The sequence below is a fragment of the Canis lupus genome, chromosome 2 (genome assembly GCF_011100685.1).
Source record: "Canis lupus familiaris isolate Mischka breed German Shepherd chromosome 2, alternate assembly UU_Cfam_GSD_1.0, whole genome shotgun sequence".
NCBI classification, from domain to species: domain Eukaryota; kingdom Metazoa; phylum Chordata; class Mammalia; order Carnivora; family Canidae; genus Canis; species Canis lupus.
The window spans coordinates 70,841,455-71,129,812 of NC_049223.1; the positions used below are offsets into that span (position 1 = coordinate 70,841,455).

A 288,358-nucleotide genomic window follows, 5' to 3' on the forward strand; every position below is an offset into this window, starting at 1 on the left:
TTTACATTAGCACCCCTCTAAAATGGAATACTTCGTGTATAAATCTAACAGGATATGTACAAGATCTCTGGAGGGAAAAAAAATCAAATATCTAAATAAATGGAGAGATATTCCATGTTCATGGATAGAAAAAAATCAATATTGTTAGAATAACTGCAGATTCCATGTAAACCCAATCAAACTCCTAGCAAGTTATTTTGTAGCTATCAACAAACTGATTTTAAAATGTATATGGAAATGGGGGGAGGAAAAAACAAGAATAGCCAACACAACATTGAGGGAGAAGAATAAAGTAAGAAGACCAAGCCTACCTAATTTCAAGTCTGACTATAAACTTCAGTAATCAAGACAGAGTTGTATTGGCTAAACAAAACAAAACAAAAAGACAAATAAAATTGATCAATGGAACAGAATAGAAAGCCTAGAAATAGACCCACACAAATATAGCCAACTGATATTTGGCAAAGGAGCAAAGGCAATTCAATACAGAAAGGACAGCTTTTCAACAGATGGTGCTGGAACAAATGGGCAACTACATGGACAAAAATGAATCTAGACAAAGATCTTTATACCTTTCTCACACACACACACACACACACACACACACACACACACACACCCTCAGAATGGATTACAGACCTAAACATAAAACACAAAACTGCTACAAGATAGGAAAAAAACCTAGGTGACCTTCCATTTGGCAATGACTTTTTGTTTATTTTTATTTAAATAATCTCTACATCCTACGTGGGGCTCAAACTCACTGCCCCAAGATCAAGAGTCTCATGCTCTTCTGACTGAGCCAGCCATGTGCAGCATGGCAATGACTTTTTAGATATAAAACCAATAGCACAATCCATGAAAAAAAAAAAATAGCAAGCTGGACTTTTCAGCTGAAAGGCTTTGCTGAAAGAGTGAAAAGACAAGTGACAAATCGGAATTAAATATTTGCAAAATGCACACATATCCAACACAGGACTTGTATCCAAAACACACAACTCTTAAAACAGTAAGAAAACAAACACTCAATTAAAAAATAAGCAAAAGATCTGAGCAGGCACCTCATGAAAGAAGACCTAGAGATGGCAAAGAAGTAGATGAAAGGATGCTCCACCTCATATGTCACCAGGGAAAATGCAAAGTAAAACAGTAATGAGAGACCACTACACACCTATTAGAATGGCCAAGATCCAAAACACTGACAACACCAAATGCTGACAAGGACGTGGAACAATAGGAAACTCATTGATGGAGGGAATGCAAAATGGGACAGCCACTTTGGCAGTTTCCCACAAAGGGAAACACCCTTACCAGCCAGCAGTCATGCTCCTTGGTATTTATCCACATTAGCTGAAAAAGTATGTCCACATGAAAACCTGCCCATGAGTGTTTATAGCAGCTCTATTCATAACAGTCAAAACTAGAAGCAATTAGGGGCACCTGGCTGGCTCAGTTGGTAGAGCATGTGACTGGATTGTGAGTTTCAGCCCCATGTTGGGTGTGGAGCCTACTTTTAAAAATTAATTAATTAATTAAAGATAAATTTTTTTAAAAACCTGGAAGCAATCAAGATATCCGATATCTCCATAGGTGAAAGACCAGATCAACTGTGGTACAACCATACAACAGAATGTTACTCAGTGATTACAAATGAGCTATGAAGCCACTACAAGACATGGAGGAACCTCGAATGTTGTCACTAAGTGAAAGAAGCTGATCAGAAAGTCCACATACTCTGAGATCCCAACTAGAGGACATTCTGGAAAAGGCAAAACTGTGGAGACAGTGCAAAGATCAGTGGTTATCAGGGGCTCAGGAAAAGGGAAGGGGAGACTATGTGGGGGCACAGAGCATTTTTAGGGCAGAGAAACTATTGTGCAGGAGACTGCACTGGTGCATGTATGACATCATGCACTTGTCCAAGCCCATCGAACGCACAACATAGAGAACCCGAATGTGAAGGACGGGTGTCAGCTAAGAGTACTGCATCAGTACTGGTGCAGCAGCTGGAACACATGCACACATACTTCTGGGCCTTTCAGTTACTCTTCGTCATCTTCTGCAGCCTATGGACTAAAATAAGGTCAGCGAAAACCAGCCTGTACCTAACTCCAGCCTGCTGCCTATTTTCACATGGCCCATGAGCTAAGAATAAATCTTGTATTTTTAAATGGTTGAAAAAAATATTTCATGATACATGTAAGTTATACAAATATGAGCTACAGTGCCCACCCTCAGTGCCCAGCCATGTTCATTTGTGGAACATTGACTAGTTCTCAAATTCTAAAATGTTTACTGTGTGGCTCATTTTGGTGTGTGTGTGGCAGGGGGGAGGCGGGACAGGATATTTATACTTCTGTGTGTCTCCTTACAGAAAGTTTGCTGACCCCCATACTAAATGGTAAATTTAACCACAGCCTACATATGATAATGAGGAAAAAGAGAAAGAGAACTATTGAAAGTATATGAATGGGGGCACCTAGGCGGCTCAGTCAGTTAAGCATCTGCCTTCAGCTCGGGTCATGATCTCAGGGTCCTGTGATAGAGCCCCCACATCGGGCTCCCCGACTCAGTGGGGAGTCTGCTCTGCTGCTCCCCTTGTGTTCTGTCAAATAAATAAAATCTTTAAAAAAAAAATATATATATATATATATATATAAATGGAGGGGCACCTGGGTAGCTTGGTTAAACAGCCAGCTCTTGATTTCAGCTCAGGTCATGATCTCAGGGTCCCAGGATCAAGGACCACCTTGGGCTCCTTGTTCAGCAGGGAGTCTGCTTGAAGATTCTCTCTCCCTCTGCTCCTCCCCCCTCTCAAATAAATAAATCTTAAAAAAACTATATATATATATATATATATATATATATATATATATACACACATATATATATACATATATATACACAAACACATATATATATGAATACATGATCTATTTAAAAAGTAAAAACAGGCATAAATATAGATATGATTCTATTTTTTTTATAACTAGTCAGAAGGCCTTGGCTTACCTTATTCTTTTCTCCTTCATGGGTAAATTTTAAGGACATAAATAATACCTCGATGAAGCTGATGCTTTAAAAGGACTCAGCAGGCCACCTATTATCAAGCTACAGGACAATCATTATGTCCCTAGTGTAACTGAACCCAAGTTCATTTGCCCAACACACAGCAAAGCCAATCACTGAGACATCAGGTGTACAAGAATACAGGAGGCAAGGTTCAAATCCGCCTCCCTGGAGTGGAGTGAGGGATATTTAAGGCCAACAGAAAAGGCCTGGGTTAAAAATTGCAGCTGTGCTTCTAGTCCTGTTGGTTACCAGTTTCTATCCCCACTGTCTCCTGATCATTCCTCACTAGTGAGGGAATTGGGACATTGGCCACTCTAGTTACTTCCTGGGGAAATGGGGTTGGAGGAATGGAAACTTTATGTATTTAGAAATATTCTTTGAGGGGCGCCTGGGCGGGTCAGTTAGCTGAACATTTGGTTTCAGCTCAGGTCATGATCCCGGGATCCTGGGATGGAGCCCCACATCGGACTCCCTGCTCCTCGAGGAGTCTGCTTCTCCCTCTCCCTTTGCCCCTTCCCCTGTTTGTGTGAAAACACTCTCTCTCAAATAAATAAATAAATAAATAAATAAATAAATAAACAACAAACAAACAAACAAACTTTTTTAAAAAGAGAAATATTCTTTGATTTCTTGGGACCAGCTCTCCAAAATAGTTTCAGGTCCATCAGAGGCTCGCTAGTCCGAGCAGGATTCCTTTTATTTATTTACTTCTGAAAGAGAGAGCTAGCTAGCGCGCTAGCAGTAGGGAGGGACAGAGGGAGAGAGAGAAGAGTAGGATTTTGTTTTAAGATTTTATTTATTTATTCGTGAGAGACACACAGGAGAGAAGAGACACAGGCAGAGGGAGAAGCAGGCTCCATGCAGGGAGCCCAACGTGGGACTCGATCCTGGGACTCCAGGGTCAAACCCTGGGATGAAGGCAGGTGCTAAACAGCTGAGCCACCCAGGGATCCCCAGTAGGATTCTTTTTGATGTTCTCCTTGACAGAATGCCAGGAACCTGAGGATTCTTGTGGAACCAGCTCAAAGTGGTGGTGAATCTGCCACTTAATTCTCTTTGGTTTCACTGAAGAATGGGTAGGAGGTTCTGTGGAGTGAGGCTGGAGTTGGTTCTCCAGATACCTGCTCTTCCAGGGCCTGGTGACACCATATCTCCAGCGTTCAGGCCGTGTAAGGGCACATCTGTGGTGTACATCAACCTGCCAGGAGCAAACTTAAGAGTATTCCCCAAAGACTGGATGTACCTCATAGTATCCAGTTCCATGAGTCCCATCAGGAACTCCTAAATCATGAATGGGGATAGAAAGTGTCCTCCATATAATAGTTCACAGGGGCTTAAACCATGCCTACTTCTAGAGGCCACTCTTACCCAAAGCAGGGTAACCAGCAAGGCTTTTCCCAACTTGGTCTCTTGGAAAACTTTTGCCAGTGTTCTTTTACATAGATGGTTCATTTTTCCAGGAAGCATGTAATTTCCAGCGAATGCCCAAGGCACTGGGCACTTCATGTGACTTTCAGCACAAATGCCACTGCCTTGTCATTCTGAATTGTTAGCGAAAATCCAAATGTAGAAATTATCTCATTTTATTTATTATTTATTTATTTATAATATTTTATTTATTTATTCATGAGAGACATACACACACAGAGAGAGGCAGAGACACAGGCAGAGGGAGAAGCAGGCTCCATGCAGGGAGCCCGACATGGGACTCGATCCCGGGTCTCCAGGATCACGCCCTGGGCTGAAGTGGCACTAAACTGCTGGGCCACCGGGACTGCATGAATTATTTCATTTTAAAGTGTTTTGACAACTTCTGAGGCCTTCCCTGAATCCATGGAAAAGTTTCAACTCAACCCATAAAGGTATCTACAGGAACGAGCAAATATCGAAAAATTACAGCTGTCTTTGGCACCATGGTAAAGTCTTCCCCAGCCTCTGTTTTGTTCTAGAGATCCGACTCTTCAGATGGAGTGAGGGCAGACAGTAGCAATCGGGTAGATTTCCTCAGTTTGCAATTTGAAGGGCTCTGGTGATCTTCCTGAGTGGCCCACGGAGCAGCGGGCACCAATATGGTCTCAACATGGGCCGTAGTGCCAATTTCTCTGCATGCCTACCTCAAGTTGTCCAGCTTCAGTCTGCAGAGCTTCAGGAAAAAGGGAAGTTTTATTTCTCAGTAATGCCAAGTCAAGAGGATGGAAGATTGGAAACCTTAGTTTGGAGAGTCATAGCCAGATATTCAAGGAAACCAGAATCCAGAATCCAGCCCAGTTTTAGAGGCAAACAACACAAACTCAGTTGATCTAACATGTAAAAGGTGTGTCCCTGAAACATAATTTCTCTAAAATCATGCTCATTTCCAAAGATATCCATATTAAGACTAATTTATTTTGTCCAGTTTTAGCAAAGTTGCCATAATTATTTACATAAGCATGGCAAGAATGTGGCCATATAGAGTTTGGGGTTTGTTTAATTTGTTTTTTGTATTTTGTTTTAATCTGCTTTGCTGGAGCTTTTCAGAAGGAAATTCAGAACTTTTAATAACTTCTCCAGGCAAAGCAGCCAAGCCAACTACTTGCCATCAGATTTTGCCTGCAATGCCTATAGTTTTGAGTAAATTCCTCCCTTCAAAAGTCCCCAAAGTATCCTGAGGTTCTGGCACCCGCCAGGAAATGACTTTCTTTACTCACGTGGTAAGGCTGCTGGGAACCTGTTAGCAAGCTACCAGGCCAATTTTCCAAGGGGCTCGTTGGTTTCATAAAGTCAACCTCAGTTCCTTAAAGTCATCTGCTCATATCTGAGTCTATGCATGTCTCTATCAAATAGGACATTCCAGTCAAAGGCTTGGTCACACAATGTTTCCAAATGTGTCTTGTGAGAAGGGGAGCAGATTCTTACTGAACTTACATAAATACATACACTGCCATAAGAATATAAGAATACTCACTGAGAGTCTCTGAATTTTGGAAGGATGCAGTAGGGAGAAAAGAGAAGTGTTTTATATTTGTTTACAAAGGAATATTTCACCAAATTTCTTTAAGTCATAGATAGTTTAAAAGAAAGAATTTTCTTAAATCTGAAAGAGCAAACATCAGAGAACCAGCAGTGTATTTCAAGCAAGAATCATAAGATATACATATATATAATCAATACCTTTCCTATTACTACTTTTGGGATATTGTCTTCCAGAAGTTTTGGGGTTTTTTGTTTTTTTCCATACTCTTTAATAATCCTAGGAGGTCCCAGGCAGTCCTACTACATCGTTTACCAGTTTGAAGGTGGTAAATCTTTGGGCCTTTTAAAGATTTTATTTATTTATTCATGAGAGACACACAGAGAGAGAGGCAGAGACATAGGCAGAGGGAAAGGCAAGCTCCGTATAGGAAGCCTGATGTGGAACTCAATCCCGGGACCCTGGGATCACATCCTGAGCTGAAGGCAGATGCTCAACTGCTAAACCACCCAGGCACCCGTGGGCCTTTTTCTGAGAAGTAGCCTTGGTCTTTTAGTGATCGGATAAAATTTTCAACATCAGGAACCTGAAATGTTTATCACTCTTCAGCAATCTGCGGAAGGTGATGAGATTGAAATCCTCAGCATCATTTTTGGTTGTTTCCTCTTTCCATTCTAACCTTGTTCGTGCCTCTGTTAGACAAATCACAGATCCCAGCTACCCAGTAGTGACTGGTGGGCCATTGAATCATTGGCTCCGATTCCAGAGGTCAAGGAAAAATTCTTGAGGAATTTGAGCAGCTTCCGTGGATGGTCTTGGATGGACATACAGCATGACCAGTGTACTTACTTTCTCAATAGCTGGTGGGGATTGGATCTAGGGTTTCTCCAGAAACTACCTTTAATCTTTCTCATGATGTTTTATCAGAAACTACTTCAAGTACAGAAATATTTGAATCTTGATGATCCATATGAACTGCCATGGTTCTCAGGTTTCTAGCTCTTAATGCAATCACATGTTCAGGCAGTAAGTGGTCCTGTTTCTCATTTGGAGCGTACCAGGATAAAGACCAAGTTAAACCTGGACAGCAAGGCGCTCCCCCTTTTTAAATCCTCAGAAGCTGTTTGTCTTTAATTTTTGAGTAAACTCTGTATCTAATGTGGGGCTTGAACTCATGACCCTGACACCAGGAGTTGCATGCTTTACCGACTGAGCCAGCCAGGCACCCCAAGCTGTTTGTCTATTGCTGTGTCCTCCAATTGCACTTGCAGCAGCAACACTGGAAGTTCTCGCAGGGAAGCTACAAACCATACCAGCCTCAATGCTTTGCTGCTGCATTACTTCTAACAAGGCTTCATGTTGATTACCCATCTTATCAAATTCATCTATTCCACAAATACTTTGATCACCAAGTAGCAGGACACCTGGCTTCCAAAGCAAAATCTCCAGAAGAACTAGTTTTTTTTTTTTTTTTAAGATTTTATTTCTTTATTCATGAGAGACACACAAAGAGAGAGGCAGAGACATAGGCAGAGGGAGATGCAGGCTCCCTGTGGGAAGCCTGATACGAGACTCGATCCCAGGACCCCAGGATCACGTCCTGAGCCAAAGGCAGATGCTCAACCACTGAGCCACCCAGGCGTCCTGGGAAGAACTAGCTTTTGAAAGAGTTACAGTCAAACCAGAGGTGTGGTCTCACCACAAACACACTCCACACGGAGCAATGCTGCATACTGCCTGTGGCGTCAGACTCTTTCCCAAGCCTGCATCTCCAACGACAAGGACACGTGGGTCTCCTCAAGTCAGAATTCTGTTTCTGTCATCTGCGTATTTTTGGCTTCCCCCAAAGAGTGCTACTGCCAAACCTGCTCTGACAAGTTCATGAGCAAGGGCACCTGGCTGGCTCAGTCAGAAGCGCATGCGACTCTTGATCTTGGGGTTGTGAGTTTGAGCCCCACATTGGGTGTAGAGATTATTTAAATAAATACAACTTCAAAAAAAAAAAGTCCATGAGCAAAAGTGACAGGGCAAAAGCAGGTTGACAATGAGTTTAAGCAGGTGTTCAGCTTCAGCTTCAATCTCTGGGATAGTATAAGGTCTTTAAAGAACCCCACCAACCCTCCATGCTTACACCCATCCTCAGAAGCCTTTGTTTTCTTTTGCTCTTGCTAACAAAATCTCCAGTGTACACACAGAACATGTACTTGTCAAACCTTGAGACTTTGACAACTCATCTTCCCCAACTCATCTTCCCCAATTCATCTTAGTCCCATGCAATCGATTCTTATTCTGTTTGAATGCAGTCTTCCTATTAGTTACCAGAAATTATTAGAGCCCCGTATTTGTCAAAGTCCTCTCCACGAATCTTCTTAAAACTGGAACAGGTTTTCAAGAGTGTCAAATTAAAACAACAACTGCAAAGGACAAAAAAACTCAAAAGCAGCTGTGGTTAAAGATCTGGTTTAGAGATCATTACAATGCAATCAACAAGGAAATTTGGTTATTTCTATGACACATTAACACTTTAATAATTAGAATTATAAGTGATGACATTATACCAGGACATATCAAAAAACCTTAGGGATTCTGCAACGGTTGCAGCATCCACCCACGCAATATCCTCTCTGAAGGTTTATCATCACTTATTTCAATGTTTCCCATGTACTTGGACATACCAAGTAAGCCCAACTAGTAACAAAACACTTTATTTAGAAGTTGAATTTTGGGAAGTTTGTCAGAAATACCAGAACATTTTAAACACATGACTAAATAGGATTACAGATCATTACAAAACCTAATGATCTATTTTGCTAAAGTGGCAATAACAGATTCTAAAGGCAAACACAGGGACACCTGGGTGACTCAGCGGTGGAGTGTTTGCCTTTGGCCCAGGGCGTGATCCTGGAGTCCCAGATCGAGTCCCACATCCGGCTCCCTGCATGGAGCCTGCTTCTCCCTCTGCCTGTGTCTCTGCCTCTGTGTGTGTGTGTCTCTCTCATTAACAAATAAAATTTTTAAAATCTTTAAAAAAAAAAAAGGCAAACACACAGAGTTATGTAGTTGTTAGCAAAACTTAGCTCTTTCAATATTGAGAAGATTCAACTTTAATCAAAGACCTAGTAAGGGCACAACATGGAAACTTTTTCTATGAATATTAAAGATAAAGGGAAACCTTTGTTTACAATTTCTTATTAAGGGTAAACCGATAACTAAGAAAACCAACTTTTTTTTTTTTTTTTTAGATTTTATTTATTTACTCACAAGAGACAGACACGGGCAGAGGGAGAAGCAGGCTCCATGCAAGGAGCCTGATGTGGGACTCAATCCTGGGATTCTAGGATCACGCCCTGGGCCAAAGGCAGTCGCTCAACTGCTGAACCTCCCAGGCGTCCCTACCAACCTTTTTAAAAAATATTTTATTTCTAAGTAATCTCTACACCCAATGTGGGGCTCGAACTCGCAACCCCAAGATCAAAAGTCTCATGCTTCACCAACTGAACCAGCTAAGCACCCCAAACTATCATTTTAACAGAAAAACCAAATTCCAATCTTATACTGGTGTACTTCTGATATTAAAACTCACTTTATTCCATAGGGATGAATTTTTGTTTATTTGGATTTTGGGGTTTTGGCAGTGGGAGAGGGAGAGAGAGAATCCCTAGCTGTCTCCATGTCCAGCATAGAGTCCAACGCGGGGCTTGATCTCACAACCTGAGCCAAAATCAAGGTCGGATGCTCAACCAACTGAGCCACCCAGGAGCCCCATTTGTTTGTTTAAAGATTATATTTATTTATTTATTTATTTGAAAGAGAGAGAGCATCATTGGGGAGGAAGGACAGAGGGAGAGGGAGAAGTAGACTCAGGGACCCCGACAGGGGACTCGATTCCAGGGTCCTGACCTGAGCCAAAAGCAAACACTTAACCGACGACCCGACGGAGCCACCCAGGTGCCCTCAATTTCTGTCTTTAAATAACCGATCTCACTTTCCTGGCATACAGTTGTTTCTCATTATTTCTAGTAGTCGTGATTACATTTATTCTTAACTCTAAAAATGCTGAGTTTCTACTGAAAAGTAATAATTATGAGCTGTTGTACCAGTTTTAATAGGAGTCCAAAGCAGATAAACCTAGACTTAGTAATTGTTTACATCCGTTTATTTGTTCTCAGCAACTACGTGTAGATTGCCCATAAAACTATGAAGCATTAGACGAAGTTGTAAGTTTTTTTTTTCCCCTTTCCTAAGAAATTTTGCAACAGAGATGACCGGAACCTGCCCAACTTGCAGTAAACACAGTGGAACAGATGTTCTACATCTAATGCTGACAACTCTAAAAACATGTTCATTTTCATTAAACCAACGACCTTAAATTAGCTTTAATGTCAAATATTTTCCCAGATCACGTGAACTTGAGTTTTAGAATGCCCAATTCTTACAAGCCACTGCATAGAGCTCTTTTACAAGTTAATTTTAGCAACACCATCCAGAGGCAGAGAAGACAGCTCACTCACATTTTACATCGTGCGTGGACACCACAAACCAGATGCAAACACAATCTTAAACTCCGAGTTAACACACGCATTATAATTTATGGATCCATTCATTGGTCATTTTCCTCCAGAGCCTAATGAATATCATGGCCAAGCAGTGCTGCAAAAAGCAAATGCCCGGTTTTGGAGAACAGAGGCCCAAGGGCTGCATTTGGGAATCAAATCATCACTTGCCAGGTTCCAATTAGAACACAGCTGGTTTCATCCAAAGATACCAAAAGTTGCAGCAGCAGCAAACCGCCCGAAGCCCAGCGCGCTCTGCCCACGGCGGGGCCTCACCACCTGAACCAAACGGCTTCCTCATCAGCGTTTTCTTAAGAAAAGGAGGTTAAGAGAACCAAAGCCCCCCCTTACAGGCCGCTCAGGGGGAGGCGGAAATCAGGAGCGCCCCAAGCCAGATGAGAGGAAGGAAAGGCTCAGGTGCCATCACACCCGCAGTGCTCACCAAGGGGATGTCTGTCCACACCGGCGCCGCAAAACCGTGTCCTTGCAGCAAGCGTGGAATCAGGCGCTGGAGCCCGGCGGCCCTGTCGGGGAGAGGCCCCGGGGACGGTCCGAGGACAGAGCCCAGGGGCCGCCTGGACAGCTCAGGGCACCCCCGTCGCCCCCAGCAGCTCCCTGCGGGAGTCAGGGCACCAGGGGCAAGTGGGCGGGTCTGGGTAAAAAGCTGCAGCTGCGCTCATTGTGCCCTGAACCCTGAGCTTCTGGGCCCCACTTCCTTTCCGTCCCAGGGACTTCCTTTCCGTCCCAGGGGCAGCTGGAGGGGGGGTGGGGGGCAGGATCCAGGCGCCTCGGGAGGGCCGGGCAGCAGGTCCCAGCGGGCTGGGAGCCTCAGCGAGGGGGCACAGGGCTCCCTCCCCGGAGACGCCGAACGTGGTGGCCCATCTGGAGGAGGATGTAAAGATGAGCCACACGTGGAATAGTCTTCGAGAAGCTTCAGCTCGGTGCAGAGCTTCACTGTCAATCTAGCCTCCAGATAAATTGAAATCGGCCCCAGCTTGGAAGAGGAACACAGAGGAAACTGCGAGGCAAAATGCCCAGGTGTGAACGCAGAATGTTCCAAGCACCACAGGACAGAAGGCCAGCCAAGGAGAAGCCCAGGCCTCCGGGTGTAGACGGCCAAAGCGAGCAGGTCCCACAGGGCGCCACAGGAATGCCCCTCACGGCTGTGTCTGTAACAGCCCCAAAGTAGAGGCCCCCCAAAGTCCACCCTACAGTGGAGTGGAGGAGCCGTGGCACGACCCGGCTCCCAGACCGCCAGGCTCCCCAAGCCCCCAGGCCCCCAGGCCCCCCGGACCCCAAGTGTCTGGGCCACCAGGCCCCCAGCCTCCCAGCCCCCCAGCCTCCAGGCCCCCAGGCCCTGGCTCCCTGGGCCCCCAGGCTCCCCAAGCCCCCAGGCCCCCTGGACCCCCGACCCCCTAGCCTCCAGGTCCCCCAACCCCCCAGCGTCCAGGCCCCCAGCCCCCAGAACCCCAGGCCCCGGCCCCCAGATCAGGGTCCCCCAGCAGCGCGGGCAGACCGCGCAGGCACAGAGCCCGACACAGCAGCACTGACCGTTATTCCACACAAACTTTTCAAACAGGCCCAACCTCAGCGCCGCTGTCCCATAGCACGAGCGGTGGCGTGTGCTTCCGGCCAAAGGCAGAGGCGCCCGGGGCCTCTGGGCGCGCTGGCCGGGTCCTGCTTCTTGACTGGTGGCCGCGCCGTGGGACGCCGCCTCCGGCAAGTTGACCGAGCCGGGTGCAGGCGGCCCCTGCTTTCCTGGAGGTGCGTTATACTCGCGGTGCAAGGGTCTCCCCAGAAGGCAGGTGGAGATTTAATCAGATCCTATCAGACCCCTTTCTTCCCGAGATGGGATACTGGATCCTTAAGTCCCAGGAACCCCTGGTGTCCCTTAGAGCCTAAAGAAATGCAAACTGGAGCTCCGCACAGGTTAGGGTTACAGCCGGACCTGCGGCCGAAAGCCCCAGAGAGGAGGGGGAAGTCGGGGCTGCAGGGCTTGGACGCCCGCTTGCTGGGCAGCCCCCTCGCGAGGCCCCAACGCAAATACAGGGACGGGCCCCAAGCACACAGGGACGGGTACCGCCGGGGCTGCCCGCACCACACGGAGGCTCCCTAAGCCAGGCTGTGACGTCCCTGGGCCACTTGCAGCCACCCTCCCCCCCCATTCCTGCATTTAGTTCCCTGAAACATCCTACAAAGGCTTAGATAGTAAAGATAATTTACTGAATCCCCTTCACTGGGGAGACTGCAGTTACTGGAAAAGAAATGAAACACTCACGACCCCACACCGGTGACCACATAACGTCGTACTGTTTTTGTCCTTTAGCTGCCATGAGAGCTGACTGGAGACGCTTTCAACGATCCTCCGTCATCCTAATGTTCCCTCTCGGGCATCTCTTGGCAAGAGACCTGAGGAGCCTCCTGGAGCATCGTCAGTGGTTCTTCGAGCCAGAACTCTGTGCTGGAGCCAACGGCGAGGCCGGTGCCTGGCGGTCCCCAGGGCCACCTCGGCTTAGTGACTGGAGGCGCTGGGGTCCCTATAAAGGACTTGCCGGCACCTGTGACCATCCAGGACATTTTCTCCTTGTCCTTTTGGCTACCTCTTCTTACTGGAATATCTCTTCGTACCGGAATAAGACAGGAGATTCCTGTAAAATGTCAGTAGGAGGCCAAGCGACTGAGCTAATACGGACCCAGCACCGACTCCACACCTGGCCCGGTGGAGGCGGCTTACACCTGTCAGGTTACTCGGTCCTCACAACACCCTGGGGACGTCAGCATGCTGTCCCAATCTTAGAGGAGGACAGGAGAGGTTCTGGGCAGGACAGGAGACTCACTACCTTCTTGCTGTGTGACCTTGCACAGGTTACTTCGCTCTGGGTCATAGTTTCCCATTTGTAAAATAAGGATAATAATTCATATCCCTGTTTCCCAGTTCCGTGTGGAGTCCTGGCCTGGAGTCCTGATGCTGCCCCATACTCTGTGATTTCAGGGGTGGGGGGTCCTTTCAGCCCCTGAAATCTGGAAACAGGAAATAGCTCAGTACCTGCCTCACCCTCACCTGGCTCAGAGTGAGCGCTCAGTTACTGAGGGCTTCCCGGCCCCAAGTGCCTTCCTGCTCCTTCAAAGCTCACCTCACACCTGCTCCTCCCTGGGCTGCCTCCCCCAGCCCCACCCCTCCAGGCCTGGAGCCCTGACACCAGGAGGGAGGCACCGGCTGGGGCCACTGCAGCCCGGCCACCTCCTGGGTCTCCTGGTCCCTAATATGAGCTGATGTGGATGCCACCGCTCTGGCTGTCTCCTGCATCTCCAGCATTCCAAGTGGAGGGCGGAGGGGACACTTGTAAGTGTGGGAGCTCCCTGGGCCTCTGGTCCCCTCGGCCCCTCTGCAGCGGTGAAGGTCATCGCAAACATCCCAGAGGTGTGGCCTGATACAAACTTCCACAGGCCTGGGCTGGATCCCGAGCTAGGGGCTGGGCGGGCAAGCGTGGGGTGGGGTGGGCACTGCAGGGCGCGGGGCAAGTAATCCAGGGCCCGAGTCTGGGTTTAGATCGAGCGGTCCTGGGGGGCAGCCCGGCTCTGTCACTTACCACTTGGGGTTTCTGTGCCTCGGTGTCCTGTGCTGTAGATACGGGAGCCCGTGTCCCAGCGGCGCCTCGAAGGGGCTCCCACGGGGTAAATCTGCCTCCATCCGCACCCCTCCCCGGCTTGCATCCCGTTCCGTGTCCTCCCTCCCCGCTCAGCCCGACCTCCCAGGCCGAGTCGTTTCTGTTCGGAGGCAACCACGGTTTGCAAGGAAGCTCATCCTTGAGGTCCGAGGCCGTGATCCCGGATGACGCCCCGCGGAGCACACGCGCGCTCCCAGGATCGCCGCGACCGCGACCGGTGGGCGCTGTGCGCGGAGCAGGGGCGCGGGCGCAGGTGCAGGGCCTCGCCACCAGGTGGCGCCAACGCCCCCCGCCCCGCCCAGGTGCCCAGCTCCGCCGCTGGGCCTCGGCTTTCCCGCCCCCGACCCGCCCGCGGCCCGGGGACCAAGCCCCGGAGCTGCAGTCCCGCCTCGACACCTCGTCAAGCCGGGAGCTGTGGGCTTGCCACTCACCCCGTCTACACAGCACTGAATGCGAGATCTGGAAGCTGGCCCTGGACTCCAAGACACCGACAGAACTGGGACCAGCCCAGGGGTGCAGTGCGGGGGAGACAGAAGCGAGGTCTCAGGGCCTGGGGGCTGCTCTCTGCAGCGCCGGTGGCTGGTGGGTGGACGCCGAGCCCCACACGCCCCCACCCCACCAGGCTTCTCTGGGCACAAAGCGCGGGAGACGGCTGGCCCGCATGCTGCCAACCCCAGGGCGCCCTCGGCCCCAGGAACCTGCCCTGGAGGACTCTCCCCCAGAGTGCCAGGCTCCTAGAGGGGCCGGCCTCGGCTCCCCCTGGGGGAGCATCATCAGCACGGTGATTTGCCAAGTGGAGGAGCCACATCCCGGTGGTACCCAGCAAGGACTCCTAGCTGTCTCCCAGGATGCATTTCCCAGCCTCCCTCGTGGCTAGGGGTGGCCCACAGCCTTGTTGGAATGAGAAGGGAGCATCCCCATGTGTGCATCAGGTGTCCTGCCTTTAAAGGTGGGGGGGGGAACGCCTGGGTGGCTCAGTGGTTGAGCATCTGCCTTTGACTCAGGTCGTGATCCCAGGGTCCTGGGATCGAATCCCGCATCGGGCTCCCTGCATGAAGCCTGCTTCTCCCTCTGCCTGTGTCTCTGCCTCTCTCTCTCTCTGTGTCTCTATGAATAAATAAATAAATAATCTTTTAAAAAAAGTAATTAAATACAAGGAGAGGGGAGCACAGTCCCCTTTCCCAGCCAGGGAGTCCAGTCCCCAGACTCAGGGAGGAGGGCTAGTGAGCATCTTCAGCCACGAAGACGAGGCGGGTGCCACACCTCCGGGACGGCAGAGCAACAAGATGGAAGGAGCCTGGGTCCTTAACACCGGCGGCCTCCCTGCTGACGCTAGGCAGCTAATGCTCCACCCAGAAGGTGAAGGAGAAATGCATTTCTAGCTTGCCTCACGGTCACTTGAGGTTCTGAAATTCTCCTGTGGCAACGTCAGCCAGGGCCATGTTCTGTCCCTGGACAGTCCTGTGCTTAGCCCCCGTGTAGCAGGTGCTCACTGCATGCTGGGCGCTCCCCTGGGCGGCCTATGCTGCATGACAAACCGCTCCAACCTCAACCTACACTGTGCATGTCTTGCAGGTGTTACCTGCCGCCGCTGCCCTGCTGGGGCCTGAGGCCCATCCCCCTGCACCCTCGCACTGTTTTCCTAACTTCCAGGGGTGGGGGGCACGGGTATTGAAGTGTCTCAGCTGAGGTGTCTCTGCCGCTGTGGTTCCTGCTGCGAGCACTTCCCGAGGAGGGGGGAGCAGATCTTCATGGGTAAACCCCAGCTTCAGGCTCCCGCTGCACCCACGTGTCGTGGCTGAGGTGTGGGAGGCACATTCCTGGCCAGCAGCCCTACTCTAAGCTCCTGGTAGATCACCCAACTCCCCAGGTCCTACCCCACCCCCAGGGCTGGCAGTCACTTGTAGGGACCTGTCGCCGTCTCCCAGGCATCAGAGAATCCGCATTTCGGGCCCTTCCCCTTTGGACGGCCTGACAGCGGCTTCTCCCTCTGGCTCCCCCCAGCTGCTGGGCCAGGCAGAGCCACCTGGGCCCAGCTGAGCCAATCAGAATGTTCAAGAAATTGAAAAAGAACACAGAGATGAAGCAAAACATCAGAGCTAAGTTCAGAGCAGTGTGGATAACAGACAGCAGGGGCGGCCGGGGTTTGCCGGGCACTTGCGCGCAGGCTCTGGGCCGGGCAAGCTCGGGAGCCTCGCGACCCTGTGACACGGGCCACTGGCATGTGGTCAGATGAAGACACGGAGGCTCACAGGCGAGGTGACTGTCCCCAGGTTATCCGGGTACGTGGCTCCTTTAGGATTAACCCCTCCAACCGGGTGTTCAGTCCTCTCCCGCCCCACCCCCTGCTGTCCCCACTGCCCTCCCCTAGGAGGCCCCTAATTCCTCCCTGCGCCCCTCCGGGCCCTGCCCCGCAGCAGCTTCTCCCCGACATTCTTTCCAAGCCCTCGCTCAACTGGCCCCCTCTTCCGGGGAGCCTCCCTGTCCCTCGTCCGCGGTGCCCTGGGCCCCCAGCACTCGGCCCGGACACATTGGCGCCCCCTCTTCCATGCAGATCAGCCTCCCTGGGGCAGGACCAGCCTCAGGCGGGTCCCCAGAGTCTGCGCTGGGCCCCCTCGTGCGTACCCCCACTTCATGTTCCCAACGCTTCCTGGAGTGGGGGGCTCGGCACCTCTCCGTTCTCCAGGGCATGAAAAGGCTCAGGGAGACAAACGATCCTCACTGGGTCACACAGCCAGGAAGTGGCCAGGCCACTAGACTCCTAGACCTGGGCTCTTCTCTGAATCACTTCCTTCGTTCCCGCCACGAGGGTCCCAGGGGGTGGGGACGGGGCAAAGCAGGGGAGCGGGGAAGGGTTGGGGTGGGAGGGGCCCAGCAGCTGGCTTCAGGGACAGAACCAGAGGACCTGGGAGGCCACCAGGTGCCTCATGCCGCTCCGCAGGCTCCTGGCTGGGCCTGGGGCCCTGTCACGCCCTTCCCTCGGTGCTCTTGGAGAAACCGTGACAGGTGCCACGTTAACAGTTTGTAGTCTTTCCCCAGGTACCTATGAGGCAGGCTACTCCCCTGCTTTGTAACCTCCCATGGCTCCCGGCGCCACAGGGCTGAGCCCTACACCCCCGAGCCTGGTGCCGGAGGAGCTCTGCAATCAGGCCCTGGCCCCTGCGTCCTGTTCCCCACTCCCTCCCCAGCACCTGACCCCCTGCCCAGGCTTCCAGGCTGTCTGCAAGCTGTTTCTGCAGCCTGGAATATCCTCCCCGCTGCAGCCTGGGTAACTCTTCTGACCCTGAGACCCAGCAGGAATGCCCCCTCCTCCATGAAGTCCTCCCTGCTGTCTGCCCCCCACATGGAGTCAGCTGTTGTTTCCTCAGCTTTTGGTGGATGGTCTGTTCACTTCACCCCCTGGATGGGCATCTGGATGGGACCCAGGGCTGGCTCCTCTCGCGTCCCCAGAGGAGGTGGCTGAAGACACAATCACTAGCCTCACTTTCACATTTTATAGGAGAGCAAACTGCGCATGTTCAGGCTGGAGCCTCAGGGGTACAGATTAGCAGGGACCTCGGGGTGGGGGACACACAGGCCAGTAGAGCTCTAGTGCCACCACGTTTCCCCTGGAGTTCCGTCCTCATTACAGGCCTTCGCACATGTTGCTACCATTGTCCTGTCTTGCAGAGGAGGAAACAGAGACGTAAGGGGTGAGTTGACTTGACCACGGTCACAGGGCTAGCGGGAAGTAGTGTAGCATGTACTACATGTAGCATGTAGGACAAAGGGTGACAGTGTCACCTCCTTCTCAAGGCTCTTGCATACTTAAGAAGGTAACAGGTATGAAGGGGCTGGAACCCCGGGGGAGCTTGGCAAGTTGGTGACTTCCTACCGTCATCCCTAAGGGCTCAGGCAGGAGGCTGGCCTTGCCCTGGCCCCAGGGGCGTCTCACCTCCTTGGCCTTCCCAGGTTCACCCCGGCTCTGCTCCTTCTCTTCTCTGGGCTTTGGAGAGCAGTGGAGACGTGAGCTCACTCTTCCCAAGAGCTTTGCCAGTGGCACGGAGCCACCAGGGAAGCCCACTGCCCAGCTCAGAGCTTCTGTGGGTGGGGCGAGGGGCTTGGGGTTCACATCCCAGCAACCCCTGAAGCCTAAGTCCGCATGGGGACCTGTAACTGCCCGAGGGTCAGCTCTGCCATTCACTGGTGGGGTCACTCAAGTCACTGTGTACCTCTCTGGCATTAGTTTCTGTCCCTACAAAATGGGACATTGGGACTGGGGTTCTGGATTCCACCTGCCAATCATTATCATTTCTTATCAAGTTGACCCACCTGTACTTCCTGTGAAGGCCCCACAGGGAGCGCTGAGGGAATCCTGTGACATGCCCAAAGTCACCCAGTGAACGAGCAGAAGAAACAAAACTGGGTCTCAGAGCCACGCTCTCTCCTCTGCACGGGGTTCGGGATTCTTAGCTGAGGCTGTGGTCTTGCTGGGCTGGGGCCACACGGGCACTCAGCTGTGTCCTCCAAGTGCTTCTGGGGTGGCCCAGAGACAAGGATGGTTTTAGAAAGCCCTGGGGCTCAGACAGGAAATCCGGGGCAGCCCGGACCCAGCCAGCCAGTGGGGCTGTTCCCAAACATCAATTCCCAGGGCTTGCTCTTCTGTGGCCCCGGGTGGGGCTGTGACACACAGATGACAGCTACTCCCTCCCCATCATGGCTTTTGGAGAAGACATGGAGCCTCAGGTAGGCAGGACCTCAGAGTGCCTGTGTCCGGTTCCCTGCCTCCCCAGAGAAGCTTGGGGGAGAAATGTCCACCACAGTGGCCCCGGGGAACATCTCTCTTCCAGGCCCCTCCTGGTTCAGGAATGAAGGAGTCGGGGCCACACAGAGGCAGATCCAGGCCACTGTCCGCCCACAAGGGCCAAACCAAGCAGGCCCCGGGCCCTCCCTCCGGGGAGGCGCCAGCACTTACCAGTCTGGCTGTGTGTCTGCCAGCGGGTCTTGGCCTCCCTGAGCCAGCGTCCTCTTCCGTAAACTGGGCCTATCACTAGCTTCCCAGTTCTCAAGACAATCAAGTGGGGTTATATTGAGGGAGAGGATCCTTTTCTCATTGCTACCCCCAAATGACCCCAGGGGAGGTTTCTACAACTCCTAAATACCGTCTTCTGTGCCCCAAACCTCAGCGTCAGAGGAAGGGCCAACTGTCTGGTGGGCATCCACTTTATGCCAGGTGCTGACCATATGTGATGTGTGCTCTTAAGCTTCTAAACAACACTGGGAGGTAAGTATTTTCCCCCTTTTTGTGCAGATGGAGAAACTGAGACTTGGGGCTGAGTCCTTTCCTGTTCAGGCTGGAGCCCCGGGGGTACAGATTAGCAGGGACCTCAGGGTGGGGGACACACAGGCCAGTAGGAGCCCAGGGCTCAGGGAGGGACGGGACAGGCCCAGACCTCCCCTCAGAGCTCACCAGCAGGGGGACACAGGACAGAGGCTCAAATCCCAAACACTGATTTTCGTTCTGTGTGCGGTGCTGCTAAGGGGAGGCTCCGGTGAGGGTGTGTAAGCAGGGGGGGAGGGGGGAAGGGGGGAGTGGGGAGGGGCGAGGCTGACGAGCTCTGGGGACCCACAGGAGGTGCAGAGAAAGTCTGAAGGACGGGAAGGAGCCAAAGGGATGATCCAGAGCGGGAGTTCCTGGCAAGACTCAAGGCAGGGGCCAACCCCAAGGCCAGAGCACAGATATGGGGATGGGGATGAGTTCAGCTACAAGGAAGGGAGGAGGGTGAGGGAGGAGGGTGAGGGGGCAGGAGCCACTCTGGAGGTGAGCAGGGATTTTAAACTCCAGACAATGCAGGGGAGTCACTGAGGGTTTTAAGCAGAGCGATTGGTTTAGGTCCAGGGTGGGAAGATGGTTGGTGGCCCTGTGCAGAGCCCTGGCCCCGGGCAGGGAGAAGGTAGCTGATGGGGGATCCAGAGAGGAGGGTCCACAGGACTTGAAGGTCTGGGGCCGGCGTGAGCCCAAGGTGACCCCTGGTGGAGATGACCCTCTGGTGGGCAGTGGGGCCCTTTACAGAGGGGACAAGAGGAGGGGTAGGAATGGGCCAGGATCACTGCAAACAGGGACAATTCTGGGAGGTGTCTGGTTGCTGAAAGTGAGGCTGGGCCCAGGCTGGAGGCCCCGAGGAAGAAAGGTCAGGAGGGGCGGGCTGGACGAGCCAGTGGCAAATGCCAGGGCAGGTGGGGCAGCAACCACAAGGAGCTTTGCCTCGAGCTGGTGTCCCCAGGAAAAGCAGCCAGGGGCGACAGGAACGCGGACAGCGCTGGGGCGGGGGCGTCCAGCCAGGCTCGGGAGCGCGGCGCGGGCCGAGGGGGTCCGTGTGCGGGGCGGGGGGGGGGCTCTTCGGGGGTCCGGTCGCGGAGCCCTCGGTCCCACGCGGTGGCAGGTCCCCGACCCTCCGACCTCCGAACCCGGCTGGGCCCCCGCGCCCCGCCGGGTCGCTCCCGGGGTGTGTCCCCGCGGGCTGGGCGCCGAGGCCACCCCAGGCTCCCGCCGAGCAGGGTTCGAGCCTCGCTGCGCGCGGTGGCCTCCGCGGGGCGGCCCGGGCCCGCGACTTCCTCGCGCTCCCCTCGCGCCCCCCTCGCGCCCGGGCGCAGCCGGGTCTCGTTACCGCCCCGCCCCGCCCCCCCCGCGCCCCGGGGGGTCTCTGCGGCCGGGGGAGGGGCGCCTCCTAATCAATCCCAGGCCGGAAATTCCTCCCGAGGGGCCCGGCCGGGCTGCGGGGCCGGGGCCGGGGCGGGGGCGGGGGACGGGGGCGGGGGCGGGGGCGGGCTCGGAGCCTGGCGGGCCGCCCGGCCGCCCCTCCTCCTCCCGAGCCCGCCCCCCGCATCATGGAAACTGGGCCGCCGGCCGACCCCCTCGCTCCGCTCCGCATTCCTGCCGCGGGGGCGGGCGGGGCTCGGGAGCTGGGCGGCCCCGACAGGCCCGCGGCGGGGGCGCCCCGGAGCCTCGCGATTGGGGGCCGCGGCGCCTCCCCGCTCCGGACGGGGCGCGTCTTCCCGGGGGGTTGCCCGTGACTCTCCGGTGGACGCGCTCAGCGGCCCGCCCCCGCCCCCGCCCCGGGCTCCTGTCACTGGGCGCTCGCGGGGTCCCCGGGGGCTGCCCCCGTGTCGCGTGCCCGCCCGCAACGCTGATTCTCGCCTCTCCGCGTCTTGCGGGGCGGACCCCACTAAGCCCATTTTCCAGGTGAAGGCGGTGAGGTCCACGGAGGGGGCAGGCTGGCGGGGGGCGGGGCGGGAACCGGGCCGCCTCCTCCGGGGAGCTCCCCGGACGGCGCCCCCGCGAGCCCGCTCCCGGCGCTGGCATGGGGGGCGCGGGCGGGCGCGCGGGCTTCGGAAGTCCTGGGGCCGCGCGCTCGCTGCGGAGCCGGGCAGGGCTCTCGGCTCCCGGGCTCAGTTTCCCCACGTGGGAAGGCGCGGCCGTCCCGGGCCTCTGCGAGCGGCGCTCCGAGCCACGGGCGCGCACACGCGCTTACCTGCGGCCCTGCGACCTGGGCGGCTGCGGCCTCCAGCGGCGGGGCCCCGCGGGGTGCCGGGGGCGGGGCCCGGGGGCGGGGCCGGGAGGGGCGGGGCCGGGGGGCGGGGCCGGGCCGCGGTGGAGCCGGCGGCAGAGCCGGGAGCCGCGGCGCGCGGACTCGGACCCGGACCCGCCGGGGCGCGGCGGCGCCAGGTGAGCAGGACGAGGGCCCCGGGGCTCGCGCTCCACTTTGCTCAACTTTTCGTTCGGCCCGTCCGTCCGGGAAGGCCCTGGGGCGGGAGCCCGGTCCCCCCCCCCGCGGAGTGCGGACGCGGGCGGAGGCGGGACCCGAGCGCGAGGGACGCGGCCCGCGGCAACTTACCGGCCCGAGACCAGGGCCTCCCCGGGGCGGTCGGCGGGGGTCCCCGGCCAGGGCTCCGCGCCCGCCGCAGTCGGGGTCTCCCCGCACGCCCCGCCCCTGTCCCCGCGGGGAGCCCTCCGGAGTCGGCTCCACACTCCGGGACGACCGGGGAACGGCCGTCGCCGCCTCCCGGGGGCCCCGGGGCTGTGCGGGGAGGCGCACGGCGTCGGCGGGGGTCCCGAGGCCCGGCGTCGGGTCCCGGGGCGCCCCCTCCTCGGGGGACCCCGGCGGGCCCCCCGGCCGCTCTGGGCCGCCGCCAGCAGCTGCGAGAATCAGGCTCTGGACGCGGCCGACTGCGGCTCCGTGCTAGGCCCCGGGCCTTCCGCACCCCGCTCGGCGGCAGGGATGGGGTGTCGTGCCGGGCTTCGGGGGTGCGGATGGGGACTGAGCGGGGCGGCGAGGCCTCCTCCCCCGAGCCTCGCTACGGGTGCCAGCGGCGGAGCGGCTTAGAACCCGGACTGGGGGGCAGGGAGCACGCGCCCCTGGACAGCGAGGTCCCGGCCCCCCTCCCCTGCGACCCAGGGCGCCTGGCGGGGGCCCCGCTCCCCCCACGCCCTCCCTTCGTGGGGGCCACACGGCACACGGCGCAGCTGCTCCTCACCCGGCCCTTCAGTCCTCAGGCCACAGGCCGGGAAGGGCCGAACCGGGCGGCCAGATGGGGCGGCCCGAGGTGCTGGGGCGGCGCTGCTCCGTCCGGGACGCGGGCCACCGAGGCCTCGGGTGGAGGAGGCCGGAAAGGAGGACAGGCGGCGGGAAAGGGGGATGATTCATCCCGAGGAGCTCGAATTGGAAACGCTGCAACCCGGGAACAGCCTTGCCCGGGCCGACGGGAGAGTCGGGGAGCGGGGAAGCTCTCCCGGCGGGGCCCCGCGCCCAGCACCTGCAGCCCCCCCGCTCCCCGCGCCCCGTCCGGGCCGCGACCCGGCCGCTGGAGGAGGGGAGGCCTCTTCTGCGCGGAGCGGGAAGCAATCCTGGGCGAAGTCGGCCGCTGGCCTTGGTCAGAACGGTCTTCCCGGAGTCTAGCTCAAGTCTCTCCTGCTGCAGCTTCCGTGCAGGCTGAGGAGGTCTGAAAGGAGGGGGCGGGCAGGCAGAGGCTGGAGTCGGTGACACCCCCTCCTTCCCACGCTGCGGTATGTAGCGCGCAGTAGGGGGGAGGTGGGGCCCGCGAGCGACCCCGGCGGCCCGGGCGGGCCGAGCGCCCCCTCCCTCCCTTACTACGGTGCAGCCACGTGCGGGGGTGAGGGCGATCCCGGGCGGGACTTACCCTGGAGACGCCGCCGCGGGGGCCCGCACACTCCCGAGGCCCCGGCGAAGAGGGAGCCGGCGCCGGAGCCCCGCAGCCCCGCAGCCCCGCAGCCCCGCAGCCGAGGACGCGCCAGGTAGCAGCAGCCCGCGCCCCCTCCCTCCTCGCCGCCGGCGGGCCCGGCCAACTCCGGCTTCAGCCGCGCGTCCCTGGCTCCGAGCTGCGCTGCGGAAAACCCGAGCGGGGGCGGCTCCCCGCCTCGCGGCCCCGGGAAAATCCGGGGGTGGCCGCCAGGGATCTCCAAGCGGCCTGGGCGAGGCAGCCCGATCTTGCCCCCCGGGCCGGGCCCCCCGAGCTGGCGCTGCGACCCCAGGCCCGTCGGTTCAGCCCCCGCCTCCCCTCTCTCCGCAGAGCGCCCAGACGACGGCGAGATGACGGCTGGGAGCCCCGGAGACCGCGGGGAGGTGCGGAGGAGCCCCGAGGGCCGCGTCTCTCGCCTGGGCCGCCGCCTGGGCCGCCGCCGGCGCCCGCGCTCCCCGCCCGAGCCTCTGCGGGTGCGGGCGCGGCTGCGGCTGCGCTCGCCGTCGGGGGCGTTCGCGGCGCTGGGGGCGCTCGTGGTGCTGGTGGGCATGGGCATCGCCGTGGCCGGCTACTGGCCGCACCGCGCCGGGGCCCCGGGGCCGCGCGCCGCCAATGCCAGCGCGCCCCCCCCGAGCGAGCTGCGACGCGAGGGTCGCGGCGCCGGCCGGGCCCACGGCCCGCACGAGCGGCTGCGGCTCCTTGGACCCGTGGTCATGGGCGTCGGCCTGTTCGTTTTCATCTGCGCCAACACGCTGCTCTACGAGAACCGCGACCTGGAGACGCGACGGCTGCGCCAGGGGGTGCTGCGGGCCCAGGCGCTCCGGCCCCCTGACGGCCCCGGCTGGGACTGCGCCCTGCTCCCCAGCCCCGGACCCAGGACTCCCCGAGCCATCGGCTGCACGGAGCCGGAAAGTTGGGACCTGTCCCCGCGTCGGGGCACGTCACCTGTCCCGTCAGTGCGGAGCCTGCGTTCAGAGCCTGCTAATCCTCGCTTGGGGTTACCTGCCCTGCTCAACAGTTACCCGCTGAAGGGCCCGGGGCTGCCCCCACCCTGGGGTCCACGCACCCAGACTGGCCATGTGATTATCACCGTGCAGCCCTCTGGTTCCTGCATCGAACATTCCAAGTCTCTGGATCTGGGCCTTGGGGAGCTCCTGCTTGGGGCCCCAGCAGCTCGGGACTGTGCTCACCGGAGCTGGCCACGGCTGGACCGCCTCAGTCTGGGGGGCTATGCCAAGTTGGGAGGAGGAGGGGACTTGGGAGCCCGGGTTTGAAGAGCAGGGGGACAGCCTGCTAGGAGGCTGCAGCATGGACCGTGCTAACAGGACCAGAAGTCCCAATGCCCAGTAGATGCATCAGCCACGTCCCAGACGAGATGGATGCTCTGGCCGCAGCAGCTGCTAAGGCTTCCTGACTTGCATGTCGGCAGAGAAATGCCAACTGCACAAGGGTTCAAAAAGCTGGAGAGAGTGTGTTTTAAAGCGGAGCCTGGAGACCAGCATGACTCGGCCTCGGGAGCTCGTTAAGCCTCCAAAAGTGACCTTAGCCTTGGACAGGTACCTGAGGGGGCTGGAGGTCCAGGTCAGGGTCGCTGGGAGATGCAGCTGGCGTCTCAGCAAACCCGAAGTGGTGGGCAACGACCCCTAAGACTTGGAAGGTAGGTTGGCTGGGATGTCACAGGCTGGGCCGGGCTCCCTCCACGGTGGCACCGGTTGTGGGGTTGGGGAAGATGGGCAACGGGGCTGAATTGAGACCCTCCACTGCCATCTGGGATGGGGACTGAGGCTTTACCTCCCACCACCTCAGCCCTTCTCTCCCCTCAGCCCTGCAGGGTCCACCCCACTAGGGCTACACTACTGCCAAAGCCTTCCTACTGAGGGTCGGGCCCCTCCCTGAACAGGTCCGAGGAACCCCCTTCTCTCCTTTGTCACAGCCTGTGCTGCAAAATCTCCACCCCGCCCCCCGCCCCCCGCCCGGCTGGCAAGAAGCATTTGCCAGTTCTCCTTTTACACAGCGTTGAAGCTGCATTTTGGCCAATGTGGGTAGCTTACTTTAGAAAAGGGCTTGAATAGGGGTCTCCCTTCCCCATGTTTCGTTTTTCCCAGGTTGCTGGTAGGAGAAGAGAACTTTCAAAGTTGATCAATTCTCACAGACTTTTTTTTTTTTTTAAGTTTATTGAAAAATGCAATACAAGAAGCAAGACCAAACACGTATCTAAACACTACACCACGTCTCTTACTACAAAAGGCCAAAACAGCAGACCTAATTATTGCCTTTTTAATCTAAGGATTTTGCCAATTTGATTCTGCTGGCATAATTCCTAATTTGTCAAGAAATGTAAACAACTACTTGATATGATTCATAATTTTAAAAAAAATTTACAAAGCTCCTTCATTTTTGTCATCAAAATAATACATTTGAGAGAGATTTGTAAAAACAACCAGCCTGGGGCTGAGATCCTGGGCAGATATTTCCCACGAGAATTCCTTGGTGGCGGTCAGGCGGGAGCTCTGGTTCCTTTCCCAGGGCAGACGGCCGTCCCCTCCGCCTGTCCCCTCCACCTCGGCTGCCCTGCAGGACATGCAAGGGTGGGGGGCTGGGCAGGAGGGTGAAGAGGCCCCCAAAAGGTCCCTGCAGCCAGGTTCTCTGGGCCCTAAGCTCAGAAATTTAGGTCCCACTATGTGGGTGGGTGGGTGGGTGGGTGGCAGGGACCTCGTGTGGCTTGGAGGAAGTCTTTACTTCTCAAGTGAAATAAAAATAAAATTGCAGTGAAAGATGTTACTGTGGTGTGTCTGAGTCACTTCGGGAAAACTGCTGCCAAGTCTCTGACCCTGGAAATGAAGCTCTCTCCTCCCCTCCTTACCATTTCCACCTGGACAGAATCTGTTTTTTTTCACACACACACACACCCCCACACACAAACACACACACACAACTGCAGGAAGAAAAAAATCCAAACAATTGTCAAACCCCCAGATCTGTTACCAGAGAAGGAGGATAGGAAAGAGGCTTGGAAGGACACCCTCTCCCTAGCTCGTCCAAATCATGGCTTCTCAGTGCTGGAAGGGCATTTGAGATCTTCTGGTCCAATTTACAGTCAAGGAAGCAGAGAGAAGCTCTGTGAGCTGGTGACAGAGCTGAGGGGACGTGTAGGCCCCCGTTAGCGGGCCTGCGCTGTGAAAGCTGTGGCCCCAGTGTGGCCAGGTTTCTGATGCTACGCTGTGCCCTCTTCCTTAGCCGCACCCTCTTCACTCCAGCTGTCAGCCTTGGGAGCTGGGAGCTCTCGGCAGGACAGCTGGCCACCGCGAAGCGAGCTCACAGTACTGTGCTGTTTGATGGGAGCTGGGTTCCTAACCTCCCCACCGCTCCGGGCCACAGGGCCCAGGCGTAGACACCAACAAGCAAGCACCATCATTTCAAACCCTGTGCCCACACACTGAGACAGGACAGTCCTTCTGCCCGAGGTCTTCCTGTCACTCTCCAGAGAGAGCTGCCTCTTAGCAATAGTCTCACGTAAGTACTAAACGAAAAATGCACACATCCGAAGTCTGTTCGAACCAACTGAGTTTGTCTAAAGCGAGGCTCAGCCAGTAGAGGCTTTGGCCACACGCAGCTGGCTCCCATCGTGGGGAGCAGAGGTTTCCGACTTCTCTCCCTCGCTCACTGCACTTGAACTCCCAGAGACTGTGCTCCGCTGTCTCTCTCATGAAGTTCACTTCTGTCCCACTGTAAGACTCTTAAGAACTTCCAGGCAGATATGTTTGTGGGAAGCCAGCTGGAAGATTACAGAAGCACTGTTGAGTAAAAATGCCCCCAGATCTACCAGGAACGGTGGAATTGGGCCCATCAGTCAGCACATTTTTAAAACCAACCAAAGAACAACCACAAAAAAATTAGAAGTAAAATAAACCCACAACCCACCACAAAAATCAAGCCCATGAAACCTGACAGGCCTCAGATGGTGAGTGGGAATGAGCAGGGCTGGTGTGTGTGTCCCCGGTCGTGTGGGGTTTTGTGGGAAGGATGGCCCATAAAGGTCCGTTCCCTCGCTCCAGAAGGGTGTCTGCAGGCAGGTACCAGGCAGGAGAAGAAAGGTCAAGGAACACCACCTCCTCTCTGAGTCACACTTCCTATCATCCCAGGATTAAAGAGAAAGGCCCAGGGTTGGTCACCTGGAAATACTTCTTAGCAGGATCTGTCTGAGGTAAACCCCACCACTCCCCTGTGTGAAGTGCACATTCCCAGAACATTCCCAGAACTAGAAAGCTTTTTTTTTTTTTTTTAAACCTCATCAATTTTCCTTGCCCAAATCACCACTAAAAATGTGCCATTAGAGCTTCTGGCCAAAAGTGCCTATTTTTCTGTGAATTTTGGTCTCCTGAGATGGGAGGTAGGGGGAGCACTTAGCAGAGCCACTGCTTCTGATGAGGTAAAAGGGGAGGGAGGGCAGGAAGGCGAAGGCCACAGATATGTTTAAACATTCACAGTATCAGATATATCTGAAACAACTTCTTACGTCTTTGATCTAAAGAAGCTCCAAAAAAGAAAGAATAGGAGGAAAGAAGGAAAAACAATACTATATTCTTAGCAGAGATCTCTGCCTCATCAAAATCACCCTCAACAAAAGGACAGGGATGTGTTCCTGGGGTCTGTGGATCAGGACAGCTGCCCTGCCTCACATGGTAAAGTCCCATCATTGGCTCTGAGAAAGGGCTGGTTAATGAAGTTTCTGCTGATATCGAAAGGGTATAAAACTAGAGGAGGAGCAGGAAGCCCCACTAAGCTGGCTTTGGCCCCCAACACAGCTGACAGAGTCTTTGGAGGATTTCCCCAAGAATTCTGTAGACCTGTCAGTATCTGGGTTGGAAATAAATGGGGAGAAGCTAGGTTGAAAGGGTTACAAACCACCCCATAAAAAAACAAACAAACCAAAAAGCTCTTTAAAAACAGTCCATCGAGTGAAAAGTTGAACAATTTCTGGTATCACAATATAGAAAAAGGTATTAAAAGAATCAGTAATGTCTAGAAGACTCTCTTGGTATAAACTCCAAATAGAAAATGAAATTAATTTTCTGGTGGTTTAGAGTAATTTTGAAAGCCTGATGTCTGACTATTGCAGGTAAGCTTCTTTATCATTTTGCTGGTTTTTCTCTCGGATGGGAGACAGGCAGGGATTTGGGGTAGGACAGTTCCTAGAGGAAAGAAAGCAAACTTTTTAAATCCTGCAAAGGAAGACAGCCACTCAGTCCCAGTGCCAAGCTCTGGGGGTCCCAAGTGCCAAGCAGGGTCGGAGCAGCTTTACAGAGACAAGTCCTCCCTGGTGATTTATGGCTTCTTGAAGTCGTTTGTAGACTACTTTTAGGCATAACTTTATCTGGATCCCCGGCTCCCCAAAAGCAGCTATGCTGTTTCCGATTCTCTAGTCTGGGCTCCGAGCGTCAGCCATCTCTCCCCTGATCCCCAAGCCCTCATTTATGGACAGCCAGGCCCAGCTTGTCTTGGTTTTGTTCTCCTCCTCTGGCACTCCCATGGTTAGACTCAAAGATACCCGTGACAGGTAGAGCACAGAGAGAAGGGAAGGCTAGGTGAAGAAGCAGGCAGGGAACAGGAAGATTCAGGAAGTGGGGAGGTTTCCAGCCATGCCTGGGGACGTCCTCTGGACCACCACTGCCAACACTGCTAAGGGCAGGATGATATAAGGAGACCTTGTTGCTTTTGTTGGAGCCAAATGCTTGGTAACTTCTGTCTCCCTCACCAGTGTGGATGCCTCTGGGTAATGTCCCTGTTCAGAGTTCTCTGAGGCAGGCACAGTGAATACCATCCACCCCACCAAGAACAGCTCATACCTGAGCTCATTCCTCAGAGATTTCAGTCTCCTGATGGACGACCACCTTGGTCACTGACATGTCTGGGTGCTGCTCCTTTGCCTCCTTGATGGCCTGTACGAGGACCTGAGAGAGACAGAAACCATGCCCATCAGGCAGAAAGCCTGACTGGTGAAGGAAGGTAGGGGTCTCAGGACACCATTTCTCTGGCAAACTGAATCTTTCCATCTGCAGTACCAAGGAGCATTGAGGTGGGGCAAGTTGCTGACAGCCTTCTCCCCCATACCCCCCATCCTGCAGAGGGAGGGTCCTAGACTGGAAGCACAGAAACAGGCAAGGCAAGAGGGACTTCAGGGGTGACAGCTGTACCTGCTGGGCAGGTCTGGGAGGATTCACTCAAGAAGTGAGTCGGAAGGACAAAGCAAAATCTCTGTTCAGTGTAGGGTAACCGAGAAGTTCAGAAGGGAAGAGAGAAATAAAGAAGCATGCTATAAAAAGAAAAGATCTCTGGCTAACAAAGAGGGACGTAAGATGGGACAGCTTATTACATGCCATGCACTGGCCTAAGCACATCATCACCACCACCACCACCACCACCATCATCATCATCATCATCATTATACTTAATCTTCAGAACTCAATGAATTAGAGCAGTAACATTGTTTCCACTTGTTTTTAAAAAGTAAGCTCTACACCCAACATGGGGCTCAAACTCATGACTCCAAGAGCAAGAGTTGCAGGCTCCACTCACTGACCAGCCAGGCGCCTCTCACTGTTTCCATTTTGTAGACAAGGAAACTGAGGTTCAGTGGGTAAATAAAGTGGTTAATGTTTCACAGCTAGTAAGTGATGCAGCAGGGATTTTAACTTAAATCTATAAGGCTTTCTTCTTTACTACACTGTCCTTGAGTTTTGAGAGACCCTGTTTTGGCATCTGGAGGAGTTTTGATCATTTTTGAAAAGCTGAATGAAGCAGAGGGAAAGTCAGAGCAATGACAGCCCTACTCTCTCGCTGGACAGCAAGTCTCTGAGCCTCAAGCTCACAGCACCCAAGGTGGAAGAGCTTTGGGGAATGATGACGTGGGGATTCTCAAGAGACATACCTTCCATCAAAGAGGACTCTAGCTAGATCTGACCACCTGACTGTGGACACTGGTTCTTAAGAACTATCTCTAAGAGGGGATCCCTGGATGGCTCAGCGGTTTAGTGCCTGCCTTCAGCCCAGGGCGTGATCCTGGAAACCCGGGATCGAGTCCCATGTCGCGCTCCCTGCATGGAGCCTGCATATCTTTCTCTCTCTCTCTCTGTCTCTTGTGAATAAATAAATAAAATCTTAAAAAAAAAAAAAAAAAAAAAAAAAGAAAAGAACTATCTCTAGGAGGAACAAGGGATGAAGGGAAGTTCCCAGTTGACTCCATGAAAGCCATTTTTGGAATGCTTTTATAGGCCCCTGGTCATTTTCCTTGATCCTTTTTGCCCAACCCACATGCTCATGTGTCAAAGCTCAGCCCAAGCCCCCTCTATGCTTACCCTGGCCTACAGCTATCTCTCCATGAAAGCCTGCACCTACTACTTCTTGCTTTAAGTGCCTCCCCGCCTGCCCAGAGTACACCATGTCTTAGCCTCACCACATATCCCTCGTGCCCAGGAGAACTGAGGGACATAGCATCTATCTGAGCTATCAAGTGTGTGTATCACAACAACCCAGAAAGAAATCTATGATTATCTTAATTTTACAGGTGGTAAAACTACAGCTTAGAGAAGTAAAATAACTTGCTCAAGGGCACACAACCAGTACGTTGCAGAATCAAGAGTCAACCCAAGGTTGTCTCACTCCAAACCCAAACACCTTCCGGTCCCACTGCTCTTGCTGTCTGGCACTGACTGAGCACATGGCAGGGGCTCAATTAATCAGACCACGTGGGTGGGTGCAGAAGCTGGTAGCACAGTAGGATCTCCTGAGCTGGGGCAAGAGGCTGCAAGGCCTCCTACTTGGGCTTTGCAGCCTTGTTGCTGGGACCCCGAGCCTGGCATTCTCAGCTGGGAGTCTCAACCCTGCTACCAAGGGAACTGCCAGCAGTGCAGCTCAGGTTTTCTTTTTCGTTTTTTTTTTTTTTTTTTTTTTTTAAGGCACATCAGCATAAAGGCCATGGAATTACTGCTCTAACACTGCTGTCAGTGATTCCAGAAGCATTTGCATGCAGTCCCTTCCTCCCCCTCTTCTCTGCAGCTTTACTGTTCTAACCTCACCCAGCAGAGAATGGGAAGCATTAATCCTGACCTTATTATTTGCTAATTGCTTGCAGCACACAATTAGCACCTAATTAATACAGAAACATAGAATTTTAGTGCTCAGAAGGGCCTAGAAATTATCTAGATCAACCTGCTCTCTTTTTAGGAGACAAAAAGGAATCAGAGGTAGTGTGGTTTGTCCAAGGTCACACAGTAAGTTAGTGACAGATCTAGGACAGACTTGAAGTCGAAGTCCATCTGGCTCTGCTTTCCCTCATCTCCTCCGCCACTTCCACCCTCTGAGGGCAGGGATTACCTCTTCCTTTTGTCTTGCTACCTTCCTCTCTCTCAGCACAGGTTCAGTACAGGATATCCCTGAATAGCAACAGCTCCACCCACCCAGAGCCCACCATGTACCTCACCCCACAGTCCAACATCCCACGATTCTCACAACAGCCTTGAGGGGAAGGTGCCATAACGTCCATCTTAAAGATGGGGAAACTGAGGCCTAGGAAGTTAAGAGCTAGAATATGGGGAGACCTAGGATTTGAACCCAAGCTTTTGAGTCTAAGGCCTGTGTTCTATTACACTTCATGCTCCCCCGACCTGCAGCCCCCCTCCCACAGACCTCTGTGGTCTGATTCCCTTCACCCTTCTCATTTAAGCACTAGAATAGCCCAGAGAGTTCCTGGGGATGAAGCTGGCAGAGGCATATTCTGAAAGCTAACTCCTGTCTCCATCCATCTTCCCACCCTGGGACCTCTTCCATGCCCAGAATCCCTTCAGCATCCCCACCTGATCATGGTCAATATCGGCATCTCCTGTGATCACAATTCTCTTCTCAATCCGGGTCTCTGAAATCCCACCTTTTACAGTCTGAAACCAAAGAAAGATCGTTACATGAGAAAGAAAGGAAAGAAGGGGAGGGGAGGGAGAAACAGTAAAAAGATTATTCTGAAAGCTCTACTCCAAATTTTAATCTGCTGCTGGGTACCGTTTTAGATTAGCTTTCTTATCCACTTGTTCAAACTCTTAGCTGCACCTGCTAAAATGAGCACACCTCTATTCCCTTGGATTGCTAAAATCTTTAATAAGCAAAATGGAAAGTCACAAGTCTCTACTTATTTTTTTCCCTTTTCCTCTCAAAAATCACAGAAATTCAGTGAGTAAACAAAACCGACAGGTGTTTCTTTTTGCTCTTTTCCTGTATGTTTCGATTATTTTCAAGAGGAAAACTCAAAAGACTATGAACAAAAATGTCATGCAGCTTGAAATTAGGCTCTTTATTTTCAAGCATTTTTGTATCACTGGTATCAAAGGATCCTCAAATAATCCTCTCAGGGTGGGTAGGTTTCCCTAATTGACAGATGAGGAAAACCAAGGTCTAGACACATTAAATAACTAGCTTCCAGTCCTCTGTGCATTGATAACAGAGTTCCGTTAGAAATCTAGATTTTTTATGGACAAGAAAATATATTTTCCTTTAGTGCTGCAGCAAACATGGACTTGTGTCTCTGATTTTCAGGGAGTAGTTTCAATTTTAGGTAATTTTTCCTGCTTGCCCCCATAAAAAAATGTTCTAATAATTCCAATATTTCAGCATGCAAACTATAGTTCTCATGGCCTGGGCGCTGGACATGATAGAGAAACTCTTTGTTGGGTCCTGAGTTTTGAATTTTAACTTGGAAAATATGGCTGCATAATAATGCCAATGACACCTGTCCTTAAATAGACTTTTTAAACTTACCTCCACAGCCAGATGACTAGAGAGATGGGCAGATGTGTAAAGACAACCATGGGTGACTTTAGGAGCCTACTAACTAGGGAGGCAAGGGTGCCCTCAGGGTCCCCTTGGTTTTACTGCTGGGGAAGCAGCAGGGCCTTTGCACCTGTGACCCTTGGAATCATTGGGCTCAGAAGGGACAGACCTGGAAACCCTTGCTTCCAGACCAGGGTCCTTCTTGCAGAGAGGCAGCAAGCTTAGCATGCATGCCACTGGATTCCAGAAGGAAGTTCTAACTGGCCTGTTACCTTAGTAATCTGAGTTGTGGTTGTACTGCTTGTGGTCTCAGATGTGATGGTCTGAGCTGTCAGCAATACTCCTGGGTCTAAGTCCCCATTGCTGTCGTCGGTCTGCAGAAAAAAACACAACTCATCATTATGTCTCTCAGGAAAGCTTTGTGGGCAAATGTGGCAGGAGGCAGCTTTGTCCTTCAGCTGTATGTTCTCAAGCAAAAACCTGATTCCCTTACGGTAATGACTTCATAAAGAAAACAATCCCCTGGTGACAAGGCTCCTTCTAAGAATGTTAGATGGGTCAGTTTACTCGGTGCTGGGTCAGTGAAAGGAATGGATCAGAAAAAGGCAAGATTACAGCCACAGGCTCAGTAAGAGTGACAGTGACTGCACATGTGTATGCAACGTGCCAGAGTTCACAAATGGCTTCCAAAACATTGTCTTTTTGGATGTCCACACAAGTCCTGTGAAATAAATACTAAGGACAGAGGCTGATTAGCACTCCTAGGTAAGACAAGTCAGGTCCAGAGAAGGTAGATGATTTTTTTGCTCAAGGACTCAAAACTTGTAAGTGGAAGTTGTCCTCTCTACAAACCTGAAGCTCTTTAACACACCACCCAAGGCAGGAAAAGTATAAAGTCTTGTGTGCTAAGCCAGGGGTAGGTCCTGAATCATGGGGCAGAACTTTCCAGAAAGGACCAGGAAAGGTCCCTGCCAGGGTTTAAGGAGCCAGAGAATGTCAGGCTGTCTTCTTGGAAGACTGAGATGGGAGCCTGGAGCAAACAATGTAGGAAATGTCCCGTTATGATACCATGGGAGAGGGACATCTGGGTGGCTCAGCTGGTTAAGCGTCTATCTTTGGTCTCTTAGTCCTGGGATCAAGCCCCTGTGTTGGACTCCCTGTTCAGCAGGGTGTCTACTTCTCCCTCTCCCTCCACCACTCCCCCTGCTTGTGCTCTCTTGTGTGTGCACGTGCATGCTCTCTCTCAAATAAATGAATAAAAAATCTTTTTTTAAATTAAAATTAAGTTTTTATTATTTTTTAAAGATCTTATTTATTTATTCACAAGAGACACACGGAGAGAGAGGTAGAGACATAAGCAGAGGGAGGAGAAGCAAGCTTCCTGCAGAGAGCCCGATGTGGGGCTCGATCCCAGGATTCTAGGATCACACCCTGAGCCAAAGGCAGATGCTCAACTGAGTCACCAAGGCATCCCTATATATAAAAAATCTTAAAAAAAAAAAAAAAAAAAAAGACACCATGGGAGGAAACCTATAGGAAATCTCAATGACATTTCTGACAGAAAAAAAACTATTTTTGAAATGGACCATCCTTATTAGAAAGGGCTTAAAAGTATTTAGAATGCTGGGCTATGCAACTAATCCATACAGAGAATGAGGGCTGCGGCTACTTCTTGTTTTTCTAAAGCTCACCATATTATGACCAAAACAAATGTATTATGATCAGACTGAGAAATGACACTAGCGAAAAGGAAGAGAGATGGCTATCAGTGCCCCTGGGGCTGGTAGCAGGACTCAGAGCTGCCAACAGTCCTCTGACCGGGATGGAAACAGACAAGATGAGTAGGCTGGGCGCTAGGGGCTGCCCAGAGCCCATGTTGTCCTGAAAATAATGACCAGTTGGTCCTGGTATTATACACAGGCTCAGAGGAAATTTAGAGAATTGCAATTATTTTCAAAAAGAACTCTGCAGTGGGCAGCCTGGGTGGCTCAGCAGTTTAGTGCCACCTTCAGCCCAGGGCGTGATCCTGGAGTCCCGGGATCAAGTCCCACATTAGGCTCCCTGCATGGAGCCTGCTTCTCCCTCTGCCTGTGTCTCTGTTATCTCTCCCTCTCCCTCTCTTTCTGTGTTTCTCATTGATAAATAAATAAAATCTTAAAAAAAAAAAAAAGGAACTCTGATGTAAACAAGGTGTTACATTACTATCCTTTCCCCCCCCTCTTTATATGTCATTTGTATTATAAGCAGAGGCCTCCAACCTGTTTCTGAGCAGGACCACATTCACTGAGGCAAAACATTGATATGGGGGGTGGAAGATAGGAGGAGGAGAAGAGAATTAGGAAGAAGAGTCTCTGGCTGAGTTCCCTTCCAGGTAAGAATCTAGACCAAATGAAGAGAGGGGACATAACTGTAATACCTAAATCTTACATACATGCCATCATCATGCGAGCTAGATTATTGGCTAGTTCACTAACACTTCAGCCCAGACCCACTTATCTACCGTAGATTCAAACTTGATGAATGTTTAATGTACTCCTACTATGTGCCAAGCACAGGATGCAACTGTTACCTCAATTCCACCTCTTAATATCTCAAGTGGGTACTATTATTATCTTCGCAGTTCCGTTGGTCCAGAGAAGTTAAACAATTTGTCAAGGTTCTATGGCTAATCAGTGTTTGGACTAGAACTTAGGACAAGAAACTTCTTGTCTGAAGACTGAGGTCTGGGTCCCAGCTCAGACATAACTAGCAATGGGATCTTGGGCAAGTCATCCTGACTTCTCTGAGCTTTAGTTTTCTCATTTGTAACAGGCAATACTGTTAATACAGCCCTACCATGGCATTGTTGTGAAGATCTAAAGAGATTGTAGAAGTAAAATTACTTTCTACATTATCATAAGAATAAAAATTTGCATGCCAGGAGGGCTAAACCTTTTTGAAGAGCTCTACCTCAGGAAGCCAGAGTGGCTCAGTGGTTGAGCACCTGCCTTTGGCTGGGGGTACGATCCCGGATTCCCGTGTTCAAGTCCCACACTGGGCTTCCTACATGGAGCCTGCTTCTCTCTCTGCTTCTCTCTCTGTCTCTCATGAATAAATAAATAAGGGCAACCCCAGTGGCTCAGCTGTTTAGTGCCGCCTTCAGCCCAGGGCCTGATCCTGGAGACTCAGGATCGAGCCCCACATTGGGCTCCCTGCATAGAGCCTGCTTCTCCCTCTGCCTGTGTCTCTGCCTCTCTCTCTTTGTGTCTCTCATGAATAAATAAATAAAATCTTAAAAATAAATAAATAAATAAATAAATAAAATCTTAAAAAAAAAGCTCCACTCTAATAAATCAGTGACACTATCATATTTTCTTACCTCCCACCGACTCCCTTATTCCCTGCTTTCTGTCTCTGAAGAAGCGAAAGATGGAGGAGACATTGTTATGATTTCTGACTTATACTCTTCCCACATGTGGACTCTTTTCACTGACCTTGTAACCAATGTTTCCTCAAAATGGTGCTGTGGCTTTGACAGTTGTTTATAAAGTTAAACATCCATTTATCCTATGATCCAGCAATTCCACTCTTAGGTGTTTACCCAAGATAAGTGAAAACATATGTCTACACAATGACTTGCACATGACTGTTCACAGCAGCTTTATTCACATATGCTCCAAACTGGAATCAACTTAAATGTCCATCAACAAAGGAAAGGATAAACAAATTGTGGTACACTCATAGGATACTACTCAACAATAAAAAACAGGAAACTACAGATTTTTACAACTTTGATGAACCTAAAAAAACATGTTCAGACACAAAAGTGTACTACTGTGCACTTCTCTTTATATGGAGTCCAAAAAGAGGCAAAACTAAGCTATGGTTACAGAAATCAAAGCAGTGGCTGCCTAGAGGGGCTAGGAGCAACTAGAATAGTCTATGAAGAAAGTTTCAGGAGCAATGGAAACGTTCTATATCTCAAATGTGTCTTGATTACACAGGTATATACATTTGTCAAAATCAATCAAATTGAATACTTAAAATCTGTGCCCATCCCTGTATACAGACAGGCTTTGCCTCAAGCATGCACACATGCACATATACATAAGCAGTAAAATCCTGTTCTGGCTCTCTTCTCACCATGTTCCCCAAAGTGTGGGAATTGTAGAATAATTAAAAGTTTTTTTTTTTCTCCAATTAAATCCTGGGCTAACTTGTTTGGCAAGATAATAAAAACTAAAGCAAAAATATAGTACATAAATAACAACAATAGCAAATAATTACCTGGTGTTTATTATTTGCCAGGCACATTTTCTACATATTATTTACACCATATTACACTATGCTTTTTTTTTTCTTTGCACTATGCTTTTTCATTTGCCCGTTTATCATGTACATCATTCCCTTCAGAGGCTTTTAATAGCCATATAGAATTACCTTAATTGGATGTACCACAATTTATTTAACCTGTTTCCTATTGATGGCCATTTAGGTTGTTTCCATGGTAGTGACAACTTAATTTGAAATGCACATTAATTTATTCCTTGCAATAACCCTATGAGGTGGAACTATTACTAGCCCCATTTTACAAATGAGACACGCAGTGATTGAGTAACTTGACTACATACATAAGTGATGTAGCAGGTGTGAACCTAAGAAATTTGATTCCAAAGTCAGTACTTTCCCCACTATACTCCACTGTTTAGCATGAATAAGTATTTGTATTTTGAATGACTATCTTAAGCCTGGTTAAAATTAAATAAAGATAGAAATGTAACAATATAATATAGCTATCATTACCTTGATCTGAATAAACTTATAAAGGCATTTTTTAGAAGAGAAAGCTAAGGCTTGAAAAGTATAAGTAATTTGCCAAGGGTCACAAAACTAGCAAGTGTTGGAATTAAGATCCAAGTCTAACTCCAAAGCCCACATGCTTTATCTAGCACATCATACTGGCTCTACACTTCTCTTACACATGAGTATATTTTAAAATAGCTGCCTCCTTTTCCTGTTCTTATAGGGACTACACTCAAACCATGTGGGCTTTTGTGGGCAGGCTGGACCTAACAATTTTCATGCGTATGCTACAAAATTCGCTTCAAAACGGAATACGGTGAAATGTCAGTCTCCCACTCCTAACCACAGTCCTGTAGTCCCAGTCCCCTTCATTAGAGGCCACCCCTGCTTTTTGTTTTGTTTTGGGATTTTTTGAGTACCCATTCAGGGATAATATATTCATATACAACCCTCTTCTTTCCCTCCTATAAACAGCATATGATTTATACCATATTCCACCATGGATTTTTTTAAAAGATTTATTATTTTAAAGAGGGTAGGTGGGGAAGGGGTAGAGGGAGAGGGAAAAAATCTCAAGCAGACTCCCCACTGAGTACAGAGCCTGACACGGGGCTCAATTTCACACCCTGAGATCACAACCTGAGCTGGAACCAACAGTTGGATGCTTAACCTACTGTGCCACGCAGGTGCCACCCACCATGCTTTTTTTATCTATTAATTTATCACATAGGTTATTCCTATCAGAAGTGTTTTTATTTATTTAAAAATATTTTATTTATTTATTCATGAGACACACACACACACACACACACACACACACAGAGGCAGAGACACAGGCAGAGGCAGAAGCAGGTTCCATGCAGGGAGCCCAATGTGGGACTCGATCCTGGGTCTCCAGGATCATGCTCTGGGCTGAAGGCAGTGCTAAACCACTGAGCCACCCAGGCTGCCCTATTTATTTATTTTTTAAAGATTATTTATTCATGGGAGACACACAGAGAGAGGCAGAGACACAGGCAGAGGGAGAAGCAGGCTCCATGCAGGGAGCCAATGTGGGACTCAATCCCGGGTCTCCAGGATCACGCCATGGGCCGAAGACAGCGCTCAACTGCTGAGCCACCCAGGCTGCCTCAGAAGTGTTTTTAAATAGCTGCACAGAGGGATCCCTGGGTGGCGCAGCGGTTTGGCGCCTGCCTTTGGCCCAGGGCGCGATCCTGGAGACCCGGGATCGAATCCCACGTCGGGCTCCCAGTGCATGGAGCCTGCTTCTCCTTCTGCCTATGTCTCTGCCTCTCTCTCTCTCTCTCTCTCTCTGTGTGACTATCATAAATAAATAAAAATTAAAAAAAATAAATAAATAGCTGCACAGAATTATATTAATTGGATATACTATAATTTCTTTAACCTGTTCCCTACTGATGGCTAGTTAGGTTGTTTCCATGGCAGTCACAATTTAAAGAGTTTTCTACCTTATGAAAGTAATTCTTACATCCTCTGGTTAATGATGTGCACAATCTTAAAGTAATTTCCTATTCCTTCCTTCCTTCAACCCCCTGTACTGTCAAGTCCTATTCATTCATTTCTGGCTCTCTTGACACAGCTCTTTCTTCTCATTTCCTCCAGCTACACTTCAGTTCTTTATAAGCATCTCTCCAGACCTGCTCTAGTCATATCCCTGTCTCCAGGCATCCCCCTACTTTAAAATATTTAGCACACAGCCTTAGTAATCATCTTCCAAAAATCACTGCTTCAATGATGCTGCTTTATCACCCCTGCTAAAACACTTTAAACAATCTCTCATTATTTACCCAATTCCACACTATAGACACAAGCAAGACGGATGCATACTAACAGTGACTGAGCATCCACGAACACACCAAACACTGTACAGACATCGTTTCATTTAATCCTCCTCCAAATCTTGCAATGGAAGGTGAGACTAGCCCCATCTGACAGCCAAAGAAACAGAGAGAGGGAGAGATTAGCGATTTGTTTAAAGTTATCCAACTAGCATGTAGTTGAGCTAGGATACAATTTCCATCTGTCTAATTGCAAAGCACGTGCTTTTAATTGGCAAGTGACACTGTTTCCTGAAAGGGATATCTCCTCCAGTTCATGGTGTGAGGATTAGCTGCAAAGATTTAGGTGAAATCACTCAGTCAGAGCTTCACATGGCCACCTTGTTCCTGTCATGCAGGCTTCAGCCAAAATGTGGCCTCCTCAGAGGATTTTCCTAACTATGCCAGCCTCAGAGGAACAACCTTTCATATAATCTCATATTCTCTAACTCTTTATCCTATTTAATTTCTTTATAGCACTTATCATGTCTGAAATTTGTAACTTGTTTATATGTTTTATCTGTTTCTCCTAACTATAACGTAAGTTCCAGTGACTAGGGCCTCTGTCTACTTTGTACATTGCTTTGGCCTAATACATAAATGCTCAACAAATATCTGTTTATATTTGTTTATCAGTTAATAGAAGGAAAACTTTTTCTACCTTTTGGCTTCTGTGAATAAAAAAAGGAAAAAAAATTCAACATAAAGCAACTCAGCTCATCCAAATTACCAACAATGGAGAAATTTTACTAAAAGTAAACAAAATTTTTATTTAAACAAAAATTTAAATACTTAAATTCTTGTGTGAGTTTTTTTTATTTTTTTTAAAAGATCTATTTATATATTTTGAGACAGAGAGAGAGCGTGTACATAAGCAGGGGGAGGGGCAAAGGGAGAAGCATATTCTCTGTTGAGCAGCAGGGAGCCAATATGGGGGCTTAATCCCAGGACCCTGAGATCATGACCCAAGCCGAAGGCAGATACTTAACCAACTGAGCCAGCCAGGTGCCCCTTGTGTGATTTTTTTTTTTTTTTTAAGATTTTATTTACTTATTTGAGAGAGAGAGCACGAGCAGGAGGGAGGGGCAGAGGGAGAAGCAGACTCCCTGCTGAGCAAAGAGCCGGATGCAGGACTTGATCCCAGGGCCTTGTGATCATGACCTGAGCTGAAGGCAGATGCTTAACCAACTAACCCACTCAGGCGCCCCTCTTGTGTGATTTTAAATTTAATTGTAACAAATAATAATAATAATATTTTAAAGATTTGATTTTTAAGTAATCTCTACACCCAATGTGGGGCTTGATCTCACAATCCCAAGATCAAGAGTTGCATGTTCCTCTGACAGAGTCCTCCAGGTGCCCCATAAATTATATTGCAGCTGTTATTTATTTATTTATACTTTCACACATGATGCTTAATTCAAGTCCATACAGTGTCATATCTTACATAATCTTCAAAATAAAATAATGAGGCATGGGTGCCTGGGTGGCTCAGTCAGTCAAAGTGTCTGCCTTCAGCTCAGGCTCAGGTCATGACCCTAGGGTCCTAGGATGTGCCTGGTGTCAGGCTCTCTGCTCAGCGGGAAGTCTGCTTCTCCCTCTCCCTCTGCCCCTCCCCCAGCTCATGCTCTCTAATAAAATCTTTTAAGAAATAAAAAATAAAATCATGAGGCAGATAATAACATCATGGGTGGGGAGTGGAGGGGGGTGGCAGGCAATCAAAGCTCAGAGACGTTCAGTTACTTGTAGTAATTGGACTAAGTGGAGGAGCCAGAACCTGAACTCAGGTTTGTGTGACCCAAAGCCCATGTGCTGACCATTACACTAGACTGCCTTCCCTAACTGAATTGGGTGGATATAAGAAATCAGATGCAAGACAACTTTTCTTTTAATGAAGTACTTTGGGACATCCTTAGATCATCCTTAGGGTATATGATATCTAAGATCAGTAATCTCTTCTAAAAGGAATTAACCCAGAAAAGCCTGGCATTATCTGTAGCAAATGATTGAGAAAGAAGGTTCTTTATTGTGTTTACTCCAGTCTTTGCTTCTGAAACATCATATCATGTCCCACCTGGGCAGCCTCATAAGTGATGGTCTTGGTTTCAGTGTGAACAATAGGGACATCTTTGGTTGGGATTTCACTCTTCACCGAGTTGGCAGTATCTGAGATGGTGACGGTTTGAGTCTTCACCAGGGGAGGCTGTGAAGCAGTAAAGAAACAAAGTTACCAGAGTCTCCTGAAGGCTGTGGAGAACTAATCTTCTGACATTGATCTGATCAAAGTGATAGCTCTAGTCAAGCAAAGAGCTAGCTCAACCTCTGCCCAAGACTTGGACACTATTCCAAAGTAGCCTTGACAAAGTGTCAAATCATGAGGGATATTAAAAAACAGCATTACTGTAATCATTTTCATATGCTTAATGGAAAGCTGTAATATACAAAACACTTTAGACTGACCTTCAGTATTTGAATATAAAATTGTTTGCCAAATAACAGTCACTTTTGTTTGTCCTTGTGACTGTGCCATTATAATTAAGAAAATTAGTCACATTTCCTCCACTAACTACAAATGGTAGTACATGAAACAGCAATAGCATTGGATTGCTTTATCCTGGAATTTATTAACTTCTTTCAAATCAATGTCAGACATTCACTTTGAATTTATTGAGAAGGAACAATATTTGGAAAACTGGAAAGAAAATCATCATTTCTACCACCACCTGCTGATTAATCTCAGAATTTCAGAAGAATGAACATTAGTGGAGTATCAAAGACTTCTTGTCCATCAGTTCACCTTGCCAAAGACTACAGATCACCCTAATACTACCATTTGATTGTGATAAAGTGGCCATCCACCTTAGCATAGATTAGTGCCTGTGAGCATGGACGCCCTTATGAGTGGGGTCAGTGGGAGTGGTGGGCTGTACTATGTGGCGGCAATACATAAATAATTATTTGGGGTCTGAAATCTCAAAAAAGAAATCAGTTTTCAATCAGTCCCTCTTTTAATGAAGAGTATTTGAATTTTTTTGGCATGGCCTCAGAACACTAATGGCTGTTCATCATAAGAGTCTCAGAAACTCGCTTCTTTATATAGCTGATACTTGAGCAAGGAAAAGAGAAACCCACTTAAACCAGCTTCATAGAGATAAATAGCTGGAATTTACCCTCAAGAGTTTTAAGTCATCAGGGGAGAAAACATTTCTAGCCATGGAGTTAATTCCTCTGAATAAATTTATTTGTAGTAATCAAGGGCTTCGACTTTTGATTCTGAAAAAAGCAGAGAGGCCACTGCCTTCACCACCACCACCACCTCCTCCACAGAGCGGATTCTGGCCCTCTCCCAAAGTGAATCATTAGACCTGCATCATTGAATCGGTTACTACCTGGAAACTTCGAATGAGGGTGGGGAACTGGTTACCCACATGAGAGTCAAGAAATGATCCATTTTGCTTTCCAAGTGGCTCTCCTGGTGTAACATGTTCTTCACTACTCTCTGCCTTTTTTTCACCAAGTTGTCGCTGAGAGGAAGCTGGTGATACTGAGAACTTTAAGGCACTGGCCTGTTCCTCCACTCCTATACATTCCCCACTTGAGCCTCTTGGCATTTCCTTAATATCAAGATAGCCAGCTGCCCCCTGCTCCTTCTCTTCTGTCTCCTTGCTGCTTATGGAGAGGGAGCCAAACTCAAAGCTTTGTGGAGACTCCAACAGGGTGGTTATTTGGCTCTTACTAGAGATTACTGAATGCTTGGGACCATCCCATTCAGAGTCAGGGTTGGTAGATGGCCCCTTTGTCACGGCAGCCACCTCCTCTGTGAGAATGCCATTCATATTCTACAAATGAATGAACACATACAAAAGCAAGAAGATTAGGAATAAGTGGGGAGTATAGTAAACTCTGAGAATCAACAATGATTTTTAAGAGGTCTCAAAAATATTAGTACTAATATAAACCAAGAAACTTAGCTCCTAAGGTAGTTGAAAGGAAGAACTGCTGTTCACTATATTAGTGCTTAAGCAGTTCCGACCTCATTTTGGTCATATTTCTATAACCCTGTTAACTTGAGAAATAATTTTGATAAGCCTCACACAATACCAAGCACTTTGTGTTACTATGATCTTCCCTGGATAACACATATTCTTCATACTTAAAAGAGTTACTTTGCCATTCCTAAATACCTAACTCATTACTATGCACAGGGAACAATGCAATTTATCAGCCAATCAAAACATATTCACTGGGAGCCTGATCAGGATGAAAAACGTTTCATATCTCCAAGCCATAAATATCATCACACTAGCCTCTAATGGAGAACTTAAATCTTGACTTTGGATGGTAGGGATTAAAATACTGAATACTTCCAGAAAAGACTTAATCCAGTCATTGTCATGCAATTAAATATCAAAAGTACTGAGGTATATAATAAAAGTGAGCCAGCAGCTGAGATAGATTTCTTCATAGATGAATGACCTATGTCTGACCCCTAAGAAGTAAGTCCTAGAAACAGTTCCGTCCTAGGCCAAGTGCCTCACACCATAGGAAAAACAGGACTTCCAAGAGATTGTGGATGACAAGATAACATCACCATGGATGTATGTAATCTTAAAGTTTAAAGGGGGAGATACTATAGGTAGAAGAGAAGGAATTCATGTGAGTAAAAAAAGAATATGAGCCATATGAAAAACTCACAGTCTGACTGAAGCCAAATGTCAGGAAAAGTAACCATGTACCTGTGCTCACCAGAAAGCCATGTAGGCCTGGAATTTTGGTAAATATCAACTTCCCATAGTACATACCACCTAGGAAAGGACTCTTTTAAAAAGGGATTCCTGGAACCAGTGACACATGCCTGGATCAGCTCACACACGTTAGTACTCAAATCACATTCTATGCATTCTATTTTTTTTAAAAATCACTGCTTCTCTTTAACTTGTAAACCAACCTACATGGTGATAAATATAAACCAGTGACCTATTAAGGTGAGAAAAGACGCACTGCACTCAAGAACTTCAGGCCAACTTTACTTCTAAGCCATCTTGAAGCTGTCAACTCAAGAGCATCTCAGAGTGGTACAAGCTGAATTCAGACCAGGCAGGACTGAATATGAATATTACATACTGCATGAAAAATGCAATTGAGAGGACAACAGAAACTGTTTCTGTATGCAGACGAATCAGAGGTACGTAAAATATTCTTGCTAAGGGTATATGAATTTCCTCATATTTAAAATGAGAATAATACCTGGTTTGACTCATGGGGTTCTGAAGATCAAATATAATAATACATGTGAAAGCACTTTGTAAATTCTCAAGTACCATATAGAGTCACTTAATTCAACCAACATTCTGAGCACCTATAATATGCCAGGGCCTTACTTACTAGAATAAATTAGTTGTTATTATTTACACACTATTACTTTCTAGGGCACTTTTCTCACCATTTCTTTTGAGTCAGACAAGCTGTTAGAGCTATCCAAAAATAGATTAGCTGGTAATAAACAAATAGACTTTTTCAAATTGCTATATGCTAGCTCTAGCACTGTGAATAGCATATCCAAACCCACTCACATGGAGAAAAACTTCACAGCTTTTCCAAACAATTTTGTCACAATTGAGAAGGCTGATTTATAACCAGGAAAATACCTAAGACAATCCAGTTCGAGCCAATTTTAGACCAGTCTGCTCAAGTGATACATGGTGGTCTGTCATCAAGAAGCCATTTGTGAACTGAACATTGCTTAGGCCAGCAACACCTGGCCCAAAATTGCCTACTGTTGAGTAAAATTAGATCGAGCAATCTTTTTTTTTTTTTTTCCAAAGCATGTATGGTGGAGACCACAGATAAAAGCTGCAGCCAGAGTAATATCAATTCAACAAATATTTACTGATCAGTTAAAATGTGTTAGTCATTGGCAATAAAAGGAAAATTAATAACAGCTGGGTTAGATTACCACTTAGAGCATTCTCACATATGGTCAAATGAACCTCCCCAGTTGGCTCTGTTGTCCAGATCTGGACAAAGCCAACTACTTACTGGACATCTTCCCAGCCATATGGAATGCAATATGCCCCACACTAAACTCATCTCTGTGGCTGCCTAGACCTGCCACCCCAACTTCCTCCATCATTTCTGTTATATTGGTAAGTGGCACCATTATCCATCCAGTCTTCCATGCCAGAATCCTGAAATCATCTTCAATGCCTTCCTTATAGTCACCCACCAACCCCCGTAAACTGCATCAAGTCATTTCCATTCTATTCCATTTTTTCTTTCTTTCTTTTTTTTTTTTTAAATTTTAGTTATTCGTTTGAGAGACAGAGATAGAGCACGAGCAGAGGGGAGGAGACAGAGAGGGAGAAGCAGACTCCTCACTGAGCAGTGAGCCGATTCAGGGCTGGATCCCAGGAACCCAGGATCATGACCTGTGCTTAAAGCAGACACTCCACTGACTGAGTCACCCAAGTGCCCCTATCTGTGTTTGTTTCTATTCCCACCTTTACTGTCTTCATTTAGGCTATTGTAATGCCTCACTTAGCTTACTACTAATGCCCTAAACAGTTTTTCTTTCTTGCTTCTTTCTTTCCTTCTTTCTCATCTCAAACCTTCTTTGAACACATCCTCTACTCTGCTGCTAAAGAATTTGTATTTCTAAAATGAAACACTGTGAACTTCATTTTGCAGCTTAAAACCCTTCAGTGGTTCTTCACTGCCTCTGGTTAAAGTTCAGACCCTTTAGTAAGACATAGAAAATACTTAAAAAAAAAAAAATAAAAGAAAATACTTTAAAATCTGACTCCTATCTCTCCAGCTTCACCCTGTCATACCTCCACAGACACCCTTCTTTCCATTAATTCAAGACTATTTGCAGTTCCTAGAACAGAGCATAGATCTCTTTGCAAACCCCTCCCCCCCACCTTTGTAAATATTGTCAACATTGTTTCTTTTGCCTGGAAGTCCATCCTCAGCTCAAGTGTCAGTTCTGGAAGTTTTCCCCTAACTGCCTAAAGTATGCAGATGCTATTCCTCTTTAGTTCCTATTGCACCTTGTCACTGCTGATTTAGTAATCTGTCTTTCTTATTAGACTGTGAGTTCCTTGGAGGATGGGGCGGGGTGGAGATAAGGACTTCCTATGTTAGTTAGCTCTGTATCTCTCTAGTACAGTTTTTGGCACATAATAGATGTTCAGTAAAAACTTGCTGAAAGTATATTCAATAAATCCAGGTAACTTGAGAACTTCTGCTTGATCTTGTGCTATTCAAAAACTGAAAAGGCATGCTTAGACAGAACCTAAAACGTGGGAGTGCCTGGATGGTTCAGTCGGTTAAGCATCTGACTCTGGATTTTGGCTCAGGTCATGATCATTGGGTTGTGAGTTCGAGCCACACTTTGGGCTAGGTGTGGCGCCTGCTTAAGATTCTCTCTCTCTCTGAAACCATGAGAGACTCCTAACTCTGGGAAACGAACAAAGAGTTGTGTAAGGAGAGATGGGCAGGGGGGTTAGGGTAACTGGGTGATGGGCACTGAGGAGGGCACCTAATGGGATGAGCACTGGGTGTTACACTATTTTTTGGCAAATTGAACTTCAATAAAAACAAAAAACAAACAACAAAAAAAGATTCTCTCCCTCTCCTGCTGCCTTTCCCACACATTCTCTAAAAAAAAAAAAAAAAAAAAAAGAAAGTACATAGAAAGTGGCCCACTTGATCAGACCCACGGTCTCGTCCAGCATTCTATTTCCTACATCAGCAAAATAAGAGGAAAACTGATGTTATTCGTGTTCACAACATGCCAGGTAGTACACTAGTCGCTTTAATGTGTTTTCTCACTTAATTTTTCACAATCTCACTATGAAGTAGTCACTCTGTATTTTATAGATGAAGAAACAGAGATTAAGCAACTCAGACCTAGCTAAGTGATGTAGATAGGGTGTAAAACTAAGTTGGTTTCTAGTTCTAAAATCTATTTCTTCCATGACAACAAAATATTTCAAGTAAGACCAGAGGACATGTCCTATTATGTTCAAAAGAAGGTACACCAAACATGACTATACGTTTGAGAAGTACCAAGACTGTCCAAAGTCCTCTTAGAGTCTGAATTGAGAAGTACCAAACTGCCCAAAGTCCTCTTAGCAGAGTCTGATTTCAGTGTCCAACACTATACTTTTAAAAATAAGGAGAAGGCTGAAAAGCCAGAAGAAAAGATTGAAGCAAAAAGAAGATATAAAACTTCCATGACATGACTACCAAACTTTGGCATACAACGTAAGTGAGGAATGTTAACTGACAGTGTTGTGCCTTTAGCTATGACCATCAGCAAGGGCTAGTGGATTATATAAGATTCTGCACAACAGCATATACCAAATTGGCCTGGAAACTTTGAAGGAATCTTCTCAGTGTATGAACAAATATAGGACTGTGTCTGAACCTCCACAGTAACTGACAAAATTGAAACTTAATGTGATTCAAAGGTGTTAATTCAGCCATTGCTTATCTAGACTGATGGGGGATTTAGAAGAAAGATGCTACAAGAATAAGACCAGCTGCCTGTACGAAGTCCAGCCAGGCTATCTAGTTGGTTTCAAGTACAGGAGAAGCAAGAATGTTAGACAAATATTTAATTGAGAACACTATTGGAAAAATTTCAGTTTTATTTAAAAAGTGAATGGTTCCTGCTAAGTATGGTAATTCACTATTATCTTTGGGGTAAAAAAAAAACAAAGGTTTTTGTTGTTGTTGTTGTTGTTTTCTAAATTAGAGGTTTTCTTTTGAAAAGTATTTATCATAGAAGGATTATGTCTCAGGATCACCAAACCCTGTGCAGGTATGTGCTCCCGTGAGTTATAAATTACTGCTCCCTTGATTTAAAGATTCCAGACATCATTAAGGGCAGGAAGTGGCTGCTTTATTTTGTTGCCTCTACATTAAATGCAATCCACAATCTTTTTCTGTTCAGGTTATTTTTGAAGCAAGGTATTTATACATTAGACCAATGAAAGAACCATAGTTATGTTTACAAGACTATCTTATCCAATAAGCATGACAAAGAAAATAAATCCTGAAAACCTTCCTAAAATTTTGCCACATAAGAAAAAAAACATACAATTTTTTTTTTTTTTCCTGGAGGGGCCAGGTAGTAATTTTTCCCACACACATTTGATTGCCTATTTCCTTCTTTAGTGAAGACTGATTTTACCTCTGGGTGGCAAAAGAAAAGCAATTCCTGTCTGTATTAGAAGGAAGAAAAAAACCTGCTGTTGTCTCACTTTATCTTTCTATGTATTAAAATCCTGGGTAGGGCGGGGGGTGGGAGTGAATGGGTGACGGGCACTGGGGGTTATTCTGTATGTTAGTAAATTGAACACCAATAAAAAATAAAAAAACAAAAAACAAAAAACAAAAATAAAATAAAATAAAATAAAATAAAATCCTGGGTACACAGATAAGGATCAAGAGAAGAACAGCATTATCACTCCCAACTTGCCATGTGACTTCAGGGAACTACTTTCACCTCAGGACCATAATTAAAATGTTGGCATGAGGGAAAAAGGAAAAGAAAAAGCTAACTTCAAAGACTAAACCTTCTCCCTGGTAACATGCTATGTTTTCTTTCTTATCCATTTAAAATTTTTATTTTCCTATGTGTATTACTACACACATGATAAGACTTCAAGGCATACTAAAATATCAGTAGTAGTAGTAGAATTGCAAATAATTTTTTAAAGTAAGTTCTATGCCTAATGTGGGGCTCGAACTCATGACCCCGAGCTCAAGAGTTGAAAGTTCTACCGACTGAGCAGCCATGGGGGCCCCAAGAATTGCAAATAATTTAATTTCTTTCTTTGTGTTTTTCTGTATTTCCTAACTTTTCTAAAATAATATGCATTACTTTTGTTATTAAAAATGTTATTTAAAAAATAAAAAAATAAAAATGTTATTTAATTATTTTCTCATGCAAGCTTTTGTATCTGGTTTCATAAGTAAATGACTGATCTACAAAACTTGAAGAGTCTGGTAAACAATTTATAAAGTGCTCATCAGGGCAGCCCCGGTGGCACAGCGGTTTAGTGTCGCCTGCAGCCCAGGGTGTGATCCTGGTGACCAGGGATCGAGTCCCACGTCGGGCTCCCTGCAGGGAACCTGCTTCTCCTTCTGCCTGTGTCTCTGCCTCTCTCTCTGTGTCTCTCATGAATAAATAAATAAAATCTTAAAAAAAAAATAAAGTGCTGATAAATCCTCAATGTCCTCCAACCATTTAAAAACAGTTAAAAATAAGGGCACCTGGGTGGCTCAGTCAGTTAAGCATCTACCTTCGGCTCAGGTCATGATCCTGGGGTCCTGGGATGGAGACCAAGTTGAGCTCCCTGCTCTCAGGGAACCTGCTTCTCCCCCTTTCCTCCCCACTCATGCTCTCTCTCACTCTCTCTCAAATAAAAAAATAAAATCTTAAAAAAAAAATGAAAACAGGGGTGCCTGGGTGGTTCAGTTGGTTAAGCGTCTGCCTTCAGCTCAGGTCCTGGAATCAAGCCCCATGTCGGGCTCTCTGCTGGATAAGCTCTTGCTTCTCTCTCCCTCTGCCTGCTACTCGTCTCATTTGTGCTCTCTTCCCTCTCTGCCAAATAAATAAAATCTTTAAAAAAGAAAGGAAAAAGAAACAATAGTTTCCTAAAAGAAAAAATAGTTAATAGAAAAAATGATAAGTAATGTAAGCAATTGGTAACTTACATAAACATTGTTTTATAAGAATATAATATAAAACCTTAGTAACTTAGCAAGTGGATTTTAAAAGTGAAAGTCAGTGATTATAGACTTACTGTATCTGAGTGGAAAAGAAATAGCTCAACGTTAAGGTGTAACTTCATTCTATTTTAATGTTTTCTGATTTAAAGATGCAGGGTGAGTGAAAATATGGTTCTATCAGTGATTTAACCCCTCAGTAGATTTTTTCATCAGATAACCCGCCTCTGAAATCAGTAAAGACACACAAAGAAAATTACTATTGTCTTGCCAGTCATGATAGCAACTGGCAATATAAAATATTAAAGATTGGGCAGCCCGGGTGGCTCAGCGGTTTAGCGCCGCCTTCAGCCCAAGGCCTGATCCTGGAGACCCTGGATCAAGTCCCACATCGGGCTCCTTGCATGGAGCCTGCTTCTCCCTCTGCCTGTGTCTCTGCCTCTCTCTCTCTCTCTCTCTCTCATGAATAAATAAATAAAAATCTTTAAAAAAAGATATAAAAAGAAAACTTCTTAAAAAAGAAAATATTAAATATCAAAGAATCCTAAAACTTGATCTGAACAGTAACTCTGGATTAGTGATATATACTACAAATCAACACTATCACACTTCAATCAGAATGATTTATATTTTTATTTTTTTGATTGAGTGTCCTGCATGCACCTCAGGCTTAAATCTTATTGTATTGAAATCAAGTATGACAGAATGACTAAACAAATTCAATAAACGGTTGTTTAATTGCCATCTCAGAAGAGAAAAACATCTTTGGTGCGATTTGGGAATACATGAAAGAAATAAGTGATTCAACCCCTAGGGAACTTAGATTTGGCTGAAGATATTGAAAATGATATGTAGAGATGGCAGTTAAATATATTTACACTAGACAAATTTGTCTTATGGTGGTGGCAATGGTAGGACCTTAGGGGAGAAGGCAATTTTTATCAGAGCTGGTCTCAAGATTAACTTACTTTTAATTTGTTGGTGCATTCTCAGGTATTTATATATATTTATATATATTATATATAATGTTACACTAGGCACCAAAATAAACCAGTCAGTAATGTTATTGAGTCCACACAAGCAGAATTAGACAGCTGACAGAACAATTTTGGAAGAAAGAAGACAATAATCATGTCAATTATAAAGCTAACCTCTAACAAGAGTCCTGGAATCAATATATGTTGAATTTTAAGTCTGTGAAAAAGATGCTTTTCCCTAATATTGTATTCAATGTTTCCTTTAGAATACCTGTGAAAAAATTGGCTTCATATATGTCCAGAGGGAGCAGAGGGAGAAGCAGGCTCCACGCAGGAAGTCTGACATGGGACTTGATCCCAGGACCCCAGGATCACAACCTGGGCCAAAGACAGATGCTCAACCTCTGAGCCACCCAAAATAATTTTTTTGATGAAGCATGAATAATTATTAGAGATACAAAATGTCATTGGTTTGACAACAATATGTTTTTGGTTTGTTTGCTTCTGGATACCAATCTAGGTTTCTTTTGACGTTGTGTGTAAGGTTTGATCTAATTAATGGGAATTTAATCTATTGATCTAAATATCCCCAATAAACTACTATTAGGAAACTACTAATTATTTTCTTCTAAAAAGTTCAATTCCTTTTATTGATTTATTTTTATTTTTTTAAATATTAATACTTTATATATTTATATATGTAAATATATGTAAGATGTATAAACACGGGGCTTGAACTCACAACCCTGAGATCAAGACCTGAGCTGAGATCAAGAGTCGGACGCTTAACCAATTGAGCTGCCCAGGCACCCCTATTGAATGACCTTTATACCAGACAAAATCCCTGAGATCCCTGTTTCAAAGGCAGGAAAGGCCTCATTCCTCATCCTTATCTTCTGGTTCCTACACAGTGAAAGAGATCCTATTTCAGGTTCTGGGACATTGTGCAGGACTCAACTTGGGGAATTTAACTTAAGATAAAGGAGTCCAGCATTAATCAATTCATCAGTAGCTTCAGGATCTTAGAGAACCATTTTCATTTCGAGAGCCATTTTTAATACCCAGTTTTATAAGTCATTAGGGTCTCAAATTCTAACCTTCTCTTTAATTCACACTCTGTAATTTTTACCACATTTTCATTTGGAGACTGAGTAACTTAGGAGACAGCTGTGGCATTACAGAATGTAACCGGACTGAAACATCAAAAGACCTGGGTTCTAGTTCCAGTTCTTTCACTTAAAAACTGATTATTCTTTGGCAGGCCTTTCAACCTCTGAGACTCAGTTTTATCATATGAAGCAAGAACATCACTGCTATGGTTTTTATGAGGGTTCACTACTTAGGTGTTCACCTGTGAAGTGACCGGCAAATACTAGATACTATTTGTCTTTGTACTCTATTTCTGAAAATATTACTTTTTGCAAAGAAACATGAACCAGAGCAAGAAAGACACCTAGTCCCTACTTGGAAGTGTTTCTGAGCACTCAAAGTGGGCCAACCCTATAGATTTAACTAAGGCTGGTCCTCCTTTCAGTTAAACAAGTTCTCAGCCAGTTCTCCTTATATTTTAGAGAACATCACCTGACTGAAATTTGAAGAAAGAAATTGTTACAGAATCTAAGAGTTAAAATAGGCATACTATAAGAATATTTAATAAATATTGCTGAGCCAAGATCCTCATGAAAAACACTGGATGGGCCATTTTTAATAGCTTTGAGATATGTACTGTTTGTTAAGAAAGTAAAATATTTCTGATTAGCCATAAAATTTACAACCATTTTAAAGCTTAATAGATTTACTGCTGTTTCTAAGCATAAATCATATCTATGTTATACTCGTAGATATTTTTTTCCTGAAATCATTGAATTTTCAGTAAAAGGAATCTAAGATTTAGCATACTACCTCTATAGTCACTTTCCACAATGGAACCCTAAATCTACCACATCTATTAAACTACCACTGGTTTTCAAATTCTCTTCATTCTATTTTACTATTCATTTTTTTTTAAAGGTAATCTCTACACCCAACATAGGGCTCAAACTCACAACCCTGAAATCAAGAGACACATGCTCCACCTCCAACCCAGTCAGGCGTTCCTCTATTTTACCAGAGACCTACGACTGGCCCTGCACATACTACTTACTGATATGATCAGTTCTATGTTACCATCTTTGCAATGACTTTGTGGGTTGTTCAAATACAAATACCTCAAGGAAAGTCAATACACTAAACTGTTATCAATGTTTTTGTATGTCACAAAAAGGGGATTTAGGTATTCATTAGACTTTTTAATGAGATTTATATAATTTAAAAATGAATTTGATAAGAAAAAGGAAGTGAGCAGAAGGTGGCAATGGGACTGAGGGATAGGGTTGTGCACAGACACACATACACCCACAGAGCACATTACCCTTGCTTTGCAAACCCAGTAAGAAATGTTTTGCACCGCAAATGCCCACAGAACCAGCAGGAATCGAGGTTATCTTGCTAAGCACAGAAGGAAGATACCCAGCAGTAGTGTCCAGCTCCTGGTTCTTTACTAAAGTAAACAATAAATATTACAGTCACTTAACTTATCAACAATCTATTTAAATAATACCCCCAAATGGTCTGCAACATGCAAACTAAAAAATGTAGAATACAATCCTGATTAGATCAGTTAATTGCGAGTGCTCTGTTTCTACATTCTTCTCTTTAGCAAAACATGGCAAGTTTATGTTTCAGCAAAGAACGGCTTAAATGCCTTGGGGAAAAGCTCTTAAAAAACCAACACGTATGTCTTTATACGTTAATTTAATATCAATATCTGTAATCTTATTCCTATTTTGAAAATTAATTATACTGGTGTTTCCTATGGTTGTATAATAATCAGTAGGAACATCAACCTGGTGATTTAAAAAAAATTTGGTAAAACAAATGCTTTTATATGGGCACTTGCAATAAAAGATAAATCAGATGTGGTAAGAGCTTCTTTTGTAAAAGCCATGTATAAACAGCACATAAAGATGACAAGTCAAGCAGCAATAGCCCATTCTTCAGCCAAAAAAGGAAACGAATGAAGAAAGAACAAAAATCACTAAAAAGAAAATCATTCCCTGGTCCCCCACCGAGCCCCCAAAAGCCTTATAAATAATAGTTTTGGTACACTTTCTGTAGAAAACTCAGGCCAAGTGACAGTTTGAGAAAGGACATTAGAATCACAAGCACTCAGGATGGGGATAAACTAACAACAGAGTAACCATGTGGCTAACAAAAGAGGATTTAAAAATTCTCTTTCCTCTCTAGTGTGCCATTCTCTATCTTGCAATACATTTCTCTTCATTCTAAATTTTCTCTTAGCTATATCCACCCCCGCTTTTTTTTTAAAAATAAAGTTTGTATGCTATTGGTCCTAGCTAGAAATACATCCTTGTAATGCTCACTAGCTTCTCCACAAAACTTGAGTCATTTTCATGGTTCACTGCTATTCTCTGGCATAGAGAGATTACATCTGAATAAAGGAGCTTACTTAGGAGATGTTGGTCTTTATCAAATTACAGTTGGTAAAACTGCTTATTATAAGAAAATCACTCCATTACGCAGCCTCTCACAAATTCCAGCAAATGAAATTTGCCAATGACAGTTATCCTTCAAACATAGTTATAATTTCCTTAATAGTGCTGTTATTAGATTATCCCCAGAAAAGGTGACTGTAAAAGCAAACAGCTTCGAAATCAGTGCCTGATGCAAAATTTTAACTATTAGGTAATAGAAAATTTTGCCTTAACACTGCACTCACCAGCAAGGACTCCACAGCTCAAATGAGTGTTCTCAAACCTGAATAGAGCTATAGAAGTCAAAGTTTTCAGCAAATATTAAAAGTTATACTAAACATGTCTAGAAGACCAGAAGTCTTTGGTTGGTCAATTTTGTTTCAAGATACTAAGAAGGGCTGAGATAGAGAAATGAAGATGGAAAGGAAGGAATTATAACCAGTACAAAAACTATGATCATTTAGTAGGGAACACAAGTATATTTGGCAGGATTTCTCAGAAGTTCCAATTCCAAAAATGATTAAAGACATAATAAGTACTTAAAAAAAGATTATGCCCCAATTTAATATCTAGAAAATAACATCTTGATTCCACAAAACTAAGTACAACAGGAAACTATTATTAGATATTAAGTAGCTATGTCTTCTCTTCCTGAAAAATCCTATATTTAAAATGGCTTTCCATGTTAACATTTTCAAGAAGTTCCTAAAAAGAACATGGCTTTGAAGAAACTCTTCAAAATTTTTATACTACTCAGACATGGCCACAAAGTACATACTTTGAACTAATAAACAAACCACTTCAAAATGTTGAGTGTTGGTTTTAAGTAGTTACCTGGGTAATACAATAGAATCTAGAACTCTGAGAATAACATTAGAGATAAGGTTTACCCAAGGTAAAGTGAAAGATAAAGTGGTATATACCTTCCGTTAATTCCACATTACAGGAGCACGCTCTCCTCACACCCACATATCCACACCCACTCCATTCTTCACTCTTCACTATTATCACGGTGGCAATACTGGATGGTTAATAACCACTAATTTGTAAAGTGCTTTTCAAAAAAACAAATGACAAACTCAGCATATTAAAAATGCTTCTAACAGATGCAACAATTACTGTTGTTGTAGTGACTGATTAAGATGGTTAGAAAAAAGTTATTTTTAAAACTTGGTATAAATAAGTCAAATGAGTTCCAAGTTGATTTTAAAACATTAATATTCTTCTAAGAACTGATTACATGTCAAGGGTATCTCTGCTTTAGGACTGAGCAAAAGACAATTACTGGGACACAGAGAAGAATGAAAATGTGGAAAAATAAGGGAACTCTTCTAGAAACTCTGGCGTCATTATTTCTTACTGATCCTCTGAAGCAGAGGTTTCTTTTCGTTTTTTTTGTTTGTTTTGTTTTGTTTTGTTTTGTTTTGTAATGAGTATGTACCACATTGCTGGCTCCTATTTCCTTAATGACTACTATCAACCAGAATCAGATTTTCAATAAGATTTATTCGTGATAAATTTACATATTAACAGCAAATAACGTGAGAAAAATATCAAAGAAAACGTTCCAAAAGAGAAGTTCTTAGCAGATTTCTTCAGGCTTAAATATCTTGCTGAACTGCTAAGGGATAAACAATTTATTCAGCCTAGTATCGGAGCTAAAGCATCTTGGACCAGGGAAAGGAAAGGAACATAAGTTTATGGATTTATTAGAAAGCACCTCCCAAAGCTAAACACAGACCAAGGACTCCTTCAGAACACAATCATGTCCATGTCAACTAGGAAGCAAAGACACTTCTGAAAGAATATAAATTTATTTTATTCTGACTTATTGGTAAATACTGCCCCAATAGGCCCTGAATTGGAGGAATTCCTCTTAGGGAAATCTCTTTATTTACAAAGAAGAACTCTTCTAAAATGTTTTCCTTAGATTCCCAACCTTAAATTTATACAATTGCTTGAAAGAGTAAGGTATACTAAAGCTTCCGAGTGAAAAATCATTTCACTTTCTTTACCATGTTTGTTAGATATCTCTAAAACCTGTCTAAAGAAAAGGGGAACTGGAGAATTGTTTCTTTATTCCTTAGGGGGAAATGGAGGCAGACCCTTGAAAACCAACCAAAGGGCCTCACTGAATTCATCACCAAATATGTTAAAAGCACAGTTAACATTGAACAATCTGGAAAACTGACAAAGGCAGGGGTGTTGTGGTGATTACAGGTATGTTAGATTACAGTTCTGGTGCACCCCAACTGCTAAATAAATAGAAATAAATGCCTTGTGTTTTGTTTTCCGTTTCTAGTCATAAACAAGACCAAAAATACTTCAACACTGAATAAAGATGCTAAGGTCACATCTACAGCTTTTCAAACAATACAAAGGCAGAAAGGGTAAATTAACCAGTTCTCTGGTTCTCTAGACCTATATCAGGGGTCAGCAAACTATAGCCAACAGTCCAAATCCAGCCCTCTCCTTGTTTTTGTATTGCTATGAGCTAAGAATGGTTTTACATTTTTAAATGGTTTGGGAAACATAGAATGATATTTAGTGACACATATAAATTATATGAAATTCAAATTTCAGTGTCCATAAATAAAGTGTGATTGGAATACGTTCATGTTCATTTGTTTGTTTATTGTCTATGCTGCTTTCACTATATAAAGGCAAAGTTGAGTGGTTATGACTGTGACCATATGGCCTGCAAAGCCTAAAATATTATCTGGACCTTTATAGAAAAAGTTTCCTAACTCCTGGTCTGTCTGATATACCAAAATCTTGATATCATAAGAGTTTGATACATTTGGTGTCTTTATACCATATGAAACACAAGAAAAAAATGATCAAACTCTTCTCTGCAATGTATTTTAGGTAAGTACAAATTGTCAAATATCAGGTTCCCTTTATGGTATCAGAATAAAATAATTCATCCAAAATGAATTTATACATACAAACAAGCACCCAGTCTCAATAATATCTTCTATATGGAAAATAGTTGATTGTTACCTTTAGTAAATGGATAAGAGCTTTTAACTGATTCAAATTATAAGACATTAATAAGAGAGACTAACATCTACCATAGTAAATTCTTTAAATAAACCACGGACCACATTACAGGATTAATAATAGAGATAGTGGCTTCTGGGCCATATATGGGCTTTTCTGGGCTACTTGCAAATACTGATTAGGCATATAGTGATTAATTTGGCACAAATTTGTGTCCCAACAATACGAGAGATTCTATATGAAAAGTTAGTTTATCCATTACCATCTGTGACTGATCATTTCATCCAATTTAACAAATTTTAATTATCTGTTATATATCTGAGATACAAAGGTGATAGACTGGCAAACAAAGATGAATAAAACAAAGCCCCTCACCTTTGAGAATCTCATACTTTTGAGGAGACAGGTACAAGCTAAAAGAGATGGATTAACAACATTTCAAATCTTTAAAACCACTTTTGCTGGTGGGGATCTAAGCCATAATCAGAATGTTAAACAGAAAGTAAGCTTCCATAAGTTTATCATATCACAATGATATAAATTAAATCACATGAGGGTGCTAAAGTATGTAAAGATTACTCAGTCAGAGAAGGCAAGCAAACTTAGAATGCAGGCTCTTGGCGGTATGCTTCTTCAAAATAGAATAGTGAGTCTGTCTTGTCAACAGATTCTGGGCTACAAGAAGTTTCCAAAGCTACAAAACTATCCCACCTCCACTCTTTTATCTAAAAAAAAAAAAAAAAAAAAAAAAAAAAACCCACTTGCCTGTGTCATTTATGAAGAGGCTTGAGGATTTCCAGGAATTTCAAAATGTTCTTTTTTTAAGAGAGAGGGCAAGCCAATGGGTAAAAACATAAGATGAATAAATCATTGGCAAGCAACCTATGGGCAACAGAGCCAGAAAGAAAAAGAGCTGATAAAACAAAGACAGCTAGAAAAAGAAAGAAGAAATCAGGATAACATGCTAGGAGGAAGACTAGGGCAGATCTGGATATCAGATGGTATGTTATCTGAGGGTAAGAATTATGACTAATGTAATATGAGAGTTACATTTAACTATGTGAAGAGCTTATAATATAGAAGACAGAAAATTCTTCAGAAGGCCTCCATTCAGGAACAAGAAATGAAAACTATAGGGAAACAGATTTTGAGTTAATATAAGAATGATTTATAGGCAAAAATCAGAGCTGTCCAAAGATGTAGTAGGCTGTATCTTGGGAGGCCAGAGACCTATAAATGTCCTATAAATGGTTTTAAATCACAAAATGATACTGTATAGAGAAGTTAAGCGAAGTGAAGAAGAGTTGGATTGGGGGCTTACCCAACCCTAAAATGCTGATAATGCTACCTTTTTTTTTTTTTTTTTTTTTTTTTGATAATGCTACCTTTTTGCATCTCTGCAATACATTGCCCTAATGGGCAATGAATGAATGCATAGTAGTAAACATGGTTTCCCCTTCATTCTTATTCTCTGTGTTTTATTGAGATGGGATCCTGTCCATATGAAGACTCTTCTTTAAGGAGACAGTAGAAGAGAAAATGAGAGACTAAACTGTACTGTTTAATGATCTGGGGTGGAGGGACCTGAAGAGATCATTGGAACACATGTTTCTCCTGCCCTCTAATCTTTGAAATGTTGGATATATTCTATTATTTACTGCAAACAGGATTCTGACTATGATAAACGGGAAAGCTACCCTCTAAGATATCAATCACAAAAGATTAGAAATGCATTCCTAAAGCATACACTTCCTTAATAATCTGTCACCCACATATTTAGTTAGGCTATGATTGAAGTTATTTAGCTTTTAGCCTATATTTCTGATCTGTGGGAATAATAAACTACTTTTTTCTTCTTTTTGTCTTTCAAGTTCTAGTAGAAGAATTCCATTTATGAAGTAAAATATTCCTTGAATTTGTAATTGTTGATAACAGTCACCTCTGATTTCTTTCTGGTCTAACCTTACATGGTTTCCTTGCTCTAACAGCCATACCTTCTTCTTAAGTGTTGCCGGTGCCCAATCCCGGGTCCACACCAGTGTTTGTTTGTTTGTATCATGCTCTGCTGCAGTAAAGAAGGAGATCCTAAGGCATGAGGGGTAACAGAAACAGAAATGAGAGCAGACTCATTGATCTACTATCCACTACAATGTGGAGGAGGCCGATACAGTTATCCCACATGCCATGCATAATGGAGAATAAGAACAAGGATTCGTCTCCATTTCTAGTACCAAAATTACAAACAACAGAGTTAGTTTAAGTGCAATGAAAACAAGCAAAATTTCTTTCTCAGTGTGGTAGAGAATGCTGTAAAGAAGTTTGGGATTTTATAATTTCTGTGAAGAATACAAGGGAAGGAAATTATAGAGAAGTTCTATATATCTTCACTATACTCAATACTCTTGGCAAAAAAATCGCAACAAAATCGGCAACAATGAGAAAGTGTCTCATATTATTTTTTAATTTTCTGTCTTCCTTTTGTTAATATGTGATCATTAGGTAGAGCCCAAGTATAAATTTTGCTTGCTAATGCCTTCTAAAAAAATAACCAAACCTCTAATGCCTAGTATATTCTCCATGCCTATCTGTAGGAAATATGACGAAAGTAACTTAGGAATGTAGGAGACAGTAAACTGGCTTATATCCACAGAAAATTCAGAGAAAAATTTACAACATTTACTAGAAAGAAATGTACTAGGAACTTGGATGACAAGTGGAAATCTAAACCACAGAAAATCCCCAGTCTAATGTTACTCAACAGTCAGTATCTTCCTCTTTCAAAACTTGTATCAGAGATGTAAACAAGTTGTAAACCTGACCCATGTGAACTGAATCTCCTTCATATTCTGTTAGCATAAGGAAATGGCTAAAAGATAGGTCTGAAAGATTGATGCTGGGTTTATTTTCAAGCTTGGTCCACTGGAAGACTACCAAAAGGATAAGATGAGTTTTAAGAGTATGATGAATTTGGAAAGACATTTTGACCTTCAGTAGTTTTAAGTGCCTGGTCAAATACCAGTAACAAGTAGATGCAAATCAATACAACTATTTCACAGCTTGCTTTCATATGAAAAATTCCAAGAAATTAATGTCTGTTTTTAAGTGTTTGTCTTCCCAGTCCCCAAAAGACCAAGAAACGAACAACCAAAGCTTCTGATTCCTGGAATACCTTATAGATTTATTCTCATGAGGTAGGTTTGTCTCTATGTTCCTAGGTGAAAATCTGGGCACCAAGTAGTTAAGTGAACTTCTTAGAGTCACCCTAGAAATGATTAATAGCAAAACCAAGGCAAAAAAAACCCCAAGACTTTTTACTGGTCTGTATTGATACCTTTAGTCGAAATTGTTTTTTTACTTATCCACTGGCCATTCAGAAGCTGAACCAGGATAAAACCAACACACAGTTATTTGGATCTGTCTCTGGTGTTCAGAATGGAATGAGATGTGAGAAGAAAACTAAGACAATTTACAGCTTTGTTACAAATATCAGCAGTATTAATGTTAGTTAATACAAAGCTATAATGTCTGCTATTTTTCCTCTGATAGTTGTGATGGGTATATCTTTTGAACCTGCGCTGATCAGATTAACCCAATACAAAGACTTGGCCCTTCTGCTCTCAACCATTCTTACCCTAAATAAAACAAAGGGCCTCTTCTTTAACTTACATCAGTAAGGATCTCTGAGGATTCCTGCTCTACTTCCAAAAACTGAAAAATATTATTGGCTTATTGTAGACTTTTAACGGACTCAGAATAACTCTAATACAAAGCAGAACAAAATCTAAGGTGAAATTTACAATAATTAATAAAAAGCTGTTACCAGGATGAAAACTGGAAATATAATCATAAACAGTTATAAAAGTATCAATAAAATTCTGATTATTTCCTTTTCAGTTCCTTGAAAAAATTTTAAAACCCTAAACAATATTATAGTTTTGTTATTCCATAAGGAAAGCTCTTGCATTTCTATTTCAAAGATAAAGGGGAGTACTTATGATGATCACTCTCTGTATCAGAGGACAGCTTTGCAACGTGTCAGGCTGATTGAGGTCTCTCTCTTCTTATTATGAGTAAATCAAGAAATATGCTTAGTTACAAAATATTTGTTATAAACAGACATAGCCTGCGACATGAAAGATACACACCCATAACAGATTTTAAAATTTAACCCACTCCTTACTTTTTTTCCCATTTTGGGGGAAAGCCTATAATGACAGAATAGCAGTTTTCAGGAAATACCAGATAATTATTTCTACATGTCTCCAGAGAAAAATAGAATAGTGGTGGGCGTTGAAGGACAAAAGATTCTTGGCATTAGTGTTCTCTCTCTCTCTCTTTTTTTCTTTTTTTTGCTGTAAGAAGCCATCATCTTAAAAAAAAAAGTCTTAAAGTTTCATCAACTAAAAAGTGTTGAGAAGTAAAACAGAGTGCAAAAATCTGTTTGATAACCTCATGGACTCAGATTTCAAAACAAATATGTGAGACAACATTAACCAAATCATCCATATTGGTACATTCAAGTGCCACAGAAAGTAAGCTACATGCAAGATGTGATTAATACCGAGGTAAATAATAACAGGTTAGGCATCTGAGTTGTGTTGTGAAGACAGAGCACACTCATATGTACTTCAGGGAAGCCTTAAAAATCAACATGCAAACACAGGGACACATACTTGTCACAACAGAACTTTAGGTCAACAAGGCTATCAATGAAAAACAATTGATTTCAACACAAATGTAAGAATAAACAGGTATGAAGTCAATCAGGAAAACAGAATATATCGATATATATTTTAAGCTTATGATAATGGCTAAATATTGCTTCTAGCAATATAATTACTTAAGTCATAAAGAAGTAACACAGTATTACTTCAGAGAAGGGTATATTTATGTACAGATCTTGAATTAATTTGTATTTCAGGACTTTTAAAGATGGGTACAGTGGTCTGGGAATTCAGCCCTGGCTAGAGACTAAGGGGGCACCAGCACCATTTTCCTTAAACCAACAACATTCTACTTATGAAAAGTTGGAGTTTAACCTTTGCAGGTCCCCTTCTATACACCAGGCAGGATAAAGGTGTTTTTCCATGTACATCTCAGAAATACACATAAGAAGGCCACAGAAGTCAAAAGCCCTTTTCCAAAAAAGGCCTTTGTATATATACTAATTTGATATCTCAAGAAAAGGAGTGTTTATGGATTCATAGATTAAAATGTATCATTTTAAGGCTTTTGAAAAATTAGCAAAGTTGAATTTTTTTTTCTTAAACTACAGAGCCTATACCACACAAATGACTATAGATTACGAAATATTTCATCAAATGTTTTCTACAGAGTATCCTGCTTTGTATGTTAAAACTGGAGAGAAGGACACAACAAGAGTAAACAATAAGAACATGCAGGATAAAAAGAGTTAAAGCTTTTGGGGAAAGTACTAACTGTCGTACACTTAAATCTGATTTGCCTCAACTTGCTAAATGTCAGTGAGGAAAGCTGGCTTGGGCAATCCATCCCTACTCCTTTGTACCCCACAATACATATTCTACAAAGAGTAACATTTTATTGACAGAAAAATGAACACAAAGAGCTCCCCTAGGACAGTGAACTATCAAGATCAGAGGGTATCATACAGGAGATAACACAGCAGAAGTAAATGACAAAAGTTCAATGGTTTTAATCTTGACATTTCAGATGAGTACCCTGTTTTCCAATCACAGAAAGACCAACCACCAAACAGCCAACACAAGAATCACGAGAAAAGACATCATAAAAGGAATACGAGGAGATGGAAAAGTACTAGAGTAGAGGTGGCACTTTTTGAGAGACTTGTGATCCTCGGGGATTGGAATAGAAACCTTGGGAGGAATTTCTTCATTGTCTTGCTGGGGCAAGGCTCTCTCAGCAGATCTCTCTTTCCTTTTAATTTTCTCTTCATCCTGCACTAACAGAGCACGTTCCTGTGTCTGCTTTCATGGTAGAAGATCAAGAAAGACAGAGAAAGATGAACAAAATGACAGATGGAAAAATGCTCAAAAATGATACTTGGGGATGTGCAAAGGATTTGGGAAGATCTTTTTGGACACTTTTTTTTTTTTTTTTGGACACTCTTTATCTTACTTTACTTTGGCAATTTATCCCAGCGAAGTTTCTATAACACAGTAGGGTATTCAATAGATAATTTTTTGAGTGAATGAACATTAGAAGTCCTGAAAGTTCAAGAAATTACTTGACTTCCTTAGTTATAGTATTTGTTCTTCCTTCAAGGAGACTCACAGATTAATTTTAGGTCATTTTTCATTGTTTTAGTGCTGCCAATTTTTCTTAGATCACTTGGGCAAAACCAATAATGAAGCATTCTTCTCACCATCAGAAAAGTTATTTTATTACAAATAGAAGGCAGAATATAAAACATTATCCTCATATCCTTTCACATAGACTTAAAAAACTTCAACAGTTCATTCAGTACAGCAATTAGCTTTTGCTCAAGGGAATAAAAATCTTAATCCCATACATTTTAAAGTTTGCAAAAGAAAAACAAGAGTATAAAAGTTTATATGTGCCTCCAAGGTCTATCAAAAACAAAGCCCACCCCCATCTCAACAACTGTAAACTCCCTCCCTCTTGCAGAATCATGATTAAAAATAATAGCAGTTAACAACCATCATGAAGGCTTATATATCACATTAAAGCAAGTACTTTTAACACTTTTAAGTGTTCCCCCTCCCCCAATTTCCATGCTCTGCCATTTAGTCAGGACAGATGTTATCTATGAAAGGAAAAACTTGGCTCTAAGTTCTCTCAGTTGGGCCAGCCTTCTCTGGTCAGTTTGGTATTTCAATACAGGTTCTTTGCACACCCCTAAGTGATATGTATCAGGGAGAAAGTAGCTGGGGGACTGGTCAGCAAAAAAGAAAAAAGGAAAAGAAAGGATGCAAAATTATAATGATTTTTAAAAGAATATAAAGAGGGAGAAGAAAGACAACATAAAAAGAATAGGGTACAATTAAATTCATTTTCTCTCTGAATACATATTTACATCTTCATGCAGCTTTTCAACCAGCCATGCGCCGAAATAAGCAAATTGAAAGCTGCAAAAGCTGCAGCAGTGGAAATGTTATGTGTTAGGTCAAAAGGCAGTGGGGTGTGAATTTACTAGTAGAGCCAAAAGAAAAAAAAATTACACAGCAGCTGCTGTTCAGTTCTGGGGGATTATCTGCTTAGTGCCATGACAGGAGCAAATTTAGATTGAGAAGCACAAGTCATAATGGCAGCTTTACCTCTGGCCCACCAACCTTTCTTTCCGAGGGAAGGACAGAGGTTTTCTTCACCTGGTCATACACAAATTATATAAAATTCAGTAGCCTTGCAATACAACAACAATGCTGCCAAAGACGGAAGAGGTATCCCCAGGGAACAGAAATATTGCCCTAATTATTAAAGAAAAAGTAAGATATGCCAGAAAGTGGAGTTATCCTATATAAATGGTTATCAGAGTACAGTTCTTATTCATTCTGTTATTCACTTAGAGGAGTAATATACATAAGCATAGAGCTAAAGTAGCTCAAATATTCCCCACTAATCTAATTTATAAAAAGTCCTTTCTTCAAAGTCTACAGGATGACATACCCATTTCCAACCAGCCTTGAGATGATTTTTGGAAGGTTTCTATTAAGATATAAGATATTTTTCTGGAAATGGAGACTGACTCAAATTTACCAAACTTCATCCAAGAGAGTATTAAGTTACTTTTTCAAAGTAATAGAGCACCTTTTATTACTTCCACAGAGTCAAAAAGAAAACTTCTAGAAAATATGCAGTTACGGTTTACAGAGAGGGTTAACCAGGCAAGACAGCAACAAGGCATTTCTCCTGGAGTTTAGAATTACAGAAAGCAAAGTCACTGTCTCAGTTTAGGGTATATTATCTATATTTAGAATACAAAAGTGATGTCCATTTACCTCAGGGAATGGAGGCTGACAGGACAGTGAATAAGATTGCATCCTATCACCTGTGGTAACTAGCAAAAATGAACTATTGGGGCTTAATCAAGATAAAAAAGCTTCTGTACAGCAAAATGAACAGTCAACAAAACTAAAAGATAACCTACAGCATTCAGGAATTCTCCAGTCTTACTTGGTGAAACTGGTTCGATTGTACTGGGAGAATTCTTAGCCATTTTCAACTGCATTTTGAAAAATAGAAAAAGTACCCTTTGTGAGACAACTTTTATCATCTTCTCCAGTTCCAGAAACTAAACAAAGTTGGATAATATACCATGAATTCTGAATATAAAAACAAGTTTAAGTTATTAAGACAATACTACCTTTCTTAATTAGAATTGCAATTGCTATTGGTAAAAACCAGGCATATAATTTTTAAAAATATTATAATCACTCATTAAATCATTATGACTACTCATATAAATATTAACCTGTATAAGCTAAAGATTAAGTAAAGAATTTTTAGATATATGCTTAAGGTAACTTTAAAAATATTCCATCACACAGATTCATTTAGTCAAAGGTAGGATTTCTACAATAGGTAATGACAACAATACAGAAAGAGCAGCCTCTGAAAGGTATCTCCGAATTCTTCTAATTGTGACTACCTTACAAAACAACATGTTAAAAGTTTGATGCTACTCATAAAGATGAGTCGTCAACGATTTTTCTAAAATTGAAATGAAATCATTAATATGTGATGGTTTGCACTCTCTGACTTAGAGGCCTTCTTAGTTTATTATATAACTGTGGTCAACCATTCCAGACATTTCTAAGTTGTGCAAATGTTCAAATAAAGTTAAAAAAAATGTTTATCCTGTTCCTGTTTTGACCTTACTAAATTTAGTAAACTCTCTGGTCCTTGGAGGCACAGTTTGAACATAAAGTTCTGCTGGCTTATGGTCAATTTGTAAACACACATTAGCCAGAAGGAGGCAGTTCTCAAGAGCTCAGTCATCTAATGGTAGCTCTAAATGGCTCCTCTAATTTGACTGGGTAGCCCACATGACTTAAAAAAACAAGTGTTTGATTATGAATGCCTTAAAGTTGCAATGAACTGGTGAGGAACCAAAGCTAAATTTCAGCTCTAAACTTCCTTATTTTACTTATATACAGAACATTAATATACAGTAACACCTCTTTCATTCATTCTCACAAGTGGTCACATGGACAAAGTACTCACTCCTTCTCCTGTGGGAAGCTGCCCATTGATGTTAAGTGTTCGGAATGGGGAGTGAGTGGATAAGCGTTTATCCCACTCACTAGGCCGTGGTTCTGGTACAGATTCCATGAAGTTCTTTTTCAGCTCACTGATGCTGGCATGATGCTTTTTTATCTCTTCTTGACTTTTGTCTAAATCCTATAGTTGAAAGGACAAAAATGCAGAATAATAAATACTCAGAGAAAAAACACATCAAGAGAAGGCCACCAGACTATGGGCACTGGTAGAAAACACACCACATCCAGGGCAGATGTTACTAATCCATAAATTGCATTCAAATTTTAAATATACGACATGGCATATTTGCTTGTTTTTTTTTCCTTTTCTTTTCTTTTCTTTTCTTTTCTTTTCTTTTCTTTTCTTTCTTTTCTTTTTTAATGAAGTGCTTTTCTTGGAAGCAGTGAGGCATCTAACTCCACAGCCCTTAGTGGTTATGTAACCCATCAACCTCACTCCCTAATTTTCCAACTTTTCTTCTCATTATGACAGTGCTAGATCTCAAACTCCTCATCCCAAGAGGGTAATCTCACAGCTCAATTAGTCTCAGCTTAATATGAACTGATTGAGGCTCAGCTCAGGCAGGATGGAGACAGCAATAGATAAGGAGCAACTGTTCAACAAAGGACGTGATAAAAGATGCAACTGCCACCACTGGCTGCTTTGCTTTGGTGAGTTGCAATCATACAGCATCTCTCTATTTCTACTTGGAGATAGTTTTGCTTCCCTATTATTAGGTGGCTATTACTGGTTTTGATAAACAGGAATAGCCCTTTCTTGTTGTAAGAATTTATTACTAGAATTCCTGGCTCAAGCCTTGAGAGCAAATTGTTACTACCTATGAAAAATGACTCCGATATGCAATATAATGTGTTTTTTTTTTCCTTTACCAATACTACTAATGCAAACTAAAAGCCTTATGCCTTCTGGGACTTCTAGGTAGCTCTCAGGTGGTTAAGTGTCTGCCTTGGGCTCAGGTCACGAGATCCCAGGGTCCTAGATCCAGCTAGCATTGAGCCCTGAGGCTCCCCGCTCAGTGTGGGTCTGCCTCTCCCTCTCCCTCTCCCTCTATGCTCAATCTCTTTCAAGTAAATAAATAAAATCTTTAAAAACAAATAAAAGCCTTATGCCTTCCAACAGCTTCTGACAGCTTTACTTCATCCCTTAGTATAATTCAAAATAGGGATCTTCTTCCAGTAACTTTCAATGGATTGGAAGCGATTTAACAAGAATTCATCACTTTATATATCTCTTGGACAATTTATAATTTCAACTGTTCCAGCGGATTTGGATACTGGACAACTAGGTTCAAGCTCTTAAACGGGATATTCCAGGGAGAAAGGATCAAAACTAAGGTTAATAAAGCTAGAAATAATATTCAGGTTTATATAACAGTAGACATATAAAACTTTCAAAAGGTAGATCTGGCCAGAAATAAATAGGAAATACAATTTAAAGACAAAAACTGAAATGTTCTTTGTCCAACATACTTCTCCAAAAAAGCTCAGAATATCTGTGCTTGAAATCAAAATATGTGGGAGCCTGTCACTTGATGACTGCTAAAAATTCTGTGTTTATTATATATCATGGCAGCTCTGTATCCAAGAAAAGCACAATATTAAACATATCTTTTAATATGCTGTGTAAATTTTGGGATTAGTCTTTCTTTTCTTTTCTTTCTCTGTGGGAAACCACCACATTTTGGGAAAAAAAAAAAACCTGGAACTCATTTAAATAAAAATTTGTTTGAAAAATTTTTCTGGAGCAAAGTATGCTTCAAGTAAATAAAATTTTTTTCAAAATCAATGTCAAAGGGAAATGGCATAGGAAAAAGTATTAGTGAGACACATGACATAATTTTGATTCTGGAAATATTCATTCAGAAAATTCATTTATTAGTCCATTATTTTTATTTTTACAAGACTAAACCATGTATATTTGCTTTGAGATCAAAGAAAAAACTAACCCAAAAAGGGCAATCCTGTAGCTTCCACATAAAAGTACCTCTAGCTTGTTGGGGTGAAATGTGAGTATAGCCCATGAATATGGGCTTTACCATGGGGAAACAACAGTGTGCACTTTTATTCTAGCTGAAAGCAAGAAAAGCATGTTTATTAGCTTTAAAAAAGCGTGAACAAGCTTGGTAAAAGACTCAGTGTAAGCTGAACAACTGAGACCCACAAGGCATGTAAGGCTCCACGACCCAGCTCCTAATTGGAAATTAAATCTGTTTGGTCCAAGAACAATTTAACACATTTGGGAGAGTTACAAATATGAATGGTGCAAAACAAAAATGAACAAGAGATGCTATGGCAAATCCATAACTCTCTGGGTTAGCCTCTTAATATGAGAGTAGTAATTTGTTACTTTTCTGGCCTAGCTTTTGATTGGCTTGGAACCTGAGAAAATAAACATTTCAATAAAATCAATAGCTTCTGAAGGAGCTTTCTCCATCCTTCTTAGCTGGCTCTGTTAGAAACCTGTGGGGGCACAGAGTAAAATTAAGATCTCAAAGGGACCTGTTCCAAATAGAATTTGTCATAGACACTTGCTACAGGTTCTCTCTGGGAGATGGAGGAGGAGGCGGTAGATCTAAAAATGAACTCGACCTTATTTGGCCAGAACAAAGCATTAGTGGGGGTGGGGTAGGAGAGATACTTTAAAAAAAAAAAAAAAAAAAACCCCGCTAGAGTGACAGATAATTTGGGAGAACATCCTTTGGGGGGGAAGAGGGGAGAATTTTTTTTTTTTTTTTTTTATACCATAACTAGAGAATGATGGCTAGCCAAATTACTTTGGCTGTTTTTAGGGTAGATACTTTTTAATGTTTATCATCTTATAATTTTAGCAGCAGCCAAACCAAACCATTAAATATAAAATGTTCTCAAAATGTAGTTAGTAGTTTTAATTTTCAAGCACACACTTATTTAGAAATCTCCTCTTGTGGCTATCAGTGAAATGCTGGGAGAAAAAACACATCACACACAGGGACTCTGTGAGTCTCAGAAGCCATAACACACCTCATTGAACAAATGACAAATATATGATTGGTACTGCAGGTTCCAGTCAAGAGGAAGCACTAAAGATGGACCAGTGAAGAAAAAGGCATGTTTGGGTTTGGGAGATGTTACATTGCCAAGGAAGACATCAACTGACATCCATAATTCTTCTGAATACCAGAAGCAGAATCATTTACGTCTAGTTTCAGTTATGGGCTAAAGCAGAGATCTAGTTGCTGAGTTTGAAATATCCTAGAGTCCAGCCTTAAAAAATCCTCATGTTGGGACACCTGGGTGGCTCAGCGGTTGAGTGTCTGCCTTTAGCTTAGGGCGTGATCCCAGGGTCCAGGGATCAAGTCCCATATCGGGATTCCTGCAAGGAGCCTGCTTCCCCCTCTGTCTATGTCTCTGCCTCTCTCTCATGAATAAATAAAATCTAAAAACAAAACAAAACAAAACAAAACAAAAAAACAACCAAAAACCCTCATGTTGTGTGAGGTAACTGTATATAAGACATTTGGTATTGTGCCCATTGCACAGTATATGATTCATAAAGGCTGGCCATAAATTCTGTTACTTTTATTAAAGTACCTTATGTATAGCAAGCATTCAGAATATGTGTTTTTTTTTTCAAAATATGTGTTTTGACAAAAAATAAGACAAGGTTAAGTAACCATTAGAGGCGATTATATTAAACCAGAGATCTACCTAAAAGTTTCTTCAAATTTCCAGTTTAATAATATTTAGCACATTTCTTATATGTTCATCTTTCAGGTCTCAGCTAATATGCTATCTCTCCAGAGAGAATTTCCCTGTCCATCTTATTCAGAATAGATCTTTCTTAAAGCACAGCATACAGTTTATTTCCTTCTTACCTTCTAAAAGAACCTGAAATCATTTATTGCTATTTGTTTTTTTCTCCTCCCTACTTTTACACATTGTTAAGTTTCCTGAAGGCAAAAACAATGTTTATCATCTTCCTCTACATTTATATTTCCTTCAAATTTTAGTTAAATCCCCAGAATCAGAGTTATACTCATTTCTTTTGGCTCTGTCTTGAGCAAAAGTAAGATAATTTGGTCAACTTTTATATAAGAGTCTTTGTGAGGGGGATCCCTGGGTGGCGCAGCGGTTTAGCGCCTGCCTTTGGCCCAGGGCGCCATCCTGGAGACCCGGGATCGAATCCCACGTCGGGCTCCCGGTGCATGGAGCCTGCTTCTCCCTCTGCCTATGTCTCTGCCTCTCTCTCTCTCTCTCTCTCTGTGTGTGTGACTATCATAAATAAATAAAAATTTAAAAAATTAAAGAAAAAAGAGTCTTTGTGAGGTGTAAACTAATGTAGCCTCAGTGTTTTCCACACAGATAACTCCGTGTTCTTCATTTTTTTTTCCTTATAGAGTTCCCCGAGTCTTCTAATTAGTTTTATATTTCCCCATCCAATGTGGAGCTCCAAACTAGATAAGTATACTAATATAATATAAGCCTGGTAAAATTCTCATCACTGTTGAGTAGTGAGAAAATGACCTCACAATTCCAATAGTAGACAGTATGTTGCTATTTCTGAATGGAATAAGTATAGTTTAATAGAGGTAGATAGACCTTAACTGAAATCCTAGCTTTACTAATTTACTGGCTTTGTGACCAAAAGGAAATTAATTTTCTCTAAGGCTCAATTTTCTTGTCTTTAAAATAATAATCTTATGCCCACAGACCTATTTTCGTATTAAACTATCTTATATCATACTAACTACTGATTAAATATCAGGTCGCCTCTTTCCTTCCTGTATCTTTTTTTTTCCTGACCATCCTGTCATTTTCTAGTATCCCCAATATTTTAAGTCCATTTTGATTGTGATCATTTCTCCTACTTTTCCACACTTTATCAGTTCAAAAGATGAAAAAAATGGTACAAATTTGATGCTTGGGACATATAATAGGAGTTTATACTCTTGGAAAATTCACGGATTTTAAACAGTGATGTAGAATTTTCTCCAAGTGATAAACAATGGAACCACAAAAGGCAGGGGATAGTTCCAATCATATATTTTTTAGATAAGTATGACAGATGGAAACTAAAGAGTCAGAAGGAGAGATGGTTGCGTATCTTCATATTTACCAACATGCAAAAGCATTTTGAACCTAAAATTCTCTCATGCAATGGCATGCAAAACCAAACGCAGCATAAAGAAAGGGCAATCAGCAAAGAATGCAGAAGGTTATAGGCAACCAACTGAAATAAGCTTCAAGTTCATACAAACCTCCAACATTAAATTGCTATGTCTGATATAAATGTTTTCACCATCTAGTCTCTCTCTCTTTTTCTGTGAAAATGAAAGAGGGAAAAACAGAAAAGCATAAAAAATTAAAATGTTGTTCTTGCGGGAAAAAACTGCAAATTGGCAAACTAAAAAAATTAAATGTCCACAGCGCAGCATATGCCAACATGAAATGGTCACAAAACTACAAGGACACACACAAAACACATTACCACTAGAAAACGGATGACCCTGTTTATGAATGATGGAGGAAAGTGATGATCTTATTTAAATAGACAGTGCTCCCAGCTTCATTGGCTTCTTTACGTAATAAGCTATCTTATTTCATTTTTGAAATTGAGCTGTTTGGGGGTTACCTTAAAATACAATACTTTAAGAAGCTTTGAAATTCCATGTTTCATGGCACAGAGAAGTGCTTTAAAACATTTACCTTTTTGAAACATATTTCATACTTAGTAATAACACAGTAGGTGTATCTCTAATACCTTTCATAAGAAAGATCTAAGGTATGGTACGTTATACATGAGTAGAGTCAACATTCTCTTCAGTAAGAACTGATATAGCCCACTCTACAGTTGGGAAGAACAGGCACAGAGCAGCAAAACACATAGTTATGAACAATACCAGGAGTTGCTGCTATGATGGTTTCCATAGTAAGTATTTTTCAAAAATTGTCAGTGATTCCAAGAATATTGTGCCACTGAAATATTTCTTATAAAGTTTAAATATGAAGGATTGGTTTGGTCTTCACCAATTTCATTGTGTTTGAAAAGATATTTTCCTACTGGGAAGTTTATTTTAATGAAAAATTTCAACAAATAGTATAGGATTATAATTTCTTTTGGTATACATATGCAAATATATATATACACAAATATATATCTATTATTTGAAAGTAATTTCTGATTAAGAGAAATCAATGAAAAGAATGGATCACTGTCTTTTTAATGCACTGTAGAAGTCAGCATGGGTGACAGTAATGTGGTTTTGTGAAAGTGAAAAATGGCTGACCTTCCTCATTCTTATCAGATCTTCAGTTTTTTCTGCAAGCTTCTGTTTTGCCATTATTTAAAAAAAAAAAAAAGAAAAATGATAAAATATTGGCTCATTGAACCTTTATTTTATAATATTTTTTAAGGAAAGGGAATTGGGGAGAAGAAAAAATTGAGAGGGAGGAGAAAAGGAACAAGTGGCCTGTTGGCACAAACCTGTGTTTGGTCACCATTTGAGGTAGGTACTGTGACCTCGATGTGGGTTTTTTCCACCTACATTTAAGAAATAGAGTGGCAAAAACATTTTAGATTAGTAGATTTCTATGAATAGTATTATTTCCAAGTAAGCCACATCTTTAAGCTGGCAAAATGAGCTGATATGTAATCAACATGATGCAGTCTTAGGGGGGTATTACAGGAAAGGACGTTACTCTCAACAGTAATCTGTTAGTTCACCATCGTATTTTCAAGGCTGAAGAGGTAATATAGACAGCCAAATTATTATAAAAGAAAATTAAGATAATTATTCTACTGATGAAGAAAACATATTTATACTTATTCATAAAAAAGTACTTATACAAAGAATAATTTGGGCTTAAATAAGGCATGTGTTTTTGCTTTGGCTTTTTTTTATGATCTGGAAGTACTTTAACATTTAAAAACAAATTTACAAATGAAGATATCAAGGTATGACATACATGACAGAAACAAAATCTTTACAGTTAAAGCACAGATATAATAAACCACATATGACATAAAGCAGGTAAATACAAAAAAAATTTGTTAGTTGATCAATATATTTAAGGAGGCAATTTAACTCTTGAGTTTATTAGACAACAAAACATCAAAATAAACTCAATCCAAATTGTTACTGATGCATGCAATTACTTCCAAGGCTGATTTATAAATAAGCACACATAGGGCTCAGCTGCAACATTCAACACTCTGTCATCTCCTCTCCAGGGAGCTGGAGCCCATGTGTTTGGTGGATGAACAAGATTTGTCCTTAATAGTAGGAAGAGAAAAACTAAGGCCTCCTGTCTAGCTTCAAAATACCTTTAGTAATAGTCATTTTATATACCCAAAATAGAGTAAGTATAAATTTAAAAAACCCAAACAGACCATTAAGAGGAAGCATTTTAGAGTCAGCAATGCCTAAAGCAGTAGGTATTTCAAAATTAGAAAACTTTTGATTAAGGATCAAATCAACCACTTTGTATCATTAACTTCTTTATAGAACCTAACCAATCTGTGGTTTTGACACATTCTTTTTAATCACACTTGGCAGCATTACCTTGGAGTACAATATCACTGCACTGTTTTCCCCAGGACAGAATGTAGAGAACATAACACCAAACTTTGCAATACTGTTAAATCATAAGCACATCCAGCGATAGTACTTTTAACAACCAGGATAACTGACAATTTGGGTCATTTCCTCTATGAATCCTGTTAACATTAGCTGTGTGGTCATTAGCAAGTTATTTCACCTCTCTGAGTTTAAGTTTGTTATTGATAAAGTGAAGATAATATATCCATAGAGTTGTGAATGTTTAGCAAATGGTAGTTTAAAATAATTACTTGTTTCAGTGAATAATGACCTTTTGCTTTTTTCTATCAGCAAGAAATTGAGAGCCTCTAATTCAGTCTAAGAGTGGAGGCCAAGTAGTAAAAGTAGTCATGCCTCTTCAGAGAACATTAAATGAGATAATGGTGTACACAGGGGAAGAATATTATTCCACACCTGCAAAACAGGTCTTGTTAAATGACTCAAGATGCCAAAAAGCTACCTCTATCTGGCACCAAATTCATGTTAGATAATGAAATTTACAAAGTTACAAGGTTATTTTATTACTACTCTTGCTTTATATAATACCTATTGCTTCAGGTAAATTCCATAATTATTTTCTATTGCTACAAATAAAATCAACTCAGAGTCACCCTTAATTCTGTCACTACTATTACAGTAATGGAAGGTTTTCAGAGGTAGTTTTCAGGCTGATCTCTACACGAGTATCTCAAAACATATACTTACACAGAATTAACTGGCAAGGAAACCACCTACTGGCACTTAAATGGGAAGCACATACCAGGAAGTGATCTCTTCATTCTGCCAAGGTCCCAAGAGCAACAGGAACTTATTCTTGAAGACACCTGTGTCTGACTTATAGGCTACAAATATGCTAGCAGAACACCAAAGAAATCTTAGCCACTTAAAAAAGATTCCTTTGACAACTCCAGTAATCCAACACTTTCTAGTTAATACAACAAATAGAGGGATAGCCAAAAGTGCTAGAGGAGATACCCTAACATTAAAAACTGAGGTAGTCAACCTTAAAAAGGCGCTGTTGATACTGAAGCTGACGGCCAATGTCATGCACATCTGCCTAGGTAAAAAAAAAAATTTTTAAAGGACAAATATCCACCATTTGTTCAATTTTTTTCTCTCTTTGGACTCAAGCTGGCCTCAAAGGACAGTAAAAATGGCATGTCATGTTGAACAGTTTTTTTTTTTTTTAAATATAGTCAAAACAGCCAAATTGGCCACTGCTCTACAGATAAACTAGATATTGAACAGGGTCCAAAAGAATAGGATTAATCCATGTGGCAAGGTGAGAGCACTTACTAAGGTCTTACATCATTTAAAAAAATTTTTTTTCCAGTTTTAAATTTCTTAGCAGACATATAAAAATATAATTTTTCTTTTAAAAACTGCCTCTATTAACTCCTGCTGTCAACAGTGATACTTATATTTATGTCAGTAAATCTGAACACCTCAACTCCATCACTGCTTAAATTGGTTTAAAAAGCTTATCAACATATAAAAGATCAGTCCTGTTACTGTTAGTCCTGGGAAATCTGCTAATTGGTGATTTTTTTCAACAAGGTCAGGGACTGTGGATATAATCAACTTAGAATTGTAAGCAACTCAGTGGCATAAAATCTCCTACATAAGGATTTTCCCCTTTTTGTAAACAATTTGAGTTGAACAACCACATCAATGTGTCTTATGTAATACTAACTGGGATATTCTCTGGGTATGTTGCAAGTATACTCATCTTAGGAAATCAAATTATATTTTAATCCTATTAGCAGAGCTTAGTCTTAAAAAAAAAGATTCCTTCTGGATGAGTCCAAATTATTTTTAAAAGCAGATGATCACAGTGCTGATGTGCTTTACCTTTTTATAAAAAGATGTAAGTTAGGTAATAGTTTAGGTAGGCCACCTGAAAACCTGGATGACTTAGTCTTCATGACATAATTCTATAAAAGTATTTTGTAGGTTCATGGGGTTATTCATAGTCTTTCTTTTAGAAAGAGTAAAGAATAAATAACTTTGTTAGAATTCTACAAGAATCAATGCTTTGAAAACCTTCCTGGCCAAGGAGTTAATATATCTAAATCGGAAAGTGAACTAGCCAGATATGTAGACTTATAGCATACCTTCCACACTTCTGTGGGCTCTGGCTCAGCTTGGTCAGGTGGCCCTTCTTCCTTTTTCTCTTCATCCTTCACTGTTTCCTTCTGTGCTTTAGAAACGACTGTTTTTTTGACAGGTGCACCTGGAACGGTGCCTTCTGCATCCTGACTCTGAGCAATGGCTGGTGCGGAGGTGGGCCGAGGACTTCGGTCTGAATCAACAGCTGCTGCTACGTGAGAAAGGGAAAAGAATAAGTGAAGGTAAGAGCCACTGTACTACTTCAAAATCATCAGGTAAAATAGTTGTGAATCCAGGACACAGTGTCCAGTGGGCTATCATACAGAAGATGAAAAAAAAATCATTAGTGCTCTGCCAGGTAATTCATGGCAATAAAAAAAGCTACAAAGAAAAGCTGAACTGTGCTATCATGTTCCAGAAGTGGGCAGAAGGGATCAAAATAAGAATAGAAATTAAAAACTCTTTTCTTTAAAAAGTTAGCAAGATTGTTCAACTTCATACTCTGTTTCAAGAACTTCCAATGTTGTCTATAAAGAAAAATACAGAGGTTAGTTAAGTCTGATTTCTTTCATGAAGCCATATTGAAATATAGATCCATTTATTTATAGGTGATTTTAGGATCCTAAAAAATATGTTCTAGGGAGAAAGGATCAAGTCTGACTTCTTCTGTGAAGCCTGCTTATAGTGATTACAAAATAACTTGATAAATTGGTCTTCTGGTAAGATATGCACTCTTCTGATGCTTGTTAAAGGGCAAATCTTTGAACCAGTTATTTTCCTTTTTAATAAGTCATTTGATTAAAATAATATGAATTCATAACCATGGCCTTTAGTCCCCCCCCAAAAAAAAAAAAAAAAAAACCTTCTGAGTTCTGTCCTACCATCTCTCAGAATCTTATCAATTTGTATTACAGTTCCTCTTCTCTAATGTATCTAGGGCAGTGGTTCTCAATCAGGGGTTATTTGGGAATGTCTGGAGACATTTTTGATTGTCACAGCTGGGAAGAGAAGTAGGAGGTACTGACATCTACTGTATACAGGCCAAGGATGCTGAGATTAAGAAACCTTGACTTAGGGAAAAGGCTCTCTACAGACTGTTTTAGAGATAATATGCAATATAGGTTTATGACAAAAGTTTAATCTTTTCAGAGTTAATAGTTGTTTTGGCTTGGACTATTAGGCATCTAAGTTTCATTTTGCTTACTTCAAAACCACCTATTCATACTCTTTATGCCTTATCTTCATCCTTTCAGGGATTAAAAAAAACCTACACATACTTTGTAGTAAAACCTTACTTATCTGGCAGTGCCTAGGAATGCTGTATGTCTCCACATGATTTATTTATTTTTACATAGTTTCCACACTGCGCGTGGAGTCCAACTCAGGGCTTGAACTCATGACCTTGAGGTCAAGACCTGAGCTGAGCTCTAGTCCAATGCTTAACCAACTGAGCCACCCATGTACCCCTCCATGTAATTTAATATTTCTGATAACAGATCATTATCCTTTCATCTAGGAGTTTTTAAATTTTTAATTATTTTGCATGGAAATCCTTAGAATTTTTAGTATATGCTTTCCTGCTTTCTTAAACTGAGTATACTGAATTTACCTTTTTTTAAAAAAAGATTTTTTTTTTTGAGAGAGAGAGAGAGAACATGCCAAAGCAGGAGGAGGGGCAGAGGGAGAAGGAGAGAAAGAATCTCAAGCAGAATCCATGTGGAGTGTGGAGCCAACTTGGTACTCCATTTCATAACTCTGAAATCATGACCTGAGCCAAAATTAATACTCTGACACTTAATTAACTGAGCCACCCCAATGCCCCGAATTTAATTTATCTTGACACATTTTGATGTATAAGGAGTAAATACTAGCTAAAACAAAGGAATTCCATTCATCAAAACACATAAAAATTTGGAATTTACAACTTCTTCATACATAAAACTTCAAGAAAAAAATGCTTGTGACTCTGTAGTGATCTCCAGTGAAAGAAAGCATACTTAGGAAAAACAGCAGAAACACAAGAATCATCTATCTTCCCATGAAAACTCTGGCCTCTTACAAGTCCTTGATACTCATGGGTGCTCTAAGCTACTCAATGCAAGAATGGCAGATGGCAGACCAAATCTAACAACACAGGGGAATGTGACAAAATATTTTGCTCACAGTTGTGTTAAACTATCATTATACATGTGTATTCACACCTCCTCTCAAAGAATTAATTCAACTCTGCCTGGCATCATAGAAACATAGCCCATGCTTCACCATGTGTTATTTTGCCACTTGCATTTGGTTTTAATCCAATACTAATACTGCAGAGCCAAATGATTTATGCCTTCAGTAGTATTCCTAGCCCTGGCAATCTGCACTGTCTGTGGAAAAGTAGGTATAAGTGTGGAAACTGGCAGTTAGAAACGGAGGCATAAAGTTTCATCATTTGTAAAATGTAGAAGATATTAACTCTATAGAATAGTTAGGGAAGCATATTCAATGGATATAAAAATACTTCATAAACACTAAATATTAGTAACTTTTAATGTCATACCTCTAAGTCCTCATACTTTTTTTGTCATGGGTCAGTATCATTTCAACAGTATGTTGGGAAAAAATTAACTATGCACACACTGATACGCAATTCAAGTGAAAGATTTTACCTGGAAGCCCTGGAGAGAAGCAAATTTCTTTCCTTTTTCTTTTTAAAAAGATTTTATTTATTTGAGAGAGAGAGAAAGTGTGCACACAGAGGGAGAAGCAGACTCCTCATTGAGCAGAGAGCCCAATGTGGGGCTCAATGCCAGGACCCAGAGATCATGACCTGAGCTGAAGGCAGTTGCTGAACTGACTCAGTCACCCAGGTATCCCGTCCTTTTCTCAATAAGAAGATTACAAAGTACAGATCATAATAGAGAATCATGGCAGTGACTCTGGTTGTTGTTTTTTAAACATCTTTATTGAGATTTAATTCACATACCATATAATTCACTCATTTAGATTGTATGAGCCAATGTTTTTCAGTATATTTATTGGATGTAGTGATTGCTTTTTAAGATGTCTTGGCTCTTTAATTTTGTGAATTTGTTAGCTATTATAATATTTAGGTGCATATACAGAGAATGATTAACTTTAAAACTTCGATTATTTCCCATTTCTGAATGTCTAGACAAAGAAGTGTTGTGATAATCTTCTGGACCCATTAATTCCAGTATTATATTGCTCTTGTCTAAAAACAACAGAAACTTTGAGACAGTTACATATTACGGCAGTGAGGAGTAAAACAACCATCATATTAAGTAAAAGGAGACTTAAATTTTAGGTCCTGTTACTTACTAGCACAATTTCTGCTAGTATGGTACAGGTACAATAGGTATATCAATGGTTCTACTACCAGAGGGCCCACATGAATTGTTGCAGATTTTGAAAAACAAACAAAAAAAACCCAGCTGATACTCAGGTCCACCACAGACAGATGAAGTATCTAAAAGTGAAGCTTGGATACTTGTTTTGTTTTAAAGTTCTGAAGATGATATGGGTGTACTCCCTTAGCAAGAATCACTGCAACTACTACTCACCGAGTGGATGAACAAATTGTGTGACCCTAACAAGTTATATAGTTTGTGCCCCAGTCTCCTCATGATTAAACCAAGAATTTCTTTTATTTATTTACTTTTTTTAAAAGTATTTATTTGAGAGAGAGAGAGAGAGAGAGACAGATGGCAACAGACAGCATAAGTGGGGAGGAGAGGGAGAAGCAGGCTCCCCACTGAGAAGGGTGCCTGATTTGGGACTTGATCTCATGACCCTGGGATCATGACCTGAGCCAAAGGTAGATGCTTAACCGACTGAGCCACCCAGGTGCCCGCCCCTAAACCAAGAATTCCTTTTTTTTTTTTAAACCAAGAATTCCTAAATGCTTCTTATTCTTTAGGTTGTTGGTACTAAATAGGAATATATGGAAATGATTTGAAATGCAAAAAGTGCAACAAAAATATAAGCTGAAAAATTTTTGTCATCATTATTAGCTATCCTTGTGACTTACTACTCTAGCGTATAAACTGGGATCTGAACCAGTTTTAGCTTCTCAGCTGGTGAAGCAGATGCTCTGAGCACCAGATAGAACTGAAAACGGAGGAGTGTTCATTTGAATCATTAAAGTGAGGGCCTTTGTAAAACAATTCTTGTAAAAGTTTCCCTAACGTGCCATCTCTAGCTTAGAGACATATATATGTGTGTATGTATGTGTGTGTGTGTATATACATATACACACACATCTGGGGGGGTCTAATAGGGAAAAGTCTCTCTTTTTTTAAGATATTATTTACTTTTTCATGAGAGACAGAGAGAGAGAGAGAGAGAGAGAGAGAGAGGCAGAGACACAGGCAAAGGGAGAAGCAGGCTCTATGCAGGGAGCCTGACGTGGGACTCGATCCCAGGTCTCCAAGATCACGCCCTGGGCTGAAGGTGGTGCTAAACCGCTGAGCCACCCGGGCTGCCCAGCAAAGTCTCTCTCTTAAGATGAATAGAGAAGGATCTAGGAAAAGGAAGGAAAAACAGTTTCCATATACCTGTTTCTAATTCTTGTACTGAGAAGACAGCACACAGAAAAGGAAGACATTTGGAAACAAAACTAAAGACAAAATTAGTCCTATTCAGTTTAGAGGCTTAAGAGTACCCACATGTAAAATATTTAGAACAGTGCCTGCATATACTAAGTGCTCAATGAATATTAATATTTTTTATTCTGGGATCCCTGGGTGGCTCAGCAGTTTAGCGCCTGCCTTCAGCCCAGGGCATGATCCTGGAGACCCGGGATCGAGTCCCACATTGGGCAACCAGCATGGAGCCTGCTTCTCCCTCTGCCTGTGTCTCTGCCTCACTCTCTTATCTATGTCTCTTATGAGTAAATGAATAAAATCTTAAAAAAAATTTTTTTTTATTCTTCCTCTTCTTGGAAAAAAAAAGTCATCATGGTGAAGAGTAAAAAACATGAGTCTGGGAGAACAGTCCTAGACTCCACTTCTAGTTTTGTTGCTATGTGACCTTAGGAAAGCCACTTAAATTCTAAGATTAGGTTATAAGAAGTAATAAACAGCAAGGGGATCCACTTCGAGAAATGAAAAACAATAGTTCAGTGAAAGTAGAAAGAAAATAATGGAGATATTAGCTGGTATAAATTAAATATATATAATATGAAAAAAACCCAAAATTGGTTTTTTGAAGCAATTAATAAAATTAATAGATTTGTAACAAGAAAAAAAAAGGAGCACAGCTTACCAAAATCAGGAACATAAAAGGGGACACTGCTATAGCTCATAGAGATATTAAAAAAGATACCCAACTTTATGTAAATAAATTTAAAAATTAGGTGGATATGCACCTCGGTGGTGCAGCCAGTTAAGCATCTGACTCTTGGTTTCAGCTTGGGTTGCGAGATGGAGCCCATGTCAGCTCTGATGTAGAGTCTGCTTAGGACTCTCTCTCCCTCTGCCCCTCCCCCTGCACTTGCTCTCTAAAATAAATAGGTAGATCTTTAAAAAAATTTTAGATGGAAGAGAAATTTCCTGGAAAAACACAATAACCAAAATCGAAATAAGAACTTGAACACTGTAATAGCCCTTTATCTAATAAAGACACTGAATCTAAAAATAAGGAACTCTCCCACGAAAAAGATCCCTAGGTGCAGTTATAGAAGTTAAAGGTTTGAAAAAAAAAAAAAAAAAAAAAAAAAAAAAAAAAAAAAAAAAAGAAGTTAAAGGTTTGGGTTCTACCCTCAGATAGACCTTGTTCCAAGCTCAACCCCTGCATTTAGGATCTGTCTTCTGGGGCAAGTTACTCAATCTCTGTGCCTCAGCTTTCTCATTTATAAAATGGGCACGGTAATAATATAATAATACCTCAGAGAGTTTTCATGAGGAATAAATCAGATGATATATATATGGTACTTAGCACAATGGCTGACATTTAGTAAGTCACACCAAAACATTAGCTATCATTAAACTATTGTTAATATTCTGGCCACAGCATTGTTATTTTATTTTGTATCATACAGAATTATGCTGCCATACTTTGGTTCCATTATGGGAGCATATATATGAGAGACATCTTGCTCAGTTTAAGAGGAATCAGAATCTGAGTCAGCCACACTTGGAAAAGAGATTACCCAAGGAGTAAGACTTTTGTGCTTCCATACAAGCCATGCTTCTTTCTCATGTTTCTCTGCTGTCCTGAGTTCGAAGGGGCTGCTTTAATAGTAACAGTACAAGACAGATTACGGGCTTTGTCTTATTCAATCATGAAGACACTAGGAATTTGGCTCAAAGATTAAATAACTTTTTTTAAGATTGGATAGCTGATAAGTGGATTGGAGAACAGGTTGGTTTAACTCCAAAACCCATGTTCTTTCAGATATTTATTCACTTATTCCTTTGTTCAACAATGTTCTTTACCTTTTCCTACATGTCAGATATTGTTCTAGTCACTGGAGATACAGCTGTAAACATACAAACTTGGTCTCTGCCCTCATACGGCTTACTGTCTATGGGTAAACAGATACCAAACAAAACAGTTTCAGACAGCAATAAGTACTATGAAGAAAATAAAATGGACAAAGAGTGTCTGGGGATGCGGGGGGCCAGGTAGCTGTTTGTGATTGAGTGGTCTATATCTAAATTTAGAAGGTCCCTCAAGGGGGGAATCCCTGGGTGGCTCAACGGTTTGGCACCTGCCTTCAGCCCAGGGCATGATCCTGGAGTCCCAGGATCGAGTCCCACATCAGGCTCCCTGCATGGAGCCTGCTTCTCCTTCCGCTTCTCTCTCTGTCTCTCTCATGAATAAATAAAATCTTTAAAAAAAAAGAAGGTCCTTCAAGGAGCTTTGTTTGAAATGAGACCTGAGTTATGAGAAGGAGTCAGCCATCCCAAAATCCAGGGAAAGAACATTCTCAAAGAGGGAGTAGCAAGGACGATGACCTAGAGGTGGAATGAGTTCGGCATGGGTCTAGATCAGTGTCATCCCGTAGACCTTTGTGTTCTGATGGAAATCTGGTGATATCCAGTTTAGTAGCCTGTGGCCACATGTGGCCAAATATGAACTTGAAGTGTGGCTATGTAACTAAGGGACTGAATTTTAATTCAATTTAAATTTTAAAAGCCATATGTGGTGGGTAGCTCCCATATTGGGCAGCACAGATCTAGATCCTAGTGAATGAGCAGAAAGGAGTAAAAAAAAAAAAAAAGTAAAAAAAAATAATAATAATAATAAGTGAGGTCAGAGAAGTAGGAGGGGCCAGATTGTGTAAGGCCTTGCAGGCCATCTAAAGAATCTAGATCCTATTGTGGTTGCAGTGGGAAGCTGTTAGAGGGATTGATATTATCTGATTTCCATTTTTATTTATTTATTTTTTAAAGATTTATTTATTTATTCATGAGAGACACAGAGAGGCCAAGACATAGGCAGAGGGAGAAGCAGACTCCCCACAGGGAGCCTGATGTGGCGCTCGATCCTGGATCCTGGGATCACGCCCTGTGTCAAAGACAGTGGCTGGGTCACCCAGGTGTCCCTGATTTCCATTTTTAAAAGACCACTCTGACTATTGGGTCAAAGGGGGAGTAAAGCAGAAGCATGGTGAAGGCTGTTGCTGGATCTGGGTGAATGGTGATGACAGCTGGGACTTGAGTATTGGCAATGAAGACAGAGAAAAGTGGTCAGAGATACACTTGGAGGTAGGCTAGACAAAATTACTGATTAATTTAAGCATTAGAAATGGTAAGGGAAAAAAAATCAAGGTTTAATCCTAGGCTTGATGGGAAAGTCAGAGAAAAGCACAGCTGGGGACGTGGAAAATCAAAACTTGTTTCGGACAAGGTAAATTTTAGATATGATCACTTGATCCTCATGTCTACCACTATTATGTAACATCATCAGGCATCTCCTTCCTTATCCAGTAAGGTGTCTTACTTTCAGTTTACCTTGGGTTTGGGTAGCTTTTTTTTTTTTTTTATTGTTTTTACTGCCAATCTTCAGTGAGAACCTGAGGTTGGAAAGTTTAAGTGACTTGTTCAATCTCACAGAGAATAAACTGCAAAGCTAGACCTATTTTTGTCTGATACCATATCCCATGGCATTTTCCACTAAATAGAAATTCTTCATTATTTAGATATTATACCTGATGTATCCTTTCTTTCTAATAGCAAAAATAACCAAAGATTCAAGTGTTAATGAGCTTTGGTATCCTGAACAAATTAGAAAGCTTTACCTACCTATAGAGAGATCTGTATTGCTTTCAGAAATCACATCCTGACTCTCAATTTTTTTTAGTTTTGTTTCCAAATGTCTTCTTTTCTCTGTGTGCTGTCTTCTCAGTATGAAAATTAGAAACAAGTGTATGGAAATTGTTTTTCCCTCCTTTTCCTAGATCCTTCTCGATTCATCTTAAGAGAGAGACTTTTCCCTGTTAGGCCCCCCTCTTTTTTTTTTTTTTAAAGATTTTATTTATTTATGAGAGAGGGAGACAGAGACAGAGACATAACCAGGCTCCACACAGAGAGCCTGATGTGGGACTTGATCCCGAGTCTCCAGGATTACAACCTGGGCCGAAGGCAGCACTAAAACGCTGAGGCACCTGGGTTGCCCCCACCTCTTTATATATATATGCCTCTAAGCTAGAGATGGCATATTAGGGAAACTTACAGGGATTGTTTTATAGAGCTGGGCCCTGGTGAGACCCTAATAAATATAATCAACACTACTCTATTTGTTTACTGCCTTCTGAAATTTTATGTATTAGCCATTTTTTTTACGTGGCATAAAGAAATGAATATGGCTTATTACTTCGTTTCAGGAATACTCTCAAATCCTTGAGACTAGGAAAAATTCTGAAAGATCTTCTGTTGGTATACAGAAGATGTTGGTATATGATTGTGTATACAATCATAAAACTTATCTATTTATTCCCTATTTTATTTAAACAAAATTTAGAGACTCCAATAATACTATTGCTTTTTCTGTCTCTAATTGCCACAGGTCAAATGATCTAAACTTTTTTTTTAAAGATTTTATTCATTTATTCACGAGAGACAGAGAGAGAGAGGCAGAGACACAGGCAGAGGGAGAAGCAGGCTCCATGCAGGGAGCCTGTCGTGGGACTCAATTCCAGGTTCCAGGTCTCCAGGATCCCGCGCTGGGCTGAAGGCAGTGCTAAACCGCTAAGCCACCCAGGCTGCCCTGATCTAAACTTTTTAAATGAATGCTCTAGAGAGTCAGACCCCTTCTCCTCTTTCCTACTTGAAAAAAACAACTATTTAAATCAAGAGTAATTTTTCATTCAGTATACAACATAAGGTTTTCATGCTATGTCAGAGATTTTGAATTCAAATTCTAACAGTGTTCACCCACTACTACCTAGCAGCAGAACCTTATCTAGTTACTACTCTCTCTGAAATTCAGTTCTACTTTTCATAAGATGATTCTACTGAAACAGACAATTAGTAAGACCCATTTCATTTACCACTGAGATTCTTTAATTTGGCTCCCATGTAGACAACTGAACTTCTTTTATCTCTCCCTAATGAGTTCAGAATCACAAGAAATCATTAATATTCAATACAAACCTCCATCAAGGCTCCGGGATGCCCGTTTGCTTGCTGTACGCTCGAAGTGTGGGGCAGGCCTGTCAATCAGAGCACTAGCTTGCCTGGTCTGAGCCTGAGTCCGGCCACTGTATCGAAATTTGGATCCCAGTGCAAGAAATTTGCTTTTAGGAAGGGTATCTGTTGATGTCAGTCTAGGGAGGAGAAAACATAATTATATATATTATTTTACTCTATTGAGAGTGTGAGATTAAAGACAAAAATCATGAATTAGTCTCATAGTTTCCTTATAGTTACTAAGACAACATTCCAATTAAGCAATCATTATTTTAATTCTACGTCATTTCCCAAAACAACATGTATAATATAATTGTGATCTATATTAATAATATCATCATATATCCCTATAGATAGGGCCTTATGGTCATCAAAATGCTTTTATAGCACTGTAATATATTCATTACATCCATGTAATATGTTCATCATTTCATAGATATAAGAAACTGAGCTTCCAAAAATAAGATACCGCTTTAAGATCACATAGCTGGTAAGAGGTTGGGCAATAACAGGATCCAAGCCCAGAGCACTTCTTCTACTCTATTAAGATAATAATTTTGTCCAAAGCACTCCAAACTTAACTAGTACCTGTTAACCTATTTAATAGGTCATTTGGTGTATTTACCGCAGTTAGGAACCCCATCTTCTTTTTGGGCTATACTCTATAATCTCTTCCTCCAAGGCATTTATTGCACTAACCTGAAACAATCTATGTGCTGGTCTCCATTACAAGGCTATGGGCTCTCTACGGGTAAAGGATAAAGACTATGATTTATTTACCTCTGTTTTCACTTCTGGCATAGTGACTAGCATGAATTTACCACTCAATAAATGTTTGCTGAATAAATACATAAACTGCTACATCAAATACTTTCAAAAAGAGAGCACTTTTCCCCTTTGGGATAGTTTATTTTAATTCAGCAAATATTTACTTTCTTTTGAGTGATGAAGCGCCACATGTTAATGTATTCTCTTATTTTGATAAAACATTTAAACAAACTGTCCTACAATAAATACCTTGGCTGTGGTTGAAATCTATACCACAGATATTAAACATTCAAAAAACTCTATCTCATCCATACCCTTTTACTTTTTTTAAGTCATCTCTACACCCAACATAGGGCTCACACTCACAACTCTGAGACCCAGAGTCACACATTCTACCAACTGAGCCAGCCAGGCATCCCCCCCTTTTACTTTTTTTAAAGATTTATTTATTTATTTATTTGAGAGAGAAAGTGCATAAGCAAGCCTGAGTAGGGGAGAGGGGTAGAGGAAGAAAATCTTGAGAAGACCCCCTGCTGAGAATGGAGCCCACCATATGGCTCATTCCCAAAACCTATGAGATCATGACCTGAGCCAAAATCAAGAGTTGGACACTCAACCAACTGAGCCCCCCAGGTGCTCCACCCCTTTTTTAAAACTCTATTTTCTTGGTTTGATTTTATTATTTTTCTTAAAAATTTTATTTATTTGAGAGAGAGAATGCATGAGAGCACAAGTGGAGAGGGAGAAGTAGGCTGCACATCGAGCAGGAAGCCCAATGCAGGGCTCGATTTCATGACCCTCTGATCATGACCTGAGTGAAACCAAGAGTCGGACACTTAACCAACTGAGCCACCCAGGTAACCCCTCTTGGTTTGATTTTAAAGAAGAGGACAATAAATAAGAAATATCTCAATGCCAATAATTAAGATTCCTTAATTGGTTATGAAGTGTATCTTCATGTTTATCCTGAAATGAAAATTAAAATGTTCTTTTCCCTGACTTGTCTTCATGTCTACTCTGCTATACTGCTAAGTATGATATGAAAATACAAACAGAAGTAAAGGGCATCAGGGGCACCTGGAGAGCTCAGTTGGTTAAGCATCTGCCTTCAGCTCGGGCCATGATCCCAGGGTCTTGAGACCGAGTCCCACATCAGGCTCCCTGTTATGCAAGGAGCCTGCTTCTCTCTCTCCCTCTGCCTGCTGCTCCCCCTGCTTGTTCTCTCTATCTCTCTTTCTCTGTCAAATAAATAAATAAAATCTTTAAAAAAAGAATTAAAGGATATCATAGTTATCTCTCTTGAGAGCTATTCATAAAGAGCCAAGTTTGGGGCATCTGTGTGACTCAGTGGTTGAGCATCTGCCTTTGGCTCAGGTTGTGATCCCAAGATCCTGGGATTGAGTCCTGCCTATGTCTCTGCCTCTCTTTTTGTGTCTCTCATGAATAAATAAATAAAAATCTTAAAAAAAAAAAAAGGCCAAGTTTTATTACAATGACATGACATAAGATCTGGGATTTGCTTCAAAATACTCTGGGAAGGGGGCAGCCGAGTGGCTCAGCGGTTTAACGCCGCCTTCAGCCTGATCCCGAAGACCCGGGATCGAGTCTGACATCGGGCTCCCTGCACAGAGCCTGCTTCTCCCTCTGCCTGTGTCTCTGCCTCTCTCTCTGTCTGTCTCTCTCATGAATAAATAAATAAAATCTTTAAAAAACAATACTCTGGGAGGGAGTAAGAAGGAATGGGTAAGGATATAGATGAAACAAGATTGGCCTTTGGGTGATAATATTGATGCTGGGTGACAGATACAAGAGTAGGTACAAGGATAGTTCATTATACCACTTTTTTTTACTATTACCATGGATGCATTTTACAATAATAAAATTTTCTTCCGAAGACAAGCTGACAGCAACTAGCTTGCTCTCCTCTCAGTTCAGGTGATTATTTGTCTAAAGTCTGTCTTCTCTGCTAGATTGATTGCTCTCTCAGAACAAGGACTAGAACTATCTTGTGGTATACTCTCGGTGCCTACTAGAGTGCCTACACAAAGGGTAAGCACAAAGAAAACATTTGGTAAATGAATACAAGGGGTTAACAATGTGGTCTTTCAAAAAGCAGAGCAGATGAAACTTTCTCTTATCTTCTGATTATCTGATACAACTGGGCTTCAAAGAGGGTTCTAGGTGCCTCTTTTCTGGAGTTGATTAGAGCCAAGATTATGGATCAACTTCCTACCTGTCATGTTCTAATAGTCCCACAGAAAGTAGTTAAGCACTGCTTAAAGAAATTCCATGTGGAGGTAAATCAGGGTTAAAAATTAGTCACAGACCAATTTTAGTTCCAGTTAGGATGATTACAGAGCCCCTAGTAAACACAGATTTCTTTTCCTCCCTTCTATTTTCCTTTACCACACACAGAAAGGTGCTCTGGGAATGCTGAAGCATATTTTTCAACCCAAGGGAGGAGAACTGGATTTATTTTGTCTTGCTTAAGATGATCTCACCTGAGCTAAATAAAAGAATCCCAGCCATACAAAGAAGGGAATTTCAATAGCAGGTTTAAAATAGAAACATGCATAAATAATTTATCCTTGAAAAATACTTAAGCGAGAACAATACCTAAAAAACGTGTGATGCTCTACACAAACTTTCCATAATTTCTTAGCTGCTCGGTAACTGGGAAGTTTGAATCCAATGGTACTCTCATATTGTTCTTGCTATAAAAACAGGAATGAACATGAAACATGATTAGTTGACAGAAGTGATGCAGTACCAGAGGAATATGATGTTACAGAAGAGTACATTGTGAATAAAAAAAGAATGTTACTAGTTTAAGAAATTGAAATTTTTCTTTTTCTTTTTTTTAATATAAAACTATTTATTGACCACTGTTTACTAGTATTTACAATAAAGTAAACAATATACAGTTGGGTAACATTCTGACTACAAAGTTATTGTTTTTCCTGGTTTCTGCTGAACCAGTAACTCAAATACTGAGGACTGAGCCTACATGTTAGGAATGAGTTGGGGTGAAGAAAAAACATGCAGGTCAAGAATTTGGATTATAGAAGTCTGTCCACCCATTTATTCCAGCAGGTGCTAAATTGCCAACATTTCTAACCATCTGGTTATGATTAGGTTTCCATGAACAAAGTCTTAGACACTCCATGAATCATGTCAATGTCCTTTGGATGAGTTTGTTGGTGGTGATAAAATTTTCTTTTCAGGGATCTTGCAAATAAACTTGCATTTATATGACTGGAACTATGGATATGGATTCTAATATGGCTGCTTTTAAATTGTTCAATTTAAACTGTTTACATTACAATTAAATTGTCCAATTAATTACAAAATTTGAAAGGTTAAGGCTTCAGGAAAAATTTCAATGTAACTTTAAGTGATTTATTCTTACGTTGCTGAAAATGATAGCATCCCAGAAACATGGGCTTATCCATGGTTATAAAATGCTGTTTTTGTTTTGGTGAATGTTTCAAAATAACAAAAAGAAAACCACTTATGTATGTATTTTTTAAGTATATACACAAAAAAGTGCTAAATAAACAAACAAAAAAAACCCAAAATGATCCCTAGGCATATAGGAGATAAACACAAATTCTAACTGAGTAACAACTATGAAGATTTCCCCCAACATTTAAAAAAGGTGTTCTCTAATGCAGGGGGATAATATACCACGGTCTCAAATATTCTTTTCTGATAAAGGAAACAACTACAGAAAGCTTTTATTTGTTCAAAGTAACCAGTGCTATAGATGCAAAAAACCCCAACAACTCCCCCAATACCACTTCAAAACAAACATATCAAACTTGATTTTCATTAGAATGTTATTTTCTCACACTAATACATCAAAAAACAAAGACCCAGATTTTATGTGTATGTGTACACACACACACACACACACACACACACACACACAAAAGCAACACAAACAATTATTGAGCTTCATCTTCTGGACAAGAGTGCCAAGTTAGTCTCTCTTCATAAAATGCAATTACAATTTGAGGACACTTCATATTTGCCTCTTTTGCCAGCACCAAGTCTGCCTCATCTGAATCTTTCCATTTCATGAGAAACATTAGTTCTCCACTGCTGTCTGTGGCACCAATTAATTCGTTCAGGATCAAGACCTCTGGCAAAGCCTCTTGGTTTAGCAGCAGCATCTCTTTTCTTCTTTGATTTACTATCATCAGATTAGCTGTCAGATAAAGATTTTCTTTTTTGTACCATCTTTTTCTTTACCAGCTTTTTGAGAATTAACAAATGCTTCAATTAACTCTGGACAATCTAGATTTTCTTCAGGTTCCCAAGTATTGTCAGCATTTGTAAATCCCTTCCACTTGAGAAATACTCCACCTTCCCATTCACTATATGGCAATCCAGTACTTTTTCACCACAAATTCTTCAGGCTCCGCCTCTTCTACTTTTTTACACTTTTCATTCTGTTTCTTTCCCATTTTTTGCAATGTAGTTTTATTGGAGGCCTTTTTTTTTTTTTTTTTTTTTTTGCAGACTTGAAGAGCTATTATTCACTGCCTCCAAGCTGCTCTGGGTCCCGGGTCTGTGGCATCTCCAAGAAATCGAAATTTTTCAATTGAAATTGAAAATTTTCACTTGAAATTTACTTACCAAAAGAAATCTACTCACTTGAGGTGACTTTTCCACAGCAGAAAAGCCAGGGAATGCATCTTATATTATTTATGCATCTTATTTTTTCAGAACTCACTCCCTCTACAGATACACCATACATACACACACACACACTGTACATTTTTCTGAGACATACTTAAGTGACCTTTTGACTGTCCAGACATCACTCTTCCTTAGTCACTGTGTACATCTGGGATATGTGACTACTATATAATCAGGGAATGGGACAGCATGATTCCTCCAATTAATCATTATTATGCAATTGTTTTAAGTAAGAGGAGCTAATAAAGACTTTGGCTCAAACCAGATTCCTAAATCATTCAGTGTTTTTTTTTTTTTCCTTTGATTGACCACTAATTTATCTGGAGACCTCTTTGACTGAAGCAAATCATAACCTGCCAAGGATTTGAGAAACACTATACTGCTAGTCTTTTGCCTCTTTGTTTCTACCTTAAGCATACTTTATAAGGTAGAAAGAAACTGACATTTAATATTTAGTGCCTATTATTGTCAGTAATGCTATGATTAGATGGTACCATATTTTTACACATGAAGAAACTAAGATCAGAGAAGTTATCTGTTCACTTTCATAGCTATCAAGTTGCAGACTTTCATGGTTTCTACTATATTACACTACTGCTATATCATCCTCTATAGACGTTAACACTCCACTTCTGAAAGTCCAGTCATTGTTCCTAATCGCTTTCTTAAATAACATATTTATTTGCATGTCTGTGTGTAAATGTCCTGCCTTTCCACATTAAAATCTAAGATTGGTTAACGGATGAACTCTTTTATTCACTATTATAGTCCTACCCTAGAATAGTCCCTAGTACAAAGAAAGCCCTCAATCAATAAATATTTGGTGAATGAATGCCTCTCAGATTTGAAACTTTTGAGGGAAGACACTGATTCCTTTTTACTAAGCACAGGTAAATAATGATGGTATTAAGTAAATGCTTCATTGAGTTTATCCAAAATTTTTAAGGCTGCACATTCAATAATTTCCAAGCTAAAATAATGAGCCATTTTCCACCAGCAGATGGTGATACAGACACAAAAAAAGCCACATTACATTAGTGCATTACTTTCTTGTTTAGAGCTTTATAGCTGTCATCTCATTTGATCTTCAAATCAACTGTGACAGAGAAGGTATTATCCCACTCAAATGATAAGGAAGCTGAGCCCTATATTTGTCCTGGGTATTTTGTTTACTAGTGACTGAGGCAGAGTAGGAGCTAGAACTTTTTAAATTCCTACTTAAATAATTTTCTATTGTGCCATAGCTCTTTAATGTAAAAGTTAAGTTTGGTCAGCATTAGTATATCCCAAATCTTAAATACCAATTAATAACTGAGTTGTCTGGTATGAAGTTGAATAGTTATCTCTATTAAAAATCTAGAACTTGACCTAGAATACATTCTTAGTAACTACTAGAAGCTCCACATACAAATAAATCTTAATTGCACGAGGTAAGGTGTCAGTGGTACAAAACATGAGTATCTTAACCCCATGATTTTAAAATCTCTTGCTACTTTATTTATAAATATTTATAAATATTTTTCCATCAAGACTTTACCTACAGTAAACAAGGAACAAGTTTTATTAATCCAAGATTCACTTTTGGCCATGGTATATTTGCTTATGTAACGAGAAATGTCCAGCAGATTAGTGGTAAGGAAAATAAGAAGCATTATGGGGCTGATTAATTTAGAAAACATAATTACCAGCTCCTGAATAGCTAGAGAGATGTCTTAGATGACATAAGAAAAATAAGAATGAAGAGATGTTTTCAACATGGTCCATATTTGATTCAGGAGGAAAGAAGCATGAATTCTGTACCTCTCCAGGACGGATCTTGATGAAAAAGCTGCTACGTTTGTAAGAAATCTTCAGAACTTTGGGCCAAGGGAAGCGGTTGATTCTCAGCTTATCTTTATAAACCAGAAGGCCACTAGAGCAGACACCTAGGATGATATCCACTCCCTCCAAGTCCTGAAAAAGTATAGTATTAGCAGTTCAATTTCAGCAAAGTGCTCAACACACTGTTGAATATTATTTGATAATCTGAAGATATCAATAACCAAAAACCCTTACAAGAGTATACATTAAAAAGCAAAGCTTAATCTAACAATCATAATCCATGGAACTTTGAGTCCATGTAAAAATGTTACTATATCACTGTGAAGTGAACATCTGCTCTTCTCTTGTCCAAGAAACATGGACATGCACACGTCTTACCACTGAAGGAACTCCTAGAAGTAATGTAGCCATCACCGCCATCCCTCAAAACCACCATGAAATGTCACAACTTTTTTTATGATAATGTGGTCATTCATTCAAAAATCATAGTTAAAGGAGTTGACTGTATTCCTCTATAAAGTCAGTATGAGAGAATCTCAGACTCTTAATTATTGATGTTAAGTATATTAAATTATAAAAACCCAAAGTCAAGAAGGAACAGCAAGATAAAGTCACATTTCCGTGCCTCTTTAGTAATTTTAAAAAATTAAATGTACAATAATAATCATGTGTTTTCAAATAGGAAAATAAATTTCAACTGAGTAAATCTCTACTGATGACTATTTAAATAGGTAATCAAAACCCAGAGTTAAATGTTTCTTGACTACTCCTTTTCCCAAATTGAGTATAGAGAAACACATTAGTGCCTATATGTGTTATGTACAATCACAAGTGAGAAGTAAAAATAATAAACTCTAACTCAATGACTCTATAACTGAGAATTTCCCAGAAGATCCGTCTTAAAGCCTGTGGGTACAACTATATCTCTCTCCTAATTATATGTTTTGGAGAAACAATTTGCTTTACAACATTTGGGAAAGGAACATGCTGCCTGACTTCCTCATTACTCCTGATAATTACCTCATCGACATCAGCCTACAGCACGAATTGAGAAGCGAAACTAAGCAATTTCAGTTCTGATCTTTCTACCATCTACTTTAGAGATTCACAGAAGCACCCAGGCCAAAACAATCCAGAGCAACATTTTAAGGAAAACCACTAACATAAAATAAACTTTTATTAGATTTAATAGAATCTAAAGAAGGAAGAATCTTCAGGTATCAGCTATTCAGGGCGAGAGAAATATAAAAGGTCCTGTTAGTTCAATCACACATCAGATGTTTGAATGTCCTTCTTTCTAAATTCCTACCAATTATTCTACCTACCCTAGAATAGAAGGTAGTGAGCATTCCTTTCTTTTTTTTTAAGATTTTATTTATTTATTCATGAGAGACACACACATAGAGAGAGAGAGAGAGAGAGGCAGAGACACAGGCAGAGGGAGAAGCAGGCTCCGTGCAGGGAGCCCGACGTGGGACTTGATCCCGGGACTCCAGGATCACGCTGCTGAGCCACCCAGGATCCCCTGTAGTGAGCATTCTGTCACTGGAGCTATTCCAGGATAGGTTAGAATAACTGCTTTGTAGAAATTTAGAAAAAAGGACAAACATCTGGTGTGTGATTGGACTAACAGGACCTTTCATGTTTTAGGCACTAAATAATTACTATGGTAGCTGGGGGCCCATTTCCATCTTAGAAAAGCTCTGTTAGGTAATTTGTCAAATTATGTTGAATAGTATTTCCCTGTAATTTCCATTTTACTAGCTCTAGCTTTGTATCTGGAGCCATAGTAAAATCTCTACTTCACATAGCAATCCATCAATACACAAAGATAGGTATTATGTCTTCCCTAAACCTTCTCTTCTATGAGCTAAGTATACATTTCTTTGCTTTCCCACTAGACATGGTTTTGAGTCCCCTCATCATGCACCCTAGTTAAGTTTCTCTAAATGAACCTCACATCATTCCTTGAGCCCATTCCCTCACAAACTCCTCACACTCCCTTGGCCACCCCCTGGCCATTTCAGTAACTGAAGATGAGAGAAGTCAAGCAACTTCCTTTAAGTTTATCCTCTTAGGTTGTATTAGGCAGAACTAGGATTAAAGCTCAAGTTTAAAAAAAAAAAAAAAAAAAAGCTCAAGTTTCCAATGCCCTAACCCAGCAGTTTCCAAATGAACCACTGTGGTTCATCCCATGTGCATTAGAATCACCTGGAGAGCTGGTAAAATCAGATTTCTTGGCTCCACCTGCAGCATTTCTGATTAAGTCTGGGATGGGGGGGATCCCTGGGTGGCGCAGCGGTTTGGCGCCTGCCTTTGGCCCAGGGCGCGATCCTGGAGACCCGGGATCGAATCCCACGTCAGGCTCCCGGTGCATGGAGCCTGCTTCTCCCTCTGCCTGTGTCTCTGCCTCTCTCTCTCTCTCTGTGACTATCCTAAATAAATAAATAAAAAATATTAAAAAAAAAAAAAAAAAAAAGGTCTGGGATGGGACCTGAAATGTGCATTTCTAACAAGTTCTGGATGATGCTAAATGCTGGAAGACCACACTTTGAAAACCACTACCTCAGGCCAATGGTTCTCAGATTCAGGTGTAAAAGAGTAATCTAAGATGTTCATTCAACTTGGGAGTTCTAGAATTTGTCCGAAGCAATTCAGTAAATCTGGGAGGACCCTGAGAATCTGCATACTTACTAAATAAGTAAGGTGACTTTGATGTAGGTGATGTTGGTTGTGAAACATGCCTTGCTGCCACTCTATATTTTCAAATGCATCTGCATTTTAGGAAAATATCACTTCTGCTCTCACTGCTATATCTTTGATCCTTATAGGGGCCTTGATGTGAAACTTCATTCTGATAGTGGAATCACAAAGGGGCAATTCAAATTATACACTTAAGGGGCACGGGGTGGCTCAGTCAGTTAAGCATCTGCCTTCAGCTCAGGTCATGATCCTATGGTGCTGGGATCAAGCCCCACGCAGGGCTTTCTGCTCAGTGGGGAGCCTGCTTCTTCCTCTCCCTCTGTGTCTCCCCCTGCTAGCTCTCTCTCTCTCTCTCTCTCTCTCTCTCTTTCATTCTCGCTCTTGCTCTCAAATAAATAAAATCTTAAAAAAAGATTAAACAAAATTCTAACAAGAACCATCTCTTTTGAATGTTTTTATAATACTCCAGATAAAAGTTGGCAACAAGTATTATATGACCCAGGTCTGATACATGTATATTAATAAAGGCCAAATATATCATTCATTACCTTTGCTTTATGAAGGTCAACACCATACATAGACAACTTTTTGGCATTCTCAAGAAATTCCAGGTCAGCTTGAGCTGGAGTCATGGACCTTTGGTAGAATAAAAATTGAAAATTCAGCATCACAGTACCAACGTTTACAATAATAACATTTATATATTAGCTGCACTTTACATACACAAATATAAATATATATATTTATATATACACACAAACACACACACCAATACCTATACGGATATATTTCATAGTGCTGAAAATAAAATATTAGGGAAAAGGATTTTTACCACTACCTGTGTCTAAATCATTGAAATATGCCTCAGTAAAAAGAGATCTTGGAGAAAAACAAAGTCACCAAAAAACTATTAAAAGAAAAGTTTTAAAAAGTATCCTGCTAAACAATTCCTTAAAAGCTGCCTCACCATCATCATTTCTACTACCCCTCCCTCTCCTCAGCTTTTTTCTCTAACACACACAAACTCCTCCCACTAATTTTTCTTGCCAAGGAGGTGACCAAATTAAATCCTCTGAGGGCATGGTACAATTTACAATATCCTCTTAGCTGCCTTTTTCTTTCCATACTCCTGAATTATTATGGAAATTAAACAGGAGGGCAGCTGAAGTTACTTAACTGGCGACTCTTAATAGGGGCAGGCTTGATGAAAAGAAATTTTCTGGTAACAGATGGTGTCCTGCCCACTAATCTAAACAAAATAAATTGGTTAATAGAAGCATGTAGATAATGGGGCTGCTTTCTCTGTTATTAAGATGTCTTCATTACTACGCATATAATGAATTTGATTTGTTTGAAAACAATCAGTCTCACTATCTAAATGCTCACTGTGATGGTCTTACCTTCTCCTTTATAACTTTTCCCTCTTTTGAGAAGTGCTCATGAGCTATATTGAGCTCTAGAGAAAAAGATACCACTCCTAGTGCTACACAATTCAGGCCAATAAAATATAACTTCATACTAACAATAATGCCGCCACACCCCTAAAGAAAAACCGTGTAAATGGCTGTTTCCCAGAGGACCGCCTTAAACTATACAAAGCAGCAGTGGCCTTTTCATTTAACAGAAGAAAGTCTCTTCTAAACCCATCTGTCTTTTACCCTCATTAAAAAGAACAAAGGTTCCTTGGAACAACAACCAAAATCTCAGGAGGCAGTCTGCAGATTTGTTAATGACTTAGCCTCCCCAAATAACCCACCCCCTCCCCCCCCACACACACAAGTACTAAATCATTACACCTGAGTTCTATTTGCTACTAGATCTAAAATTGAACACACATACACACAAAAGGAGAATGGGAAAATGAACACATATGCAAGTCTGTGTATTCAAGTCCCTAAAAACACCCCAGGAACCAGGCACCCAGGTGGCTCAGTCGGTTGAGCGACTGACTCTTGGTTTCTAAACAGGTCATGGTCTCACAGTCATGGGATCAAGCCCCAGGATAGGTTCTGAGCTCAGTGTGGAGTCAGTTTGAGATTCTCACTCTGCCCCTTCTCTCTCAAATAAATAAAAATCTTTTAAAAACCACAGGAAAAAAAAAACCTCAGGAAGTTTTTATAGTTTTTTTTCCCCCCATGTAAAGTTACATACTTTTCTAGTTAAGATTACTCCCAATCATTTTATAATTTTTGTTGTTGTTACTATTATCAATGGCTTCAATTTTATGATTCTGAAGGTGGAACGGAGCTTGAATATTACAGCACTTTGATTTTGCTGACAAATAGGCCCTGAGGGATCACATAATCATGGGCAAGTTGTGACTCTCAAGTTTAAGGCAGCAAGCTTTAGTCAGCACTTTAAGTCACATTACTCATGCTGGAATCATGTCTCCTGCACTTTAGAGTGGTGACCTGGTGTCTCCCCTCAATCTCTTAACTATAAAGTAAGATCCATAATAATATCTAATTCCAGAGACTAGGTTAGGCAATGACTTTTTTATCTTTGCTGAATGAATGAAAGTGACTAGTAGGATAAAATGAGATAAATGGTTGTGAAACTGCTTTGCAAATATAAATGTTTATTATTATTGCAACTTTAGGTTCCTTTTAAAAAAAGTTTTTTTAAGATTTATTTATTTATTTAAGAGAGAGAGTGTGTGCATGTGTGTGTGTGTGTGTGTGAGCAGAAATGGAGAGGCAGAAGGACAAGGAAAGGAGAGAATCCATAGCAGAGTCACTACTGAGCACATAGCCAACATGGGGATTGATTCCAAGATCCTGAGATCATGACCTGAGCCAAAATCAAGGGTCAGCCACTCAACTGATGCAACTTTAGGTTTCTGATGATAGTACAATGGAACATCTATACACAATTCATAGAAGAGAAAAATTTTGATCACTTAAACTTGAAGACAGATTTTAAAATATTAAATGAGGCAATCATGATAAAATCTTCTCTATACTTACTCCTCCAACTCTAAGGGACGTTAATTGGGTCAATTTAAATACAGATTTAAGTTTCAAACCATGTATTTAAATGTTTCTCTAAGTAAGCATATCCTAAAATTATATTAAGGGCAGGAGGACCTGACTGGCTCAGTTGGAAGAACATGTGACTCTTGATCTCAGGGTTATGAGTTCAAGCTCCATGTAGGGTGGAGATTACTTAAATAACTAGATATTGTTAATCAATCAATCAAATTGTATTAAGGGCAGGTAGTAGAAGAGTTAACTTATTTAAAACTATGAATTTCCTTGTTAGTTGAAAATAATACTTATATTTAAAGTTTGGCTGATGTTTGAAACATGCTTAAACTTAAAAGTTACCTACACTGCAAATAATTTTTTCCTCTTACTATTTTTGGGAAAACTGTGTCGTTTATAGGGTGTAATTCCTATAAACAAAGACATTCTCCTATATAACCTCAATGCAACCATCCAAAGCAGGGAATAAATATTAATACATTACTACTATCTAATCCTCAGACCCCATTCAAGTCTAGCCAGTTATTTAAAAAAAATGTTCTATACAGTAGAAAAGGCCCAGTTTAGTTAGCATTCATGAGTTTCATTTAGTTCATGTCTCTGGTCTTCTTCTTTAGTCTGAAACAGTTCCTTAATCTTTCTTTGACTTTCATAATCTTGACCTTTTGAGGAATCCAAGATAGTTATTCTATAGAATGTCCCTCAATTTGGGTCTGATGTTTCTCCATAAGTTGATTCAGGTTTTGCATCTTTGATAGGAATAGCACAGATGTGGCTCCATGTTCTCACTGTATCCTATCAGGTAGCAGGTATACAACTTCAATTCGTCCCTTCATGGACAATGTTCATTTTGATCACTGATGTCTGCCAGGCTTCTCCTCTGTGAATTCCTATTTATCTCTTTGTAATTAATAACTATTTTGTGGGAATCTTTTGAATATCCAATTCCTTATGAAACTTTCAATTTATTCATTTTATCAGTATGGATTCATACATTCTCACTTTATTCAATGCAATATAATAAATTATTTTCCTTATTTATTTTAGTGCTTAAATTGGCCAGATTTGGTCAGTGGGAACCTCTCCAAGTTGGATTCTGTATCCTTCTGATCATTGCTGTCATTTTTTTGAGCATCTCCTTTCCCCAACAATGTAGAGTTAGAGTATATTAATATGTATGTGTGTATGTATGTGTGCCTACTTATACATCTATCTATAAGACATCATGAGTTAGCATTGAAACCTCCAGTTTTAACACAATACTACAGTTTCTACCTCTTCATAATATGTATCTCCCTTCACTGATAGTAAAACACCTGACTCCCATTATCATTAATATATTGACTAATCTGATCAACACCTTGTTTATAACCAATCTCTCATTGCTGCAACTGACTCCTCCCTTACATGCATGCCCTCTTCACCTTGACTGGACTCTGAACCCTCCCATGTGGGAGTGCTCCCCACACAGGGATGCCCTCCTTACCTCATTCAGGTTCTAACTCCTGGTGTTAGGTTACCCCTTTCATGGACAGCTTCATCCTGCCCAGGCTTTAATACCCTGTATCAGGTACCTCTCTATGTGGATGGCCTCCACCCCATATAGGCTTTACCACCATATGGATGCCCTTCTCAATATGCTCTGCCTCTGATAACTACCACCATATGCCTGCACATGACTATTCTCTTAATACTGTTTGAGCTCTGATTTCTCATGCCAGGCTGGCCCCCTACCCATGAATATTCTACTCTCTCCACTCTGCTGGGACCCCAATATCTCGGTCAGACTGCTTCTCTGCATGGATGACTATCTTGCTCTACCCTGCCTAATGGCAAAACAAATGGTTCAGGAAGCTTTTTCTAATTATAAAAATCATATAAATTCATTGTATAAGAACATGGAGGAGGAAAGAAAATCTCATAATCCCACTACCCACAGAACTGTACATGCAAATACAACACATATATTTTATAAATCTAACACCACAAATTAAATTTAAATTATTTTCAACTTAAAATTTTAAAGATCATGGTTTCTCCTAGATCTTCCAAAACTCTTGAAGTATAATAAACTAGCTGAGAAGAGGTTATATACCTCTAAGCCATTAAGAATTTATTCAGTACCACCTAATAATTTACCACTTGAAAGCTTACAAAAGTATCTAACTAGGAAGCTCTGGCACTGGTTAAAACTCTTGCTCATTAAAAAGAGAAATTAAAACAAAGTTTCTCTGTATTTATTTTCAGCAAGTGGGGTCCGGATACAGAGCCATTCAGTAAGTTCCAATGTTATGTGACAACCTTTTAATAATGTTTGTTACATCTCCTAATTAAGGACTGAGATTTCAAATAATTAAGTGGGAGACAACTGACAAGTTTACATACTTTCCTACTACCCATAAATGGAGGGCAATTAATTTTAAAGCTTGATTTGTTAGTATAAATTTATAGTGTTAATTATAACTTCAAAGTCTCTATCTGGGCAAAGGGCCACTAACTAAGTGTTCCATGTACGTAGGCGGTCCTCTATTTATCTGAGAACAGGATGGTATTTGCTTGTACTTTTCAATGCATAGTAAAATGCTTCTGCCTCAGTAGAAGTTTCTCTGGATTAGTAAAAATGCCATGTTGTTGAACATAATTAAATTTTCCATTTAGCTTTGTTTCTAAAAAGTGCTAATCTTTCCAAAAAGGAGCAAGTAAATTCCAAGATATCAGACAACTAAATTTTCTAGTCATGGAGATCCATTATTGCTTAATTTCTATCCATATACCTAACAGAATATCAATTGGACCACATCTACCTGTCCCCTTTGAGGTCATTTCACTTATTTGGGTTTAAATTTTGTTAAGTTCCAAAAAGTAGTTCTGTAAACCCAGATTCACATCCATCACTTGTAAAATGGGTTTAAGAATTACTATTCTAGGGCAGCCCCGGTGGCGCAGCGGTTTAGCGCCGCCTGCAGCCCAGGGCATGATCCTGGAGTCCCGGAATCGAGTCCCACGTCAGGCTCTCTGCATGGAGCCTGCTTCTCCCTCTGCCTGTGTCTCTGCCTCTCTCTCTCTCTCTCTCTCTCTGCATCTCTATGAATAAATAAATAAAATCTTTAAAAAAAAAGAATTACTATTCTAGCAAATACTCTCACTATATGCTAGTCACTCTGCGAAGTACATCACATTTTTAACAATCACAAAATTCATAATATTACCCTTATTTTTCAGATAAGAAAACTAAAGCTTAGAGAGCTTAAATAATTTACTAAGAGTCTTAAAGTTAATAAGGAATAGAATCTGGGACACCTGAGTGGCTCAGCAGCTGAGGCCTTTGCCTCAGAGCGTGATCCCAGATTCCTGGGTTCGAGCCCCACATCAGGCTGCTTGCATGGAGCCTGCTTCTCCCTCTTCCTGTGTCTCTGCTTCTCCCTCTCTGTGTCTCTCATGAATAAATAAATAAGATCTTAAAAAAAAAAAAAAAAAGGAATAGAATCTGAACTCAAAGTATGACAGGCTGATTCCAGAGCCCATGCTTCTATCTCACTGTCTAGTTCAGTGGTTCTCAAACTTTTTGACCTTAGGATCCCTTCACTTTCTTAACAATTATAGAGGACTCCAAAGAGCTTTTCTTTATGTGGGTTATATCTATCAATACTTACTACATTAGAAATTAAAACTAAGAAAATTTAAAAATGACTTATTAAATCTTTAAAAAATAGTAATAAGCTCATATTTTAACATTTGTAACTTTTTTATATGAAAAGTAACAATATTTTCCCAAAATGTAGTAAAAAAAAGTGACATTGTTTCACATATTTACAAATTTTTTAAATATCTGGTTTAGAAGAAACCTGGATTCTCCTAATTCAGACTAACATAACTCAGGGTACTACTAACTCAAGGCAACATCAGACATCATGTTAATAAGCTAAGGCAGCCTGTAAAATTTAGCATTGGCAAGTCCCTCAAATAACCATGGGATGTCTAGTAGGAAGAAACACAAATTATGTTGGCACTTGAATATTAGCTAACACTTACTGAATTTTGACAAAGTGTAAGACACTGTATTAAGTTTTTCTACCTTTTCTAATCCTATCTGTCACCCTATTTCCTCTGAAATGATATGCTCCATCATACATATAAGGAACCTGAGGCTCTGAGAGGTTAAGTGAATAACTCGAGGTCACAAGGCCAGAACCAAACAGAGCCAAGATCTCAACCCAGCTCAGCCTGACCTATGCTCTTCCTTTTGATCATTTTGTTATGACATCTCTCAACATCATCAATAATTTCCATGGAAAAAAGCAACAAATTAAAAAAGATTTTTCAAAATACCTTCAGGGATTCCATCAGTTCTCTGAAGTCTATCCATGTACACAAGTCCTAAGAACCCCTGCTTTAACAGTCTCAAAGTACCTAACATAGAATAATAAGTTTAAAATCTGGGGGAAAAAAAAATCTGGGGGGTGGTGAGGAGGTAAAGCAACAATAGCTAACATTTATTGAGCAACTGCTATGTGTCAGACACAGTGCTTAGTGCTTTACACCTATTACCTCATTTAATTTTCATCCTGCAACACAACACCTGTTACTCTGATGAGAAAACTGAGGTTCAGAGGGCTTAAATGACTTGCTCAAAGTCAAACAGTGAAGGGGCCTGAGCTGACACTACGGCACCACATCCCCTCTACGGCAAACACTGATTCAAAACCAGGCCACGGTTTAAACTTATTGCCAAAACAAATAGAGAAAAAACCCTGGAGACATTTACCTGTATGACTTATGCAGTTCCATGACCTTCTCTTCAAGTTCCTTGGTCTGATTTGGGGCCAGTTTAAAATCACTAACATATTCTGCACCATGAAGTTCTGGGTCATAGTCTCCCAGCTCAGACTGGATGGTGTAAGAACCTAATAATGCTAAGGTTGCAAAGGAACAGGGCAGACGTCCTGAAACTATGTCCTGTCGGAGCTGAAGGCATAAATAATATCTAGAGCCAAAAGAGAAAAAAATGTTACCATGTCAGCAACAACAAAAACAAAATACAGAGAAAGAGGAAGAAAAGCAGAGAGGGAGGGAAGAAGAAGAAAAACAAGAGATATTGAATAAATATGAGATAATATTAATAATTGTTCAATCTAGGTGGTGGGTATATGATTGTTCATCATACTATTATTTTTTCTTTTCTGTGTTTAAATTTTTTCCATGTAAAAAGTTAAACAAACAATCCTGTAACTATGTTGGACTCATGTTTGGAAGGCAATTTAAAAAGAAAGAGGAAGTTGCTAAGAGAGTAGATCTTCAAAATTCTCATCACCAGGAAAAACATTTTTGTAATTATGTATGGTGACGGTTGTGAACTAGACTTATTGTGGTGATCATTTCATAATATGTGCAAATATTGAATCATTATGCTGTATGCTTGAAATTAATACAATGGCATATGTCATTTATATCTCAATAACAAAAAAGGAAGAAAAAGAAGAGGTAAAGTTGGGAAAAGTCTGACAGAGGAAAAGAAATTAATATTTAACCGAGTACATTAAGTACCAAATACATATAGATTATCTCATCTAATTTTCACGAAAAAACTTAAGAGGTGGGTATCATTACCAGATTACAGATGGGGAGGGAGGCAGCCTCAAAAACTAAGTTTGTTCAATGTCATATAGTAATAAAGGCTGTTTGGCTCCAAAACTGGACTTCCTCTATCATACTGCTTTGCCAAATGTGTAGATATTGTCCTTCATATATAAAGATGACATTATTGACACATTTTTACTAGGGTATGAACAGTTACAGTTCTCTTCCCCTCAAGATGGGCTAAGTTGTATGCAGCCTTCTACACACTATCATCTTGTAAGATTAATTCCACCTGTGTGCTAAATTGCTGGGCATTCAGACTGGGGTCAACACTGTTCAGGAGAACAAACCAACTGAGTGCCCCTACATATGTTAGACATTCATCTCTGTCAGTATCATGTTTACACCTATGATCCTGACCTCCTTAGTCACTCTTTCTAGCTGAGCTAATACAGACTGTTTCACCAAACAGAAAAGCTGGGAGATATGATGAAATTGTAAATTCCTGTACTAATTAGAATTATATTCTTGTTTTGACCATAATAAGATGTTGAATAATGTAGGCATCAACAATCGCTTTTGCTCTCTATGATTAGTCACTACATACATGTTTTTCTAAAAAAGAAGAATGCCAACCAAATCACAAGGATCTTAAACTCCTCTAAAATGTAGGTAATTAGCAAAGAATTTTAGGGATTTGTTCTGTTTTATACATAACCTCAATGAAGAAAGATGAATAAGAAGAGACAAGTATTGCTTGAGAAAAAGAAATCACCAAAACAATTTTTTCAGGCAGAGATGGCATCTCAACTTCAAGAATGTGCTAAGGATTAACTAGACAAAGAATAATCTTTTTATTTATTTTTTATTTTTTTAAAGATAATTTACTTATTCAGAGAGAGAGAGAGAGAGAGGCAGAGACACAGGCAGAGGGAGAAGCAGGCTCCATGCAGGGAGCCTGACGTCGGACTTGATCCAGGGTCTCCAGGATCACACCCTAGGTTGCAGGTGGCGCTAAACCGCTGCACCACCGGGGCTGCCCAGAATAATTTTTTTTAAATTTCACTGTACTGGGGCAGCCCGGGTGGCTCAGTGGTTTAGCGCCGCCTTCAGCCCAGGGTCTGATCCTAGACCCAGTATCGAGTCCCATGTCAGGCTCCCTGCATGGAGCCTGCTTCTCCCTCTGCCTGTGTCTCTGCCTCTCTCTCTCTCTCTCTCTCTCTCTCTCTCTGTCTCTCTCTCTGTCTCTCATGAATGAATGAATGAATAAATAAAATAAATGAAACAAAAAAAATTTCACTGTACTTATCAGACTTAGAGTTTACTTAGGCTATTCCCTTATTTGAGAAATCTGAAAACTGAGGTATAGAGACTGTATATTTGTCTGAAGACAGATAGTGGATAGCAAAATGAGAATTAGAATGCAGTTTCTCATAGCAACCAACAGTTCCACTGAACAAACATTTGCCAAGCACCTACTATGTATAAGGATCCACATAAGGTGTTATGGATATAAATATGTAAAGTAGTATTCTTTATAATATACTGCTCTTCCATTTTATTTTTTTAATTAATATTTACATAGAATCCAATTAAGGTCATTTTCCTAATATCAGGAAGTTTTTTTCAAAGAGTACAAGATTTATTTTATAAATTGAGCTCAAAAATTACTGAGGAAGATTCAATTTATGAGGATTATGTACCTAATTATACACTTTAAAAGGGAAATGAGAAGAAATAATAACACACACATGAAATAATAATAATTCAGGGATGCCTGGGTGGCTCAGTGGTTGAGCATCTCTGCCTTTGGCTTAGAGTGTGATCCCAGGGTCCTGGGAGCGAGTCCCCTGCAGGGAGCCTGCTTCTCCCTCTGCCTATACACTCTGCCTCACTCTCTGTCTCTCATGAATAAATAAAATATTAAAAATAATAATAATAATTCAGACTTCAGCTTTTTTGATCCCTATAACAGAAAACACAGGGAAAGAGTATTGAAAAGAGAAAGTAGCAAAGCTATTATACCACTTATATTTTTGTCTTGCCCTTTGGATGGCATGTGGTTTATAGGTGCCTTATACACAGCATGATATAGTAGCCATGATAAGCAAGGTTAATTCCCCTGCCAATTTCTTTCCAGCACATCACAGATATATGAGGCTTTTAGGCTCACTTATTTGCAAACCTGCCTTGAAGTGACCAGATACTTTCCATCCTATGTTTAATTCTCTTCAGTTCTAAACAGAAAAATTCCCAGAGCTTATGATAATGAGAATTACTTATTATATATTTAACTATTAATAAATTATTTACCTTGTTATATCTTCTGTCAACTGTGCTGGATCAGGTGGATAAAACTTTACATTAAATGTGAAATTCCAGGGGACACCTGTAAGAGTAAACAGAAAAAGAATTGTATGCTTATACCTAAGTTTGTGATTATTAGGAGTGCCTAATATATTCAAAGTTTTCTTTTTCCTGTGGTTTTTTTATTTTTAAATTTTATTTATATTCAATTAATTAAGATGTAGTATATTATTAGTTTCAGAGGTAGGGTCTAGTGATTCAACAGTCTTATATAATGCTCAGTGCTCATTACATCACATGACGTCCTTAATGTCCAACATCCAGTTACCTCACCCCGGCCCCCCTCCAGCAACCCTCAGTTTGTTTCCTATGAGTAAGAGTGCCCTTATGGTTTCTCTCCATCTCTTGATTTTGTCTTTATTTTTTCCTCACTTCCCTTTGATCCTGTTTTGTTTCTTAAACTCCACATATGAGTAAGATCATATAATTGTCTCTCAGATTGACTTATTTTGCTTAGCCTAATACCCTGTAGGCCCATCCACATCATTGCAAATGGCAAGGTTTCATTTTTTCTTTTGATGGTTGAGTAGTAGTCATATTGGGTAAACACCTCCCAATTCTATTTCCATAAATATATATGTATGTTTAAGTGTGGTCAGAATGATATATTTATAAGATATTGGTTGTAACAGCAAATATCTGGAGATAATCTAAACATATATTTATTTAGCAAGAGAAGATATATTTCCAAGATACACTGTTAGGTGAAAAAATTTTGAGGTCAAGAGCAGTACATATAGAAAACAACCATAATGGGCACCTGGATGGCTCAGCTGGTTAAGCATCCAACTCTTGATTTTGCTCAGGTCATGATCTCAGGGCTGTGAGATCAAGCCCCGCATCAGGCTCCTTGCTCAGCACAGAGTATGCCTCTCTCTGTGCCTCTCCCCCCTTGCTCTCTCTAATAAATAAAAATCTTTCAAAAAGTAAAATTTAAATTAAAAAAAGCAACCATGAACATTGGGGGGTAGAAAGAAGTATATATTAGGGTACATTTATATATGCATAGACAATCTCTATAAGAATATATACTAAACCAGTTATAGGAGTTGGGAAACTAGGAAGGGGAACTTTTAGGAAGGAAAATGGAGAAGATGGGGAAAATAGGATGAGACTTATTTTCACTGTATACTCTTTTATACCATTTGAATTTTGTAGGGGTACTACTTGTTAAATATAAACATTTAACTTTTCTAAAGGATAACCTTTGTCTCCTCCCACTAAAATGTGAATTACTAAGCATAAGAACTTTTTTCTGTTTTATTTGGTGTGTATCCCTAGTGTCCAAACAGTGCTTGGTAGATCATAGATGCTCAAGAAATATTTGTTGAGTGAATGAGTAAAATAAAGTAACAGGTCTCACAGCATTGTTATGAAGGTCATATGAGGATGCTACAGCTCCAGGAAAAAAAAGTTATTAATATATTAAATTATCTATTAATCCAGATCCACCGATAACCTTATGTTACTAGAACAAATCAAATGAAAAGAAAAACACACACAAAACTTCTGCATTCTGACTGAATTTTTCTCTCCATTTAACCCAAAATAAGGAAGTTTAACTGTCTTAGAAATAACCATATCTAAACAGAAATGTCCCAATTATTAACTCTTTTATTTTGTTAACAGTTAATCATAAGGAGAGGAACCCAAATTTTCAGTTCCCATTCTTTTCCATGTAAGAGATTCAAGTTTAGATATTCAAGTTGCTAATGAAGATATTCAGGTTCACTGCAAACTAGCTCAGGGTTCAATGCAATAAAGAAACTAAAAAAGGTAATCACTTGGAATTAAAAAAATATTAAAGTTAAGCCTTTGTCAGTGACTGTTTCTAGAATAGGATACATATAATTAGTAATATCTTTTTTTTTATGATAGTCAGAGAGAGAGAGAGAGAGAGAGAGAGGCAGAGACATAGGCAGAGGGAGAAGCAGGTTCCATGCACCGGGAGCCCGACGTGGGATTCGATCCCGGGTCCCCAGGATCACGCCCTGCGCCAAAGGCAGGCGCTAAACCGCTGCGCCACCCAGGGATCCCTAATTAGTAATATCTTATGGAGAATGTTTAGTGGATAAAAAGGTGGCTGGAAAAGCTTTAAAAAGTCTTAACATTAAAATTTCTGCCTTCTAACTCAGCAACACTTCAGTGGCATTCCCAGCAAAGTGCATAACCTGAAGATTCATGTGCCATGGAAGAAAAATCAGACAGGCTCAAAGTGACCACTTAGAAGCAAATGTCTGGATTCTTCAAAACTATCAATGTTATAAAATACTTTAAAGATCTGGGAAAGTTCCAGGTCAAAAAAACTAAAGAGATGTGCCAACTAAATGCAAAATATCACCATAGACTTTCTTTTGCTATAAAGAATATTACTGGGACAACTGATAAGGTCTATAGGTTATAGTATTATTTCAATGTTAGTTTCCTGCTTTTAATAACTATATTATAGCTATATAAGAAAATTCCTAGTTTTTAGAATATTTTTGGGGTAGAGAGGTATCATGACTGCAACTTATTATTGGTGAAATAGGTGAAATTCATATAATATTAACCATTTTAAAGTATACAATTCAGTATATTTAATGTACAATTCAGTGGCATTTAATACGTTGACAATGTTGTACATCATCTCCATCTAGTTTCAAAACCTTTTCATCATTCCCACAGGAGACTCTATATCCAGAGCAGTCACTCCCTTATCGCCCTACACCCCAACTTTTGGCAACCACTAATCTGTTTTGTCTCTGTAGATCTACATATTCTGGATACTTCAATAAATGGAATCATGTATGACCTTTAAGATTTGGCTACTTTCACTTAATATAATATTTTCACTGTTCATCTATACAGTAGCATGTATAAGTATTTCCTTATTAAGGATAAGGAATATTCCACTCTATGTAGATACCACATTTTGCTTACTCATTATCCATTGATGGACATTGGGTTGTTTCTCCCTTTTGTCTATTGTGAATAGTGTTGCTGCGATGCAACTTTAAAATGGTTCAGAAAAAAACATCTGTATATATATATATATATAAGTAATTGGATAGATAAACAGAAAAGACGACAAAGCAAATGTAGTAAAAATATTAACATTTGAGGAATCTTAGTAAAGGACATTCAGGAATTCTTTGTCGCAGTCTTTCAACTTTCTATTAAGTCTGAAATTATGTCAAAAATATTTTAAATTAATAATTGAAAAAAAGTCCTGCCTTCTAAGGACACAGGAAACTAAGAACTCTCATTACTGTTACTGGCAAACTGTTACGATCAGTGTGAAGGATGGCAGTTTGGTAATGTCTGGTAAAACATACCCTATAATCTAGCAATTCCACTTTTCAGTATACATCCTTAATCAAGTATTTTTTAAACTGTGGATCATGATCCATTGTGAAATCAGTTTAGTAGGTCAAAAACAGCATTTAAAAAAATGAAGTAGAATACAAATAGATCAGAGCATGTCCTTCATAGTAAAGACTAAGAATTGTTTTGTGAAATTTTCTTTTCAACTGAGATGAATTTCAAAAATCATATTGAGTAAGAAAAGCAAGTCACAAGTTAGCTATTCTGTAATTAAATTCATATGTTCAAAAGGTAAAGCAACATTTTTAGGTATATATTCATAGGTAATAAAAACTATTTAAAAAATACAGTGAAAGCATTAAAACAAAATTTGGAACAGTTGTGACCTCTTGCAGGGAAAGGAGAGAAGATGCATTTATAAGGGGTATACCTATAGAATTTTTAAAAACTAATTTATGTAAGTTATTTATCTGTATTTTTCAGAATACATAGAAGGTATAAGGATTTCTCTCTCTTTTTTTCTTTCTTTCCTTTTTTTGAAGGTATAAGGACTTGTTTTTGCTCTGCACTATTCCAGAAAGGCACAGAGGGGGACAGCCACACTGAGTAGGGGAGCTCTCTCTTATTCAGAACCAGGGAATTAAGCTGGGAGGAGAGAGAGATACTGACAAACCTCCAAAAAAGACTCAAATGGATGGATGGGTCTGAGGGAAATTTCAGAAAAACAGACACAGCAATATTATCTACAGTATATAGGTATGGATATATAAGAAAAAAACATAAAAACATGGACTAAATCACCCCAAACTCATGAAAATAGATCTCTATGGCCAGGGAGAAAGGAAGATATGACTAGGAGGAAAACAAAAAAGACAAAACTTAGTCTCCATATTTTATTATATGCTTTTAATATGGAAACATCTTTCTAGTGAATATCTATTTCAATTTTATTTATTTTTTAATGTTTTGCAGTGCTTTGTTTTTTTAATTGAAATATTCTTTATATAGTCTGTATGCTTATTTGTATATCAGTTGCACATTTCTTTTCTTAAAGTCTGTGTCTAGGGATCCCTGGGTGGCGCAGCGGTTTAGCGCCTGCCTTTGGCCCAGGGCGTGATCCTGGAGACCCGGGATCGAATCCCACGTCAGGCTCCCGGTGCATGGAGCCTGCTTCTTCCTCTGCCTGTGTCTCTGCCTCTCTCTCTCTCTCTCTCTCTCTCTCTGACTCATAAATAAATAAAAAAAAAATTAAAAAATAAAAAATAAAGTCTGTGTCTTATTTCAATTTTAGATATTCATTTTTTTAATTCTCTTTCTACGAACTTACCCACAGGAACATATATATGCATGCACTTATATAAGTTATATAAGTGAACTCAAACTTATATAAATGTTCACTGCAACCTTGTTTGTAATAGCAAACTATTGAGAATAACCCAAAATGTCCATCAAAAGGACTGCTTATATATATATTGTGCTACAACTATGTAATCATTACAAAAATTCTTAAACAAAATATATTTATATATGTTGGAATGAAGAATACTCCATTATGTTAAATTAAAATTATGTTATGTTAAACTATGTTAAATTAAAAATATTTAAATTATGTTAAATTTAAAATATTGGTTACATTTTTTATTAAATACATATAAAATATACCTATTAAATACATATTTATATAAAATATGCATAGTAAGGTATAATATGCATATAAAACAAATATGTATTAAATGCATATTTATATTAAATTAATGTGTATATCTATGTACACTCAGAACATCTCTGGAAAGAACACAAGGAATTAAAGGATGGGGTAAAAGGGTGATTTACCTTGCATCTGATTCATCTATATCTTTTAATTTTATTCCATGTATATATATCACCTATTTAAAGAAACTTTTAACTATATATACCATAATACATACTGCATATATAATGCAATATATAATATATAACAATGTACAGTAGTCCCCCCTTTCCATGGTAAACCATGATCTGGAAGCAGATGATCCTGCTGATATATAGTCAGAAGATCAATAGTAGCCTAAGACTAGGTCACAATGCCTGCATCATTCACCTCGCTTCATCTCATCACACAGGCATTTTTTTTAAAGACTTTATTTATTTATTCATGAGAGACACAAAGAGAGAGAGAGAGAGGCAGAGACATAGGCAGAGGGAGAAGCAGGCTCTATGCAGGGAGCCCAAAGAGGGACTCAATCCCTGGACCCCGGGATCACACCCTGAGCCGAAGGCAGATGCTCAACTGCTGAGCCACCCAGGCATCCCTTATCACAGAGGCATTTTATCACACTACATTATCATAGGAAGGGTGAGTACAGTACAATACAATATTTTGAGAGAGTAACCACATTCATATAATTTTATTACAGTATTTTGTTATAGTTGTTCTATTTTTATTATTGTCGTTAATCTCTTACTGTGCCTAATTTATAAATTAAACTTTATCAAGATACATATGTATAGGAAAAAACAATATATATAGGGTTTAATTCTATCTGCAATTTCAGGCATCTAAAGGGAAACCTGGAATGTATCTCCTGTGGACATGGTGGGGGACAAGAATACTGTTTAGCATAATTCTATTTTTGAAAGCCAAAACATATATACCTAGAAAAAATCTTGTAGCTTATGTTAACTTAACAGTGATTGTATCTAGAGGACAGAATTTAGGGGACTTTTACTTTCTCCATGATATTTTTCCATAATGTTTAAATCTTTCACAATGGGTATATATTATGAGTGTGATGAAAAATATTAAAAAAAAAAAAACAAAATCTTTGCAATACATAAGTGTCGAACTTCCCTTTGGCTTAATGTTTACATTTTCACTCCCTGTTTAAGTTTGTGCTATAGACAAGGTTTTCCTTTCATATGTTAAAGGAAGGTTTTTATGATTTTTGAAATTTTTTTTATGACACAAGTTTTTTCTTAGCAAGATTTTTTTCCATAGCCAGAGGGATAATCTACCAGATACCCTTCTCCACTCATTATATATTCTGTTTTAACTTTTCCTCCTAATCAATCTTCTTGTATAATCATTTGCTCCTGAGTAATATTGAGTATTAAAAGAATTTTCATTGAAAGGGACTTGGTGTTAATGTTTTTCTTGTTATGCCTCAAATATTCCGAAAATTTATTGTTCTGACTTCCATTTTATTCTTTCTTTCTTTCTTCCTCTTTTTTTTTTTTGCTTTGCATTTTAAAATAACATTTTATAGGCAAAGAACAAATATGGAGAGTTGCTAATACATAGGAGTATTTTGTTTCCCTATCTCAAGGAATATAAATTATAAATAGTGTCTAAAGGAAAACATTTCACAACAGCAAGATTGTTTTCTTTTAAGGAACAAATGAAAAATAAAATTTGTTTTCAGGTAATAGAGTTAAAACTTACTAACCATGATGAATAATCTCTATTGCAGTTCCTAGAAGTTTCCTTAAAAATAAACTAAACTAAAAGGACATTTAGTTATAAATAGGAGAAAAAGAGTCTCCACCGCTTAGCTAGCCATTTGGGCCTGGAGCTACAAAATACTATTCTATACTTTATTCAACCTAGAAATATTTATCTCAGGACAGCAGTCTGAGCAGGAGGGTACAACAGTAATATATACTAGAAAGCTTGGAGCAGGAGAAAAACCACAATGTCAGAGGGCCATTGGCAAAAGAAGAACTGTTTGGAAGAAGACTTGAAAATGGACAAAAAGAACTACAGAGAGGAAAACATGAAGAAGGTTAGAATGCAATAGTCCAAAACAGTTTAAAAGGAACAGGACCAGGCAGCAAACTCCTTTGAGAATTGACTCCCATATCTTTTTTCTCTTCTCATCTTTGTTCTTCTCTAACTTGTTTTTCTCAACCATTCCAATCTTCCCCAATTTTGCCTAGTGGTGAAGAAAAAAAAATCAAGCTCTGACCTACATCTCAATTGTGTCCACCTCTGCTGTATCTTTCTATCATGGAATCTCCTCCTTCCAAGGGAAGGCTTTATCTCACTTTCAGAGCCACCTGCCATAGCCAGGATTCTAAAGTGACTCATAGCCAGAAAACGGGTGAAAATCCTCTGACCTACTAAAAGAAAGAAAGAACTATAAAAAGGGCTATATTCACTTACCACGAAACTGCTTTTTTATTTCTTTGGCAGAATCCAGCCACGTCTGTAAAAAGAAGAAAAAGCATTTAGAGCTCCAAAACACACAAACCACAGAGTACCAGAGCAGAATTACTGACCATCTTCGAATAAGAGCCTCCAGGTCAAACTACATTTCCGATATTCTCTGCATTAACTTCACAAAGCATAGTAAATCTGAGCAGAGAAGTAGGGGGCCAGATAGGCTTGAATCCTAGCTCCACTACTTCCTAGCTGAGTGATTGTAGGCATCTCTGTTTCTCAGTTTTCTCATCTACCAAAGGAAATTAAATTGCGATACCAGTAGTAGGGCTTATCTCACAGACTTATTGTCAAGATTATAAATGAGTTCATACATGTAAAGCATTTAGTAAACAAAAAATGCTAAATAAGCATTTGCTATTTTTATCATTCTATAAAGAACAGTAGAGATATAACCAAGATTAATAAACATCACCCCGATCTTATTTTCGCCTCTAACTCTGACCTTCAATCTCATTTAAGTTTTCTATGTCAACACAGCATCAGGTACATGTTTCATGCTCAGTTAATATTTACCGGATGAATGATTAAGTTGTTTTCCCTGACTACTCTTTCCCACACTAATCTCTCCTTTTACCATTCTCCAACTCCACTTAGAGTTACACATCATTAGGGCAGGGTTCCTCAACTCACGGTGGACCATGCAAAATAATGGCACTTAAAAAGAGCCTCACTATTAACATCTTCTGTAGGCTCCCTGGGAAATGTTTTTTTTTTTTTTTTTTTTCCCCTGGGAAATGTTTAAAGACAGAAATTTCTAAATTGTTTAAAGTATTTCTTTAAATATTTTATTTATTTATTCATGAGAGACACAGAGAGAGAGGCAGAGACATAAGCAGAGGGAGAAGCAGGCTCCCTGTGGGGAGAGCCTGACGCGGAACTCCATCCCAGAACCCTGGGATGATGCCCTGAGCTAAAGGCAGACACACTCAACTGTTGAGCCACCGAGGCACCCTTGTTTAAAGTATTGTCATTCATATAAGGACAGACAGAAAAGTACCTAAAATATAAGTGTATAGATCAATAACTTATCAAAGTGAACACATAAGTTTAACATTATCAGCATCCAGGAGCCCCTCTCCTACTTCCTTCCAATCCCTCTCCATTCCCTCCTCCAAAAGGTTTAAAACTGGATTTTAGTGTTCTTTAGAAAATACCTTCCTCTATAAACAAAGACAAAAGGTACAAGGTTACCATCTTATTTGCCCTGCCCAAGAAATGAATTTGAACACCACAGTCTTATATTTGATTATATACTACTTAAACTGTTGTATAAAAGTAGTCAACACAATAGACAATAAGCACAGGAGTGAGGATTAATTTCCTTTTCTCTCCCCTTTCCCCACAATTAACACAAAAGAGTAACAAATATGTGTTAAAATATACAACTTAATATAAAATTGTTCCTTAGAATAAAAACTAAACACACACTCGTTTAACCCTTGTCAGAAAGCCAATAACCCTCATTTCTCATTATGATTAAAGAACTTTAAGTTGCTGTAGGCCCAAAGGCAAAGGAAGACTTCAAAAGCACCAATTAATAAGTTTCATGTAACCTCTGACACAAGTTTTTGCAACGATAATCATCGTTTATACCATGCAATCCAAAACTCTTAACAAAGGCTACTTCTTACCACTTTGGAATAAAACATTTCTCACCATAATGAGGCAACTCTATATTTTCCACTATTTTTTAGACAAAGCTCCCAAGGTAACCTGAAGCTTTCAAGTTTCTTAAAGGGATTCTTAAGCCATTCTATGACTCTGGAGCAAGAATTACCACTAATTTGACATAAAGAGAGCAAACCCAGATTTGTGTCAATCACATGTGACTCCAGGGTATAAGTGACCTTACAGAACAAATTATTATTGCTTCTGTATCTAGACCTCCAAATCCAAATAAAAAACAATGTGTAAAAGATAAAAATCAATGTATACAAGAATAGGTATTTTTACGCTCAATTTAAATGATTCAATTCACAGCATTTTATTTAGCCAACAAATATTTGAGGAATGCCCCCATGTGCTAAGCACTATAGTTTCAAAAAAGGATTTAAAAATAGCACTTGTCTTCAAGGAGCTGTCGGTCTAATGAAAGAGGTAAATAGTGAACAATTGATTTGTTTGTTCTAGGTGTGAAAATGATGATAGCAATGTGTGAGAGAACACAGGGTATGAACACAGGGTGTTCTAGTAGCACAGGGGAGGTGCACCAGAATGGACTGGGGATAAGAGGCAGTTAGGAAATGTTCTCAAAAGAACTGTGTCTTCGTGGACAAACAAGAGTTAACCAGGCAAATAGAAGAGGAAGTCACAGGGTATAAGAGAACATGACACATCACAGTTGCTATATATAGGTGAGCATATCTGGAACACATAGGTGAGAAGGGGAGATACAGAATGGAAGAGAATGGTAAGAGATCATGGAAGACACTATTTCACAGTAAGAAACTTGGACTGTATCAGGTTTCAGGCAAGGGGGAAGCCATTGAAGGATTTAAAATAAAGGAGTGACATGAATTAAAGGAAGCAGGACTATAGAAAGGGAGACCAAATGAGAGGTTGTTGAGAATACCTGTAGTGCAGGAAGAGAATAATGGTTATGGGTATAGACTTTGAAGTCAGTCTTGAGTTCGAATCCTGTCTCAATCTCTCTACCATTTACTAGCTGTGTAACCTTATAGAAGATCATCAAAATCTCAATTTTCTCATATATAAAATTGGGATAAAACTACCCTCCTCAGGGTGCCTGGATGGCTCAGTCAGTTAAGCATCTGACTCTTGGTTTCAGCTCAGGTCATGATCTTGGGGTCTTGGAATCAAGTCCCATGCCGAGTTCCCTGCTCAGCATGGAGTCGGCTTGAGGATTCTCTTTCTTCCTCTGTCCCTCCCTCCACTCTTTTTCTCTCTAAAATAAATAAATGAATCTTTTTTTTTTAACCTACTTTCCTGATAGAGTTTTTATGGATTATTTGATGTATATAAGATGCACATAACCAGCACTCAATTAATTGTGCTAATACTGATGATAAAAAGGGCTTGAAAAAATGAAGTCTATGGGACAGAGAAGAAAGATATTTAGAAGCTAGGATGCCTGAGTAGATGGAATACACGGGAAGGATGACAAGAGTTGGTAAGGTATAAAGGCAAAGGATCATCCCCAATCTGCCCCATATAGATGATAGATGAAACCATGAAAAATAAAAATAAAAATCACAGTGAACATACAGTAGAGTGAAAAGAAAGAAACTCAAGATAGACCTTCGGGGGAACACTTGCATTCAAGGCATGGGGAAACGATGGAGAACTGAGCAGTAAACTGAGATGGAATGACCAACACAGTAGGAGGAAAACAGGAGAGACTCTGGTATCCTAGTATCTCAAGAACAGAAAGCTTCAAGGATGGGTAGACAAGATCATCATTGCTGCAAAACGGACAAGTAAAATAAGGATTAAAAACTCAGATTCTTCTTGCCAAGAGTAGATCATTAGAGTGATAAGGGTAGAAATCAAAATGCAATGGGTCATTCTAAGCGCAGATGTGGCACAGCTGAACTCTCATCCAGTACTGGCGGAGTGTCAACTTAGTAACACCACTGTGGAAAACTGTCTGATACTATCCTCTAAAGCTGAATAAATGTGTTCTCTATAACCCAGCAATTCCCTTTAGGAACACATCCAACACAAATGTATATGACAAGATGTGCATCAGGGGCCCATGCATGGCTCAATTTGATTAGGTGTCCGACTCCTGCTCTTGGCTCAGGTCATGATCTCAGGATTCGCACTGAGCATGGAGCCTGCTTGGGATTCTCTTTCCCTCGCCTCTGCCTTCCCCTCTCCCACTCTCTCTCTCTAAAGAGAAAAAAGATGTGCATTAAAAGACATGTACCAGAATGTTCCTTAACAGCAGTATTCTTAAAAGCCCAAACTATATACAAGCCAAACATCCATCAACAGTAGAATACATAAATTATGGTATAGTCAAACAATAAACTTTTAATACAGAAACGAGAATGAATGAACTACTGCTACTCACAACATGGATGAATCTCAAAAATACTGAACAAAATAAAAGCTAGATCTAAGAGAACATATATATATGATTTCATTTTTACAACATAGTTTAAAAACAGGCAAAGCTAACTGATGGTGATAGATGTCAGGAACATATCTGTTAGTTTTAAAGGGTGGGATGGGAGTAATGACTGTTTGGGGATGGAGGTAGTGACTGGAAGGCGACCCAAAAGGGGATTCTGAAGTCCTGGTAATGTTTATTTTCTTAATCTTGGGAGTATTTACACAGATGTGTTCACTTTATAAAATTCTTTGAAATATGCACGTATGATTTACATATTTTCCAATGTTAGACTAATAGGCAGTGAAGAACTAGAGACAGTTATATGTAAACTAATTTCTCAAGAGAATTTTTTTTTTTAAGGGGATTTCTGGGTGGCTCAGGGGTTTAATGCCTGCCTTCGGCCCAGGGCGTGATCCTGGAGACCCAGGATTGAGTCCCACATCAGGCTCCCTTCATGGAGCCTGCTTCTCCCTCTGCCTTGTGTCTCTGCCGTTCTCTCTCATGAATAAATAAATAAAATCTTTTTTCAAAATTTAAAAAATAAAAAATAAAGATTTTATTTATTTATTCATGAGAGACACAGCTAGAGGGAGAAGCAAGCTCCAGGCAGGAAGCTGGATGTGGGACTCGATCCCGGGCCCCCAGGATCATGCCCCCAGTCAAAGGCAGGCTCTAAACCACTGAGCCACTCAGGCGTCCCAAGAGAACGCTTTTGAAGGAGAGGTGGAAGAGAAGGTTATAGCTAGAAGAAAGAGACAGGAATTAACTTATAAAACAACAAACTACTGAGAGGACAAAAGTTATAGAACTATTTCTTATTAGGGATCTTAAGATGCCCCCAAAACAGCAATTCTGGATAACTTCCCTTTCAGTTGCAAGGATTTCCTTTATTGTTTTTAAGGATTCTTTTTTTTTTTTTAATTAAGGATTATTTCTTAAGGGTCCATTTTCCAATCATATCTTATTGACTTAACTTCGATAACATTTTATTTATTTAATAAATTAACACTTTAAACAGAATTTAAGTTTGTGATTTTAAAAGTCTCACATTCCCTCTTGAGCTTAAAAAAAGTTTCAAATGAAAGAAATGAACAACAGTAATAGCCTGATGTAGCTCTCTATTCATTCACCTGAAGAATTACAGGTCTTGCATGCACTCTCCTGCTTTAAACACCGTCTCACATGTTGTCAACCCTTTCACTTGGAAAACTCTATCCCAATTTGTTCATCTGGAAGGTTCCTGACTATCTCTTATAATTCAGACCTTATATTACCTTCTGCAGAAAACCCTTTCTATGTGGGTGCCTATCTTGCTGCTGTCCCCTCATCAGTCTGGGAGCTCCCTGAGCAAAGACGCTATGTCTTTTATAGTTCTGCCTAGCACAAGGCACATGCTGTCTACTCAATAAACATTTGACAAATAAATGAATAAAAAAAAATGAAAAATGCTACTGAAATAAACCAGTATGCAGATAATGAAGTTTCAACTAAGGCAATGTCATTTAAGTAAGTAAAATGAATAGGAACTTTTCATATCTTTTGCAGCAATTATAACCTTAGGTCATAAAGTTTTAAGAAAAAACTCTTAAGAAAGAACATGCCCTGAGTTGGCCATCAGCTACCTTTATCTGGAGGTCCTAAAACTCTGCACATACATATAAGTAACCTATATAAACCCTTGAATTTTGAGGTAAAAAACTTATCTAGAAGCTCTACAAGTCTCTCTCTTCCTTAACCACTGTTTATGCTTCTATTAGTACACCTACTTCAAATCACTGCTCCAAGATGTTTATAGAGACTCTGTAGCAAAGTAATTCTAGGTCTGACTCTTTAAGTGTTAAAAAGCTACATTTAAATCCACTAGCGGGGCAGCCCGGGTGGCTCAGCGGCTTATCGCCACCTTCAGACCAGGTTGTGATTCTGGAGACCGGAGATCGAGTCCCACGTCGGGCTCCCTGCATGGAGGCCTGCTTCTCCCTCTGCCTGTGTCTCTGCCTCTCTCTCTCAATCCTCTCTGTGTGTTCTCATGAATAAATAAATAAAATCTTTAAAAATAAATAAATAAATAAATAAATAAATAAATAAATAAATAAATCCACTAGCGATGTCAAACCAAATCTTCAGAGCAAAAGACAAGATTCCAAATACAGCCTCTTATCCTGTAAGTATGTTTACAAAATTCATTCAGTCTTTCTGATTTATCAGACAATAAAGACACAATCATTACCAGTACTTGCCTTCAAAGCTACTCATGAATCAATTTAAAACCATGCATCCCTTCAGATGACTATAAGTTAAATGCCTCACACTATTGACTTAATACTCACTCCAGTGGTGTTTGCTATTTGCCTTTTGCCAGGTGAAAGAAAGACCCTCCTGGCTAGGACTCATTGTCTATTTGGAGTTGAAAATTTGACTCCTAAGGTAAGAAAATTCATCAACACAGAAAATGGAAGAAAGAAGAAAGAAAACCATATACCATTGAATTGAATGAACTCCTCATTTAAAATTCTCATTATGTACCAAAATAGCTCAAGATTTGTCTAGGGAGGGAATTTGGAGAGGGGGTAGGAATTAATGTGGGTGACTCTTCTTCAAGGAAAAAAATCCTTGACTCATTCATAAACAGCTAAGCAAGAATAAAACATAGGGAACAACTATTTAACTCATATAACTTTGATTCATAGTGGTAATAAAAGTCTCATAGGGCTATAGAAGTTTGCTTCTGACTGCTTTTCCTCTTCTCTAGCCAGACTCACTCTGGCAACAGGTCTGTTATTACGCAGTCAGTAGGAAAAGAGAGCAAGCAATCCATTCCATTTGAGGAAAAAGTCAATTCAATTAACTTTCCTCTCTGCTAAAAATACCTGATTGTCTACAAACAAAATGCAAAGATCCAGAAGCTCATGAGGGCACTTACATATACAAAGGACAAATCTTTGCACACACACACACACACACACACACACACACACAAAGACAACAGAGGATGTTAAGAGGGTAGTCATCTCTGTTTCTATTACAGTTCACATTTTTCCCACAATTTGAGGAATGTTAAAAAGAAAACCATAAGCCTGAAATGGCATCACTTAGGTGAAGGCCCCACTTAGGTGGTTGAAACCTAACTACAGTTTCAACCACTCAGAAATGTAACAAGTCAACATGGGAATTTCCTGGTCAGCACTAAGAAATTTACTAATAGACCCTTTCAGTTCCCCTTAGAGGGTGACCTTGCCTAAAACAGTGGATTCTTTGCTAAGAATTTCTTTTCCATTCCCTCTCTACCTTAAAAAACCTTTCCTTTCCTGTAGTCCTTCAGAGCTCCCCCCTAACTTGCTAGGTGGAACGCTGCCCAATTCATGAAATGATTAATTATTAAGGCCAATTAGATACTTAAAATTTATAGGAACTAATTCTATAGGCAGGAAACAAAAACCAAGAGACAAAGATAAAACATAAAAATCAAGGAAGGAGGAATAAAAAGCTGCAGAAGAAAATCATTTAGGAGGAGCAGGAGGCAAGGAATTTTAGGAGGGAAGGAACTGTGTAGCTGGGAGGAAGCCACTTTGCCTTCATATGCTTTAGTTTTCTCAGCTCTAAAACGAGGGAATTGAGCCCCAGGAGATTTTGTAGCTCTAGTGTCCTTTGTGTTTTCAGAATGACAGAAAATTTGAATAAATGATTAACAAACTTTAATGGCTTTACACATTTAATCATTTCATATATCTCGTATACTACTAAAGAGAGTATCTGGAAATCTGGCTTACTGACAGTAGATATGTATAGGTAATGGTAACTAAAATAAAATTGAGTAGCATGACAGGTGGAACAAGTCCACCGTGTCTGTCTGAGGGCAGCTCAGCAGCTGCAGAAGCCACTGCAGGAGGGGCCTTCCACAGGTGTCCCCTCTACACTCCATACCAGGGATAAAATTTAGCAACAAGAAGGAAGCAGTTCACATAGCATCAGTGGACTGAGATTAAACCAAGACCCAGACCCTACAGCCCTATCCCCATCAGCCTGATAATCACCAGTGTTGCCTACCTCCCTCTGGGTTTCTGGGCCAGTATGATATTGGAACGAGATGCAGAGTCCATGGCTAGAGACACAGATCCTAGTTCCACTGGCAAGGAACCAGTAACTTAGGTTGGTGGTCCCCACCAGGGTTTACCTCAGAAACCCAGCCAGTTGGTTCTAGGGCCTGCAGACTTCTTGGGCAGGGGCTTCCTGGCCCCGCCAGCAGCCCCACTCCAGCACCCACACCGCTGCTGGGACTGTGACAACGTCTTTTCTTACAGGTCCAAGCTGGCCATGTACTGGCTGGCACATGGCAGTGCCCACCCCTATCTGTGCCCTGATTGCCTCAAGGCCTTCTGCTACCCCTCCAAGCTTGCAACCCACGGCCACTCACACCATGCCACCAATGCCCACCCCAAACCTTGCTCATACTGCCTCAAGGCTTTGTCACTCCTCTCTAAATTGGCTGCACAAAGCCTATGTCACAACCCCCCATGGCACCAGGCAGCCAAACCACAGCCTGCTATCCCTTCTCCAAGTGGCAAATAGGCCTCTGACCAAAGGCGAGTCCTGCTCCTTCACCAAAGCAGCCAGCACCAAGCTGACAGTCAGGGCGAGCAGAGTGAGACCTCCCTTTGGCTCACACTCCCCTCTGCCACCAGCCTGGGTCAATAAACAGGTGGCATGTCTAAGATGGGCTCTTCCAGATAACTGGAAGGAGACTGGCTCCACACTGGGCTCAAACTTACAAGGCTGAGGAACTCTTTCCTCATTTGTTTTGGAGAGGGAAAGATGTCGCCCACAGAGAGTTAGCACTGGGCCCCAAACCATGGACTTGGGGCTGTGATTCCAAAGCAAGTCCCAACTCTGGTTTTTCTGTCTCATTCATATGGTAAAACTAAAAAGTCTGCTATCATTGTGGTTTGGTGAGGAGTGTGGGGAAACAGGGTCTCTCCTTATTGTTTTAAGTTAAATTGGTACATCCATTTTGGCCAGAAAAGAAAAAAGGAAGGGAGAAAGACAATATGATTCTACTAGCTTAATTCTACAATGGGAAGGTCATACAAAAGATCACGAATCAGAATGGCTTTGGCCTTCTCAAGAGCAACATTGGAAAAAAAAAAAAAAAAAAAAGAGCAACATTGGAAGCCAGAAGACAATGGAGCAATACCATCAAAATTACAGTGGCAAATAATTTTAAGTGTAAAATTCTATACCCAACCAACCAAACTAACAACCAAATGTGAGGGTAGGAGAAAGACATTTTTCAGACATCTAATGTCTCAAAAAGATTACGTCTCATGTGCCATTTCTCAGAAGCAGCAGCACTCTATCAAAGCACAAGGAAAAGCTAGGACAAAGGAAATAGGAGAAACATCACAGAAACGAGGCAAATCAAATCCCTAGGATGAGGATGATGGTAAATACCAGGGATGGCGACAAAGAGACAATTCATCCATACTGAACAAATATGACTCAAGAGATAGCAAATTGAAGAAGGACTGTCATCACCAAGATGACTTTTGCTACTGTATTGGCCCTTTAACTTGACAATGCTAAGGTAAGTCTTCCCAAAATTCATTTTTGTACAAGATTTGCTTGGCAAGTTACTGTTTTCCCTTCTATGCCCTACTTCCTGGATCAGCTTAAAGACCCTCAATTTTAACCCAAAGAAAAAGTCTGCTTTGACCTATTTCTGAGAGCTAGATTGGTCACAGTGAATTTAGAAGCAAAAAATATCGAACACCTCATTGCCTCTGACCATGTTCCTCTGTTGGATATCCTATATGAACGTGGACCCTACTACAGACCTGTCAAATGCCCTGAATATGATAAGCCCTGTGTTTCCCAGAATTCACTTGCCCACTGACTTCCCCAAAAGGGACTCTTACAAACTCTCAGGTAATTTGAAACTAGATTATGATTCTGAAACAACAGCTTTTTCTCTCAGAAATATTTTTATCTAAGAGGGATAATAATGACTTCTTTTATACAGCTGGGTTAGTACTTTGCTATTCAGCTTTTATATTAGCCATTTTTGATATCACTTTACACATAAATATATAAATGAATGTAAATAAAACAATTTAACATTTGCTTTTTAATATTTTAAAAAGTATTATAAAGGAAATAAAACCTGCTGACAGGACAAGTATGGATGACACCAAGAATGGTTAAAAGTTTTTGTAGCAATGTAGGCCCTAGAAGCTCAACTGCAAATGGAAAGGAATTTCCTCTGCTGAATGTCTTTAGATGAGCTAACTTCTTGAAATTTAACTATACATGGTTCATTGAAAAATTATTTCCAGTTATATTAAATAAGGAAGTATTCAGTGACTTTACTGATATGCCAAATTCAAGCATTCTCAAACATCCTCAAATCAGATTTGGATTTTTTTTTTTCTTTTTCTTTCTTTTCTTTTTTTTTTTTTTTTTTTGGACCCACAATGTTAAAACATTGAACTTTATCTCACTGAGCTTGTATAACATAAAATACTTTTCAGAGTATTTTCCTTGATCCATGGAAGAATTTTCCTAGCTCACAGCTGCTGAATGTTTTTCACTATAATTCGGGGGGGGGGGGGTATTTAGTTTTTTAATTACTTTATATCTTCCCTTATTAATGAAACTTAGATGCTTCAGTGCAAGTTGGTTTGAGCTTTTAAGAACAAAGAGTCCTTAAAGAACAATACTGACTTAGTGCTGGTAGACATAGCTCTTCTGCTTGAAACAACAATCACTCACACAGGAGGACAAACTGTTGCAAACTACTAGGTAACTACTACTACATTTTACAAATAGATTCTATTTAGGCAAAGAGCAAGTCCATGTCTTCTAGCTTGCATTATCTAGCTCCAATAATCCAATCTATAGAGTCTGCAGTTGTTAAAGGCTGCTGTCCCTCAACTTTTCTTAATAAGTATAAATTACCCTGAAGAAAGAAAGAACCAACAAAAACGGCTTTAAATACATTGTATACAAAACTCTCTCTCCATGATGTGGTCCCTGTGTAGCTCTCCAGGTTTATTTCTCATTCTGTTCCTCACTACCTATGTTTAACCAGGCTCCTAGTTCCTCCAATGCCACTCTCTCAATTCTGGGCCCTTATACAAGTCATTATCTTTCTGCTTCACTTGCCCATTTAATCTTTCAGTTCTTGGCTCAGGCGTCACCTTCCCAGAGAAGACTTCCCTGGCCATACCCTGTCATTGCATCTTGTATTTCCTTTTGCATAACACTCGTCACACTAAACCATAAGTTCTAGAAGGCAGGGACCATGTCTATCTTATTCACAGCCCTTTCTCTATCATCTAGGATAGCACCCGCAAAGACTTATGGAACTGGACTGAAGCTTTTTTTCATCATTAGATTTTAAGCTAACTGTCTATAATTTTCAGTAAAGTGGCCTAGGAAATAATTCAAGTTCCCTGAAGTAAATACCTGACTTTTAACCTTTCCTTCCTCCTCCATGTTCTCATATTTTCTTTTACTTCTTTCAAAAGTTAACTACTAACTTCCTTTTGGGCTGGAAGAAAATGTCAGATTCATTGTAGGACTTTTCAATAATATTGGAACTTTATTCTCCTTTATAATATTACTCTCAAATTTTAAATATATATAATTAACCTATAATTATAATATTGATAGATCATCCATTCAACAAATATCTATTATGAATCTATTAGATACAATACTAATTGCATAATATATGAAGTTATTGGTATCTACTTGCTAATCAGGACATCATAGCTCTGTATATCCCCTATCCTTTAAAAAGATAGTACAGTACATTTTTTCTCTCAATGATGAAAGAACAGAAATGGTCTTTTCTTTAAAATGTTTGCTCTAGAGGAAAATCTGAGAAACAAGAATAAGCAAGAATAACTCTTAAGTACACTGTGCCTTGGAGAGGCAGACATAAATACACTCTTAACGACAAAAAAAGAATCAAAACAAGTATTTTGTGGGGTTTTATTTATTTATTCATGATAGACATAGAGAGAGAGAGAGAGAGAGAGAGGCAGAGACACAGGCAGAGGGAGAAGCAGGCTCCATGCAGGGAGCCTGGTGTGAGACTTGATCTTGGGACTCCAAGATCACACCCTGGGCCAAAGGCAGGCACCAAACCGCTGAGCCACCCAGGGATCCCCAAAACAAGTATTTTGACAAGCAGTCTCCTCACCTTAGAGGCTCCATTATCCCAAATGGCTAGACCAAAGTAGTCCTCTTCCAAAAGATTGAGATGCTCACACACTCGTTTAAGCAAATCTTGTCCCTTAGCATGTTTCTGCAAAGACATAAATATTTTGAGGTTACCTCTTATTTCTGTATTTATCACCAAATAAGATAAAACATCACTTCCCTATTTCTTCTTTTATCCTTTGTTACCACCACTTTCAGATGGTTTATATAGCATAAGTAGAACAATGTGGGTTATAAAAAAAATCCTGTTTCTTAATTTGTCAGTTTAAATATGCAACACACAGTGGTTTAGAAATAGTGCTAGAATTCAAAGCAAAATTTTACCTTCTCTTCATCAACCCTTCCCTACTTCCATCTTAAACATCATATTCTTTATTTTTTTGTGCAGTATTTCCTGAAGTTTGCTATGGGCTGTTGTCATCATGACCACCTAAGTTCACTGAATCTAATGTCAACATTGTCGGTTAATAGCAACAATGGAAGTCATTAGACTTTCTACCGTTCTCAGATCAAATGTTCCAAGAGGATGAGCAATGTCTCAACTCCCTGCTGAAAAATACACAAAGTTTAGATGCCCTACAGATGTTACCTATTGCAGTAGCTTTTTCAGTTGTGTTACAAATCATTTTCTTAATGTTTCTTTACCTAGAAAAGCAAACCACTGCCAAATTTGGGTATTAATATTCCTAGTTAGCCTAACTTAAAAGCTAAGATGTATAGTCAAAAAGTCCTAGCTCCTCCATTTACAAGCTAAACAAACTAGGTCATTTTGTTTAATAATTCTGAACATTAGCTTTCTCATATGTAAAATGGTAAGAATATTTATATCTACCCTAACTATGCACTGGAATTATTGAAAAAACTCAAACATACTAATGAGAAATATATTTTTTAAATGCTTCAAAAAATTAGAAATAATTTTTTGATATACAACATGTCTTCTCAATGAGCAGTTATTTTTAATGACTGTTAGTAATTCATATAGATGTTAATTTATTTCCACACTTAACCCATCTTTAGTAATCATTTTTTTCATTTATTCTCTTTTATGTTTTCACTCCAAATGACAGAAATGATTTGAGAATTCTTCATAAAGGTCCCTACTCCCTTATTTATAATTCCAAAATCCAGAAGCTCTAAAAAGTAAAATTTTGGGCTTTTTTTTCCGGGGGGGGGGGGGGGGGGCGGGAACGTTTCCAAAGTTCTTAAGTGTTATGAGGCTATATATGATCTTTATGTACCCATCTTAGAATGAATCTTGAGGGCACCTCGGTGGCTCAGTTGGTTAAGCGTCTGCCTTGGGCTCAGTCATAATCTCAGGGTCCTAGGATCAAGCCCTGAGCAGGGCTCCTTGCTCAGCAGTCTCCTTCTCCCTCTGCCCCTCATTCCTATTCGTGCTCTCTCTCTCAAATAAATAAAGTCTCTAAGAAAAAAAAAATGAATCTTGGCACTGCCACATACCCCACCGGGTGTGTTATGAAATATGCAGCATAAGTACTTACTGCCTTTCTAAAATCCAAAATATTCTGAATTCTGAAACATATCTGCCTCCAAATGTTTCAGGTACAAAGAACCCATATCTGGATCTTGGTCTGAATGGGAAGAATGTGTAGAATAGCTTTTCCCTTCTCTCAACTAGCTAGTGGTGAGAAGCAGAAAGAGTAGACCAGAAGTCTCTAGTTACCAGGTATAGCAGCTATTTTCAAAGTGCAATAGTGTATTTTTCTTGACTTCTTGTTTAAAACTTGGAGAGGGAATGTCTATTAATAGATATAGTGTGATATTTTCGACTATTAGTGCTTTGATATATTTGCATTTGCATATAAATAATTCAATTCATAATTATATACCTAAAATACAAGTATATGTGAATTATATATTTTACAATGAAGGCTACAATTAGTTATAATAACAATAATTGCTTTATATCAAGCATATCATAATTGATAATTACTGCTCTAGTTAAGAAAATGGTTAGTAGATTTTTAAGGATTTTAAGTTGCCTTGAAGCAGCAAAAGGATAACCAAGTAACTGACATTTTTCTTCAATCCTGACTTGGTTACTTATTTTTTCAGAAAATAATAGAGTATTTTAAGAAATGGCATTATTTGCTTTAAATTTTTTACATACTACTTCATAGGGCTAAAGAAATACATTGAACAAACCAAGGCTTACTCAGGTTTAGATCTGGGACAGCAGAAATTACCACATTTTTTGACAGATATGATTATGGGGATAGCTAGAACTAGTATCAGAAATTGAGGCTGCCTGGCAGGTCACTCTATAAATAACAAACCAAGTTGTGTTTAAACAAAATTGTTTTGGATTATAAAAGTAACACATGCTCCATTCACAAGATTTGGTAGATACAGAAAAAACTGGAGAAGAAAATAGGACTCATTCATCATCCTTCCAGACCTCTGCTTCCAGAAAATCACTATTAACATTTCCACAGAAATAGTGGAACTGACACTACTTACTCAACCTTACATAAAGCAATTTGTAAGAGTTTTGACTACAGAAATTAAAATGCACTCACCTCCACAACACATTCATAAACTGTATCATCCAACAAAGAAACCTTGCAGTGCATGTTTCTGTGTCTTCTGATTGATTTCTGGGAAGCTTTTAATTCTCTTTCTGCTTTTGACTCAGGACTTTCTTCTTTTACTTCTATTTTAGAGCACTCTTCAAGTCCCCCTCCTTCCTTAGTTTCAAAATCTGGATCTTCTCTGTGTTCTTCCTGAGCAGGCTACATATCCATGACATCAAGTCAGGAATAAGGACATTTCACAAAATATGCTATATACATTTTTTAAAAAGATTTTATTTATTTATTTATTTATTTATTTATTTATTTATTTATTTTAGATTTCATTTATTTATTCATGAGAGACACACACACACAGAGAGAGGCAGAGACACAGGCAGAAGGAGAAGCAGGCTCCATGCAGAGAGCCCAATGTGGGACTCGATCCCTAGACAACCTAAGCTGAAGTCAGAAGCTCAACCACTGAGCCACCCAGGTGCCCCCTGCTGTATACATTTTTAATAACCATAATAATTCTACCAATAAACGCAGTGAAGAAGAAAAACTGTTAAAAACAAATTGTAAGTGAAGGGCACTTGGGTGGCTCAGTCAGTTGGTTAAGCATCTGCCTTTGGCTCAGGTCATGACCTAGCCCAGCACTGCCACTCGCTCCCTGCTCAGCAAGGAGTTTGCTTCTCTTCTATACTCCCCTCCCCTTCCCACCAGGGCCTTGCTCATTCTCTCACTCTCTCACTCTCAAATAAATAAAATCTTAAAAAAAAAAGTGATATTAAGATTAAATAAATTATTTATCTATAAAAGATATTATGATCTCCATCTATATTCTATGCTATCCTTGAAATTTCTCAGGTAGAAACCTATCTTTCAAATCAATAAATGAAGGTTTCAGGTCAACTAGAAGACACCAATCTATTACTCTCAGCATTATATATTCTTCCTGACTATGTGATTATATATTATTATTATTTTTTAAAGATTTTATTTATTCCTTCATGAGATACATAGAGAGAGAGGCAGAGACACAGGCAGAGGAAGGAGAAGCAGGCTCCATGCAGGGAGCCCGATGTAGGACTCGATCCTGAGAATCCAGGATCAGGCCCTGAGCTAAAGGCTGACGCTCAACCGCTGAGCCACCCAGGCATCCCAACGATTATATATTATTAAAGTTTATCAAAACCTTACCACCTCTGCCCCATGCTCTTCAATTTTAGCAAGGTAGCTTTATGAGGTGCAAATGAGATGTGGTTTATCACATATTCTAAATCTTGTGAATGGATAAGAGGGATTCCTGGGACCAATTTAGAGCATAAAGCAACATATAAACTAGGCTAATAACTGTAACTGCCAGTTAACTCCTTTCTAACACTTATCAATCATGCTCAATGTGAAGTAGATTCAAAGAAGCAAGAGACATTGAAATCTGAGTTTCCTAGGGTTCTCATGAAGTCACCCCAAAGTTATAGAGGTAAATGAAATATTGTGGTACATACTTTCTTACTTCCAATATAATAAAACTGCTGAAAGATTCTTAACTAAACCTCACTAATTCTTTCTTTCAGAATACATGGTTGACATAAAGGAAAAAGGACTTAATTATTTGGCTCCTGCCTTAGATATTGGAGGTGGTCTAAAAGGTTCCTTCTCATCTTTCATGATCCTTTTAAATGTGACCTCTTTAGAGAGGCCTTCAATTGGTTATCCTATCTATCCTATCCTCACTCTGCTATTCATGTCAGTACCCTGTTTATTGCCTTCATAACATTTAAAATGAATAATTATTTTATATTTACTACTTTTCTGTCTCTTCCCTTAGACTATAAAGTCATCAAGAGTAAGGATTAGGTTTCTTTTATAACAACAACAATACTGTATAACAATTAAAATGGACCAGTTATTATTCTAAAAGCATTATTTATATGAACTCACTCTATCCTCATAATAAGCCTGTGGGGAGGAGACTAATATTATCCCCATTTGACAGAAAAGAAACAGAGGCCAGAGCTGTAGCAAATTTTTCTAGATATATCTTCTGAGGCAAAGGAAACAAAAGCAAAAATAACTATTGGGACTACATCAAAATAAAAACCTTCTGCACAGTCAAGGGAAAAAAAAAAATCAACAAAACTAAAACATAAACTACTGAATGGAGGAAGATTTTTGCAAATGACATATCTGATTAAAGGTTAGCATTAAAATTTTACATAACACCAAAACCCACAAATAATCCACTTTAAAAATGGTCAGAGGGCAGCCCTGGTGGCACAGCAGTTTAGTGCCACCTGCAGCCCGGGGTGTGATCCTGGAGACCCAGATCTCCAGGGTCTTTAACAAAGACCTTTAACAAAATATAGAAGGCAGATTCATAAAGCAAATGCTGAGAGCAAAAACAAAGAAGGTAGGCTGTAGATCTCACATACTTCACACTTGTCAGTTTCTAGCCTCTTGATCACAAAATCCCAGTATTATCAATCAGTTCTCACAATAATAGCCAATCGGGCTTCCTGCATGGAGCCTGCTTCTCCCTCTGCCTGTGTCTCTGCCTCTCTCTTCACTCTCCCTGAATGAATAAATAAATAAATCTTAAAAAAAATAAAAATGGTCAGAAAACATGATCAGACATTTCTCCAAAGAAGACCTCTAGATGGCCAAAAGACACATGAAAAGATGCTCAACATCACTCATCAAGGAAATGTAAATCAAAACCACAATGTGGTATCACTTCACACCTATCAGAATGGCTAAAAAAACATGGGGTACCTTGGCTGGCTCAGTTGGTGAAGCATATGACTCTTAATCTGTGGGTTGTGAGTTCAAGCTCCACATTGGGTATAGGGATTACTTAAAATTAAATCTTTAAAATAAAAAACACAAGAAACAAAAAGCATTGATGAGGATGTGGAGAAAAAGGAACCTTCATGCAGTGATGGTGGGAATGCAAACCAGTGCAGCCACTGCAGAAAACAGTATGGAGGTTTCTCAAAAAGTTAAAATTACACTATGATCCAGTAATTGCACTACTGGGTATTTACCCAAACCCCTGTATTTACTGTATGAACCCCTATATTTACTGTAGCATTATCTACAATAGCCAAATTATGGAAGCAGCCCAAGTGTCCATGGATAAAGAAGATGTGGTAATATATCTACAATGGAATATTATTTAGTCATAAAAAAGAATGAAATGAAACCCTGGCATTTGCAACAACATGGACAGATCTAGAGAATACAGTGTTAAGTAAGTCAGTCAGAGAAAAACAAATACCATATGATTTCACGCATATGTGGAATTTAAGAAACAAAACAAAGGGAAAAGAAAAAGAGAGACAAACCAAAAAAATAGACTTTTATGGTCTATAGACAGATGGTTCATGGGGATGGAGAATGGGGGAAATAGGGGAAGGTGGATTAAGAGCACACTTATTTTGAGAGCACTAACATATGGAATTGCTGAATCATTATATTATATACCTCAAACTAATATAACACTGATGTTAACTATACTGGAATTAAAATAAAATTTATAAAAAAGAAAGTAAGTTTATGATATGAAAAAAAAAATTAAAAAATAACTCAATTACCAAAAAAAAAAAAAAAGGTGAAGGGGATCAATAACACTTTTGATAATGAGCACTGAGTAATGTACGGAACTGTCAACTCACTATATCTGAAACCGATATAGCACTGTATTGTAACTATACTGCATTAAAGAAAAAAAGGAAAGGAAAGGAAAAAGGAAAGGAAAGGAAAGGAAAGAATGGAAAAAAGAAGAAGGAAAGGACGTGAAGAGGAAAGCAGGACAGCAACGTTTTCCCGGACCTTCCCCTTAAATTCCTTCCCTTCCCCCCTTCCCTTATTCCCTGTCCCGTCCCTTCCTCCCCTTCCCCCCATTCCCTTCCCCCCTTCCCCTTCCCCCCTTCCCTTCCCCCCTTCCCTCCCCTTCCCCCCTTCCCCCTTCCTTCCCTTCCCTACACTGAAGCCTGAGAAGTTAAAGTAACTCATACAGCATCATTCAGTTAATAAGTTACATACCAGTTTGGCTCCAGAATTCATGATCTTAAACCTCTCTGTCATACTGTACTTTTTATTTACTAATGATATCCAGCTTGGGGCCTGGCATACATAGTAGGTTTTCAGGAAGTATTTGTTGAATGAATAAATAACATTAAAAACAGATACAGGGATCCCTGGGTGGCGCAGCGGTTTGGGGCCTGCCTTTGGCCCAGGGCGCGATCCTGGAGATCCGGGATCGAATCCCACATCGGGCTCCCAGTGCATGGAGCCTGCTTCTCCCTCTGCCTGTGTCTCTGCCTCTCTCTCTCTCTGTGTGGGACTATCATAAATAAATAAAAATTAAAAAAAAAAAAAACCAGATACATGGCTTCCAAAAAACCCAAGGTACCCTACATGAAGACTGGTACAGTCCTATAATGCAAACTTACTTTTAAAAAATCTGGATGGAAAAGGACCACTTAAGTGAAACTCTACCACACATACAGAAATATGGTTAAACAAATAAACGTTTACCTATAAGGTTCTGATCCACGAGGTTTTGATTATAAATACTAGCTTCTAAAAAGCCCAAAAGAGCTTTCTTCTTTAAGCAATATCTCCTTGAAATTTATTATTACTAATTTTCTTTTTCTTTATATATAAACACTTGCATATAATTTATCATTATTCTGATTTAATAAAGTTTCAATGAATGAGACTTTAGTTAAATTTAAAATTAACTTTGTCCATCATGTTTTAACTTCAGTACAAATGCTATGATTTTTAGATAAAATAGACTAGCCCTGATTCAAATGCTAACTAAAACAAAATATAAATTTTTCCCTACATAAAGCAGAGGAGAAAAATGGCAGTTAAAAACCTCCTCAAAGTACAAGGTTTCCTGAAAGATAATGTAAATTTAACTCTTGGTATTTCTAAAATAAAATTAAATTCATGATATTAAAATACATAGGGTTTCTTTGCCTTTACTGTTCATGTTGATGAACTGAGTAATAATAACTAAAATTTAATGAGTGGCAAGCAATATCTTAAGAGCATTCCATGTTTATCTTGTTTAATCCTCATAATAGCCAAAGGAGGTGAATTTTATCTTTATTGCACAGAGGAAGAAACTAATAAAGCAAAAGTGTCACTCAGCTATGATTTTCTAGACTGATTTCATAGCCTGCATTTTTAACAACTATACTATATAGTAAATCTTCTTTTCAACATTTCACAAATAGCAAGTATGTAAAATTACAACTTTAACCTAAATTTTACTACCTGCACTTTTAATATACAAGTAATATTTCTAGAGATACATGTAATATTTTTAGAAAACTCTAATAAAACGATGTAGCCCATATATATATTTTTTTTAAAGATTTTATTTATTTATTTATTCATAGAGACAGAGAGAGAGAGAGAAAGAGAGAGAGAGAGGCAGAGACACAGGCAGAGAGAGAAGCAGGCTCCATGCAGGGAACCCAAGGTGGGACTCAATCCTGGGTCTCCAGGATCACACCCCGTGCTGCAGGCGGCGCTAAACCGCTGCGCCACCAGGGCTGCCCTAGGATTTATATTTTTAACAATGCAAATAATGCTCACATGCTTCAGAAATAAAAACACCTTTAAAAAATAAATAAATAAAAAATAAATAAATAAAAACACCTTTAAAATAGTTTTTAATTTATAGATAGTAAGGCTAGAAGCAAATGGGATTCCTAGAAAATAGTTGGAGTTATAGTACTAATACTTTCGATGTTTTTTTGACAGATAAATAAATTCACAACTCATGTTTAGTACATGCTATATACGTACTTGTTAAATTTTAATGTGCATCAAATTACCCAGCAATCTTGGTTAAAGCAGATTCTGATTTAGCAAGTTTGCAGCGGAGCCTGACACTCTGCATTTCCAACAAGCTCCCAGAGGTTGCCAATGCAGCTGACCGTAGGACCACTCTTTGAGTAGCAAGGCATAACTGTGACACAGTTAAGGCCCCAAACTATTGTTTATTACAAAGGTGATATAAAGAACTAGCCTTCCTTATCCATAACTTACACTCTATTATATCATCTAGTTGGAGAAAACAATAAAGATAAGGCAGGCATGGCTCTAACCTAGCACATAATTCTTTCTGGATGGCTTGAATCTATTACATGGCTTCTATGAGGATTTTCATAAAAAGGGCCATGTTTGCAGATAAACTGTCCCATGCCTAATAATTCCAACAAAATGAACTTTAAACCACCTCACTTTTTCCCCTCTCTCATTAAAAATCTTGGACTTAAAAAATAAATAAATAAATAAATAAATAAATAAATAAATCTTGGACTTGTTCTATCATCACAGCTGATATATAGGTAAATAAACTCATTTGATAAATACTTTTCTTTCATTTTGTTTTATTTGATTTATAAAATGTAAATATAAAAGTACAGAGAATATCTTTTAAAAAGTCAAGTTTCCATTGACTACATCAATTTCTTTACAACAGAAATTCCAAAGCTTAATGTTACTTATTCCTATCAATCAATGCCTAAATTAACTGGTTAGTAAGAAATAACACCAAAGGTTATTAACTGAAAAATAAGGTGTATAACTTGTCTTTATTACACATGTCTCACACATTTGCACATCCTTACCTGAGTTTCTGCACTGCTTAATGAATGAAGATCCAAGGATGGGTCTGTTTTGAGTTCAGGTTCAGGAGCTGCAATTGGGGCTTTTAAAATGATCTCTTCATCAAGACTGGTTCCAAATTCTATCTCTTTCTGACCTCCTTCACATTTCTCTTTAGCTGACTCTACGTCCTTGCCTTCTTCCTCAGAAACCTGAGACTTTGGTCTTTTGAGAAATGATGAGAACAGCCGTGACAGACCCCTGTTTTCTGATGTCCGCTCCTTGTTCTTGGTTAAGTCTTCATGTGTAGGGGTATCTCCATTAGATGTTTTCAGCTTCTGCTCACAATGATTATCTCCCTCAGCTGCCTCTTGAGAAAGCTCTTCCAGCTGAGTTTCTTGTTGACCTGAATTTGTGACTCCCTCACCTTCTTCCTTCTGTTGTTGGTGCTGTGAATTTTCAGCCTCAGCCACTAAACTCTTCTCTGTTGTCATGATGTTGCTATTAAAAAGACAGAAAAGGGGAGCTCTTTTAATCAAAACCGATTTCTGTGGACAAAACCCTAAATTATGTCAAGTGTGCCAAAATTAATATATTTAGGTATTTAATCACCGACAGTACCCCAGTCCATTAAGCATGAGACTTTCCATTAAAGTACAAAAATATCTTACCTATATACATCCTGAATAAATTCTTAATGCTTTGACTTGCTAAATATATGCACATGGAGAAATTACCTTACCCCTGAGGCCAACTTAGAGAAATGTATATTTTAAATTCAATGCTCTGAACTGTATATAGCAAATACCATTTTATCCTTCCTAAAAAAGATCTTATTTGTGTACCATGCTTTGAGGGTATCAATCTAATAAAAGTGCAAAGTTTGCAAGGATTATGCTTTGCAAACTTCTCTACACCCCAAGAAATGATGAGATTCAAAGATCCGCAACTCTTTATTGTTCTTTTTCCTTATGTCTTAGAATGCATAGACTTCTCTATTAAGAACAGCAAATACAAAATTGTGACCATTCATCAGACACCAATAAGAAATATATGATTAAAATAAGCACTAAAAAATCCTTAAATTTCATGTTATAATAGTATAATCTCATAATACCCTGCTTTACCCTGCTTACCTTTAAAGCGGGTACCCTGCTCTAAATTCAAGACCTTTTTTCCTTCTAAAAAATATGATTTTGAATGCTCAGCATTTTTAGGAGTAGACAGCAAAGCTATTACAATAGAGAAAAAAATTGAAAAATAACAAGAAAATTAAGGAACAAAATATAGAAGGCAGATTCATAAAGCAAATGCTGAGAGCAAAAACAAAGAAGGCAGGCTGTAGATCTCAAATACTTCACACTTGTCAGTTTCTAGCCTCTTGATCACAAAATCCCAGTATTATCAATCAGTTCTCACAGTAATAGCCAAAGAACATTGTCACATCTAGTTTACTAAAGAATAACCAGGGATATCTAGATGGCTCAGGTGGTTAAGTGTCTGACTTCAGCTCAGGTCATGATGGTCCTGGGATCAAGCCTCAAGTTGGGCTCTATGCTCAGCATAGAGTCTGCTTGTCCCTCTCCCTCTGCTCCTTCCCCTGTTTATGCTCCTTTCTCTCTCTAAAATAGATAAATAAAATCTTAAAACAAACAAACAAACAAACCAACACACAAGGGAACTTTTGTGACACCAGGAAATAAAGTTGACTATGGATGATCTCACACTTTCACTGCTATACGTAAAAGCCCTCCACTCAAAAAGCAGCATTTACATTGTGTTCAACATCTGCTTCACACTGTTTAGATGAAGTAATTTTTTTGAATGTTCACAATCCAAATTAAAGAAGTATATATTTAGCTCATTCCCTTCTCAGGCCCTTCTCACTTACTGTTCTACCTATGATGTATTTCTCTGGCAATTTTTTTTTAAGCAATAAAAATATTAAAATATTTTAAGCAATAAAAAATTTGCCGAAGCACATTTTCTATTCTCATTTACTACATCATAAAAATTACTCTGTGCTAATAAAATATACAATTCAGTCTTTATAAATACTACTTAAAACATTTACTGATCAATCTACATTCTTAATTTGTTACCCTTGAGTGAGGTACACTTGTACTTAAATAAAAGAAATAAAATTGTCTTCCGTTCCTCGTCATATTAGGAGTAGACAATTGATTTTCCAAAAATTCTTTTTCTTTAGTCTCTAAGTAATCAAACAACCAGAAAGAAAACCTGGATATCAAACTACTACTTTTTCTAGAAGAGTAATGATTTGAGAACATTAGTTTACTTCATATTCCTCTGTAAAAATAAAGGACAGGATGATAACTTAGCATTATTTTCCATGGGTTTCAGATATGCCTTTATTATTCACCCTATGGAAAAGGTACTGAAAGGACCTCTGTGTTAAAACCTTCCCGGGACACCTGGATGACTCAGCGGTTTAGCGCCTGCCTTTGGCCCATGATCCTGGAGACCAGGCATGGAGTCCCATGTCAGGCTCCCTGCATGGAGCCTGCTTCTCCCTCTGCCTATGTCTCTGCCTCTCTCTCTCTCTCTCTCTCTGCCTCTCTCTTTCTTTCTGTGTCTCTCATGAATAAATAAAATCTTTAAATAAATATTAAAATAAATAAATAAATAAAACCTTTCCACTCAACAAATTTTGCAGCAAGGTCTCTCGTAATCTATGTTTTTTTTTAATTACAATTTTTGTGAAAGTTTTAGCAGATACGAAAACCACTTAAGCTCCACTTCTAACAGTCTTTTACTTGTATCCTTCTGTAAATAAGAGTATTTACTTACTCTTGTGTTTTATAATTTTTTTCATATAGTTTTAAAAATAGAAAAGATTGTCTAAGGATATTACTATAATTGCTTTCACATGAAAGGGAATCTCAAAGTAGCTGAATGAGTAAAAGTACTCAATTGTTTAAAAACACACACAGATGGTAACAATCCATATGCTATATATGTACTTGTTAAATTTTAATGTGCATTGAATCACCTAGCAATCTTTTTAAAATACGGATTCTGATTCAGCAAGCCTGGAAGGTAGCCTGAGATTTTGCATTTCTTACAAGCTCCCAGAGGTTGCCAATGCTGCTGGCCCAATGACCACTCTTTGAGTAGCAAGACATAAAAAAACACTATTACTTTTGGAACATACTCAAAATGCCTGATATAAAGATGGCAGAAAGCTACTTTTAGAAAATAGAATATGAACAGTGAAAAATACTTGACACAATAAATGCTCAACAATGCCTGCTGAATTAATGAATGAAGCAAAGAATGCAACATGTTGTTAAACATGGAAGCTAAACCATTAACATTTTTTAGAATTCCTTTTGTTGCCTAATCAAAAGTTAATTGAAAATTTTAACTATAGAGCTATGGCAATTCCAAATTGACCAAGTAGTCATGACACTTGCCCAGAGTTAGTATTCTTGGTATGTCCACTGGTATGATGATCTCTTTGACACATTTACGAATGAATGATCAAGGTATATGAATAAAGTGATTCAACAAGTTTATACATTGTACTACGTTCACACAGGTTAGCTATGCATAACCTTTACAATATCATTGACTGTATCCCTTATGCTGTGTCTTTTAATCCCATGATTTTTTTTATTCCATAACTGGAGGCCTGTTATCTCCCACTCCCCCCTTCACTCATTTTGCCCAACCCTCTGAACTCCTCCCCTCTGGCAACCATTAGATTATTCTCTGTATTTATAGGTTTGATTCTGCTTTTTGTTTGTTTATTCATTCATTGTTGTTTTATTATTGTTTTGGAGTCCACTTATGAGTGAAATCACATTGTATTTGCCTTTCTCAATTTGACTTATTTCACTGAGCATAATACCCTCTCAATCCATCCATGTTATCTCAAATGGCACAAGGTCATCCTTTTTATGGCTACATAATATTCCATTATATATATTTACCACATCTTCCTTATCCATTTCTCTATTGATGGACATTTAGGTTGCTTCCATATCTTGGTTATTGTAAATAATACTGCAATAAACATAGGAACATAGGAGTGCATATATCTTTTCAAATTAGTATTTTCATTTCCTTTGGATAAACACTCAATAGTAGAATTATTATTATATAACACTGTATGTTAACTCTATTCAAATTTTTAAAAATTAGCTACCAACACACTATCAAATCGCCGTATTTTAACTCTCTGCATAGCACTTGCTGTCTAAAACTATCTTATTTACTTTTCTCTTTTCCTGGTTTTGAATTGTCTTCCCTCCACAATAGAATGTATGACACATGACGGCAGTGTCTCTGTCTTATTTAACAGAAACTCACAAATACGCAGAAGTGTTTGATAAATAAGAAGTGCCAAATAAATTTTTTTAAAGATTTTATTCATGAGAGACACAGAAGGAAAGGCAGAGACACAGGCAGAGAGAGAAGCAGGCTCTTTCTGGGGAGCCTGATGTGGGACTTGACCCCAGGACCCCGGGATCACTGACCTGAGCCAAAGGCAGACACTCAGCCACTGAACCATCCAGGCACCCTTTAATAAATATTTTTAAATAAAAAAGTAGTAAAGAATTAGAGAATAACATTTATCAATGCAAAATGGAGACATTTTGCCACATAATTGGACATAAGTAAAGAACAGATAAGAGCACAATATAAGGAACACGCATACAAGCAGAAGGGCAAGAGAATTCTACGGGAACATAGTGAAACCAACTTTAGGGAGTATCATATATTAAATGCAAGAAAACAATCAGGAAATCAGACAATGTAATTAATACTCAACAGAGATGCTACAATTTATGCAAGGAAAAATAAATTATTATTAAGGACAGCTTTCATGCATGTTCCTTCTAGCCATGCACACATGGGTAGCAACACTATTAGTAATTGCCACAAAAGCAAAGGAGAATGTAAGTAGAGAGAATATTAAATGCAAACAATAAACCAGGCAAGTATCTCCAGTTAGCTCTGAGGCTGATCAGAATTAAAAACTAAATAGCAGAAAGAAAATATCCTGTGGACCATTTACTAAAAGCTCAAATAAACTCACCCTGATTAACCTGTTATACGTGCAGCCAAGTGCAGCCAAGTTCTTAGCTTTACAAATGACAGGATGGGTAACCAGAGGAAAAGATACAAAAAAAAAAAAAAAAAAGGCAGCAAAGACAGGATAAATGCTCTACAAACAGGCCCTTCCTGTTTGCAGTAAATGATATTCCTTTCCTTCTGGATACAAAATCCAAAAGGAGGTATCTTTTTACTTAATGTTAAAAAGAAGTCTTTTGATTAAAAAAAACAAAACACAAACAACAGCACTTTAGACAAAGCAATGAGTTCCCATTCCATTTCAATCCTAATCTTCCAAACCCTTGGAATTACACCCTATCTGGTATAAAACAAGATACACTTGTTTTAACAGTGTGCACCTGTTGACTTCAGGCAACTCGAATCTTTAAAAATATGATACTGAGCAAATTTGTAAGGAACAAATGGTATCTTTCATCTTTTTTGTATCTCTCTCTAACATTAGTACAGTCAGTACTCCATTAATGCTTCTTTGGTGGAAAACTTTATAAAAACACTACAGCCTGGCACCACTAAGAAAATTCCTTATAATCACCATTAATGGATGAAATGTAATGATTTAGGTATTAGTAATACTCTTTAAATTAGCTCTGTGAACATCTATCAAGGTTTACTGAGTACTAATCATGTATAAGGCTTGGGTTTAGCAATTGAAAAGGGACCCAAAAAAAGAGTAATACACAATTCTTAGGGAAACAAGACATACAGGTATCCCCTGCTTTTCAAAAGTTTGAGTTATGCCGCTTTGCTTATTTAAGAAAGACCTACTTAGTAGAGATCTTCCACCACTTATGTATGATGCAGTTACGTCCTGATAAGCCCATAGTAAATTGAAAATATTTCAAGTTGAGAGTGCACTTAATACACTTAGCCCATAGAACATCATAGCTTACTTAGCCTAGCCCACCTTACATGTGCTCAGAACACTTACATTAGCCTACAGTTAGATAACATCATCTAATATAAAGCCTACTGCATTATAAAGTGTTAAATATCTCATGTAATTTATTGAATACTGTACTGAAAGTGAAAAAACTTGTTGCAGAATGGTTCTAAGAATATTGGTTGTTTACCCTCATGACTGCATGGCTTCTCAGCATCACAAGAGGGTATAGTATTACATATCACTAGCCCAGGAATATATCAAAATTCAAAGCATAGTTTCTACTGAATCCATAATAGCTTTTGCAGTGTTGTAGAGTCAGAGGTGCAAAGGATTTGCACTTTTACCAAAAAAATGAAAAGCGAAAATGGCATTTAGCATTTGTTTGTGCTTTTTTTTTCTTTTCTTTTTTCTTTTTCTTTTTTTTCTTGGAGAAGGTGGGCTATTAATTTTTTTTTTAAGTAGGCTCCATATCTAGCGTGAGCCCAACATGGGGCTTGAATTCACCACCCTGAGATTAAGGCCTGAGCTGAGATCGAGAATCAAGACACTTAACCAACTGAGCCACCCAGGTGCCCTCAACATTTGTTTTGCAGCAAGCCATTACAGACAGCGCACATCCTGAGCAGCGATAGGATGGCACCACCAAGCTCCTTCCCAGGAACTAGACTTCTCATCTCAACATCAAGTCTCTCTCTGTCAAATAAAAAAAAAAAATCTTTAAAAATACATAGTTCAGACTTTATCCTGAAGGCAGTGGAGAGCTACTGCAGGTTTTTAAAGCAGGGAAGTAGGTAAACAAAGTAGAGGCAGGAGAGGCTAGAGGCAGAAAGAAATTCAACACATGATTGGGTAAATTCAGGTTATCAGTGAAAAAATTCACAATGGGGATCCCTAGGGAAGCTGAAACCAGTATGGGACGAGAAATTTGAAAAGCCCAGCAACCAAAGCTTAAGAACAACCATCCCCCTTAGTTTTTCTAGCTGATTTCACTAGCCTGCTTCTCATTAACCCAGTCTCCTGTCTCAGTCTGAGGCATTTTTATAATACACGTTCCTAGATCCACTCTGATAAATGGCTTAATAAAAGAGGTATAGCAAAATAACCAAAACAGAAGAAAGAAAGAGAGGTGGCTATCTCATGAGCATCTCAATACAACACATCCAAAATTAAACTCTTGATTCTCTTTTTCCTATCCCAGTAAAGAGCACAATCCTACCATCTAGTAGCTCAAACCAGAATTTGTCTGAAGAAGAGAAAGAAGATAATGATGGAATTTGAAACCATGTCATCAGGTAAATAATTGAAGATGTTGGGATAGTTAGGACGCCTGGTTGGCTCAGTTGGTAGAACATATAACTCTTGATCTTGGGGTCATGAGTTAAAAGCCCCACATTGGGCATAGAGTTTACTTTTCTTAAAAAAAAAAAAAAGAAAGAAAGAAGATATTGGGATACTTAATCTAGATAAAGAAAATAGAAAGCAAGGAAATGATTATTGTTCTCACAAATTTCAAGAGCTGCCAAATTCTATGTGACTTCTAAGGGCAGAATTCAGATTAATCTGTGGAAATTACAAAGTGCTCATCTCAATAAAGTAAAAAGAATAAATTCATAATAATTAGAGATATCAATAGTTAAATGAGCTGCTTAGGAATAGTGAGCTTATTATCACTGGAAACACCCCATGAGAAGATGAATGACCATCTATTATGGATGTCAGAGAAAAAGTTCTTCCATCAAGTGGGTCCTTACATTAACTGACCTCTAAGGTTCCACCCAATGCTAAGATTTTACAGATAGGAAGGAAGGTAAGAAAGAAAACAAAAGGGAAATTAGAATAGTGATGTAATTGGATTATTTTTAAAAGACTATATTATAAAGTCAGAATTACCAATTGGGTTAGAAGGGGAAAAAACAGAAAAAGGATAAAAGGCCCATCTGCTTCTTTAATCAGACAATGGAATCCAATGGCATTCTTTCAAATGGAAAGAAAAAATGTTCAAGTATTGAAGTTTCAAAAAAATATGCAGAAAATAGTTTCCCAATAAAATCAATCCCCTCAGGCAGCCCGCGTGGCCCAGCTGTTTAGCGCTGCCTTCAGTCCAGGGTGTGATCCTGGAGACCAGGGATCAAGTCCCATGTCGGGCTCCCTGCATGGAACCTGCTTCTCCCTCTGCCTGTGTCTCTGCCTTTCTCTCTCTCTCTCTCTCTCTCCCTCTCCCTCTGTGTGTGTGTGTGTGTGTGTGTGTCTGTCATGAATAAATAAATAAAATCTTTAAAAAAAATCAATCCCCTCAAAACCACAGGAAAGCATCTTTCCCTGATAACTCATTTAAGTGTACTAATTTATACTTCTAGAAAAATAGGAGTGACCACCTATGTGGTTTTCAGATAAAAATGGTAATTTAAAATACACAAAAAAGTTTCTTTGTGGTTCTCCCTCCAACCTTCTGCAATTATTCTGACCTTAAACTACTCCTTAGGTAGACTTGTAAAGAATATTTGCCATAATGAGTGAGTCAGAAATGTCACTTGGCATGAACATGCTGTTTTCAACAACTTAATTTTTAATTTAAGACATTTCTATGATGACTAATACCGTTGAATCAGTTCATTCAAAGATATTTTCAAATAAACAAATTTACTCATCTCCTTCTAAGACTAAAGAAATGTTCTTCACTTCTCCATAGAATTCAAGCTCATACTTAGACGATGTCTACACATATACACATATTCTCAAAGCCTTCTGGGCCCTCCCAGAAGGATACATTATCCCCATGATTACTAGGCATCACTGAGGAACTAGTGAAACCAAAAAATTCATTTTCCAAAGAACTGAGTTTTACTCCCTTTGGGTGTCAAAAATGTGTCCAGTTAGCCATTCTGAATGGGAATCTTTATAAAGTGGATGTGTTTCCTCATTTCATCTAAATACCCTACAGAACATAATTAAACTTTTACTGATTTAGTCATCATCATCATGAACTTCAATTACTATGCAGTGCTTATGTCCTTAAGGGCTTCTAAAGTCTGTGGGGACAGTAAGCTCTATCACAGGAATACATAAAGGATTGTGTTTTTTTTATTTTTTGTATCTTCCTTTAATAGTTTTCCTATCCACTTATTTGCAGAATTAATCCAGATTTCTTGCAGATGTCCACATGGCCTGTCAACAAGTAGTTTCCAAAATCTCTTCTAATCTGCTATTTGCTAATCTACATTGACTAGGAAACTAAATAGCCAAGTGTATTAAATTGTGTCAAAAATAAGAATAAGTGCTACAGAAAAGTAAGACTAATGCTTTGTATTACTGGAATAACTTCAACACATGTATCTTATGAGGTATTTTGGCCTTCAAATACCAGACTGGCCTACTATGAGATTCCCATTACATTGTGACTAGACTACTTACTAGTAGAGGCTGTGAATAAACTACACCAATATAAAGACTATCATCTTTCTTTAGAGGTAGAGACCAAAAATCTTTAACGTTGTTATTTATATCAGGTATTGTATCCATGTAAACTCTTCTAGATAGCAAAAAAACAAATAGTTTAGTCTGAAGGAATAACAGAAAGGAAGAACTTCCTAAAAGTTCAAAAATCTCAAGGTAAATGCAGACTAAACCTGAAAATTTCTAGCTGCAAAACAATTTTACCTAAGACTTATGGATCTTTTCTTACACTCTTATTTTCATTTTATTATCTTAGAGCCAATTCAGTCTAGCGATACTTAACTAACTTCTAAACTCAAGAAATTCTCTAAGATTTTTTAGATGGGTAAAATTTCACTTTGACCAGAAGACTACAGTAAATTAATTGAACATCAAATGTCATCTGATTTGTGTACAAGTATGAATCAGAAACTTGCACTAGATCATGGCTTGTTTTAGCAAACATTCTAAGATTGGAACAGATACTATGGTTGTCTCCCACCACCACAACAGATAATGTGAAAAATATACCACAGACTACCAGAAGGTAAAATGCTTCCTTTCACAGTTTTAACACTGTCACAGAGACAAGATTTAATAACAGTGGAGTATATCAGGGAGGTGGGTGGAGGGATGAGTGAAATAGGTGATGAGGATTAAAGAGTGCACTTGTTGCGATAAGCACCAGGTGATGTATGAAGTACTGAAACCACTATATTATACACCCGAAACCAATATTACACCATATGTTAACCAACTGGAACTAAAATAAAACTTAAAAACATTTTTAATCAAAAAATAAAAATAATAAATATTCTACATCCGTAAATCCAAGGAGGTTATGATTTGTTGTCCAATGAAGAATAAATGTCTTCTGTCCAAACAACATACAGAAAAGTATAAGTTTTCATAATAACAAATAAAAGTCAAAAAAATCCTTTCATCCTTAAAAATAATAACAGTAGAACATGTCGGATAACCCACTATTTGCTAAAAGAATTCAATAAAAGTATTAAGTTTGATCACATTTCCCTCTCTTTTTCCCTCTCTTAAAAGGGAAGGATCCTATTACTGTGTACTTAATTCTGAGCAATAAAAAACAATTTGTTCGTAACATGATCATATCAGGAAACTTGGCAGAAAATAACAATTTCACAAAGGTTTTTTTTTTAAGATTTATTTATTTATTTGAGAGAGAGGGAGAGAGAACATGTGGGGCAGGGGCAAAGGGAGAAAGAATCTTAAGCAGACTCCACACTGAGTAGAGTCCAATATGGGGCTCGATCTCACGACCCTGAGATCACTACCTAAGCCAAAAAGCAAGAGCTGGATGCTTAACTGAAAGCGCCACCCAGGTGCCCCTCACAAAGTTTTTATATTGAGAAAAGTAGGTCAGTCAAACGTGTAAGTTTATTATAAACAAATTTTAAAACACATGAAAGAAAAAGCATGATTACATGGCCAAGGATTCTACAAAATTACAGAACATATAAGGACAGACAATTCTAGAAAGAGATGTTCATTTACTGTAGTAAATGCCAGGTTCTTTTCTAGGCCTTGGGATATGACAGTGAAATTGTCTTTATACAATCAGAAATTTTTGGAAGATATGAAGAAAGTATTAAAGACACAGTCATGAACAGCAGGGAAATTATGGGGATATCTGTACAATAATGAAGTTTTTAAAGACAGTATAGCAAAAGAATTCTTATAAAAATAATAGCCAAAAGGTTAAGGCCACTAAAGGACAGAGCTTAAAAAAAAAAAAAAAAAGAAAGAAAAAAAAAAAAACCTTCTAAAAATGGCAAGAAAGAGTGGGAAGGAGGGAGAAAGGAAAGTCAAATCCAAACTACAGCTTGAGAAAAAAACTAAATAGTGTTAACATGTGTCAAAGACAAAATTACCTATGTTCTTCAAAACCAAACGATATAAAAGAAGAATTTACAGTCAAAGACAGTTGAGGCTAGTATAGTAACCTTATACACTAAAATGTGTTTCGTTCTCCAGTCCTAGAAAAACTATATTTCAAAGTTCAAAGTAATTTGCAAATTTGATTTCAGATTCACTAATAAATCATGGGTCCATACCAAATTTGCAGCTATATGACTGGATCATCATTCAAAACTAACTCGAGCTGGAAAGACGGACTAAAACCAACAAGGTGGCATTTTAAAGAAATGTAAGGTTTCTGCATTGAAGTTTGAGAAATAATTACAAAGAAAAAAAGTAGAAATAAATGTTCATCAATCAGAAAATATGAATAAATTAACTATGAATAGGATGGAAACTACAGCAGTGAAAATGACCTAAAACTACATGCATCAACATAGATGAATCTCATGTTTGAAGAAAAGAGCTGACTAAAAAGTATTACATATTTCATGTAATACTGTTTATATAAAATTGAAAAACAAGCAATACAATTATATAATTAGAAATAGAAAAACTAATTAGACTTAGACTCTAATTAGAAATACATATGTAATGAAAAGTACAAAGAAATGCATAATATCAAAATTTAGAATAGTGGTTACCTCGAGAGACGGAGGGAAATGAGATTGGAGAGGTACCAGAAGGACTCTCAGCTATATCAGTAATGTTCAATTTTCTAAATTGGGTAATGTTTATCTTTTTCTGTTCTTTAAGTATTTTATAATTTTAAAGAAATACATAATTATATCATAAGGAAAATTTAACTTGGTAATATTACTTTTAAAGATTCATGTGAGCCAAAAATACAATGTGGTTTCTAAAAAAGTTAACATAATCTTAATAGAAGTGTGGTATCCAGATTATAGGAAATAAATGAGCCACTGTATTCTTTCTAGTTAACCACAGAATATTGTTTTGTTCTGAGCACTACATTTTAAGCAGGACATTAACAAAACAGAGTGTATTCAATGACCAAAATGATAGGAATCCAGACTAAATACCATGACTTCAGATAATCCATCAAAAGAAGTGAGAATAATAAGGATAGAAGAAAGATAATAAGAATAAAGGGAGAAACCATACAGTTGTCTAAATACAAAAGCAAGAGTAAGATGAATAGGTAAAATGTGGTGCATATATATATGCAATGGAATATAGTCAGCCTTAAAAAAGAATGAAATTCTGATATGTACTATAACATGGATGAATCTTAAAAACATTATGCTAAGTGAGGATATTATGCTAAGGCAGATATCACTGTTAAAATCATATAAATCTACAACTGAAAAAGCCCTTAACTATTAACTATCTAATTCATTCAAATACGAAGTCACTCACCTAACTCTGGGAAACAAACAAGGGGTAGTGGAAAGAGAGGTGCGCAGGGGATTGGGGTGACTGAGTGACGGGCACTGAGAGGGGGCACTTGACGTGATAAGCACTGGGTGATATGCTATATGTTGGCAAACTGAACTCCAATAAAAATAAAATAAATAAATAAAATAAATAAATAAAAATAAAACTCAGTTACATGGAAAAAAAACAAAAAATAAATATGAAGTCACTAAGAGTAGATAAGTACAGTTATTTACCTAAGATCACTAAGCTAATAGTGATCTTAATAACTCTCAACTTAAGAACTATTACTTTAGCTAATAACTAAGCCAGCTGGTAGGAACACAGGCATTATGATCCTCAGGCCATTGCTATTTCCATTACAACATCATATGGACCAAGTCAGAGTTCCCCCAGAACTGGGGTGACAGTGCACAGAGTTAAGGAAGATGAGTCTCCTTTTAGCTAAAGTGATCTCAAGCAAATACCAAATGCCCTAAAAGATGCTTCTAATTCAAAAGCCAGTCTATCCAAATGAAATGGGAAATCCTAGCCATAGTTTCTATCCTTTTAAACGTCCCACTAATACAATTCTCCAAGCACCATCCAGTTATTATAGCCATAGTTTGGCTGCCAGGCACCCCATATGTAACAATTGTCCTCTGCTACTTACTCTGCTGAACTGAAAGCTTTTAATACATAATTGTCTATATTTGAAAGGAAAATTGCGAGTGGGCGTACGTATCTGTAATAAGATATTTATAACACTCTAGTCTAACATCCTGACAGTTGGCATCATATAAATCAGCTCTAATCCTAAGAACTTAGAATCCCAGAAACTTAAGCATTTTCCATGAAGCATACATACATATGCACATGCGCAAACACACACATAATCTGACCAATATTTCAACATGATCTCCAAACAGCTTTCTTTCTCCCCTCCCAGTGAAGTAGTACGTAGGAACCTGGCAACACTAAAAAGCTGAAGATGTAAAGACTCACTCCAGCAATGAGTGTTCGAAATTACTGGAACTTGCTTTCTTCCAATGCTTTCTTATGGAGCAACAGGACTCCATAAGGGTTCCCCATCATAGAAAAATAGGAACTATTTAAATGACTTTCATAGAATCTTTATAGTTCTAAAATATGAGAGTAAGTTAGAAAAATCTATTCTGAGTTCTCTCAATTATATCCCTTAGTCATGACAGGTTTCATTTGACATGGTTATATTCTCTATTCATCACTTCCCAGTGTATTCATTATATTGCCCAGACACAATTTTCCACACTGATGTCTCCAAATCAGTTTGTATAAATAGAAATAGATGACTTAATCCTTGTTCTAGAAATACATAGTAAGTCCATACTTCCCACATCATGGAAAATGGGTTAAATAGAAATTATTGAGTTTATTTCTAAAAATGAAGATCACCCTGAGTCCACACTAAACAACTAGGAAATAAAACATGACCCCCGATATCAGCATGTCAAAAAAACTCTTGTTCCTTTTAGAGGAGGGGCAAAAAAATATCTTCATTCCTTTTTTTTCTATGTCTTTTAAACACAATTCTTCCTGCACAAACTGTTTTCTAGCACAGTACCATGAAATCCCAGACCAACATAATGACATAGTATTTGTCTAGTAGATATCATGAGGGAGGAATATAGAAACTAATACTGCTTATATTAAAAATATGAGAAAACACAGTTTTCAAGTATAGAAATAAGAGAAGTGGGAAACAATAGATAATGTGGTATGAGAAACACAGACTTGAAAACAAAAGATCTGAAATTGTCTATAAATGTAATTCAATCACCTGATAAAAGAGTTTATTGTGCGAGTAAAGATCACATACTATAAACATACATCACATACTATAAACATCAGGTTCAAGAATGCCTGGGTGGCTCAGTGGTTGAGCATCTGCCTCAGGGTGTGGTCCCAGGGTCCTAGGATCCAGTCCCACATCAGGTTCCCCACAGAGAGCCTGCCTCTCTCTTTGTGTTTCCCATAATAAATAAAATCTTAAAAAAGAAAACCGGGTTCAAATCATTTTTAAACTGTCTATAAACAGAAACAAAAGCATTCGTGTTTAAAATAATTTTCCTACAATAACTGGAACAGTTCTCTAAGGAAGTAAAAGAAAGGGCGCCTGGGTGTCTCAGTGGTTGAACGTCTGCCTTCAGCTCAGGTCGTGATCCTAGGGTCCTGGAATGGAGTCCCACACCCGGCTCCCTGCATGGAGCCTGCTTCTCCCTCCTCCTGTGTCTCTGCCTCTCTCTCTCTCTCTCTCTATGTCTATAATAAATAAATAAATCTTAAAAAAAGTAAAAGAAATAGCTAAATAATTTTTATACCAAATATTCACTATATCTTCAATTTATTTTTTTTAAAGATTTTATTTATTTATTCATTGAGACAGAGAGAGAGAGAGGCAGAGACACAGGCAGAGGGAGAAGCAGGCATCATACATACAGAGAGCCTGACATGGGACTCGATCCAGGGTCTCAGGATCACGCCCTGGGCTGCAGGCGGCACTAAACCGCTGCCCAACCGGGGCTGCCCTGTATCTTCAATTTATAGCAAGATGGGGGAGGAACAACTCTCCAAAACAATTACTCCTTCAGTGAAGAAAAAAAATATATATATATATCTTTGAGTTAAAAAGTCTCAATCCTTTTCGTAATCACCAGTAAAAGCTTTATTTTTGTTTATATTACATGAAGATTATAGAACACCGAAAGGACTTTAATAAGTTACCTACCCTAACTTTTCATTCAGTGTGGGAATCCTTTCTGACCTATTGCTAACCAGAGGCAAGCAATCTAGTACTCTTTTAAACAATTCTGATGGCAGGGACACTGACTTTACATACTCCATTGTTAGGTAATTCACTCTAGAAAGATCTTCCCTTACATTGAACCCAAATCTGCCTCTCTATAATTTGCACACACTAGTTCTAATTTGAGCCACTACATCATCTAAAATAAGCCTGATTCCATTCCAGTTTTTCAAATCTTTGAAGATAATTAGTTTGAACCAGATGAAATTGTCAATATTCAACTTTTTTACCTTAAAAAACAAACAGCAATTTCATATAGTTCAACCTAATACATCATTTTTTGCCCCTTACACTGCTCCTCTCTGCTTTGATCTTTTCTAAGGCTAAATATCCCAAGATCATTAAACTGTTCCTTCTATCTATATCTGGGGGTATTTAGTTCCTCATTATCCTGGCCAAATTCTTCCAGTTTCCAGAGTACAAGTATTTTTCTTTCTAATGTGGTACTCAGAATTAAACACATTATCCTAAATGACTGAAATGAGTAAAGTTCTAATATGAATCCTTTTATAACCTGATGCTGAATTGAAAACTGAATAGCAAACTCCAATAAAGGAGCTAGAATGATCCTGCTAAAATGTATTTTTATTTTGTTTATAATAAAATCTGTGAAATCTGTGGGGTTTTTAAAATTTTTTATTATGTAGACTCCAGGCCTAATAAGAATCCTAAATTCACGACCCTGAGATCAAGAGTTGGTTACTCTACCAAATGAGCCACCCAGGCACCCCTCTCCTCACTGTTCTTTAAACATGCTAATAATAAGCACACTATCTGGGCCTTCATATCTGCTGCTTCCTCTGCCTGAAAAGTGGTTCCCAGATAGAAACAAGGCTTGCTCCCTTTCGGTCTTTACTCAAATATCGCTATCTCAGTGAGGCTTTCCTTAGCCACCCTACCTGAAATTGGAGCCCCCACTGCTCCACTTCTTTTCTTTTCCTGCTGTAGTTTTCTCTGTAGCACTGATTATTCTTTACTGACATATGTGTAATTTTTACTTATTCTGTTTATTGTCTCTCTACCCCTACTAGAATGTAAACTCTATTGGAATAAAGGATATTACCCGTTTTGTTCACTGCTGCATCCCTAGTACTTGTAAGTCTGCACTAATATATAGCAGTTGAACAAATAAATGAGTGAATAAATGAAAGAAACTGATCTTGATACACACAAAAGCCAAAAACTATTTTCCTCATGATAAAATATGTACTTAAGTCATTTGGTGAAGAGTAATGAAATGAAAAGACTCCAGACATCTTCAAGAGGAATACAAATGATTTATTTACATATCCAATGTATTCAAATACTCCAGATGTGGAGAGGTTGATTCCTTTTAGAATAAATTGATGATGGACAATAATCAATATCAGAAACTTTGTATTACTCTTCTAAAAACTTTTTAAATTTTACACAGTAAATATTATTTTATTTTTTTTAAAGATTATTTATTTGAGACAGGATGGGAAATGAGGCTGAGGGAAAGGGAGAGAGAATCCTCAAGCAGACTCCCCACTGAGCACAGAGTCTAAAACACCTCAATCTTATGACCCTGAGATCATGACCTGAGCAAAAACCAAGAGTCAATGCTTAACTATGTCACCAAGGCACCCCACAGTAAATACTATTTTAAAGAAAACATTCACTCATAGAAGAATGCTTTTGCAATTTAATTACAAAGCAATTAGCGAAATTATTGTGTTGCCTACCAGCAAAGGAAATTAAAATGCCAAGTCCTTGAAAATGCTCAAGTTTATTCCAAATATTTTCTGGTGTAGTCCAGATAGTCTCTAACAAAGATAGCATTAAAAGGAATGAACATCAACACAAATGACAATGACCTCAGATTCCCTAAGAGTATACAGTTCTGGGTCAGCTCCCAGGAGTCTGAGTCCAGAGAGAAGCTAGCCTACTCATTCCTGCCTAACCTCTATGCAGAAAGTAAGCAGAGCACAAAGAAAAAGGAAAATCCTTTTAGAGACAACATGAGCTAAATTTTAAAAGATAAGTAGGAGTGAGTTTATTATTTTTTAATTTTTATTATTTTTTTAAAAGTAGGCTCTATGCCCAATGTGAGGCTTGAACTCATGACCCTGAAATCAAGAGTCGCATGCTTTACGGACTGAGTCAGCCAGGTACCCCAGAAGTGAGTTTAGATGAAGCAAAGAGCATAGTCACCTGGATGAGCAGTAAGAAGGAGTATGAACACCTAAATGGGAAAGAGCAAGCCAGTCCCTACATATATACAGAGTATAATAATAGGATGACAGAAAAATAATAAAGGATGAGGCAGGCTTAGGACTAGGTAGAGGTAGATTAAGGAAGGCCTTCCTTTGCAACATCCAAGAATTTATACCCTACGCTCTGTAAAACAGGGAGCCATTAAAAGATTTTTAAATATGGAATTGCCACAGCAAAATCTGCTTTTCAGAGAATTTTCTTTGGCAAGTAGGTGTAAGAGGAGGGAGGATATGGAAACAAAGAGACTCATAACAGGCTTGAAGAAAGACCACTGGAGTCTGAACCACCGTCGTTGAGACCAAAAAAAATAACTGGATTCAAAAGATACTGAGGAGAGACAGTATAACAGAGTAGGTTACAATGCCAGCTTCAGCATAAGAAAAACCACTTAGTAGGTAGGACTTTTGGCAATACCTTAACTTTTCTAAGCCTCAGTTTCTCCATATGTAAAATTTTCCCTATTTCCCAGGGTTTTGAAGGATTAAATGAGAAAATGTAAATTACTTAGGTCAGTAATTGACACTTGATAAATACTCATTTTATGGTAGCAATTATTATTCATAAGGTAAAGTGACCAGGCCCTACTCATTGAATATAAGTCATGAGAGAAAAGAAATCAAGATTGACATGCCGGTTTTCACTAAAGTCATAAGTGGGTAAATGTAAATTTAAAAGAAATAGGTTTAGGGATCCCTGGGTGGCACAGCGGTTTAGTGCCTGCCTTTGGCCCAGGGTGCGATCCTGGAGACCCGGGATTGAATCCCACTTCGGGCTCCCGGTGCATGGAGCCTGCTTCTCCCTCTGCCTATGTCTCTGCCCCTCTCTCTCTCTCTGTGTGTGACTATCATAAAAAAATTTAAAAAAATAAAATAAAATAAATAGGTTTAAAGTGGAAGGTGATTATTTTGGTTTTTGACATATTCAGGAGTCTAGAGGATACCCAAAATAGTTTAAAGGTGCTAGAAATCATTCTGAGTTCTCAAAAACAATGTAGAGTGTAAACACAAAAGGTTTACATAACCCTGTGTGTGTAAACTCATCTAATCAGAGTTATAATAAAGCATCAGAGAATGTTACACCTCAATCAGAACTCATAAATTATTGGGCAGCCCTGGTGGCCCAGCGGTTTAGCGCCGCCTTCAGCCCGGAGGCTGATCCTGGAGACCCAGGATCGAGTCCCACATCGGGCTCCCTGCATGGGGCCTGCTTCTCCCTCTGCCTCTCTCTCTCTGGGCCTCTCTGAATAAATAAAATAAAAATCTTTAAAAAAAACTCATAAATTATCTAGTTGAAAGGTTCTTCATCTTTTTGTTGTCATGAACCATCCAAGAATCTGATGAAAACTATAGACCTTCTCAGAAATCTTCAAAAACAAAATTTGCAACAATGGGTTGAAAACTCCCTGATCCATCCCCCTCAAAAGGCACTGAGAGATGAGGTGCCTGGATGGCTCAGTCGGTTAAGCATCTTCCTTTAGCTCAGGTCATGATCCCAGGGTCCTCGGGTCAAGTCCCGCATCAGGCTCCCTGCTCAGCAGAGAGCCTGCCTCTCCCTCTCCCTCTGCTTCTCTTCCTGCTTGTTCGCATGCTCTCTCTCTTTCTCTTTCTGTGTCAAATAAATAAATAAATATTTTAAAAAAGAGGCACTGAGATATAATTAGGCTGAGTTACTGCTAATTAGAAGCAAAGCCAAAATCAAAACCCAGGCTTTCAATTTATGTTTTTTCTCCACTATTACCAGCAACTTGAAATGATTCTTTCAAATCTACATTTAGTCAGTCATGCAAGGTGAAAAATCACACACACACACACACACACACATGCACAGGATTCAGACTGAAGGCAGCTCAGAGCCGTCATCAGGCTTTCTTGATCCAGTGGCATTTTCCAAAAGTCAATTGTGTCCCATTTACAAAAACAGAATTGGCATTCAAAATAAGACGCATTGGTTGTAAAGTCTTTTCTTTGTTTTTGGTTCTTCTCTTTTTTTTTTTTTTTTTTTAAAGGTACTTTACTTTTTAAAAACTTATCTTCGTAATGGGAACAAGTTTCTTTAAATATAAAGAATGCTATTACAATTTAATTAAATAAGTACTACTGCCACATACCACATACAAGGCCATAAAGATGCAAAATATATCTAAGAATCCCAAGGTCATCCATCAAGTAAAACAAATAAATGTCTGAAAGTTTAAACAAAGAAATAGAGAACACCTTTGTGCCAACTTATTTTAAATGCCTAAGTAAAAAACAAAGACTCTGGTGAGAGACCCATACCCAACTACTGATAATTCAAAATAGACTGTGCAATATGTTTTTTTTAAAAGAATTTATTTATTTATTTGAGAAAGAAAGAGTACAAGCATGGGAGCAGCAGAGGAAAAGGGAGAAGCAGATTCCCTGCTAAGCAGGGAGCCTGATGCAGGGCTCAATCCCAGGACCCCAGGATCATGACCTGAGCCTAAGGTATACGTTCAACTGACTGAGCCACCCAGGCACCCCTGCAATATATGCTCTAACAGATACATAAACAAAATGTTCTAAGGATCTCAACTAAGGAGCAATAGGCTTTGGATTCTGACAGACCTGAGGTCTAATCCTAGCTCTGCTTCTTCTAAACTGGAAACTTGGGTAAATTATTTAACTTTTCTAAACCTTTGTCTTTTCATTTGAAAAGCAGTCATGTATTTCAGAGGATTTTTTTGTTAGGATTAAATGAGAAAATACAAATAAATTTCAGCTATCACTCTGACAGAAAAATTAAATTTAGTTTTAATATTACATTTGTAAATTACATAAATGACCAGTGTACTGTATTAGCTAATAAGTTTATTCTGCTTCATTAAAGTGGAATCTCTTTCTATATCTATACTATTTTATCTACTATACACATATCTTAATATAACTAAATTAAATAGGTCTTATGGTGATGACAACAGTATTTTTTTTTTAATTTTTATTTATTTATGATAGGCACACAGTGAGAGAGAGAGAGGCAGAGACACAGGCAGAGGGAGAAGCAGGCTCCATGCACTGGGAGCCCGATATGGGACTCGATCCCGGGTCCCCAGGATCGCACCCTGGGCCAAAGGCAGGCGCCAAACTGCTGCGCCACCCAGGGATCCCAACAGTATATTTTCTCCTAAAAATATACTGCTTCAGAATTGAGTATATCTTAATATAGACTACCATGAACAGATTAAGCAGATATCAAAATAATATAAAAATACCCTTAGTATCAGATCAAAAGAGATAGTTTCAAGACTTTACCAATTCTACTAACAAACATAGCATAACATTTGTATTTGGGGTTCAACAATGACAGACTGGTGGAAGGAGAGAATCAAACTTGAGTTTTGACAGTAAAATGCATTAAAATTCAATTTTTTAGTTTTGTGAGAATATGAGAGTCTGAAATAAGTATATATTAATATGTATATTAACAGTATATTAATACATATTCCTGAGAAATGTATTACATATTAATGAATACACAGAAGGAACACAATTTGGTCAACAACATTATCTCACTTTATCTCTGTGAAGTAGATAGAACAGATATTATCTCCATTTTATCAAAAAAAGATAATGTCAGAGTGGTAACATGATCTATTCAAGGTCCTAGGATGGTTGAGCTAAGACTCTCTGAACTGGGTATTCTGACTCCCAGTCTGTTTTATTTTCATTAAATTAAAGTTCTCTAGGGGCATCTGGGTGGCAGTTGAGCATCTATCTGCCTTCGGCTCAGGGCATGATCCTGGGACCTGGAATGGAGTCCCACATTGGGCTCCCCACAGAGAGCCTGCTTCCCCCTCTGCCTATGTCTCTGCCTCTCTCTGTGTGTCTCTCACGAATAAATAAATAAAATCTTAAAAAAAGTTCTCTCGTTTTAGTGTGCTATTTTCTCTTTCATTCAACAAGTGTTTCCTCAAACACTATATTTTTTAAGGAAAAACAAACCGATCTCCAAGTTACAGTCTTATTAAATATTTTATTTATTTATTCATGAGAGACACAGAAACAGAGGCAGAGACAGAGGCACAGGGAGAAGTAGGCTCCATGCAGGGAGCTCAACATGGGACTCAATCCTGGGTCTCCAGGATCATCCCCTAGGCTGAAGGTGGCGCTAAACCACTGAGCCACCTGGGCTGCCCTAATTTTTATTATAGTATATATTTATAACCAAGATACTCTGAAACTATAGAAAATAAAATACACATTAGGAATAAAACATCTTATTCATCTAAGACTACTGATCCTAAAACCTTAAATGTCACAGGAGTTAAGAAAAAAAAAAAAAAAAAAAACCAGCACTCTAAGGGCACCTGGGTGGCTCAGTTGGTTGAACATCCAACTCTTGGTTTCGGTTCAGGTCATGATCTCAGGGCTATGGGATAGAGCCCCACGTTAGGCTCCAAGCAGTAGAGAGTGTGCTTGGGATTCTCCCTGCCTCTGCCGCTCATGCTCATGCTCTCTCAAAATAAATAAATCTTTAAAAAAAATAAACATTATAAAACACACACTTATCACATAGGCAAGCTCCTTTTGGGCACTCAAGAGTCCATCTACCTTTGTTGTAAGCCTAATTCTAACAAGTTTGTTTGCCCTAATTTAACAGATAAAGTAGAAGCAGTCCTGATTCTACTGGATATACATACTGAAAGTAAAGTAGAAGGAAACACAAAAATCCAAAGGTATAGCAATCTTGACCATTTATTGTAGGGCTAATAAATCCTACATCATTCAAGGTCCTTATTATTGTTCATAATAATACACAAGCACCAACAAAAGAATGACCCAATTCCATATACTTTATTCAAGAAGGCAGTTCCTGTTTTCTCAAACTCAGAACCTTGAATTCTTCTACTCCCCTTTTTGTTTCTAATTACTTAAATCCAATCAGCTGCCAAATCCTACTGATCCTGAGTCCAACTATATATACATGTTTCCAATTTACTTCCTCTGCTCTGATGTACTGAAGGATACTACAAATAACGTGTCACTGTTTCCAGTCCCTCCTGCTCCTGCTACAAAAGTTAAATTCCTAAAATATTTAGTTATGTCACTCTAATTCATTCAGTTAAATATTTATTGAAAGATCAACTTATAAAGGCTCTATAGTTGTTACAATACAAAATCCAAACTCCTTTTCCACAGCACCTGAGCCTGGCTACGATTTATCCTCTTCCTACCATTCTAGTCTCTGTGGGGTGTCCACTGGAAGGTGCGGGCACCAAATGTGGGACGTTCTGATCGGGTGGAGGCCAATGAAAGAGTTCACCCAAGGCAGAACAAAAGAGACAGAAGTTCATTGAATACACCACAAGGGAGAGGCAGGAAGGACTTCAAAAGAGAGACTGTCTGCGAGGAGGCAATGGTGAGGAGCCACAGCTCTAGGGCAGAGTGAGAATGTATAGATGGGGACATATGGATTTTCCTTTTGGTAACTGCCCCTGATTGTAAGTAGCCCATTGGTTAGTTAGGGCCTATGGCTATTTCCAGGTGGGTCCCTTAATAAGCGTATTTGCATTCAGCTCAGTGGAAAGCTGTGGGCCCTTTTAGCTTACTCAAGTTTCTATCACTCAACCTTGTTGCCCAAAAGCAGCCTCTACAGCCCCTTTTCCCACTGGTCCCACTTGGAACCACTTGCTGTTTCCTAAAACAGCCTGCACTTCCCTGATTCTGCCTCTCTGCTTTCTGTAATGGCTAACCCTGCATCCCCTACCTACTGAAATTCTAACCTTTCTTCAAGGCTCAGTGTCAATACCATGTTTTCCAGAAAAAGTTCTCTAACCCTTCCAGTCAGAATGAATCCCTCCATCTAAGTATATTTATTTACTTAAGATATATTGGATATTTTTCCAAAAATATCCAGCTCATTATTTTTAATACTTGTACAATATTCCACTATAGAAATGCCACAGGTTTTACTCAAAGGTGTACAATTTTTTAAAGCATTAATTTCTTTAATGTAAAGAATATAAAGTTAATCCTATAATCCCACTGATCAGTTAATACCTATTGACACTTTCTTTAAAAAAAAAATTCTATTTATCTATTTGAGAGTAAGAGAGCCAGTACAAGCCGGGGGAGGGGCAGAGGAAAAGGGAGGAGCAGGCTCCACGCTGAGCGGAGCCCAATGTGCTACCTGCGGTGCGCAGCTTGATCCCAGGACCCTGGGATCAGGACCTGAGCAGACCGTTTAACCAAGTTAGCCACCCAGGTTCCCCCTGATGCCACTTTAATAAATAAATAAATAAATAAATAAAAGTAATACATGCTCAGGGCATCTACCTGACTCCATAGGAAGAGTGCATGGCTCTTTTTTTATTTTATTTTATTTTATTTTTTGAGTGTATGGCTCTTAATCTTTGGGTCATGAGTTCCAGCCCCACACTGGGTGCAGAAATTACATACATAAATAAATACATAAGCTTAAAAAAAAAAGGTAATACATTCTCGTGATTAGGAAATTCAAACAGTACAGAAAAGTATTTGCTAGAATAGTGGCTTCAACTAAGTAAAAGGTGAAGAGAATCAAATTAGAGGTACATAAAGAGGGTCTGAGGAACTGAGGAAGCAGCACAAGTTCTGCTAACTGTAAACACTCACTGAAATTGATTCTTATTTCCTCATTTTGCAAATGGGCCATTTTAAAGACTCATTCTTTAAAACAGTGGCTGGTTATAAAAATGTTCTTGCCATGTTTCTGTCAGGCAGAATGAGCATTCTTTTTTTTTCTTTCTTTCTTTTTATGTTGATAGTCCCTCCATATAGGGGAGGGAAAATGGTTAGCCAGGAGCAATCAGTCATTAGCAAAATCAATGTTCATATCCATGAAGATGTCTAAAAACCATTTCAAATGTGCTCTAACTTCCCCTATATAGTATCCCTCATAGAAAAGCCTTTTACTATATTGTGTGGTTCTATCTTGTCAAAATCAGATGACAGATGTAAGCCATACCTATAGGATACACTGCTTATACCAACCAAAGCTTTAAAGCAAAAGCCTCTGTACAGGGCTGATTTAGTTCAAATTCAACCGCATCCCTATCCATTCTTCATATTACATACAATCTAGTCTTTTTAAGCAATGCTTTCTTCACGTCTTGCCTATAGAATTCTTACTGCTATTTCAAGGCCAAGCTCAAGTTGCAGCCTTTGTTCCTTTACTCAAGCCCTTAATAATCTCTCTTCTCCTCCTTGGAATTTAGAGAATTTGTTTATACATTGTCCAGTATTTCATTAAATTCTTTGTCTTCTATTATTTCACATATACTACTTGACTGTGAGCTCCTTGAAGGCAAGGCTTATATCCTACAATACCAATTCAGAGTAACTGAATAGTAGGAGCTCAATAAAAATATTTTTAGACGATTCTTACTATTTGTGAAGTATCTTAAAGGGTTTTTTTTTTTTGCTTTGTTTTTTTTTTGGGGGGGGGTTATATTTTATTTATTCACGAGAGACATAGAGAGAGGCAGGGACATAGGCAGAGGGAGAAGCAGGATCCCTGTAGGGTGCCTGATGTGGGACTCGATCCCAGGACCCTGGGATCATGACCTGAGCCAAAGACAGATGGGTGACCACTGAGCCACCCAGGTTCCCCTTGTAATGTTAATAATAAACTTTTAAACATAATTCTCTAATCATGGAATTCCTAAAGTTTATTTGTAGTTATGTATTACCTAAAGACAATATTGGTAATACTGACTGCAACCCAACACAAGGACTATTTTGTCAAGCAACTTTCCGAGAAACCAATAGCTTAATCTGTGATAGTTCTCTAGTTTCACGAAGAGGTTCTTGTTCTCAGAGACTTGTAGTATAGATCTTCTGAATGAACCAGCAGTTATTTACTTTCAGTTCTTCAAAACTAATTTTTCCATACAGCTGTGTTTACTCACACCATGTCTCATTTATGCGAGAGGTGTAAAATAGCAAAGCCCAGATCTCTCCCTCTCTCCTCTTTTTTTCTCTTGCCTTTGTTATTTGCCTTTCTGCAGCTTGCTAGCCAAAGCTGTAATTAGTACCCCACAGGGATCTATACTTTTCTAATAAAGAACAGCCTACAGCACAATGACATGTATACACACACAGCCATGTGTGTTCCTAACAAATTAGAAATATTTTACACACGCAAGCCTTCAACAGCTAAATGGGAGCACTTTACATGGCAGCTGAAACTGACTCATAACACTGACTGCAGCTTGATTCATCCCTTTCTCTCTGACTCCACACGCACCTAATTTCAAGAAGGGAAACACTCAGAGACTGAGTAAAATCATGAATACAAGTCCTAAAGCAAACCTTAGCAGGTAAAACACAATTGTCAAGGAAATATTTTTCTCAAATACTACAACAGTTGTGGTGTTTGTTAGATTAACAGTTTACTGTGACTTTTCTGGAAAGTCACAGTTTCAGTCAAACTGATTAATTTAGGGAGGCACCTGGGTGGCCCTTATAACAAGGGGTTCAAAAAGCTATAAGCACCAATATCACCTAAAGAGTAAATAATGGCTTTCAATATATACTACCATTTCAATATAGAGATATTGTTATGATTAATAAAATCAAAAATATATTTAAAAGATTTACTGATTGGGATGCCTGGGTGGCTCAGTGGTTAAGTGGCTGCCTTCAGCTCAGGGCGTGATCCTGACATTGAAAATGAAGGCTGAAAATCTTAACTTCTAAGGTTGAAAATCACTTTATAAGGCTGCACTCCTTGAACTGGAGATGCATATAATGTAGAGTTGTTGCCAGTGACACACACGAGTTATTTAATACAGGTGCTTAAACATGGGGACTCTGAATCAGCTTTCTGCATGTTTTTTTCAAACTGGTAAAACATTTTTAAACCGTTCAACTGGGAGATTTGTGGAGTATAAAGTAAAAATATTAATATATTGCATGAAGTAAGAAATTTTCCTTTAAAAATGTTACTCAAGAACTAAAAACTTCTTACCACACTAACTGGCATGTCTAATCTGTAAGATTCTACTATAAATGTGGTTGAAATGTCATCACTCCTCATTGGCTCACACAACACATTGGTTAATGAAAAGTTCAGGATCTAATGCTAAACAAAGGGGTTTCCTACTTTGAGGTCCCTCAGACCAAGCTATTTTCAATCTCCCTTTGGGAAATATTAATAATCTTGAAAGAGCATAGATATGTTTTGCAGCAAGCTAGAGTATTAATATTGATTTATTGAGGACAGGTGCCTACAGCTCTTTGTTGGTTAGTACTTTGCCTTCTACAATAGCAGCACTGTATGAAACATTCACCTCATTTATAACAATATCAAGTTTGTAACATTTTAGAATGTAAGATGATTGCACATTTCTTGGAAAACAATAGAAAATATGGAGGTATAAACTATAAATGATTATAGCAGTGGTTCTCAATCTGGGGTACACATCAGAATTGTTGTGAAATATTAAAAAAGTATAGATGCCCAGTCTCCAGCCTAGCACCTTCAAGAGTATTTTGTTTGTTTTTAAAGCTCCAAAGGTGGTTCTAATGCAGACCATCGGTTAAACATAAGCACCTAAGAGGTTCTCAAAGTGTGGTCCCCTGACCAGGAGTATCATCACCTAGTAACTTGTTAGAAATGCAATCCTCCCACTTCACCCTGACATACTGAATCAGAAACTCTGGGGATGATGCCCAGCAATCTGTTTTCACAACACTCCCAAGTGATTGTGATGTGTGCTAAAGTTTAAGAATCTTTGCTTTAGACTATGGTGTCCATCCATTCTTCACTAACTCTTTAAGACGAAAATGAGATTTAATTAATACAAATATACTTAAGGCATTTTTTTCTAATTGAAAAACATTTTTAGTTTTGTCTTTACGGATAATTAAATTAACACTAATGCGACCTATATTGAAAAAGGTTTAATTCATCAAGTTCTTGGGTCAGGCTTCATTTTTAAACACAAATGCACCCAGCATTAGACAAGAGCTCCTAAATTACCATGCCATTTGGTCTATTCATCTGTTTCCCAGGCAGCAGGAGTTTCTCAAGTCGGCTGATTAATTGCAACATTTGAGTGGGGGGAGGAGCAGACCCTACATGACTTGTCTTTCTTGATTTCAAGAGTAACTGATGTCTAGATTTAACTATCAGTTTATAGGAAATATAAAAAACAAAGAAACCTGTTAAGCCCTACCATGGAATTGAAATTGGCAAAACCGGACTGAGGACAAATTCTACAGACTAAAGAAGAAGAAAAGAAATTCTACAGGATAAATCTTCTAATCTCTTAAAAAGAAAAAAAAATCATAAGAAAGAGAGAGGGATAAGGAAGAACTACAGATTGAAAAAAATTTAAGAGACATATCAACTCCCTGTAATGGATTCTAACTCAAACAAATTACAAAAAAATTATATTTCAGACAATGGGAAATTTGAACACTAAGTGGATATTTGATACTAAATAATTATTGCTCACTTTTTAGGTATAAAAATAGTATGGTTATTTTTTCAAGTGGATTCATCTTTAAAGAAATTATCAAATTATCACAGATAAAATGGTATGTTTTGCATTTGCTTCAGAATAACACAGTAGGAAGAAAAGCAGGTAGATGATAGAGATGAAACAAGAGTGGCCCTGCTTGGATAACTGCCGAAGATGGGTGATGGGTACCTGGGTTCATTATACTATACTGTCAACTATTCTATTATATATGTTTAAAATTATCCAAAATTTTTTAGTCTTAAATGAAGTTTAAAAAGATTGGCAAAGAAAAGAGAGATTGGCAAAGCTATGACACCAACATTTGTCCCATGTGTTACTTGAAATACTGACATCAGGAAAAGATTCAAAATAAGTCTATTTAGGACTTTTAGAGCTTAAATACACAAATCTAAACACTGTACTTGGCAATTTAAGGAAAGAGACCTCTTAAGTACATTCTTGTAAGCTTCTCAGCTTTCCTAATTTTTTTTAATTCTCTAGGAAAATAACTATATGATAGAGAAGTATTTTACCATCCCAGTATCCAGATCCATACAGATAATTATGTTGATGACCTCAGCTGCCCAAGGCATTATTAAATGGTTACAGTGTGTATACATATGCTTATTCTTCCCTCTGGCCATTCTATCAACTTCTACCTAAATAGGGTAATGGAGAAACCACAGCTGAGGTTCTGCATGAAATCTGTCACAGTTTCCAGAAAAGACAAGTTAAATCTTTATCTTCATCCTAATGTATACAAGAAATTTACAAAAAACTTAATTAATTAATTAATTTTTTAAAAAAGAAGAGAAAAACTTCTAGATTAGCAGCCCTCATCTGGAAATATTTATCTTCCAAAATTTACATAATATATATAACTGATAGTCTAACACCATCATTATGGATACAATGTGTTTAGAAATACACTATTGAAGAAATATACCAAAGATAACTGTGGTTATGTTCCTGTGGAGGGATGGTTTCCTTTCCTCTTTTCTGTATTTTCCAGAATTACTACATTGAGCATGTATCACTTGCAATAACTGGGAAAAAAAGTATTTCTCCACTCTAGGGACACAAGAAAATTTATTTTACCACATTATATAGTAAAGTATAAGTCCCATTACACAATGCAATTTGGCCCAACTTAATATAGGCTATATTTTTTTTTCTTCTGGTATTATCCTTGCTTGTATCCCCAATATGAAGTAGACATCTTTTTTCAATCCTCTTCAGGAGTGAAGAGACAAAGTCACCTCTGTTTGTTGCTCTATAGGTTGACTTCAAAGGATAGCTAACACTGATCAAGCCATGCTCTAGTTTCTTAAGAATAATATCTCCTGATTTCAAGAAATATTCATAAACTAGTATCTTTTTCCTAAATAACTTGTCTGCGTAGGCCGAATTCCCTTAGTAACTATCCCCTTATTTCAAGTCTTTTCTAACTGATTTGTTTTTGCTCTATTATTATACTCCTTTCAGTCTCCTGCTTTATTTCCTCCAACATAAAACAAATCACTTCATTTTTTTAATATCTTTTTTTGCTCAATCCCTGCCCTACTTCCAAACACCCACACATCAAGATAATGTAAAAAAAAAAAAAAAAAAAAAGGTAAAATTACACGTGGTTCAACCCAACGTTCAGCCTAATTATTAATCACATGTCAAGGTAGATATTCATAAATACATTTCCTCAATAATTGAAAACCAACAACTATACCATCCTTAGTAAATGAAAGAGGGTTGTATCTCTTCACTTGGCCTTGATATACCTGTGCAGAAACTGCTAGGTGCCTGTCCCAGATCTTTCTCTTTTTCTTATTAAGAAAATTCCCATATAATTAAGGACAGAATGTGCCCAACTAAAAGGCTACATTTCCCACATCTCCTTACAGATAGAGGCAGCCAGTAAGATATAAATGGAAGTCATTGCCCTTTGGCCTTCTATCCTTCCCCCTACTCTGCCTTCTTGCCTAGAACACAGATGGCTGAATGGGGGATATAGGCAGCCATCTCATGACTTTCAGAAGAAAAGCCATATGTTAAGGTTGAGTAAGCATAAATTTAGAAGGAAACAAAGTCCCAACTTCATGGGACCAAGAAGGTTTTTGTTTACTAATATAAACATAGATTTTATCCTCTAAAATAGATCTTAAATATTTACACTAAAAAGTACCTCAGTTACACTATATCTAAAGCATGGTTAGGAACACTTACCAGAGAGCAGCAAACACTACTGATTAAGAGTCTGGTTCAAAAGTTAGATAAACATGGCTCTGAACGTGTTCAGCCACTTGATACCTATATGGTTTCTTAGGCACCTCTAAACCAGTTTCTTTATTAAACTGTTGATAATTGTGAGTTGTTCTGATTATTAAATACTAATGCCTAGTACCATCCCTGGTATTCTCTTATAAGGTTGAACATGTACCCAGCAATCCTCTCTTAAATATCTACCCTAGAAAAACTTTGAGGTGATTATACATGCCTACACATCTAACACACACATACATATAAGTAGACATGTACAAGAATGTTCACTGCAGCATTACAAAATCTATGACTAGGAAAATTACCACAAGGTAATTGTGGAATAGTCACTCAATGGAATATTAAACACGTAAAAGAAAGTAACTACATAACTACATATGCAACAACTACATAAAGTAACAAATGAACCTCTTAAAAATGTAGAATGGAAAAAGCAAATAGCAGAAGAATTCAAAATATGCCATTTTCATAAGGTTCAAAAACAAAAGTAAATACTGTATTTTAAGAAGATATGTATATATACACCCATATATTTTAAATGAATGTAAAATACAAGATACATAGTAGCAGTTATCTTTGAGGGAAGGCAAGAGAAAGAATAAGGGGAACACTGTTATATTTAATACTACCAGTAATGTTCTAGTTTTTAAGTTGGGTAACAGTTATAGATATTACCTATATTATATTTTATGTTTCATATATTCTTTTAATATATCAAATGCCACATGATAAGTATATAAAAAGAGTGTGAAAGGTTACCAAGAGTTGATTTAAATCATTAAAAGACATTCCATTCTTGCTGCACTTAAATAATGTAGCTTCAGAGTTGCAGTAACCAATCTCACCGCCTAGCACAAGTAGAATATAGTAAGTACTCTCTAGCAGTTTTCCAAGAACTCCTGATTTGCTTTGTTTTCTCTCAGATTACGTGTCAAATTTCTCTTAAAGAAACAAATTTTCCACATGATTTGAGATATATAAAATAAAATTTCTACAGCATGAATAGTATAAAGACCAAGACGTGGTCATTTCCACAACTATTTTTATAACAATTCAAAGGGATATTTTAAGAAAACATGAAAACTGCATATGTAATTACTAAATAACTTCAATTTGTAGCAAATCAAGCTGCATTCTCATCAGTGGGCTAACATAATTGAAAGAATTTAGCCAATTAAAATTAATATGAAACACCCTATAATTAAATATTAAGATGCTCTACCTATTCCATGGCATATCTAAAATAACCATATTTTAATGGCATCCAAACACTGGAAGAGTCCCTAGCAGCATCTAACAAAAAGAAATCCATTCATCCTTGAGGGATTAAGAGGTCTATTTAAGATTCATAATTAAGCAAAGAATTTAAAGTTACACTCACCCATTAATCTGGCCTTCCCATTTGTACATACCCACAGCTGCTCCATTCTCATTCCTGAATAATTATGCACTCTCCCTTGTCTCACATTTTGTTGTCGTACAATACTCTGCATATTCTCTCCATATACAGGATCTTCCAACAGTGATGTAGGCTTCTCCACCTCTCCTTTGTGAGTTTACTAATTATTCCACATTAAAAACATAAAATACTTGAAGTAATCACTACACTCTGTTTGCCCTTAAAAACATCTTTAACACATCAAAGAGCATGAAGTAGGCCAGGGAACCTAGGACTGCCAGAGATTTAAACAGCTAGCCATCTTCTTCATGACTTGATTTTTATTGGTCAAAGTTATGAATATTGGAGAGAGGAGGGAGTATAGGCATGAAAGACAATGCAGTTGCTACCTTAATAAAATGAAAAGGAGTCACTACTGCAAGTAAAATTCTAATCAAGTATTTACTGGTCAAGTTGAGCATTACTTACACATTATACAAATCCCAAAATTTCATCTAGTAGAAATCAACAAATCAAAATAAAAGTGGGCTCTAAAATATCAAATATCCAAAATTTTCACATCATGCCTAGTTATCCTGAATTGTTTAAGGGCACATTTTGCCAAGTTCCACTTCCGCTGGCTATGAATAGGTGAGAGAATAGAGGAGATTGCTGTTTTGAATAAGAAGCTGAAATAGGTAAATTTTAAGATTATTTTCAATCATGAAAGTATTATCTCTATTAGTAAAAAACAACAAATATTTACTAAAGGAAAAAGGTATTACCCATTATCAACAACCCAAATCTGTGTCTGCCATATTTATCCTTACATTCATTCGCAGTATCTATTTGAAAGACATAAACTCATCTTTTTCAAAGATAGACTTTCCAGACATCATACAATGTCCATTCTCCTGCCACAGTCAGGACATTCTGACTGATTCACAAGTATAACAGCAGCCTGAGGCAATCTTGCAAAATTAGATTACATTAAGTAGCACTACTATAGTATTTCTGGCAAATCTTGACTAATTTTAGTTGTCAATCTAACTCAGCCAGCCTAACAAGATTTGTATCACTGAAAGTAAATTTATTTTCTAATTTTGTTGCCAAATCTACTTAAGGAACCCCACTAAAACAATTATTAAAATGGGTGATATTTTGCTGTTAATATATAGTGTAGTGTTCTAATGATAACAGTGCACATCAATCCAATAGCTTTAGCTCATTTTCTAGCTTAAAGAAAATAAAAGAAAAAAAGGAATACTAAATATCTATACTTCATACATTCTACTGGTCCACAATACCTTCTTTCAGAGTTACAAAAGTCCTTTTTTTCCTTTAGAGTAATGGAATGTTACACTGTAAAAGATACCTTCTTAGATCTACTCTCATTAACTAGTATGTTAGGTTGGAGATATAGTCCCTTTAAAAGTTATCAGTTTAAAAATTCTAAACGTCATTCATTCATTATAATACACATATATTAACCAAACGCCTATCACGTGACAGGCACATACATAGAGACATACAATCCATCTTTATCAATATGATTTTAAAATACGTTTTTAAACTTAAAAAAGATGTCTTATGTCCCAGGTGCAGTTCTCTTCAGGAACTCATATTATCCAAAAATTGTCTGAATATGATTATCACAAGATAACTAACCAAATAAGTAGAGGGACAGTGTGGTCAATTAAGTCAATCAGAGTCAATTAAATCAGACCCAATTTAATTCATATCATCACTAATGAACTATTTTTATTACCTCAAAATTTATAGATTTATAAATAAAACTGGTTTTTCAAATTAGTTTTGAAATCTTGATTTTCTTAGACTCAAAGAAACTTATGTCAAAAGCTTTTGCCAAACTAACATTGGATTTCATTTGTTTGTTCCAATGACCAGTTAAAACCCACACTCCCAGTATATAAGTAGAAAGGAGGTTTTTCTTTTCTCTTTTCTTCCAATAAACTGAGCTTCCTGTTGTCTAGTTCCTATGAGAACTAGAACAAAGTAAGATTTCCCAATAAAATCAGAGGGAGGGGTTGGAGCTATGAAATCGATAAATTTTCATATTACCTCATCAAATGAAAAATATAAAAGGTCAAAGAGAAATCTAACAAAATGTTTATAATATTCTCATTGCTTAGTAATATTATGGGTAATTTTTAGTGTTGTCTTTATACTTTCCCAAGTTTCTAAAACTCCACAATTATTACTTTTAAAATCAGGAGGAAAAAGCATTTTAAGTCATTTATTATAAATTATATTTATTATTTATTTATTATAAATTATATTATTATATTTATTAAGTATTTCTTATAACTCAGTATGGACTCATTAAAAACAGCTCCTCCAGGATCCCTGGGTGGCTCAGCGGTTTAGCGCCTGCCTTCCGCCCAGGGCATGACCCTGGAGTCCAGGGATCGAGTTCTACATCAGGCTCCCTTCATGGTGCCTGCTTCTCCCTCTGCCTGTGTCTCTGCCTCTCTCTCGCTGTCTCTCATGAATAAATAAATAAATAAATAAATAAAATCTTAAAAAAAAAAAAAAAAAAAAAAAAAAACAGCTTCTCCAAAGAACACTCCTCTAAAAAAACCTGCCTATAACTGCTGACAACTCATTCTTCCTCATTATTTGACTCCACACTAAATATTATGATAATCTGGTCAAATACTGCAAAATATGTTCTGAAAGCCAAAATCACCAACTAGTGATTTTCTATGTGCTTTTCATATCCCATTCCTCAGGGTAATGGGTATTTGATTAAGACCTGCAGACATGAAAAGTCCTCAGTAAGAAAAGTAAAAGTCATGCTTTCATTTTCTTATCAAGCAACACACTGAATATCCTAATACACATTTCCTGGTGTAACACGTCAGACAGTTGTAAACATTTTCTTTTGGTTATACAACATGCAGCCAATCTCTGGATATTTTGGTTTCCCTACTTCAGACTAGAATAACTCATCTCAAAATCAAACATAATTGTAACCAGACTAGAACAGTTTCCCCAATAGATGTGATTTTCCAAAAAACAGTAATCTTTGAACCAACCAAACATAACATCAAAACTGTTTATTTTAATCATTTCCCAGATGATATATTTTAATGTCAGTTGTCTAAGTTTCATCAGGGTGCTTCCAATAATTATTCTAAAAGTAACATCAAAAACAGAAAACAGGGATCCCTGGGTGGCGCAGCGGTTTGGCGCCTGCCTTTGGCCCAGGGCGCGATCCTGGAGACCCGGGATCGAATCCCACATTGGGCTCCCAGTGTATGGAGCCTGCTTCTCCCTCTGCCTATGTCTCTGCCTCCCTCTCTCTCTGTGTGTGTGTGACTATCATAAAAAAAAAAAAAAAAAAAAAAAAAAAAAAAAAAAAAAAAAAAAAAAAAACAGTAGTTTAAATTTAAGATTTTATAGTTCTCTACCTAATTTAACATTTGTTTAAGAGCTATGGTAATTGGGCTACAAAGATAGCCACTAATAACTCTTCCCATAAAATGTTAGTCACAGGGCACCTGAGTGGCTCAGGTCATGATCCTGAGTTCCTGGGATTGAGTCCCACATCAGGCTCCCCACAAGAAGCCTACTTCTCCTTCTGCCTATGTCTCTGCCTCTCTCTCTGTCTCTCATGATTAAATAAATTTTAAAAATCATTTAAAAAATAAAAGATAAAATGTTAGTCACAAAATGAGGCCCAGTCTTTCCAGCCAACTTCTGAATGACTGAACTATTCCAGTTGTACCACCAGACATGAAAGTAAGGCCACCTTTATCCTCTGGCCCAGCCATGGTAACTTAAACCACATGAAGTAGAGAAAAGCTGCACTGGTCCATACCATGTGGAACAGAAACAAGTCATTGTCACAGAGTCTTGCCCAAATTCCTGTCCCGCAGAGTCATGAACAGTAAAACAGTTATTATTCTAAGTCACTAGCTTTTGAGGCAATTAATTGTGTAACAACAGATAACTGATATGAGGACTTTTGATTCAAAATATAAGAAAAATATTTAAGTCTTGAAAAGCATTTACAGCACAGTCCCTGAAAGAAAGAACAGATAAGCTAGATTCCATTAAAATTAAAATTTTCTGCTCGATTGAAAACACTGTCAAGAAATGAAGACATGGGATGCCTGAGTGGCTCAGCGGTTGAGTGCCTGCCTTTGGCTCAGGGAGTGATCCCAGAGTCCTGGGATCGAGTTCCACATCAGGATCCTTACATGCAGTCTGCTTCTCCCTCTGCCTGTCTCTGTCTCTCTCTGTCTGTCTGTCTCTCTCTCTCTCTCATAAATAAATAAATAAAATCTTTAAAAAAAAAAGAAATGAAGACAAGACACAGGTTGGGAGAAAATATCTGCAAAAGACCTATCTAATAAAGGACGATTATCCAAAATACACAAAGAACTGAAAACTCAATAACAAACAATCCAATTAAAACATAAGCAAAAGAGGGGCACCTGCCTGGCTCAGGCTGTAGAGCATGTGACTCTTGGTCTCCAGGTAGTAAATTCAACCATAGAGCTTACTTTTAAAGATAGATAGATAGATAGATAGATAGATAGATAGATAGATAGATAGATAGATAAGCAAGCAGAAGACCCTAATAGATAACTTAACCAAAGAAGATATGTAGATGGTAAATAACCAAATGAGAAGATGTTCCACATCATGTCAGCAGGCAAATACAAATTAAAACAATAATGAGGGGGATCCCTGGGTGGCTCAGGGGTTTAGCGCCTGCCTTTGGCCCAGGGCGCAATCCTGGAGTCCTGGGATCAAGTCCCACGTCGGGCTCCCGGCGTGGAGCCTGCTTCTCCCTCCTCCTGTGTCTCTGCCCTTCTCTCTCTCTCTCTCTCTCTCTCTCTCTCTCTCATAAATAAATAAATAAATAAATAAATCTTAAAAAAAAAAAAAAAACAATAATGAGATGCCACTACCTACCTATTAGAATGGCCAAAATCCAGAACACTAATGGTACTAAATGCTGGGGAGAATGTGGAGCAACAGGAACTCTCATTCATTTCTGGTGGTAATGAGAAACTGCACAGTCTCTCTGGAAGATAGTTTGGTGGTTTCTTCTAAAACTAAAGATGCTTTTACCATTTGATCCAGCAATCATGCTCTTTGGTCTTTATGCAAATAACTTAAAACTTATTTTCACACAAAACATCTACATGGATGCTTATAACAACTTCATTCATAATTGCCAAAACTTGGAAGCAACCTAGATGTCCTTCAGTAGGTAAATGGATAAAGCAAATTATGATATATCTGACAATGAAATATTATTAAAAAGAAATGAGTTATCAATCTCTGAAAAGACATAGAAGAAACTTAAATATATATTATCAAGTGTAAGAAGTTAACCTAAAAAGGCTACATACCACATGATTCCAATTATATGACATTCTAGAAAAGGCAAAACTATGGAAATAGTAAAAGAATCAGTGAATGCCATGGAGCGTCTGGGTGACTCAGTCAGTTGAGCAACCAACTCTTGGTTTCAGCTCAGGTCATGATCTCAAGATTGTTAGATCCAGCCCCATGTCAGGCTCTGTGGTTAGCTCAATCTGCTTAAGATTCTTTCCCCCATCCCTATCCCTCTCCCTCTGTTCCTCTCCCTGTTCACATGCGCTCTCTCTCTAAAATAAATAAATAAAGTAAATCTTTAAAAAAGAATCAGTGAATGCCAGGTGTTAGGCAAAAAAGAAGGATAAATAGGTGGAGCACACAGGATTTTTAGGGAATGAAACTACTCTATAGGATACTATGATACTGGATATATGTCATTCTACATTCATCGAAACACATAAAATATACAACACCAAAAGTGAATTCTAATGTAAAGTATGGACTTTGGGTGACAATGATGTGTTAATGCAAGTTCACTAATTATAAAAATATGTGCCATTCTGGTGGAGAATAGTGATAATGGGGGAGGCTATTTAAATGTGGGGGCAGGGAACATATGGGAAATACCTCTATCTTCTCAATTTTGCTGTAAACCTAAAACTGCTTAAAAAAATAAATAAGGTCAAAAATAAATAAATAAATAAATAAATAAATAAATAAATAAATAAATAAGGTCAATAAATAAATAAATGAGTAAATAAATAAATAAATAAAGTCTATTAGAGGAACAAATCACAGGAGCCGCTACATGGAAATGGATTATTGAGGGAAAGAGAGCAGGGGGGAAAAGCACACAAAAGAAGGTACATAATAAAGGAATAAAAGAGGCATAAGATATAGAGAAAACAAATAGAAAAATGGAAAGGTGTAGAGCTTACCTTATGATTAAATATACTAAATATAAATAGATTTAAATTCCCCCAATTAAAAGCAGAGATTGACAGAATGGATTCAAAAGGAAGAGCCAATTATCCATTGTCCAGAAGACTAACTTGAGATTCAGAGAATCTGCTCAAATTGATTGAAAGTAAAAGGATAGAAATAGACATATCATGCAAACACTAAATATCAATAAACAGTAAATATCAGACAGAAGAGACTTTAAGCCAATAACTGTATGAAAAACAAAGATAGGGGACGCCTGGGTGGCTCAGCGGTTTAGCAACTGCCTTCGGCCCAGGGAGTGATCCTGGAGTCCTGGGATCGAGTCCCACATCCAGCTCCCTGCATGGAGCCTACTTCTCCCTCTGCCTGTGTCTCTGCCTCTCTCTCTCTCTGTATCTCTCATGAATAAATAAATAAAATATTTTTTAAATAAATAAATAAAAACAAAGATATTTCATAATAAAGAGCCAATCCATCAAGAAGATAAAATAATTATAACATATCTGCACCAAATAAGAGAGCACCAAAATATATGAGAAAAAAAACTGAGAACTGGAGGGAGAAATAGACAATTCAACATTAATAACTGGAGGCTTCAGACTTTACTTTCAATAATAGATACAACAAGTAGATGGAAGATCAGCACAGAAACAGAAGGCGTTAAAAACCGAATAAACTGGGGTGCCTGAGTGACTCAGTCTGTTAAGTGACTGACTCTTCATTTCGACTCAGGTCATGATATCAGGATCATGCACTGGGCATGGAGCCTGCTTAGATTCTCTATCACTCTTTACCTCTGCCCTGCCCCTCACATCTATAATCTCTCTCCTCTCTAAAACAAAAACAGAAGCAAAAACACCACCAGAATACATCAACTATACCTCACAGACATCTTACAGAAAATGCCATCCAACAACAGAAAAATTCCTATTTTTCTCCAGCACACATAGAATAGTCTCCTAAACCATAAACTAGACCATAAAACAAGCCTCAATAAATTTTAAATTATAAAAACCATATAAGGTTGGTTCTCTAATCATAAGGGAATGAAATTAGAAATCAGTAATAGAAGGAAAATTGAGGAATTCATAAACATGTGAAAATTAAACAATACATCCCTAAAAAACAAATGGATCCAATAAGAAATCACAAGAGAACTTAGAAATATTTTCAGATGACTGGAAATAAAAATAAAACACACTTATGGGTGAGGAGAAAACAAAGCTCAGAGGGAAATTTATAGCTTTAAGTATCTACAATAAAAAAGAAGAAAGATATCAAATCGACAGGCTAAACTTCCACCTTAAGAAACTAAAAAAAGAGCAAAATAAACATAAAGAAGAGAAAAAAGACAAAAGTGGAAATAAGTGAGATAGAAGATTTTTAAATTAAAAAAAAATTTACAGATCTTATTTATTTATTCATGAGAGACAGAGAGAGAGGCAGAGACATAGGCAGAGGGATGCGGGACTCAATCCCAGGACCCCAAGATCACGACCTGAGCCAAAGGCACACGCTCAACCACTGAGCCACCCAGGTGCCCCCAAATAGAAAAAAATTTTAGGGGATCCTGGGTGGCTCAGCGGTTTAGCACCTGACTTCGGCCCAGGGCAATCCTGGAGTCCCAGGATCCAGTCCCACATCAGGCTCCCTGCATGGAGCCTGCTTCTCCCTCTGCCTGTGTCTCTGCCTCTCTCTCTCTCTCTGTCTCATGAATAAATAAATAAATAAATCTTCTCACAAAGAAAAGTCTAGGAGTAAATGGCTTCACTAGAGAATTCTTCCAAATGTTTAAAAAATTAACTCCAATCCTTCACAACCTCTCCCTGCCTCAAAATAAATAAATAAACAAGAGAAAGGAACATTTCCTAACTCATTCTATAATACTAGTATTACTCTAATACCCAATCCAAATAAAAACACTTCCTCAAGAAGAAGAAGGAAAAAAAAAAAAAACAGGACAATATCCCTTTACAGATATAGACACAAAAATCCTCAACAAAACACCAGCAAACCAAATCCAGTAACATAAAAAGGACTATTCACCACAACGAAGTGGAATTTATCCCAAGAATGCAAGGTTGGATCAACATAGAAAAGTCCATCAATGTAATACACCACCAATAGGGTAAAAAACAGATTCTTCATGATGTAGAAAAGCATTTAATAAAATCCAACACCCTTTCATGATAAAAACTCAACAAATGAGTAATAGAAGGAATTTCCTCAACCTGATAAACAGAACCTATGAAAAAACAACTAACATCAATATATCCTAACACAGAGGGAAAAAATTGTAAGTTTTCCCTCTAAGATCAGGAAAAAATTGGATGCCTGCTCTTACCACTTTTATTCAACACTGTTTTGGAGGTTCTAGACAGCAAAGTAAGGCAAGAAAAAAAAATAAAAAGTATCTTGAATAAAGGGAAGAAGTAAAATTATCTCATTTTTCAGACAACATGATCTTATATATAGAAAATCCTAAGGAACCCACAAAAGACTACAACTAATAAGTTAGCAAGGTGACGACATATAAGTTTAACATTCAAAATCTAATCATATTAAGGCGCCTGGATGGCTCAGTCAGTTATGCTTCTGACTCTTGATTTCAGCTTGGGTCATGATCTCACACGGATGAGATCCAGCCCCACATCAAGCTCTGTGTTCAGCAGGGAGTCTGCTTCTCTCCCTCTCTCTTTGCTCCTCCCCGTTTATGTGCTTTCGTGCTCGCTCTTTCTCTAAAATAAACAAATAAACAAATAAATTGGTTGGTTTTTTTTTTTTTTTAATCAGTTGTAGGGTTTTTTTAATCAGTTGTAGAGATGCCTGAGCGGCTCAATGATTGAGTGTCTGCCTTTGGCTCAGGGCATGATCCTGGGGTCCTGGGATCAAGTCTCACGTGGGGTTCCCCGCAGGGAGCCTGGTTCTCCCTCTGCCTGTGTATTTGCCTCTCTCTGTGTCTCTCATGAATAAATAAACAAAATCTTTAAAAAAAAAAAAAACTTTAAAAAAATCAATTGTATTAGGTGGCTGGCTTAGTCAGTAGAACATGAGACTCTTGATCTTGGGGTCATGAGTTCAAGTCTCCCATTGAGTATAGAGCTTACTTTAAAAAAATTCAATTTTGTTTCTATACATCAGCAATAAACAATCTGAAAATTAAATTAGGAAAATAATTCCATTTATAATAGCATCAAAAATAATGAAATAGGAATAAATTTAACAAAAAAAGTCTAAGACTTATACTAAAAACTATAAAACATCAATGGAAGAATCAGAGACCTAAATAAATGGAAAAGCTTCCCACATTCATGGATTCCAAGACTTAATAAACAGTATTAAGATGCCAATATTCCCTAAAACAATCTACAGGTTCAATGCAGTTGCTGCCTTTCAAAATCCCAACTGCCTTTTTTGTAGAAATGGACAAGCTGATCCTAAAATTCACATGGAAATGCAAGGAATAGCAAAAACAATCTTGAAAAGTAAGACCACAGTTGGAGCACTCATAGCCTACTATAAAGTTACAGTAATCAAAATACTATGGTACTGGCATAAGGACACACTTGTAGATCAATGGGATAGAATGAAGGGTCCATTAATAAACCCATGCACCTATGCCAAATTGGTTTTCAACAAGGGTGCCAAGACAATTCCGTGAAGGAAAGTCTTTTCAAAAAATGATGCTGGAAAAAAACAAAAAAACAAAAACTGATGCTGGGACAATTGTCTAGCCACATGCAAAAGAATGAATTTGGACCCCTGCCTCATACCATACAAAAAATTGACTCAAAATGGATCAAAGATATGAATATTAGAGCTAAGACTATAAAGCTCTTAGAAGAAATCATTAGAAGGACACCTGGGTGGCTCAGCAGTTAAATGTCTGCCTTTGGCTCAGGGCATGATCCTGGAGTCCCAGGATCGAGTCCCACATTAGGTTCTCTGCATGGAGCCTGCTTCTCCTTCCTCTGCCTATGTCTCTGCCTCTCTCTCTGTGTGTCTCTTGTGAATAAATAAGTTTTTAAAAAATATTTTAAAAAAGAAATCATTAGAATAAATATTCATAACCTTGGATTAAACAACCATTTCTTAGATATGTCACCAAAAGCACAAACAACCTAAAATTTTTTTATAAACTGAACTTCACCAAAATTGTGCTTCCTAGGACATCATCAAGTAAGTGAAAAGACAACTCACAGATTAGAAAATATTTGCAAATCATATATCTGATAATGGTCTTGTCTATAGAATATACAAAGAACTTTTATAACTCGATAATAAAAAGACAATCCAATTAAAAAATAGACAAAGGACTTGAAAAGACATTTCAACAGAGAAGTTATACAAATAGCTAGTTAAGTACACTAGAAGATGTTCAACATCACTAGTCATTAGGAAAATGCAAATCAAAACCACAATGATATATTACTTCACACCCACTAGATGGCTTTAATTTTTTTAGAAGGAAAATAACAACTGTGGGTGTAAAGAAATTGATATCGTCCTACCATCACAGGTTGCTGGTAGAAATGTAAAATGGTGGGCAGCCCCAGTAGCGCAGCGGTTTGGCGCTGCCTGCAGCCTGGGGTGTGATCCTGGAGACCCGGGATCAAGTCCCACATCGGGCTGCCTGCATGGAGCCTGCTTCTCCCTCTCCCTCTGCCTGTGTCTCTGCCTCTCTCTCTGTGTCAATAAATAAATAAAATCTTAAAAAAAAATAAATGTAAAATGGTACAGCAACTGTGGGAAACAGTGTATCATTTCTTCAAAAAATTAAACAGAATTACCATATGACCCAGTAATCTCACTCCTAGGTATATATACCCAAGAGAACTGAAAACATGCATTCAAACAGAAACTTTTACACCAATCTTCATATCAGTATTATTCATAAGTCAGAAAGTACAAACAAGACAATATTCATCAACTAACAAATGGAAAAACAAAATGTGGTATGTCCATATGGTGGAATATTACTCAGCAATAAAAAGCAATGAAGTACTGATACATGCTAGCTACTACATGGATGAACCCCGAAAACATTATGCTAAGTAAAAGAAACCAGACACAAAAGCCATATATTACATGATCCCACAAGGCATCCAGAATATGCAAATCCAAAGAGACAGAAAGTAAAATAATGGCTAATAAAATATTTTTAAAAAGGGGTGGGGGGGAACACCTGAGTGGCTCAGTGGTTGCGTCTGCCTTTGGCTCGGGGCATGATCCCAGAGTCCTGGGATCAAGTCCCGTATCAGGCTTCCAGCATGGAGCCTGCTTCTCCCTCTACCTATGTCTCTATTTCTCATGAATAAATAAATAAAATATTTTTTTTTAAGTAAAATAATGGTTGCCAAAGCCTGGGGGTTGAGGGATATAGGGGAGTAACTTTTTTTTTTTTTCACTAACTGGTTTTGTTTTATTTTTTTTAATTTATTTTTTATTGGTGTTCAATTTACTAACATACAGAATAACCCCCAGTGCCCGTCACCCATTCACTCCCACCCCCCGCCCTCCTCCCCTTCCACCACCCCTAGTTCGTTTCCCAGAGTTAGCAGTCTTTACGTTCTGTCTCCCTTTCTGATATTTCCCACACATTTCTTCTCCCTTCCCTTATATTCCCTTTCACTATTATTTATATTCCCCAAATGAATGAGAACATATAATGTTTGTCCTTCTCCGACTGACTTACTTCACTCAGCATAATACCCTCCAGTTCCATCCACGTTGAAGCAAATGGTGGGTATTTGTCATTTCTAATAGCTGAGTAATATTCCATTGTATACATAAACCACATCTTCTTTATCCACTCATCTTTTGATGGACACCGAGGCTCCTTCCACAGTTTGGCTATCATGGCCATTGCTGCTATAAACATCGGGGTGCAGGTGTCCTGGCGTTTCATTGCATTTGTATCTTTGGGGTAAATCCCCAACAGTGCAATTGCTGGGTCGTAGGGCAGGTATATTTTTAACTCTTTGAGGAACCTCCACACAGTTTTCCAGAGTGGCTGCACCAGTTCACATTCCCACCAACAGTGTTAAGACGGTTCCCTTTTCTCCGCATCCTCTCCAACATTTGTTGTTTCCTGCCTTGTTAATTTGCCCCATTCTCACTGGTGTGAGGTGGTATCTCATTGTGGTTTTGATTTGTATTTCCGGGAGTAACTATTAATGTGTAAGAGTTTTCTTGTTAGGGTAATGAAAATGTTCTGGAATTAAATAATATTGATATGAATACTAAAATTCATTAAATTATACATTTTTTTTGAATTATACATTTTTTAAATATTTTCTTTATGTATTCATGAGAGAAACAGACAGAGGCAGAGACACAGCCAGAGGGAGAAGCAGGCTCCATGCAGGGAACCCCATGTGGGACTCAATCCTGGGACTCCGGGATCATGCCCTGAGCTGAAGGCAGATGCTCAACTGCTGAGCCACTCAGGCATCCCTTGATTTATACATTTTTAAGTGGTAAGTTTTATGCATGCAAGTTTTATCTCAGTTTTTTAAAACAGGATAAAGAGATGGGAGGGCCAGTTACACATGGTGAAAAAAATACTGTACAAAGTGAGAGAAAGCCAAGGACAGAGTTCTGTCTCTGCCATGAAATGCTCAAGTCACTCCAGGATTGGGGGCCACACTTGTCTTATCTCTAAATGAAGAGATGGGCCAAATGATGTCTGGAGTTTCTTCTGGAGATTTGACTTCTAATTTTGACTATTAATTATCAAATATGAGGGATGCCTGGCTGGCTGAGCGGTTGAGTGTCTGCCTTTGGCTCAGGGTGTGATCTCGGGGTCTCGGGATCAAGTCCCCGCATGGGGCTCCCAGCATGGAGCCTGTTTCTCCTCCCTCTGCCTGTGTCTCTGCCTCTTTCTCTGTCTCTCATGAATAAATAAAATCTTTAAAAATATTATCAAATATAATAAGCATACAAGTCTAAGCATTCATAAACCTAGAGAACCCAAGGACAAGAATAAGAAAAGTGTAAATTGACTTGGAGTGTTAAAGAAGAAAAGTAAATCATGCCAAGGTTAGAACAGCTTAAGAAGGAAATAAGTGATACACAATTAACAATGAGAGAAATTAGGTATGGCCACAAAAGATAAACTAAGGATATCTGATCAGATAAGCAGTACTTAGCTATAGTTAACTCTTAAGGAGAGAAATTACCTGTACTATGAAAGGACAATGAATATGGCAGGACAAATTGGAAAGGAAAAAGACTAAATTTAGGCAAGAAGACCAACTAAACATAGTTAATGTGCAGATCTTGCTTCTAATACTACTCTCTAGTAAAAAGAACCAGGGCCAGTCATGAAGACATGACTGATTCTAAAACTGGGGCAGAAAAAAAAATAAAAATAAAAATAAAAATAAATAAAACTGGGGCAGGAAATATCCAAGGTAAACATGGAAGACCCTGTGTAATGCCAGAAAGTAAGAAAGTGTTAAAACTTGCTTGTTCTCTCTCCTCCTCCCTCTCTTTCACTTGCCCTCCACTCCCTACGAGTATGACAGAGAAACCTAGACGCTAACGGAAACAACTCTCAATGGCCAAAGCTAGAATAATTTAAGCAACAAAATAAAGTAATAGTGAATTATAACCCAAAATATAAAATAAATACTCATATCACTACAAATATATGTTGATATAAATAAATGACTAAATAGATAACTAGAGAATGGACAGATCTCTGTTGCAGAATCTCAAGTAACTGAGGTGGATACTTTGCCCTCAAAGAGGAAGAGCATAACTTTTCACTCCCTAAGTGTAAGCTGTGCATAGTGACCTTCTTTCAAACACTGCAATATGGAAAGGGGAAAGAAAGAGAAATTTTATAGTGGAGAAACCAGAGAAACTACCTCAAGTCAAAATCAAGTTTAACATGAACAGAGAAAAGTCATGTGATAGTACGCACCCTTATTAGGATGCAATGAGAAGGCACCTTACCTTTGTGGTTTCCTCTAAAAACCACATTATCCAAGTCCAACTCTGAGAAAAACATAGACAAATCCCAATAGAGGTACATTCCACAAAATATCTGACCATTCCTCAGAACTGTCAAGGTCATCAAAAATAAGGAAAGTCTGAGAAATTGTCACAACCAAGAGGAGGAGCCTAAGTAGACATGGCTGGCTACTAAATGCAATGAGGTATCTTGGATGGGATCCTAAAACAGAAAGAAGGATATTTCAGAAAAAAACTAAAGAAATCTGAATAAAGTCTGGACTTTAGTTAATTATAATGTATCAGGGCACCTGGACAGCCCATTGGGTTTAGTGGTGACTGTTGATTTCAGCTCAGGTCATGATCTTAGCCTCGTGATACTGAGCCCTGCGTTCAGCTCCATACTCAACACAGAGTCTGTTTGAGATTCTCTCTCTCCCACTCCTTCTCCCTCTCCCCTGCACATGCATGCTCGCTCTTTCTAAAATAATAACTAAATCAATCTTCAAAGAAAAATTGGGAGCACCTGGGTAGCTCAGTCAGTTAAGCAACTGACTCTTGATTTCAGCTCAACTTGTGATCTCAGGGTTGTGAGATCAAGCCCCGCTTTGGGCTCTACATTCAAAGCAGAATCTGCTTGAAATTCTTTCCCCCTTCCTCTCCCTCCCTCTCTTGCTTTCTCACTCTAAAATAAATAAAATCTTAAAAAACATTAATGTATCAATCAATATTGGTTTAATAATTTTAACAAATGTGCCATGCTAAGATATTAATAATAAGGAAACTGGGTATGGGGTAGACAGGAACACTGTACAATCTTCACAATAATCCTGTAAATCTAAAATTCTAAAATAAAAGCTTATATATAAAAAGAAATTAATGCACAATTTAGCCCTGATCTGGGTTAATGCTCTATCAGTAAGAATGAAAATGAAAGGACAAACCTAAGACATATTAAAATGAAAGACATAACAACTTGATGACCAAGAGAGTATGATGGATGAAGATATTTAAAAAAGTAAAATATTAAGTCTGGGAAACAGAAGACTACCATCACCATTATAAAAACCAGTGAAACAGGAAAAACTAGAAAAGTGAGGTTGGCCTTAAAAAGGCCTACTGAATATCTTCCCTTAGCCCTCCCCTCCTTGTTTTCCAAAAAGGAATACTTTTTTGCCAAGAATCAATTCTCCCTATATTTATCTTTTTAAAATTTTGTATTTTCATAAGTTGAGCTTTCCTAAATAGATTCAGTATGTTTAAAATGTAATTACATAAAAATCAGAATAGTGGTTGCTTGTAAAGGTTGAGTAGGCAGGAATTAACTGGGAAAGGATGTGAGGAAACTCCCTGAGATTAAGATAATGTGCTAATCAGTGGTTCCCAAATCCCCAGACCAGTATCATTAGCATCACCCAGGACTTGTTAGAAATGCAAATTCTCAGGCCCCACTTACAATCCACTAAATTAGAAACTCTAGGGATAAGACCTAGTAATTGGTTTGGTTTATTGTTTTTTTTTTTTTTTTTTTTTTTAAGATTTATGTATTTATTTGAGAGAGAGCGCCTGTGTGCTTCTGCGAGCAGGGGAAAGACCTGAGGGAGAGAGAAAGAATCCCAAGCCTACTCCACACTGAGTGCAGAGCCCCACATGGCGCTCAATCCCAGGACCTGAGATGAAGACCTGAGCCAAAATCAAGAGCCGGATGCTTAACTGACTCAGACACCCAGGGGCTCCCCAGTAATTGGTTTTAAAAAGCCCTCCAAAAATTGAGAATCATTATTAGAACACCACAGTATAACTACTGCAGGCAAGATCCCTGACAAAGATAAAAATCAATCTACTGGGGGAAAAAAAACACCAAAGAGAAAAATCAATATGTAGAAACTTTAAGGAGAAACATGAAATTTGTATAGCTTCCAAGTATTTCCCCCCAAATATTAATTAATTACTAGTGGTTTTAATATATATCCATAAATTCTTACATACTCTCCCCTCCAGGGAGAGGGTTTGATTCCCTTAATTGTAGGCTGAACTTAGTGACTTGCTTCTTAGAATATGGAAAGCAAAAAAAGAAAAAAGAAAGAAACTTTATAGTAGAGAATACTGGCAGATACCACCTTAACCAGTAACAATTGACATAACCAATAATAATTGTTGATATCATACATCCCGACATATGATGACGGCACACCACCTCTGTGTTATTCTTCCCAAAAATGCACAGCCTACCTAATTGTGAAAAAAATCAGACAAGGTGAGCCTGCTGTCACTGGAAACATGCCTGGGCCTGGTAGATGGTCATGAGGCCCCCATGTCCAACCTCCTGCTCTTGTTCTACTCTCTTTGGGAGTCCCACCCTGGCCCACCTGGATAGCATCTTGCTAACCTCCCATCACCACACTTGTGGCTTCTGTTTTTCTGCCTTGACCCCAAAACAGCCCAACTTCTTTTTCTTTAGCTCATTTCTTATACCTCATTTTTCCTTTGTACTAATAGCATGACCTAATCACTCAACTAGAGTTGAGATTAAGGTTTGAGAATAAGTCAGCCATTTTTTAAGAGATGGTGATTCAGCCAAACTTTATTAAGTGCCTACTACATATAGGAAGCTTTCCAGTTTTTATAACCCGTTATTTCCCATCTGCTGTGCATTTGTCTTAGACAAGTTTGCCCCACCCTTACCTTATAAATGCCAAATGGCAACGTTTGCAAACTTTGAAGAATTTATGATGCTCTCAAAGCAACAGATATTAACAATAATATCAAAGTTTGAAAGATTTCTCATACTTTGATCAATGTGCACACATTATGAATTTAAAGTGTATTCCCAAGTTACAGACTGTACTTTAGCACATATAAAGTGACAAAATATAGCACTTGTGTCCACCTAAAGATAAACGCCTATAGTTTCCACCTAAAGATAAACGCCTATAGTTTTTAAACTAAGCAAAGAGCAACATACTGGTATCACAGGAAAAATGAATATTAGAAACAACCTTAAAACCAACTTATTAATTTTCCCCCAGCATTTCTTTAGAAATAACCTATTTTATCTCAATAACAGACTAATGTTAGAATTTCCTTCCATTTTTCACCCATTTTTAAGGTATTTAGAAGATAGTTATTCATTTTCAAGAGTAATAGAATTGGACCCTGAATGTCCTCTAATCTGGACCATTTTTTATGGTAGTAAATTTTGAATTATACTCTACTGGCAACTCATCTTGAGTCAAAGCTAATAAAAGATTTGTTAAAATAAAGTGAGTTCTCTTCCTCAAAAGTGACAAATTGTTTATTTTACTAATATGGCATTTTGTTTATGTATTATTTTGATTTTGATCTTAATATATGTACCCTTTTAAATAAACTGCTCTTATGTCAAGGCAAAAAAAAGGACAAAAGAACAAACGAAAGAATGAAAGAACAAATGAATGAACAAACAAAAGAAAGAAAAAGGAAGAAAGGGAGGAAGAAAGAAGGGAAGAAAAAAATCAGACAAATTCAAATTGTGAGGCATTCTATAAGATACCTGGCTAGTACTCTTTAAAAGTATCTAGGCCAAGGACTCAGTCAGTAGAGCATGCAACTCTTGATTTTGGGGTCATAAGTTCAAGCCCTGTGTTGAATGTAGAGTTTACTAAAAAAATAAATAAAATATTAAAAAAAAAAAAAAAGGTATCAAGGCATGAAAGGCAGAGACGGAAAGACTATCACATAAGGAAGCCATGACCATTAAATGTAGTGCAGTATCGTAGATTGGCTCCTGGAACAGAAGAAAAGTCAACAGTGGAAAAACTGGTGAAAAACTGAAGTAAAGTCTATAGTTGTCAATAGTATTATACCAATATTAATTTCTTACTTTTGATAAAGGTACCAAGGTTATGAAAGATGTTAACATTATAGGAAGCTGGGTAATAAGTATGAGAACTCTATACTACCTTTGTAAGTACCAGTGATTCTAATGCAAACTCAAGTCTGACAACCACTGTTCTATACCATGTCCTGTGTCTTTTTTTTAAGTAATCTCTACACCCAAAGTGGGGTTCAAACTCACCACACCAAGATCAAGAGTTGCATGCTCTACCCACTAAGCCAGTCAGACATCCCCATGTCCTATATCTTGATAAGGATGTGGGCTACACAAATATATGCACTTGTCAAAACTCATTGTTCACTTTGATATTTGTGCATTTCACTGTATGTAATTTATACCTCAAAATTAGATAACTGTAAAAATCCGATCATAAGTGTTTCCCTTCCCCCTACCCACAATACACACAGTTTTGATAACTAAATTACTACGTAATTGAAACGATTTCTTCAAAAACAGATAAAAGAATGCACATAGACACTTAAGTGAGTCAAATATTTTACCAAGAAGAGATACTAATTCATGTAGGAGTCAAGTTCTATATTAAGTATTTCATAACTAGGATAAAACTGACTATGAAATTTTTATTTATCCTCAAAAGTAAATAATTAATGGAAACTCAAAGAAAACTATTCAAAGCAATTACCTTGGCTCTTGATTCTTCTTTAACTACAGTAAGATTGCACCTACTTCTCAAGCATACATAATAACATAAAGTATCAATACCTAGCTAGACCAGAGCAAAGCTATCAATAGACTTTCAGTGTCATCCTTAACAAAATTAGGAAAACACAAGATGTCTTATCTGTCTATTGTCTACCTAGACTCTCACCCTTGCTTTATATCACCTTGAAATGGAGACAACTGTTCTCTCATTTAACCAGGCCTTAATGCTCAAAGTGTAACCCAGACCAGCCGAACAGGTGTCTTCTAGCACATGTTAGATGGCAAAAATCCCAAGACTGATCCCACATATCTACTGCATCAGAATCTACATTTTAACAAGCTCCTCAGATGATTTATGTCACATTAAGATTTAAGAAATACTGAAATAGAGAATAATTAATTTAGTATGATTTCACTCCAAAAATGTTGCATAAGAACATCACAGTATAAGTTCAATAATTTAGATTACAATAAATTAGGATTTGTGAAATTCTGAGTAGAATCAAATGAAAGTCTGCCACTGCCCACCCATAACAGAAGGGACTACCATACCTAATCAAAATTTTATACACCAGTTTTGAATCAGCTAAACCTGGATTTAAGTCTTGGCACCAGTTATTAATTGTATGAACTTTAGACAAGTTTCTTCACCTCCCCTCACCTCAGCTTACTCATTTATAAAAGGAAAATACCATCACCTGATTCATGGGACAGCTGTAAGAATACTAAGTGAAGTACTTAGCACAAGAATACCCAATAAATGCTATTTCTTTCCCTCTCCTTTACCCAATAAACGTTATTTCTTTCCGTCTCCTTTCTGCTTTTTGAACAGAACAAGATAGACTCAAAGACAAATGTTGCCACCTATTCAACATCAAAACACAATGAATAGAGCAAATGTTTTGATCCCAAATGCTTTCCTAATGTTGCTTTTTATTGATTCAAGCTCAAATGTAAAAAAATATATATGAAAGACAAAACAAAGTTCAAATATTCCCTGGGACACATTATCAGACATTTTCAATGTGCTTTGGAAATCATTTTCTTTTTTGAAATATTAAAATGAATTTTTAAAATATAGTATATTACATACAAAATAACGCACTAAGAAGAAAATTACCAGACCTATAATTAAATTTGGATTAAAAGATGTGGTGCTTCAAAACTTAAATAAATACACAACATATACAAACTATACAAAATATTCTCAGCTCAAAATCTAACTGTATGCTAAGTGAAATAAGTCATTCAGAGAATGACAAATGCCATATGATTTCACTCATATGTGAATTTAAGAAACAAAACAGATGAACATAGGGGAAGGGGAGAAAAGAGAGAAGCAAATCTTATGAGACTCAACTATAGAGAACAAAATGAGGGTTGCTGGAGGGGAGGTGGGTGGCAAATGGGCTAAATGGGTGATCGGTATTAAGGAGTATACTTGTAATGATCATTGGGTTTTACATGTAAGTGATAAATCACTAAATTCTACTCCTGAAATCACTATTATACTTTATGGGACGCCTCAGTGGCTCAGTGGTTAGGCATCTGCCTTTGGCTCAGGCCATGATCCCAGGGTCCAGGACTGAGTCCCACATTGAGCTCCTTGCAGGGAGACTGCTTCTCCTTCTGTCTATGTCTCTGCCTCTCTCTGTGTGTCTCTCATGAATAAATAAATAAAATCTTAAAAAAAAAAAAACCTTTTAGAAGTCTATTATGCTCTCAATATTTTTATTGAATTATAATTGATATACAATATTCTATTAGTTTCAGGTGCGCAACACAAGGATTCGATTTTTTTTAGTTTTTTTTTTTAGTTTTTTTTTTATTTTTATTTATTTATGATAGTCACACAGAGAGAGAGAGAGAGAGGCAGAGACATAGGCAGAGGGAGAAGCAGGCTCCATGCCAGGAGCCTGACATGGGACTCGATCCCGGGACTCCAGGACCATGCCCTGGGCCAAAGGCAGGAGCCAAACCGCTGAGCCACCCAGGGATCCCTGGATTCGATATTTGTATACACTATAAAATCATCATAATAAGTCTAGTTACTATCTATCACCATACAAAGTTATTACAATATTATTGGCCATATACTCTACCTGCTCTTCATATTTAAACTGTCAATTGAGCTTTTAAAAATCTAATAAAATGTTTCAATTTTTATGTATAAAACAAGAGTGTATGCCTTGGGAAAAAAGCATTAGTTCTACTGTACTAACTTCTCATATTTTTCTGTGCTATTTGTGTAAATCACTGACCTCCCTCCCGAAAGCCACTCCAAAAACCTAAATGACCAATAATATTAATGATAATAAGGTTATACTGCCACGGAGCAAGTTTAGTTCTAAGTGACTTGTAGAGCATAGAGTCTTTAATACTATACTTGATCTGCACTAATACCAAAAGAAGAGATAAACAGGATTAAAGTTGATGTGAAAGAGGTAAATGTACTGAGGGCTTGAAAAAATAGCCTGTTTAGTCTGAAACTGAACAGAAGAGACATCTTAAGCTGAAAACACATGGCTATATCAAACTCGGGCATGGCTTGTTTTTTATCCCCACACTAATATTATCTAACTATTTGGGAAAGAAAGATACCTGCATTTGGGATAGGGGGTTGGTGTTTAAAAAAGAAAAAGCTTTTTTGCAATCAAAGATGACTAATTAGTACTGAACACTCCTGATAGAAAGATATAGAAATGTACAAAATAAATGTATAATTGAATATTAAATCCAAAAAAGTAATGATTCACAGAAGTAATTTATAATAAACAACTGCAATCAATGATTAGAACACAGAAAAGGCATATTTCAACCTCTTGGTTAGTATCTTAAGATTACTTACTATGCAGAGCTAAAGAAGCTTAAGCTTCAGAGCCCTCATTTAAACTGGTCCCTGCCAAGGCCAAGTGATATTACAAAGCCATAATATGAAAATCTCTAGAGGGATCCCTGGGTGGCGCAGCGGTTTGGCGCCTGCCTTTAGCCCAGGGCGCGATCCTGGAGACCTGGGATCGAGTCCCGCATCGGGCTCCCGGTGCATGGAGCCTGCTTCTCCCTCTGCCTATGTCTCTGCCTCTCTCTCTCTCTCTCTGTGACTATCATAAATAAATAAAAATTTTTAAAAAATCTTTAAAAAGAAAAAGAAAATCTCTAGAGGAACATGAAGCAAAAAAAATAGGAGAAAATTAATTTAAAATGTTATGCTACTCTTCTGAATTTTGTGACATTTGTGTTATTTTTCAACTTTTAAAAATATGTAATTTGTTGTGACTTATTTTCTCATTCTAAATATTTTTCATCTCTAATTTTGTATTCTTTTCTTAAAATAATTTAGCCTGCCTCATATTTTTGGTATGTAATAAAAGACCTGTTTATTGAAAGACCTGTTTGAAGACATCTCACCTTTCAAAGATTTGGGGTTTTTATCACCAGGTGTAATATACCAAGCCCTGGATCAAATTTCAATGGAATTTTATTTAGAACTTTTATTTCTTAAAACCATTTTCAGCCAGTGAGAAATAAGAGGTAAAAAAAAGGTGATGAAATAGAAAAGAACATCTCATGGATAGGTGATATATGAACAGAAAAAAAGATTCATTTGCAATGACATTATTTCTTTAAGCAAGATGGGATACAGCTAAACAGTAAGAATGTGATAAAAAAAATAGTTCAGCAAGCTACTGGTAACTAACAGTGAAGAAGGCTGACAGAAAACAGGAGACCATGAAATCAAAGAGAAAAGAGTGGTTAAAAAAACAGCCTAGGGCAGTGCTTCAAAATGTTAACATAGAACTACAATATGACCAGCAATTTCACTCCTAGGCATATACTCAGGAAAAATGACATATGTTCACGCAGCATTATTCATAATAGTCAAAAAGTGAAAGCCACACAAATGTCTATCAGCTGATGAATGAATAAATAAGTAAAATGGGGGGAGAGGGAATGAAATAGATAGATTATGACTGGAAGCACAAACTTCCAGTTTTAAAATAAGTAAGTCATGGAAATGAAAGGTACAGCATACAGAATCAATAATATTACAATAACATTGTATGATGACAAATGGCAATTACACTTATCATGGTGAGCACTGAATATTACATAGACTTGTTGAATTAATATGTTGCATACCCAAAACTAATATAACATTGTATGTTAATTATATAGAATTTCAATTTTTTAAACTGAATAAATAAAAATAAAATGTGGTATATCCATACAATATAATATTATTCAGCAAAAAAAAAAGAATGAGCTATTGATAACATGCTACCATGTGGATAAATCCTGAAAATTCTATACTAAGTCAAAGAAGCCAGTCAGAAAAAGCCACATATTGTATGATTCTATTTATATAAAATGTCCAGAATAGGCCAATCAATAGACATATAAAGTAGTTAGTGGTTGCCTAGTGCTAGGGTTGCAGAGTAGGGAATGGAGATTAACTGCTAATGGGTTTTGGGGAAACACTCTGTTCTAAAATTAGATCGAGATGATGGCTACAAAACCCTTGAACATACTAGAAAACACTGAATCATATACTGTAAATGGGTAAATTGTACAGTATGTTAATTATACCTCAATAAACCTGTCAAAATAAATAAATAAAAGCCAAAACCAGAACATATGTAAGTTAAAGTATAAGCTAGATTTTAAAGGAATGTCATTTAAAATAATAATAATTAGTTTCTACTTGTAAAGTGCCCACTATGTGCTAGGTACTATGTTAAGCCTATTATATTTTATGTTGACTCTTGAACAACATGGGTTTGAACTATACAGGTCTACTTATATGTGAATTTTTTTGATAAATCCACTTATACGTGGATTTTCTTAATTTTTTTGATGATGTTTATTTTTCCTTATGATTTTTTTTCTTAAAGGTGGTGATAAAATCTTTTTTATTTTTAAGATTTTATTTTATTTATTCATGAGAGAGACAGAGAGAGAGGCAGAGACATAGGCAGAGGGAAAAGCAGGCTCCCTGAAGGGTGCCTGATGCAGGACTCGATCCCAGGACTCCAGGATCATGCCCTGGGCCAAAGGCAGATGCCAAACCGCTGAGCCACCCAGGCATCCCTTTTCTTAGGATTTTCTTAATAACATTTTCTTTTCTCTAGCTTACTTTAAGAATTCATTTATAATACATATAACATACAAAATCTATGTATCACTAAGGCTTTTGGTCAATAGTAAGCCATTAGTAGTTAAGTTTTGGGAAGTCAAAAGTTATACATGGACTTTTGACTGTATATGGGGTCAGTGTCCCTCACCCACAAGTTGCTCAAGGGTCAACTATTTCTAATCTTTTCAGTAGTTCTAAAAAATAGGTTTATAATGTTAAATGTTGTATACATTTAACAGATGAAGAAACTGAGAAACAGAAATGATAACTTGCCTAATTACACACAGCTAACCAGTATCAGAGCCAGAATTCTATTCTATTCTTTTCTTTTCTTTTCTAAGATTTTATATATTTATTCATGAGAAACAGAGAGGCAGAGGGGGAAACAGAGCAGGGAGCCTGATGCAGGACTCAATCCCAGGATCATGACCTGAGCCAAAGGCAGACACCCAACTGAGCCACATAGGCATTCCCAGAGCCACGATTCTAAACCAGGTCTGTGATTCCAAAGGTCTTTGACCCTAATACTCTTTGATTATCTTAGAAATAAACCCAGGAACCTTGTTCCATATCCCCTTTCAGAATTAACAGTCTGTGATACAAACATTTAAACTCAGCCTGCTCAGGGCACCAGGTATTCCATCCTCATCACACTAAGCTGTTTGTCACCATTGTTCTCAGCCAAACTTTGGACCTCATTAAGTACTAGAATCTTCTCAAGCAAAACTGTGAAATAAAATTACAGCAAACTGGGGATCCCTGGGTGGCTCAGCGGTTTAGCGCCGCCTTCTGCCCAGGGCGTGATCCTGGAGCCCCAAGATCGAGCCCCAAGATGGAGTCCCAATCGGGCTCCCTGCAGGGAGCCTGCTTCTCCCTCTGCCTGTGTCTCTGTCTCTCTCTTTGTGTGTGCCTCTCATGAATAAATAGATAAAATCTTAAAAAAAAAAAAAAAAGTCAAGAAGGGAGGTACCTCAATAAAAGGGCACAAATTGAAAAGGAGTTTTATCTTACTAGTGAGATTATAATAAAGCACCTAAGTAACTTGTGTTTATTTCCCTTTTGTATCTCCCATCCTTTAGTAAAGTACTAAATGTTCCAGTCTGGTCTCAGCTATGTACTTCAGGAGTATTAAGAGAAGACTCATCTTCAGGACAGAAAATTGAAGAGAAAGCAATACCCCCTGAGCTCAGCCAAGGCATTCCTCAGGAGGTGAATCTTTAAGAACAAAAATCCTTGCCGTGAGCTCGGATCATTCCAACACCTGTGCAGAATCTCCTAAAGTCAACTTTGGAGGTTCCTAGCTTTTATTTATTAAAATAGAAAGAAGTTTTTTCCCTATCAAAAACAACCTTACTATAAACCCAGGTCTATCTGGTTCCAAAATTCCTCTTTATTGGCTGCTACATTATACTGCCTCCGAAATACTATTAATAGAAAACTGTTCAGCAAGAGTAGGGGAGAGAATCATTTAAGGAGGAGGAAGGAAGAAAGGGAGGGTAGGAGAGAGAAGGAGAAATAAAAAGAGGAAGAGATTTCACCAAAGCAATAAAAACTCATTGTGAATTGAATGTCAAAGATGGAAATATTTACATTTAGTATATGCACATATTTAGTATATATGAAGAATAGTACCTGATATATAGCTAGCATTTGATATGTGTTAATTCCCTCCCTTAGGAACAAAGACAAGAGCCAACTAGAAAAATGCTGTCTTAAGTTTTGGCTTTTGAAGAAGTTCAAGTGTAATGATATTAGAACAGATATCCAACAAAAACAAAAAAAACTCTCTGTTTCTTTACTGTAAAATCATTCCATAAGTAAAAAGAACCCAGAATTGGGGTGATTATAAAGTTATACATCAGTTTGCTGTGCAAACAAAAACAGGAACACACTCTCTCACTTCTCAATATGTTTAAAAGCAGAAATAAAATATATGCAAATTCATGAATTCATTAAACTGTACAATCATTTGCTTTTTTTTTATTACTTTATGACAATAAGGTATTTCTTTCCGTATCTGCTAAAAATCACAAAGATTTAAGGCACTTCAGATTTCAGGTGGCTTATGTACAAGCTCCCGTGCAAAAATACCCTTCCAACGAACATCAGCCAAACCCCTTCCTGTTTTTCAACCTCGTATGTTTACTTTCACATCTGCTGCAAAAGATAAAAGCAACAATGAGGACATCAACCACATGATCGTGTCCTACCAACCCAGAAAGGAAGCTACAAAACCAGAGTTGCTGTGAAATGGGTCTTTAGAAAACTCACACACAGGCTTAGAAATGTTACAGTGTAAGTCTGAATCAAATCCAAAGAATACCACTAGACAAAACCACATATATTTCTGTATAGCTATATTACATTTATTTACATATAACAATCAGACACGTAGATGCACAATTTAAGAAGAAAAAATATATGGGTCAAGATGTAAAAATTATCCTTCTTAACCATAAATTATTTCCCATCTCCATGAGGCCATATTTTACCAAGAGGGAAATGGACCTAACACTTAATTGAGTATCTGCAGGTAACAGGCACACTATCAGGTTTGTTTTTCTTTGTCATCACTATGTATTCTGTGTAATGTAGGTATGATCTTCATTTTACAAATGAGGAAAACTAAGGCATGGAAAGTACTTTCATAAGAGCACAATTATTAAGAAATAATTAGCTTTAACAAAAGGCCTGTATCCAGATCCCTCCTTCCCCACCTGCTCATAGACATACTGAGAAAGCAAAGGTACAACAGTAAAGAAGGTGGCTTTGAAGACAATTTTCACTTGCTAGTTGTACAACTTTGTACACGTTACTTAACTTTTTAACCTACTACTTGAAATGTAAAATAGGATTAATCACATCTGCTGTGTAAGGGTTGTGGTGGGGTTTAAATGCAAAAAATAATGGCTAACATCTGTCTGGTGCCAATGTTCTACTTTGGCATTCTAGCCCTGGAGCTCATGCTCTTCAACACCTGTGTCATATCTATAAAGCACACACCACAGAGCTCAGCTCGTAATAAGTCAGCAATAAATACTAGCATTATTATTTTATCTTGCATATTATACCACCCAGTAAACAGTCACCGAAATGTATTAAACCAAGTACAAGAGCCAGAATTTTAATCCCGGTTTTACTCGTGCTTTTCCCCATAACTACATGTGCTTCCATGACACAGTGCCTCTATTCTTAAATTTTTTGTGCATGCCCAGACATTTCTTCTAATACTAGATGATTAAACTTCCTTAGGTCAGAGGGTGTCTTCTGTATTCTTGTGATCACATACACCCACAAGGTCCTGCTCATTCTGCATAATCAATTAATATGCATGAAATGAATGAATATGCCATTCCTCTGCTCAAAATCCTCCCAAGAATTCCTGTGTCAGAAAAAAACACAGTCTATAGCATAGCCAAAGAGGCACTACTTGAACCACTCATTCTCCTACCTCAACTTTTCTGAACTCCACTCGTACCATTTTCCCCTAGATCATTTTGATCCCACCACATTGGCTTACTTAATGTTTCTCAAATACACCAAATACGCTTAACCTTTATGCCAATTGTTTTTCTGCCTGGAGTGCTCTACTCTAGATAGCACTCAGGACTCTGCTCAACAGTCACCTTGTACAAGAGGTCATCTCTGACCACTCTATCTACTATCTAAAGTATCCACCCCACTTCCCTCACTCTTTGTCCCCTTTTCCTGCTTTCCCTGATCCTACAGAAATCTTTTACTTTACCCCTGATTTGTGTACTTGTTTATTATCTGTTCTCTATCACTAAAATATAAGCTTCAGAAGAACAGACATTTTTTCTATTCTACTTTATTCACTGTATGTCCCAATGCTTGGTAAATAGCAGATGATCAGGGCACCTGGGTGGCTCAGTTAGGTGGCTAACTCTTGATTTTGCCTCAGGTCATGATCTCAGGGTCCTGGGATTAAGCCTCACGTCAGGTTCTGCACTCAGTGGGAGTCTGCTTGAAGATGCTTTCTCTCTTCTCTCTTTCCACCTCCCCCTACTCTCTCTCTCTAAAATAAATGAATCTTTTTTAAAAATAGCAGATGACCAATATTTATTAAATTAATAAATGGTAGATATGTTAGTTATCTATCTATTGTCATACAACAAAATTACCCCCAAAACGAGGCACTTAGCTGATTCAGTCAGTGGAACATGAGGCTGTAGATCTTCAGGTTGTAAGTTCAAGCCCAACACTAGGTGTAGTAGTTACTTAAAAATAAAATCTCAAAAAAACTACCCCCAAAACTTGGTACCTTAAAACAACAAATATTCATTATTTTAATTTCTGTGGATCTAGAATTCAAGCACGACTTAGCTGGGTGCCTTTGGCTCAGGGTGTCTCATGATGTTGCAGTCAAGTGTCAACCACATTTGCATTCATCTCAAGGCTCAACTCTGCCTGAAGGATCTACTTCCAAGCTCACTCACATGGCTGTTATCAGGCCTCAAAAGATCTGTTTCCAAGCTCACTTACATTGCTGCTGACAGACTTGGTTTCTCAACATGTGGGCCTCTTTATAGGCTGCCTGTACATTCTTAGGCTATGGCAGCTGGTGATCCAAATGGTAGGAAGAGAGCTAGAAAGTGCCCAAGATGAGAGGGACCAAGACAAAAGCCACAGCCTTTTGTAACCTAATCTTGGAAATGACATCCCACCACTTGTGCTGTATTCTATTCATTAGAAGTTAGTTACTAGGTCCAGGCCACACTCAAGGGGAAGAGATTACACAGAGCATGAATATTAAGAGGCAAGAATCACTGGGGACCATCTTAAAGGTTGCCTACCATTGTAGGCATTATAAAAGTCTAAAAACCAAACAAAACAGAAACACTTTGCCCTTTGGCCACCTGATATATTCTTTAGAATATTTATTTATAGATGATGCTATGATCATTATGCAATCATTCACCCTAATCCTAATCTTTTCAGTCCTACAATATATCAGCGTTCATTAACAGTCATATTAGAGACAAACAACTAGCAAGAATAAGTCAGCAAAAATAGCATCTGGAAAAAAGGAATTATTGGATGAATCTTGCTAAGTAGATGACAATAATCTCTTAAAATATGGGTTGGATATTGGGGCACCTGGGTGGCTTTGTTGGTTAAGCAACCAACACTTGATCTCAGCTCAGGTCTGGATTTCAGGCTCATGAGTTCAAGCCCCACATTAGACTCCATGCTATACACACACACACACACATATATACACATACACATATACAGGGTTCCATGCCATATATATATGTATATACACATACACACACACACACAACCAACCAGTATATACTATATATATACACACACACACTATGTTATGTAATTACATATCAGTACATACAATATCAACCAATATCTAATCCATATATATATATGCATAATCCATATATGTGTGTGTGTCTATATATAGATGGATTGGATATTGGTTTATATTATGGAAATAGTTAATTTTCTTAAGTATAATGGTGGTACTATAATTATGTAGGATAACGTCTTTGTTTGTAGGACATGCATACCAAAGTGTTTTAGGTATAAAGTGTCATAACATCTGTGACTTACTTTCCAAGAAATTATGATACACACATATACAGAGAGGCAATCAGAAGCAGTCAGAATTACAACTCAGATCCCAAATCTTAATTATCCTGGGAAATCATATTCTCACTATACCCCTACATGTCTAGTGTGTCCCCTATGTTATGTATCTAGCTATTGTACTATACAATATCTGTGTTTAGGGGATGAGGATGAAATGAAAGACATGATATTGACCCTCTGCCCTCCAGAAGCTGGCAATCTCATTGGGGAACAGCAGTTTTATATACAATATAAAACAATAAACAACGAATCTGATATATAACAAATAAATGCTGCAAGAGTTCAGAAAAGGATACCAATAAACCTTCAGAGAATAAATATCTTTGAAAGCTCTTTCCTCTAACAGGTTTCTTATTCTTGGCATCCTTTCCCTTAAGTACTTCTCCTTTACTTTATCTACTTGGCAACAACCGACTGATTATTTCCTACCTTTTAACAAAATTATCTGGAGACTATCTAAAAATAAAATACATGTTTTGCCTGTTTAGAACACAGGATATGATTTTTAAAATAAAATACTATTTACATTTTCACTGGAAAAAAACACTAAATATACTATGTGGATTTTTTTGCCTTCAAAAGCAGCTATGTTATTTCAAGAGTTGAGGATGCCAGAAAGCTTGAAGATTTAAAAATAACTTCACAAAGAGCTCATTTCCAACACCAGATGGAAAGAAATTACTCTAAAGACACATGTGTGGGAGGACATATATACAACATCATATGACACCATGCAAAAGGTTTATATAATTACATAATACCATCAAGATTAGAAGGACTCACAGGTAGTAAGTTAGCAACAATGCCAATTCTCTGAATCATTAAAAAAGATAAAAGGGCAAGAAATAGCAAGTGGGTGGTAGCAAAAAAAAAAAAAAAAATTCACTTTAAGATCCCTACCTTGAGTCACTATCCCCTTGAAATGATTGACAGATAAAATTCGGCTGGCTCAGTCAGTGCAGAATGCAACTCTTGATCTCAAGGGTTGTGGGTCTGAGCCCCATGTTGGTGCAAAGATTACTTAAAAATAAAATCTCTTAAAAATAAATGAACAAAAATCTAAAATAAATATACGAATAAAATTTGAAGGCTTAAATCCTTGGAGCTCTTGACAGTTCTACCTATATCTATTTGGTCAAAACTAGAGAGAAACATGAATTTCAATAACCTGTGCCAAGTATATTATCAAAGTGAAACACTTCTCACTTGAATATATGTAGAACTTCAAATTGGTAAGTCAAAATACTTGACATATAAATGAAAACATCAATTCTTTATAAAATGATGTATTCAAAGATACACTGTTAAGATCTCATTGTGTTAAAACAATTCTAATAGGGTTATTTGTAAAAGCATTAAGTAATAACTGAATAGCAATCACAACCCAATCTGGACATAGTATTATACATTCATAAATTACCAAAAGTATACATTTCTATTTCACTTGTGGGTCACAGGTTTAATTTAACCAATTCAAAATAACTCCGTGGTTTAATGTTCCTAAATCACTGAGAATATTTCAAAACTTTTATAACATAACTTTTTATGACTTAATGAAGATATTATCAAAAGTTTTCTGAATGAAAATTAATATAGAGGGGATCCCTGGATGGCTCAGCGGTTCAGCGCCTACCTTCAGCCCGGGGCATGATCCTGGAGTCCCAGAATCGAGTCCCGCATTGGGCTCCCTGCATGGAGCCTGCTTCTCCCTCTGCCTGTGTCTCTGCCTGCCTCTCTCTCTCTCTCTCTCTCTCTCTCTCTGTGTGTGTGTGTGTGTGTGTCTCTCATGAATAAGTAAATAAAAACTTTAAAATATATATATTAATATAGAAAATATTTAAGCCTCAGTCTATGTTGTATGCAGTGCTACAATTCAGACATATAGAGTGCCTACCAAAAGTTGGTTTGGATTAGGATAATTTTTGTAGAGAACAGAAGGCTGCAGAGAAGCCTTCTTTTGTAGAGAAGCAAGCAGGCTGCATTTATAAATCAAAATTAACTTCAGGAGTATATATTATACCCTATTTTATTTTATCTTATTATTTGCACCTATTTCCAAAAAGAAATTGAGGTGTTCCCATCCCTATTAATATTAATATATAACAGAATTACACATATACATTAAATACAGATAGAAAAATAATTAGATAAGATTAATAGAGCATCTACTGCTTCTTCCAATCTTACATATCAATATAAACATTTAGTCATACTTCCTATCTATTCCATCAATCTTGCCTCTTCCTACCCACTCTGCCAAGATTACTCTAACCCTCCTCAAGGCTCCACTCCACATAGCTCAGAAACAATTTTAATTTCTCCAAATAGAGATTCCCTTGAAAGTTGAGAGGGCCTAACTCAGTTTTGTGGTAGTGACCCAAAGAACCCTCAGCCATGATAGGGAGACAGCAATAGACAATCACAGTTTAATCCATATGGATTTATCTTGGAGATAATCAAGAGATAACTGCAGTATGAGAACTGGTCTTAATAAGTGCGATAACAAAATAATAGATAATAAAATAAACATGATGCCAGAATTTCTATATACAAAGGACTTTTAGGGGTAGCATATTTATTTAGGGTGACTTTGGAGGAAGCTGATAAAGATTAGGGAGTAGAGTATATTACTCTCCAAGTCTCTTCAAGTTATTCCTTGAATTGTATTGACCACATCCAGTGTTGGTATTTTGTTTTTCTTTAAAGTCCAAAGGGCTAGCCAATTTATTTTCAAATACTTCAAGGCTGATACAATCTCATTTAAATAAAAATAATTAACAAAAATAAGTGCAAACAGACTTTCATCATAATCAGATTCTCTCGCTAAACTTTCCTAAAACCAACATGTGAAGTGGTGTCAGTGAGGCAGTTAATTCTAAATAAGATCTGCACTCAAAATAAAATATCAAAGTTTTCCTAACACCTTCAGTTTCTGAATACTGTTTGTTGCTTATAGCTTCTTTAATCCTTCTCTCTGTGTATTCATTAAATAGCAGCAGAGTAGACTGAAATACTCATTTAACCCAGTGTGTATACCAGAGTATTTGTTACACTGCATTTTACTGAACATACTATGAAGCTACTCATAAAAAGGACACACAGTAAGCCACCAATGACATTCCAACAAACTTAAATAAAAAGTAAAAATTAACATATATATTTAGAATCTGGCTCTTCTCTAACTTAAAGCTATTATAAATGCAATAACTCAATTACCTTCCAAAAAGTCTACATCCTCTACATAAATAAGGCCCACAACTGATAAATTCAGAGGCCTTTTTTAAAAGTTTTTAAGTTTCAACATTGGGAGTATTAGAGAAAAAAGCCATTCATAAAAAAAAAAAAAAGTTCTTAAAATTATCATTGCTTAGCTCACAAATAAAATAAAATTATTCCATTCTCAAGAAATAGAGGAAAAAACAAGTTCTTCAAAGGTAGGGATGAATCTGCATCTGAACATGCCATGTAACCAATCACGGATTTGATAAGACTCTTGGAAAAATACACCGGCAGCACTTGGTTCTGGCCAGCTCCTCAGATAACAAGAAAACAGACTGTAGTCTAAACATGTGCTCCTCTTGATTTCAGAACCAAATTCAGTCCCCCCCCCCCCCCCCCCCGCCGCCGGAGACACTGATATGTTAAAGTCATAAAATCAGATCACTAATATTAAACTGGATTTGAGGGATCCTGGGTGGCGCAGCGGTTTAGCGCCTGCCTTTGGCCCAGGGCGCGATCCTGGAGACTCGGGATCGAATCCCACGTCGGGCTCCCGGTGCATGGAGCCTGCTTCTCCCTCTGCCTGTGTCTCTGCCTCTCTCTCTCTCTCTCTCTCTCTCTCTGTGTGTGACTATCATAAATAAATAAAAATTAAAAAAAATAAATAAACTGGATTTGAACATTCAGAAGACACTATATGCAAGCTCTATCACTCATATCACAAATTATAGATCATATATTTTTTTTGGTTTTTGCCTCCTATTAAGGCTGACTTTACTCTTCAGAAATAGATCTCAAAAAGAGGCAATACTAAAAAGCATTTATTTATTTTTTAAAGACATTATTTATTTGAGAGAGAGAGAGAGAGAGCATGAGCAGGGTGAGGAGCAGAAGTAGAAGCAGACTCCCCCGCTGAAGAGGGAGCCCCATGCAGGCTCAATCCCTCACTCGGCATCATGACCTGAGCCAAAGGCAGATGCTTAACTGCTGAACCACCCAGGTGCCCTAAGACCATATATTTTAAATCACAATCTATGGATATGCGTATCGAAGCACCTGCAGAGAATTCAATAACCCTGTGATGTTTAGGCAACACTGCTGACAGACTGAACTCTGAAGCATTCTTAGCAAAAGTAGGAAGGAAACCAATACTGTAAGCACACTATCTCCCATAATATGAATTTGTTTAAAATTAAGACCATAAAAACTGAAAAACGAGATGGAAGTCTAGCTCTGTAATTTCCAAAAATGTTAAACTTAAGCTGCAGACAAGAAAACATCACACTGGTGAACTTTAAATGTAGGGCACAAACCTGACAAGAAAGAAGAACAGGAAAAAATATATAGGTCATACCTCAACAAATGCCACAACCTTTTTTCTTTTTTTTTTTTTTTTTTTTTTTTCCAGAGGAGACAGGAATCATTTAAAATCATTTGTCAGTTTAGAGGTGCCTGGGTGACTCAGTTAAGTGTCCAACTCTTGATTTCAGCTCAGGTCATGATGTCAGGGTCTGAGAGCTGAGCCCCATGTGGGGCTCTGCACTCAGCACACAGAGTCTGCTTAAAATTCTCCCTCTCTTTCTCCCTCTGCCCCTACTCGTGCACTCCCAAATAAATAAATATCTTCAAAAAACAAAATAATAAAATCATTTGTTAATTTTGATATTAGCTCAGAAGTGTTTCAGAGGAAAAGGAGAAGGGATAAAATGAGAGCATGTTTAAATATGCAAAACTGTGTATTCCTTTGCTAATGTTGTTATATTACTTTGCTAATATTATTCTATCTTGTTATTTTATATTGAGGATAAGCCTAGTTTAAAACAGGTTTGTTCAACATATCTACTATTTGAACACAACAAATATCATTTGAGAGTTTAACAAACATTAAGGAAATGTTGACCCTTAGACCACCAAGAAAGAGAAAAGATGCATAAAGCAAGCAGAGACACCTAAAAGATGAGTCTCCTAGCTTGGATTAGCTTAGTCTATTTCTATTAGCTTAGTCTATTTGCTGACAGTCAGAATTTCCGAGCATTAAACTTAAACTTGCCAACTGGTAGAGTTCTTAGCTCTGTGTAGAATGGAAGCCTAAGTAGTTTTCTTAATCCACCATCAGCCATCATCTATTACTAAGGGCTACCCATATCCATGAGACACTTAGGACCTAAACCCTTTTAACAAACACCCGTTAAAGAAAACTGAACTAGCTAGCCATACAAATGAATCTCTAAGAAAATTCAAAACAAAACAAAAAAACTCCATCACGTTCCTTCCACACATGGAACTTTTCCCCATACTTCAAATTCCTAATATGTGGAGCATTTTTAAGGTGAAAGATCCAAAAACAGTCAGGAAGAACATATCCAGAACAGCACAGCCAAAGAGACCGATAGCCAAGCTCTTCTTGGTTGAAAAACACAAGTAATGAGAATAGCGGTGGAAAGGTAGTTTGGGGACTTATGTATAAGACATTTGGCATTAAAACACTGGTATAAATGCTGGGAGAATTTTGGCGAGGCCTAAAAATTTAAAACATTTATTTCCAAGCCTGAATTCAGCTATATAAATAAGGGAGAAAAGTGTTGTCGGGTTACTACCAGAAAAAGATATCAGAAGGTTATTAGCACACTCCCAGTGAGTTCACTTTTATTTATTTTCATTTTTTTTTGAGTTCACTTTTAATAGTGGCAAAGATGTACCCTACTTCAGATATACCCAGAGATATGAATAACTCTTGTCTTTATCTTAATTATAACCTCTTGTAGAAAGCACTCTGAATTAGCACGATTCCAAGGCAATCTGACATTCAGTTATAGCCACTTTTTATGTCATTTATTGAGTGCTGACTGTGTGCCAGACACCCTGCCACATACTCTACACGGATTATATCAAGAAAACCCCCAAGAAACTATCCACAAAACCAAAAATTATACAACTGGCAAAGAACTCAGGATGTTTCCAACTCACAGGAAAAAAGGAAATAAAAGAGTACATCAAGTTTCCACAAAGAGTAAGGTGGAAATATAATATATAGATCACCTGCTCGATTAAAAGCATAAAACCAACTAAAATTTCTGCCAGGAGTGAGAAGACAGAAAACAGTAGTGAGCAACAGCGTATACAGGATGTCCTCAACGGAGCATAAATCCACTATAATATCCAAGACACAACCATTTCTTGTGATTTTCCTTAAAAACAGAAAGAACAAAATAGCAACTGTGAAATCACCCAGACTACTTAAAAACAAAAAACAAAAACAAAAACAAAAAACAGAACACCCATCTCCTAATCATCAGTTCATGCCAAAAAAAAAAAAAAAAAAAAAAAAAAAAAAAAACTCACAAAAAACAGAAGTCCCCCCAGACTAGGCATTTATGGTAGGGCACGGGGGAGAGGAACAACAGGATGACAGTGGCTATCATGTGGCCAGAAACCGGTCTGTCAGCAATTCGTCGCACGTGAGATCAGCGTCTCTCCAGAGAACCCGCGATCCTGAGGCGGATGCACCGGGCCCCGGCGGCCCCCCCCGCGCGCCCCCGGAACCATCGCGGGGGGAGGGGAGGCTCCGGGAGGCCGAGCCTAAGCCAGCCTCCCCACAGGTAGAAGCAGCCCCGCGAGCAGGAGGAAATCTTTCCAAGCCGACAGATGCAGGAACTGAAAAAGGAGGTCACGATGCTGAGAGAATAGATTTAACCCTTTGGTCCCTGGGCACCGCGAAGCCCGGGGGGCGCGCGGCAGGGCTCGGGGTCGCGGGGGGGTCGCGGGGGGGTCCTCCCGCCGGGCGGGGGTCTCCGGCGGGCAGGCTCCCTCCAGCCCTCCGACCGCGCCAGACGTCTCCCGGCAGCCCGGCCACCTCGTCACGAAGAAACTGCTCTGCGGCTGCACGCAACACCTTCGCCACCCGGAACCCGCAATCCTCCCCCATTTGGTCTCCTTCCAAGGCTCCTGCCCGCGGGCCGTGATGGGCGGACCTCGTCGAAGACCCCGAGCCCAACTTTGCGGGGCTCTCCCTCGGCGCGGCCGCCCCCCCCCCGCCCGCCCGCCTCCCTCGGCTCAGGCCGGCCGCGTCCCGCCTGCAGCCCCGCAGCCTCCGCGCCCCCGGCCCGGGGCCTGAGGGGGGGGCGGGCTGCAGACAAAGGGGCTGCGGCGGCGCCGCCGCGGCCGCCAGGACCGTCCCCTCGGGGACAGCTCCGCGCCCCCACCCCGCCCCGCGCCGCCGCCGCCGCCGCCGCCTCGCCTCACCGGTGGCCCCGGGGCCCGGGCTCCCGAGCCCGCCGCTGCAGCCGCCCGAGGAACAATGGCAGGAGAAGGCGCCGGCGCCGACACTCGGGCCCTCTGCGGCTCGCCGGCCCGCCGGCTGCTGGCGGACTGACTGACTGACTGACTGACTAACCCACCGGCGGAGGGAGGGAGCGAGCGAGCGAGCGAGCGAGCAGGCGGCCCCGCGCGCGCCCTCCCGCCTTCCCTCCGCGAGGCGAGGCCGCCGGCCCGCAGCCAGCCAGCCCGCGCGCGCCCCTCCCCCTCCGTGCGCCACAACATTGTAGTAGATTTCTATTGGGCGGCGCCCGAGGGAGGGAGGGGGCCGGGCCCGCGGCCCGCCTGCCCATTGGCTGAGGCCGAGTTGGGCGCTCCTCTAGTGTCCCCCTCCGCGAGGCCGGTCAGCGCCGGGGAGGGGAGGGAAAGAGGCGAGAAGGCGAGGGGCTGGGCGCGAGTGCGCAAGCGCACGTCCAACTCGCTCCGCAGGCCGGGTGTTCCCGGCCCCCGCAGCACCCACGTGGGGAACGAGGCCGCTCGCTCCCCGGACCTCCCCGGACCGAGGGGAGGCCCTTCCCGCCGGGATTTGGAAGCCTCAAGCAAAGCCGAGGCTGCTGCCAGCCGACCGCCCACCCGTGCACCTCGTGACCTTCTTCTCTAAATCACTTAGCTTTTCCGGGCCTCAGTTTCCCCACCTACCAACTCGGTGGTGTCTAGGCGCCATTCCCACCCTGACATTCGTGGAGGCTTTACCGCTCCTGGCGGCCGTGCCAGGCCCGACGCGGAAGCTGAATGCTGTGGCCAAGCCAAGATTTCACCTGTCTTTTTTGCATGGAAGGGTCTCCTGATTCCACTCCGGGCACCCTCAAAATCATAAAGACCTAGCTTCCGAGGTCTGCACGCCAGCTGAACTTAGGCTTGCTCTGACAAGTTGCCTGATGTGCCTTTATGGACTCCTGAAAAGGAGTTTCGGAGGCCCCTTGACTCGTCACACTCCCTGCCAGGCTGGTCTCTGAAAAGGCTGAGACCAAGAGTTGCATACTCCACTGCCCGAGCCAGCCAGGTGCCCTGTATTAACTATATTTTCTATGAAAGCACAGTCCCTCTAACGTAAGATAGGTTCTGGTATTCCCATTTTAGAGATGAAGACACTGAGGCAGAGAGGCTTAGACCTGTCAGGATAAGAAGCCAGGCCATCTAACCAGAACCTGCCTTATGCCAGCTTCTGGCTCTCCTGGTATCTGATCACAGCCCCTCCCATCTGCAGCTCAGCCCTAGACACAGACACCTGGGTTCAGTCCTCCCTCATGCTTTGGACTTCTGTCTGTCTCTAACCCCATAAAGGGAAATAATGATAGTTCAACCTCGTAAGAGCTACTGTAAGAATTAAGTCAGTTAAAATATGTAAAGGGCTTAGAATACTGCCTAGCTCATAGTAAGATCTACCTAAGTGTTCACTGTTACTGCTATTCAGAGACTGAAATATGGAGAGATGTAGCGCAGCCTGACATAATGTTTGTTAAGCTCTCAATTGTCAGCACTGAGCTGAGCACATGGCATGAATTACCTGTTTGAAACATCCTAAGTGAATCACTTGAGCACTACCTGACTACCCTATCTAAAATATACTCCACAGTACCCTTGCCCTGCTTTTTTTTTTAAGATTTTATTTTTAAGTAATCTCTACAGCCAACATGGGGCTCGAACTCACAACCACAAGACCAAGAGTTGCATGCTCTACACTCCCCTTTTTAAAGATTTTATTTTTACCTTGTCTCACTTTAATTTGCTTCATAGCCCTTACTTCTACCTGACTTTCTTTATATTTAATTATTTGTTGCACCTCTCCATAAATTGTGGCAGTTTAGATCCACTAAATGGCAAGCTTCAAGAGGACAGGGATTTTGCCCCCTCTTATTCATCTCCCGGAATAGTGCAGATTCAATAAGTGAACAAGTGAACAAATTATCCCCATTTTATATATAAGGAAGCTGAAGCTTAGTAAGGTCAGGTGACTTGGCCAGGGTCATTCTGTGTACCAGAGGTAAAGCACCTATTCTTGAATATTCTGGTCCCCTATCTCGGGTTCTCAGGTTAAGCCATACTTTTGATTCAGGGAGCTCTCACCCTACCATGTTTGTGCCTCAGAGGCTTCCTCCTTATCAGACCTGAAAATCTGGTACCATGGAGGATAAATCCTGAAGATCAATCACCAGGTGGCTTACCATGACCACCATGACCACTAATCCAGCAAATTCAGATTCATAAAAACCAATAGTCTCTATCCCATGAAGTGCTAGCCAATAACATAACATATTTCAAAAGGCCTGTTTGGATGGAGTGTGTAGTACTTAGCAATCACCACCCTGAAAAAAAGTAGGAGTCTCAGGCTAGGAAAAAATAGCTGGACTAAGGCACTTTAGTATAAATCACTCTCATATTGAGAGTGCTCTGCAACACCACACCAAAAACTGCTGGCACTGGCTTTAGAATCACAAAGACCTGAATTCCAGTTTTCACTTTCAATTCTTAGCCTGGAGATGAAAGGGCTTTGTAAACTAGAAAGTACTATGCATGCATGACTGATTTTGTTATTAATTAGGTTATACACCATCACCTATTAGGCAAAGTCCTCAATCCCTGAGTTAGCTAGGCCCACCACATAGTAGAGAGTGAGGGGATAAGTAATGCCCAGTCTGAAGGAAGAGAAGCTACCCACACTACCCACAGTCATGTGCCCATGTGTCTCTGCAATTCAGACATCCAGTTCCAGTTCACCCCGCAGAGGCAGCCACTGGGTCCCAAGGGTAAAAGTCCCAAGCACCATCCCTGAGGCTAATTTTCTAAGCAGAAATTCAGCAACCTGCCTGCCTGCTTCATGCTCACATCTGGGTGGCGGTTGTGCCATGCTCCAAGACCCAGGTTGGGGTCTCTAGGGGCCATTTCTATCCCGCCTGCCAGCTGAGCCCACCACTGCCTCCTCCACCACCCCTCCTGTTCCTTCCTAGGGAATACAGGCCCTGCTAGCTGCCTGTCAGCCCCTAGAACGGTCAAGGGCACTGAGGAAAAAACAAAACAAAAAGAAAAAAGACAGCATGAAAGGGTCCTAATCCTTTCCCATTGCAAACTGAGCTCAAACACCAGCTGCACAGAAGAGGGTGAAATTAGGTGTCGAAATTAGGTGGTGATCAGTGGGGAAGGCCAGGGAGGGTAGCTGGGGCCTCCGATGACCTGGAAGAGATGAGGTTGGGAGACAGTGGGGGTAGAGTGGGGGAAACAGTTGGAGTCTGAGCCATTCCCAAATCTGGGACATGGGCGGATTAGGGACACAGCTGGCCTTACGGCCCTGTGATAGGGCTCGTGGAAAACATTTGTCTGTTGTCAGAGAGTGGCAAGAGATGAAGAGGGCTTTGAAAAGCTGGGCCCACCAGCAAAGTGTTCTAAACAGTCACTACTGAATAAAAACCAATCCTGGTAAAAAAAAAAAAAAAAAAAAGTACAAAAGAGTAGAGTTATCTTTCCATCTTGCCCATGGTCATAAAATTGCAGTCATTTTAGACCTTTTAAATACAAATGATAAACAGGCTATGATCAGGCAGAAAAATTACTGTTCATACAGTAGTATGCCTTTCCTGGGCAATTATTTTTAGTAGTAGTACTTGAATTGTTCATAAAAAATATAGTTAATACAGGGCACCCGGCTGGCTCAGGCAGTGGAGTATGCAACCCTTGGTCTCACGGTTGCGAGTTCGAGCCCCAGGTTGGGTGTAGAGATTGCTTAAAAATAAAATCTTAGAAAGGAAGGAATAGTTCAACTTAATGCTTTTTTCAAACTTAAATCATACTGTTTGGAACTGAGTTTGGAACTAATTGGAACCTAATAATTTGACATTTGCATCACCATTTTTAATACTGCCCTCAAATAGATATACCATAATTTAGTTAATACTAAACACTGAACAGCTAGGTTATTTCCCATTTTTATTTCTTTTATTCAACAAACATCCTTTTATCTAATCATACCTATGATTATTTTTTTAGGATGCATTGACTGCAGCACTTTTTTTTTTTTTTTTCTAAAGTATTACACATAAGCCTGCCCGTTCTGGTCATTTTTGAGATAAAGGTAAAGGTAATCAGCATATGTAGTAATTTTATACAATATCTTGTCTTTTGCATTTGAAAACACAGAGCATGCTTTGACCTCTTTGACACAATGCACTTTGCTTGGAAAAAAAATGCATTAAGCTTGGTTCTAAAGCACAGTAAGAACAAAAAGTGTGATTTAGGGATGCCTGGGTGGTTCAGTGGTTGAGCATCTGCCTTCAGCTCAGGGCATGATACTGGAGTCCCAGGATCCAGTCACATATCGGGCTTCTTGCATAGAGCCCGCTTCTCTCTGTGTGTCTCTCATGAATAATTAAATTTAAAATTTTTTATTTTTTTTAAAGATTGTATTTATTTATTCATGAGACACACACACACACACACAGAGAGAGAGAGAGAGAAAGGCAGAGACATAGGCAGAGTGAGAAGCAGGCTCCATGCAAGGAGCCCGATGTGGGACTCAATCCCAGGACTCCAGGATCATGCCCTGAGCCGAAGGCAGGAGCTAAACCGCTGAGCCACCCAGGGATCCCCTAAATTTAAAAAATTTTAATGTGATTGAAATACATCCATTGGAGTTAGCAAGTTATGTCCTTTCTGCCAAGAAGAAACAGGGGCAGAAGGGAAGGGAGTTGAAAATGTAAAAGATGGTAGCTAAGACACTTCCTCTAGGCCTCTAGATTCCCAAAATGTTAGAACTGGATATGCCCCTAGAGGTCCTCAAGCTCCAGCTGCTAGCTTTTAAACAGATGGGGAAATGGGTACAGAAACTGGAAGGGAAAAAAAAATAAAAAAGAAACTGGAAGGGACTTGTCCAAGGTCACACAGCAGAGAGTGGCAGAGCCCAAACTTGAACACAAGCCTTCTGATCCCTACTGCAGGATTCTGTTCTCTGCCTTCTGAGTCCACCTAAATTTCCCTTCCAAAGCTACATGCCAGGGATCACTGGGTGGCTCAGCGGTTTAGCGCCTGCCTTTGGCCCAGGGCATGATCCTGGAGTTCCAGGATCAGGTCCTGCATCGGGCCCCTTGCATGGAGCCTGCTTCTCCCTCTGCCTGTGTCTCTGCCTCTCTCTCTCTCTCTCTGTGTCTCTCATGAATAAATAAATAAAATCTTAAAAAAAAAAAAAAAGCTACAGGCCAAGCTGAATTCTACAGCTATAAAAACCTAGGAATGTCTGAGCTGGAAGGGCCCTTAGATATAACTTATTAATAAGAATAATGACAACTGCATTTATTAGGTATTTACTAAGTACAGGGCACATACTAAGTATTTTATATGCATTTATTGCATTACACCTCATAGCAATCCTACAAAGTAATATTACTTTCAATTGCAGTCGAAAAACTACAGCCCAGGGCACCTGCGTGGCTCAGTCACTTAAGTGGCTACCTTTGGCTCAGGTCATGATCCCAGGGTCCTGGGATCAAGTCCTGCATTGCGCTCCTTGCTTAGCAAGGATCCTGCTTCTCCCTCTCCCTCTGCCTCTCCCCTCTGTTCATTCTCTCTCTCTCTCTCCCCCACCTTCTCTCTCTCTCTCTCTCCCTCTCAAATAAATAAATAAAATCTTTAAAAAAAATAAAGATTTTATTTATTTATTCATGAGAGACACACAAAGAGAGTCAGAGACATAGGCAGAGAGAGAAGCAGGCTCCATGCAGGGAGCCCAATGTAGGACCTGATCCCAGGACTCCAGGATCATGCCCTGGGCCAAAGGCAGAGGCTCAACCTCTGAGCCACCCAGGCGTCCCAATAAAATCTTTAAAAGAAAGAAAAACTACAGCCCAGAGACATGAGGTGATTTACCCAACATCACACAGCTTAAACTAGCTCTGTCTGATACTACTGTCCACTGTTCCACACTGCTTTCATATCACTCTCAGAAAAGCAGTTTGGAAATGATATGAATGAGCAATACCAGCATCTGTCCCAACACCCCCAGGGAAAGGCTGTTGTGGCTGCTTCTGACTATAGCCCTGGGACATTCAAGGAGGGACTCAAGGATCTGGCCTCCTGTGACCCTCCCTAACCCCCTTCTCTCGACAGCTGGAGTGAGCCTAATGACCCTGATCCAGCAAAGCCTCCAGCTCACTCAAGCTTAAACCATTAATTCTCTCTCCCCAGGGCCCCAGGTATCCTCTAGAGGGTTACCCAAGAAAGAAGGGGAGAGACTCGGTGCCACCAACTAGCTGAGCCCCTTCTAAAACTGCTAAAATCAGCCTGGCCCAACCCTCACCTAGGAGATGGCAGAGGAGGGGCCACAGGGAAGCAGGCAGGACTGAGCATCTCCTTCCTATAGGCACTGAGGATCACGGAATGAACGAGTCCCATACATTAAGAGCAACCAACACTGGGTGCCTGGGTGGCTCAGTTGGTTAGGTGGTTCAGTTGGTTAGGCGTCTGCCTTCAGCTCATGTCATGATCCCAGGGTCCTGGGATCCAGCCATGCATTGGACTCCTTGCTCAGCAGGGAGCCTGCTTCTCCCTCTCCCTCTGCCTGCCATTCCCCCTGCCTGCCATTCCCCCTGGTTGGGTGTTCTCTCTCTCTCATTCTCTCTCTCTCTCTCTCTGTCAAATAAGTAAATAAAATCTTTTTTAAAAATTGCCATTATTATCATCCCATAAATGGGTAATGGCAAAAAGAGGTAAAAGAAATGTGGACTTCTGAGGCAGGCAAACCCGGGTTCAAATCACAATTCCACCACTGAGATGATATGTGAGTCTAAGCAAATCAATTCTCCTCTCTTCCTCATCTATGCAGAAAAGCTGTATACCAAGTACTTCTTTTTTTTTTAAAGATTTTATTTATGTATTTATTCATAGAGACACAGAGAGAGAGAGGCAGAGACACAGGCAGAGGGAGAAGCAGGCTCCATGCAGGGAGCCAACGTGGGACTTGCACCACCGGGGCTGCCCCCAAGTACTTCTTATATACAGTATGTTAATGAACCTTCACTATAGTCCCTTGAGAAAGACATGACTGTAATTCCGATTTTACAGGTGAGGAAGTAAAACACTTATCCAAGATCACCCAGCTAATAAGTGTCCAAGTCTGGATACAAATCTACATCTTCCTGGCTTTATTGCTATTACTCTTCTTATAGTTTACAGATTGCCTGCATTTTCACAATGGTCATTGTACTGATACCAGCAAAGATATATAGTGCACTCGCTATGAGCCCACTACACTATCCTGCCTCTCTTTCCAGTGAGGCCAAGTAGGTGTCTCTCTCTCTGACAGATGAGAAACCTGAGGCCTAGCAAGAGGTAGTGATATCTCTATGGTGACCCAACAACAAAGCAGCTAAGCAGGGACTTGAATCCAGGGTTCCTTCCCTAGGGTTCCTTCAATATTATTACTGAATCCTAAGCATCAGAAAATGCCCTGCCTCCTGAGTATCTGGAAACCTTATACCTAGGTCTCCCAGGGGAATTGGAGAACACCCCCCCCCCCCTTGTAGCATAGAGAGCTGGGGGTGTGGAAGAGAAACTTTCCAGGATACTGCCTGGGTTCTCCAGGTGCCCAGAGCTTTAAACACCTGTGTCTTGGCCTGCCTATGCCATGTACCCATAGCTGGGAAGGGGGGGTCGTTACAGAGGAAGCTGCATGAGGCCTGGGCTTCCCTGGCTGGCACAGCTCTCTGCTGTGATTTCTGCTGAAAAACAAAAAGCTCAATCCTCTGGGCCTACGTGCTAATTACCAATAATGACATAATAACCATTGTGGGCCCAACAGCCAAACAGCCCCAACTAGAAATTCTGCATAGCTCAGTCTCAGGAACAAAAGATTTGAGCACTCCAACCGAAACTGATGCTCTAGCAGAAAATGTCAGAAGCAAAAGGGCTTTAGGGTTGACCCAGCCAAAAGTGTTATCTGACAAATGAAGAGCATGTCGGCCACTCATACAATTACTTATTGAGAATTATTTATCTGCACAGAATAGTGCCAGACCCAGAGAGAAGAGGCTTCATTTTTTTTTCATTAAATAGCTCCACAAGAGGCGCCTGGGTGGCTCAGTTGGTTAAGCATCTGCCTTTGGCTCAGGTCATGATCCCAGGGTCCTGGTACTGAGCCCTACATCGGGCTCCCTGCTCCGCAAGGGGCCTGCTTCTCCCTCTCCCTCTGCCTACTGCTCCCCTTGCTTGTGCTCTTTCTGTCTGTCAAATGAATAAATAAAATCTTAAAAAAAATTCACTCCACAATTATTTATTTAGCACCTACCATGAACCAAACACTCTTCTAAGTACAGAGAATATAACACTGAACAAGACAGACAAAAATCACCATAGTCACTGAGCTGACCATTCCAATGGGGGGGGACAAACAATAAACAAGTGTTCAATAAAATACAGTAAGTCAAAGAATGATAAAATGCTATGGAGAGGAAAAAAAAAAATAGGCCTAAAGGGAAGATAGGGAATGTTCCTGTTGTGGCAGCAAAGAGTGTTACCATTTTAAATAAGATGGAAGGGCCTTACTGAGAAGGTGACATTTAAACAAAAAAATTAAGGACATGAGAGAGCAAGTCATGAAAGTATTTGGGGGCAGAGAGTTCAAGGGCTAGTGCACAGCAAGTGAAAGGGCCCTGGAGTGGAAGTGTGCTGAGTATATTCAAAGACTTGCCTGTGATCATAGATTTAGTCATTGACAGAGCGGAGAGAGGAAAGGAATCACATACAGACTGATCACCCACTTGTACTTGAACTCTCTTAAGCCTAGGGCAACTCTGGAGGTAAAGATTATGCTCACCATCTCACCATTTCCCAGATGAGGGAGTGAGATCCAAAGAAGAGAAGTAATTGATCCACAGCACACAGCTAGAATGAGCAGGTCTATTTGACCCAGGCTGCTAGTGCCTCCCTGCTTCTCTTCTCTATGTCCTGCCCATGCAAATCCCAAGTATCCGTCGAGTGAATTAATGAATGAACAAATAAATTTCTCAAGCCCTGCTCTCCCAATGAACTGTTTGCAGACCGGTCTTCTTGTCTCTACTAATCATGGAATAACAACAACAATAATTCCAATGTGTCAGCTCCGAACTGAATATTTTAACCTGAATTTAGCGCCTCCCCCCCCACCTCAGGTAATCTTAAGAGAAGGTGCTAATATTTTCCCCATTTTACTTGTGAGAAAACTAAAGCTCATTGAGGTAGAACTCACTAGAGGTCCCACAGTTGGTAAGTGGTGAAGCTGGGATTTAAACCTAGGTCTGTCGACTCCGAAATCCTTTTTTTTAATCCTATAATATTAGTAGAAACCTCTGACATCAATCCATCCCCTTCCCTTTATAAACCAGAGAACAGGCTCAGCAAGGGCAGGTGAAGAGTTAAGGGAGGTATGAGGCCCACCAGCCCCCAGTCTGGCATCCCTTCTACTCCGCCACATGGGGGCTGTGGACTAGGTTTTCTCTTCTATGCCTGCCCACTTCCCCCACCTCCAGAAGGCTTCGTGTTGTCCCAGCTCCCAGAGGACAGTTCCAGGAAGCTCACGCTCCACCCCTGCCTCCTCAGCCTAGGCCTGGGTAATTCAAGACCCTTCTGACTGCCTTCCCAAAGTGCTTGCAGTGGCATTAACCAGAGGCAACGGCAAAAGGGAAACCGTCCTCATGTGGCTCCTGGAAGAGAGACAGTGCAGGCTAGGTGCCAGGAGGGCAGGATGGACCTGGGGGCAGGAGCCAAAGCCAGGCCGAGGGTGAGGCTAGAGTGTTCCAGCCAACCAGAAGTGGGGGAGAAGGGGAGGAGGGTAAAAGATGCTGAGCCTCTGGCTTTGACACTGGTTCATTGAGTGTCATTTGTTCAACAAGAAACTGTATCAGGGTGCCTGGGTGGCTCAGTCGGCTGAGTGTCTACCTTCAGCTCAGGTCATGATCCCAGGGTCCCAACCACTGAAGCCTCAGAATGCTCAACACTGGACTAAGTGCTTTATCTGCATCATTGCCAATCTTCGCAGTAAAATCAGCCCCATTTTACAGCAGAGGAAACTGAGGCTCAAAAAAGTGAAGTGACAGCCAAGGTTACTGTATCACACCCATTCATAGTGTAGTGCAAACAGGGTCTGGAGACCTGGGTCCCTGCTGCATGACCCTTGCACCATCAGCCCCCTGCTCTGATATGAGGTTCCTGCATCTGTACTATAAGGGACGTGGTCAGGAGCCCCTACTGTAAAATCCAGGAGGCTCCAGGACCCAGCTCTGCCCAGACTGTGGGGCCTCCCGCAGATACAGGGTATCACACTTAACTCTTCTCCCCATCACCCAGAAAAAAAAGGGCCTGGTTATCAGCTTCCAGGGGAAAAAAATAAAGCCACAGATTTTCAAAATATTTGTCCCTGTTTCAAGGCTGCTGGCTTTGGCCTCCAGCCAGGAAGGGGCCCCTGGGGTGGGGAGTTGGGGGGAGCCCAGGCCTCAAGACTGAGAGTCCTTGGGCCTGAGGCCAAGGGGGGCAAGGGGCAGATGGGGGCGAGCTGGGCAGTGGGCCAGGACCCCTCTGGAGATTTGGGCTTGTTTCTTAATCCTTTCCTCCTTTTGTTGGCCAGAGCCAGCTGCCAGGAGAGGCGGGCGGGGGAAGCAAGCAGGGGGGAGCAAAGAGATTGAAAATCCAAATACTGATGACTGAACTGGAGCCCCTTAGGGGTGCCCATGACATGGAGACACTGTGCAAGGCCATGGGTGGGGATTATCTGGCCATAGCTGCCGCCCCTCCCCATGAGGAGGACCTGCTGTCCCCATTTTACTAAGGTGAACAGTGGTGCAGAGAGGGCAGGTGATGAAGGCCGACCACACAGCTCATAAGCAGCATAGCTAGCTAGCTAGCCAGGTTGTTGACTCCCCAGAGAGGCAGCCACTGGGACTGACTGGGGTGGGGGTGAGGGATGGGAAGATAGAGGGGAACAAGGTGGAAAGGGCCCCAGCAGTCTCAAGAGAGCAGGCAGTTATAAGGGTGACCACCTCCAAAGTGACTGTCCCCAAAGCCCTGCATGATCTGGGTCCAGCCTCCCCTCCCATCACCACATCACCTCTCCCTCTCTGTTCTGGTGTATGTAGGTATGTACGCACATATGTACATAAGAGCCCTGAGCACATTATACTGATTCAAGCCTTCACACATCCTGTTCCCTGTGCTTACAAAGTTGTTCCCTCTATCGCCTGCCTGGGTGGCGCAGCAGTTTGGTGCCTGCCTTTGGCCCAGGGCGCGATCCTGGAGACCCGGGATCGAATCCCACATCAGGCTCCTGGTGCATGGAGCCTGCTTCTCCCTCTGCCTATGTCTCTGCCTCTCTCTCTCTCTGTGACTATCATAAATAAATAAATAAATAAATAATTTAAAACAAACAAACAAACAAAAAAAAAAAACCAAGGTTGTTCCCTGTACCGCCTGCCTAGAGAGCTCTCATTCATCCTTCAAATCCCAGTTCAAATACCCAATGCCAGGGATCCCCAGGTGGCTCAGCGGTTTGGGCCCTGCCTTCAGCCCAGGGCATGATCCTGGAGACCCGGGATCGAGTCCCACATCGGGCTCCCTGCATGGAGCCTGCTTCTCCCTCTGCCTATGTCTCTGTCTCTGTCTCTCTCTCTCTCTCTGTGTCTCTCTTGAATGAATAAATTAAATATTAAAAAAAAAATACCCAATGCCTAGAAAGAGTTAACCACCCACTCAGCTAGGGCTAGCTCAGAAGCACTCCTTGCTTCCTGTGCAACAGGAACCCCATCTGAGTCATCTTTGTGCCCCTCAGAATCCAGCACACAGTCAGTGCTCAATAAATATTTGTTGTCTCTAGACATTGCATTTTATCACCCAATCTGTGAGGCAGGCAAAACAGGTTTTCTTGTCCTCTCTATCAAGGCGCAGAAAAGGCGGGCAAGAGAGCGGGAGCGACTTCTAGAGGTCAGGCAAACATTCAGTGACACTGGTAGAGCTAGAAGCCAAGCCTTCTCTGCACCACACACACCCCTGCCTGGCCCCCACCCCAAAGAGCTCTCTTATCCCTGTAAGGCCATCCAGGGTCACCACAAGCGACCCTCAAGGCAGGAGTGGAGGGCATGGGCCCTGGTGGCCTGAGGTTTGGCTTTTACCACCCCCCCAATCCAGCTCTGGTTCCTCTTCTTGGACATGTCCCTCAGCCAGAGACCCCAGCAGGCCCCATCACCCCATACTCTAACCCCTTTCCTCTCTTGTCCACCCACTGCAGCGCCTGATCACATCCTGCTGGCTCGGGTCCTAAGTAAACCTCACATCCACCCACTGTTCCCCATCCCATGGCTCAGTCCCAGGCTGCATCTCAGCATCCCTCACCAGCAGAACTGCCCCTGCCTCCCCCTCCCATTTGTCCTCCACACCAGGCGATCCTCCCAAAATATAAACCTGACCATGTCCTTCCCCTGTTTCATGTCTGATGGCTCCCCATCACCACCGGGACAAGTCCTCCTAACTCTCCTGAGCCTGTTTCTCTAGCTGCATTCCCCCAAGTGCAGGTCATGACTCTGTACCTTGGCAAAACAGTTCCCTCCACTAGGAATGCCCTTTTTCCTGGTCTTTGCCTGAGAAGATATTCACAGTTTACACTTCAGTGCATCGACCAAAGGTGGAGGTGGTAGTTCTGTGTCCTTCCCCCCAGCTTGACTCTGAGCTGGTCGCAGTAAGGAGGCAGACACCACACAGATTCATCTCGGTGCCCCATGCCCAGCACAGGGCCTGGCACAGAGTAGATGTGAGGGAAAGCAGATGGCTAGGAAAGGGTGCTGTGTTCTTATTTCTGAGAGGCTTCCTCCATCCTTTCACCCTACTGGTGCCTTTTGGAACCTGTCAGACTAGCTTGCTACCTGCCTGTCCCCAGCAGGCCCCTCCCAGACCTGGTCTCTACTGTCCCAAGAGGGCTATCTTTGTAATCCTAAAATAACACTCATAACGATATAATAACAACAATAATTACTGTCATCGGGCACTCACCATGTACCTCATTGCATTGCTTAATCCTCATAAGAACTCTAGGAGGTACATAGGTTCTTTTATTATCCCTATTTTATAGATAAGGAAGCTAGGATTCTAAGAGGTTAAATGTCTTGCTGAAGGTCACACATCTAGTAAACAAGAGATGGGGAATTCAGAGCCAGGCCTTCTCCTGCTTTCTGTTGTCCCCTGTCTTCAAAACTCTTAGAGCACCGGCCTGAGTGGGGGTACAGTGTGTGTGTGTGTGTGTGTGTGTGTGTGTGTGTGTTCAGGAAGCAGTCCTGTAGCCCTCACCAGGCCCCGTGCTGAGCAGTAGAGGTAGCACAGACTCAGGCACAGTCTCTGGCCCCTTGGGGGAGGTAAGAAAGTTTTATACTAAGAATTAGGGCCTTGGGATAAGCAGACTTGAGTCTGAGCTCCAGGTCTACCCCTAAGTAACTATGTGACTCTGGGTAACTCATTTGATTTACTTGGTACCGGTTCCCACACCTGTAAAGCAGGGACCATAATGCCTGTATTTCCAGGAAGGCTAGATGAGATAATGCATCCAAAATAGCATATAACAACCCACCCAGCATATAAGAAACATCCGATGGCAATAATACATACGATGACTAGACTCCCAGGATCCCGAGGCCAAGAAAGGATGTGATTCTCCAGGGCCCTCCCTTGGAGCCTCCTTAGCCAGACCCAAAAGTAATAGTGATAATAATGCCTGACCCACCCATTTGCTCATTAAATAATTCTTCAAGGGAAGCGTCCTTTAGTAACTCTATTTTGTAGGTGAGGCATCTGAGGCCCAGAGAAAGTAGGTTACTGAATCAAGTCCCCCACCAAAAGACTGGGACCTCCACTGAACTACTTCTACACTGGGTAGAGCCCAGCCCTCAGCCCAGAGCCCTGGCCAGACTGCTAGAGAGTCTGGGGCTCCTGGATTCTAGTCCAGCTGGGTGGGAAGTTAAAACAGGAGAAGGCAGCCAAAAAGAGGGACACCTTACTTGGCCCCCTGCCAGAATGAGCTCAGGACTGGGAAGAAACCAACAATTACCAAGCAGGTCCCAGTACTGAGCACTTCTCACTGGCTCCTTCCCACACCCATGTGGGGGAGGCATTGTGATATGCATGTTGCAGATGAAGTCTCCAAGACAAAGAAGTCAATGACTTGTCCAAGGTCACACACTGAGGAAAGTGGCAGTACTGGGAGGCAGAGTCCCTCTCCACCCCTCCCACCTTCAGCCCCAGACCTCCCCAGCTGCCCTGGTGAAACCTAGAGGCTCCCTCCCCAGTTCTAAGCAGAGCCTTGAGTCTGGTTGCTTAGGTCCTCTCTCTGCTGATTGATGGGTGTGGTCCTTGGCCCCACCCTTAGTTCAGAGGACCCAGAGCTCACTTAGCAGAGACCTCACCTAAGGACCTCCCAGTCTAGTAAGCAAAGAGAGAACTCATGTTCACTGAGCCCCTGTGATGCTGGTCTCTTTACAGCAATCAGCCCTTTAACCCAACACAAAGCACATTGATGAGGCATAGTGACAGGGAATGAATAAATAAGTTCATTCATTCAGAAATATTCACTGAGTACCTACTATGTGCCACTGTGTCCTAGATGCTGGGGATACAGCAGTGAACAGATACACAAGAATCTCTGCCCTAGTGGGGCTTATGTGAAGAAAAGAACAAACATCCGAGTCAGGTAAATGTTGAGATTCGAAACAGATATGCAAAGAGTTGCCCAGCTCCAAGGGGCAGAATAAGGATTCCTGACCAGTCTGGCCCCAAAGACCTTTGCATTGTGTCACATGTCTCAAAAATCACCACCCAGTGTGTTAAGCATTGGAGAGAAGTCAGCTGGTTGTGGTAGGATCTAAACGTCACAGAACTCCCTCCTTCAGTTCTTCCACCCCTACCACTAGGCTCCCTTGACACCTCCCAGTGGCCTCCGAGCTACAGGACAGGTATTAGAATCAAGCCCAAGAGGCAGTAATTTAGCCAAACCAGTACTCACCCAGTAGCAGCCGTTGGGGTCACACAGCCCATCAGGAAGAAGCCGTGGAGCCATCACAGGGACACATGGAAGCAAAGAACAGCAGTGAGACATAAGCACAACCAACAGAGAGGCTCTTTGGGGCCCTGCTTGTTCTTGGGCAAGGGGAAAAATCCTTCCTGGGCAGGGGGAAAATCCTAAATCAAACCCATAGATCAATGCTCTGCCTCTGGGGCCCTGCTAGGGTCCCTATAGTGGGCAATCTGATCACCTGATATGGCACCCAGAGCTCCTCCCAGACCCAGCCCCTTGCAGGCAGCAGGATCCCTGTAGACAAATATTAAATGAGCACCTGCGTGTGCTGGGTGTTGGGGATACGGTATGAAGAAGACAGCCATGGCCCCTGCCCTTATGGGGCATCCAGGGCAGTGAGGAGGCAACCATGTAACTTAGAAATGAATTACAACTGTGATGAGCTGTCTCAAGAAGGAAACTTATGAACCCTGGTTCAAACCCTGGCTAGCACTCACTAGCTTTGTGACGTGGGGCCTGTCTTCTTAACTTCTCTGTGCCTCAATTAGTCATCTGTAAAATGGGGATAGCATTAGGACCCACCTCCAGGGTTGCTGTGGGCATTAAATGAGTTAATATGTATAAAACATTCTGCACAATGCTTGGCACCCTGTAAACTGTTCATAACTGGTAGCTACTATCATTACAGGGAGCTGTAGGCATAGATTTTGAAAGTGTGGATCAGGCCATCACCTGCCTGACAAGGTAGGGATTAAGAGAGACAAAGGAGGTGAAGCTCTGGGCCCAGTGCCTGGCACGTTGGTAACCAGTCAATACATGGTGGTGGCATTCTTAGGGCTGTTCTCTGTTAGTGCATCCCTAGGGTACAGTCCCTCAGCAGATGGGCTGTCAGAAGTGCCCTTTCCCCACAAACACCCAGAATTGCAACTTTGGACTGAAAAATAACCAGCATTCTCACTTGATGTTACAAATATCTCATCTCCTTTGACCTTCACAATGACCCAGGAAGTAGACAAGGCAAAGTGATGACTATTCCCATTTTACAGATGAGGACAATGAAGTGCAAGGACTCCGCTCTGTGGGCTCTTAGGTGTGTTACTTCATCTCTTCAAGCCTAGTGAAATGCTCAAGCCAGGATCCCAAAAGGCATCTGCCTGGATTTTGTTCTCTAGGTCTTCCCTTGTGTCTGTAATTCTAGCTGCACAGCCCCAGACAAGACTCTGAATCTCTCCAGCATCACCCCTTCATCTGAAATACTTATCAAATGGCCAGCTCAGGATCCGAGCTGTTCCTGAACCAAACTCTTCTTCCACAGGCTCAGCCACTGCTACCTTACCCCTCTCTCTAAACTTTTACCCCATTACCAACTTCAGCCACCAACCCATAGACCAAGGAATGTGTACACTCAACTACTAAAATCCAAGCTTTATAAATGGAAAAACTGAGATCCACAGGTAGGTCCATCATCCAAGGTAGGTTTTCAGTGCCCAACTCTTTTACCTGGGCAGTAATCAGGTGGGGCTGCCCTCTGAGGAAACCCCCAGTAGGACCTTGATCCAAAGGTTTCTCCCTCTGCTGTTCTCCCCCCACAATGGGCCTGGTGAGCACCTGCGCATCCTATCCCTCAGCTCCCCAGAATAAATAACCCAGAGCTCTGAGCTCACCCAGTAAGGGTCAGGCAGGTTCCGGAAGTAAAGGCTATGCATTATGGGAGCCGGTACATACCAGGTGGTTACTTTCCCCTCTAGTCGAGTCTGGGGTTTGGGGTCAGACAGAACTTGGTTCAAATCCCAGCCCAGCCACTCCCCAGCTGTGTGACTCTGGTCAAGTAGATTCACCACCCTAAACTCCTGAGAAATAGGAATAATATCTACTCCCTCGTGGGGTTGTTAGGTATTAGTTAATGCAGCATTTTAAAGGCTTAGCACAGAGCACAGTGTGCAGTAAGTGTGGCTCTAATTATGATTAGAGAATACAGGCCAAGAATAGGACATGAGGGCCCAGCACACATGCTACCTTACCCTGGCCCCATCCTTCCTCCCCCCACACCCTTCATGGGGGTGGTGGACTGTAAGAGGTGTACAAAGCCCCAAACCATGTCCTGGAAGCTATAATAATGGGTGCTGAAAGACCCTGTGAGGCTGTAGGCTCATCTTCCCTTCTCATTTCACAGAAAGAGAAATTAAGACCCAGGGAGAAAAGCAATGGGCCCATAGACTATATGGGAGTAGAATCCTGCCCTCTTTACTAAACATCAGAATCCCAGGCCCCAAGAAAAATCTGAATGCCCCACCCCCACTGGGGAACTATCACAAAGATCTATTCTGCAAGCCCCAACAAAGGCCACCATGACCTTTATGGTGAGCCCTTTGTGGGTACCCTATTTAGCTCTGCGGCTAGCAGACCCATATGTGGTGCTCAGGAAGGGCTTAGGGACCAACCCTTGCAGTTGCTCTCTGGCTCTGCAGAGAAGCTCTGCTCAGCCTCCCCCTCCAAAGGTGTCTCCCTGCATCTCCCTTCCTCACTTCCACCCTGGCCTCTGTCTCACCCTGCAGTCTGGGTCCCATCCCCTGGGCACAACCCCAGGCAGCTGAGCTCTGGGCCTCCAGAGGCCTATACAGCGTCAGCATCTTCCCAGCCAGGCTGGGATATTCCTGCCCAGCACAGCCAGCCAGGCTCCTGGCCAGGGTCCACTCTGCAGAGGGGGTGCCGGCCCTGCCCTACCAGGGGCCCCACCCCCACTGGCCTAGCGGGTGCGGCAGCCTGGGAGCCCTGGGAGCTTCTACTGGCACCTGCACCTCCCGGAGGGAGGTCAGCCTAGTCTAAGCAGTGAAGGGATGGGCTGATCAGGAGACCGACGGGTGTGGCACCTCTTCACCTCCCTAAGGATCGCCCCCACATGCAAGTGCTCCAGCTACACCACACATTGCTGGGACCTGGCAGGCCCTGCCTGACTCCTAATACGCAGAGAAACCCCAGAGCCTCCTCACTCCATTTTCCTTCTTAAAACACCCTCCACTGGCCTCCTCCCAGACCAGCTCTCATTCTGGTCACTGCACACTATTATCTCATTTGATTCTGCTAATGCCTGTGAGGTCTGGATTATTGACTGAGGAAGAACTCTGGGACTCAGAGAGGTGAAGTGACTCGTGCAAGGTCACACAGCAAAGTGGCAGGGCCAAGATTTAAACCCAGTTCTGTTGCATGTGAAGCCTGCAGGGAACCAGATGTCTCCTTTCCCCCGCCTCTCTGCTCCCTAAAGCTTCTGGATCCCCCTCTTCCCAAACCTGTCTCCTTCCACAGTCCCAGTCAGAATTAATCATTCCCACCTCGTGGCTGCTATAACAGCTTGTCTACACACACCCAAAAGCGGTAGAGTACAGGAGTTATTTCTGAGGTGTCTGTCTCATTGGCACTCAGAAGGGCCTTGAAGGCAGGGGGTGACCCCAGCACATGCTCCTCAGACCTGCCAGTCTGTCACCTCTATCTCCACCCTCCCCCTATCCCCATGCAAAAGTCCTCTGACCTCCTCTTGTTGATCCCCTCCCCACGCCCAGCCTCCTGCCCAGGCCTGTAACTGGGGTGAAGGTAGGGAGCTTGCCGAAACCTCAGGGGCTCCGTGCCAGTGCTCTGGCCCCTCCCTCTCCCCTTCAGTAGCTGAGGATCTGCCCCAGACCTGACACCAGGCAGCGCTCTCAGGGACTCCCAGCTGCCCTGAGCACCAGGCCTGACCAGGCATTCCCCAAGCCTCCTCCTTCTGGAGAAAAGGGCTCCAGAAGCAGAGAAGGAACCGCCTTCTGCCCTAGTCTGGGGACTTGAGGGGTCACATTCAGCAGCTCTCACACCCTGGGGGAAGCCGTGGGCCTTGAAATAACCTCCCCCAACCCTTCAGGAATAGTTCTACCCTCCCCCCTTCGGGGGCAATCTTGGGCTGGGGTCTGTCTGTACAAATCCTGCCTCCAATCTGCCAAGGGGGAGAACTTTTGTTCTACCCCAAAGAGGTGGGGGTCTGCGGGAAAGTGTGGGCTAGGATGAGAAAGACTAAGGATAAGGACAGGACCGCAGAGAGAGCGAGAGGACAGATGAGGGACACCGGGGATCGGGCGGTGAGAGCAAGCCGGAGACTGAGACCCACAGGAAAGTCGCCGAGACCGAGACCGAGCCTGGCAGGGAGCGTGCGGGGCCGGGGCGGCGACAGGAGGGCCACCCTGGCGGGCGCAGCTGGCACCCCGGCTCACGGGTCCTCAGTCCGGAAACTCAAAGTCAGTTACGTAAGGGCCGGGCCGGGCCGGGTGCGGGGTTCCAGGCCCCGGGGCCCCCCTCCCGCCGCGCGCCGCCCGCCCTCCCACTCCGGCCAGCGCTGCGGCGGGCCCGGCGGGGGCAGGCGGGCCGGGCAGGGCGGGGCTGGGGGGGCACCTGGGGCCGCAGCACTCCGCAGGGAGCCGCCCGCGGGCACCTGGCCCGGGACCCCCGCCCCAGACGGGCCGCGACCTCCTGGGACCTCCAGCGGCAAGCGCCAGCCCCGGACCCCGAGCTCCCGGACCCCTCTCTTCTCGCCCGCGCCCCTCCCTGCACCCTGAACTTCGAGACGTCTCCCCTGCGGACCCCAGTTCGGACCCTGGAAGCCGGGACCCCGAGAGCCCCTTCCCCTGACCCTTAGACCCAGGTCCCGCCCCTACCGGGACGGCGCGGGCCCTCGGGAGTGGGTCCGTCTGTCCCTCACCCCGTCCCTCCCGGGGACCCGGGATCGTCCCCAGACGGTCCAGGCTCACCTGGGCCGGACGGGGCGGGGACCTGGCCGGGCCGGGCCGGGCCGCGTTCTCGCTCTCCGCCGCTCTCGCCCTTTAAGAGGTTCCTGCCACTTTGCCCCGCCGGGGGCCTCCACCTGCACTGACAGGGCAACTCCGGAGTGAGGCCCCGCCCCCGGCCCGGGAGGCCTCCTGATTGGCGCAGGCAACTGCCAATCGGCGGGGCGGCGAGGAGGACGGGGCCGAGAAGTGCGAGCGTCGCAACCGGGAAAGGGCTGGGGCTGCAGGTGCGGTCTGACGCGGACGCCGAGCTCCGAACGGCCCCGGGTTGACCCGAGGGTCAGGGGAGGATTGGGTAAGCAGCTCCTGGATTGGGTGGTGTGGTGTCTGACGTCACACGGCAAAAGTATGATGCAATTTGCCACGTGGTGCTGCCCTCTAACCTAAGGGCTGGAAGGGTGGTAGGAAGGGAGTTGGCTGTAGGGAACCTGAGGAAGTGACCCTGGTGAGACTCACCTGGATCACCTGTCCCCCCATTTAGTCCTGTGTGACCTTGAGCAAGTCACTTCTCTGAAACTATAAATCTTACAGTACTTTTCTGAGAATTAATGATAATGTGTTAAGTGCGAAGCACAGGTTTGGCACACAATCAATAGCGTCCAGTAAATATGGTCTCTTGTTCCTTTCATCCCCATCTTGCCACTCTTGTCGGAGACTTTCCGCCTCCTTATGGTCCATCCCATCAGCACTGGATGGGCTTTCATAACCACTGGTCCAAGTCACTCCCCTCACTACCTCATTTTTGGCAGATGGGGAAAACTCAGGCCCATTGGGGGCAAGTGACTTCCTGGGAGTTCAGTGGTCTTCCTATTAGATGGGCCCTGCAATCAAACTGCCTGAGTCTCCATCCCCAGCGCTGCCCTGGACTTGGACAACCCTCTCCAAGCCAGCTTCCTCCGCGGTAAAATGGGGTTAGCAAAGGTTATTTTCCCCAAGGCCCCTCGATTGCTCAGTGGGTTGAGTATCTGGCCCCAGGTTTCCGCTCAGGTTGTGGTCTCAGAGTCCTGGGATTGAGGATCTCTGTGTGGGGCTTTGAGCTCAAAGATAGTCCATTTAAGATTCTCTCGGTCGCCTTCCACCTGTCTCCACCCCCAGGGTGGGCGCATGCTCTCTCTCTCTCTCTTTCTCTCAAATAAATAAATAAATAAAATATTTTTTTAAAAAGTATTTTCCTCAAGGGTTGTTGTGAGAATTAAATGAAATGATCCATATAAAGTATTAAGAACAGTGCCAGTTTCACGAGCATCCAAAAAGTGTTAGCACTTATTATGATTATTGATGTTAATTTTATATCAAGGTCATAAGTTAAGGTATTGCCCCCACCAAATTCACTGCGGGGTCCAAGCCAGGTCTTGTTTTAGGCTTCAGGGCCCTGGTCCCTGCCTTCAAGAAGCTCACAGTCTAGCAGAGGGTCTGACTGAGCCCCTCCATCTAGCCTAGCGGATACTTTCTGATGTAGGTGGGCGGCCTCCAAAGCACCAGAGAAGCTTTAGTTCCTTTAGCCAGAAATCTGGACACTTGAGAACCCTTTCAGGGGTCCCTAGCCCTGTCGACCGCACGGGGAAAGCTAACACACACATACAGGCTCCTAAGGATATTGACACACCTTTCACGTGCTTACAGTTTCACCTGCCCACAGGTAGTAATGCCCAGTGGTTAAGAGCTTGGGCTTTGGAAGCAATTGAGTCAGGGCCCTGCGTTTTTTACCGCTGTGTGGCCTTTGGGCAAGTTACTTTCCCTCGGGGGTGAAATGGGATTAATAATCGCCCAAACTTTATATAGAGCTGTTGCAAATATTAAATGAGAGGATGAAAATACATATGCAAATACCGAGTAATGCATCCAGTATTATTTTTTAATTGCTCCCACATGTATTCAGGCAACCCAGGAGGGAGCAGGCTGTGAACGCCCAGATTCGGTCTCTGCAGAGGGGTTTCCTCTCCCGGCCGGCGCCCCGAGGCTCCGCCCGGGCCGGGGGGCGGGGGGGCGGGGCGAGGAGAATCCCGCAGAGCCGCGGGAGGCCCTTCCGAGGCCCCGCCCCTCCCCGGCCGGGGCGGGCTCGCGGCTCCGGCTCCCGGGCCGAGCTGCCGCGCGGGTGACTCAGCAGCGCCAGCGCCTGCCCCGGCCTGATAAGTGTGTGCCGGTGAACGTGTGCTGGGGTGGCCGGGGAGGGCTCCGGGTTTGCGAGTCTGTGCGTGGGGCGTGCAAGCGGGGTTGTGTTTGTGATCTTGATCGTGTGTGTGGCTCTCTTCTCTCTGTACTTGTGTGTGTGTGTGGAGGGGCGGGGGGGGGGGGGGCATGTGTGTCACGGCGTGTCCCTGTTGGTGAGTTTGCATAAAGGGTGTGACTCGGTGTGACTCTCTCTTTGTGTCTTATAAACAGGTCCTCCCCCTCCCCCTCCCACCTCCCCCAGGCCCTGGAGACCGAGACAGCTCTGCTGGGCCCCACGTCCTCTCTGCCTCGGCAGCCTCTGTGCGTTTCTTGTTGAGGTGACGTCTGCACTTGGGTGGGTGAACCTGACCCTGTTGGCCACTGCGGAGGGAGGAGGGGGTTGTGGTGCTGTCGCTGCCTGGACTTCAGGCCCCCCTGCCCCCAGTACCTGTGCCTATGAAGCCTCTACCTCCCTTCCCAGACTGTAGTTCCTTACCTGAGCTGCTCCCTGTCGGGAAGACCTCCAGAGGAGACAACTCCCGTTTAGAGGCTGCTGTTATTTTAACATGCACTCTCATTGGATCTCACCGAATGTTTATGGCCTTAAGTTCTAAAGACTGAGACTTGAGAGTGGAGGTGACAACCCAAGGTCATGCAGCTCAAGACCAGTGGAGGGCGTGAAGGTGACAAGCAGAGGGCAGATCTCCCTAAACCGAGCACCTAGTCTGCCTGGAGCCTGTGGGACGCTGATAAGCTTCTGGGGCAGGGGAAGGCACCTGTTTGTGTCCCCCCTCCTCTGCTGAGTTTCCTGGGCCTCCAGCCAGCTCCTTATCCTGCCAGAGCCTGAGCACTGCTACCAGCTTGGATTGGGTGATTGGGTCTTGAGTTGGGTGATAAAGAGGCCAGGGGACGGGCTGGGGGCTAAGCAGAGGGGCCAGGGCCAATGTGGGAGCATCTGTTGCTTCAACAAAACTTTATTGAGCACGTCATTCAAAACAGGCTGGCACCCTGCTCTGTCAAAGAGGGGAAGAGAGTCACAAGACCAAGCCACAAGGAATGGTGGAGACCGGCAAGCTCAGGCTTGAAGCAGGGGGAGTGTGTCTGGGATCTGTTGTGCTCACAGTCCTGACCACCATTTAAGGGAGAGTGTGGGACCTGGCCAGTCATATTTCTCTCCTAGCCTGTCTCTGTGTCAGTCAAATGAGGTAATGGCACTACCCTGCCTGCCTTTCCTGAGTCCAAGACACTAAAAGGGAAAGCCATTGGTAAACAAGGTTGCTCTCCAAACATAATGGACAGTCCCGTTGTGATTCATGGCCTCCTATGAGAAGGGCCTTAAAGAAACATACCCAGAGCCCAGAGAGGAAAAAGGGTCCCAACTGAGGGATTAGGGAAGGCTGCCTGGAGGAGGTGGCCTACCAGCTAGATTTTTAAGGGATGGATTTACTTTATGGAAATGGAAGAGGGTGCTCCAGGTGGAGGAACAGCCTGGATAAAGGCCTGGATGGTGAGGTTGTGTGCTGGGAACAAAAACCACTTTGGTATATCTGGCACAGAGTGAATGTCGGGTTTAGACAGGGCCAGGTGGGGTGAGGGTAGAAGACTTGGGGATAACCAAGAGGTCTTTGAGGTAAAGACAGCCGTGTCCTGGCAGGGGTGTGGCAGTCTTTCCAGGAGGGTCTGGAGGAGAGGGAGAATTGGCAGGCGTTGGTTCAAGGACCCCCACACCCACCCCAGGACAATCCATCTGAAGCCTGGGGCGGATCCCCAGGATGACATTGAGGTGGGCACGAGGCTACAGAGCTCCCTCTAAGAGAAGGATGGAGGAAAAGCCAAGTCAGATGCCCTAGTCCGGGGAGGGACCCAGGCATGGGTGCAGAGGGTGCCTGCCCACCAATGAACATTGAAAGGCTCTGGAAGGCCTGGCCGCCTAGGAGTTCCTCTGGGTTTGCTCCAGTGTGGGGAAGGGGCCAATCCCATTGGGAGAACTCCTCAGGGAAGGCACCATCTCCAGAAGCCCCCGTTGAATGAGCAGTGGTTGCTAATGGTGAGCTTATCATATATCTGCCAGTGCCTCGCTAAGATATCCCTATTCTATGGATGAGTAAAACGAAGTTTCGAGAAGCAAAGTGTTCTGCTCACCATCATTCAGCCAGTAAGCCGGAGGCGGGGACTCCCTGTTTCCTGAGATGGCAGGAAAGAGTTGAAGGAACTGTTTGGCAACGGCGGCGGCCGAGATTCAGGCTCCGTGAGGCCCCAGAACGGTGGAGGAACCGGCTCCGGGGAGAAGGAAACACGGTGTCTGCTGCCACCTCGTGGTCCTGGAGCCACAGAGCCCAGCTCTCCCGGCTTCCTGAGCGGGTAGCCCCCTCTCGGTGCAAGGGGTCTGCAGGAGTCAGTGAAAGGGAGGGCGCCCAGGTGGGTCTGACCTGGATTGTGAGACCCCAGGCAAGTCTCTTCTTGCTCCTCAATTCTCAGTGCCTTCAAGAGGACTCAAGGAGATCATCTGGACTCCTGTGGAGACCTTTCACAGCCTTGCCCTGTCTTTGCGACTGGGAAAAGGGAGGACCCAGTGGATCCGGGATTGTAGGGGCCTAAAGCTTATCTGGGAGCCTCTTTAAGAAAAAAAAATGAAGGGACCCCTGGCTGGCTCAGCCCGTAGAGCATGCAACTCTCAATCTCGGGGTTGTGAGTTCAAGCCCCACATGGGGCATGGAGCCTATTTAAAAAAAAAAAAAAAAAAAAAAGGAAGAAAAGAACGAAAGGTTAAGGATACAAAATGCCTGTAGCCATATGGCATGGCTACAGCCATGGGCTGTAGGACACATATGGGAAGGAAAGGAAGTCAGAGTGGAAAGATCTTAGCCAATGCAACTTAATATATTTTATTTTTGCAAATTTTACAGAAATACATGACCTTGTGAACACAAAGTCAGGATTCCTCTAGGGCCCATGCTAGTGTGAAGTCTTGATCACTGCCTAGGACTCACAGTGAGTCAGGTATGGGGTCCCCCCACGGGAGATTTGGAGATTCTGAAGCCAGGGAAGGATCTGGGTTGTCTCCCTCCCACGCCATACCATCCCATACCATCCCAGGACTTTCACCCAGATCTTCCAGAACTTCTATCTGAAAGTGAGTCCATACTCACTCCACTTTCTCTGTGGCCACATCCTAACAGTTGGGTTGCTCCAGCCAGGACTGCTCAGGGGGCCTCTGTTCCACCCAGCTGAACCCTTCTTTGCTTTCTAGGCACGGAGGTCCAACCCCATAAGCCCCCGGGCAGCCTTCCCAGGTGCCCTTACCTCCTCGGGCAGTGCGGGCACTAGGTGTGCACAGCGGTCTTTAGTCAGTTCTAAAGAGCTGTTGGCTGAGTTCAGAGCTGTTGGCTGAGTCCCTGCAGTGCTGTGAGCCTGGTGTCACCCACATGTGTGATCTCGGATGGACACATCCTGAGCCCCTCCTCTTACAGCCGGGCCTGCGGGATTGGGGGCCTGGTGAGAGGACTCAGACCTGGTCCCAGCCCTCCTCTACCTCATCGTCTGAGAATCTGGTAAGACACGGACTGAGTCTTACAACTTTGAGGCCTGAGGATAATTTAGAGGTCAAGTGCTCCAAGGGGCTATCGAACTTGCTTCATCTCATAATCCTAAAGTGGGAAACAGAGAAGGGGGGCTGGGCGGGAGGGGATGTGTGGGGCGCCCTCTGCTTGGGCTCCCTTCTGAGGAACCATGAGTCGGAACCACTGTTGGAAGGTCAAGACCTTTGCTTTAGCTGACCTGAGACTAAGAGATTGGACTAGTTCTAGTTCACAGCTGAGGCTGGATGCAGACGTAGGTCTGCCTGACTGCAGGTCGGAGGCTCTTGGCTCAATCTCAACACTGGACGGCTGGGCGAACTACCCCCCCCCCACCCCATCTCCCTTCTGTCACTCCAGGTCCCCCATCCACTTAGCACAGCCAGCAAAGAGAAGTTCAGAGGGGTCCCAGCCCCTCCCCTGGGGGTGGGAGAGCAAGGAAGGGGCCCTTTTGGAGCTGCCACACCGGGATGAGGGCAGAGACTAGACTTTCCTCTGCTCGTGCACTGCTCACCTTCAGTCTGAGCCCAGAGCCTGCCACACAGTAAATAAATATTAGTTGAATTGAATGAATTTGAGGCAATGGTTCAGGGTAGGGGAACCTTCTGAGGTAGAGAAACCATCCCTCCAGGTCAACCTCCTCCACCTCTGGGCATTTCTCCTGGTCCCCCTGGGGGTGAGATCTGCACTGGGTCTCTCCAGCTTATAAAGATTTTCAGCTTTGCTGTATCTTCACTTTCTCTTCAGAGCAACAGAGGAAGCTCTTGTGTGACTTTGGGCAAGTTATTTGCCCTGAGCCTCCATCTCATTTGTTAAAAATACCCACCTTGCATTATACAGCCTTCCCTGGGGCACCTGGGTGGCTCAGTGGTTGAGTGCCTTTGGCTCAGGTCGTGATCCTGGGGTTCTGGGATGGAGTCCCAGAAGGGACCCTGCTTCTCCCTCTGCCTATGTCTCTGCCTCTCTCTGTGTGTCTCTCATTAATAAATAAACAAAAATCTTTTAGGGAATCCCTGGGTGGCTCAGCAGTTTGGCGCCTGCCTTCAGCCCAGGGCATGGTCCTGGGGTCCCAGGAGCCTGCTTCTCCCACTGCCCGTGTCTCTGCCTCTCTATCTCTCTGTCTCTCAAGAATAAATAAATAAATAATTTAAAAATTATAAACAGCCTCCCCTAATAAAAATACTTTCGTGTTTAGAATTATTTACTTGAAATCGTTATTATGATTTTGGGTGGCCAGTGATCGTTCCCGGCCAGCCCACACTCACCCAGTGTCTTCCAACAGAATGCTTCCCTCGCTCCAGGGCCCCTTTCAGGAACCAGCTCAGCCCCCAGCTTGCAGGGATGCGGTGGGGCCCGGGAGGCGGACGAGCCCCACCCCGCAGTCCCGGAAAACGGGTGAACTAATAAGGGTGCCGATGCCACGTGTGGCCGGTAGGCGGCAGCAGCGTCTGCGAAATGAGCCCGCCCTGCCGCCTTTCTCCCGGGACCAGCTGGTGGGCTGTCTTCCAGTGTACAAACCTAGGTGTATAAAAGTGGGTGCCCCGGTAGGAGAGGAGTGTGTGCGTGCCTGTGGTATGAACGCACGTGTGCACGTGATTGTGAGCAATACGTATACAAGTGCCAGGAAGGAGTCTGTGTAAGAGAAGGTGTGTGTGCACGGGGAGGATGTTTGTGCGGTCAGGTGTGTACATGTGGCCTCCCAGTCTGTGGGTCTATATGCATGTGACTGTGTCACATGTATGGACACACACACACACACACTCAGTGAAGCATCTCTTGACTTTTTTGGTCCTGGCCCCCTGGAACATGCAGTGAGTCCTGCAGCCAGGCACACAGTGACACACAGCACATACCCCATCTCAGAGAGCTCTGGAATCACCTGTACCCCCCTCCCCCCGGGGTAGAGAAGAACACTCACATGTTAACAGAATGGGGAACCATGACTGATGTTTTTGCCTGTTCTTTCCAAACTTATCTGGTTTTTATGATTCTGTAATAACCATAAACATTATTGGGAAAACACCTGTGTCCCTTTTCATGGGCTTCTCCTTTCCCCTTAGGGAGGGGCAGGGTTCGCATATGACAATGCTGTGGGTGCCCAGATAGCAGCTGTCGGGGGTCTAAACAGGGCGAAGGGTCAGTCCAGAGCAATCAGAGAAGGCTTCCTGGAGGCAGAGGGAGTGGAGCTGACCCGGAAGGGCGGCGAAGTTGGCTCATGACTGTGGTCGGCCCTGCTGCTGCACCGCTCGGAGCACTGCCTGCCCTTGGGCTGGGCCTCGGCAGTCCTCTTCCTGAAGTGCATCCTTGCCTGCCTCTGAGGGAGTTGGAGGTCACACGCAGGCAAGATGGGACTTCGACTCCTGGAATCCCCCATTGGGAAAGGGCAGGAGAGGTCATCTGGAGTTTTCAAGCAACTGGGAGCTATGGAAAGTTAGGGGCTTAGGGGCAGACTGCATTTCCCCATCAATGACACTGTGCCCTGCTTACCACGTACAGATGTTGCCTCATCGGGTCCTCTAGGGGAGTCCTGGTAAGTTAGCTATAAAAATACGTTTAAAAAAAAAATAAAAAATAAAAAAATAAAAATAAAAAATAAAAATACCACGCTTTACAAAAGAGAAAGTGATGCCCAGAGTGGCCATGAGGATATGCTTTTCAGGGCATACACAAAGCCGAATAAAAGTTCTGCACTGTGCGCAGTCACAGAAACACCGAGGTGCTCTCACATGTGCTGTGCGATCACACACACACACACACACACACACACACACACACACACGCCCTTCAGAGCCGTTCTTCCCAGCCCCATGGGAGTTAAGCTCTGGGCACAGCCAGACCTCTGTGAAGTCGTCCTCACCTGAGTCCCTCCGTGTGAGTAAGGTGAGGCCAGGCGGTCTACAGCCCCGCCCATGCCCCCCACCCCGCCCAAACCGTCTGCAGCTGAGGGGGGCTGAGATCCAGGTTGGGTCAGGGCAGCCCACCTGCGCTGGCGCTAGTTACCTTGACACAGCAGGCCTGCCTGGGGTGGGCAGGGCAGCCCCAGCCGAGGCTAAGGGTCTCAGAAGGGAGGTTACCTCACAAAGGAAGAGAGGCTCCATGCCCTGATGCCCTCTTAAAAACCTGGGGGGAGGTAGCTCCTGTGTCAGGAATTTCCCTTCCAGAGAATTACTTATTAACCATGAGAAGCAGCCACCAGAGAGGGGGGGAGGTCTCTTGGGGCATCAAACCCCACACCCAGGGCTTCCCTGAGTGCACCCAGAGGAACTTTGGGGCTTCTATGGCCAAAAGAAGGGCCACTGTAGGGCAGAAGCATGGGACGGAAGTGGGGTTGGGTGGAGGGGAAAAAAGCAGGTGGAGTTGGTGGGAGGCCCAGGAGGCACGTGGGGTGGGCAAGGCTCTGGAGGATGAGGGACTGAGATTGGAGGTAGGCTGCAGAGAAGGGGGAGCCAATTCAGAAGGGTTGGGGAGAGAGGGGGCTTCTGGAAGCCAGCTTTGCTTTGGGGCATGCTTTAAGAAGTGGCTGCAGCTGCCTTGTGTATGTCTCCCATCAAATGGGTTTGTTTTTCCTTTTTAGGATTTTATTCGTAAGTAACCTCTACACCCTGCGATCCAGAGTCGCACGCTCTACCGACTGAGCCAGGCAGGTGCCCCAGGTAGGGTTCTTAAGGACGGTGTTGCATCTCCCTCTGAGCCGGTCCCAAGGGTAGGGCTACACTATCCGCCCAGCGTGAGCAGTCAGCTCTGTGTCACCCCCCAGACTAGGGCCCTCCCTCCTGAGGAGACCGTGGAAGGTAAGCAAAAGAAACAGCCAGCAATGTGGACACCAGGAATAGTGCTTTTCTTTATTGGGAAAATGGAAGGTTGGTCCTTGGTACCAAGTTAGGACGTAGGGTAGGCAAAAAGCCAGGTGTTTGAGTCAAGCTTCATTTTGACATGCTTGTCCCCCTCACCCCCCAAAGTAGGGCAGCTTCAAATACAAATACCAGACCCCCCCAGGTGCCCTTTCCTCTGCCTCAAGGCAAATGCCCAGTGGATCTTACCAGTTGATGTCTGTTTTTGGGATCAAAGAACATGAGGGAAAGTTCTCTGTTCTCTCCCAGGATGGCAAAGCCCTCAGAACCCATCAACTCTTACCTCTGTCCCTGCATTGTGCAGAGGCCCAGAGAGGGGCAGAGACCTGCCCAAAGTCACACAGCAAGGAAGTAGAGACAGAGTCAAACCCATATTCCATCTCCTAGCTTTGGACTTAGTCCAACGGGAAACTCTGGGAGATGAGCGCCATCAGGTGGGTGTCACCTGCATCGACACCTGCCAAGGGACTCCGTCCCCTTGACTCAAATGTTCTGGCCAGAAGGCCCAGGCCAGTGCCACCCAGGGATCGTTCTTTCCCTCTCTTGGATACCAGGGAGGGCAGGCTTGGTGAGGACAAAAGGGGACGGCTATGCATAAAGTACTTGGAGAGAAGACGTCCTCTTGAAAACTCCTCCAGTGTTTCCAGTGCACACTGTCCCATCTTCTGAAAGTCAAGATAGTTACAAGGCAAAGTCCTTTGCCCCTGACCCACCTACAGTGTTAAGAGATGTGGGTCAGGGCAGGTACAACCTAAAACGTTAGGTCACGTTAAAAGCTCCACTTTTTGCACACTTCCTCTGCACAAGGCCCTCCACTCATCCATCCACTCGGTGGGATCACTACCGCGTGCCGGCTGCAGTGCCATTTGCTGGGAACACTTGTGTGACCAAAACAGACAAACCTTTTTGTAAATCTTCACAACTCCTTGTGTGTGTGGTCACCGGCGACCGGGAAAGGGGGGCTCCGAGGGTGAAGTGACTTACCCAGGGTCACACAGCAAAGTCATAGCGGGGAGCTGAAAAATTCTTGGAACAAGCAAGTCTTCCAAGGCAGGGAGGGAGGGGATGGGGAGAGGGCCCGGCCAAGGTCACGGCAGCTTCTTGGGAGGCTGGCCCCGCGCTTCTGCAGCCAAGGTGAGGAGGCACAGACCCGAGCCCCAGGAAGGTTCCGTCCGGGTCTATGGGGGGCACAGGGGTCTCCCCGGTACCCTCCGTGTAATTGGTTTCCTCGGGGGAAGCAGGAGGAGGAAGGCATTAGAAGTGGACCTGACAGAGCTAAGGCGGGGTCCCCACCGGCACAGCCACGGACGAGCCGGGTGGCCAGGGGCAGGCCCGTCCCTCTCGGGGCCTCAGCTTCCTCATCTGGGAGGTCGGGGCAGGAATCCTAATAGCGCCTGCCTCGCAGTCAGGCTGTGAAGATGAAGTGAACTACCTGTGGAAAGCAGCTGAGGACCGAGGCGGGGCCGAGCATCACCTGCTGGCATTACTACATGGCCTCTCCCGGGGCGGGGGGTGCAGGAGAGCACCCCGAGCCAGGTGGGCTCCCGGCCAGGCTAGTGATGGGGCTGGAACCTGGGCCACACCCGGCCTGGGGCTCTAGTCTGTCGGGATCGGCAAAGGCTCTCTCCGCAGCCCCTGGCCCGGGTCTGAAGTCCCAAGACACAGGCCACCTGCCACCAGAACCGCAGGGTGGGCCGTGCCGTCTGCGGCCTCCTCCGGGCTCCAGCCTGGGTAGGCTCAGAGCTGGGGGCCACTCCCCAGGGTGCCCAGGGATGAAATAAAGGAATGCATAATAACGAGTAAATAAATAAGGGAGAGCTGTGTGTAGTGTTTTGTATGGGTGCAATGGGACCAGGACCAGGACCTGGAAGTGGGGGGGGGGGGGGTAGGTGCAGGGGTTACTTCCTAGGGGCTCTGGAGCCTCTGAGCTGGTTCCCAGCCTGGATCTGCCTTAGGTCCAGGCGGAGAAGGCAGCCAGAGGCCAGGGGTTAAGGATCTGCTGCTGAAAACGGAGGGGCTGGTCTTTGGGCAGAGGCCTAGTGGGGGGAGCCTAGCCTGGACTGTGGCTCCTCTAAGTCCTCCCCAGACGCTGGTGGCTTCCTCCACCTTGAGGAGCGTTTCAAATTCCAAGCTAGGCAAGCCTCCTTAGCTGCCTCTGGCTCCCCACTATTGTCGCAGAATGATTCTGTGTCAGGGACCTACTGTGTGCCAGGCACTTAGGTAGGCGCCTCACTTGCCGGATCTCTAGCCTTCCAACGGGACTCTAGGAGGTGAAGTGACCTGCCTAAGATTACACTGCTAGCAACCGGCCAAGAACCCAGCAAAATTGGGACTCTTTTTAGAGATGAAACATCAGAGACTGACCCATTCCCTTGTTTTAGGTCTAAGAGACAACAGATGCTCCGAGAGGGCAACTCCTCCCTTGCGTCGGTCACACAGCCAGTTAGCTTCACAGCGGAGACTGGAATTCAGATTTAGGGTTTCCCAAGCCATGTAGGAAACTGAACTTGAAGGCTCTGGTTTATTCCTCTCCTGCCCTCCCCACCCCCAACCTCTCTTATATGACACTTGACATTATCCATCACTTCCTCCCCCTGGGAACGCCTTCCTCCTCCAGTTTCTATGGCAGCATATTATCCCCATCCTCCTCCTGCTTCTCCGGCAGCTTCTCACTCTCCGCTGTGGTTCCTGAGCCTAGAAGGTGGTGGGATCCCCAGGCCAGGTCCCCGGTGTCTTCTCTCTGCATTGCTGCCCCTGAAAGCTCATCTAGTCTTCCCTCTAGGCCTCCAGCTCTGACCTTGAGCTGCAGGACCGCTTCTAAGTAACAACAGCCACTTGCCCTGTGCTAAGAGCTTACCTGTATTTGGGACCCTGTGTTTGCACATTAGCTTATTAAATCCTCACAACGTCCCCATGAAGAAAGTCCGTTCTACAGATGAGGAAACTGAGGCAGAGAGGGAAAGCCAAAATCTGACTCTAGCTTTAACCACTACTTCTATTACCACAAGAAAAGATAGGAAATTGTAGGACGTTTTGAAACCAGAGGCAAAAACTTGCCTCCACCTCCTGAAGAGAGGGGAGTGGAAACCTGGTGGGGGGGATCAGACCTACTTCATGGTTTTGAGAGCCCTGTGATGATCTAGAATTACACTGTCAATTTGGAGCTTTAAAGTGCATCATGCACAGTACATTCTGAAATGTGAAGATTTGGAGAGCTCCAGGAGGAACAAAAGTTCAGGGAAAATTGCCCTTTTCCTTCAGATTTTTCCATTTGGTTTTAAGTCTTCAAAAATCCGCATTCCGGGGTTTCAGCAACTAAGGTTCTTCTATATTGATGATGCCTGGAATTCACCAGAAACTCGGATGCTGGAGTTCTACTGACCTGAGGCTCTGTGACTAGGGGTGAGTGGCTTGACCTCTGAACCTGTTGTCTAAAATGAGGGTAATAGTACTTCCACTTGGCTGTCATGAGGCTTGGATGGGAAAATGTGCATAAAGCACTTGGCACAGAGCCTGGCACTCGAAAGTGCTCAGTTAAGCTCCATACTTGAGATGCACATGGCTTTTCTCAGGTTCGCCAAGCACCTTAACATTTCCATGCTTTTGCACATGCTGTCCCCTCTTCTTGGTGGCCAACTCCTACACATCCTTTAAAGCCCTCTATTTCCAATGTCTTCTAGAATTGCTACAAATGGGTTTTAGTAAAAAGCTAGAAAAGATACTTTCCCGTGCCATCCTCCCCAGGGCTTCCTGTCACTGCATGCCTCGCACTGAGATGCAATGATCTGTTGATGCCTCGTGTCCCAGGCTGGGCTTGAATTTCCTGAGGGCAGGGCTATCTCTGACTTATTTCTGAGTTCCAATGCCTGGGGTACACAGCCTGGTACCAAGCGGATTTCAGTACAAGCTGGCTTTACCTTAAATGCGCATGGTCTGGACCCAGCCTCTGCTGACTCCAGGACAGATTTATGTATGAAAAGTAGTAAAAAGCAGCCAGGTCTGTTACAGCCTTTGGAAATGGCAGTGAGCAGGTCCAGGGCAAGCTTAAGAGAGGGTTGAAGGGGACACAGCCCTTGCAGGGAGAATCAACAGCCCTGGATCCAAGGTCACCTTCTTCAGAAGTCTTCCCCCATCCCTAAATTGTCCCCTGTCTCTGACATCTCTCCAAGGCATTAGCAGGAAGGGTCCCACACAATGAAGAGTGTCCAGGAGGGACCCCCGCCTTGCTGATACCCCACCCCCTCAAGCATTCAAACACAGAAGTCTCTATGGGCACTGAGCACTGCCTTACATCTTCCAAAGTGCTACTGAAGCCATTTCCTGGAGGAAGAAAATTCTCAGATCTGGAGCTTCTTGGGGTCTGCACCCTGAGATGGGGCTGTGCTTTGTCTACTAAAGGGCATCCCTACCCCTAATGTGCCCAAAGCCCATCCTGGTGCCTAAACCCCCAACCTCCTGAATGGTAGTTCTTCCCCTGCTGGAGTGACAGTCTCCCAGACAAGGGAGAGGCTTTTGTTCCAAGGAAATGACTGTCAAAAGGGAGAAGAGGTATCTTCTTTCCTTTTTTTTTTTTTTTTTTTTTTTGGTTTGAGACAAAGACGTCAGTTTCTTTCCATCTGTCCCAAAAAGGGAAGAAAAAATTAATTTGTTTCTACAAGGATGTCAGCTCACTGCTTCAATAGGGAGGCAGGGGTGCGGGACTGAAGCAGTGTCTGTGAGGGGAGGGGGCGGGGAGAGGAGGTGAAGCACGGGGGAGGCATAGGGAACAAGGACAGTCCCTGATAGGAAAGCAAAGACCTAGGAATGCCTGAATAAAATGCCAAACACATGAAGAGAAAAACTTCTATGCCTCGCTCTGGGTGGACCTGCCCTCAGCAGCCTGAAGGGGGCAGCTGGGGCCGGGTGGGGGCGGGGGCAATGGAGGGGCACACAGATGCTCACACTGTAGCCATAAAAGCCATCTTCCTCCCACTTACTTCAGAGACAGGCCCCTGTGTGGGCAGTTCCAGTTCCCTGGAAACACTGGACACACTGGTGCAGCCAGGTATTGGGAGACGGAAGAGGATTTCCCAGGGGTTCTTATCAGAGGCACAAGATGGGCAGGAGGAAAAGTCTACACCGGTGCTTCAGAGGCCCCCACCCAGTCCCGGTGGCCACTTACCATCCTTGGAGCTCTGACTAGCACGGTCCTCTGTCCTCCAATAGCTGGGCAGAGAAGTCAGACCCCTGGGGACCCCAAAAGTGTCTGTCTTCCAGCTTGAGGACCTGATGTCATAGCAGAAGTTCCCCAGGCTTGCTTCTGCTTCTGCCCTCCCACCACCCTGGACACAGAGGCCGACTTGCAGCTCTGATTTTGGAGCTCCAGGACCTCGCTTCTCCTTCTGAGCCCCACAGAAGGGCCGGGGACCTACCCTTAGCCTGAAGCCGATGGCCCTGTATCACTGGTATGTCCCAAGCCCCACTGGCACAAAGTGCTGGGGACACTACGTCGATGCTTGAGGCCATTCCATCCAAGAAAATGACTGTCAAGGATAGAAAAGGTATATTGGGGATCCCTGGGTGGCGCAGCGGTTTGGCGCCTGCCTTTGGCCCAGGGCGCGATCCTGGAGACCCGGGATCGAATCCCACGTCGGGCTCCCGGTGCATGGAGCCTGCTTCTCCCTCTGCCTGTGTCTCTGCCTCTCTGTCTCTCTCTCTCTGTGTGACTATCATGAATAAATAAATAAAATCTTTAAAAAAAAAAAAAAAAGAAAAGGTATATTGTTTCTCTCTCCCTATTTTCTGTTTATTTATAACGACAGTTCAGTTTATTTATAACGACACCAAGCCTATTCCCTGGACCTCCGCAAGCCCCATCTCTTGCTAGAACTCGGGGCTGGGACTCTACCCCAAGGCTGAGGCCACAGGCCCTACCCTATCTTGTGGCCTAATGTGAGCTGCAGGCCGACTCACTGACCTGTCCTACCCTCTGGCCCCCAGAAGGGGTCCCTCCCCACCACACAACAGACACCCAGGCTCGCAGCCCGGTTCTCAGGGTCCCCCCCTGCCCCCTGGGTCCTGGGTCCGGATCTTCAGGTCCCAGGCCAACAAGGCCGCCTCTGGCTAGAACCCGAGGTTGTCCCAAGGTTGAGGCCGGCCACCGCGGAGGTCCCATTCAGCAGCCCGGTCCCAGAGCCACAGCCCCCACTCCCCCAGTCGCGCTCCCCGCCCCCAGCCTCCAACCCAAAGCCGTGGACCGCGCCCTCCGCCCGGAGCCCCGCCCCCGCCCCCCGCCCCTCGGCTCCAGCGCGACCCCCTTCCTCCGGGGCCGGGCCCGGGGTGGCGGCCGGGTGGGCCCGCAGGGGCGCGGCGGGCGGGGCCGGCGGGGCTGGCGCGGCTTAGGCGGCGGCGCCCCCGCCGGGCCCGTCGGACGGGGTGCAGGCGGTGACCCGCTCGCGGGCCGTGGTCTCGCGGGCGCGGCTGAAGCCGCCGGGCTCGGGGCGGCCGCAGGGCGAGCGGCAGAGCTGGCGGAAGCAGCGCTTGAAGTTCTCGTCGAGGAAGGCGTAGAGCACGGGGTTGAGGCTGCTGTTGGCGTAGCCGAGCGCGATGCACAGGTGCAGCGCGGCCACCACGAGCGGGTCGCGGCGGTCGATGTCCACCAGCGTCCAGACGATGACGAAGATGTGGATGGGCGCCCAGCACACCACGAAGGCGCCCACCACCACCAGCACCATGCGCGTGATGCGCCGCAGGCTGCGGTCCTTCTCCTTGGAGCCCGACAGCAGGCGCACGCTGCGCAGGCGCAGCAGCATCAGGCCGTAGCACACGGTGATGATGAGGATGGGCACGACGAAGGCGAAGAGGAACACGCAGATCTTGGTCACCGTGTCCCAGTACCAGCTGGGGCTGGGGAACTGGAGCATGCACACCACTGCCCCGTCTGCGGGGGAAACAGGGAAAGACAGCAGGTGAGGGGCGAGTGGGCCCCGGCGGCCCCGCCTGCGCGCCACCCTTCTTGGCTCGGTGGGGGCCCACACCTCCCCGCGGCCCCTGTTCACAGGGATTCTTCCGCCTGGAATGTCCCCCAACACTTCCAAAGCTGGTGAACTCCTGCTCACCCTTAAAGACCCCAGTGGGATTGGCCCTAATCTGGGAGGTCTCCTTTTCTGTATTTTCTCCTGGTCCCTTTAGAAGCCTCTACATGAATGGACGGCAGTAATGATCTAATTTAGCCCAGACCCACCGAATGCCAGTCACTGTGAGAACTCAAAACACTCTACCCATTTCCAGACTAGCTCCAATGAGGACAACCCTGCTCAGACTGATCTAAAGAGCACTGATGAGTTAAGAGCAGAACTCGGCCCCTACTAATGTGTGGTGTGACTCTGGGCAAATTATTCAGCCTCCAGGAGAGCTTCCATAAGGTGGGACTAATATGAGGAATCAATGGGCTAAGCCTCCATAAAGTGAGACTAACGTGAGCATTCTATGAGCTAAAGCATGTGGAACATTTAGCACAGGGGGGTTCAAGCTCTTCATGCACTCACAGGGCAGAGGGGCAGGTACATATAGAAGTCCAGAAGTCAGGGATAGGGGCAGGGAGACAGATCTCAGCTTAATAACAAGAACTTTCGGACTGCCAGATTTGTCCAGAGGTGTCCCCATAGTGGAATGAGCTCCCTATTCCCGGAGTGTGGGCGTGGGCTGGAGGAGCACCTTAGGGATGTTTGGGATACAGGCCTAACACTGGCCCACTGTCCGTCCGCCCAAGAGCTCTTGGAACTCTGGGTTTTGAGGAGCCAGGCAGTGGACTTGGAGCCTGAGACGGGTAGGAAGGGTGCTGGGGATCTACAGAGTGGGTCCACCCCACAGCAGGAAGGCAGAACCGCCAGGATGACTGAGGCCAGGGATTCCACTGTGCAGATGGCAGAACAAGGCTCAGAGAGGAACAGCACTCATCCAAGCTCACACAGCAAGTTACATACAGAAGCAACAAGCACTGAGTGGGGGAGTGTGTGTAGGGGATAGAGTGTGGAGTGAGGAGGCCCATCTGGTCTGGCACCCAGCTGGGATGCAGTTAATGGCCCATAAACTGAAGGCTGACAGTGAGGAATGGGGCCCAGCTGCTGAGTCAAGACCAACTGCACAGAAGCTGTATGAGGGCACCAGGGCCTCGTCGTTGGGGGAAAGGGGAAGTCAAAAGTCCTCCCACCAAGCCTATTCCCTTTCCACCCACAGCACCAACCCTCTGCAAACCTCCACGCCAGGGGGCAATACCAGTAACAGATATAAGGGCAGAAGCCTCAGGTTCTAGGTCAAATTCCACCAAATGCCTGCCGTGTGACCATAAGTAAACCACTGACATCTCTGATTCTAGATGTTCTTTCGGTCAAATAGAGGTCAGAGTCCCTGCCTTGTCCTAAGTATTTTACACATCTAGCCTCCTTTAAACTTCTCAACACTCCACGATACAGTGTGGCTCAGATAGGTTAGTGACCGGTGTGGTTGGTCCCCTGCTAAACTACTTGTCCCATTTCCTTATGTCAAGGTGGGAGCCATGTAACCAGCTATCCCTAGGAAGAGACAGGCCAGAACATTTAAAAGCTGGTCATGCTCTCTCATCACTCCTTCTCCATATTTATCCGCTTGCCAGCAGTGGAGGATTCCAAAACCATCATCTGGAGCCTGGGTCCCTGAAGAACTGTGGAATAGAGCTCGCCCTCCCCTGACTCACGTTAGACTGTGACATGAGTGATAAATAAACCTCTATACTGTTCAGCATTGAACTTTGGAGATTGCCTGTTACAGCTGCTACCTGGATACAGGTAGCTACTATATTAATTACCATTCTTATTCTGAGGAAATGCACCTGTAATTTTCTGAAGGCTATTCTCTAGGCCTTGCCTTGGTCATCTGGGCCAGTGGTTTTCCCACTGAGGTGGAAGGGGATTTGGGATGAGATTGCAGATTTTATGGCCTCCACTGCTCACTTGTCAGTGACACCCTCACCCCATTGGCCATCCATCCATCTCCCTTTAGTCAGTCATCCACACACTCCTGGCCAGCTGCTCCACACCCTGCCCCCTCCACAATCCCATTCATAAGTTTCCTTTGACCAGCAACCCATCTGACCACTGACCAGTCATTCATCCTCACAACAGTCAACCATTCACATTCCATTGGTTGACTCCCTACACTCTCACTGGTCAGCCATCCACACTTTCATTGATCAGTAATCCACACCTCTACCGGTATAGAGCCACCTCCGCCCACTCTAATAAATGTCCTGCAAACCCACAAGGGCCCACATGCTGCCTCCTGTGGTCAGTGGCCTGTACCACAGCTCAGCCACTCACTCACCCCGGGGGCGGGTCACAGCCATGACCATGATAGGTACACCCACACCCGAGGCCAGGACCCAGATGCAGATGTTGATCAGCTTGGCCTTGGCCGGTGTGCGGAAGTCCAGAGCCTTGACAGGGTGGCAGACAGCAATATAGCGGTCGACGCTCATCATGGTGAGGGTGAAGATGCTGGTGAACATATTGTAGTAGTCAATGGAGAGCACAGCCTTGCAGAGCAGTTCCCCAAAGGGCCACGTCTCCATCAGGTACTTGGCACTCTGGAAGGGTAGTGTGCTGGTGGCCAGTGCATCTGCCAAGGCCAGGTTGAAGATGTAGATGTTGGTGGCTGTCTTCATCTTAGTGTACCTTAAAAAGAAGTGTGTAGGTTATTGTTCCCATTCCACCGATTTCAGTTTCACATGAGACTCAGAGAGGGGAAATGATTTGCCTGAGGTCACGCAAAAAGTCTGGGGGCAGAGGTGGGACTGGAATCCTGACCCACCTAACTCAGCATCACATCTTTTCACTTTACTGGATGCAAAAGGATTTCTCTGGCTGTGGCTGACTTTGGCAGAAGGCATTTTAGGAAAAACCCTTCATCTTCTGAGGGGTACTAAGCAACACAGTTAAAAATAAAACTGGGCTCCGGGGACACCTGGGTGGCTCAGCAGTTGAGCATCTGCCTTCAGCTCAGGGCATGATCCCAGGTTCTGGGGATCAAGTCCCACATCGGGCTCCCTAGAAGGAGCCTGTTTCTGCCTCTGCCTATGTCTCTGCCTCTCTAAATAAATAAATAAATAAATAAATAAATAAATAAATAAATAAATAAATAAAATTTTTAAAAAAATAATAAAACTGAGCTCAGACAAAAACAGGTCTAGGTTCTAACCCTGCTTCTATTTATTAACTGAGGGACTCTGGGCTAGTAAGTTGAAGTCTCTAAGCCTCAGTGTCTGTTAGCTGTAAAAAAAAAAAAAAAAAAAAATGCGGGGTGGAGCAGGGGAGATGATGCTTTTACCAACCTCATAGGGTCGTTGTGAAATGTAATGGGATGATACTGCACTTAGTCCTGAGCCCAAAGCATTGCAAATGCTCAGTATATGAGGGTATTATTCTTCATCTAGGAAGGCTGGAGACTAGACCAGAGTGACCTGACCCTCTAGCTTCTGCCACTGACCTTTTGGAAATATGATTGGCCAGCTCTGAGGAAGGGACCCTGCCTCTGCCTAGCAGACTGGCTGGGGCCTTAGACCTCCTGGGGTGCCCTCTGTGGTGGACCAGGGTTCTCAGTCCTTCCTGTAGTCTCATCTAGACCTCCTTATCCCACTCAACTGCACTCTCCCATACATCCAATCCAGGGATGAGCCCAGGTATCCAAGCCAGGGATGAGCCAACTAAGCCCCCCTGCACCTGAAACATTCCTCCATGCTCTACACCACTGTGCAACAGCCTGTGTCACAGCTGGCCCCTTCTTTGGCCAACATTTCTGCCCTGGCCCCCTCTGTACCAGGACCTGTGCTGGGCCAAGGACACCCTACCAGGCTACATACACTGAGATACACTGTCCTAGTGCAGTGAGATCATCGCAGAAACACACAGGTACACCGAAGCAGGGATAAGGACTCCTTTCATGCCCCTACAATGATCTGAGAAATCCAGAGAAGGGTGGCATGAGCAACTCCCCAAATTTCAAAACAGGAAGAGCCCTGAGAGAGGGAAAGTGATTAGATGGAAGTGTGGTCCAGGGACTCCCTTCAGAATTCCTGGAAGAGCAGATTCATTGACCCCACGCCAGATCTATTAAATCTTAATCTTTGGCAACCAGGCCTGGAAATTTTCACCTTTTTTTTTTTTTTTAAGTAAGCTCTAGGCCCAACGTGGAGCTTGAACTCACCACCCTAATATCAAGAGTCATATGTTCTACCAAGTGAGCCAGCCAGGTGCCCCAGAAATCTTCATCTTTAACAAGCACTACCCCCAAGTGATTCTTATGGGCTCTAAAGTTTGAGAAACATGATGTGGCCTAAAGCCCAGATGAGAAGACAGGGAAACTGAAGCCCAGGGAGGTGGCATGACTCACCCAAGGTTACACAGTGACAGCGGCAGAGCCAAGGCAAGAACTTAGACCTCCTTCCTGACTCCCAGACCAGTGCTCTCTCTCCACTCTGCCCCAAGGGTTGAACCACACTGCATGCCTCTACCCCTCTAGAAACCCCCCGCTACCACACCCAACCCTGGCGACCAGGATGCTACGGTGGTGCCGTGAGAGCTGACGAATGCGCTCTGAGTGCCCTCAATGTGTTTTGAATGACCGAGTGAACTCATACCAGCTAAGGCTCTCTCTTCATGAAAGGACTGTTTTGATTTGAGTCACTCATTGTCCTCCAGGGCCAGCATCAGTCCCATTCCTTCCCCAAATAGCTGTCATTTGCCCTGGGGCTGGAGAAGCAAAAGTTTTGCTCGGAGACAGCAGAATTTCAAGTCTCGGGAAGTCTGTCTTCAGCAGGGTGCGGGATCACAGCTGTGTAGGAGGCGGTCTCAACCCCACAGCTGACTCGTCTAATTTCGCTTCTTTTACGCAGAACAATTAGAGGCTGTTCTTTTCTTGCTATTTTGATTTGTGAGGATCCTTCAATTCCCAGAGGGGGCTGGGATGCTGGGAAGTGGGTGATGAAGCTGCTGTAGCTGGTCCAGGCGGGCTGAGAGGCACCACACTGACTGCTGGGCAGAGCCCGAGAGGCTCCCATCCTAACCAGCCCGCCCACCTCCTCCCCAGCTATTGAGGCTGCCAAGCCTGGCCCTACTGGCCTCCTCAGACAAATCATGCTGCTCTCCTGTTCTCAACCCACTAGTGGCTCCCTGAGGTTCTCTCCAGATTCCATGAACTGTTCCTCAAACTTTCCCCTTGACGGATGGGCCCTCAAACCCTCCCCCCATGGTTTCTTTGCTGTTCCTTGGACGTATTGAGCCCATTCCCACCTCAGGTCCTCCGGACTGCTGTTCCTTCTGCCTGGAACCCCACATTTTGCATGGTTTGTTCCTTCCCTTAATTCAGGACTCTATTCAAATGTTACCTCTGTAGAGAGGCCACACCTGGCCACCCTATCTAAACTACCTCTCTCCCCACAATCTATCTCCTTACGTTTGCTTCAATTTTCTTTATAGCATGAACCAGCACATAACTTACACTTTTTTTCTCTCTATTTGCCTCTTTCACCCATGTATGCTCCCCGAAGGTAGAGGACTTTGTCCATCCTATTCCTTGCTCTATGGCTGGGCATACCAATTGGACCCAGCAAATAGCAGGCCCTTGAGAGACACTTGTATGCAGGTCCTAGTCCAGGCCTCATGGAGACCACAGAGCCCCCACTCTCCCCCACAGTTCACCATCCAGGTAAGTAAGGGTCCTCACTACAAAAGTAGATTTGCTCAGGATACTCTTACTGCTGACAATTCTTCCATGGCTCCCCATTGTCATCTGGATGAAAATTAAACTCCTCAGACTGACATTCCATCGGGGTAGCCTCCTTTCCCACAGTGCCTTCCATGTCCAGCCACATCTGTAGTTCCTCAGATGTCCAATCTAGCATGCCTGCCCTGCTAAGGACAGCCATTGTAATGGTTGGGGGGGAATCCTTTACGCACCACACACACAAACACATACACACACACACACACACACACACACACGGCTTTTTATAAAATTTTATTTCTGCCAATGTAATACAATTACACTGTGTAAAAAAGCCATATAGTACTACAATGAAAACAGGTTCCTCACTCCTCTTTCCTGCTCCCCAGAGGCAACCACTTTTAATATTTTTAGTTATTCTTCTAGCGATTATCTCCATAATTCTAAATAACATGCTTAAATGGCTATATCCTCATTTATCAGTTTTACACAGTACATGCTGAAGTTTGTATCAGTTAAGCCACGCTACACAGAAGTAAATAATCCCAAAATCTCAGTGGCTTCACAAAATAAAGGTTTATTTCTCATCCTTGCAGCCTATAGAGTATCTGTAGGACAATTATATTCCATGAGGCAATTCCAGCCTGTTTCAATCTTGTGGCTCTGCCATCTTAACCCACAGCTTCCTTGATCACTGCTGAGGGAGAAGAGACAGCTACAGGGTCATCTAAGCTTCATTCTAGTGGCAACATAGCATTTCCACCTGGAGCTGAGTGACCAGACTGGTCATGTGGCCCCACCCAACTACAAGGGTGCAGACTATACAAGAAGTATAGTCTTCCATGTGCCCAGAAGCAAGGAGCACCTGATTTTAGTGAACACTAGCAATGTCCTCCACAACCCCTAATACACTAGACAAGTATTAACTCTTACACTACCTAGCTCCACTTCTTTTCTCCACCCTTTCAATATAGTTTTATCACAACTTCTAAATCTTTTAATTAATATTTGGGGTTTACATTCTTTGTTTAGGGTTTACATTCTTTTTTTTTTAAGATTTTATTTATTTATTCATGAGAGACACAGAGAAAGAGGCAGAGACACAGGCAGAGGGAGAAGCAGGCTCCATGCAGAGAGCGCAATGTGAGACTCAATCCTGGGACTCCGGGATCACGCCCTGAGCCGAAGGCAGACGCTCAACCGCTGAGCCACCCGGGCGTCCCCAGGGTTTACATTCTTATGACTTTATACATATTGTCCATTGCTGAACCAAATGGCATCCTATAATTACATGTATTTTCTGTACATATTTTTTTTCTGGAGTTAATAATTGCCTCTTTTTTTCCTCATTTGCTTAGTTCTATGTACATATTGCTAAATCTCCTTGAGCATTCCAGCAGATATGTAAAATGCTTTTTCCATACAGTCACGTAGGCTATCAGATCCTTTTGTTTTCCTAGTGATCCACCTCCTGGAGCCTTCCTTTTCCCTTTAATTTGGGACTGGCTGCTTTCTAGACCAGCTACATACCTGTCCTCCTATGTTGATGAACCTGCTTTCTGGTTTGCAAGTCTTTTCTATCTTGGTCTATGCCCTCATTTTGGTGAAACACATCCTCTAGTCACTTCCTAAGAAAGGGTACATAGGAAGTAAAATTTTTATATCCTTGCATATCTGAGAATGTCTTTATTCTATCCTCCCTTCTAATTTCTTTAACTGTATATGGAATAGTTGGTTGGAAATAATTTTCCACCAGAATTTTGAAGGCATGGGTCTCTCATCTTCTAGCTTCCAATAGAGGCTGGAACCATTCTGATACCTGATGATGTATATATAATCTGTTCTCCCTCCCCCACAACCAAAACTTTTAGGATCTTCTCTTTATCCCTGGTATTCTGACATTTTGTGATGATATACCTTAGTGTGGTTCTTTTTCATTTGTATTGGGCTCTCTCATTCTGAAGATTCATGTTCTTCAGTGTGAAATATCCTCACTTCATTTATTTGGTCGTTAACTCCCCTCTGCTTCCTCTGGAATCCCTAGAAAATTGTCAGTCAGATATTGGGCATCTTGATTGATCCTTTAATTTTCTATCTTTTCTATTTTCCATCTCTTTGTCTTTTTGGTACATCCTCTGGGAAATTTCCATTTCATTACCTCTCAACCTTTCTATTGACTTTTTTATTTTATTTTGGCTCTCATGTCTTATTTTCCCAGTGTCATTTCTTTTTCTTTTATTATTTCTTTTTTATATAGAATTTATAGCATCTTATTTCATGGATACAATATCTTCTCTTATTTCTCTGAGGATACTAATAATTTTTGCTTTGTATTTTCTTCCACTCACCGCATTGTCTATTTGCTTCAAACATTTCTGTTTATTTGTCTCCTTGAGCTTCCCCTTTTATCCTGGAGGCTTCCTTCAAATATCTAGTGATATATGACTAAAGGTTGATTTTTGAGTACGGCACTAAATAACTAATTAGCAGCCCTGTGTGTGTGTGCGTGTGTGCATGCACGCATCAGTGTGGGGGTCCTGCCAACTGCCTTATAGGGGAACTGGGAAAAATCAAGCTTTTATAGTGGGGAATATCTAAATATCATTGTCAGTATGTCATTTCTCTGGGGGCTTTAAGAAAAGAATCCTCCAGTCTCCTGCTTGGGGAGCATACATCTGGCTTTCAGGATTATAAAAGCAGACCTGGAGGAGGAGTCAGTGGACTCCCCCCCTCCCCCACTTTTCTTTTGGTATCTCACTCTGACCCTTTCTGTGTCTGCTGGTCCCAAATTCAGAATTCTCCCAGGTTAACTTCTCAAGGGAAAAACCCTTAACCTCATGCAGAGTGGAGGGTAGTCACCTGACTGTGCAGTGTACAAGGGGGGAGGAGGGCTAAGGGTCTCAATGCTCCCTCTATAGATAGGCCATTCCCTGCCCCTGTTTCCAGCCCCACACCTCACTCCTGCTCAGCTTGTTACTCCCCTTCAAATTGCTTTTCATCATCCAAAACTATGTTGACATCTCTTAAGGAACATAAACTGAGGCACAACAGAAGAAGTAAACTGTCCAAGGTCACATGACCAGTAAGTAGCAGAGAGGGTATTTAATTCAGGCTATCTAGTGCTGACATGTGGTAATGACTTTGCTATACTGCCCCTCAGTGCATGTTACCTTCCTTCCTGTCCCCACCCTTCCTGCCCCACAGTTAGTGAAAAAGTCAAGGAATGTAAATTTACTATAGGCTGATATTTGTTCACCCTTCTAACAGGCATTAATCAGCATCTGGTATATGCCAGGCACTGAATAAGGAATATGGGAGTGAAGATGATAGCCCAGTTTCTTAAAATTTATGCTCTTAGGGAGGGATCAGACATTGAACAAATTGCTACACTAATTAATGTACAGTTATTCACCATTACTGCTCTACCATGAAGGATACGAATAGGGTATAGTGATGGACACTACCAAGCCAGAGTGCGGCGGTGGTTTATGGAAGGAATCTGGCTTAGATTGGAAGGTCATCAATGGCTTCTCTGAGGATGTGTGCTATGAACTGAATTAGAAGAAGAGACATCTAAGAGCTTGCTTCTCTCACCTTCTCCCTCTCCCCTCCCTTCTTGCCAAGTGAGGACACAGCAAGAAAGTGGCCATCTAGAAGCCAGAAAGAGAGCTCCCTCATCAGAAACTGACCATGCTGGGACCTCGATCTTCTATTTCTAGCCTCCAAAACTGTGAGAAAATAAATTTCTGTTGTTTAAACCACCCAATGTATGGTATTTTGTTATGGTAGTTTGAGCTAAGACAAGGTGATATCTCTACCAAGTTAGAAGGAATGAGAAGGAGCTAGCCATGTGACGATAAGGAGGTAGGTTGTTTCAGGCAGAAAGAACAGAATGTGCAAAGACCCTGTGACAGAAAAGAGCTCAATGAACTGCAGGAATGGTCAGAAATTAAGTGTGATTAAATGGCAATAAGCCTGAGAAGAAGCAAGATGCACCAGGGAGAAGTCAGCAGGGGTCAAATCATGCACAGCAAGAAGTCTGGATTTTATTCTGAGTGCAGCAGGAAGTCACTGGAGATTTCAAGCAAGGGAGTGATGCAGTTTGATTTATATGTGTTTCTTAGAAGATCACTTTGACTGCTGTGTGGAAGCTAAAGGAAAGAAAAGATTGGGTAAGAGACTGAACTTTCTAGAAGGATATTTCATGTACTTCCCCACCCCTACGGTTGTTCTCTAATTTTTTTTTTCTATTTCCAAAAGTTGTAGATATGACATTAGATCTTTGCCTTATAACATATAAAAAAATTAACTCAAAATGGATAAAAGACCAAAAAGTAAAAGGTATAACTTATAGCTCATAGAAGAAAACAGAGGAGGAAAAGTTACATGATACTGGATTTGGCAATGATTTCTTGGATATGACACCAAAAACCCAGGCATAAAAAGAAAAACAGATAAGCTGGACTATATCAAAATTAAACAATTTGGTGTGGCACCTAGGTGGCTCAGTTGGTTGAATGGCCAACTCTTGATTTCATCTCAGGTCATGATTTTGGGGTCCTGGGATCAAGCCCCGTGTCAGGCTCTACACTCAGTGGAGCCTGCTTCAGAATTCTCTCCCTCTGCTCCTCTTGCCCTCCTTCAAATAAATAAATAAATCTTTAAAAAAGTTTTAAAAATTTCGTGCATCAAAGGACACTATTGACAGAGTGAAAGGACACACACAGAATGGGAGAAAATATCTGCAAATCACATACCCAATAAGAGGTTAATATGCAGCATATACAAAGAACTTCTACAACGCAACACTAAAAAAAGCAAACAACTGGATTAAAAAATGGGCAAAGGACTTGAATAGATCACTCTCTCTGAAGATATAAAAATGGCCAGTAGGCACATGAAAAGATGCCCAACATCATTATCATCAGGAAAATCAAAACCACAATGAGACACCACTGACATCTCTATTAGGATGACTACTACCCAAAAAACAGAGGGGCACCTGGGTGGCTCAGTCAATTAAATGTCTGACTCTGAATTTCAGCTGAGGTCATGATCTTAGGACCCTAGGATCAAGTCCTGCATTGGGCTCCATGCTCAGTGGGGAGTCTGCTTGGGATTCTCCCTCTCTCTCTCTCTGCCCCTCCCTCCATGCTCTCATGCTAGCACAAGCATGTTCTCTATCATAAATCAATCAATCTATCTATCTATCTTTAAAAAAAGAAAATAACAAGTGTTGACAAGGATGTGGAAAAATTGGCGCACTGTTGATGGGAATATGAAATGGTATAGTCACTGTGGAAAACAGCATGGAAATTCCTCAAAAAAATGAAAACAGAATGCCATATCATCCAGCAATTCCACTTCCAGATACATACCCAAAAGCATGAAGAGGAGGGTCTCAAAGAGGTATCTGTATACATTCAAACTAGCATTTTTTAAAAAAAGATTTTACTTATTTATTCATGAGAGACACAGAGAGAGGCAGAGACATAGGCAGAGGGAGAAGCAGGCTCCATGCAGGAATCCCGATGCGGGACTCAATCCCAGAACCCCGGGACCACACCCTCAACCACTGAGCCACCCAGGCGTCTCAAACTAGCACTTTTCATAATGGCCAAAAGGTAGTAGCAACCCAAGTGTCTACTGACAAATGAATGAATAAACATGATGCAGTCTATATATACAACAGAACATTATTCAGCCTTAAAGAGGAAAGAAATAAAAAAAAAAGAGGAAAGAAATTCTTTTTTAATAAGATTTTATTTATTTATTCATGAAAGACACAGAAAAAGAGGCAGAGCCATAGGCAGAGGGAGAGGCAGGCTCCCCATGGGAGCCCAATGTGGGACTTGATCCCAGGACCCTAGAGTCATGACTTGTGCCAAAGCCACCCAGGTGCCCCTATTGTCCTGCTTTTTTTTTTCATAAGGTCCAACCTTACCATTGGGTCCAACCCTTGGGGTGAGGATAGTAAGACTGGTGCATCTCTATTGACCTTGGCAATAGATGCCTTGGCAAATCCTTTGCTTTTTTCCTAAGTTAAAATCTTCCATTAGGGGTCATCTTGAATTATGCGGACTGCCAGGGAACGTGCTCGCAGTCACACGTCTCAGTCCTCAGCAAGGCCTCCTTTATATGAAGCACCGAGTGGCGAGCCATGTTCATTTACAGCTTTAAACCCATCCCATCATCTGTCAGACAAGCCCCACTGGCAGAGAAGTTCATCCCCACCTCGATCTGATGGAGACAGGGTATGCTCTGGGCCCAAAGCACGGTAAGTCCACACAAGTTCTGGGCTCCCGGAGAGCTGCGCTTTTCAGCTGACAGGTGAGCCCCTTGTAAGAAGTTTCTCCCCAGGGCACTTGGTTAGAGTGGTTGATGAGTGGCAGGTGCTCAGGAGGCTAAAATATTCCCTCCTTCCGTGCAAGGCCTGCCTGAGACCAGTCCGACAGCTTTTGGTGCGTTGTTTGTTTTCTTTAAGCAACATTCTCTGCCTTTTCTTCCATGGGCCAGGCACTTTGCCAAAAACAGTGAATGCACGATTTCATTTCCTCCCCACTGCAACCCTGAGCGCTAATACCGTCCTCATCCCACGGAGGAGCTAAGATAGATGCCTCACCCAAAGACGTGCAGCTAGGAAATGCCAGTGACAGGACACAAACTTAGATCTGGTGTGCAGAGCCCACACTGTGCCTCGCTGCTTCCTGGCCCCCAGCCTCCCTGCCACCTGCACTGGCTCCTCAGACAGTGGCCACGGGAAGGGGCCCAGTCTGGAGGCCAAGACCAAGTGCAGTAAATGTCTGGACGTGTGCCGACTCCACAGCCTTGTTTTTCACACATTCCTCTGCCTGGATATGGTCTGGGGGTTTGGAGACAATCGGGCCCAGGTGGGGCTGGGGAGAGGCCGACCTACAAACATCAGAAAACTGCCACAGACACAATGATAAGGCATGAGGGAAAGAGGTGGATTCAGAACAAAACGTACACCTCTGGTCACAAGGGGGTGGCAACCAGTACTTATGGACAATAACCATGGCCAGGTCTTTCTCAGGCATGGTTTCATGTACTTCTTGCACCTACGTTTTGTTTATTTAAATAAATAATAAGTACTTGGGGGTGCCTGGGTGACTCAGTCGGTTAAGAGTCCGCCTTTGGCTCAGTTCATGACCTCAGGGTCCTGGGATGGAGTCCTGGTGTTGGGCTCCCTGCTCAGCGGGGAGCCTGCCTCTCCCTCTGCCCTTCCTCCTGCTTGTGTGTGCACGTACACTCTCTCTCTGTCTCTCTCAAATAAATAAAATAAATCTTAAAAATAAATAAAGTAAAATAAAATTTTTTGGGCACTGAAGATATGCCCAGCAGAGGGAAAGCATTGTCCTTCTTTTACTCCTCCCAGCACCCGCACAGGGTATAGAGAGTGTTCATTGTTCCTAATCAACAGAGAGCAGTAGAGGCACTTGCCCAAGGTTGCCAAGTCAGAAAGAGGCTGAGTGGAGATTGAAACTGAGTAATTTTCCCCCCGGAACCCCAGGACCTTCCATCCTGACTTTGGGTCCACAGGGGGAGAAGCTTCTCCCCCTGTGGTCCCAAAATACTCCGTGCACCCTTCACACACTCTCTTTGAGAGTTAAAATATAAGCTCCCCAAAGGCATGGCATTTGTCTCGCTCCCTACTAGGCACCAAGAACCCACAGCACAGATAACACTGTGCTCAAAACACATTTGCCCGAGGAGTAAGTGCTGGTGTGTGTCTTCCACACTAGAGTGACATCCTTCAGGCAGGAACCGTGTCCCCTCCATCCTGTATCCCAGGATCAGCACAGAGAGGACACAGGGTTTACTGGAGGATGCCCAGTAGGACAGAGGTGTCCAGGTGCCTGATTCTTTTTCTTAAAGATTTTATTTATTTATTCATGAGAGACACAGAGAGAAGTAGAGACACAGGCAGAGGGAGAAGCAGGCTCCCCACAGGGAGCCCAGTGAGGGACTCGATCTCAGGACCCCGGGATCATGACCTGAGCTAAAGGCAGACACTCTACCGCTAAGCCACCCAGGCGTCCCCAAGTGCCTGATCCTTGACTGAAGAGCTCTGGCTGGAACAATTCTTCTCCCCACTCCCTTCCTCCCTTCTTTCCTCAACCCAGAACGACACAGGTCCCCTGAAGGACACCTGAGCCGGACCCTGTTTGCCCTGCCTCCGAAGTGACTCAGTTCAGCCGTGGCGAAAGGAAATGTCAGATCATTTCTCCAAAGTAGCTAATTTGTTTCTAACTAAACTGAGCGGTATTTTTTCCACTTAAGACACCACAGCCTATGGGGGATCTAAGCAGGGGCAAGAGACCTGAAAACAAATCCAATAACAGCAACAAGGTAAGAGCACCAGCCCTCGGTCACTGACCTTGTGCCACCTCAGGGACAAATTGAACAAAATGGCTTCAGCCAAGATCAAAACTCATTTGGTTCCAAATAGCATGGATTGCTGGCATACTGAGAATTAGCTCTGTTCCAAATGCTTTTTGAGATCTCAAAAATAATAGCTATTCCCTATGATATGTTCAAAGAACATAAAATCATTTAGTAAAGAAAATGTAAAACCACTATTAATATTACAGACCACTGCTGCAGATAACACGCAAACACTTGGACCCTGTTTTATACAAATGTGACCTTGCTCCAATACTGTTATATAACCTGTTTTCTCTCTCTCTCTCAAAAAATATGCTGTGACCATCTCTCTCTATCCATAGATACAAATTAAGACAATTTTTGGTCCCTACCTGTGATCCTAATCCAGAAGTCAACGGACTTTTTCTGCAAAGTGCCAGAGATAAACATCTTAGGCCTCAGGCCACCGAGGATCTCTGTTGCATATTCTTGTTTTCTCTTTTACAACCCTTTCAAAGTATAAAAAACTATTTTTAGCTCAAGGACCACACGACAACAGACTGCAGGCCAGATCTAGTCTCACTCATGCACACTGAAGTTCCTGCATGAAATTACTTAACAAACCCCCTACTGCAGGACATGCAGGTTGTTTCCATCTTTCCGTTATCATAAATAACACTATTGATAAACACCTTTGCGCACGCAGCCATCTGTTGGTGTCCTTGGGAAAAATTCCTGGAATCTCAGAGCTAGAAAGCGACTTCACAGTGAGGGCATTCCCCCTAAAGCACTCCAGGCAAATGGCTGTGCAGTTTCTGCTTGAGTATGTCTGGAGACAGAGAACTCACCACCTGCGGGCACAATCCATCCCATTGTGGGGACTGCTCACAGAGTAAGCAAGTTCTCTCTGCTTTCGAGCCAAGGGCTGCCTTTTTCTACCTAGCACAGTTTTTCCTGGTTCTGCTCATGAAATCATAGAGTCTAAAACTAACCCTTCTCCCTTCCACGTGTTGGAAAAGGTGTTAACAGTCCACGCCTCATCTGGCTGTGGTGAGACCAGAGTGAAGACAAGGAAGGAAGTGAAGTGCTCGGTGCATGCTGGCTGGTAGGGCTGCTTGGTTAGCTGTCTTCGCAGCACCCCATGGCCATTCCTTGGCGCCCTCATCTTGGTTTGTTCTGGCACACTCCTGAGTGTGATTGTCCAAGGAAAGAGGATACCACCCTCTTGGGCCAATGGAGGGACAAAGATGATGCAGGTAAACCACATGGCAGGCATACAGACAGTGCTCAAGCCTGGCCTTCTCCTACCTCTCTGGGCAAGTAAGTGATGCCAAATCTATCTTCTGTGGGATCAAGAATCTCAAATCCATTCATGAGGACCTGTGCCCCAGCCAGCAGGGCTGGCCTCTGTGGACAGGTGTCCAGGTTTGTGCCCCATGGCTGACCATATCTGCCTGGATCCAGATGTGGTTCTGTGTTTCTGACTTCCCCCTCACTGCTGGTGCAAATCATAGCTGCACCCTCCCAAAGCCCCCGCACCCCCGTCACACATGCCCCCAGGCTGGCCTCCTCAGCTCCCAGCGGTGTTCATCTCCTTCTCCTTGTAAACTGCTCCAGAAATGCCCCGCCCCCACCCCGCCCCAGACACTGCGGGCCAGGGATTCAGCAGATGCAGTCACCACCGAGCCTTTGATAACCTTAGCAGGTTAAAGGGTGGCCCCATGGGGCAGCCCAGGTGGCTCAGCAGTTTAGCGCCACCTTCAGTCCAGGGCGTGATCCTGGAGACCCGGGATTGAGTCCCATGTCAGGCTCCCTGCATGGAGCCTGCTTCTCCCTCTGCCTGTGTCTCTGCCTCTCTCTCTCTCTCTGTGTCTCTCATGAATAAATAAGTAAAATCTTAAAAAAAAAAAAAAAAGTGGCCCTGAGAAAGGCAGAGTCCACGTCCTAAGCCCTGGTACCTGTGAATGTACTGACTTTACTTGGAAAAAGAGTCTTAGCAGGCTTATTTAAGTTAAGGATCTTGAGATGAGACCATCCTGGACTGCCTGGGTGGGGTTCTGACTCTGAAAAGCCACCCGGGCAGAAGAGGAGACGCCAGGTGAAGACAGAGACACAGACTTGAGTGGTGCAGCCCCACGGCACGACAGGTGACAGGTGTGGAGCCACCAGAAGTAGGAGGAGTCAGGGAAGGACTCTTCCCAGGCACCTTCAGAGGGAGTGAGGCCCTCCAGACACTCTGTGCACTCCTGGCCTCCAGAACTGTAACAGAATACATTTCTGTTATTTTAAGCTCATGTGAATCTGTTAGGACAGCCCTAGGAAACTGGTACAAGATGGAAAGACAGATGGAAACGCAACCTTGAGCACCAGATACACCTAGATTTAAGCCCCAGCTCTGTCTCTATCTGTACAAACGTAGGCAAGCTCTAACTTCCCCGAGCCTCAGTCTGCTCCTCTGAGAACTGGGTATGATGATCTTATCACATGAAGGTGGAGCAAGTACCACATGAGTTCATACCTACGATGTCCCTAGCATGCTGCTTATATTGTAGGGGCTTCTCTTGTCTAAATGAGGAAAAAGGCCCCAGCATGACACCTGCTGAGCCGTCCTGGGAGTCCTGGCCTGACCCTGTGATGGCCTTTGGTAACCTGCCACCATTGGGGTGAGACCCAGAGCCCTGTGCTGGAACTGTGTGCCGGAAGAGGCTCTGACCTGTAACACGGAGTTCCAACCTCCTCTCCCACTTTACAGATTGGAAAGCTGAGGCCCAGAGAAGGAAGGACAGTTTCAGGAGGTTACACAGGGTGTCAGTTCCCTGACTCCTGAGAGACCATGTTCTTTTTTCTCTTCCAAGCTGTCCTCCTAGGAGCTCCTCTGAGAGGAGGGCTCAAGGGGGCTGAGGCCAAAGGGAAGGGGGGGGGCTCCTATCTAAAGTTTCAGAACTCCTGATGAGGGCCTGGGCTCTTAGGAGATGGCTACATTCTAGGTCCCTGTGTCCAGGGAGTAGCCAATGTTACAGATGGATCTGTCCCCCTCACCTTCATCATCTTCATGGTCTCCATCACAGCAGCTCCACTGACTCAGTGCTTACACGGGCCTGACGTCTTCTATTGAATTCTACTGTGGCATTTACATAGATTAGCTCATTTAATTACTCCAGCAACCCTATGAAGTTGCTACTATTATTATCATCTTGTTTTTAAAAAAAGATTTTATTTATTTATTTGAGAGAGAGTGAAAGAGAGAGCAAGTGCATAAGCGGGGGAGGGAGGGCAGAGGGAGAGGGAGAAGCAGGCTCCCTACCCAGCAAGGAGCCCAATGTGGAGCTGGATCCCAGCAGCCTGGGATCACAACCTGAGCTGAAGGCAGACACCTAACCAACTGAGCCACCCAGGTGCCCCTATTATTATCATCCTTATACAGAGGAGGGAAGTGAGACTTGGGGAGTGTTCTGGGTTAAACAGGTGCCCCCCAAATTCATGTCAACGTAGAATCTCCAATGCGATCTTACCTGAAAATAGGGTCTTTACAGATATAATTAAGATGATATAATTAAGATCGCACTAGATGAGGGTGGGCCCTAACTCCCCTATGACGGTGTCCCTATAAGAAGAAACACAGAGACACACATGGAGGGAACCCATGGGAAAACGGACGACAATCGGAAAGGATGCAATCGCACACCCGAGGGATGCCAGGCACTGCCAGCCAGCACCAGAGGCCAGACAGGGAAGGAGTCTTCCCAAGAACCTTCGCAGGGAGCACGCCATGCTTGATGTCACATTTATGGCCACCCCAACGGGGAAGAATACATTCTTGTTGTTATAAGCCACCCAGCTTATGGTCATTTGTAACGGCAGCCCTAAGATGTGGATACAGAGGAGTTAAGCATCTTGCCAGCCATGGCCTCAAACACAGAAGAATCCCTGTCGGTTCAAAGTGCTCCACTCCCCAGTTCTCCCAACAAAAGGACTTTTTTTTTTTTTTTTTTTTGCATCAGGAATATAAAATGCTAGCACTGAAAGGAGAGGTGGCAGGTGAGCATATTTGCTGAACACTTACTCTGTGCCAGTTGTACTGCTAAATGAGTGCCACACGTGTATTTGTATCCCAAGGAATCTGCACAGGAGGGGAGTATTAGCCCCATTCTACGGGTGAGGAATGTTGAGGCTCAGAGGGGTGAAGTAACTCACTGAAAGTCCCACAGCGAGGAGTGGCGGGGTTGGGCCTTGGGTCCTTCAGACTCCAGAACTCACTAGCCTAACCTCTACCGCATCATCTTCTCCCTATATATCAAGTTCAATCACTTTGTTTTACAAAAGGAGGATGCCGAGGCACAGCTACAGCAGTGATCACAAAGGTCCTGCCCATGGTGGGGGAATAAACAGCTTAAACAAAGCATCTGCATGCCAGCCAACGGGGTCTAATCGGGGCTCCCTCTATTTGTAGACAAAGGGTGGTTGCTCTTCCCACTGGCAAAACAAGCCCGGGCTGCAGGCTCTGTCCCTGCCCTCCATTTAACAGGGGTGGCAAGTCGCCAGAAATTAATTAGCTGTCTCAGTTTTGGCAAAGCCCAAGGAAGGAAAGTGGTTAATTATAACAAGGCATGTCACAGGAGAAGATTAAAGCCTGGAACACAGAACTAAAGGGACCTGAGTTGGACATGAGAGGGGGCTGGGGTGGCCAGGCCATGCTCAGCAATGAACAGGGCAGAGGCCTATGCAGTTCAGTTCAAGAATGACAACATGCCCGTGGAAGCCAGGGGGATGGAGACAAGCTTCTCGATGAGAAGCTGGCTCTGCTTCTGGCTTAAGGGTGGCTGGACCAGGCAACGGAGCAGCCAGACACAGCAGAGGCCCCCCGAAAGCAGAGTTCCTCCAGTGTAGCATAGTCAGCCAGCCATGGGTCTCTGGAAATAGGACAAGTCCCTCTGACACACACCTACTGACCTGCTGCCTGAGTGTCAGACCCTCGGCTGTGGCTCTAGCTGTGAACAAAGGCCACTCCTCTCACCCCACACCTGCTCCCCTGAAGAGAGAGGGAGATGAGCAATCAAGTGCTTGGAAAAGTATGTATGGAATGGTGGGGGAGGGACACATAGGACAGGGTAGGAACGTGGGGGGGGGCGGTCTGTTGGCCTGGGGGCATCAGAGAAGGCTCCCCAGAGGAGAGATTTACTAAGCAGAGAAGCAAAGGGTTACTCTAGAGAGAAGAGAGGCCTGAGGTTCCCGCACATCTTCCCTCTTGTCTTGTGGTTAGGGGATTTTGATTATAGATCCCAAGTACTCCATAGAGAGAATCTCATTGACAAAGTGTCAGCTAGATATTTAGGAAATACTTAGTGATGTCTCCGTAGGGTCAGGGATGGAGCTAGGAAATAGTAGAGAAGATGAAGGGGACACAGATACCACCCTGCAGGAGCAACCAGTGTAAAAGGGAAGGCAAACACTCAAATGAGCAATGGCATTACAACTAGAAAACACTGATTCATGACCATCTACTTGTGTATGGCTCCCCTCGTTCTATGAGAGGCGCGGGCAAAGGCACTTGATTTACATCATTGCACTTCATCCTCCCAATAAATGACTGTGGTAAGAACGATCATTGCATTTGGCAGATGAGGGGACTGAGGCTCAGAGAGGCAGAGATACTTGCCCAAGGTCACACAGCCTATAAGCTCTAGTACTGGAACCCAAGTCCGAGTCTGGCCGATCCTGTGATGATTAGTTTTCTGCATCAACCTGGCCGGGCTCCAGTACCCAGTTATATAATCAAACACCAATCTCGGTGTTGCCATGAAGGGATTTTGTAGATGTGGTTGCTATCTGCAATCAGTTGACTTTAAGGAAGTTACCCTTGGTAATGAGGGTCAACCTTAAGGGCAAAACTGAGGCTTCCCAGGGGAAGAAGAAACTCTTCTGTTGACTGTGGCATCAGCTGTTGCCCGAGAGTTTCCGGCTGCAGCAAGCCTGGCCAGACCCCACAACTGCATAAGCCAACTCCTTCTGTTTTTTTGTTTTTGTTTTTCTGCTAGGACCCTATCTGATACAGACCTGAGGGCCCATGCTCTAGGCCGAGGTGGATCCCAGGGAGCCACACACTCTCCTCACCAGAAATAACACCAGCCCCCATGGAAGTGCTGTAGAGCCTGAGATTTTTACAAGCAAGGTCCCCTGTTTGAAGCCTTGTGATATTACCAAAGCACGGGCTCATTTTTGCCAAGTCGGATTTGATGAGTTCTTGATTATTCTGATTCCTTACCATCACCACGTAAATGTCCCACAATTCCATGTAAAAATACTGCGTGCAAATTTGTCATTCTTAGCGACCACAGTGTGGGTGATACAGGGATGAAACAACCTGTCTTCAGCCCCCAAGGGACACTCTTTGAGGACAAGGGGCAAGGCAGGCCCTGTGCAGGGCACATCACATCCATCCTCTCCTTCGACTCACACCCACCGTGGGAAGTGGAGAGCTATGTATTCCCATTTTGTTCTCAGAAGGAACCCGACCCACAGGGCAGAGGCACTTGTCTAGGAGTACGGTGTGAACAGAACCAGGATGCAAAGTCAGATGTTCCAAAAAACCCAGGTTTCTCACCTCTAGGCCTTTGGGCATGCTGTGCCTTACTTATCATATATCTGTCTGCCAGACACACAAGAGTTTCACTTTTGTTTTATTTATTAACAATTTATTATTTTAATAACTTTATAACTCAATCCACCCTGTTCCACAGCATCTCCTAATTCCGGGTGCTATTAAAAAAAAAAAAAAAAAGGTAATTTTTCACGTTGGAATCAAAGGCTGTCACAGTCTCTTTGCACACACAGGCTCTGGGAGTCAGGGGGGCCTCAGTTCACTGGCTGACTGCTACTTACCAACTGTGGCCCTGGGCAAGTGATTTCGCTTTTCTGAGCCTCAGTTGTCCTCATCTGTCAAATGGAGAGAAATATGGTCCCAGCCTCAGAGAGTCAAGGCAATTGAGTGAGATAATACTCGAGAGGTGCTCAGCACAGAGCTGGCCACCTTGTCAGCACTCAAGAAAGGTCAGCAGCACTATTTTCAGCATCAAGTCCTGTGGAGTCAATATGTCACGCTTTGCTGGGATGACAAGGCTTGCGCAGGTGAAGGGAGTGTCTCAGGGGCTACCTGCCCCTCCTGGCGGGCAGCCCTCTGGCCACAGGCTGGGCTCCACTTCCCTGCCCCAACTCTCCCAGGGAGGAACGGAAAATCACTAGAAGGGGGGCATTTCCCAGCACTTCAGGAGGATGAGTTTTCGTAACCAAGGGAAACAGATTATCTCTATCTGTCCTGCAGAGGCATCTGGGCTGGCCGGGAGAAGCAGTTTTCCTCCCTTGGCTTAATCCTGTCCCTGGTTCCCCAGTGCCGGGAAACCAGCCAGAAGGCATCATTATCACCAACAACTTCCTGTTCCAGGCAAGGCCCTGAGCTGGGACCATACATCATCTCCATTCACCTTCACTGTTCCCTCTCCCCAACCTCACCATGTACAACTGCAACCCCACCATTCTCTCTCTCTCCAGGCCTCTTTTAGTTGACCTCTTGGCCTATAGCCTTGGCCTTACATCTACTTATTTATTGTCTATCTTTTCCCCCACTGGAATGTTAGCTTCATGAGGGCAGGGACTATGCCTTTTTTTTCTTTTTTTTTTTAAGATTTTATTTGTTTGAAAGACAGAGAGGTCGTAAGCAGGGAGGAAGGGTAGAGAGGGAAGCAGACTCCCGACTGAGCAGGGAGCCCAGTAAGAGATCAATCCCAGAACCCCAGGATCATGACCTGAGCCAAAGGCAGACGCTTAACTGACAGAGTCACCCAGGCACCCAGGGACTGTGTCTTGGTCACTGTTACGTGCATAGCCCCCAGAACCATGCCTGGTATTAGGAGGAGCTGCTGAATGTGTTTGCCACAACCCTGCAATGCAGGTGATTTTCTATCATCCCCATCTTACAAATGAGAAAACAGGCTTGGTGAGGTGAGCCCAAGGATGAAGGCCAGCAAGAAGCAGATCTGTGTTTGAACCCCGATCTCTCTGCATCTGAAGGATGTGGCTGCCTTGCCAGCTGCTGGCTCTGCCCCAGGACGCTTGGACTTCTTTGGGCCTTTGGGATGTCAGTGGCTCCCAGGCCAGGCTGCCCTGCACAGGTACCCACTCTGCATGCTCCTGGGTATGACTATTTTTAGCTACCCTTTGGCTCTCCCTTAGCCCAGGTAATCCCAAGAGTAGAAAGAGATGCAAGAGGCAACAAGGGGTTAGGAAAGGCAAGTTCCAGTGCTGCCATGGCCACTAACTCAAGAGACACAACCTCTCCAAGCTTCAGTTCCATTTTTAAATTAGAGGGACTGAACCTGGCATATGAGTGGCAGAGGACAGGCCAGTGGTTAAGAGTGTGGGCCCTGAGATCAGAGTGACCTGATTTCAGTCTGACTCCAGGACTTTGCTCGTGTAACAGAACTCTGTGCCTCAAGCTTCTTCACTTATAAATGGAAGCAAAAACTCACCTCATGTGGGTCTGTGAGAATTAAAGGGGTAGTATCCATATCTCTCTAGGCCGACTGCCTGGCACAAAATAAGTGTTCAGTAAAGAGAATCATCGTCCATGATTCAAAGCTCTCCACCTCGGTGAAAAGGTCACCTCGGCAGCGGGGGGAAGACGGAGGCCATTTCCGCCTCTCCCTATGCTGTGTGCGTTGAAAGGGGCTCTTTGACCTCACAGGACTTTGAAGTTTGAGTTCTTTCGATTCATCAAGACTCAGAAAGCTACAGAAGACGAGATTCTTTTCCGTACACACCCACCCTGGCCAGAGACAAAGCTGTTGATTTCTGCAGCTGCACAGGGAGCTATAAATCAATAGAATCCAATCCAGACACCCCATCCCACCCCATATCCCCCAGCTGGTAATAGGACCGCTGCAGCCAATGATGGTAAATTGCTAATTTAAGCCAGGCTTTCTGCTCAAGCCCACGATTATCCCTCTTCCTGTGCATGTTATGATGTTCTGGGTAGCCAATTGGATTTAGAGGTCCCAGGACTCTGAGGTTAATGAAATCATGCCTTGCCCTTTGCGCAGCCTCCAGACAGGCATCATCTGCCAGGAAGGGTAGAAGGGGGATCTGAGATCACAGCATCTCTGAATCTCAGTGTTGGGGAGAGGAGCCTACAGTTATGTTTCTCTTTTTCTGCACCCAAATCTCCAATGCCGTGCCTCCACCCAGTGGTTTTCCAGTGTCCTCTTGCATACCTTCAGAGATGGGAAGCTCCCTACATTACACAGCAGCTCATACCTTCTTGGAGAGTTTCTTTTTTTTAAAGATTTATGTGTTTATGTTAGAGGGAGAACGTGCATGTGTGAGAGTACAGTGGGAGGAGTACAGAGGGAGAGAGAGAGGAAAACTTAAGCAGACTCCATGCTGAGCATGGAGCCCGACGTGGGGCCTGATCTTACAACCCTGAGATCACAACCTGAACTGAAACCAAGAGAGATAGATGCCCAACCAACTGTACCACCCAGGCGCCCCTGGAGAGCTTTAACTGTTGGAAAATTTCTTGTAGAAGTAAAAATAGGTGTGACAAATATAAGGGTTCAAGAATGTTCACAGATGCACTGTTTAGATTGCCATAATACTGGAAATAACATAAGCCCCCCCAACAAATAGAACACATTCATACAATGCAGCCATCAAACAATCATGTTTTCAAAGAATGTTTGATAACATGACAACACACTCATGATATAATATCAAGTGAAAAGTCTACTTACAAGGTATTATATATAACATGATCACTGTTCCAATACTGTGATCCTGCTATCATTAAAGTACACACACACACACACACACACAGGCAGAGAGAGAGAGAGAGAGAGATGGAAAGGAAATACACCAAAATGATGAAGCTTTTTTCTTTGTAGTGAGATTATGGGTAATATATATGTCTCTACTTAAACTTCTCCATATTTTCTGAAATAACTGTGTTACCTTTACAGCAAAAGAAAATTTCTAATATTGAGCTAATAAAACTTCCCTATACAATCTACCCAATAATTCCAGTTCCTCTGGGGCTCAATAAATACTGATCAATGGGGCACCTGGGTGGCTCAGTTGATTAAGCGTCTGCCTTCGGCTCAGGTCATGATCTCAGGTTCCTGGGATCAAGCCCATGTCCTGTCAGGTTCCCTGATCAACAGGGAGTCTGCTTCTCCCTCTCCCTCTGCTCTCCCCCCACCTCGCCCCCAGCTGGTGCTCTCTCTCTTAAATAAATAAAATATCTTAAAAAAAATAAATGCCAGTTGAATGAATGAAAAGCAAGCCTTTGAAACAGACACGATAGGGATCCCTGGGTGGCTCAGCGGTTGAGCGTCTGCCTTTGGCTCAGGGCATGATCCTGGAGTCCCCAGGATTGAGTCCCACATCGGGCTCCCTGCATGGAACCTGCTTCTCCCTCTGCCTATATCATTGCCTCTCTCTCTGTTTCTCTCATTAATAAACAAATAAAATCTTAAAAAGGAAAGAAAGATGGGATCCCTGGGTGGCGCAGCGGTTTGGCGCCTGCCTTTGGCCCAGGGCGCGATCCTGGAGACCCGGGATCGAGTCCCACGTCAGACTCCCTGCGTGGAGCCTGCTTCTCCCTCTGCCTGTGTCTCTGCCTCTCTCTCTCTCTCTCTCTCTCTGTGACTATCATAAATAAATAAAAATTAAGAAAAAAAAGAATGAAAGAAAGAAAGAAAGAAAGAAAGAAAGAAAGAAAGAAAGAAAGAAAGAGACATGATAGAAAATGTTTACTGTAAACTTGCCAAATGCCTGCTTGGGTGCTGAAGTCCTTCACATCAGGCCCCATGAACTTCTCAAAACCACCCTGTGAAGCTCTAACGCTACTCCCATTTCACAGATGAGAAAACTGAGGCTGTGTATTGCCGAGGCTCGCTCTCTTAGTAACAGCACAGCTGGGTCCCGATCGCATGTCCGCCCACGCAGAGGCCTTGGAGGTTTGCAGACAGCAGAGCCCGCTCCTCCCTTCCTCTAACTATGTGTCACTAGCTCTCGCCCCAGCTATCCTGTGGACAACAGTGCCAGAGCGGACATGGAGTGGGTCTGGAGTCAGAAAGACCTGAGTTTGCACCTTTTGGACTGTGAGAGGCGGCCGCTCCTCTGAGCCTTCCCATCCTCATCTATAAATAAGAATCTACAGCCCCCATTGCAGGGCTGTCATGCAGCCGGAAAAGCCTCTGGCATGTGGCGGAGGCTCAGGAGAGGCTTCTTGGTGCCCTTGGTGACTCGGGGCTCACCCCAGTGGGTCTGTGAGTCACACACACTCCCCAGGGAACGGCCCGGAGAACTGGGAAGTGGCAGGCCAGGGGCCAAGGCCAGGAGGTGCCACGGAGACACCAATCAGGGCTACTGCTTGCTCTCCCTGCTGAGCCTCACCGGGGGTCAAATGGCTCAGCCTCCTGCCTTCTTGAAGGTCTGACGCACTCTTATTTTTTTTAAGAGGACATTTTTGGTTTGTTTGTTTTTAGAGAGGGAGGATGAGGGAGACAGAGAATCCTAAGCATTTTTGTAAAGGGAGAGGGAGACAGAGAATCCTAAGCAGGCTTCATGCCCAGTGTGGAGCCCAACGCAGGGCTCAATCTCATGACCCTGAGATCATGACCTGAGCCAAAATCAAGAGTCGGACGCTTAACCACTGAGCCTCCAAGGTGCCCCAGCACTCCATTTTAGAAAGGGGACAACTGACACCAGGGTTTTGGTGACCCATCCAAAGTGGCACAGCTCTCTTCCATCGCCCTTGAGCCAGCCTGTTTTCCCTGCACTGCGGCCCTCCTCCTCCTTCCCACCCCATGCCCACCCATACCCAATTCATCCTCTTGAACACCATTCCACCCACATTGCTCTAAAGTCCTCTTCCCCAAGGCCTGTGGCTCCCAGCTCCCTCATTTCCCACCTTACCGTGGGACCCGAGAGCCAGTCCAGCCTCAGCTTCCACTGCCTAGACCCGCAACTCCTGCCTCAGTGTAGCCTTTGGCCCCTGACACAACCATGCCGGCCTGTCTCCAGGTCTCTCCTCCATCTCTCCACCATTCCTCCTCCCCACCAGCGCGGTCCAGCCAAAGCTCAGTGCACAGCGGATGCTCCTGACAACCCTGCCAGGCTGAGGAGGACACCTACTTGCGAGGCAGATCGGGCTTTTGTCCCTGCAGCCTTTCCACCTTCAAAGCCACCCAGCCCCTGGCACTTACTCAGCTCCACCACGGTAAAATTCCCCGCCCTCTGCAGCTCTCAGTGATCCTGGGAACCTCTCTTTGTTCATGCTGTTCCCTCTGCTGGGAATGTTCCGCCCCTCTCCAAGTAGCCAACTGCTCCTGCCCCTTCACGACTCAGTACAGGCGGTACCTCCTCTGGCTGGGTCAGGTGCTTGTGCTGGCCTCCCACAGCTCTGGAAGCCAGAGGCCTTGCTGGAGCTTCAGCTGAGAGTCTGAGCCATGAGGGTTGAGGCTGGGCAGGCCTGGCAGGGGTCGGCATCAGCAAATGCTTGTTGAATAAGTAGATGTGTGGATTATTCAGGAAGCAGGGAAGGGCCAAAGATGGAAAGTGTAAACAGGTCCCCCAGCCGCGCTCGGCCCACCTGGAGCAGCAGCCGGGGTGTGCTAGTTAATCACAGCACCCAGCACACGCTGAGGGCCTACTGTGTGCCAGGTGCTGTGCTGCAGCCTTTATATCCATGAGCTCGTTGGATCCTCCCCCAAAGCTCCCCTGATCACACCAATTTTGCAGATGTAGAAATGAGGTTCAGGGAGCTGTTTGCCCAAAGCCACACCACCAGGACATGGTCCAGCTGAGATTAAGACCTGGCACTTCCTGATCCCCAGCCATGACCTCTACCACTCACTGCACTGTGTCACCTCACTGGATCTCACCCTGGGTCCACAGACCCCAACCCAGGTTAGAGACGGGAGGGAGACAAGAAGGCAAGGGGCTCATTCTGGGCCTCCAAAAACCAAGGTGGGGACTCAGAGCTCCCAATCCTGCAAAGTCCCAGCAGCCTCTGGCACCTTGGCAGTAGAAAGACCGGCAGCCAGAACTCCTCATTCATCTGTCATGACCCTGTCCCCATCCATGCGGCCCGGGGCCAAGCTCCCTTCCCAGCTCTGCTCTGCACTGCAGGCGCTCAGGATGGGAGGGAAAACATCCTGCTTGACCAATGTTGTTTTGTCATCTTTAGGGCAAAGGTTTTCATGAGTCAGGTACTATGATCCACACTCTATAAATGAAGAAACTCGGGTGCAGGGTCACAATCCAACTCATTAAAGAGCTTAGTAAACGGCAGAGCCTGCACCAGATAGGAGGAAAAGTCAGAAGATTTAGGGACCAAGGGAGAGACCAAGGGGCAGAGAAGCACCGCCGGAAACAGTCATGACGAGGCAGGCTGAGGCTGGTTATATGCAGGGGTGGAGGGGGGTGGAGAGATGGGTGGTAAGAGACACAGCAGGGCACGAGTGGGAGACGGCAGGCAGGGAGACGGGGCAGGCTAGGGAACAGACAGGTGGCCACGTGGAAAAGCATCGACTCCACTCTCCTGCCTGGATTCTGGGGCAGGCAAACTAGGAAGTCCTGGGCCATGCAGAGGGAAGATATAGGGGGTCACCTGTCAGAGATGGGGGTGTGCTAAGCCCTTCACACCCTGTCCTACCCAGCGGGCCACCAGTGGGAACTCTGAGATGCCAGCCCCGCTCAGGGCACTGACCTGACCGCCAGCAAGAGGGGTTGTCGGGCATCTGCTCTGAGCACCCACAGGGTTACCACGGTGGCTGAACTCACACTGAGGGACTAGATGATGCTCTGCCTGGGGACCCAATGTCCCCCCCAAATCCTGCTCATACTTCACAGAAGCATCAGGAACCACAGAACACAATTTTTTGTTTGCTAAGAGCACAATTCCCTGAGGCCCCTCTCGTGCATCCAGAAGGAAGAGTGGGCTTCTCAAGCGGGTCCCTGAAGTATGGAGAGGGCCAGAGTGTGGGGGAGGCGGGAATGGAGGCTGCTTCATGATTCTGAGGTTCTTTGTTCTTAGCTCCTCATCCCTGTCAGGCTTCTGGTCAGAGGTTCTTCCCTCAGCTTCTTACCTCGTTACCCACTCCTCATCCTTCAGCTCCTCAGAGGTCTTCTCTGAACTTTCTGACCAGGTGAGACCCCCACACACCCACCATGGGCTCCCAAAGTCCCCACCTGCTCTCCCATCGCCCTCAGCACTGCTACAAATTCGATTGTTAGATGACTAGCTGATGATCGTCATTCCTCCCACCATGAGGGCAGAGACGGTGTGGTTTTTTTCCTCACCATTGTATCTCAGCATCTAGCACAGTGTATCCATAGAATTTTCCTGAATGAGTTAATTCTTTTCATTCCTTCACATAGAGACAATCCCTTTTCTCAAAGCGGGTAGATGGCTCAGCTACAACACTCACAGCAGCCCCTGACACATCGCTGCTATTCCCTCCTTACAGGGGAAGAAATGAGCTTCAGGGAGGTAAAGCTGCTAACCCAAATACACAGCAAGGAAGTGGCTTTGAACTCAGGGTTTGAACTTAGACATGGTTGGCTTCAGAGCCCCACCTCTGCCCTTGCTTCCCAACCCCCTTCCCACCCCAAGGATTTCTCAGGATCTTCCTTTGGAAACCTGCACCCACCTCCAAGTGCCCGAGCTCAGGACTGACAAGCAGAATTTGTTCCTTCAACCATTCATTCATTCACCCAATCAACTGACTCATTTATTGGTTGTGCCAAGGCCTGCATGAGGTACCAGGAAACCAGACAGATCGGGGGCTTCTCTCCATCCTGGGCTCCCCTCTGTCCACTGCTCTTGGGGCTCTGGCAGCAGAAGTAGAGCACCAGGCAGCGGCCCTCTCCTCAGCCTCCCTGACAGTGGGGAAGAATTAAGCACCAGCCCCATCATTACCCCTCCCGCCCCCCTGGACAGCAGCCTAAAATACCTGGGCCAGAAAATGTGTAGGTTCACAATCCTTTTGTCTCCATTGTTCTCTGATGATCTGGGACACAAAGAGGGACAGAATTTTGCCCCTTTTTCCTTCCATGCAATTCTTTGACTATCCCCTACCCCCGGCAACTCTGGAAAAAGTTCGAGACTTGGAGTCACAAGACCAGGGTCTTAGCTCCACGTCTGCAGCTGGCTGTGGGACCTTCGGAGAACAAATCACCCCACCTCTCTCTAAACCACAGACTGCACATCTGCAAGATGGAGGGGATCATATTGAGGATTCTAATGCCTATCCCACAGGCTTGTAGGTGAGAATTAAATCACTCAGACCCAGAGAGACAGTTATCACATAGATGATTGGCCCAAGAAATGTCTTAGCAACATAGGGACCTATGGGGGACAGCTATGCTGCTTGCAAGATGCATCTGACAATGGGATCTGGGGAAGGTTGGTGGGGAGAAGCCTTAGCAAACTAAGCCTAGAGCATTCCCTGAGCAGACCCTCAGAAGTGAGGGGCCTTCTCCTAGCTCACTGGGAGTGGGGGGCTGTGCTCATCAGCCCAACAGCCAGAGTCTCTGAAGAAGAGACTGGGAATGGGATTACTTCAGCACCTAGAGCTCGCCCGAGGGGGTATGTGCATGGAACCTGGAACTCAGAATCTAATCTACCCTCAGGCTCACCTCAGGACAAGTGCCTCTTTCACCCTCCCTTCTTTAAAAGGCACTAGATGCTAAGGGATCTGGAAATTTCTCCTCTTCATGACACAGACAGCTTCCATTTCCTGGGTCCAGGCACTAGGCTAGCTACATTCTATATGTTTGTTCACTGATACTTTACAAAAACTGTGTTGAAGAAGGTTCTATTATTACCCCATTTTATAGATGAAGAAAGTGAGGCTCAAAGAGGCCACGTGACATACCCAAGCCACAGAGCCAGTTCATGGCAGAGCTGGGATTCATACTCAGGTCGGCCCCACTCTAAAGCCTGTACCACCTCCAACAACGAAGTGGGGAGAATCACTGGCAAAACGCACAGCAAAGATCAATCCTGCCTGTGCCTGGAGAAATTCTCCCACTGTAGCTGGTAATGAGTCACTGAGAGCACAGGAAATTCTTGTGCCCTCCACTCTTCCTGGGGGAGCAAAGATGCCAAAGCTCCCTCAACACCCACACACCCATCCAATCCAACGCCCAACACTCTGTCCTGCAGAGAGCCTAGACTCTGGAATTCAGACTGCCAACTGAGGAGATGGGGTCTCTATCCTTCAGACAAGGAAACTGAGACACATGGGGCAGAAGGTGGGACAGGACGACTTGGGTGCCCACTGAGATGGGCATTGGTGACTGGGCTGAGACCACAGTTCCTATCTCCAGCCTCTGAGTCCACATCTCTCCTGCTGGGTGGCACTACAGCCCAGAGAGGTTTAGGGCTGTGCCCTTGGTCAACCAGCACGGATGACCCATCTCCAACTATCAGTAAATACAAGGGCATCTTTGTTGTTAGAAGGATAGGAGTTTCCTTTCGATCCCTTTTGCCCACGTCTGAGCTAGCAGAACTGGGTCAGGAGGCTGCTTCCAGGCAAGCCGATGATGTTTTGGGATCTGAGAAAGTCCCAGCAGTCTACATAGATACCGAGAAGAGAATTTCGCTTCCTGAGCTGGAGGCACAAACTCCACTCCCGCCCCAACCAACCAGTGCTGCCTGGAGCAGAAAGAAAAGCCTGTGAGAGAAGAGGAGAGAGTGACACGGGGCACTTGTGAGGCGCTGAGGCTTCGCTGAATCACATCCAGGGCTGGAGACCAGATGGCCACTGAGGAGGGAAGCAGAGAACTGACCGGCGGCCCACAGCCGTTGCCCAGCGGACCCAGGAACCACGGGCTCTCCATCAATGGACACACACGCAGGCGCCCAAGCCCAAGGCTCCAAAGCCACCGCCCCCCACGCCCCCAGTGTGCTCTGCTCCCCCTGGATTTCAGGGATTTGACAAGAAACAACACGCTCACATAGTCACAGTCTCATCCAGAGAGAATCGCCCACTGATGGTGCGGGACAAGCACAGCACAGGAACCCCAAGGGGTGGCCATCAAATGGGACTTGGCAAGCGCCCCCACAGCAGCGTGCAGACACCCAAGCACTCCCCTGCCCCCACACCTGCCCAGACGGCTGTGTCCCCCGGCGCCCACTCCCAGGAGGGTTTTGGGGGTCCAAACCTTCAATACATCTGTACTGTCACAAACACAGAATCCCCCGCTGGCAAACTGTGGCAGACACCCTAACTGTCGCCAAAGTATCCCACATCGCCTAGTGCAGAAGCCAGGGGACGCGAACAAACGATCAAATGTTATTCGGTGCCACACACACACTCACACACACTCGCTCCACACGCAGGTGCAGCGTCCTTCTCGCGGTCCGCTCCGGGCGGGCTCCCCTGCGGGAGGCGGAGGCGCGGGGCGCCCGGGGCGGCGGGGCGCGCCTCACCCCGAGGGCCCGGCCGCCGCCGACTCACCGGACGATGCCGAACATGACGAGCACGTTGCCCAGCAGCCCCACGGCGCACACGGCCGAGTAGAGCGCGGTGATGGCCACGGCCAGGGCGAGGGACGAGGCGCTCCGGGCGCCCGGCGGCCCCGACGCATTGGCGCCGGCGCTGGGGAAGGCGCCGGGGAGCGCGTCCGAGGCGTTGGCGAGGAGCGGGGGCTGCAGCTCGGCGCGGGCGGAGGGGGCGGGCTCCATGGCGGCCGGGCGCCGCGTCCCTCCCGCCGTGCGCCCTGGGCGCAGACCCCCGTGCGAGGCGCGCGAGGCCCGAGGCGGCGGCCCCGACGCCGCGGGCTGCAGCGCCCCGGCCGCCCCGCCGGCCCCGCGCCCTCCGCCCGCCCCCCGCGCCCGGCCGCCCTCCCGCCCTCCCGCCCTCGCGCCCCGAGCGCTCTGAGCCCGAGCCGCTGCCGGCTCCTCGGACGCGCCCGCCGCGCGCACCACGTGGCCCGGAGGCGGCCGCCAGTCTGCGCCCGCGACCGGGGGCGGGCGCTGCACCACCGGCTGGGAGCCGGGCCCAGCCCGGCCGGGGAGGCTCCCCACTGCTCCCGGGGCCGCTCCCCGGGCTCGGGCGCCCCCGGACCCCGGCGGGCTCCCCTCCGCACCCTTTGGAGTCAGAAGGACCTGGATGTGAATCCCGCGTCTCGCCCCCATCCTAACGCGGAAGAAAGTGACCTTGGGCGAGTCACTTAAGCTCTCTCAGCCTCATTTTCCTCGACTGTAAAAGGGGCATCATTGCACCACCTCGCTCAGAGGGGTGTCGTGGACATTAAGATGACCCGCGTAAAGAACTCAGCTCAGTGCCAGGCACACAGTACGTGCTCCATAAATGGCATTATTAGCCATGATTTTCTGGTGCCACATTCATTCGCTCAACAGCTATTTGGGAGGGGGCAAATAAAATAAGAGCCGGTACTACTGGGGATCCATTCGTTAGTGCACGAGACCAGATGTATCTGGGGCAGACGTCCTGGGGTTTACAGCCCAGGAGGGAATCAATCTTAAGATCACACTGCTGAAGACAAAGTAAAGGAAAGCAAGGCGTTCCTGTGGCAGGGCCGGCAAAAGCCAGAGGTCACCATGGGAGTTTGGGGAGGAACTAACTTAGGGAAAAAAACAACTAAAGGACACCACGTGTGCAAAGACCCTGTGGTCGGAGGAACTAAAAGGAGGCCAGGAAGAAGAGAAAGCAGGGAGCAAGCGTGAAGAGAGTGGGATGATGTAGCAGGCAGGGTCTCAAGGACTACCTTAAGGATCACTCTGGCTGCTACAGGAGCACGGGGGGCGGAGCACTTCCTGACCAGTCCAGACCCAGAGCCATCCTCCTTTCTGGGGCTTCTGCCCTTCCTAGAATATTCTCTTCACCAACTATTATTCTGTTCCAGGCACTGTGATAAGCACTTTATTCATGCATCAACCCTTCGGAGTAGATTCTATTATTAGTATGCCCATTTTACAGATGAGAAGACTACGCTGGGTACTATTTTATCCCCTATGGTAATTATTTCTTTTTTTTAAAGAATATTTATTTATTTATTTACTTACTTACTTACTTACTTACTTATTTATTTATGAGAGTAAGAGAGTGAGAGAAAGAAAGACAGATGCCTGGGTGGCTCAGCAGTTGAGCTTCTACCTTCAGCTGAGGGTGTGATCCATCTGGCTCCCTGCATGGAGCCTGCTTCTCCCTTCACTTGTGTCTCTGCCTCTCTGTGTGTCTCTCATAAATAAATAAATAAATAAATAAATAAATAAATAATAAATAAATAAATAAATAAATAAAATCTTTTAAAAAAAATAAGAGAGAGAGACCATAGAGGGAGGGGGAGAAGCAGGCACCCTGCTGACCAGGGAGCCCAATACAAGACTCTGTTCTAGGACCCTGGGATCATGACCTAAGCTGGAGATAGATGCCCAACCAACTGAGCCACGTGGTGCGCCTATGGTAATTATTTCTATCTGAGCTGTTTCCTCCTTGGGAAAACCAGGCCTGATCGATCCCTACACCAGTAGAGGGCTGGGATCACAATGGATGTTCAGGAAATAATGACTAAATGAATAAAAGTCCCAAGGGGGAATAGAATGGGACAGTATTGGGGTTCCCAAGCTCTAGACTCTGGGGAGATGCTCTTGGCCCTGTGAGTGGCCTTTCACTCATATCACTCTCCAGCTTGAGTCACTCAACTATGTGCAGGGGGCTCTTTCCCTTTCTGAGAAAGAACAAAGCCAGGATTCCTAAGTTCACCCTCCTCTTTGTTCTCTTTGCCTCTCCCAGCTGCTGTCCAAGCCCTTCTACCAGCTACAGCAGACTCCCATCCCCAAGGCTTTCCCACTCAGCCATCTAAGGACTCATCAGATAGGCCATTTTTTTAAGGTTACTTTTTTTTTTTTTTTAAGTAAACTCTACACCAACATGGGGCTTGAAGCCTTGACCTCAAGATTAAGAGTCTCATGCTCTACAGACTAAGCCAGGCAGGTGCCCCCAGATAGGCAATTTTTGTTCTGTGTTTTGTTCACAAGGGTTGCCAAAACTCTCCCTTGTCCCAAAGGGCATGGAACTCTGGTGCCAACAGGCAGAAATTGGGACGAGAAGGAAGAGGGCCACTTTATTAGTGTCCCCCTTTCTACCTCGCCAACAAGCCAAATTTTTTCCTACCTCAGGACTTTTGCACACTCTATTTCTTTCACTTGGAAGGCTCAGCCAATTCTCCAGGCTAAATGCTATCCAACCCTCAAGTTTCAGCTTAAATATTACTTCCCTCATGAAACCTTCACTGACTAGCCCCCATCGACTAGAGTCGGTGCCCCTGTTATTTGTTCTTGTGGCATCATGTACCTCTTCTTTATAGAATATCCACATACTTATTTGTGTGATCATTGGATTTTTGTGTTACACCTTTACAACAGGTCTTGTGTGCTTTTGTACCCCACCTTAGTACAGTCCCTGGTGATCATTGTTACTCGATGATTATTATCATTATTATCATTATCACTATTCGATGAGTAATTGAATAGAAGTCCAAGTCTCAACTTTGACGAACTCCCATTTTGATGAGGCAAATAGATATTGCTGAACATAGGACCTAGGAACCTTTTAAGCAATGAAACCCTTTGCATACATTCTGCAACCACATCCGATTTGGAACTGAAATACTAGTTGCCAGCTCCTCCACCCCACCTCCCCTTGGCTTTTGGCTATCACCAAGCAACTCTACCTAACTCCTTGGCATTACACTTGCCCCCCCCCCCCCAACCAAGTCTGGTCTCAACCAGGATTTATTGCTGCCCTATTCTGACTTCATCCCTATCCCCACCCTAGCCCATACTGGGCTGAAGGGAATTTTTAAAATCTGCATTCCACAATGTTTTTTGAGTTCCTCCCTGGTACAGAAATGCTATGGTGGAGGCAAAAGACAGAGAAAGAGAGAGAGTCCCCTGGGGCTCCTGGATGGCATGGTCGGTTGAATGTCCGACTCGGTTTTGGCTCAGGTCGTGATCTCAGGGTCCTGGGATTGAGCCCTGTGTCAGGCTTTCCACTCAGTGGGGAGTCTGGTTGGGGTTTTTTCTCTCTCTCTCTCTCTCTCTCTCTCCCTCTGCCCCTCCCCTGCTCCTGTTCATGCTCTCTCTTTCTCAAAAACATAGATCTTAGGGGAAAAAAAGAGTCCTTTTAACCTCTCTGAGTCTTAGTTCTCTCATCTATAGAGATATAGGATTGGGGTGAGGGTTTGGTGAAACAGCAGATGCTCTGCCAATTGAGAAAGGCTACGTGAGCATGAGTTGCCATAAGGAGATGAGTAAGACCATTGCTCTCTTAAAGGAGCTCACAACCAAGAAGCTGGAAAGATATGTAAATGACCAAGTGCATGAGCAAAATAATTGCTAGGAAAACGTGTGCTGTTACAGACTGCCCCTTTTAAGAGTTTGCTTGCTGTCTCTGCTCTCTCATGTGAGAATACAAGTCAGCAGTCTGAAACCCAGGAGAGGGTTCTCACCAGAACCCAACCATGGTGACATCCTGATCTCCGACTTCCAGCCTCCAGAACTCTGAGAAATAAATTCCTGTTGTTTATAAGCCACTCTGTCTGAGCAGCTCAATCTAAGATACATGCCAGGTGCACATGAATTGCCCCCATTGAGGACATTGAAAGAATGCACGGAAACTTGAAAAACAGCTAAAAGGGTGTCCCCAATGGCTTCCCAAGGTGAATACTTTGAAGAGATCACTCTTAATTGGATGTGAGCATTATAGTCTATCTTTAAAAGGCAGTCTCATTTCTGTGGCCTCAATTCATAAATACTCCTATCGGCTACCATTTATAGAGAGCTTACTATGTGCCGGGCAGTGGGCCAAGTGCTTTGAGGAGTATCTCATTTAATCTTCAACAACCCTCTAGGTGTGAGGTTCTACTATTAGTGTTCCATTTGCCAGAGACTAGGTTAGCCACCCAGGTCAGAGCTGGGATGCCATCCATGTGACTTCAGCCAGATCCGTGTGACTTCAAAAGCCAGACCCCTGACCACCACACCACACTGCCTCTCAGAGTGAAAACTAGAAACCGCCCCCCCGCAAAAAAAAATTCCGCAAGAACCCATCACTCCTGTCTCTTCTCAGCAGAATTTCCCCACCGTGGAGGGTGATGAGTCACTCGGAGCTCAGTAAACTCTTGAATCCGACCCTGCTCTCGGAGCAGAGTAGACACAGCCTTCCATGCTTGGGTTACCCAAGGGTTTGGCTCTGCTTGGGGCTTGTTCCCATCCTTGACCTTATGGGGAAAAAAAAAAAAAAATGGATGGGAAATCCTGAGCCAATCTAGGGCATCAGCAGGCGTCAGCAGTGGAGAAACAGAAACCATTGAAGGAGTCAGAGCAGAAAGGAACTCCCTGGGGAAGCTATTAACAATTTAGTATGTGGGAATGTGGCTCCCACCTGCCAAAGAGACAGATCTGCCTGATGGAAAATACTGTGAGTGAGCGAGTGAGCGAGTGAGCGAATAAGCGGGCAGCTCCCCTGGGCTGCCTTTCAGCTCGGCTTCATCTGCAAGCCTCAGGAGGGCGATGACCTTAACCATAACCATAAAATAATAACCACTTGCATTTGCAAAGCACTTCTGACTTTCCAAAGCACTTCCAGATTGATGACTTCATCTTAATCTTGACACCATCCAATTACAAGGGGGAGGTCAGGTTTCATTATCTTCCATTTCTGCTAGGAAGACAGACATCTAGAGAACCTGGGTTAGATACCCAAGGATACGCAGCAGACCAGTGAAGGAAACAGGATTGGCACCATCCATCCAGTTGCCCAAGCCAGAAAGCTGTGAATCCTTGATTCCTCTCTCTCTTTCCCTATAAACCCCACCTCTAAGCAATCACCAAGTCCATTCTTCTAGATAACCCATGGAGCCTGCCTTTGTTCTTCATTCTTACTAGCATCTTCCCAGCCGGACATGTCACCGAAACTACTGAAATGGCTCCTGAAACGGCCTCCCTGTATCCAGGCTTGCCACCTCTGAGCAGTACCATGGCTGTAGGCACCCCATGCTTTCACCTCTATCTCACCAGACCCTTGTACCACCTTCCCCTTCACATGCCATCCTTCAGCCAACAGAAGCTACTGGTGGTTCTTCAAATAACCTGCTTCTCCCACCTCCAGGTTCATCTAAGTAGTGAAGGGGGAGGAGGGCTGCCATTTGGGGTCAGACTGGTTGAAATCCCAGCTCAGCCACTTACTAGTTGTACGACCTTGGGTAAGTCATTTAACTTCTTCCATACGCTTCATAAAATGGGGACAACAGAAGTACCTGCTTTACAGCACCCAGCATGTAGGCAGTGCTCAATATGTGTTAGCTACTGCTGTGATGACGGTTCCTCTGCCTGGAACACTCTACAGCAGGCTCCCCAGCCCCTTTGTCACCTAACCCACTCCTACACCCCCATCATGTCTCAGCCGAGATGTCGTTCCCTTCCTGGCTCCCCCAGATCAGTTTATATCACACGTTGTCTGTTCCCCAGAGGCACATCTCCCTCCTGGAAGCACAGTCAGGTCCTGGGTTCCTAGACGACTACCCCACCCAGACGTTGCTGGAGAGTCCTGGGTGTGTCCAGAGGAAGAGGGAAAGGAGTGGAAGAGGGAGGGTGGCCACAGCAGGAGAGGGCTGGACCCCCTGAGAAGGAGAGGACGGAGGAGGTTGTAGGTTCCCTGAGTAAGGGCTTTGATGGGTGGTAAGTAAAAGCCTGGAAAATTTCTGCCATAAGTTCAGAGTCAAGGCAGCAGAGCTAAAGGCTCCTGCTTTCACATGGATGCCTGGATCTTGGACAAAGCCCACCTCAGAGGTGATCCAGATGGACAGAATGCCAAAGGGCTTTGCCTCCTGTTTCCTGGATCCTGCAAACCTCAAGGCCTAAACTATCCACCTACAGGACCGCTCCTGTCCGACACCGGATTTTCCCACAACCCTGGTGGGTGGTGGCAGGGGTGGGGGTGGAGTTTCTTTTATTTATGTATGTATGTATTTATTTATTTTAATGATTTTATTTATTTGAGAGAAATAGAGGGAGCACGAGCGGAGGGAGGGGCAGAAGGAGAGGGAGAAGCAGCCTCCCCTCTGAGCACAAAGCCAGACGCGGGTCCTGATCCCAGGACTCCCAAGACCATGACCTGAGCGGTGGTCAGACGCTTATCTGACTGAGCCACCCAGGTGCCTCTTATCTATTTTTAAAAGCATTTTTGAAGCACTGAATGTCAAGGATGAAAAGCGTATACCTGTTGGAGGAAACATCACGACAAAGGTCAGATGAAAATCACAGTCTTCGGAAGAAGGAAGGTGACAGAGAGAGTAAAGCTGCAGAATCTCCCGCCCCTCCTTGCACCAGGGATCAGACCCCTGTGCAGACACTGCGGGCCACCTGCCCGGCATCCGTGTCTTCTGCTTATTGTGCAGCTGAGCTCTGATCAGGGTAGGTGTGTTCCCTTGATCTGGGGGAAAGGGAATGCCTGCCCCACCTCAGGGGGTGAACTGACCTAAATAAATTGTAATCTGTGGTAGGCTGCAAAAACGGTCATGATACTTCAGCCCTTTTTGTGTCTATACCCTTGGCCATGTGACTTTACAGCTCTTCCCATCAAGCAGTGGATCCGTTTCCTACTCCTGTACTTGGGCCGGCTTGTGACTTGCTCTGCCCAAAAAATGGGATGGAAATGACAACATGCCAGCTCAGAGTCTGGGATCTCAAGAGGCCTTGCATTCTTCCATCTGATCTCTTGGAACTCTACCGCTGCCATGGAAACAAGCTTGGGCTAGCTTGCTGGATGAGGGACTCATCACCCCATCACCCCCTTTGACAACCAGCCAACACTAGGCATGTGAGTGAGACCATCCTAGACCAGGCAACCCCCAACTGACCCTTTAAAAAAATTTTTTTTAATTTATGATAGGCACACAGTGAGAGAGAGAGGCAGAGACATAGGCAGAGGGAGAAGCAGGCTCCATGCACTGGGAGCCCGACATGGGACTCGATCCCGGGTCCCCAGGATCGCGCCCTGGGCCAAAGGCAGGCGCCAAACCACTGCGCCACCCAGGGATCCCCCAACTGACCCTTCAGTGGACCACAGGCACAATAACAAGACCAGCCAAGATCAGGTTGGGGGGCTGACTCAGATCACAGAACTCCTCAGCTACCCACAGACGGCTGATGGATAATAAATGATTGCGGTTTCAAGCCACTAGGTTTGGGGCTGATTTGTTAAGCAGGAGCCATCATAATACATACTTCCCTACATCATCCTGCATCCTAGGGGTGGATGTGTAACCAATGAGATGTAAAAACAAATCTGCCGATAGACTTTCTTTTTCCAGAATTAAAAATCAAAAGCCCATCAGGAGAAAACTGTTTGCCCAAAGCCCTTTGGAATGCCATATGATGCCTGGAGCTGTAGCAGCCATCCTGCAATCATGAAGCAGTAAACATGACCATGAAAAGCCAGTATGGGTGAGATTGTCAGTGGAAAGACAGAACGAGCCTGCATCTTTGGTGATGTTGTTGAACTCTAAGTACACCAGCTCTGGCCTGCCTGCATCAAGACTCCCAGCCATGTCTTTTTGTTACTTAGAGATTAAAGCATTCCTAGAGGATGCACCCATGTGTGGGGAACACCCCAAGAAGAGAGACACAGAAATAAATGAACATGGCCTACTGGCATGAATACATATTTGTTTTGAGTCTGGGAGGTAGAAATCTGTGATTGAGAGCAGGGACTTTGCATTTGAACACTGAGTCTGCTACGTGTGAGTTATGGGACTCTGGATAAGTTTACCAACTTCACCAAGCCTCCATTCCTCGTCTATTAAGAGGAATTGATAATATCATATTTTACAGGATTATGAAGAAGATAAGTGGGGCAAGGCAAATACGGAGCTTGTTGCAGTGCCTGACACATTGGAAACGTTTGCTAAGCTCCCATCCTAGGGAGTACTGTTATCACAATAACCGTGTTCACATCAACCTTCCCTTCTCAGTGTGAAGCGGAGGGACCCCAGACTGAGACAGAGCCATCCCTGGGATTTGGCCAACGTCAGGTACACGTACTGAAGAGTGGGCTGGGTCCTGCCTGGAGTTGATTCGCAAGCGTCACACTGCAGGATTTGCTGGGGAGTGAGGTAGAAGGGACCTTGTGTGAGAGCAGCAGGGAAGGGACAGTGGCTGGGAGGACAGTGAGACAGGCTGAGTTCCCAGCCCAGAGCCAACAAGAGCTGCGTGAATCGAGGCTGGGGTGTTGCAGGCGGAGGACGACGGGCCTCTGAGGTGTGGGGCTCCGGCAACCCAGGCGGTCAACTGTGATCTGGTGGGGAGAAAGGCCTTCTGGAGACCTCTTTATATTTATTTTTTTGGGCAGCCTGGGTGGCTCAGCGGTTTGGAGCTGCTTTCAGCCCAGGGAGTGAGCCTGGGGACTGGGGATCGGGTCCCAGTCGGGCTCCCTGCATGGAGCCTACTTCTCCCTCTGCCTGTGTCTCTGCCTCTCTCTCTCCCCTCTGTGTATTCTTGTGAATAAATAAATAAAAAATTTTTAAACTATTTTTTAATTTTATTTATTTATTCATGAGAGACAAAGGTGGGGCAGAGACACACGCAGAAGGAGAAGCAGGCCCCATGCAGGGCACCCAACATGGGACCCGATCCCAGGTCCCCAGGATCATGCCCTGGACCAAAGGCAGGTGCTAAAGCACTGAGCCACCCAGGCTGCTCTTTTGGAGACTTCTACTTGTTGAACATGCACGGTGCCTCCGTGGCCTGCCTCCTGGGGGACAGTGAGGGAAGCACAGGACAGCAGAACAGACAGGTTGCCTGTCTCCTGTTTTTTCTACCAAGCTGTCATTTCCTTAGACAACAAATCAACCCTTGCCTTGCCTTTCTCTACTTTTTTTTTTCCTCTGCTCATTCCCTTCAGCTTCCTGCCCCATCCCAAGCCTCCTCCTACCTCCATCTGGAGTTCCCATTCCCTGCTACTGGAATCCCTAATGCCACCTCTGCCTTCCGTCCTCCTCCGCCACCCGCAGCATCACCCTCGGGAGCGTGGAGGCTGCCCATGTCTCATCTGCACGCTCCGATGCTGAGAGTATTAATAACTGCTTCCGGGTGACCTTGCAGATCACTACTCCCTACTGGCAAGTCCTAGTCTCCTTCTTCCACAATATCCTTCCCCCCCCTTCTCCCATCCATCCCTGACCTCCCTGGCCTCTCTGGCCTCTCCCCACAAAGCCTGAACAAAACCCTGAACCAGTGAGGGGTGCAGGGGAGCCAGATGAGTGCCCACAGCCCCAGCCCTCATCGAAAGTCCTACCCTCAGAGGCATCTCTGTCTCCTTAAAGGGCCCTCCGGCATGGGGTGCTGCCTCCTGGCCAGGCCCCAGAGCCATTCTGGTAGCCAGGCCGGGTGGTGTGCTGAAACAGACAGCTTTAGGGGCCCTGGGACCAGATGTACAGAATTGTAGAACTGGGAAAAAAAATAAAGCTTAGGCATCATCTAGTCCAACCCTCCTTGGGTTTATAGAGAAAGATGCTGAGATCCAAAGCGGTGTAAAGGGACTGACAGCAAGTGAGTAGCAGAGTCAAGATCAGAACCCACATCTCCTACATCCAGTAACAATCCACTTTCGCCCACCTTGGGAGGGGGAACCTTGGGCAACTGCATCATTCATAGGCCAGGCCCTTTGTGAAGCACTTTTATGTATATTATTTGATTTAACCCTTCACATAACTCTCTCCAGGGGTGGGGGGTCACGATATCTAGTTTACAGATGAGGAATTCAGGGCTCAGAACAGTTCAGGAGCTTGCTTGCTCAATGTCGTGTAGGGGCTGGACTGGAACCCAGGCCTCTCTGAGTCCATAGACCCTCATGGCCAAGGCACAAAATTTCTCAGTGAAACTCTGAACACTCTGGGCCTCAGTTTCCTCACCTGTGAAATGGAGCAATTGGGCTCCATGGCCCCCGGACCCACCTGTGAGGCACCGAAAGAAATTTTGAGGAGAGGCAGACTGTTTGCTAGTTGCCCGCATTAGTGGGAAAATTTCTCTGTTTTCCCCATTTGCTTCAAAGCAGCTCGCCCCCAGGTTTACGCTGAGAGGAGCCTGGGGAAGGTGCCATGGCAACCACAGAGGCTCCTGAGAACCGAATTCACCAGATTTGGCCAGACTAGCAAACTGAGTGACCTGAGGCCTATAGTACCCAAGGGGGTCAGGGCAGAGCCCCAAAGGGAGGGGCTGAGCAGCCTGAGATCCTGGCTGAGCAGAGAGAAAATGGGTCTGCAGCCTGAAAACAAGGTTCTGTGGTGCAAACTGTGACATATAAATTCAAGGATCCTGGGCCAATCACTTCCTCTCTCTGAGCTTCAAGGTATTTTTTCGTCACTTAGCACACACAATGTACTCAAGATAAATCGCAGCTGCTATTGTTATTACTAATATCCAAATTTTGAAGAGTTGGATGCCCATCAGATAATGAACTTGAAAATGCTTTATAGATTGCAGCACCACACAAGTGCAAGAGATGGTCCCTCAGTAAGAATATTCACACTCCCCTGGCCGTATTAGAACCCCTGATTTGCACATAAGAATTGAACCAAGCACTTTCTTATACAAAAGACAGGGTTGACACTATGTTTGGGGAGAAATGCAAAGATGAATCATACGGGAATTTTTACAATCTAGAAGGTAACATGTAAGGAAGGGGCTGGGGGTAAGTGTATGAAAGAGGGTCAAATAAAGTTGAGAGAGACCATCAGTAGACCCCCGCAGCTGAGCCAACAAAGGAGATTCATTTTAAGGGAACAGGGGTGTCTGGGAATTCATGGTCAGGGATGTTGACTGCCTCTGGGAAGACCATGGGACCAAGAATAGAATCCGGGAGCATCTGGGTGGCTCAGTGGTTGAGTGTCTGCCTTTGCCTCAGATCATGATCTTGGGGTCCTGGGATCGAGTCCTGACTCGGTCTCCCTGTGGGGAGCCTGTGTCTCCCTCTGCCTATGTCTCTACCTCTCTCTGTGTGTCTCTCATGAATAAATAAGTAAAATATTTTTTAAAAATTAAATTTAAATTGGGACGCCTGGGTGGCTCAATGGTTGAGCGTCTGTCTTCAGGTCACGGCATGATCTCGGATCCCCAGATCGAGTCCCACATCAGGCTCTCTGCAGGGAGCCTGCTTCTCCCTCTGCCTCTGTCTCTCCCTCTCTCTCATGAATCAATCAATCAATCAATCAACCAATCTTTTTTAAAAATTAAATTTAAATTAAAAAAAAAATAGGAATCCGGCACTCACTCTGTGTTTCTCCTCCATTCTTCTCTCTCTGCACACTGGCTTCCTCTGCTGCTCCAGCCACAGGGACAGATGTGACCACCCCGCAGTTCCTAAATTCTCAGTTTTAACACTCAGCCTGGCACACAGCAGACAGCATGACCAACCATCCTGGTTTGCCTGGGACTCTCCTAGCTTTACCGCAGAAGCCTCTCAGTCCTGGAAAATCAGCATGGTTTGTCACCCTGACCACAGCTGCCAGAGGCAGTTTTATTGAGTTAATAAATGTTCTAGTGCCAACCACAAGCAGAGGTAGCACCTAAAGCCCCATTCGGGGGTCCCGAGAGAAGGAAACCTGATTGGGCCTGTTGAAATCAGGTGGTTCCTGGTCCAGTTGGCCGCAGGATTGGCTTGCATGCCACAAACATGACTGCCAGGGACCAGCAGCCCTCGATGGGGAAAGGAGCAGGTGGAGTCATTGACTTATGGTCCAGGTACATCCCCCAAAAGATGCCAGCTATAATTTCTGCCTTGCCACCTAAATAATGAACTCTGCGGAGAAAAGACAGTGTCCTATTGATCCTTACAGACACATACATTCCTAACACAAATTTGTGTATTTGCTTTCTCTGTTCTTCTAACCCATCAAGCTTGCTCAACCCTATGCCTTGGCACTTGCCTCTACCTAAAACGTTCTTCCCCCAGGCCCCAGGTGGCTGGGGGCTCTCCTTTAACATCAACCCTGAGCTCCAATCTACAAGACATCTCTCCCCCACCCTGGCACTATCTTCCACATCAGCTTGTCGCAACCTGCTATTACTTCCTGGCTTTCTTCCCAGAGCTAATCGCCACCTGGAATCATCTTGTTCATTTACTGGCTTGAATTGTGTCTGTTTTCCCAATACTAGAATGTGAGCTCCGGAGGGGCAGGCACCTTACCTGCCTTGCTCATCACTCTGTGCCCAATGCAAGGAGAGCACCTGCCCCCTTTAGATGCGTGAGAAATATTTATTGAATAAATAAATAAATGGATGAAATGTAGGGGGAGGTGCATTCCAGGTATGGTAGCAGCACCAGGGGAAACGGGGAGAATTAATTGCAGGGTCTGCCCAGGAAACCGGAAGTAGCTTAATTTGGCCAGAAGGCAAGGAGCACCAAGGGAAGTGGGCAAAAATTTGCTGAATGGGTTAGTGGGTTAGGGCCAGATCTCCACACCACAGTGCCTAGCTCTTTGCTTATTCACTCCTGCTGGAGATTTTAGGTGAGGCTCTCCTTTTTGTAAGATAATAATTTTTTAGTTGCTTCAGGTAACACAGGTGAACACTTCTATCGAAAGGCCTCCTTGGTGATAATTCTAGACAGGAGTGTTTTGTAATGATGCCAGACATGAGCATAAACCTTTGTGGGATGTCAAGAGCTTGCAGGAGAAAGTCTGTGCTCTGGCAACAGCCCCGGGCACCACACAAGGCTGGCTCTGGTCACTGTTCAGAGAAGCCTTGTGGAGGGGTGGCGAGAACAGCGGCCTGCCTCAAGTATAGAAAACCTGCACCTTCATTTTGCCAGCTGTGTGACTGGGGCAGGACTCTCACCCTCCTTAAGTTCATTCGTTCATTTATTTATTCACTCCGCCACTCATTCAATGAATAGTTATCACGTTCCTATTGTGATGGTTGATTTTATGTGTCAACTTGGCTGGGCCACACTGCCAAGATATTTGGTCAAACATTATTCCAGACATTTCCTTGCGGGTGTTTTAGATGAATTAATACTTAAACTGCTGGACTTTGGGGGCGTCTGGGTGGCTCAGTCAGGTAAGCAGCTGTCTTCGGCTCAGGTCATGATCCCAGGGTCCTGGGATTGAGCCCTGCGTCAGACTCCCTGCTTAGCAAGGAGTCTGTTTCTCCCTATTCCTCTGCCCCTCTGCCTGCTTGTGCTCTCACTCCCTCTCTCTCTCTCTCAAATAAATAAATAAAATCTTTCAATTAATTAATTCATTGTTAGACTTAGGGTAAAACAGATTGCACTCCAAAATGTGGGTGGCCCCCATCTAATCAGTTAAAGGCTCACATAGAACAAAAGACTTGACCTCCCACAAGCAAGAGGGGATTCTCCAGCTTGACAACCTTCAGACTTGAACCACAACGTCACCTCTTCCCTGAGTGTCTAGCCTGCCAGCCCACCCTGTAGACTCTGAACTGCCAACCTCCATAATCACATGAGTTAATTCCTTAAAATGAGTCTTTCTCTATATATATACACATCCCAATGACTCTGTTTCTTTGGAGAACCCTGAATATTACAGTCTACTAAGTGATTAATTCTGAAGACAGAACAGTGAACAGAACGGACCCTGTCTATGACCTCACTGAATTTACATTCTAGTGGGAAGAGTAAACAATAAATAAGAAACACACACAACATTAAACATGCCATTGAGAGGTGTTTGCGAGTGTGTGGAACCCCAGGGCACAGATCTGACTGGCCGGAAGGCATAGCTGGATAAAGATCTGGGCAGAGCTGCTTTCAGGCAAGAGCCAAGGCTTCATTTCAGATCCTCTTTTGTAAAATGGAGGAAAGAAGATCAGCTCTGTTGTCATAGAGAATGTTTAGAATGAGCTCATTTTTGTTTAAAAAAAAAAAAAACTACATGTCTAGCAGGATAGAAAGAATTGTCGCCTTAGCAGATGGCAGCAGGCTCCTTAGAGAAAGAGTTGTCTCTCTATAGGATTATGCTTTGATAAACCACTCGAGGGGATAGTGCTATGTACCCAAGGGCATGGCTCTCAGACCAGCCTAGAAGACAGGTACACTTGCACTCGGGTGGGAGCTACAAGGAAGGAGGATGGTGGCACGGGCCCTGACAGAGGACCCAAGGCCTTTTCCCAATAGCAGGTTCATTTTTTTTA

General features: G+C 42.7%; 3 protein-coding genes and 3 pseudogenes across 3 annotated transcripts; 2 read left to right on the plus strand and 4 right to left on the minus strand.

Annotated features, from left to right (window-relative positions):
• Positions 1-7,544: 7,544 nt before the first annotated feature.
• On the minus strand, positions 7,545-11,255 carry LOC119876033 (annotated as a pseudogene).
• Positions 11,256-21,919: 10,664 nt separating this feature from the next.
• Positions 21,920-25,670, plus strand: TMEM200B (transmembrane protein 200B). The gene is made up of 3 exons (XM_038531352.1): positions 21,920-21,948; positions 23,201-23,286; positions 23,811-25,670. Exon 3 carries the CDS (start codon positions 23,831-23,833, stop codon positions 24,752-24,754), a length of 924 nt encoding a protein of 307 aa, XP_038387280.1. The 5' UTR covers positions 21,920-21,948; positions 23,201-23,286; positions 23,811-23,830; the 3' UTR covers positions 24,755-25,670.
• A 2,843-nt stretch (positions 25,671-28,513) lies between these two features.
• EPB41 (erythrocyte membrane protein band 4.1) lies at positions 28,514-137,129 on the minus strand. The gene is given in 17 exon segments (NM_001003362.1): positions 28,514-28,672; positions 29,327-29,431; positions 32,333-32,413; positions 33,569-33,670; positions 41,991-42,119; positions 67,353-67,529; positions 77,100-77,305; positions 86,697-86,869; positions 90,117-90,214; positions 94,005-94,157; positions 97,277-97,364; positions 104,478-104,696; positions 107,603-107,678; positions 115,104-115,146; positions 127,442-127,546; positions 130,002-130,214; positions 136,652-137,129. Coding segments are annotated over 16 exon segments (2,433 nt in total). The 5' UTR covers positions 137,123-137,129; the 3' UTR covers positions 28,514-28,672; positions 29,327-29,332.
• LOC119870374 lies at positions 90,349-91,990 on the minus strand (annotated as a pseudogene).
• LOC111091060 lies at positions 123,310-123,933 on the plus strand (annotated as a pseudogene).
• A 104,247-nt stretch (positions 137,130-241,376) lies between the features above and the next one.
• On the minus strand, positions 241,377-273,865 carry OPRD1 (opioid receptor delta 1). The gene is made up of 3 exons (XM_038529640.1): positions 273,639-273,865; positions 244,339-244,688; positions 241,377-241,918 (listed from the first exon to the last, which is right to left on the minus strand). Exons 1-3 carry the CDS (start codon positions 273,863-273,865, stop codon positions 241,377-241,379), a joined length of 1,119 nt encoding a protein of 372 aa, XP_038385568.1.
• Positions 273,866-288,358: the final 14,493 nt, after the last annotated feature.

Bases quoted from the DNA above. Each gene is read 5' to 3' on its own strand.
- TMEM200B (XM_038531352.1), top strand. From the start codon at position 23,831: ATGACGGCTGGGAGCCCCGGAGACCGCGGGGAGGTGCGGAGGAGCCCC.
- OPRD1 (XM_038529640.1), bottom strand. From the start codon at position 273,865: ATGGAGCCCGCCCCCTCCGCCCGCGCCGAGCTGCAGCCCCCGCTCCTC. The intron at 244,689-273,638 runs GTGAGTCGGCGG...CTTCTTTTTAAG, and splicing joins GTCATGTTCGGCATCGTCCG to GTACACTAAGATGAAGACAG. The intron at 241,919-244,338 runs GTGAGTGAGTGG...TTTCCCCCGCAG, and splicing joins GGCTGTGACCCGCCCCCGGG to ACGGGGCAGTGGTGTGCATG.